The 255,186-nt window shown below is 45.0% G+C and overlaps 5 protein-coding genes across 6 annotated transcripts; 3 read left to right on the forward strand and 2 right to left on the reverse strand.

Annotated features, from left to right (window-relative positions):
* Positions 1 to 1,096: 1,096 nt before the first annotated feature.
* On the forward strand, positions 1,097 to 15,530 carry NIPAL4 (NIPA like domain containing 4; the record flags this gene model as incomplete). Of its 2 annotated transcripts, XM_080699495.1 has the most annotated exons (6): positions 1,097 to 1,133; positions 5,738 to 5,977; positions 10,385 to 10,441; positions 11,843 to 11,933; positions 14,067 to 14,227; positions 14,902 to 15,530. In XM_080699495.1, 6 exons carry the CDS (start codon positions 1,097 to 1,099, stop codon positions 15,528 to 15,530), a joined length of 1,215 nt encoding a protein of 404 aa, XP_080555621.1. The 2 variants fall into 2 exon arrangements, with proteins under 2 accessions (XP_080555621.1, XP_080555622.1); XM_080699496.1 differs by lacking the exon at positions 10,385 to 10,441.
* Positions 15,531 to 23,152: 7,622 nt separating this feature from the next.
* Positions 23,153 to 105,403, reverse strand: ADAM19 (ADAM metallopeptidase domain 19; the record flags this gene model as incomplete). The annotated part of the gene is made up of 23 exons (XM_080698624.1): positions 23,153 to 23,176; positions 23,269 to 23,418; positions 28,217 to 28,441; positions 28,723 to 28,807; positions 29,801 to 29,945; positions 31,063 to 31,171; positions 31,260 to 31,337; positions 32,159 to 32,363; positions 33,442 to 33,550; positions 34,078 to 34,273; positions 36,851 to 36,940; positions 38,991 to 39,168; positions 41,098 to 41,237; positions 43,006 to 43,090; positions 45,143 to 45,309; positions 49,502 to 49,573; positions 54,256 to 54,321; positions 55,147 to 55,339; positions 63,363 to 63,439; positions 70,335 to 70,413; positions 94,904 to 94,974; positions 101,320 to 101,405; positions 105,307 to 105,403. 23 exons carry the CDS (start codon positions 105,401 to 105,403, stop codon positions 23,153 to 23,155), a joined length of 2,727 nt encoding a protein of 908 aa, XP_080554750.1.
* A 37,801-nt stretch (positions 105,404 to 143,204) lies between these two features.
* Positions 143,205 to 171,726, reverse strand: SOX30 (SRY-box transcription factor 30; the record flags this gene model as incomplete). Its single annotated transcript, XM_080698891.1, has 5 exons — positions 143,205 to 143,580; positions 163,256 to 163,757; positions 167,550 to 167,729; positions 169,187 to 169,426; positions 170,763 to 171,726. 5 exons carry the CDS (start codon positions 171,724 to 171,726, stop codon positions 143,205 to 143,207), a joined length of 2,262 nt encoding a protein of 753 aa, XP_080555017.1.
* Positions 171,727 to 203,294: 31,568 nt separating this feature from the next.
* Positions 203,295 to 210,177, forward strand: THG1L (tRNA-histidine guanylyltransferase 1 like; the record flags this gene model as incomplete). The annotated part of the gene is made up of 6 exons (XM_080698625.1): positions 203,295 to 203,485; positions 204,129 to 204,305; positions 205,517 to 205,686; positions 206,800 to 206,888; positions 208,723 to 208,830; positions 210,013 to 210,177. The coding sequence occupies 6 exons, from the start codon at positions 203,295 to 203,297 to the stop codon at positions 210,175 to 210,177; spliced, it is 900 nt and encodes a 299-aa protein (XP_080554751.1).
* A 3,262-nt stretch (positions 210,178 to 213,439) lies between these two features.
* On the forward strand, positions 213,440 to 221,377 carry LSM11 (LSM11, U7 small nuclear RNA associated; the record flags this gene model as incomplete). The annotated part of the gene is made up of 4 exons (XM_080699371.1): positions 213,440 to 213,857; positions 218,881 to 219,020; positions 220,444 to 220,527; positions 220,967 to 221,377. 4 exons carry the CDS (start codon positions 213,440 to 213,442, stop codon positions 221,375 to 221,377), a joined length of 1,053 nt encoding a protein of 350 aa, XP_080555497.1.
* Between the last annotated feature and the right edge of the window lie 33,809 nt (positions 221,378 to 255,186).

The following is a 255,186-nucleotide window of genomic DNA, read 5'->3' on the forward strand; positions in this document are numbered from 1 at the left end:
TCTACCTCCAAGATATACCCTCAGCACTATTTTTTTATTTTTTATTTGGAAACAGGGTCTCACTAAGTTGTAGAGGGCCTCACTAAGTAGCTGAGGCTGGCTGCGAACCTGCAATCCTCCTGCTTCAGCCTCCCTAGACTGGGATTACAAGTGTGCGCCACCACGCCGGGCTAAGCACTATTTTCATATATTTGAAATGAATTTGGAAAATACTAGTCTCCTGCCCGGCGTTGGGGCAAACACTTGTAATTCCAGCATTTGGGAGGTTGAGACAGGAGGATCCTGGTTGGAGGACAGCCTCAGCCACTACTTAGTGAGGCCTTTTACAACTCAGGGAGACCCTGTTTCAAACTAAAGAATAAAAATAGGACTGGGGGGTGGAGCTCAGAGGTAGAATGCCCATGGGTTCCATCCCCAGTACCGCGATATATATATCTCCCATTGATATGTAAGGTCCCTGGGGGACTAGGAAAAGTCTGATTCTACTCTCCATTCTCTCCATTTTCCTCTTTTCATTCAATTTCCCCATTCCCGTGACATAAATACACATTAAGACATTTATTGGGCATTCACTGTATAATTCATACCGCCTAGTGCCAAGCACAGATCAGATCTCTAAGTTGAATGAATAAATGAATGAATGAGCCAGGAAAGAAGGAAGAAAGGGAGGCAGGCAGGCAGAAGAGCGAGCCAGGTTTCCTTGGCCCTTCCACACCGCCACCTCCACCTGGGCGGGGAGGGCGCCAAGTCCCCGCCGCCTCCGCCGGTCACCTGGGGAGGGAGGCGCCCCGCCGCATCCCGAGGCCGCCCGGGACCCGCCCTCGCCTCCTTCCCGGCGGCTGGGCGTCCGCACCCCGCGAGGGCATGCGCCCCTCTTCGGGCCGGAGCCGGCCCCGGCGCCCGGAGTTGCCCAAGGTGCCCAGTGACTCCTCCCCGGGACCCTCCCCCGCGGGGCGCGTCATCCTCCCCACCCCTGGGTCCCGACCCCCGCGGCTTCTCGCCGCCGAGCCGCGCCGGGACAAGTCGCGGCCACCTGCTCCGGAGCGGGGCAGCCGGGGCGCCACCGCCCGCGCCCGCGTCCCTGCGCCCGGGCCCCATGGAGCTGCGGGTCCGCAACAGCAGCTGCCAGAACGGTGCGTGCGGCCGGGAGGGAGCCGGGCGGGCTCCGCATCCCCGCCTGTCTCCCCTCTCCTCTCCTGCCAGGGGGAACTAGACCAAGAAAGGTGTACAGGTACCGGTTGTAGAGCCCTGCTGGGAGGGGGGTCAGCCCGCGATGCCCCCCCCCAGCCGGTGGTCAAACCGGCTGGAGGTCAGGGTTCTGGCTGAGACGATCTCCCACCTTTGCGGCAGGGATGGGGTGGTAAAGGGCGAAAGGGAGGAAAAGGGGGTCACGCTGGGGCGGCGTGGGGGCATTACTAAGGGGATCCTGGGGGAGAGGGTTTAGGGTTTGGTAGGACTCTTGCAAGGTTTTATTATCTGCCGACATCCAGCTGTGTGTCTCCCAAGAGAGGGGAGAGCAGTGCAGGGACCCCACCCTCAAAATCAGGCTGGCCTTTTAGAAATGGGAGGGAGGGAAGGAACCCGGGCAGTACTAAGTAAAGATCCTGGGCTTGTGGTACCAGGGACCAGGTAGTGGCGCAGGCCCATCCCTGTACTCTCATTTTATCCTTGAAGCAACTCCAGAAGGTGGGTAGTGTGTGCTTGGTTCCCCCATTCTAGAGCTATAGAAGCCCTGAAAAGAATAATCTTTTGCTCCAGGGACTGAAGCTGGGGGATGGAATATGGACCAGAGCTGAGGGCTCTACGACCTGTACCTGTACACCTTTCCTGTCTCATCTTGGAGTTGCAGCCTGTGGGGGTATCTCCGCTCCTCTGCCCCTCTCCAGTGAAGCTTTCCAAGTCGGCCTGTTGAGTGTTGACTGACTGGTTTCCTGAGCACCAGGCAGGCTATTTGCAGCCTCACCCTTTAGCCTAGGGCAAAATGCATTCCTTAATTCTAGCATATTCTGGAGGAGTAGCCAGGAGTCTTCTGCCCCAAGAGCCTGTTGTCTGATGAGCAGTCCCCTCAGAATTGAGCTTCCTTTAGCCATCTACCTTTTTGCTTTTCACAGTGATGGGAGAATTTGACAGTGAAGGGTGCTGAGCCCATGGGTGGCAGAGCACCTCCCAGTGACAGCCAAGCCAAGTGAGCACTTTGGCTCCACCCACTAGAGACACACCTCAGGGAGCCGAGCCAGGGAGTGGGAGCTGGCTTGGGCTTCCTGGCTGGTGTGGCCTCGCTGGACCACCTCCCCCAAGCTCCGGCTCACTTCCTGGGTGCAGGGAACTCCTTGCGTTCAGCTCTTGGGCAAGGAGGCCTGAGCTGGAAGAACAGGACAGATGGAAGCAGAACCAGTCTGATGAGGGGCTGAGAGGATGGGTTCCTGTCTCATCTTTCCTGGATTGTGACTCGGGTGTTGGAAAGACAGGTCTCTTATTGCAAAAGACACACAGATGGGATCCGGGCCCAGAGCCACCACCAGGTGTGTGTGTGTGAGTGACTCGAGCAAATTCCTTCCCTTAGTAGAGCCTCAGTTTCCCCCAGCTGAAAGGATGAAGGTTTGACAGCCTGTTTTATAAGGTTCTTCTGGCATATATATATATATATAGTCATTATATATATATTATATATATATATATAATTTCTTTTTGTCATTCTGTGCTATAAAATAAAGGCCAGTATCACCGTCCCTTATTCTGGTCCACTAAGATGCTGCTTTGTGCTGTTAGACCGGCGAACGCTGGAGCCCTTCTGAGCACTGCCTAGGAGTACTAGCTTGGTCTGAGAAGTACCTGGTTTAGGATTACATCTTTGGCCTTGGAGCCTGGGCCTCTTTGGCACAGATTGAGAAGGGTCTTCTATCTCTAGAGGTCACCAAAATGAATGTGTGAGAGGCTGAGCCCAGAACAAAAATGATGGGAGCCAGGTGGGCTCAGGAATGGCAGAGGGCATTCCATGTAAGACATGGGATGGCTCGGCTAAAGCCGCTTGTTACCTTAAGAGTTGGCATACCCAGGGAGACAAACGGAACTTTTGATTTTGGGGGTTTTTTTTGTGCTGGGTATGGAATTCAGGGGCATTTTACCTCTGAGCTACACCCCCAGCCCTATTTTTATTCTTTATTTTGAAATACTAAGTTGCAGAGAACCTCACTACATAGCTGAAGCTGGCTGGGAACCTGTGATCTTCCTGTCTCAGCATCCCAAGTACTGGGAATTGCAAATGGGCACCACCATTCTCAGCTAGAACTTTTGATTTTGAAGTGTAGCCCCCAAATTGAATTATCGTGGGCGAGCTCATACTTTTTAAACGTTGGCAATAGATTCGTGTGTGTGTAGTTTTTTGCTGTACTTTGTGGTGCTGGGGACTGAACCCAGGGCCTCATACACACTAGACAAGCTGTCTACCACTGAGCTACAATTCCCAGGCCTTCTTATTTTATTTTGAAACAGGGTCTTTCTCTTAAGTTGCCTGGGCTGGCTTCCAATTTGCAATCTTCCTGCCTCAGTCTCCTGAATATCTGAGATTACAAGCCACTGCACCTGGCTACAGATTCCAACTTTAAAATGACTCTTAGGAGGCCGGACGCAGCCTGCATCCCTGCTCCCACAACCTTCTTTACAGTGGGGGAGGGTTATGACCATGGGCTTTGACAACGGGTGCACTTGGAGTCTAATTCTCTGTCTTCAATTCTTACTTCCAAAGCACTACCACGGCAGTGTTAGGAAGATTACTGAACTCAGTTTTCTTCAGCTAAAAACCAGGAAATAGTCATTGTGCCTGTTTCAGAGATTGTTTGTCAGGGATCCCCATGGAAGAGTCCAGGACCAGGCACTATGTGGATCGTAGCACAGGAGACTGTTGATTACTTTTTGTTCTACTGAATTCTCACAGGTTAGCTTTTTGCTGAGAGTCTGCCTGGTGTTCCCAGGCCCCTTCTTTTGCTGCATTTAGTGTTTGTGCCAGCTGAGGAAGGCAGGGGTGGGCTGGCTCAGAGCCAAGAGAGCAGATTCAGACACTCGGGGATGATGCTAAGACTTGAAGAACAAACCAAAGAGAGTCTGCACCAGGGGGCAGGGACACCAATCCTTTTGTGGTCCAGCCACTGACCACAATTACTAATGGTGTTAGAAGCAAGGCCTAGATCAGTCGGTTCTCAGAAAGAGGAAGTCACTGCTTGGTCATCTGCAGGCCTGGGAGGATTTCTAGTGTCTCTCCTCATTCCCTCGTGCTGCCCGTGACCAGTCCCCGTCACAGCGGGAGCTTAGGGGCATAGAAGTAAGTGACGATCCCAAGGTGGGATCGTGTGCCATGGGATACCGTGCGCCCAGACGCTGGGAGGGGAGTCCTGTGGAGGATGGACTCGATGGTGTCTTGGGGGACACTGCCGGGTGTGGGGAGCATCAGCTTCACACGTTGGAGTTCTGAAGCCAGACAACCCATGCGTCCTTAAGCAAGGTACCTGGTCGCTCTTTGCCTCCATCGCTACACCTGTGAAATGGGGACCAAAGACATCACTTAAGTGAAAAATGGCTGCAAAAATTTGGTTCTCTCATGACAGTAAAGCACTTAGCCAGAGGTCTTTCTTTCTTTCTTTCTTTCTTTCTTTCTTTCTTTCTTTCTTTCTTTCTTTCTTTTTTGTGGCACTGGGGTTCCTGGAAGCCCTTCTACCTCAGGGCTACACTCCCAGACCTATTTTATATTTTTATTTGGAAACAGGGTCTCTTAAGCCAGTGAGGCTGGCTTCGAACCAGCGCGATCCTCCTGTCTCCGCCTCCCAAGCGTGGGGATTACAAGCGTGCGCCTCCACGCCCGGCCCCAGAGAAATTTCTTAATGAACAGCACTACTATTATTTTTAGGTTGGGACCCAGAGTGCAAGGGGAGCCCTGCAGTAGTCAAGAGGCCTAAACAGTGGCCAATTCCAACATTTTTTTTTTTTTCAGTAATATTGGGAATTGAACCCAGGGCCATTCTACCTCCGAGTTATACCCCCAGCCCTATTTTATTTTTCATTTGGAAACAAGGTCTCCCTAAGTTGTGAAGGACATTGCTAAGTTGCTGATTCTGGCCTCAAACCTGCAATTCTTCTGTCTCGGCCTCCCAAGTTTTGGGATTGCAGGCGTGTGCCACTGGCTGAATTCCAACATTTTAAAAAAGTACTTTCACTGGTTCATTGTAGTCTCAGGTCATAATATAGTTCAGAGTGCTAGACATATATGCATACAGCACTTGGTGAGCTTGCCCCGGGCTCCCTCCCACTCCCTTCCTTTCCCCATACATGATATTGAGATGGGCATCGGTATCCTCACACGTGTACAGAACATCGATGGAAGTGTTTCTTCATTAATTCCCCTCTGCCTCCCCCGGCATCCTCCTCCTCTAGGCCTCCTCCATTGCTCCACTGGGGTTTCTCCTCTGTTATCTAAGCCCCTCTCATATCTCAATCACTCCCTAGCATTCGCATGAGAGAAAACATAGGACCCCTCACTTTCTGTGGCTAGCTAATCTCACCTCCATCCATTTTCCTACAAATAACACGATTCTGTCCTTCTTTTTTGCTGAGCAGAGGTCCGTTGTGAGTGTAGCCTCTAATTTTGTAATCTGCGCATCTGTCGACCGCCCCCTGGGCTGGTTAACTCCGGTGCCGGTGCAGCTGCACATGCGCGTAGCGTGACTCTCCCGGTCTTCCCACCCAGGCTCCCTGATCCACCTCTACTGCTCCTCCCAGGAGATCCTGTGTCAGATCGTCAGCGGCCTCAGCCCCGAGGTGCCCAACAATGCCACCCTTAACAGCTGGCAGGAGAGGCTCCGGAAGAACTATGGCTTCTATATCGGCCTGGGCCTGGCTTTCCTGTCCAGCTTCCTCATCGGCAGCAGCGTCATCCTCAAGAAGAAAGGCCTCATGCGACTTGTGGCCATGGGTGCCACTCGGGCAGGTAAGATCCTTGGGGCAGGAGGAGAGTGGGAAATAGAGCCCATGGGTGGCTCCCTTTACAGGAGCCAGGGATGTAGTTTGAGGGCCTGGCCTCAGACAGGCATTAGAATCTCATTGCCAATCCCATCGAGGATCTCAGCCACCAACAGGAGACCTTCGTTAATAACCATTTCCTGAGAACATCGTGACAGGTGCACTGGGGTAAGTCAGGGGAAAGCTTCAGGATGGGAAATTAGATGCTGCGGGCTCAGGCCGGGTTTGACTTCTTACCAGCCCTGTCATTTCAGCTAAGTCACAATTCCTCCTGTAGCGGCGGTATAGATGCCCCTGCCCACTGCATCAGACTCTCCTGGGCCCTCGCTCCCCAGGGGCTACAACACAGTTACCCGGTCTCCGTCCACAGGGGACTTGCTTGCTTGGAAAGTAGGATGCATTTCCATTAAATGGTCCTGAGAGAAGGACTTAAGTAAGAGAATTCATTCGTGGAGTTTTCTTTAATCACATCCTTGCTGAGCTCCAGGGACGATGCTAGTCAAGGGGGTACGGTGTCCTCGGGGAGCACTTAGACAGACCAATCCACAGGCAATTGTCCTGTGGCATGTTAAGTGCCATCATGGACAAAATACAGACTACTGAGGAATCCCTTGGATGGGGCGTGTAAAGCTCAGACTTGGAGGGGTTTACGGGAAGCTTTCTATAGAAGGCGATCTTTCAGCTGAGGCCCAACTGATAAGGAGATGGCAAGGTGAATGGGAAAATAGAAAGGCATAATGCTCCAGGCAGAAAGTACAGCATGCACAGAAGCTCAGAGGCAAAAGAGCAAGAGCCATGTCTAGAGGAAGCTCAGGTTGGCCTGAGTTTGGAAGGATGGAAAATGAGGAAAGATCAGCTCATGACAGGTGTTAAAATCGAGTGTAAGAGTCGAGTGACTGAGAGGTGTCAGACCAGGGACTGACGTGGTCTGATTTGTGTTGAAAAGGTTCCTGATCATTGGGTAGATGATGGATTAGGACACAGGCCGAAGGCTGGGAGACCAGCTTGGTAAGCAAAAGGACACACTTGGGCCCGGAAGATGGCGCTGGGGATGGACACCAGTGGTGGATTCCAGGGAGAGCCTTGGGGGCAGAAGTCCCTGGCACAGGGAGAGGCTAAGTAGTCAGGGGTGAATCAGGCTTCTGACTTGAGCAACCGGGAAGAGGATGGTGCTACTTTCTGAGATGAAGAATGTAGAAGGAGAAACAGGTTTTTGGTAAGGTGATGTGTTCAGGTTTGGACATGCCCACTGAACGCTTCGGCACGGTAGGAGCAGACCATTAGGGTTCCAGTTCTGGATCCTGGATTCCTGAGGATAGGATCCTGAACAAGAAACTTATTTTGTTTTTGTGCCTTAGTTCCCTCATCTATAAAATGGGCACAAGGATAGTAGTAGCCTAGTTATTCAGAAGGCCTGTACAGGTTGAGTGTCTCTTACGTGAAATGTTTGAGATTTCAAATTTTCTCAGATTTTGGAATATCTGCATCCACATAATGAGATATCTTGGAGATGAGACCTGCCTCAACAAGAAATTTATTATGTTTCATATACACCTTATACACATGGTCTGAAGGCAATTTTATGTGGTGTATGTAATAATTTTGTACATGAAATGAAGTTTCATGGTATGGAATTTTCCCACTCAAGGTATTATGTCAGCATCCAGAAAGCTTTGGATTTGGAAAAATTTGAGATTTTGGATGTTAAGGATTAGGGACACTTCACCTGTAACATGTCTAGAAAGATTCTCATTGCAAACCAGGTGTGGTAAGGCACACTTATAATCCCAGTACTTGGAAGTCTGAGACAAGAGGAGCGCAGGTTTGTACCCTAGAGGCCCTTTGCAACTTAATGGCACCTTGTTTCAAAATTTAAAAATAGAATTATGGGTGTAGCTCAGAGGTAGAATGTCCTTGGGTTCAATCCCCAGCAACACACACACACACACACACACACACACACACACACACACACACTGCTCCATACGGAGTAAGCACCAATGATGGTGTTGAGTTACCCAAGGAGGGTCCCGAGAGCCCAGGTGTGCTCTACAGTGGAAAAGCAGGAGATGAAAAAATAAAGTTGTAACTGTGGCCATTGCTGCTCTGTCTTTTTCAAAGGCCAGAGACCTCTGCAAGTGCCAGGAAAATGTCTGCTTATGGTCAGAGGAAAGCAAGGGAAGTATTGACTATTCAGAAAGACACCTTCCCTTGGACCTATCTTTTCCTTTGAGCCACTACTCCACTATCTTCTGAGATTTAAAAAAAATTTTTTTGCCGGGCGTGGTGACGCACACTTGTAATCCCCGCCTTGGGAGGCTGAGACAGGAGGATCGTGCAGGTTCGAAACCAGCCTCAGCTGGTTTAAGAGACCCTGTCTCCAACTAAAATATAAAAAGGTCTCAGAGTGTAGCCTGGAGGTAGAAGGCCTCTGGGTTCCATCCCTAGTACCACCAAAACAAAACAAAACAAAAACCTTTTTTTTGTAATATTGGGGATTGAATCCAGGGGTGCTCTACTATCGAGATACACCTCCAGCTCTTTTTTATTTTGTATTTTTGAAACAAGGTCCGGATAAGTTCCCACTCAATGGCCTCAAATCTGTCATCCTCCTGTCTCCGCCTCCCAAGTACTGGGATTATAGTCATATATCCCTGCACCTGGCTGAGATTTCTTAGAGTGAAATGCTCCCGGAGGTATTAACATTTCAGGGAGATTCTGACCCCTTTTTGGAACCTGTTGAAAGTGAAAGATGATCTCCTTAGAAACGTGGGCTTCCCAAAAAGCAGCATATGAGCTTGTGGATTTTCCCAGAACTGCCTGAGGCCCATCCATCCTCCTCATCAACACTGATAGGATGGAGGACTGACCATGTGCCAGGCCCTTGACAAAGCAGACACCATTTCTGACTTTGTGAAGCTTCTGTTTTAGTGAGGAAAATGCCAGAAAATATATAGATCAACTCAGGTGACAAATGATAGGTGTTATGAGGAAGAAGAGCTGGGTGTTATGAAAGAGAATACCGAGGGGAGATCATAGGGGACCAGGAGGGTGGATTGGGAGAATCCACATTCAATCGCAGGTCTCAGCGTGAGCATGGACTTTGGCAGACCCTGGCAAGAAGAGTGTTTTGGACACTGAGAAAGGCATGTGCAAAGGCCCCAGGCAGGGAAGAGCTGATGGTTTCTGAGGAGCCAAAAGGAAAGAGAGGAGAGGCAGAGGTACATTTGGAGCAGTGGACAGGGCTGAGGCTATGCACGGTCTTGTTAAGGATTCTGGTCTTTATCCCACAAGTCATTGGAAGCTGCTGGGCAGCTATAAACTAAGAAGTGGTGTGATCTGACTCACATTCCTTTGAGAGATCACTGGCTGTCACGACACAGAGAGATTGTTGAAAGGATGGGGGAGAGTGGGAGTAATCACTTGCCATCACCCCGCCCTGGACCAGAGATGGTGGCCCTTTGAGTAGGGTGGCGGCAGCAGACACTTGAGATTCTTTTTGGAGATGGAATCTGCAGAATGGACTGGATGCAGAAGGTGGGCAGAGAGGAGCACCAAGAGTGGTTCCCTGGCTTCAGGCCAAAGGAATGTGCTGTTGACTCTGTGGGTTTCATTTGGCAGGTGGGTGGGGGACATTTAAAATCAATTATTTAGCTGGGCAGGGTGGCTCACGCTTGTAATCCCGGTACTTGGGAGGCTGAGACAGGAGGATCCGGGTTTGCAGCCAGCCTTAACTACCTAGTGAGACCCTCTGAAACTTAACTGAGATCTTGTCTCAAAATAAAGTATAAAGCTGGGCGTGCACGCTTGTAATCCCCGCACTTGGGAGGCGGAGACAGGAGGATTGTGCAGGTTAGAAGCCAGCCTCACTGGCTTAAGAAACCCTGTTTCCAAATAAAAAATATAAAATGTGTCTGGGAGTGTAGCCTGGAAGTAGAAGGGTTTCCGGGAACCTCAGTACCACCCCCCAAAAAAACAATAAAATATTGGGCTGGGGATGTAGCTCAGAGGTAGAATGCCTCTGGGTTCCATCCCCAGCACCATAAAACAAACAGAAAACAAAAACCAAAAAAACCTCAAAAATAAATAATAAAACCAATCATTTAAGGCAGAGATTGAAATGTCAACAGATTGAAGAGGCGTAGACCATCAGATGTACATCTGGGCTGGGAGGAAAGGCCCAGGCTACAGGTATGAAGCAGGGCACCATATGCAGATGGCATTTAAAGGTTTGATATTGGATGGAACCACCCCGGAGAGGAGCTAGAACCAAGCCCTGGGAAGCCCTTCGGGGTGGGAAAGTGAGGGCAATGTCAGGAGAACTGTCTGAGGAAGCATGGCCACGTTCTAACCTTGTGTCCATTCCCTCCTACAGTGGATGGAGGCTATGGCTACCTGAAGGATACCATGTGGTGGGCTGGATTTCTCACCAGTAAGTGGGCTCGTCTGCTACATTCATTAACAGTGGTGTATTGATAGCAGGGATGGAGATGAGGGAGGGGAGGTTGGGACATTTCTGTTTCTACTGTAGAAAGTGGGGCCCTAAGGCCAGATGGCTGGGTAACCAGGACAGCCTTGGCCTCTTACCTCACACTCCACCACTCTCTCAACCCCAAGTCAGGCTCCCGCCATGAAGCCTCTACCCCCAGAAAGGTATGTACAGCATGGAAATGGTGAGCGTGTGTTTCCCCCACTTTCTTTAAAGTACAGGGAGAGGGCTTTACTACCTCTTGGCAGTGGGTTCTTGTATTTCTACATGGTAGAAACTAGGGTCCCAAGGCAATTTCCCCACTCCGTGGACAGCTGATTTATTGGCCTAGGTAGCACTTGGTTTCTCTGCCACTACAGGACTACTATAGGTTTGCCCAGATTTGCACACTCAGATTTGCACATTTCTCCCACTTTCCATCCCCACCTCTCTGGCTATCAAACCTGAATTCTTTTTGGTGGAAACTAACACCTTTTATTTATAAGCCCCTAAATCAGGGTTTGATCTTCACTCTTGCCAGAGCTATCACAGTGACTATCTGCTTTTGAAGGGAACACCTAGGTTGATACCAGCAGAGAGACGGGCTTCTACAGATGAGAACTCAGGGGGGCAATATAGGCTCCTTGGGAACATCAGGCTTTTCTAACAACCTGCCTGTTGGTTTGGCCCATCCCTAGTTCCCCCTAGGAAAGATAGGGCCATGGACTAATTGTTCCCAGAGAATGTAACTATTTCTTTATTTGATAATTAACGCTATCTAGAACCTGCCTTAAAGATGTAGACCTAAAGCCAGGCGTGGTGGTGCACACCTGTAATCCCAGTACTTAGGAGACTGAGGGGGGAGAATTGCAGGTTTGAGGGCAGCCTCGGATACTTCGCGAGGCTTTCAGCAACGTGCAAGACCCTGTTTCGAAATAAAAAATAAAACTGGACTAGGGGTGTAACTTGGAGATAAAATGCCCCTGGGTTTAATCCTCAGCACTACCACCTAAAAGAAAAAAAATGTAGACCTCAATATTGGCAGTCCCTGGACACAGACTAAATCATGCCTGGACTAGAAATGGATTGACATGGAGAACAAGAAAACTCCTATCCCCAGCATCTCTCGTGGCCGTGCCTCTGGACCTCAGCCTTGTCCTCTTACAAAGGGAAGGGTTTGGTGAGGGAAGTTAGATGCTGACCTTGCAACCCGGCTCTCCAGGGAGAGACCAGAGGATCAGGATTCTAAGGAATGCTGGTGTGGGATTCTTGGGATGTCGGGGCAGTGGAGGAAGCAGTCTCTACCCAGATTCACCTGGAATGGAGGTGAATCACACGGGCCTCTTTTCTCCTTCCATGTCCTAGTGGCCGCTGGAGAAGTTGCCAACTTTGGAGCCTACGCCTTTGCACCTGCCACAGTCGTCACGCCGCTGGGAGCGCTGAGTGTCCTCATAAGGTTGTTGCCACCTCTCTGGCCCTGCCTGCCTCTTTCCTGTTTGCAGTTCGTTGAGGCCTGGAGTTACCAAGTGGGATCAGCTGCCACTTGGTATCTGGGGGCCTCGGCAGTCCCAGGCCCTAGAAAGAGGCCAAGTGCCATCCAAAGTTCTAAACACTTAGATTGTTTGCTGCCACTGACCCTCCAAGCCCAGGCCAGTGATAAGACATTCTACTGCCACCAGGCTGAATGCCTCATGGGAATATTTTGGTGCTCCAGTGGGAGAAGCTTACGGATTAAGAGAAGGATCTCCAGATTAACACTACCCAAGTTCTAATTTACTAGCTATGTTATCTTGGGCAAGTCACTCAACACTCTAAGCCTTAATTCCCCATCCATAAAACAGGGATGCTGATGATACTTGGTGCACAGAAAATACACCAAAGAATAACTATGGCTATCATACATTGAGGACCTACTATGTGCTAAGCATCCCCACCTGAGCCTAAGAGAGTAAAGTTAAGCAGCTTGGCCGAGGTTCCAAGTGGCCAGGCCTGGAATCCAACCTGGGCCGTCCAGTACCAGAGGCCAGATACCATGTTGCCTCTCAAGTAAACACTCAACAAATGAATTCTAGTTTTTAAGAATAACTGATGCTAGATTAGGGGATATAGGTCAGAGGTAGACTTCTTGCCTAGCACGCCCAAGGACCCAGGTTTGATCCCTTGCACTGCAAAAACTAAGTACTTAATTATTTAAAATAACTGATACTAAGTGGGTGTGCCTCCCGCCACCCCTGGTCGGTCTCCTGAGCTACATGCACAGAGCCAGTTTCTCTCTTGGGGTACTAACATCCCACTTGAAGGAAGCTTTGACTATTGGACTAACCTTCAGATCCCGGCGAATCCCAGCCGACCACACCCTCCACCCATGCTTTTCTGTTTTGTCTTGCCATCTTGATGGCAATTTTGCAACATTTTTGCAGTCAGAAAATGAACAGAACCGTGACTCATCCCACACAACTGGTATAACCGATCGCACAGCCAATATCACCGTGACACCACCATCGCACAGCTTGCAAATCCCCACTCCCAGGAAGTTGGGGCGGCATGAAGTCCTCTGGTGTGTGACCCCTGCCTGTGTGAATGCCCCCAGCCAGGACATTGTAGGTCAAATGTTTTTTTACCTCTTTAGAAGGGGACTTAGACATCAGTGCCTTCTCTCTTGACACCCTGAAGCAGGAGGTTTTGAGGATATCTGGGTCAACAGCTTTTTATCTAAACTAATGTCACCTTCATAAAAACAGAGAAGCAAGCCCTGGCGGGCCGGATTCCTCTCTTTCTTCCCCTCACCTTGGCTGAATGGAAACATGTCACCAAGAAACAGCCAGGAACGAGGTATCTTGTGAAAACTTGGGGAAGTCACAAGAATCCTCTTTACTGAGGTGTGCCAGAAAACCCATCAGCTTTATGAGAAGAGGGACTGGACCTCAAATCCTGGCTCCACTTGGTCAGATGATAGCACCAACTCAGTTTTTTTCTTCTTCTTTTCATGAGACTCCTTTTTCTCACCTATAAAGTGGGGGCACTATATTTTATTTCACAATGAAGTGTGAGATGTTAGTGAAACAGCAAATGAAATGTTCCTGGCACAGTACCTGGTAGGGTGCATTGACGTCATACATCTTTTTTTTTTTTTAGTCATATATCTTAATGGAGTACAAGATGGTAGGGGCATACATGCACACATCACCCAATTAGCCCTTACCCAACTGAGTTTTTATTTTTATATTTTTGTGAGGATGGAACCCAGAGGTGCTCTACCCCTGAACTACATCCTCAGCCCTTTTTAAAATTTTACTGTGAGACAGGATCTGGCTAAGTTGCCCAGGCCGGCCTCGAATTTGTGATCCTCCTGAATCAGCCTCCCTAGCAGCTGGGATTTGACATGAGTCGTAAGTTTCTATTTCACACATTTGACATATTTGACATGAGTTTCTACTTCACGCATTTCTGGGAGATCTAGAAAAGACGTTCCATGAGTGAGTACTGAGTTTGGATTTGCTGTTGCCCTGGATTATTCAACCCTGGTATCGTCAGGACACAGAGACAGGCACAGCCTTCCTAACCCCTTGTCTCCCTTCTCCACACACAGTGCCATCCTGTCCTCGTATTTCCTGGGGGAGACCCTGAACCTGCTGGGGAAGCTGGGCTGTGTGGTCTGTGTGGCTGGCAGCACAGTGATGGTGATACATGCCCCCGAGGAAGAGAAGGTCACGACTGTGGTTCAGATGGCCTCCAAGATGAAAGACACAGGTAGGTCTCCAGCCTGGGGAGCAGAAACATAGGGCCGTAGCCAGGCGTGGTGGCTCACACTTGTAATCCTAGCATTTGGGAGGCCGAGACAGGAGGATCGAGGTTCACAGACAGCCTCAGCTGCTTAGTGAGGTCCTTTGCAACTCAGTGAGACCCTGTTTCAAAATAAAGAATAAAAAATAGGGCTGGGGGTGTAGCTTGAAGGCAGAATGCCCCTGGGTTCCATCCTCAGTACCTAAAAACAAACAAACGAAAAAGAAACATAGGGCCGCATGTGGGGGCGGTCTCATTGGTTTCTGACCATGTCAGGTGCCAGAGAAGTCAAGCTGCAGACAGTGAGTTAGGCTGGTACCTGTTAACAAGGCAATCTTATGGGCTTCCTCGCCCGAGGTACCTGGACACCACTTCCTGTTTACGATGTGTCAGGCACCATCCTAAATGCTGTTTGCATTTAGGATCATATTGAATCTTTCAAAGTGACCTTACTATCATTGGTCCTCTTTTACGAATGAGGACTTTTAACAACGGGCCCATTTTGTTAAGACATTGAAGCTGAGCCCAGAGGCCACCAATCTGATTCTAGAGCAGCGTCCCCCCGCGGTGGGTCCTGGGCCCCGGATGCTGAGCATACCCCCTACGCAGCTGAGATGGCGTTTGTTTCTCCCTCCCGGCAGGGTTCATCATATTTGCTGTGCTTCTGCTCGTCTTCTGCTTGGTCCTCATCTTCATCGTCGCCCCACGGTATGGGCAAAGGAATATCCTCGTGTACATTGTCATCTGCTCTGTGATCGGGGCCTTCTCGGTGACCGCTGTCAAGGGTCTGGGCATCACCATCAAGAACTTCTTCCAGGGGCTGCCGGTCGTGCGGCACCCGCTGCCCTACATCCTGTCCCTCATGCTGGCGCTGTCCCTCAGCACTCAGGTCAACTTCCTCAACAGGGCGCTGGACATCTTCAACACCTCCCTGGTCTTCCCCATCTACTATGTGTTCTTCACCACGGTGGTCGTCGCCACCTCCATCATCCTCTTCAAAGAGTGGTACAGCATGTCAGCTGTGGACATCATGGGGACCCTCTCTGGCTTTCTCACCATCATCTTGGGGGTGTTCATGCTTCATGCTTTCAAAGACTTGGACATCAGCTGGGCCAGCCTGCCCCACATGCACAGAAACCCCAGCCCAGCCCCAGCTCCAGAGCCCACTGTTGTTCGACTGGAAGATAAGAATGTCCTTGTGGACAATATAGAGCTCGCCAGCACCCCCTCACCGGCAGAGAAGCCCAAAGTATTTATCATCCCGTCTTAAAGCTTGGGATACAGGAGTGAGGGGGTGGGCCTGGTGGTACAGCCTGACCTCTCGATTTCAGAACCACCTGGCTGTTGTCAGCATGAGCGTTGTCAATGGGCTGTCTTTGCGTGAGATGTTGAGTTATACCTCATTACTGTTTCCAGGTGGAGAATCCCTACCCAGTGAACAGTGGCAGCAGAACTTTCTGGAAGCACAGGTTCAGTGACCAAATACCCTAGTTTACATAGGAGCCAACAGGTCCCCCGGGCCTCCCTTCCCGCTGGTTCCCTCGGTGCCATCTCTGTGTCAGGGAGAAGATAGAATTTGACCCATTGAATGTAGTGTAGTCTAAGAACATCCCTTTGATATGGGTCGTCAGGAAATCCTTGGCATCGTTTCCCCTTCTGAGACTGAATCACCAGACCTTAGCCCAAGAATGATACAGAGCTGGCTTCCGGAGCCCCGAGAGGGCCTTGGAAGCCACCCTCTCCAGAAATGACAGGTGCAAGTCAGTGTGAAATATCCTGTTGTTTTTCCATTGCCTCTTGGAGACAGAAGCAGGACCTCAGCTGACCTTACTGGGAATGCTCCCGGATGTCTCAGGGAAAAAATAAAATCAGCAAGCCTATTCTCCAAGCACTCCAGCTGTGTGGTCAGCATGGTGGCATTCCTCCACTCTGCTCCAGCGCCTCCCCTTCCCTCGCTCTGTCCACCCCGGGGCGGCGGTCACCAGAACATGCAGGCAATAAACTCAGAACCTGGAAATGGCAACTAAAGATGCCTGACAGCCAAGTTCTCCTGACCAATCCAACGTCTCATTTTGCCTTGCTCTGGAGACAGAAGAGAAGTTGCTCTGCTTTTATAAGTGCGCCAGCTGTGGAGTTGGAATCCGGCCCAGTGAACTTTCCTTTTCTTCAAGGAGTCACCCAGAAGATGATTTGGGGGAGGTGGAGAGAAGAGCGAGGAGCCAAGTCAGGGTTTGGCAAAAGGCAGTCACAGGCTCTCTGGAAACTGTGGGCTGGCTAACCTTTGGGTTTACTCTGGCGCCCAACCAGGTTTAAAATTTTAACCCAACTCAGGTTAAAGGGTTCTGGGTAATTTCTATTCTGCACCCTTAGAGGCTCAGCCAGGGGGATTAGCTCTGAATCTCAAAGGCCAAGTGGGGTTGCAGGTTTGGTGCAACGTGTGTTCTGGCTGCTGTGGGCCAGATTGCCACTGAGCCCCAGTTCTACTGCAGATGCTACAACGCCCCACACCATCTGCTCTGGTGGCTGCCTTGAGTCCCTTCACATATGGTCGGAGGTACCCATTAAATTGAGGAGCTGGACAGATATAACTGGTAACCCTCCTCTTCTCTCTAAGCTGCATGAACATGAGCTTAGAGAAAGGGAAGTCAGACACCAGTTTATCAGAAAGAGGGAAGACTTGAACTTCAGCCCCCAGGTTGGTGTTGAGCTTCCCCTGTGAACCCCTGCCTACGTGCTCTTTACATCTCATGACCCACATGTAGCCAAGCCTGAGCCAAACTCTGGCTGGCACTGGAACGCCAAAGTCTCAGCAGTTCATTAAAAACCGAGGCTGCACCTCCAGCCAAATCCCCAGTTTTTAATGAACGTGGATTTCTGTCTGTAACTCAAATCAATGCAACACACTGGATCTTAATGGAGTAAGCCAAGGGCCCTGACAATGTGGGGTCAAGAATAAAGACTTTGGAGTATGTTTACTTGATACTTCTGTCTCGACCTTCCTTGAACATGGAGGAATGAAACTAGCTCCTCTGGAGCTGGGAAGCCAAGTTCCCAGTCTCTGAAAGAGCATGGCTGCCAAGAAAATCCCTCCAGGGCCTGCTCTTGTTATGCCCTCAGTAGAGGGGGAGAACTTGTTTTGGGAGTAGAATTCATTGAAGATAACTCATTTCCAGTTCATTTCTGAGCCCTCACTGGGCACTAGGCATAGTAGGTATTCTATATAAATTTTCTCTTGAAGGCTTTACAAATACTCATGGTACAGAGATATATGTTTATCCCAATTTATGTATGAGAAAAAGGGACTCAGAGAAGTTAAATTATTGCCCAAAGTAACATAGTCAGGAAGAGTCAAAATTGAAATCTGGTTCTAAACCCAGCCTTAATCATAAGGCACAGTGTTATCTCCCCAAAAGACTAAACTTGTGTCCTCTTGCATAAACTGATATTAATTTATTTCCTTGTGATCTGTGATGTCTCCTTGTCTGAATATAAGGTTCATGAGAGCTAGTCTGGATTTACTGTTCATCCTTAGTGCCTAGCATACAATTGGCATTTAAAAAAAATTCTATTTAACAAAGGAATGATAACAACCCAAACAGCCCTTCCTTGTTCAAACTCTATGGGGAGTCTTCATCCCAAGGCACACCCTTGTAGGACTTTGGCATGAAAACCAGAGCAAGCCCCAAAGTGATGATGTGAATGGCCTCAGAACACATATTCTGTGGGGACTGCCGGGCGCTTTCCAGGTAGGCATTTGTGTTAGACAGCTTGCTGTTACTATAACAAGCACTGGAGATAATCAGCATATTAAGAGAAGAAGGCTAATTTTGGCTCGTAGCTTTGGAGGTTCCAGTCCTTGAGCGGTTGACCTAGTTGCTTTGGGCCTGTAAGGCAGCCCAGTAATGGGGGGAGAACATGGGTGGGGGAGAAATACTAATCATGTGGCTGAAAAGCAAGAGAGAAAGAGGACGTGGATGGAGTCCCTCAATGGTCTTCCCATGAGGCCCCACCTCTTAAGTTTCACTACCTCCCAACAGGGGGGAGGTGGTAAAGCCTGATCCCTGGGGGCAAGCCTCCAACACACAGGCCTTTGGGGGACATTAAGATTCAAACTATAGCAATATTATTTTTATTTGTGTGCAGAAAAAAATAAAAAAGACCCAGAATTCTGGAATTCTTTTAACCTCATCTATCTTCTAAGTGGCAGAGCCAGGATTTGAGCCCAGATCTGTCCAGCCAGGCTTTCTGCATCCTACTGCTGACTAATCATTGACTGTCAATCCAGAGACTGGCCAACAGGGTGGATGGAGTGGCCTGCTAAGCAGGCAGAGGTATTGGGTAAGGACTACTTTCATGAGCAGGCACGTTCCTAGTGAAAACAATTGTGTCTAGATGCCTTTCAGGTCCTTAGGCTACTCCATAACCATGAGAGGTTGGAGAAGTGCAGTCGGCAAAGACCCTCTCCCAGGCTTTCAGTGGACAGGAAATGAGATGGTGCACAGACAGGAGCATGTGGTGTCTGCCACGTGTTGAGTCTGCAGTATGTTTTCTTCCTCTCATTGTTTTTTTATCATTCCTTTGCTCTTAGAGACACTTACGATTAAGGTAGGGGTCACATGAGAGAATGAAGCAGATCCTTTTGTGAACTGCGAAGCCTAACAGATATAAACTATATGATCTCACAGGGCTCTGGAGTCAAAAAGTATACGCAACCTGGCCCTGGCTACAACTGCCTACCCAGCCCCAGACTTGGCAAGTGTCTCTCTTTTTCAAAGTATTGTCTCTAACAATAAGATGAGAAGGTAAACTGAGGGTCTCGGCTGGCTTCTAAGAGCTATAGTGCAGAAGAAGAAATTTATCCTAGAATCCTCTAAATCATTCAACCCTTTAAGGATCCATGACCCAGTTGAACTAGACCAGCTCCTATCCTGGTGCAAAGACAAACAGCCCCCTCTACTGGCTGTGGGAAAACCCGGGGCTTTGCAGGGGCCAAGAGCAATCTTTAGGGCCCTATAGGCTGGGCATTTGGTCTTTGTGGAAACTCATCAGAGAGTGCATATCAAGGATGCTATCTGGTGCACAGGAGGGTAGTACACACACACACACACACACACACACACACACACACACACACACAGAGTTGCTGAACCAAATAACATTCCAAATGACAAATTGTTTTAATTAAATACAAACAAGAAAAAAAAGGCACCATGGCCTATTCAAGTATTTTGCATAGATGTACAAACACTGTAAACAATTAATAGGTGGATAAGAGAGAAGAGGATCTGTTTGCCATGAAAAAAAAAATCTCCCAAATAAGAAAGAAAATTCACATTGCCCTGGATCCGTAACACATACGTACACAACAGGTGGTTCAAGAGAGTGCTCGGATGTGGCTTTGGGGAGCTGGCCTTGGATTCTACAGAACCTCTCCTTAGCGGTTTCTCTAGGGATGTGGGTACCTTTCCAGTTGGCATTACTCCCTTGGCTTGCTTGGGTGTCCAGCAGAGCTGATATACCTGCACTTAACACATCACTGGCTTTAGAACTGGTCTCCAATTTAACAAATGCATGTCTTCCATACCCTCTGTCAAACAAGAACGAGCCAACCAAGGCAGACCTAGGGGGAGACTTCATTTAAAGGGATTCTTGAAAGACAGGAGAGGGGGCAATTTCAATGCAGAGAACGTTCAGACTATAAAATCTGCAAGAGTCTTAGAACTGAGCTTTCTCTGGTAGGGTGGTAAACAAAGCTAAAAGAAATCTGAGGCAAGCAGGTAGTTGAAGACAGAGGGATGCTATCTTCCTGAGGTTTACGTTTTAGAGAAGGCGCCAAGGACTTTAGAAAAAACTGCAGGGTTGTAAAGCTGGCAAGAGCCTAATTTGACTTCTAAAAAGATTTACATCCTTGTCCATCGAACATAGAGTTGTTGAGTCAACAGACCAAACTTCCTCCCCAGCAGCCCTGGGCCCTGACCTCCCTGCGACCTGGGCCAGTACACGCCTCTCCGTATCAGCCCTTCCAAAGGAGGCCTGGACACAGACACTCCTTGAACATGGTTCTTTCTAGCCATGCTCAGTCTTCCAATAAAAGAAAAGGCTTTTTCTGCCTGGGCTTTTTGATGCCTGCAGACTTGGGGTGGGTGCATATGAGCATTCTCCCTGTTACAACAGTCCCCCTCCTCCTTTCCCTAAGAAAATATTCTCATTCCTCTTTTTGAGATAATCCTTTGGAACAAAGCCCCTCCTTCCCCAGGTCCAGATGTATTTGTCTTCGCTACCTCACTGGCAGTTCATGGAGCAAAGGAAGGGGGAGGGGAAACGGCTGGCCCGCGGGAAACGGCTCTCAGTTCCCCCAACAGAGCCGGGAGCGAACTAGACTAGAAGCCGCTGCCGGAAGTTTCTATCCAATTCAAAAACGTGCACCATCTTCCAGTTCACAGTATAACCTGATGGGGTGGAGATGGTTTTCAAATAATGAAAACATTATTTGCAAGAAAACAACAACCAGGTCTCTTTCTAGTACGGATCTAGGGATGGTGGATTTGGGGCTTGAAAGGCTACTGATGTCACTGGGGCCTTGTTATAGTCACTGCAAAGCGGCCGCTCTCCTGATGTGAGAGAAAGGCTGCAGAGCCCAGGCACGGGGAGGCTGCCAGGGGCTGGGCCTGAGGGCAGTTTGTCCACCTGTTTGCAAAGGAGCATCACCTTTTCTGGGCCCCAGCCTTGTGCACAGGGTACCTGATGTAGTTCACTTAAATGGAAGACTGGGCCCTGGCTGAATCGGGCAGGCAGGGGAAGAGCGGATGTGGGGCAGGGAGGGCCCACGTCAGGGAGTCGGGGCTCAAAGATCACAGCCGCTCCGAGGGAAGAGAAATGTGTTTTCCTGAGATCTTTCTCAGCGTACCCCATGATTGTCCCCAGGTGCACATCCCACCTCTCCTGCCTGTCTATAAACCCAAGAACATCAGCTCAGCACCTACTGTGTGCATAGAACGCTAAGGAGGCCCTGCGGTGGCAGGTGGGGAATCAGAAGCTCGGCCTCCTCCTTGCATTGAGGATTTTAAGAGCAAGAAGGGGGAAGGCCCCCGGAATGCCCTCCAAGGAGTGAGCACCAAACCAGCTCCCGTCTGGACAGCTGACCTAGACGTAGGTCCAGGAGTAAATACAAAGGCCTTCGCCTCGCAGAGGTTACAAAACACAAGGAAAATCAAAGCCCTCGTCCCCATGGCCACCTCCAAGCCCACACTGGTCAGTGCTCCTGAGATCCAGAGCAGGAAACCCAGTGGCTACCCATGAGGCAGGACCCTAACTTGCGGGTCTCAAGCACCCGGTCACCAAAACAAAGTCAGGACTGCTGAGGGTCCACTCGCCAAAGCACCACGTGGTAGGGTGGGTCTAGGGGAGGGAAAAGCAAAGGCCAGGAGCCCAGGAAAATGCAGAAGGGGACACACAGGGCAAACAAGAATCAACAAGAATGGATTGCAACCTTTGGCATCACGGCTCAGGAGGCCCGGGCCCGGAGCTCCCCTGCTGTCCACATGGCCTACCAATAGTACCTGTCTGAGTCAGAGTGACCCACATGGATACGGGGATGCAGGAGACTGGGGGAGGTAGGACGGGGCTTGTCACATGCAGCCATAGCTCTGGGAGCTGTCACCTGCAACCCAAGCCCTGGGCTGGGCCACCGCAACAGTTGGTTTGACCCTTCCTTGGTCCCTAAAAGCTAAAATGGATGGGTAAGGGCCGAACCTCTGTCCATCCTGGGACCTTTGAGGGAGACGGAAGCAATGGGAAGCTTTCATGCGTACCCTCCACCACGGGACCTGAATGGATGGCTTTGCTAAGACCCCGGCCAGAGGAACTGAGCAGGACTTTCCCAACCAGCTAACCAGCTCAACCAGCCCTGACAGCTGGATTCCCCACCTCTGTGTGTTCCCCTCCCTTCCTTCCCGGGCTGTATATTGCACAAAACAACATTTAGAAGCCATTGGATAGTAGTCCCTTCGGGCTTCTGAGGAAGGACTTCTGAGGAGACAAGAAGGAAATTTCGGAGATGCGGTGGTTCCAGGAGGAGGGCGGGAGCTGCCCAGAGGCAACCTTGCATGCTTCTTCCCGGCCCCGTGTCCATGGATCCTCTGTGGGGTCTGGAGTCCTTGGGAAAGTGAGAAGTGTCTAGACGGGTCTAGATTTTGGAGCAAGTCATCCCCATAGCCTGCTGTGATCTGTATTGAGGCAACTGTGAAAACAAAGAAGGAGAGAGGCATCAGCTCGAAGCTGATTGGTGGGATCCACGGGGAGCGGTCCCCATGCTTTTGATAGTTGGGAAGGGCAAATGCATCAGGTGCTTCCCGCAGAAGTCTGGTAGTGGGCTGCTCACCTGGACCACCATCAACATCCACCCACATTGAGAGGCATCGTGGCGGGCACCCCATCTCAGGCCGATGAGTGAGCCCTGCCCTTGTACTGTGCTTCCCCACCAAAGTTCACCGCTTGGGCCGCTGATACCCAGGTGCCTTGTGGAATCACGGGGTGCCAGCTTCCCCATCCTTTCTCACCCAGCTCCTTGGCAAGCTGGGGACATGTCAGTCACAGAGAAGAGGCAATGAGAGAAACCAGCTGTACACGGCCTACCACAGACCAGGCGGTTGTTGTACATTAGCTGCCTGGGTCTTGAAGCCACCTTGTGGGGCTGGCCACTGCTGCTCAACACTGTTCCTCCAGACAAGGAAGCAGAGCCTGGAGAGGCCCTCGCTCAGGGTCGCTCAGCCGGCCAGGTGCAGATGCAGGTGCGAAGCCACCGTAGCTCAGGCTCGCCGGCATCAGCTTTGACAGGAAGCTCTAACACTCCATCACCATTTTAGGGACAGTCAAGCCAGCACCAAGAAAAGCTCAGCGTCGGCCCCCTTGGCTGCTCTGGAAGTTCAGGGCAGACAAAAGGCGGCAGAGGCGGGTCTCTCTCAACCTCACTCTTGGCCCCCGAGCCCTCGCAACTTCCAAGGACTCACCTTGGGGGCAGGTGGTGCCAGAGGCAGTGCAGGCTGCGAGCCAGGAGCCGAGGGCAGCGAGGCGGCACCACCCGGCCCAGGGAGGGCTCTGCGGCCAGGCACGGGGTTCGCAGGGAGCGCCTTCTGGGGGGGCCGAGGCCGGGAGAAATCCTGGAGAGAAAGCAGCAAGCATCACTTCGAGGGCAGAGGGACCACTCGGAAGAAAATATTATGATAGTTCACAGATCGGAATCACATTGACAAGAAGAAAAAGATATATAGTATGTGGCCCCCTTTATAAGAAAGTGTGTGTATGTGTGTGTACAACGTGTTTATAGACCTGTCTGGAGAGCAGGCTGGCAAAAACCTATTAAAATTAGAAACGATGCTTCTCTGATCTGATCATCCCGCTTCCTAGTATCCGTGCATGTGAGAGAATCTGGTACACAAAAATGAAACTGAAGGGAAAAGTGAAACTGAAAGGGGGTTCCTTGCTGTACTGTTTGTGATGGCAGAGAAGTGCTAAGTAACAGAAATCCCGTCAACAGAGAGGTAACTAAGGTTATAAACTAATACATGATACGACACTTAAGAAGAATAAAGTACGCTGAGAGGGACAGATGTGAACACATGTTAAGAGTCATTGTTAAGTGAAAAGGGCTGACGTCCAAGCAGCAGAGGATAGTTTATATAAAACAGAGCGCCATGACCCCCACCTAACGTGAATGTAAATTAACTGAGAACTTTCAGGACGGGCACAGACCACCTGACAACAGAGGGTGAAAATGAGATGGGGGTGTCAGTGGGGGCCGGGGGCCCAGGTGAACATCTGACTCGTCTACCATGAGCACAGAGGGACTGCCTGAAAATGTGAAATAAACTTAAAGCTGGGCATCATGGTGCACACCTGGAAGCTGAGACGGGAGGATTGCAGGTTTGAGAACAGCCTCAGTCACTTGTGAGACTCTCAGTAACCTAGCAAGACCCTGTTTCCAAATAAAATAACATAAAATAATAATAATAATAATAATAATAATAATAATAATAATAATAAAGGATTGAGGTGTAGCTTGGAGGTAGAATGCCCCTGGGTCAATCCCCAGTACCCAAAAAGTAAAAATAAAATAAATTTTAAAAAGGAAGAAACTCTACTTCTTTTCACATCACTTACCCCTTTCTAACTCATATAATTTATTTACTTATTAAATTAGTTTTTATTTCCTGTCTTACTACCCTCCTCTAGGTGGAAGCAGGGGTAGGGGTCTTTATCTGCTGGATTCACTGAGCTATCACCAACTTCCAGAACAGTGCTTAGTATATAGGAAGCACTTGACATACTATTATTATTTGTATGTGTGTGGGGAGGGTTACTGGGGGTGGAACCCAGGGGCTTTCTACCTCCAGGCTACACTCCAAGACTTATTTTATATTTTATTTGGAAACGGGGTCTCACTAAGTTTCTGAAAGCTTCACTAAGAAGCTGAGGCTGGCTTTGAACCTGTGCGATCCTCCTGTCTCAGCCTCCCAAGCACTGGGATTGTAAGTGTGCACCACCATGCCTGGCTTCAACACATATTAGATGGAAAAAAAATGCACTAGCTGAAGTTATCAAAATAAATACATATTTCTGTGCAAGTCAAATTTCTTGAAATAAGTGCATATTTCTTCTGCAGCTGGAAAACAAATATTTTCAGGGACAAAAAAAAAAAAAATGGACCATCATCCAGCTGGGGGGATTTAAGAGCGAAGCCAATTCCTTGATTGGTCTCCCTTCTTGGAGGGTCACTAATGGGAAGGGTAAACGTGCAGAAAGGGCAGGAGCTGCACAGTCAAGGCTTTTCTGCAGAAAGCTTCTCCTTAAGAGAAAGAGCAGAAAGCAGAACTCAGCAAATTCCTGCACCAAAAAGCCATGTAGCTCCCTCCCGCCCTAGAGGACAAGGTCACTGCCACCCTCCCCAGCCCAGGACAGCTGCTGGAGGCCAGGATAGAGACCCGAGGGAGAGTGACAGCTGGGTGCAGACGTCAGGCTACAGCTGGAAAATTGCAAAACAGAGCAGCCGCTGGGGGCTGCTGTCGGGGCAGAAGCCTTATCAGCGTCAGCACCGGGCCTCCCGAGGCAGCGGCCGGCCTGTCGCCACATCTGACACACCCCAGCTCGGCTCTACCCAGGGGCCTCCTGGCACAATTTCCTGGAACAGTTCAGCCCCCTCCCTCCGGGGTGGCAATTCCACCCACGAGATGCACCAGGGCGCCACCCAGGGACCCCTATCTGCAATGGATCCTCACGTCTTATTTTTTCTTCCACGAATTTCTCATCCTCTCGGCTGGGTCACGCCGGTCACCCCATTCCCCACCCCGGCCCCACCCCCAGCTACCTCCATCTTTCTTCGGGATCGTGTTTACAGCATCTGACTAGTGTGCCCGCTTGCTGCCAGGCTGGGCCTTGCATTTTCTAAAGCTTCTTTGCACTCAAGTGTAGTATCTACAGAGGGCCATCTCCCGTCAGAGCCTCCTTACCAGTGAGTGATCCTGAACCAGGAAGGCTCTCTCCTTCCTTCCCCTCCACAGCCTGCTTGGCTCCTGCTTGCCCCAGCACGGAGGCTGCCTCCTCAGGGAAGGCTTCCTGGCTTTCCAAGCTAGGTAAAGCTTCCATCAACCTCTCTAAGCAGCCAGTCTTCTCCTTCCCACCATTTACTGCTGGCTGTCGTAACTACAGGGGTCCCAGATCCTCTTTTTCTGCACAATATGGACCTCCTTGGCTCACTATCTGCCCCCACAAGGCAGAGGTTTCAGCCACACACACCCCGTGGAGGTGCAGGCCAGGGGGAGGCCGAGCTGAGAGCTGGCCTGCGATTAGAGATGGTGAAGGGGAGAGCAGAGTTCACGACCTGGATCCTCCACTGTCCCCTCAACCCTATGAGCTCAGCATCTTCCGTGATGCTGGTGCAGCATTAGCTCACTTCTTGGAATGATTCTGAAGAGGAAGGGGCTGCCCCATTTTATCCCGGCAGCCCCCCTTCAGACCAGTGTCCTGGCCCTGAAGACCAGTGGCCTAGGCCACCAGGGCCTAGGTCCAGAAGCTGCGCCCGGGATCCATGTGTGGGGTCACCTGGCTCCCCGCATCCCCAGCTGGCTGGATTCCCGCTGACCCTGGCACCCCTGCCTTGGGGTGAAGCAGGGTGAGGAGGCCCAAGTCCTTTGAGCAGGCCTCCAGGTGGCTCTGTAGGAACTGTGGTCTGGATGTGACGCTGCTTTCCTTCCCCTCCTGTGCCTCTGTCCCCGTCACCCCCGTCTCCACGTGGGTACCTTCTCCTCTCCTATGAACCAAGTTGTGCATGCTCCCTCCAAGAGATTCCACACGCCGAATCCCTAACTTCAGAATGGGACTGTATTTGGAGAAGAGGGCATTCCAGAGGTGGTTAAGTTATTATGAGCCCATTAGCACGGGCCCTAATCCAATCTACTGTCTTTTTTTTTTTTTTTTTTTGGTGGTACTGGGGTTCCTGGAAGCCCTTCTACCTCCGGGCTACACTCCCAGACCTCTTTTTACATTTTTATATTTGGAAACAGGGTCTCCTAAGCCAGCGCGCGCGGCTGGCTTCGAACCTGCGCGATCCTCCTGTCTCTGCCTCCCAAGCGCGGGGATGACAAGCGTGCGCCACCACGCCCGGCAATCTACTGTCTTTTTAAGAGGAAATTTGGACACATAGAGACACTGGGGATGCACAATGCACAGAGGAACGGCCACGTGAGGATACAGAGAAACAGGGTGGCCACCAGTGAGCCAAGGGCAGAGGACCGGGGAGAAGCCAGCCTGCCAGCATCCTGGGCTCAGGCTGTGAGAAGACCAAGGTGTGTGCTGTCATAGCCGCCACCTGTGGGATTAGTTCCAGCAGCCCTGGAAGCCGCCTCCTCTCCCACCTCCTCCTCTCTCTCTCTCCCACTGTCCTCCTGCTCTGTCCTCCACCCCTCTCTCCCTGTCAATCCTTCCCCCTTTCTTTCTGCATAAATGTTTCCCTCATGTCCTGTCCCCCACAGGAAGAAAAGAGAGAAGTTTCACAGCAGAGAACCAGGCCCGATGCCCCCGGCTGTGGCAAAACCATCATGCTGCCCCAGGTCCCAGAGAGGCCTTCTAAAGCCGAGCCAACCCTACGGTCCTTAGGATCAGGGCTGCCTAGTCCTCCTGGATCGTGCCCAAGAAAAGCAGTCTTGCCTGAGGGGTCACACCTAAGACACACAGGTGGGTACCAGAGACACCACACCTGCCGCAGCCCCAGGAGCAGCTGCGTCTGCACTGAGGCCCTCCTGCCGGATGATGTGGCTGGAGCCATCGGCGCACAGAGCACAGAGTGAGCTGGCGGATGTGCAGGGGCTTCTGTGCTCCTCTTTGGGTAGCAGAGACGGAGGAAAAGCCTAGACACCACTCTTACTTCCCAGAGGTCTGTGACCTTTGACGCCCGCCCAGAGCAAGGCATCAGGGTACGCAGCTCGGTTAGACTTCCCAACTGGCCGGAAATACCGGCAGATAAAATCTGGAGGGATAGGTACTGTGATGGGAGCAAGATGTAACACCCAGCTCGGACTTGAGGGGTCACGGAAGGTCCTTGGGAGGAGTGGCATCTCAAAGTGTATCCAAAGGGGAAGAGGAGAGTATCATTTGCATCCCTGCAGGGTAGAAGAGCTTGGGGAATGGAAAGAGGCTAACTTGGGGTGGAAGGTGGGTAGCGCTTATCATAAAATAGGGCAGGTGGAGAGGAAATGGCCTGTGGGTCAGGGGCTTCCCCCTGTGGGGGTGTATACCGCCCCACACTCATTGCTCTCACCCTCCATGAACCCCCCGGGGTGCACCAGAATGCAGGCAAGGTTGTCAGCCCCACCAAGTCCGACTTCCCTGCCTCCGCCATTACCCACCGCAGGTGGCCCTTTATGGGCGATGCCCCCAGCCCAGAACTGCTGGGAGCCCGCTTACCTGGGAGAGGATGCAATTTGGCGTAGGGGGCACAGGCCGGCTTGGGGGAGGCCTCCTGGACGACTCCTTTCTCTCCACTTGAGACCCGGCCCCTGGGGAGTTTCTAGCAGCCCTATTCAGGTGGGCTAGCAATGGGGCGGGCGGGGACCCGCCCTGTAGATAGGCTGGTGGGGGCCGGGGAGGGGGCTGGGAGGGCTTCCGTAGGGTTTCGGGGGTGTTGGTCACCTGTATGCACAAGACAAGAGATACCTGAGACAATGAACCCTCAATGCACTTAAAAAACTCAGGGGTGCCCAAGGGTAGGGCAGATATGCTGACCTGTTCAACCCCTTAGGATCCTGGAGGTCAGATGCAATCTTTAAAGGTACCCAACCGACACGTCTCACAAGTCAATAAAATGGCTCTGATTACCAATTCAGTGCAGCTACATCGGCTGTTAGGGGAAGCCGGCAGGGTCCCGAGAAATACAGGGTAAGTAGCCAAGCTCCGTGGTGCAAAGCCCTTACCTTTCGCTTGCCCTGGGGTGTCTGCAGCTTGAAAGTTGGGTTGGCATGGCCATTTCCACTGTTCTGAGACACTCTGAAGGGACAGCTGGAAATAAGAAACCGGAGACGGGATGTTCAACACGGGGCAGTGACTGCGTCCCAAGGACCCGAGCACGGCCAACCAGCTGCTAAATGTTCTCGAGTGAGCTCTGGAGGAAGTGAGCTGGGCCTCTCCAACCCCAACTCCCCAGCTAAGGACGCCGTGTGTGCAAAGGAGAATTCCCAAGCACCCAGAGCTGGACTTACTGGGAGCAGGGCTTCTCCAGCACCTTCTATTCATCTTTTTTTTTTTCTTTACATTTTTTGGTACTGAGGATTAATGAACCCAGGGGCATTCTACCTCCAAGCTATATCCCCAACCCTTTTTTAATTTTGAAACAAGAATCTCACTAAGTTGCTGAGGCTGGCCTCTAGCTTGCAATCTTCCTGTCTCAGCCTCCAAGTACTGGAATTATAGGTGTGCCCCACCACGTCCAGCTCTCTTCACCTTATGAAGACTTTTGCCCACTAAAGAGACACAGAAATATCAACCAACCCCCTCAGGGATGGGTCCAGAAAGACCCATGCAGGGATTTAAAATCTCCTGCAGAACAGGTATAATTTCATAGGGAACTCAGAGAATATACATCTTCAATATACAAAGGAATAAATTACTTAGAAAAAAATTGGTCTGGGTCTGGGTTGGGGTCTAACCACCCCTATCCTCAATTGGGCTTCTTTGTTGCTTTGGTTTTCTGCTCTTTTGAAGGGAGGGATCAATTAGGCAAATTATGGCAAAAATATTTTATTTCATATTCCAACTTGAATTGGGTGGGAGCACTCTGCTGAGAAGGATTTGAAAGTGACGTTTCAGAGTATGATCATCTAGTAATGTCTGCCAGGGTCAGAGAGCATGACAGAGGGCAGAGGGCGGCCGGTGCCCAGCACCCACCTGCCCTGAATTAGACCCACCCCCAGCCACCGCCTCACCAGGCCCTGCACACAGAGAGCTGTGCCATCTAGACATGCACCCCAAGTCACGCACGGCACCCCGACGTACCTGAACTGCTGTCTGAGCTTGAAAGGAAGGGCCGAGGGCTTGAGCTGTCCTGGTCTGTGGTTCTGTCGATAGCAGTGGTACCCCAGCACAAGCACCGCCAGCACGAAGAGGGCCGAGAACACGCCGGCGATCACAGGACCGGCACCTTCAGAAACAGCCCATGGGGCCAGTTAGAGCTGTGTGGCCTCCAGCAAATCACTGCATTCCTGATTCTTCTTCAGATGCACGATCTGCATTTGCTTTCTATTGCTTCTTTCAGCTTATAAATTATGAGAAACGTTAGGATCTACTCGGTACTATTAGAGCACCGCTCACATTAGCTTAAAGAGCCGGGCCAATGGGCTTTGCGCCGACCTTATCGGGAGAAGCCCCTACTGCCGCTTCTGTGTGATCGAAGAGATTCTCGTTTAAGGCGAGCACTTCAGGCCCTGTTACCATTTGCTACTAGCTTTCAGTCTGAATCATGATTTTCCTGGACACACAGCAAGAACTTAGAACACTGAAAAGCGCAGATTGGTTTGAGACTAGAAAAAACTCTTACCTGTCACCCACAATTTCACATTTGGCTTCCTCAGAACTGCCTCTGTGTCCTCACAGAATGTGACAGGACAAAGTATGTTTGCATGAAGGAAACACTAGCTTTATCTATTCTAGTTTCTTCCTTGGAAGATTTTATTCTTGAAAAGAGTTCTTTGCTATTATTATAAGAAAAAGCTTTGAAATTCCAAGGCTAGAGTCCCTAGATTTCTTCTAAAAATAATAATAATAACTATCATAGCTATAATAAAATCAATAACTAATTAAATGTTAATATAATTAATGTAATTATTATATTTATTGATTATATTATTATTATTATTATTATTATTATGGCACTGGGGATTGAACATAGGGGCATTCTACCTCTAAGCTACACCTCCAGTTCTATTTTATTTTTATTTTGAAACAGGGTCTCAATAAGTTGATGAGAGTCTCACTATTTGCTGAGGCTGCAGTGAGCACCTGAGATCCTCCTGTCTCAGCCTCCCAAGTACTAGAATTACAAGCATGTACCACCATGCCTGGTTTCCTCTATAACTTTATAAAACTTCTGAGGCGTTGTTCCTCATTTTAATCTTTGTTCATCTAAGGAAGTTTAAACCACCACAATGTGCCCCAAGTTAATGGTTTCTTTAAGTGCCCAAAAAAGGACTGCTCACCACCCATCCCCCCAACAAAGGATGTGTACATATGTCCCCGTGGAGCCCACCCCTCACACTCACTCTCGGGGGGCATGGGCCCACTGTCGATGCTGCCCCCTTGGCCTGGCATGTCGCAGAAGGGTGGGGCCCAGCCCTGGAAGCAGTGGCAATTCTGGTTGTTGTTGCAGACCTGGAGTGAGGGGAGGGTGGGGGGTCAGCACCTCGCAGAGCTCTGGCCCCCACTGCCGTCTCCATCCCTCAGCCTGGAGAGCACATACCCCATGGCCGTTGCACCTCTTCCTGCAGCTTTCGGTTTCAAAGAAGGAGGTGTTTTTGCACTGCCCCTCGATACAGATCTGCAGTGGGGAGGAAGCAGCCGTCAGTAGAGCAGAAGGGACCTGGGGCTTTGCGCTTGGAACACGGGAACCAAAAGAGGCAGCCCATTTCTGGGTGCTTATTACAGTGGGAAATGAAAAGAACATCCTTAATCTTATGATAATGAATTAGTATTAATTCTGATTAAAGACATCACAAGCATGAAAATACCGCATTCAGCAACTATGATAGGAACTCTATGTCTCATATTACTATCAGGTCTGTTCTCTGTTAATTACTTCTGTATTGCTTTATACGAGTTTTAATATTGTGCTTAATGATGATTTAGGCAGCAGCCTGTTCGGTGCCAGGGACTATACCACATGCTTCACAGGAGTTTCTAAACATCATTACTGTGGAGGCAAAGGAAAAGAAACAGGTCCCAACGGCAGGGAACAGGTTTAATTTAGGAATAAAACCTGGAAGGAGGCATTAGACCAGGGAAGGAGCCCATGAGAGTCAGAAAGCCTGTCTCCTTGTAGGTTAGGGCTTTTTATGGGGGAAGGAGGGGGGGGTCTGGAAGTAGTCATGTTAGCCATTGTTTTAGTGTGTTCTAGTGGTTAGGGCATGTCCTGGGGCAGGACAATGGCCAGTAGGTATTTCTCTTTCTTTATTCCTTTGTACGAGGAGGCCAGTGGCGGTCCACTGCAATCACGAGGCGCTTTCTAAAGGAAGCCTGTGAGGCTCAGAAGGAGGGGAGGCTGAGACTGGAGCCCAGAAATCTCCCTCGAGAGCTCACGCCCCTCAGCTTCTCCTCTGTGCCGTCTGGTTACGGAGTAAGTCCAGGGAGAAAGAGACTCACGTGGTTGTTGCCACACTTGGTACCGGTCATCACCAGGCCTGGGTCCATCACGTCGCTCTGTTTCTCGTTGCCTGGGTAAATGTGGGTGCCCCGGCATCGGACCTTCCTACCGTCCAAGGTGATGACAGTGTCAATGGAGACTGCGCTGGACTCCAGGGGCCGGGCCTCGGACGTCACGCACTGGATCTTTCCACACTTGGTATCCCTGGGCCCAAGAAAGAGGGAGAGAGGAGATGGAATCGGAGGCTGGGGCACTGCGTGTGTGCTCAGGACCCACCAGGGGAGACTCTGTGTAGACCCAGACCAGGCCAGGGAGCTGGCTCCTGTCCCGCAGTAGATCTAGGACAGAGTATGGAAAGTGCTGACGTCCAGGACAGCTGCTGACCCATGCAAGATGCTCCTCTATGTACCTCATACCCGCATCCACCCAGGTGCTCTGCGATGACGCAGGCTCTCCATTCTTTCCTGCTCCCGGGTTAAGCAACTTCCAAGCCCTATTAATTTCCTCTTTCTTAGCAGCACTACGTGAAACTGATATTCCTGCTTCTAGTGTACTTCTGCATGGCTCTCAAGCCCAGACTAAACTCCCCTAGAGAAGCATTTAAGCTTTTCCAGGATCTAGTTCTAGGCTCATTTCTTAGAGTCCCCTCTCCCCTGTACCCCAGATTTTACCTTATCTGTATCAAGCTGCTATCAGTTTTTTCCAACAGCAAAGTTCTTCTCCATCTCTTTGCCTAGAACACTCTTCCATGCACCAGTATCAGTCCCCCACCCTGTCCATTTAGATAGATAACTGCTCCAGAACTCAAGATAGGCATAACTTTTTTGAAAAACTACTGTGGACACTAAGTGGGTTTGGGTAGCTCTACAAATCGGGCACAATATCTTGTGCTTGATATATGCTCAATCATGGGCAAGGGGTGGGTAAGAGGCGGGGTGGGACAGATGGGTGACTGGCTGGTAGGAATGAATGATCTACAAGGGACCACTCAGATAAGGGCATCATTAGTACTCTGCAAAAAAAAAAAAAAAAAATTATCTAAGAGTGCCAATTCCCCACCCTACTCTTAGTCCTCAAAGGAAGCTAGATCAGCTTTCCAGCAGGCACTGGAAAGTGCCTCCGTCTGACTTCCTTGGGGCTGAATGACACACTGTTGTCAGCAACAGGGGAAGGAGGGAAGCGGGCTGGGACTGGTCTGGGCGGAGGCGCTGAGCGGGCGGGAGGAGGACGGAGCGGGAGGCACTTCTCCACGCGCCCAGGGCACCTGCTCCATGGTCATCACCTCATGTTGCACTTCCTGAGTCCTCCTCTTCTGTCCATCCCACAGTTTCCGTAAGTATCTCCTGCCACGTTCACCTGCTCAAAGCAGAGGTCAGGGGCAGTCCTGGCTCCTGCGCAGGCAAGAAACAGCAGTTGTCAGTGTGCTGGTGGGCGAGAGGCCCCAAGGGCTGATAAGACTTACCATTCACTTTTCTGTCTCAGTATCTACTTATTTAAATATATATATATATATATTGGTACTGGGGAGTGAACCCAGGGGTATTCTTCCTCTGAACTACACCCCCAGCCCTATTTATTTATTTATTTATTTATTTATTCAGCATCTCACTAAGTTGCTGAAGCTAGGCTCGAAAATGTGATCCTCCTGTCTCAGCCTCCCAAGTGCTGGGATGATGGGTGTGTGCCACCACACCTGGCTCTTTTTTTTTTTTTTTTTTCTTTTGGACGGTTGTCAGCCATTTGCCCACTTTGAAAACTAAAAGTGTCCAGCAACTAAGGAACACACTGTCCACCAGCAAGCACTCCCCCAACACCTACCCTGAGTCGAGGGGATGAAAGAAAAGATGGAGTCTCTGGAGCTATGCAGCTGAGAGGTGGGGGTGGGTGGAGGAGGGCCCTGCTCCCTGGGGAGGCTTACCAGGGCCCCACAGCTGCTGGCACTGCTCCTCGTAGGTGAGGCACATGCCGCTGTAGCAGTAAGCCTGGCCACCCGCACAGGGCGTGCCGTCCATCTGGTAGAAGTTGGTGGGGCAGTGGGGAGATTTGCCGGTGCAGAACTCGGGGAGGTCGCACTGCTGGGCCTGCTCACGGCACGGGATGCCAGGAGCCAGGAGCTGATTTTGGATGAGAGGGGGAAAAAAAGAGTCACTTTCTTCCCCACCCACCACCCTATCAGCCAGGGGCTCCGGAGTATCGGAGCATCGCTCTCGTGGACTACATGGTCCACGAGCACCATTGCTGATACATGTCAGGCGAGCTCATTAGCTCAAGCCACCGTACGCCTTCTACTGTGAATTCTGACTCGGTGCTTTCACACTTGCTGATTCGTTTCCTCTTCATAGCAGTTTTAAGGAGAAGTCGGTAAGAAATAGTATTCATGCAACAATCTATAGTTTACTGTGTGTTCGGGTAATAAGCAGCTTCTGCTTAAGTCCCTGGCACAACAGGGCTTTGCCTAGTTTTCATGATAGTCCCACGTGGCATAATTATCCCTATTTTACCCAGGATGACACCTGAGGTTTAAAGTGGTTAAACAATATGTTGAAAGCCTAATAGTCATAGAGGGGGTGTCGGGCCTACTGACTTGCACCAACATACACACAGCTCTCGTTCACAGAACCTCTCTGAATGTGCAAAGCGCCCCAGTGATAACACATCTACACTACTGTGTCAGACACCGCTGCATAGAATTATCTCACACGATCCTTACTTTGCAGATCAAATGATAGGATTGACAGAGCAGGGGGCAGACGGTCAACCCCGAGTTCCCACTTGTCTCACGGCCTTCCTGGGTGGTCAGCTTTACTAAGGCTCTTCCCAGTTTACAGATAATGTACTGAGGCTCCGTAAATGCAGTGCCCAAACCACCCATCCAGGGACTGAAGCCAAGGTCTCAGGTCCCAGAGAATGGTTTGTGAACCCCAGAAAACTCCTGGGCCTGGATGAAATGGTCACACTACGGACTTATTCTTAAGCCTTGGGCCAGGAATGGAGGGACTGGACCCTGCACAGCCTCCCTGGGGGACACCAGGTCACACCGCATGGCCTATGAGTTCCCCCTGAGCCAGGCAAGGACTCAGGGCTGAGAATGCAGCACTTCCATGAGTGCTTCACACCACCGAGGTCCTCCCAGGAGAGAAGGCAGGCAAGCCCCTCTGCTGGCTGGAAGGAGGGGGGCCCAAGTGCAAGCACAGGTGGGGGTGCAGAGGGGAAAGCTGCAGCCCACACTCACCTCTACCACCCAGGAGTGGGTTGGAGGCAGAGGAGCCAGTCTAGAGCCAGCCTGCCGGGTTCAAGGCCCGCCTCCTCAGCCAGCAGTGGGACCTGGCGCTACTTAACGTGGTTGTGTTTGTTCATCCACAATTGAGGATAAGAACCCTCTGTGGGGTTCTTAAGAGGAACAATTTATAACAAAGTACTTGAACAATATCAGTCACATAACAAAAACCAGCAAATGGCAGGTAAAGGCATAGGTCCCTAATTTCCATCCAAGAGTTTGGGGTTTTCAGGTTTTTAAGCATTAATAAAATAATTCATGCCGGGTGTGGTGGCACACACTTGTAATCCCGGGACTTGGGAGGCTGAGAGGGGAGGATCACAGGTTCTCGGCCAGCCTTAGCTACTTAGCGAGGCCCCCCCACAACTCAGTGACACGCTGTTTCCAAATAAAGAATAAGAAATAGGGCTGGTGGTGTAGCTCGGAGGTAGAATGCCCCTGGGTTCCATTCCCAGTTCTACACACAAAAAATTCAAATGATCATATATTATATGTATGCATACAAGTAAGTATATATGCACATATATGTATATTCATATTATAAATGCATACATATACTACATATATGTTATGTAATATATATTAAAGTCTCCACAAGGCCTAAGATAATCTTTATGAATAAACATATTAGTATTTCTGTAATGAAATATAAATATTTCCTTTAGGCATGTTTTTAAAAACTAAAATTAGCTTCATATCAATTTTGGTCCAAGTTTGTCACCAAATAGGTTTAAATAGTAAGACATAATTTATCTCCCGCATTAGTATTAGGGGTGGGGGGATCCAGAGTTAGGGAGAGCTGGATGCAAGCCTTTCCTGGCTAATTCCATAAATATCTCCCATCACCCTATTAGGCCTCAGTTTCCTCATATTAAAATGAGGACAGTAACATACAAAAAGCCCCCTGGAGGCTTTTAAAAGGATGAGATAAGATAAACTGCATAAAATTCTCAGCATAGTATCTTGTATCTACTAAGATGTTAATTAATGCTAATCAAAACCATGATGACTCTCATGAGCTCAAATAAAATCAAGATTACTCTCTGCACACTACACACACACACACACACACACACACACACACACACACACACACATCCATATATTCCTATTCATATATCCCCATCTCCCAGGAGGCACTACCCTCTGGGGTGATTGGAACTCAGTGAAACCCAGGATAGGAAACAGCAGCTTAGTTTGAGGAGCCTTTCCAGCTCCTGGTGTCTGAAATGATTTTCTCTTTTTCTTTTGCGGTGCTGGGGACTGAATCACCGGCCTCGCCATGCTAAACATGTGCTGGAATGCTGAGCTCCACCCCGGCCGGTCAACACATCCCTTCAGGATGGAGGTTGCAGCCTGGCCATGTTCCCTGGCACAGCAGGTGCCTGTCAGTCGGAGCCCAAGGCCCTCTTACCTTACACTGGTGGCAGCAGGAGCCATGGGCACACTCCGCGCCTTCCCTCAGGGTGCAGTTGGAGGCATTGCAGCAGGGGCTGTTACATTCCTGGGGGACAGGGGGTGTCTGTGAGTCTCTGGGTATAGGGGCAGGCAAGTCCCCACTCCCTAGAACTCCATAGCAGACCATCACCTGACACCCTTATCATGAAGGCATTGCGTATTTACCATAGGATATACACATGTATACAATCATCAGTAACACCACAGCTTAGATAAGAATATACACATGTAAAGCCGGGCGTGGTGGTGCACGCTTGTAATCCCCGAGCTTGGGAGGCGGAGACAGGCGGATCGCTCAGGTTCGAAGCCAGCTGCGCTGGCTTAAGAGACTCTGTTGCCAAATAAAAAGTATAAAAATAGGTCTGGGAGTGTAGCCTGGAGGTAGAAGGGTTTCCAGGAACCCCAGTACCACCAAAAAAAAAAAAAAAAAAAAGAATATACACATTTATACAATCATCAGTAACACCACAGCTTAAATACAACTACATTTTGCATGAGAATATTTTCCCATATACCTCTATGTGATTACACTCATTTATAAAACCATGGCATCCATACTGCTCCTAATACAACTCCCTCCTTTCTGAAGGGTCTGGGCTCATCCTTTTGAAAGCTCATTGCAGTGGGGGTGGTAGTGTTTTTAACTATCCTTGCTTTATTCTGAAAGTTATGTGCTTGTGTTTTCTTTCTTTCTTTTTTTTAAGAATAGTGTTCTGAAGACAATGTTATAAAATCGGTTTTTTCCACATATACAGACCCTCAGTCTCACCCTATCACTTATTTTTATCCATGCATCCTTCCCCAATTTTGAGGCATGTGTTAGCACACATCTTTTCATCCTTCAAAAAAATAGAGATGAGACAATCCAGTTCTGCTTTTTGCAGAACAACGTGCTTCTGTTGAAAAGGACAGAGCTAAGCTGTGTGCCCTCCACATGGACTTTGAAGATCAGAAGGAAGGAAGGAGCTCGTCCACAAAGAGTCGGGCTCCCTCTTCCTCCTAGCAGCTCTTCCCAGGCTCCACAGCACTTCCTACATCCCCTTTCCATCATCTCTTCTCCAGGGGAAATAGCACGAGCTTGTTATTTTAAGCATCCTCCTAAGGCTCGTGTTCAAGTTCATATATCCGGCCAGCCGTGTGGCCTCCAGCATAAATTCAGCCCAGCTGGAGGGCCGAGAGAGCCATCTGCAGCTCACTGGGGAAGAGAGGGCCAACGTGCCACAGGATTGTGGCTTCTGGTTTGGCCAGATGCTCAAGAGAGCAACTCCACCCAGATTGTGAACACAAACACTGCCAGCCACAAACTATGAGAGGCTGCGGAAGGGTCCACCTGGGAGACTTAATGTCCACGGCCTACATGTGGTGGGGTCTTTGATAATCATGTGCAGGGAATGCCTGTGGATAAGAAATTATCTACTAGCTGGGCGTGATGGCCCACGCTTGTAATCCAGCATTTGGGAGGCTGAGACTGGAGGATTGCGGTTCGTGGACAGCCTCAGCTACTTAGTGAGGCCCTCTGCAACTCAGTGAGACCCTGTTTCAAAATAAAGAATAGCAGCCGGGCGTGGTGGTGCAAGCTTGTAATCCCAGCACTTGGGAGGCTGAGACATGAGGATTGCACAGGTTCGAAGCCAGCTTTGGCTACTTAGTGAGGATCTCAGCAACTTAGTGAGACCCTGTTTCCAAATAAAGTATAAAAAATAGGTCTGGGAGTATAACCTGGAGGTAGAAAAGCCCATGGGTTCTACCCCCCCAGTACCACAAAAACAAAACAAATAAATAAAGAATAGCTGGGCGTGGTGGACCACACTTGTAACCTAAGCATTTGGGAGGCTGAGACAGGAGGATCTCAGTTCACGGACAGCCTCAGCTACTTAGTGAGGCCTTTTGCAACTCAGTGAGACCCCGTTTCAAAATAAAGGCTAAAAAATAGGGCTGGGTATAGCTCAGAGGTAGAATGCCCCTGGGTTCCATCCCCAGTACTGCAAGAAAAAAAAAAAAAAAAAAGGAAAGAAATGATGATTGTACTCTCCTTTGACCTTGAGCTTGAAGCCAAGGCAAATCCTTGCCTCCCCCAGCACCCTCTCTGCACTCACCTCCTCTTCCCCGCAGTCGCACTCTTCGCCCTCCTCCAGGTACCCATTCCCACACCTCTGGCCTCCATACAGTGTCTTGGTGTCCGGCAGGTTGTAGAGACACATCCCACCACCTGACTGCAGGTACCTGTCCAGCTCCTTCTTGTTGCATCCGTTGAACACTCTGGGGTAGGGGTGCCTGGTGACAGCAGGGCTGGAATTAGCTGGGGGTCTGCTACCCATGTGGCCGAGTCCTCCTGGATGCAGACCGCACATCGCCCCATGCACAGAGCTTTCGCCCCCTTAGAACATTCACTGGTACATTAGCTTAGAACCCTCATCCTTAATCACGAGTCACCAACTGAGCCGTAATGCCTTTAACTTTTTTTAGTTCTTGTGTGGAAAAGGTGTTTGAGAATCAGGATAGTCATGTCTGCCCTGTGTTATGAGGGAGTTGTAATAAGTAAAGAGTGTTAGTTATAGTAGGTCTGGAGCTGAACAAAATATCGGCCAAGCTACACTTTTCCTGAAGCTGATGTCAGATGAATATTCTCTTGGGACAGAGGAAAAGGTCAAAAAAGGCCAAGATCGCAGGTTTAATTTCTTTGTGAGGCAGTGATAGGATCTTTATTCCATGGTACAGAGCAGAGTCTAGACCCCACCAGCCAGATCATGAACACGTGCTCTTTATCTTACAAGAAGAAAAGTTCCTAGGGCCCCAAGCTGTTGGAAATTTCAAAAGGACAGTGGTTCCCCTTGTGCAGTTTTGCTTTTCATGGTTTCAGTTACCCGGTATCAATTGTAACCTGAAAATATTAAATGGAAAATTCTGGAAATGAACAGCTTCTAAGTTTTAGATAAAATTTTAGAACGCTATTATGAGTCTTTATTACTAGCTATGGTTTTTAATATTTCTAGGATTACTGTATAGGAGAATACGTAATGCACCTTGGGTTCAGCACTACCTGTGGTTTCAGGCATCTGGAATGTCTTGGAACATATCCCCCACTTTACAAGGGGAAGCACTGTGCTGTGTTTTAGGTCTGCAAAAGGGAAGCCACTCTGCTCCCAATTCTATAAGCCAGCTAAAGGTGAGATGCTGGGTGATTTCCTTCAGTGGCAAAATATGCTACAAGGAACTTGTTACTAATAATTGTTCAACTTTGTGAAGAATTTAAATACCAATTAGGGGAGTAAATATGATTATAAGCCATTTTCTACAGATACTCCTTGAGTCTTGGAAAGGGGTGAATTTATCCGGGAACTCACAGGGGCCCATGTCACTGTGGCACTGTGTTACTGTGTCCTGCATGCTAATATCATTTTCTCTGTGTCACAGCTGAGAAATAATAACAAACACCAACCTCCGGAGCTCCAAGAAACCTGTATTTCCTCTTGGAGACACCGGAACACCACCGTTCACTAAGAGCATAAGCAGCCCCTAAAGGTTTAGAGCGAAGGAACACAATGTCCCACCATGATAACCTTCAAGGAATGACTTTGGCCTTGGAAGAACCCAGTTATTATGCCAGACACGAGAAGAGAGAGGTCTTCTGAAGAAATCCCAGAATCCTCTTTCAAAGGCTCTCTTTAGAAAACCTTTCCCAACTACAGGGAGATACAGCTGTTTTACGCTTGTTTCCTCTGGATAAACGCAACCTGCAGATTCCCTGAGGAGTCTCGGTGGGGTGTGTGAATGGTCCCTGTCTTTCTATTTGTTCTGAAAACTACATCAGCACCTTCGAACAAGTCTGAGATAGAAACAGCATTCCGTCCAGTGGGACAGAAGGACCCCAGGTTGTGGCCGTGATCAAAACAAGTCCTCATCCAAACCTCATGAAGGAAAAGACGGAGGTGGACAGGCCGATTTTATGGCCAAAGACCCTAAGACAGAAGTTAAATTTGTGTACAGTCTGGCCTGCTAGGGTTTGCGTGCTCTGCCCATGCACTGGTCCTCTTGGTCTTCTTCCAATTTGTTTGTGGTGCAAACCACATTCCTCCCTGAGTCCCCACCAGAGGCTTAACAGAGGTTCCTAGGGTCAGCGGGGAGGAACACTCGGGTCACACGGTCCTCGCTGCCTGGCCACCCCTCCCCTCCCACTCACCCCCACCCTTCCTGGTGACTCACCCGGTAGCAGCTGCCATGATGCAGCCCCCGTCAGCTTCATTGGCCGAGCAGCAGCCTGAAAAATCATGGCTCATGCCAAAGTTGTGGCCTATCTCATGGGCCACGGTGGCAGCCACGCCAATGGCGTTCTCAGAGTGGTCCTGCTCAGGGAGAAAGCTCAGGTCAAGAGGGCGGCCCCTTCCATCCCATCTCTACCTTTCTTAGCCAACCCTCACAGCTCCTCTCTGCAGATCCCTCTCCCTCTGGGCACTGCAAGCCCTCCATGCCTACTTTCACAGCAAGTCCAGAGCCAGTGTCATTACTAGGAAATCAAATGCTTAAAAGTCCATTCTCCTGAGGTCTTCAAGGATGCAGACCATGTTTGGCCCAAGGATAGATTCCCAGAACAAGAATGCTTTCTGAATAAATGAAAGAGAAGGATTCCCCTCCTCACCATTCTTCCTCTAAACATATGGATCTCTTCAGAAGGAAGGGCAATTGACAAAGGAATCACCGCCTTGGGTCAATCATGGTGTGCGCTGGCTCAGGAGTTTCTGAGAACATCCCATGAAACAGACACATCCCGGACACAGCATGTGGTGAAGCGTGTGATGCTTAATCAGCAAAAGCAAAAGCTAAGGATATAGGGAAAATCCAAACAAACTGAGCTGCACAAAGGTGCACACCTATAGTCTCAGCTTCTCGAGAGGCCGAGGCAGGAAAAATGACTACGCTGAGGAATTCAAGGTCAGCTTGGGCAACATAGCAAGATGCCACCTCAGGGAAGCAAGACAGTACAGCATAAGTTCACCAGGTGAGGTAAGCATGTCTGTCCTTGTTTTAAACTACATTATGATGTCCATCATGTGATTACGGTGCACCCATATGTATCTTAAAAGAATCCAATGGGGAAAAAACAAAACAAAACCAAAACAGCAAAGTAGAAGCAGCAAAAAGAGATTTACTTAATATGTGAGTGTGTGTATGTATGTTTTGCATTCTTTTCTTAATTCCCATTCTTACCCTAAAATTATAAACAATAAAATTATCTCTATTTTGCAATGGATGACACTTATTAAACTCATCCAAAGCCACATAGCTGCTCTTTGAAACTAATCCGTCCCCGCATTAGAGCCTGAGAATTAATGCCTCTTTGCCAATAAATAAATCCAGGATGGGTGGAGGGATGGACAAACAGATGGCTAGCAGGTTTCCTGATATCCACTCCTCGGTTAGAAATGAATAGTCAAAACACTCCCACAAAGTCAGAGAGAACTTCAAAAGAAGAGGAACTTTCTAACCACGGCTTGGGAACAGGCTTTCATTTCATAATGGCATATTAACAAGGCAAGATATGGATGACAAACATCGTCCTCTTCACCCACTTACTTCTCCGCAGCCCCAGCTTTGGAAATATGGGAGATCTAGTGACATATTCACACAACGACTTCAGGGCTCTCCTGAGCTCGAAAATTGAAAATAAACTACAATAATTGAAAATCCATCCCTGGGTACCTCTATCTCTTAGAACTTAATGACTTCATTTTAAACAATGGCCCTCTTGATATCAAAGCTTTTTTTATTCTTCTGCAACTATAAATACCAATTTATTATTATTATTATTATTATTATTATTATTATTTGGTATTGGGGATGGAACTTAGAATCTTTCTACCTCTGGGCTCCACTCCCAGACCTATTTTATATTTTATTTGGAAACAGGGTCTGAATAAGTGGCTTACAGCCTCACTAAGTATCTGCGGCTAGCTTCCAACCTGCATAATCCTCCTATCTCAGCCTCCCAAGTACTGGAATTACAAACGTGCGCCACCATGCCCAGCACCAATTATTTTTTGAAAGAGATGATATCTTGTCTTGGGAGACAGCTTTATTGCCTTCAGCAGCACCAACATGTTGGCCGAGACTCACCATGCTGACCCCTCCAGACTGGTAGATGGAGCACATGGCCATGAGGGGAGCCAGGCCGATGGTCGTGCCCTGGAAGGGCCTGCCCCTGCAAGATGTAGAGAGAGGGGAGCCTTAGGTGGAGGTCCAGACGGCTGTTCCCATGTGCCCGGGAGTGGGCAGCTGTCCCATGTTCTCCAGCCTCACTGACCTTTCCCGATCCCTCCCAGAGGAGGGGCCTGGTATCCCTTCCCACCTCTGGCTTCCTCTCACCTACCCGCTCTCTGCTCCAGAGAAATGGCAAGTGAGCAAAAGGTCACTTTCCCCCTATTAATATGCCCGTGGTTGATTCCCAGGAAGGAAACGGGCAGGGCTAGCAAAGCTCCATCCTATTCTCACTGAACAGGAAAGAGTCAGAGGGGTAAGTCGACGGGAGGGTGGCACAGGGCCTAATGCCAAAGTGAATCATGCCCCCTCCCACTTGGGGGAGCTGCTGCCAGGGTCCACGCCCCAGCCCTGGCTCCGAAGGACGAGCCTTGGGGAATAGAGGTGGAGGTCTGGCAGCAGCTGGGGGCCGAAGCTTCATTCTCTCATCACTCTGGGGCCATGAAAGCAGCTGGGTGCCTCGGGAGCTTCATGAAGTATGGCTGAGTGCAGGCAGGGAGGAGCCATTTCTGCCTTTGCTTTACAATTTTGACCCTTATCTATTAAGGGGCCAGCTATTTTTCCCCACAACCCTCACATATATCCAGGACAGGCAAGAAAAAGTAAGTGATGGACAAGGTTTTTGTGCATGCTGCAAACACACATCTACTTACAAAATTCCTACAGAAATCCATTACAGTACTTATCTTCATGCTTTTCCTCTTTAACTATGGTATCTTTTTCTTTTTTCTTTCCTTTCCTTTCCTTCTCTCTCTCTCTTCTTTCTTTCTTTCTTTCTTTCTTTCTTTCTTTCTTTCTTTCTTTCTTTCTTTCTTTCTTTCTTTCTTTTTGGCAGTGGTGGTGAAAAAACCCAGGGATTTGCACATTCCAGGTAAGTGCTCCACCACTGAGCCCTTGGCCTAGCCCTATATCACCATGAAAATGAAACTATTTTGTTACTTGGGGATCACTAGGATCTAGCAGAGAACGTGAGGCATGGTGGGTGCTTAGTAAGTGTGCGATTCAAGGCGGATTTCTCCTCAGAGGAACAACTTGCAAATATAAAATATCAAGTAGGGATTCATAGAGAGTGGCATACATTTTACGTATTACTTTGCAAATTGATATTTTATTAACTCAGACAGGGCTCTGAGAAACTCCTCCCAGAGACCTAGATTTAAGGCCTTGCCCAAAGCAGTGCCATGCTTTCAAAGTTCAGGCTAAAAGTGTGGGTAGCCAAAGACCCTTCTTAAATGAAGATCCTATTGTGATCACTCGTAGCTTAGGTTTTGGGGACAGTTATTTCCCACAGTTTCTTTTAAAGGTTAGCCCAAAGTTTAAATGTCTGTTAACTCAGAACTATAATTATGGAAAAGAGAAAAAAGATTTTACTGTGACTGCCTCGAAATACCTTTGAAAGCCAACACTAGTAAAAAAAAAAAAAAAAAACAACTTATAATTGCCCTCAGGGGACTGTCACACACCACTGGGACCCCATCAATGTCTGTTCCTTCCCTCTAGACCTGAAAAGCACTGAACCCAGTCTCTCCCCAGTGGTTGACTCCCACCAAGCACACAGCTCCTACATGTTTTGCCCATTCACCCATCTCAGGCACTCAGCCCTGAGCCCCTTGAATGCAAGTGAAGGGGAACCTGGGAATCCCCTCTCCTTCGCCTATGGTGGGGAGGAGCTCATGCTTTAGAACAAAGGGTGTTCCGGAGAAGACATGACCAACAGCCAGTCACCATCAGCTGAGCTGATTTTGGAGAAGCTGAATTTTCTTATGTAGGGGGCAAATGCTTCATAGAACTCTTATGACTTGTAAGCTTTTTAATATCTTCCGAGATACAATGTACATGCCTGAGAAATGCCTATTTATCTGGACCAGAGAGGTGAAGGATCCTTATCCAACCAGCTCTCCTTATGGGGAAAGAGAGGGCCCACTCTGAGTGCAGGCACCAGGCGCGAGGCTCTGGAGCCAATGTCGAGGCATCACACACAGAAGAGGCTACTCACGTGATTAACTGAGCATTGTCGTGTTTCTTGCGGAGGAGCAGCTTACGCCTCCAACTGAGAAATGACCACAGGGTAGTATACGGATTCTCGGAAACATCACACATGTTTTCGTGAGTCCACACTTCCAAACCCACAAGAGCAATCCGAATGTTCAAGGGTCGGTAAAACTGAAAGAGAGAAAAGCCACCGTTTCTGTGAACACCACCTGGGATTTATCAGCCTCTTCGTAGCCTAAGAGCTCAGAGCACAGACACCAGATCTCTCCTCTGCTCTTGGCTTCAAGGGAGACAGGGCAAGGAAGGACATGCTCGTCACTTTTAGAGGGGAATGTGGGAAGCACCAAGGGAGATGCACAAGGTTCTGGTGGCAAGCGGAGTGCCCTTGCTTAGAGAAGGGAGACCTGAGGTAGGATGCAATGTGGCCTCAAATAAATATAGGGCTACTGTGTGCAGAAAGGATCGGTGCTGCTCTGCCTGGTCCTCAAGTCGGGCTGGGGTCCGTAGGTAGAACAGACCTGAAGATTACTTTCATATTAAAGCAGGAGAAAAGATTTCAAACAGAGCTGATCAAGAGCCACGCTCTGCTTTCTTCTACAATAACTGTCTTTATCCTGGCTGAATGGACAGTTTTCTCTCTTAGTTTCTTACATGACCTTTACCTTTTTACATATATTTAAAAATTTCTCTTATGCATGAGTTTCTTAAAAATAGCTCTACTGAGGTATAATTTACACACCATAAAACCCACCCATCGAGTGTATAGCTCAGTAGTTTTTTTTATTAAGGCTAGCCAGTTTATAATACCATGAGACTCCAGCATCAGAATATTTTCATTATTCCAGGCAGAGCCCTCATGTCTGTTTACAGTTATTTCTCATTTTTACCCCCAGTTCTCAGATTTGCCTTTTCTGAACTTATTAAAGTATTGCCTTTTCTGCCGGGCGTGGTGGAGCACGCTTGTAATCCCCGCGCTTGGGAGGCAGAGACAGGAGGATCGCGCAGGTTCGAAGCCAGCCGCACGCGCTGGCTTAGGAGACCCCGTTTCCAAATATAAAATGTAAAAATAGGTCTGGGAGTGTAGCCCAGAGGTAGAAGGGCTTCCAGGAACCCCAGTACCACCACTAATAATAATAATAATAATAATAATAATAATAATAATAATAAATTGCCTTTTCTGGGCTTTTAAAAATAAACACAGTCCTACAATATAGACTATACACCTGGCTTCCTTCACTTAGCATAATGTTTTTGAAATTCATCCATGCAGTAGCCTGTATTGGTTTATCATTCCTTTTGCTGAATAATACCCCATTGTATGGCTATAAAAATTATATATGAATGTTTTTATTATGACTGTCACTGTTTTTGGAAGTAAATGAATACAAATGATATATAAGTAGATATGAATAAATGTCCTTTTATTTAAAATGAATAAATCAGCCAGGCGTGGTGGCGCACGCTTGTAATCCCCGCGCTTGGGAGGCAGAGACAGGAGGATCGCGCAGGTTCGAAGCCAGCCGCGCACGCTGGCTTAGGAGACCCTGTTTCCAAATAAAAATGTAAAAATAGGTCTGGGAGTGTAGCCCGGAGGTAGAAGGGCTTCCAGGAACCCCAGTACCACCAAAAAAACAACCTATTAATCTGTACAAGTAATATAGAGGCCATACAAGCCATATCAACAGGAAACAGAAAAGCCCATCTTAATCCAAAATTGCCAGGTACTTCCCCAGCTAAAAATAATAACCAGGACAACAATGTTTGTCAAACACTTTCTGTGCACTAAGCACTGTGGCTTAATAAGTTGGGGAAGCAGGACAAGTACCCATGCAGCAATATAACCTCAAAGCTTACTCATGCAGTATAATCTCAAAGTTCATGCCCAACCCTGTCCTGGTAAAGTGCTGGGGTATTTACAAGTCCAGGTAGCCACTTGCCCCCAAGAGACTGTGGTCTAAGATGGGCTCCAGATACTGCAAAAGACTGGTTTATTTCTACGGAAATTTTGATTTTTCCGTTTCATACCGCCTCCGGTTCTAATTTGAATGTGGGTCACCGGGGAGCTTTTACAGGAAGTAGACTTGGCCTTTTTTTTTTTTACAGCTAAGTGAAAATATGTTGGATCGGATTCATGATTCAGCCAATGAGTGCCGTTCATTTCAATTTTAGTGCAACAGTCTTTCAGTTCAAGTGGCTCCTAGGTCAGCAAGCCTCAAAAATATGTGTGTGTCTTGTGTGCACACGTGCATACACACACATGCACACACACCCGTGAATAATGAGCCTCAGCTGTTAGGGAGAGAAGCCAAGAGCTCCAGAGTGGGCCAAGCTACGAGACGTGGGCTCCAACTGCAGACACCTCTCTTCTCCCTCTACTTTTTTATCTTTTCTCTTTTGATTTCTACACTCTTTCCATTTTTCATCAGACACCCTGGTTCTATCATTCAGACCAGAAGGAGAGCTCTCCCAGGGGAGACCCAGCCAAGCCCCCTCTCCCACCTGGTCTCCAGAACAATAAATGTCCGGGTGACATCAGGATCTGCCTCCTGGACACCCCTGGGAGGCAGCTTTTTCTTGTTTTCCCAGATGTTGAGTGTCTGGGTTGCAGGATCTTTCAAATGTTATTGTTGAGTGAACTGGAAAGGGGGGAGAGGGCTTTGCAGTGTCCCAGGAGCCTGCCTTCCAGGAAATGCCAGGGTTCAACTTTCACCTATCATTAGCCCAGTGTTTCCAGGGCCACTGAGGACAGAACAGGAGCACAGGGCAGACAGCCTCTCATCTGATGACCTCAACACACTGCCAAACTGGCTTGCGAGTCCCTAAAAATTATTTCATTCTCTCTTCTTTATCCTCTAGTGTTTAGAGGGGAAAAAAAATTCTCCTTTGGACCCGGGACCCATGAATCCCTAGCGGGCCCAGGGTTCAGCTTTCAAATTTTTATGAGTGTCCTGAACTTGTTTAATTCATGTTATCAGATCCTTGAAGAGCTGTGTGACCCTGAATGCATCCAAGCCTACTTTTTTTTTTTTAAGCAAGTCTAATTTTAAAAACTATACACTACTAGCATGTCAAGGTAACTGTTGTTACCTGTAACCTTCTGATAATAGGTAATAAACTTCTGCTTTTACCTTCTAGTAATACTATCATTCTGGGTTACCTTTTCTGCATTTTTTTTTGTCCTAAAACAACTACCCTCTTTCAGAAATACAAATATTTCCAAGTCCTAGACCAGCCTATGTTAACTAAATTAAAAAATGTGAGTATTTCCTAAGTGTATGTTGTAAAAGATCCTGACCTAGGAGAGTTAACCACTTGTCTAGTATTTCTAAAAGATAAGAAATAATTTTGGATAGTTTTACAGATAGAAACTTTGCAAACTGACACAAAACAACCCATTCCCTCCAGCATTTGGGAGGCTGAGACAGGAGGATCTCAGTTCATAGCCAGCCTCAGCTACTCAGGCCCTTTGCAACTCAGTGAGACCCTGTTTCCAAATAAAGAATAAAAAATAGGGCTGGGTGTATAGCTTGGATTTAGAATACCACTGGACTCTATCACCATAGCACACACATAAAAAAAATCCCCCAACTTTCAAGTCTGTGTACCTTTCTCATCCTGACAAAACCTCAATTCCCTTCTAAGTCAGAGAAACACTGAGCTTTTAACCTGAAATAAATCTTTAACACCTATAAAACACTCTTAACCTGGGCTCTCCCATACCTTTACTTTTTCTGGAGCCATTGTGGGGGTGAAGAAGGGACTCAGAGGACAGTGCTCACTCACTCCTGCTCCAGCTGAGAGGAGTCTGTTTTCATAGGACTTTGGCATAAGATTTAATTTTTTTTTTTTTTTTTTTTTTTTTTTTGGTGGTACTGGGGTTCCTGGAAGCCCTTCTACCTCTGGGCTATACTCCCAGACCTATTTTTACATTTTTATTTGGAAGCAGGGTCTCTTAAGCCAGCACGCGTGGCTGGCTTCGAACCTGTGCGATCTTCCTGTCTCTGCCTCCCAAGCATGGGGATTACAAGCATGCGCCACCACGCCCGGCAAGATTTAATTTTAATAAAGAATTCCACCAGAAAAAAAATAACTGAAAGCCACTGATTTAGGCCAATATCTCCACTTTATAAATTCAAACACACTAAAGAATTGCAACCAAAGAAGATGGGTGACTTGCCTACAGTTGCCTGGTACAGGACTCTGTGGTGTCTACCCCAAGCCTGGATGACATTGCTCATCCCCCTTGGAAGCTGGATGTGGCAGCCAGCCCAGCAGAAGGCAGCTCTCGGGACATGCGCTCTCCTGTCCTGAGGCCCCTCTGAGGTGCTGGCACCTGTCCCCTCAAGTACACACCTGGTCTCACCTTATCAACATAATTGGCGACCTCTACGAGCTTGCGTCTGGTGGCATCCAGGTCCAGTCGATTCTTCAGAAACTGAATGGAACAAACAGAACCAGGTGAGAACCCAGAGCCTCTCCCAGAGCGCTTCCTGTGCCCTCTCACTTGTCTTTGTCTTGGTTCTTATTTTCTTCTGTCTTCTATGAGCAGTCATTTCAAGGTAGCTGTCTTCCCTCCCACAGTGACATCTCACGGACGACAGGACCTGGACCATATCCATCTTGATATCTCCATGGACCAGCTCAGTGCAGGGCACAGAGCAGGCATTGTGTAGGAAGCTGAATTGTCTTCTTCTAACCCTCGGAGTAAATCTTAATTTTCTGCCCTTCAAATGATAAGATGTCCAGGAAACTCCCGTGGGTGTTTAGAAGAGGGACTGATCTGATTTGTGCCCTGGTCATCAAGCTGATAAGAAGCCACATCACACATGAGGCTCACTGACATGTGGTTGATCAACACAGGCCACGCCATTGGTAAGTGACCACTACAGGCCAGGTCTCCTGCCTAGCACTGGGCGGGACACAACAGAATGTGAGCTCTTGCTCCTAGACTAGAGGAACATCAATTAAAACGGTGAGAGGACCAGAAGTACTATAATAACAGACCCCTGTATTTACGGAATACACAATAAAAATTGGCTAAGAAATGACTGCAATGAGGGGCCACAGGAAGGACACACAGCAGGTGCTGGCAACGTGACCATAGACAGTAGCAGATAGGTTTCATCTCGCACCACACTCAGGCAGTGCCTTCCATGGTGAGCAGAGTTCCAAGACTGCTTGAGACTGAAATCAGACCTTTCTAATCGAGCACAAGAAAGAGTGCTGTGATGGATTAGGGATGTCTGCAGGGGTACCACAGGAGGATAGAACAGTATGAACACACCATTCCTACCTCCAAAGGATATTCCCTCTCTCTCTCTCTCTCTCTCTCTCTCTCTCTCTCTCTCCCTCCCTCCCTCTCTCTCTCCTACAATAATGAAGGGAAGGTTTGCAATGCCAAGATAAAATTTTCTATAATTGCAATCCCAATTTGCAAATGATAGGCATCTCCTGTATATGGCCATAGCTACATAAATTCTGGGTACCTATTAGATTTACTATAGGTATGCACCATATGTTACTTCAATTCCAAACCTTCACACCCTCCCAAGAATATCCAGGCCAAACTCAAAAAATCAGCCAAATAAAACACCTTGGGGTATGTGTTTGACCTGGGGTGTGTCTCAGTCTTTATTCAGGGAAGAAACCAGCTGCTTCCTCTTTTCTTCTAGACTAAAGGAGCTTCAATTAAAATGATAAGAGAACTGGAAGTAAGTAACCATGAAGACAGACTGGGTATTTAAGGAGAACACAATTAAAATGGGCTAAGAGAACACCCACAGAAACAACTGCCAGGAGAGGCCATAGAAAAGGACCCACAGGGCTGGACATTCCTGGCTTCCTTGGGACTGTTAATCACCAACAGACTCTCGCTGTCCTCCTGCTTTCTACAGAGGTAAATCCTAAGACTCTGTGATGCAGACCTTTCCAAAATGTTAATCACAGAAGTTTCCATTATGAAAGCCTTTCAATTTCCAAATTGGTCTCATGGCACAGAAAGTACTGGAGCATTTCCATTCACTTAGTAAATATTTATTAGAACACCGAGGCCAAATTTCACTGTATTTCAAACATGTTATCCTACCCACAAACAAGAAAGCCCAATAAGGCCACCATGGTTGGAGTGTATCATGTTGTCCAGATAGTCTGAAGGAGTTAGTAAGCTTTCCATAAAGGGCCAGGTAGTAAATATTCCTGGTTTTCTGGGCCATACTGTCTCTATTATAGTTATCCGGCTCTTCTTTGGTGGCCCAGAAGCAGCCAAGGTAATAGTAAACCAATGGGCTTCGCTGTGTTTGCAGCAAAACTGCTTACGAAGACACGTGGCAGATTGAATTTGGCCCCAGGTTATAGTTTTCAAACCCTTGTTCTAAGGAAAAAACATGCTGGGCATAGTGGCACATGCCTGTAATCCTAATACTTGGGAGGCTGAGACAGGAGGATTGAAGGTTTGAGAACAGCCTCCACAACACAGACTCTCAACAACCTAGGAAGAGTCTAGGTTGATTGACTCAAAAGCAAGAAATAAAATAGGGCTGGGGGTGTAGTTCAGAGGTAGAGAGCCCCTGGGGTCGATTCCGAGTATGAAGAAAGAAAAAAGAAGGAGGGAGGGAGAGAGGGAAGGAAGGAAGGAAGGAAAGAAGGAAGGAAGGAAGGAAGGAAGGAAGGAAGGAAGGAAGGGAGTCAATGCTACATTTTCTAGGGTGACACTGGAATTATAACATGGTGTGTCACCATCTCTCCCAGCTACCCACATCCTGTGGGTACCTTGACAGCCCTTCACAGGCCTGTCCTATCCACCCCACATCACCCCTGCTCTTTGTTCCCTGTTCATTTCAGAAGGAACACGCCAAGAGCCTCCCTGATGCTCCCCCAGCCCGGCGACTGAGGAGCTGCTGCCCATTTTCACAGCTGACAGCGCTTCTGGGCCTCACTTTCCCACTCCAAGCACCCCCTCTCTGCTCCAAGAGCAGGCCCAGTGGAGAAGGCTGTGCTTTCTCAGCACCAGGTTGTAAACCAAAGGTAAAGCAGCCCTCTCTTTCTCTGTCTTCCCTGATGAAGTAATTGTCAGGAAGACACTTCTGCCTGCAGAGGATGAGAGGCGGGGAGAGGGAGTGAGAGGTGGTGCAGGGGCCGATTCGTGAGCCTATTACACCCCCTGCTCCACCCATCCCGTGAATCACTGGCGGCCTTCAGCTGAGAGCCTGGGAGCGCCCAGGATCCTGAGAAATGTGTGCTTTTCCTTCCCCAGCTGGCTGCAGGAATTGCAGCCCTGCAGGGAACACACCTCAGGAAAAACACCCCACCTTTCAACCAGAGCAGCAGGGTTTCTGTATGCTTGACTATTGGGGTCCCAGGACTTTCTTCTTATCAAAGGATTCTATGACTGGGGGGGGGGAGATAGTGGCTCTAGACCTCTTTATTCATGGATCTTAGAGAATTAAGTGGGAAAATGTCCTGGAGTTGCAAGAGCTCAGCTCTCCTGGCATGGAAGGTCCTGCAGGGTGGGGCCTCTCTGCGGCCTGGCTGCCTTCAAAATCAGTTCTGGGTTGTATTCCCCATGACCCTCTCCATCCCACACACATACTTGCCTTTGGAAAGAACACAAAAGACCTTGAAAACACACACACACACACACACACACACACACACACCACTGTTGGAAAAACCCATACCAATGTCAACTGAAAAGCTGAAGTCTTCTCAAAGAGGAATGCAGTGCTCCCTTTCTGGAAGGCCCTTCACCTCAACTCCTCCGTGTCCTTGGAGACAGCTCTAAGGCCACCTCCTCCTGCCACTAATGCTGGAAGACAGAGCTTCAGGACTGCAGTCCGGCATTCTTCCCACTACCTGTCTCAGCCTACAGATGCGGGATGCGGGATCGTGGACTAGCAAGAGCCACCTTAGAAAGAGGCCCTTTAGGGAGCCGGTGAGCCCTTCTGGATGGAGTGAGCCCTGTGAGGGTTGAAATGAGCCCTGCTGGCAGAGGAGCCCAGGCGAGCACAGTGTAACAACACAACACATCTTGGTGGGGCACGGGGCACAGAGGCTATGCTTGGTTATGTGGGGGTCTCTGAAGAAAGTGAGCATCGGCTAAGGTAGGCAAATACAGGCTGTGGGGTCGAACCCACTCTTTAGGGGTCATCTTCAACATCACCATACAGAGAGGCTTTCCCCAAGTCCCCAAGCCCTGCTGGGTCCTCCTCTCTGTGCACTCGAATCTGCCCTGATGAGCCACCTTCAAAGCTATCAACTTCAGGACAATAGAGTTTTTTGTCATTGGCAAGCCCCAGGATGACAGGGAGGGGCCTTCCTGAGAGCTGTGCTCGGCACATCACAGACGGCCAGGAAATCACTGATGAATAAAGAGAATGAATGAGTGGGCTGGGAGCATGGTCGTCACATCCAGAGCCTGTCCAGCTGAAGGGGTCTGGACTAAAGGCCCCCCTGTCGGTCAGTGGGTCAGTGGTTCCCACAACTGCCTGTGCATCAGAATCCCCCAAAGGCCTTGTCTACACACAGACCGCCGGACCCAACCCTGGCAGTTCTGGGTTCCGTAGCTCTGGGGTGAGGTCTGAGAATTTGCACTTATCACTGGTTCCCAAGTGTTTCTGCTGCTGGTCTGGGGGCCACATTTCGGGAACTATGGCTTTATGTTCACATTTGGTGTCAACGTGGTTATAAACACAAACCCACAGGCAGCAAGAAAATGGTACTCTGTCAGATGATGGAGAATGTATGCATTCTCTTTGCAAAAGCAAAGATTTAAAAATGCTCTTGGGTGAATTCATGGACACCCCTGAGAATAAGTATCAGAACCTTAGGGCCTTCCAAGCCAGTCTGAAAAATGTCAATCCAGATAACGGCTCTGATTTTCTTTCTGAGTGGTGTATCAAGCTCAAAAAGGCTTTCCTTGGATTAGGCTCCCTCCCACCTCAAAAAAAGATATTTAAAATGGCAACAATAAAGAGCCGTTGGTTAGATTTAAGGTCAGACATCATCTGATGAAGCAGAGGAAGATACATGTGCCAGCATTTCCCCAAAGCCACTCGAGGCCTGGAACGGAGGCTGTCAAGGGAGCCGTTCTTTGGCCCAAACCCGTGGGCTCTGGCTTACCTCTGCATAATCAGCCACAAGGTAGAGCTCCACGTACTTCATGGAGTTTACAGCTTCCCTTTTCATCTAGGAAAGAGAAATAAGCAGATGAGAGCTGTAGAAACGATGAGCTTGGCCGCATTCCAGAAAGTTGCTGAGAAACAGAGCCAGGTAATGAGCAGCGGGCTTTCTTCATTATTTTGTACTCAATGGCCTGAGGCAGTCCTGCTGTGGCCGCCCACAGCCTTACCACCACGCCCTCCTCCTGAGTTTGGTCTTTGCCAGATTCTGTTCTGGGACATGAGATCCCATCTATCCATCTATTCTTCTTTTTTTTTGTTTTTTTGTAGGTCTGGGGATGGAACCCAGGGGCATTTGACCTCCAAGCTACACTCCCTGCCCTATTTTTTAAAATTTATTTTGAAACAGGGTCTCACTAAGTTGCAGAGGGCCTCACTAAGTAGCTGAGGCTGTCTGCAAACCACCATCCTCCCGTCTCAGCCTCCCGAATGCTGCTGGGATTACAAGCGTGCGCCACCATGCCCAGCTGAAATCCCAAGATCGTTAAGCCACATACCTCTATTTTCTATGTTAATAAATAACATTTTGTATAGAAAGTGACTATTTCAAAAGGGGGAGCATACTTATTTTTTTTTATTGTCTGCCTTTCATAGTTTCTGAAACCAGCATCTCAGAGTGTTTTAAATATAGAAGCATTCCCCCCCCAAATCAGTTATCTTCTTATGAGTGTCTCACATTCAACCATGACTTAGAATAAAAGAAGAAAGTTCCTTCCTCCTTCTCAGCCATCCTCCTTCAATTTAAAAATACTCCTGGATTCCACGTAAGGATGCTCAGAGGGGCCAAGCCTAGCCCCGTGTTGACTGCCGCATAGAGAGCTTTGAAACTCACCCTGCGAGGTCGTTTCTTGGTCTGGTGTGTAAACTGACGGCTCCAGTCCCTGGCGGTGGGACTGGAGTGCTGGAACCCACAGTTCCCCGGGGGCTGCTTGAGATGTTCGGATCTGTAAATAAGGTGTTGGCCCCCGCCACCAGGGAGGGGCTCGAGGATGTAGCTGAGGTTACTGCCCACCACGATCAGTCCTCTGTTGATAGAGAAATAGAATCTCTGGTCAAGGATGACAGTCCTGGAAAAATCTCTTGCACATGGCTGTTGCAAAATGAAACCGCTGTTTCTGAACACTGACTCTTCACTTTATTCTGGGGGCCATGAACCTCTTTGTGAGGATCCCTGTGCAACCTCAGTCTTCTCTCTTAGAGAAATACACATGGATATAAGATGCAACCCCTAATCTCAGGGCCCCTGGACCCTCGAAAACTCATCAAGGGGCTCCCGGGTAAGAATCTCTGAGCTAGATAAAGAGGCTCAAAAGATGTTTTTAAAACTGTGCCTGGGCAGGAATAATCCTAGTACCTGGAAAGCTGGGAAAGAAGGATCTCGGGTTTGAGGTCAGTGCCCGAGACAGTCAATACTGATAACAAATGGTAGAAGCGGGATTCCAGTAGTCCTCCCTAACCAAACAGCCTGTGATGGATCACAGGCCAAGAGCTCATGGATGCAGAAAAGGCAGCTTAGTGGCCAGAGGAAGCTCACTGGCCTGTGGGTGAAGAGAACCTGGGTCTCTTTGATCCTCCACAAATGTCTTCCATCACTCAGAGCCTCAGTTTCCACACCCTAAAATGGAATTATTTTTTTTCCCACTAACTTATCAGGACTCTTGGAGAAGTAAATGAAAGACAGGTGTCGCTGTGCTTGGAAGCCCAAGCTAGAGACACAGTGATGACATTCTTCTGTGCCCCAGGGCTCCGCGCAGTGAGGCAGCCGCTCGGTTAAGTGACGAGCCCAGCCAAGCATGTGTGTGATTGCTTTCTTACTCAGGGATTCTAGCCCGGTCCTCAGAACAAAGATGTACGTTCATGCATTTTAGTCTTTTACTCACTAAGCTTTTACTCCCTTCTAGAAGCAATCTAGACACAATCCGGGTCCTGAAGTACAGTCTTCCCTCAGTATCCATGGGGATGGATTGATTCCACAATCACCAACGATATTAACATCACAGACTTTCAAGTCTCCAATATAAAATAGTATAAAATTATGACTCTCACCCTCCTGTTCACTTTAAATCATCTCTAGATTACTTCTAATACCAAATACAACGTGGTGTGTAAATAATCATCATACTCTTTTGTTTAGGGAATAATGTCAAAAAAAGCCGCTATATATTCAGTAGAGATGCCAATATTTTTCAAAAACTTTCCATTTTTGGTTGCTTGAACCTGCAGATGAAACACCATGGATAGAGGACCGACTACAATCCATGGTCCATGGGAGGGTATGCCTTCATCCCACCATAATGAATAGCCTCCTCTTAGGGGCCAGGAGCTAGTTGTTGAAGATGGAGTCATGAGACAAAGTCCTGCCCTTGTGAAACAGAGTCTAAACACAGAGGGACCATAAAGGCTTCAACAGTCCTCACGGTGATGGATAGACGCAGCCACTGAGAGTGCTACATCAGAAAGGGCTCCTAGAGCCAGTCTAGACTCAAGAAGAGGGCCACACTTCCTATCTACTATTCCCACAAAGAAGTCACCAAGAGATGGCCGGCACAGCAGGTACTAGCCATCCTTGATGCAGGCCAATACCTGCTATACTATAGCAAGGGCCCAGAGTCACCCCCAGGCTCAGGCAGTGCCTTACGTGCCCCCAAACCTCACCCAGACTCCCCTGCAGCCAGATATCCAAACTAGAAGCATCACCAGCTCAGAGTCCCTGCCGCTGTGAACCAGCAGGGCTTGCTCTAGTTGTCTTGGTTCTACCGCCACCCTCTTGGGATGCCCGCCCAGGTTTTGCCCTTCGGGAAGTGTCTAATGATGCTCACAGGAAAGATAGCGCCAGGCTCTGCTCTGCGGCGGCCCCACCCAGATCCCATCCCCGGCTGACCCCTTTCTGTGCCAGCTGCCTCCCCAGGGGTGACGCAGCAGCCTCATCCCAGCCCCTGGGCGGAGGCCTGAGGTACTCCAGCAACAGCTGGAGCCGGAGTGAGCAAAGAACAAGGGTCACATTCACTCCCTGATTCAGACAGGAAAGGGCGAGGGCGAGGGTGAGGGCTGCCGCGGCAGCCTGTTCCCGAGCTGTCTTCCCGTCTTCATGGACCAACACCTCTCTTGCCACCTCAGTTTCCTTCAATGGCCACCAGTGTTGGAAACGAGTGTGCCAGGGTGGTGGCTGCAGAGATTATACCAGGGAGTGGAAACTCCCATATCAGAATGGGTGAGCATTCCAGTGAAAGGCCACCAGGGAGAGTTGGCCTGATGTCACATGGACGAGCCTCTGGGCCAAATAGGTCAGAGGCCAAGCCTGACCTTGGAGCACAGCAGAGGACTGTCATCATGGCGGCTGCAAGTTACTGTGCCTTTTGCCGTAACTAAGCTAAGCATTATTACTCACACTAGTCTTTATGAATCTCACGCATACTCTCTCCATGGTATAAATGGGGAAATGAAAGGCAGCTCCAGTATGGCTGTGAGTGAAGTGCCAGCAACTCCCTCTGAAGCGTGACTGGCCATCACCCAACTGGACCCTGTGAGGTGGGACCAGTTTCCTGGAAGATGAGAAGACATGGCAGTGTTCAGTCTATTTCCCATCTTCAGATACTGAGCACTGAGAGTGAGCCCTGTGCCAGGCACCGTGTTCACAAGCGCTACCCTCACTTCATTCCTACATCAATTACAAGACAGGCACACTACCAGGTATGGTGGTGCACGCCTGCAATCCCAGTATCTGGGAGGCTGAGGCAGGAGGATTACAGGTTCAAGATCAGCCTCAACAATTTATTGAGACTCTCAGCATCTAGCAAGATCTCCTTTCCAAAAAAATATGTATAAATGGGCTGGGGGTGTAGAATACCTCCTGGGTCAATTCCCAGTACCACAAAAATTAATAAACAAATAGTTAAGCAGGACTATAATGGGTCTCCTTTAATAGATGAGGAATCTGGGGCTCAGGGAGACTAAACTATACACTGTCATGGATGATCTGGGGCTACAGATTTAAGGACCACCGATTCTGTATCCCAGAGTTTGGGATTCTATGCTATCCATGCCCATCAGTGAGTTCTCAACCTAAGCTTGAAGCTCCCACAGCCCGAGCTCCTGGCACTAGCAGTTAGAATACTCTACAGTGTTACACACAGTGTCTAACCAGCCTGTGATACCCAGACCTGGGGCCCTCAGCATCTGCGTTGCTAGGTCCCCATGTGATTCCCTGCACAGCCACACTGGGAGCTTTGGCCAGGAGTCTATGCTCGGCAGCCGCTGCTCCTCACAGGGCCCCAGCAATTCTGTCTCCAGGAGTGTGCAGATTACAGTTTGAGAAGCACAGGCCTAGAAAGTCACTGGAGGTCCTCCCAGCAGTAGGATTCTGTGTCAACTCCCTTTCCTCCCCACACTGGGGAGATTCCTCTGTGTCCCAGCTGCAATCCCCTGGGTCCCTAGGGGTGGAGGAGAGGCCAGCACAAGCCCCAGCACTCTGCAGCGAAGCCCAGCATTCCTAATGGGGGATTCCTGACCACGTGGTTCTGGGGGCTCTCTCCTGCTGTCGCACATAAGTCCTCTCTCTGCCCTCCCCCAAGCAGTCGTCCCTGCTTCCCAGAGCCTCGGTTGATCTAATTTGCTAAATGGGAGTTAGCACTGGCCAGGAGGCAGCGCGGGGCCCAAGAGGCCAGGTGGCCAGAGCCTCACACACTACTCTCCTTTCTCACCTCTATCTCATTCCTCATCATGAAACGCGTGACAAAAATGAAACTGTACAGAGGAACCCGGGCAGGTCAGGCCACAGGCAGCTCGTGTTTAACCCACAAATAACGGAAAGACTCATACAAATGCATTCCGCAGGGAAATAGGCAAGAATCGCCTCCCAGAAACTGGTCCATTCACAGTTAAACCCACAGAGACCTATCTGACATCCCTGCATCCAGAGCCACCAGAGAGATAACGACCCTGTTCCTCTTCTTCCCTCCCCCACCACTACCCTAATGGGTATCCATGTAAGGGGGGTTACAGGGAATGCCAAAGGTGGCACCTAGAAAGAAGAGAATGTGTGCAGGTGTTCTGCTCCCTCGGGACGGGCTGGCAGGGCCCAGAATTTTGGCTCTGGAGAGAGTCAAACCTGGATTCAAATTCTGACTCTGCCGTCTCCAAGCTCTGTGACCCAGTAGGATGAGATAATACTGCCCATCTTCCAGGGCTGCATGCCAATGGACCGACACAATAAGCAATGCTTACTAAGAACCCGGGTAACATTTTTAAAACCGGGCATGATGGCACACACCTGTAATCCCAGCATTCAGGAGGCTGAAACAGGAGGACCATGGCTCGTGGACAGCCCCAGATACTTAGTGAAGCCCTTTGAAGCTCAGTGAGACCCTGCTTCCAAATAAAGAATGAAAAATAGGGCAGGGGTAGAGCTCGGAGGTAGAATACCCTGGGTTAAATCCCCAGTACCACACACACACACACACACACACACACACACACACAGACACACAACTTAGCTAAAAGTCACTACACATGTATTGTATATTAAGCAAGTGAGCTGCTTTTTTTTTGGAAGCCATTGGACACATGATTCCAGCACCTGCTGGGGGCAGGAGCTTCACTGCCATGGTGAATACAGTATGATCCAGACAAGGCCCCGGAAGGCCAAGGACCTGGCGCTCACCACGCAACGTGAAGCCACCAGTGACGCCAGTGGTTCCCACCCTGCAGGTGAGGAGCCGGAGACTTGAGACCTGCAGTGGCTTGCCAAGGCTCAAAGTCAGGAACTGTTTGACTCCAGAATCTAAACTTGTCACAACCTTCCATGGCTTAACCCCCTCAACGCCTGATACAAAAGGAGCGTTTATTACCAATTCTGCGGAAGGGAAGTAAGGTTTGGGGGCTTAGTTTCACTTTGTTTGTGTGTTTGTTATTGGTACTGGTGGTTGAATCCAGGGACATTCTACCACCGAGCTAGAACCCCAGTGTTATTTGTATTGGAAACAGGGTCTTGCTTAGTTGCTGAGGGTCTAAGTTGCTGAGACTAGCCTTTAACCTGCGATCTCCCTGTCTCGGTCTCCTGTCTACTGGGATGATAGGCGTGTGCCACCATGTCTGACTAGGGAGGTGAGGTTTTTAAAGGGGAAAGGAACGTGTCATCTCTTAGGTTCGACTTGAGTTTGAGGCCACAGGTTTTAACACCGCAGCTGCGCTGGCTGCTCCCCCCCTCCCCGTCCCCCGCAGGATCTGACTGGAGCCACTAGCACGAGACTCCGGCTCTCAAATCTCAAACCTGCAGCCTTGGTTTCTTAAGGTGTGCAATTAGAAGGCTAGAAAGTAAGGCCGGGGGACCCCAGCAGACAGAGGGTGCACAGCAGAACCCCATGGGTGGCCTGCCTGGCTTCCCCCGTCAGCCCGGCTGCTGGAACGATTTACAGGACACGCCAAGTTCCCATTGCTCCAGATGGAGGGGACAGAGGAAGCCCAGAGAGAAGCAGGTCACACCTGCGCGTTCTGTTTCCTCTTTCTTGGGATGGACTCTGTTTACTTGTGGACTGCAGGTGGCGGAGGCTGCGCCTGTAAACACAGCCCAGAGGCCAGTTGGCTTGGCTCGGTCCAGTGGGGGATTTGAGGCCACTCTGTTATCGCCTCCCAGCCAAAGCCTATTTCCTGCTTAATTCCCTCTGGTGACTCAACACATGGCCGTACCAAGAACGACTTGATTCATAAGCACACATGTAGAACTTGCAGGGAGAGGGGCCTTCGATTTTTATGGGAACCTGGCTAAGCCTTAGCATGCTTTCACTGTTTATAAGAAGACAGAGAGTCCTTGTGCTTATAAAGTGCCATCGACTTAACTAAGCACCTACACATAAGTCTCCATCATGCCTATCATTCATGCTTGTTTTATAAATGAGAAAATTTCTCTCCTTCCTCCCTCCCTTCCTTCCTTCCTACCTTCCTCCCTTCTCCTCCCCTCCTCTCCCTCCTACCTTCCTCACTTTTCCTTCCTTCCTTCCTTCCTTCCTTCCTTCCTTCCTTCCTTCCTTCCTTCCTTCTTTCCATCCTGAGGATTGAACACAGGGATATCCTACTCCAAGCTATACCCCCAACTCCTTGAGAAAATGGAGAACTGTGACAATTATAATGGGTGTTTTTCCTCCACCTATGTACAGAAAGAGCCCACAATAGACACACAATATTAATTTGCTAGACAAAAGGAGCAATCGTTGAGTAAATCCACTGATACAGAGGGGAAGGATACATCGGGGGCCACCTCCCACCAGCTCACAAGAGCTAACATATTCCCAATTCTGCCTTCAATAACACCATGTCGGTAGCTTGAAATTGGTCATGACAGGAGTGTTTTTTTTTTTACCAGCCTACAGGCAAATGCTACAAATCAGAGCTTGTTTCTTTTCTCCAGTGAGTTTACCAGCACACTGGGTAAAGGCACCGCCTACCCTAGGCAATAAGGATAGGCAATTGGAACTGAGCTTTTTTAGACTATCATCCATTAAAAATAAAGAAAGAGGGGAAGAGTAGGAGTCTAAATAGTATTTATCACTTCTACATGGGTAGGAACAAGGGCAGGCTGCTGGAGACAGATATTTGAGATATAATTCACATACTGAAGCAACACACATCCTCAGGTATAACCCATAATGTGCACAGGAATTGCCTAGAGATCTTGGTAAAATGCAGATGAGAATCCGGCAGGTCTGCGTGGACCCGAGACACTGGGTTTTGAACAAGCTCCCGGGTGAGGCCAACGCTGCTTATTTACAGACCATACCGGGAGCGGCCAGGCTTCACAGGAGCCTGGCAGCTACGTGCCGGCAGCGCTAACGGACAGTAGCATCTAATCCTCACATCGTGTATATATTCTCTTTATCTACCTTTTACAAATGAGACCAGAGAGACCCAAGGTTGCCAGCTGGTACACTGCTGTGGCCCAAACCCAGGTGGCCTGGCTTAGAGATGGACTTGGAGTTACTTGTTTTCTTTCTCTCCTTCCTCCCTTCTTCCTTCCTTCCTTCCTTCCTTCCCCCCCTCCCTCCCTTCCTTTTTTCTTTCTTTTTATCCTGGGGATTGAATACAGGGATATCCTACTCCAAGCTATACCCCCAACTCTTTTTTTATTTTTTATTTGGAAACAAGGTCTTGCTAAGTTGGGGGTGGGGGCGCTGGCCCTGAACCTACGATCTTCCTGTCTCTGCCTCCCAAATCCTGGGATTACAGGCATGTGCCACTGCACCTGGCTTGGGTCACCCTCTTTCCAAAGTACTATCTGAGTGCAACCCTGCAGCTGATTTTCTGTCTTGAAAATTATCCTTGCCTCTCCCTTCTCTTCCCAGCTCCTCTTTTTGGTAACTGCTCATTTCCTATTTCACTTCCTAGAAGTCCTGCTACCATTGTGAAGCAAACGGGAAGTGGAAAAGAAAGCTCAAACTCAATTTCGATATATTACTCATCTCGCTGAACTTCGGTCTCCTGTCGCTTTGCCGTCTGGGGTCTCACTGACGCTGGAGGGACTGGCCCTCCCACAGTCAGCCAACTCCTAGAGACGGCGAGCGGCTTGCCAGCTCCCAGGACTTTCGAATGCTGCCAAGGGTCAGAACCTAGACCCCAGCCGCCTGCTCACTCTGCGTTCCTCCTCGCAGAAACCACAGGAAAGGCACTCGCCCACATGTCTCCTGCCCTCTCTGCCTCTTCACACCTCAGTGCAACCCCACTCGGCCCCTCGAGCACAGCACGCCCCTCCTTTTTCTGGAATGATCACATCTTTTTAGTAGCTATCATCTCCTGCTGCGTTGGCGTCACCACTCCCAGACAATAATAAAGCCTGTATAGGAAAGCATCAAGCTCCTCGGTAAAGGTGAGCCCGACCCAGTGCACGGTGCGTTATCTCGGATGTCCTGGGAGCCTCCCAGGCCTGCCCCTCCTCAGAGCTGCCCACCTGCACTCTCTGTGGACTCCTTCCCCGAGTGCCTTGAGCTAGCCCTGCTCATCTTAAAAATCCTGTTCCTGGGAGAGCACCAGGTGCCCTCCTGCAGTTTCCGCATCTCTTACCTAAATCCCTGGCAGGTGCTGAGGGTCACGCTGGAATCTTCTGTCCGCCTCACTGTGCCGTGGTAAAAGCAGTGATCCTAGCAAAGAGAAGGTAAGTGTCAGGCAAGTACCACTGAGGAGCGCGGCGATGATGCTGGTGCAGCCCTAATACCTCCCAAAGGTGGCGGGTGATGGCTCGCTCTGCCCATGCCTGCCCCTACCTCGCAGCACCCAGGACCCGCAAAGAGCTCCTGGAGACGGAGGTGCTGTTTGGTTTGACGCTCGTGAGAGTCTGGGAGGCAGGCAGGGCGACGCTGTCAGGCCCATGCAACAGATGCCGATGCTGAGGCTCGAGCAAAGAGGTTTGTCAAAGGTCCCCCTGCTCACTGCAGTGCCTGGCTTGGGAGATCTGGTCTAGAAGTCTTTGCAGGATGTGAGGGCAGCCACAATGTCACCTCTGTAACCTCTGTAGTGGGCTGAAGAGTGTCTCTCTAAAATGTATGCACACTAGGGACCTCAGAATATGACTTTATATGAAAATAAGATCTAAATCAAGACGAGGTCATGCTGAGTTACAGTCCTAACTCCAATGACTGGTATCTTTCTATGAAGAGGACGGGATCTGATGTGGCGGCACATGCCTGTAATCCCAATACTTGGGAGGATGAAGGAGGAGGACCGCAGTTCGGGGCCAGCCTCACCAACCTAGCAAGATCCTGTTTTGAAAAAAAAAAAAAAAAGGGTTGGGGCCATAGCTCCAAGGTACAGCAGCTTTAGGTTTAATCCTCAATTCCACAAAAGGAAGAGGAGGAAGAGGAGGACGAAGATGAGGAGGAGGAGGAGGAGGGATCAAAGAGACACACACAGCTAGAGAAGAAGTTGTATAAAGCTGGAGGCTGACTGGAGCAATGGCCAGAGTCACCAAGGAGCCACCCCAAACCGTCCGAGGTAAAGAAGGACTCCTCCCTGGAGGCTTGGGGAGCACATTCCCACCAACGCCTTGACTTTTAGATTTCTAGCCCCACCCCCCAAGTGTGAGGGAATGAATGTGTGATGCCTTAACCAGGCTCACGGGCCGTGAACGTGCTCCATCCTGCCCACGGTGCTCCCCTCCCTGGGCCCTGCTCCTCTCCTGCCTCCCACTTGACCTGGCGCTTGCGTCTGCGGGGCTGTGCTGCCCATTGTGGCGCCCTGCCCAACTTCTCCATTGCTCCAAACAGCTGTGTGGCGCCCCAGTGTGCCAGGCCCAGGGAGCCAATAAAGAGCAAACAGGGCCACAGCTCCAGCCCTGGAGGGCTTACGGTCTAGTGAGAGCCAGTCATGAAATTGGAAGCTATAAAAAGAGAATTAAAAATAAGTTTGAGGTGCTAGTAGAGAGCTTTCTAAATGGGGCAACAGAGTACTGAGGCTCGGCAGATATGGCCCTGTTAGGAGTGCTGAAGTGCTCAACCCAGGGACAAAACAAGGCTGTGCCCCACCAAGGGGGATAATAACGGGGTACACCTTCCCAAAAGATTTTTCCACACAGGCCCGGAGAGGTAAACTGACCAGAACAGGCAGAAGGGGAAAATCCTGGGCAGAGCCAGGTTTGGAGAGGCCTAAGGAAAGATATAAGCACCCCAGCTGCAGACACAGAACAATCTCTCTCTCTCTCTCTCTCTCTCTCTCTCTCTCTCTCTCTCTCTCTCTCTCTCCCTCTCCCTCTCCCTCTCCCTCTCCCTCTCCCTCTCCCTCCCTCCCCTCTGTCTATCTGTCTGTCTGTCTCTCTCTTTCTCTCTCTCTTTCTGCAGTACTGGGGATGGGATCCAGGGGCATTCTACCTCTGAGCAATACTCCCAGCCCTATTTTTTATTCTTTATTTTTTATTTATCTATTTATTTATTTTGGTGGTACTGGGTTCCTGGAAGCCCTTCTACCTTCTACCGGGCTACACTCCCAGACCTATTTTTTACATTTTTTCATTTTGGGAACAGGGTCTCTTAAACCAGCGCGCGCGGCTGGCTTCGAACCTGCGCGATCCTCCTGTCTCTGCCTCCCAAGCGCGGGGATTACAAGCGTGCGCCGCCACGCCCGGCTATTCTTTATTTTGAAACAGGGTCTCACTGAGTTGTAAAGGGCCTCACTACGTAGCTGAGGCCGTCTGTGAACCACAATCCTTCTGTCTTAGCCTCCCGAATGCTGGGATGACAAGCGTGCGCCACGATGTCTGGCTTGGACCCTTCTCTTCTCTCCTCAACACCCTGGACCTGAGTGGGGAAATCAGAAATGCCCCAGCTCCACCTGCATGGCAGTCCAAGCGACCCAGCTCCAGGACCATGCCACTTGGGTGGGCTGTCCTAGTCCAGGACAGACAGGGATGTGATGGAAGAGACAGCAAACCCCTTGGTCCGTGGTCTCTGGCTCCACCTGTCTCCCAGCCCCAGCGTGCATACATCCTAACCATCAAATCCAAGCACTGGCCACAGCCAGACCAGATCTAAACCCAACTTCCCACCTGCACCAGCCCTGTAAACATATTATTATCAGTAAATTCTCCTTCCTCCTTTGTCAAAGGTAGACTGTGGTGTGGAGTGAGGGGACATGGAAGCCCACCAAGGGGCTGAATCCGTGTCTGGAGTAGTTCCAGTTCTACATCCTATCCCGCTGAGCCTCGCAGCCAGATCAGAGGATACAGGCCAAGTCAGCACTTAGCTGGGACTCATTCTCTGGACCACAGGTGCCCTTTCATCTGCTGATAACCCGTCAGCCAGCCATGTGGCTCCTTTGCCCTTCACATCCACGCGGTCAGGGGGAGGGACAGCTTTCTCTTTTTGCATCAAACTCTCCCAGACTTTAAACAAGTTAGATTCCGACCTTCACAGAGTGCAAAAGAAAGTCACTGCACTGAGAGGACACCCCTCAGCCCCTCTGAAAGAAGGCAAGGCAGACAAAACCCTCCTCCTGGCCAGGCCAGCTCTCAAATGCCAGCTCGTCCAATGTCCCGCTAAGCCCAGACTCTGGGACCTCGAGGTGGCTCATCAATGACCAGGTTCTGAACCTGGCCCTTAGAACTCAACAACAAGGCCACAAACACCACAGCCCAGGCACATCGCAGGGAGGACCGGCCGGTTTTCCTAGGGAGAACGGGGCCAGGTCTGTGTGAGGTAAATGGGGCTCAGGAAAGTCAGAATGACTGAGAGTCGAGGAAATATAAATCAGCCACAGCTTCAAACTGCTGGTACCTTCTCAGGTAAAGAGACATGATGTACATCCACAAACATATCAAAGGCAATCGCTAAGCCAAACAGGAGGGGAGGGAGGGGGAGGGAATGGACGAGAAGTAGGGAAGGGCTGAATTGGGTGATGTGTGCATGTATGCCTCTACCATCTTGTACTCCATGAATACAATGCACCAATGTAAAAAATTTTTATAAAAGAGAATGCGAATCCAGAGATGGCTGTAAAGAAGCCCCGTGCTTCTTCCTGGGCTGATGCTAACAGTGGGCGCTGCCTGGATGTTCTCAGAATAGCATGACCATGGATTCCTGTGACATGCTCTAACAGTTGTCCAAGGGGTTTATTTATTCATTTATTCGTGGTACTGGGGAATGGACTTGGGAATTCTACCTCTGAGCTACACCCTCAGCTCTTATTTATTTTTATTTTGAAACAGGGTCTCACTAGTTGATGAAAAGCCCACTACTACTTTCTGAGGCTGTCCTCGAACCTGTGATTCTCCTGTCCCAGCCTCCCAAGGACCAGAATTACAGGCGTGTGCCACCATGCCCAGCTGTCAAAGGGCTTCCACACATACTTCACAGGCGATCATGACACCGGCCACTCACTATAACAGGAAGTGCTAACATCTATCCAGATCTTACTTCTTGACCAGCAGCTTGGGTTCTTCCTTCCCCTTTTATTCTAGCCACTGCAGATATTACTATTCCTTTTTTTTTTTTTTTCCCCAGTACTGGGGGTTAAACCCAGGGGCATTTAACCTCTGAGCTACACCCCCCTCAGCCATAATTTTTATTCTTTTTATTTTAAAACAGGGTCTCACTAAGTTGTGGAGGGCCTCACTAAGTAGCTGAGGTTGGCCATGAACCCAGACCCTCCTGTCTCAGCTTCCCAAGTACTGGAATTGCAAGCGTGTGCCACCACACCTGGCTATGATTCCCATTTTTAAAAGGGGGAAACTAAAGGTTAGCAGGAATCTTAAGTCATTCACAAAGTGATCCAGCAAAGTGCAGACTTGCAGCCCAGCAGCCGGGCCCCCGACTCCATCCTCTCTCCCCAGCCCCGCAGCAGCAGCAGTGACAGCAGAGAACCTGAGATGACCTCTGGCACCCTGAGCGAGAAGGAGGCCGGGCGAGCCTGAGTCTCGCTGCTTGTGATCTCAGACAAGTTACTTTTCCTCTTCCCCCCTCTACTCCCTCATCTATCAAATGTGGGGTTGGAAAATATGTTTATAAATTCCCATAAAAATCAGTGACTCATTTTACCCTTCCAATAGCCCCAAGAGTCAGATATCATCAGCATATCCAATTTTTGAGATGGAAAAAAAAAAATAAACTCAACGGTTGCATAGTCAAAGGGTTGATTCAGGCCACAGAGCTGGTGAAAGCCAAGATTATAAGCCTGGCTTCAGACCCCAAACCCTTCCCACTGGCACACGCTCACAGACCCATTCCCCAGTGACCTGGCCTAGATCAGGACTGCGGCCTAAAGACCTGGCTGATGAGCCTTGATAAGGTTCCCAGAACTCCCGGGACCCCAGGCCAACTTTGGAGGCAGAGTGCGGTCCTCGACACTCGGGTCAAGAGCAGCTGAGTGGCTCATTCCATTCCTGTTTCTCCTTGAGGAAGCTGACGGGGATCCCAAGGATTGGGTTAGGGACTTCGCAAGAGTCCAGTAGTGGAGGACGTACGAAAGCAAGGCGTTGTGCCAGGGCTCAGCTGGGATGTGCTCAGTCAATGCGACCTTCGGGAGGGAGCAGGATTCTGGGGCTGGGGGGAGGTCCCTTCCATTCCTCTGTTTCTGAAAGGCCCTTACAACATCTCTGCCTAATGCACAAAGAACAAGTGAGAGATCAGTGGTGAAGTCACTGTTCTGCATCTCGTTGGACTGGAGGGGCTACCCCCAGGGCGCGTTCAGAGCAGGAAGCCTGAACTGATGGCAGGCTTGGGGACTGAGACCCATTCTTGAGCTGTAGCCCTTGAGCCGGGAGGAGCCGAACTCAGAGGAGGGCGTTTGTGTGAGGTTGTAACAGCTGGGGGCTTTCTATGCCTGGCTGTTACCCAACCCCTGCCCCTGTCCCTGGAGGCAGAGAACAGAGGTCTGAAGGAGTTAGAAACGTTCTGACCAAAGGCCATTGAGGAGGCATAGATGGAGTCACAGCTGGAGAGCCTCCTGGAGATGAGAAATCAGAGATCAACTTGCCAGCTGCAAGCACGGGCCACATTCCCAACTCTCCCTGTCCAGGAAGGTCTTGGTGAAGAAGGTGCATTGGCCTTTGTGTTCAGCTATCTAGAGCCCCTAGATGTACCCCTAGGTACTATGCTCTGGACCTCTCAACTCTATATCAAAACTCCTTTCCCCATTCAGGGGAAATCTGGCAAGGTAATCTGAGCTTTTAGTGGCCGATAGGACTGTCGTTGTCTTGTTAGACATGGTACTCCAGCAGTGGGCCACGTGGGGATCTCAGGTTCTATGGGAAACTGTCAGAGGAGGCAGAGGGATCTCTCCTGCTGTCTACCACACCACAATTCAACTCCTCATGCCTCAATGCCTAAGACCACTGCTGCTCCTGCGCATCCCTTCGCCCTCACTCCACCTTATCAGCCCACACTCTGCTGGGGAGAAGGGTCACTCGGACACGGGGCTTCTCAACTTGGGCACTAATGACAGTTGAGGCCGCATAAGCCTCTCATGGAGGATTTGGTCTGCGCACTGTAGGATCTCTAGCAGCAGCACTGATTCCGACCACTAGATGCCAGTAGCATCCCCTACCCCTCCACCACGACAAAACTGTCTCCAAGTATCACCAAGTGTCCTCTCAAGAGGAAAATAACTCCTGGTTGAGAACCACTCCTCTGAGCCTATAGATCTCAATAAGAATCCCTGTGGGGGAGCTAGCAATCCATGGAATGCCAAGGTAGACCTTGCGTGTCTACCTTAGTGTACTGTGGTGACGCAAACTGAGACACATTCATCGTTTTCTAAAAGACAAAGATTTGACTTTGTGCAAATATACCAAAGGCAGCTTTGAAGGGGAAATATCCATTAATAATACAATAGCAAAACAAGAAAACCTTCATAACATTAAATCACAGGAAAATATCAGGCTATGAAAATTGTACACACAATGATTACAACTCTATAAACCTTACGCATCTACTTAGAAAGGGACAGATCAGCCAGGCATAGTGGCACAGGCCTATAGTCTCAGTACTTGGGAAGATAAGACAGAAAGATCACAAGTTGGAGGCTGGCCTCTGCAACTTAGTCAGACTCTGTTTAAAAAGAAAAAAAAAAAGGGGCTGGGGTTTTAGCTAAGAAGTAGAATGCCTCTGAGTTCAATCCCCAGTACAGAGAGAGAGAGAGAGAGAGAGAGAGAGAGAGAGAGAGAGAGATGTGTGTGTGTGTGTGTGTGTGTGTGTGTACTGGTCAACCATCTAATTGGGTAAAAAGACAGCATCATGAATAAAGTAATTTACTTAAATTTTTATTAATATGCGAGTAACATACACCACGGAAATGTATCATAATGCTTTATGCCAATTTTAATTGGTTCAATTATCCTAAAGCATTCCATTTGTTTTTTGAGCCTTAGCCACAAAGGGCAAGGATCACTTATAAAACAATAAATATACATTTTGCTTCTCCTGTTTGCTCCTTAGTCAGGGAAACCATCCCTTCACAGAAGAGACCATCTCCATCACACATCTCCGCATCCCTAGGAGTAGTACCCAGGCAGGGCAGCAGCTGGATAGACATTTGTTGACCTGACCTTACCTCCGATTTCAACGTGCTGGTTTGAGGCTTTCCACTTGGAGTGTAGTAGGTTTCTGTGTAGGCAGAAGCAAAAAGGTGCCTGCAAAAAATTAAAAATAAACATTTAAATCTTTAGTTGATGGACTCCATCCTCCTGGCTAGCAATTTTACACAAGCATCTCCATGAAGAAGAAGAAATTGGATAGCCATGAGGGACTAAAGACAAAAAGGCTAGGAAATTTTTCATTAATTTTATACTCTTTGGGAACATAAATTTAACCAGATGAAGCTTACAAAGCTAAAGCCATGATCTTAATTCATTTGGGGGGGGGGTGTCCCGAGAAAATACACTTGCAAACACAAAATTACCCCACAAAATTTCCCAGGATCTACAGACCCTACCGTCAACCTCGATTGATTTTCCCCACATTACATGAACCTACTTTTTAGCATCAGGACATCAATCTTTCTTTAAGGAAATAATCTACTCTCTGGTGTATGTTTAGGTGGGGTTTCCAGTCAAGTGGTTCCATCTTGCCCTGGCCAAGGTGTGGCCCATGTTTTAAGCAAATCCAGTCAAGGGACACTGCAAGGTCTGAACAGCTGGAAACAGTCCATATTTTCCTCCTCTTTGGGTTCCTGGAGCTGTCTTTGCTCATTTTGTTCTGAAACCTAGTGGATCGGATTTCCTGAGACGTGGCAGTTTTGAATATTATTTTTCAAAAAGAATTTTTCTTCTTTTTTTTGGATTTGGTTTCTCTTTTGCCAGACATGCTTTGAAGTAGAGGTTAAGAATCCCTCACCCAGAGCCAGAAGACACCATGCAAGGTTCCTAGAATTTCTCTAGAAGCCAAAAGAAAAGAGCCAAGTGGATGTTTCAACTAGTTCAGCCTCACTGTTTGCATAATTGATCTATAGAAAGTCAAGGTCAGGTGGCAGAAAGGTTTCTCATCGAAGACACCATTAGAAATTGGACTGTGACCAAGAATAAAAAAGTGACGTAGCTCAATAGATACTAATGTAGAAAGATGTATAACATGGAGTTAGATAAAAACAATACATTTCAGAATAAAGTATGTATTTTCAAAGCCCTTTTCAATGAAAAACTCACAATTGTGCTCACACGTACATTCATTGAAAAATGAATAAAAATGCCCACTGTCAACAATGATTATCTCGGGGGATTGCAGAAGATGCTCACAATGTAAGTTGCAGGCTTCTGAAATTAATTTTGATAATAATTATCAGATGTTTATTTGGAAAAAAAAAAAAGAAAAGCTAATTCAAAACTGCTTTTAAAAAGAAAGCAATGTCAGCTGAGGCCAGCACACCCAGCCAAGGGAATGTGAAGGCACAGCTGGGTTTTGGAGGTGGTCATGGTAGAAGCTCTCTAGAGTCTCTTCCAGTTCCAAGTTCTGGGACTCCTGGCTCAGAATCCCCCCAACCTCAGCATGCAGCCAGAAATGCCTCTTGATTTGACAAGAAGAAAAGAAACCCAACAGGGATATGTAAAAACAAAGCACAGCCCCAAATCCAGCTGGTGCAGAGGAGCTCTCCTTCAAATGGAAACTTGGGTCAATGGCTGGTTTGCCAGAATCTGTCTTCCACTCCTTTCTCTTTCTCCTTAAGATCTAACTTGCCCAGGGTCCAGGGAAAGAGTCACCCTTTGGTCTGAAGGGAGGAAACTATACGTTCCATGAGGGTAGAAGCCAAGTGGTTTTGCTCACTGGTATATAGCAGCAACTGACAAATGATAAAAAATCAAGGGGTGGGTAAGTATACTAGGAGCTTAGAGCTTCGTCTGGAGTCTGCAAGACTGAGTTCTGATTTCAGCTTGGAACTTTACTGTCTCTTGGGCCATGAGCTAGTTACTCAACATTCCAAAACCTTTTTCTTACACACACACACACACACACACACACACACACACACACACAATACGAGGCTAATATACCTACTTGTTAAGGCTGTCTTCAGAATCAAATGACATAAAAATGCACATGGCAGGCTGGGCACCAGGCCTGGCACAAAATGGAGGTTGGCAACAGTTAACGATGACCATTATTGCTTTCAACAGGGACTATTATGGACAAACCAGTGAGATTTACCTTTCTCTTTCTCTTATTCTTGCCAGCCATCAGCTCGTCAGTACAGAGCTTGAGAGAGGTCATGGCGGCGGTTGGCTGATTCCTACCACCCATTTCCAGGGTCGGTTTGCACAGACTACATAATGAATGGCGGGTCAGGGGCTCGAAGTTTAATGGTCCTTCCTGGGTGCCAGTGGAGAGTTGTAAATTTAGCCCACAGGAAATGCATTCGGGTTTAATACATTCTTTGCCTCTTCTAAGTATTATCAGGGAAAGACATCATTTATCCAGTGACATTAGGATGCTCCAGAGAGCAAACGGAACCTTGGAGGTGCCCACATTCTTGCCAGTTCTTGGACAGACATCCTTGAAAGGTAAAAAGAAAATCGTCCTTCAGCTTCTTACTTTGAGGATCTATTATGATAGAACTCTTCAAGCTTAGCACTGACAGAGGTCCTCAAAATCATATATCAAATGCACTGCACTACTTAGGTGCCTTCCCTAAGGCAGGCACCACGCTGTCTTTTAAGACTTCTCCAGCGCCCAGTTCTAGAAGGCAGGCAGCATATGTTTATTCTAAATGAGTAAAAGAATGAATCACTGGATGCATGAACCTCCTACCTAGTACAGAAATCCACCAGGCAGCCACTCAACATGAGAAACTTCTGGAGACAGGGAGCTCATGAGACTACCCACTCCAGTCCTGACCATGTATAGTAGTAGACAAAGCTCTTACACTGAATTAAAAGCTACCTCTCTGTACCCAGCACCCATCAGCCTTCCTTTAGCCTTCTGAGCCTGAACAAAACAAGCTGTTTCTCCTTCCAAATCAACATCTAGTTAAATGCAAATTGTCAGATCCCACCCTAGACCTACTGAATCAGACAGAAACTCTAGCTGGGGCCCCGACTTCAGTTTTAGAAACTTTCCAAGCGATTTTTGATGCAGTCTCCAGTTCAGAACCATTGCCCTAGACCACACGCCCTTGAATAAACTTCAGAAATGTCTCAGCGTGCCCCACGGTCCAAGGCCCCTCACCTTCCTGCCTCTGCCACATCCCGGAGCATCTGAGCTCAGCAAACACAGAGAGTTCAGTCATTACCTTTCACATGTATCTAAGTGCTAGGTCCTGGCTTATTTCATTTTTCCTTCATAGCACACGTGTGGGGCAGGTACTCAAAACAGTCCTTGCTTTGAAATTGAGGTCACAAGGGCTTCAGTGCCCAGAGCATGGTTTCAGAACCAGATTTCAGACCCCCATCGCTTGGCCTTACTCTTTAAGCAATTTGCTACTCTGTCTCTCTGAACTGGAAGCATTAAAAAAAACCATTGCCAGGAACCTGTATACCAAACCACAATTTGATGGTGATGATAGTGGCCTTGAAACCATATATGATGTCATTTTAAAAAGGAGGCCATTAGCTCTTGGATGTGATAGTCTGCAGAGCCCTAAGATAAGCAAAGCGCAGGGCAGGAGAGGGAAAATAGATCAGCAAGAACCCGAGGGCTAATTCTCTGGAACTCATCATTTCTCTAATGTACCTAAGGAGGTCATTTCAGCCAGGTCCCCCCTAGTAGCAAACGGAAGGGTCCTATGTCCTCTCCAGCTCTACAATCTTACCCAGAGAAAACAAAGGCTGCATTCAAATGCCCTCCACAGCCCCACAATAGAGCAGCACACGCCCAAGAGCCCGGGTGGGTCCCCAGCACTGTTCTCAGGATGCAAGACACGGCTATCCCCACCGAGGAATAGCAATGGCCCAGCCCTGCCCAGCTGTCCCTTCTCTGACCACATCTTGTTTTCATCTCATCCCTGACAAGGGGCTGGCTCAGCACTTCGGCAGGAAGCCGTCTCTCACCACTGGATTGCATTAGGATTTTCAGGAAACGAGTTGTGAGTGATGCTCGTCCAGGAAGAGAGGAGCACTGTCCAAGATTCCCACCCTGCCCTCCCCCTGCTGGCTGGGATGGAAAAGCAATCTCTGCTGTGCCCTACTGCCGCTGGCCCTGTCTGTCCTGCACTCAGGAGCCCAGATGCAGGCAGAGATCAGAGATTGGTAGAGCATTGTCTGTTGGGTCAGAGCAGCCTTGCATAAAGGCTGCAGCTGGAGTGATCATTGGGGCAAAACCAAGGTCACTCAGATGCCAAATCCTTAAGCAAAGCCTGTATCCTCTGAATACCACCAGAAAGAAAGAAAGGAAGGAAGGAGGGAGGAAGGGAGGGAGGGAAGGAGGGAGGGAAGTAAAAGCAGAAAGCCATGATCCCCGTCCATCTAAGGGTATCCAGGTGCTGTACCTGGTGACGCTTGTGGAGATAATCCCCTGGTGCTCCCTCTTTGTTGACCTGGAGCATCCTCACCCTGCCAGAGGGACACAGGACCCTTTGATTTCTCGGTCACATTCCTGAAGCCATTGTTGAGGGACTCTGCACAATTTTTTTTTGCAGAAAGGCTGTTTAAAAAAACAAAAAATTCCAGGCCCCCATTTCAGCCCTCCTAAAATGATATTCTTTATAGAAGAAATAAGAAAAACTAAGAAACCTGCATTGTGGGGTGTGTGTGTGTGTGTGTGTGAGAGAGAGAGAGAGAGAGAGACAGACAGACAGACAGACAGACAGACAGACAGACAGACTACTAGGAATTGAACTCAGGGGCATTCTACCTCTGAGTTACATCTCCAGCCCCATTTTATATTTATTTTGAAACAGGGTCTCGCTAGGTCAATGAAAGCCTCACTGTTTGAAAGGGCTATCCTTGAACCTGCAATCCTCCTGTCTCAGCCTTCCAAATATACTGGGATTATAGGCATGTACCTCCAGGCCTGGCTGAAACCTGCATTTTTAATAAGTTTTTCAAGTGATGCATTTTTGGCTCAACAAATTAATCCACTTGGTCAACTTTAAGTTCTCTTCCTCATTCCTAGCCTCCTACACGCCCTCCAAAAATCTAAAGATGACCTATAAATATGTACAATTTCTATGTGTCAATTAAAAATTTTTAAGATGTTAGCCAGGGATGGTGGCGTACGCTTGTAATCCCAGCATTTGGGAGGCTGAGACAAGAGGATCTCAGTTTGAGGACAGCCTCAGCTACTACTTAGTGAGGCCCTTTGCAACTCAGTGAGACCCTGTTTCAAAATAAAGAATAAAAAATAGGGCTGGGGTATAGCTCGAAAATAGAAAGCCCCTGGGTTCCATCCCCAGTATGGGAAAAAAAAATTAAAGATGCTACTGGCACATCACAGAGAGAAAGTCTAGGCTTGGGATACTTGGGCTTGAGCACCAGCTGCACCTTGTGACTGTCCTTCCAACCCCTGAAATAAGGCAAAAGATGACTGTGTCACGCTGGAGCCCTGTCATCACCCCTAGCTCTTTTTACATTTTCATTATGAGACGGGGTCTCAGTAAGTTTCCAAGGCTGGCCTCAAACTTGCCATCTTCCTGCCTCAGCCTCCCTGAGTAGCTGGGATTACAGGCAGGTATCATCATTTAATTGAGGTAGCTCTTATGAAACTCTGTAAAATTAGATGTGTACTCATTTAATAAAATAAAAAAAAGACCAAGCAGTATGACAGAAATGCAAATGTTTCCATTTCCATTGGCTAGGGAAGAAAATTCCAAAGGTGGCAATTTTATTCCCCCTAGGATATTGATGGATTTGATATCTAACTTGGCAATCCCATACCAGCAATCGTTTCTTTACTACAGATTCAGTACCCCTTATCTACAATGCTAATGATCAAAAGTTTATTCCAAGAGATATCTTGAGAATGAGACCCAAGGCTAAACAAAATTCATTTCCAGTTCACATAAACCTCACAATATTTCCAAGGTGTGTTGTGACTAAGACCCGTCATGTGGGGCCCGCTGTGGAATTTACCGTTGTGGTATCATGTTAGTGTTCAGAAAGTTTCAGATTTTAGAGCATTTTGGATTTGGGGTTTTCAGATTAAGGATGCTTAACCTATATTAAAGATACACATGTGCACATACACACAAAAACATCTTGGTTTCTCTTCTCCAATTTTGAGCCAGCTTTATCATCTTGCTGATTCCCCCATTAATTCAATAAGTAAAGCTTTGATAAGTGCTCCCCATGAATTTGCATGAGAGTTATTTTCACTGGGGCTACTTAAATCCCCTCCATTTCCTAGACCACGAAATTAACAGAGTAATAATTACTATCTTGGAGTGATGAGAAAAGATCACAAAAGAAAAATATTCATATATTCTGGCTCAAACACTAAAAAGTCCTGGGGCCTTGGGCAGGTCAGAAACCTCTCTCTACCTCGGATTCTCATCTATACAGTGTGGAGGATGAAAGAGACCCCTCTGTAGGGTTGTTGTAGAATGTTGGAACAGTGCTGGGACATAGTGGCTCCATATGCCTGTTTGTTAAACGAAATGGACAGACGTAAAACAATTCTGGGTAATGCAGATAGTATTTACAATCCACAAAAATCCATTGTTGATATTTTTTTCCAGGAAGAGCTGTGCATACATGTGTCAGTAATTGTTAAATCTAAATCTGGTGCGAGGGTTCGGAGTGCTAATCTCTCTCTCTTTGGGGGATGTGTCTGTACTCCGTGATAGTAATGATTATAGCTAGCTAAGTGATACTATGCGTGTCATGAGACACTCAGCCTCAGTGTCTCTTCCTATCAAGTGGAAATGGTGATGCCCAGGGCAGGAATCACTAGGAAGTATTTTCGAAAAGCACAGAGTAGCCAGGCATGGTGGTGCGCTCCTAAAATCTCAGTACTTGGGAGGCTGAGACAGGAGGATCACAGGTTTGGAGTGAACGTCAGCAACCCAGTGAGACTGTTTCAAAAATATAATATAAAAAGGGCTGGGAGTATAGCTCAGAGGTAGAAGGCCTTTGGGTTCAATCTCCAGTACCACAATAAAAAGAAAGAAAAGCATATTCTATATGATAATGTAATGGGCTATGCTGGTCCATATTCGGGACAGAATAACAAATTCAGTGTGTATTATTTTATTTTAATTTTGTTTTCGAAGGTGAGGGCGGAGAAGGGATCGAGAGCTGTTTCAGAACCCAAATTTCCAAACCAGTGCTTCTTCTACCTCTGACCCCAAAGGAATGGAAATAGACATGCCAAGGACATGACCCCAAACCCAAATAAGGCTCTGGCAAACCCAGGGCCTACCCTCAGAGAAAGGCATTCCTCTTTGAGAAAGCAGAAAGGCCAAGGAAGGGTCATTCCTATAGTAATGATCTGCGACATCCTCCCATCTCAAGATGATGCTTCAACAAGCATCATCTTTGCCAGAAACCCAGCTTTGGAAGCCACACTCCAGAGGCAAGATGGCGCCACCCACAAGCCGGGCAAGAAGCCAAGGCCACTGGGATGTTGTCTTTGGGCTCCTATTAAGGAAGTTTCCAAACAATGCATTGAGTCAACACTCCTTTTCAGTAACTGCTTTCCACTGTACCTTCTCCCAGTCCCCAAGGCTTGGCACCCTTCCGACCCACTCCTGGTCCTGTGTTTTGCTTTTACGCTGTATGCCAAAGGATGTTTGGAGAGGACGGTTTACTGCTTTGGCCAGCAGGGTCTTTATTTAATCCCCTTCACGTCTCTGTTGGCTGCCTCTAGGAAGATGAGTATGGTATCTGTGCAAACAGGGCCTAGGATCGGGCGACATAACCGGCCGTTCTCAAAGTGGGTCACCAAGAGGAGCCTCGCGAATTTGTTTTACGGTGTTCTGAACAGCCACTGTGGGTATTTATTGGAAGTGTGTAAGAACAGTTCAGGGAAGTGAAAAATTTCTGAGAAATACAAAAATTTTAAAGCAAAAGCATTACATGACAGCACTCTCGCTAGCAACCAGTTTGGGGTAAATAACCAGTGTTCATCAGATGCGCTGATAGGACAGATAACGTCAAGGGAAGTGCCCGTGGCAGAGGGTAGAGTCTGCAGAGTTGTAAAGATAAAACGGGTGGATAAGACACAGAGGAAGTGAAGAAAAGAACCCACGGAGCTCACCCGACCTTTGAGACTACACTTAGGAGGGGACCCAGTAGACCGGAGCCTGAAAAAAAGCAAAATAAAACAGGTGGCTGAAGACCACAAACTAAACTTCCCTAAATGTGAGCACTTAGTTCCCTTTAGCCTCAGATTAAATATCACAGTAACATTTATGAGCATGCACAATGCTTCTTAGCATCTTTAAGTACAAGTCATAGACAGTACTAGTCTATGTACTAGCCATCAGAACTTGGAAAGCCCTCAGAGACCACAGTAGGCGCCTCCTGTTTCCGTCTGCCCAGCATCCCTTCCATCTTCATAATGGATGACAGTGGCTCCATATGCATCTAGAGGAACACTCCCCTCATTGTACCACTGACCAAGGTACCTGGAATTGGCCACGGCCCATGCTTTTGCCTGATATGACAAGCCGGGGCTATCAGATCTCTGAATTTTAAGCTGAGTAAATTCACATGGAAACCAGGTATCCCAGGGGCAGCTCCTGAAGGGACAATCTCTTCATTTCTGGGTCCCACTCTTTCCAAACCCTCATTCCCCAGCTTTTACCTTCCTTCTATGTGTTGCCCATATCTTTTCCAGAGAGGGGGAGATGGGAGTTAGTGTGTAAGTTAGAGTGCGCAACAAAGTAATCTTCATACACCACCCTCTCCTTTTACAGATAAAGAACTTGAAAAAGAGTAAAAGAAACTTGTTCACCATCACACAGTTATATTTTGTTTTGAAACCCATTTTAGTCTCAAAACAGAATGAGTTAAATGCCTCTGGTAGATAATCCATGAATGAAGCATTCAGATACTCCCAGAGGGCAGAGCGGAAGGATGCTCATGCATCAACCTCATCAATAATTGCTCATGAAGGGCAGCGCAAAATGGTGTGAACCGCAGGGCGCATGGCGCTGGGAAGCCTGCGCTTGCACAGTGGCTTGCTTTGGTCATGCGTTGGCCAAGCCCAGAGCTGAGCCGCGAGTCCTACATCCCCAAGCCCATTCACGCCACACATGTCTATGGGGGCCATCATGTGCCAGGCACTGTGCTAGGGGATGAAACTACGGCAGCCAAGAGGCAGATCTGGTCTTCCTGCCCTCCAGGTGCTCCTATCTCCTGCCTCTAAGAATAGAGATCATCCATGAGCACTCAGTGACAGGCCACACGGGGGCCGGGGTTCCCCTCAGGTCCCCAAAAGGCAAGTCACACTTTCAAAGCCATCTTCCTTCCTTCCTGGAACAGCTGCAAACTGGTGTGGAAACCAACTTCCAGTCTCCCACCGCCCCACACACAACCACCACGACGCTGCCCACATAGCTATGGAGGAAGAGCGTGTACCTGCGTGTCTAGGGCAGAGAGCGAAGCTGGCCTGGGGGTCAGGGGCTAAGGATCCTCACTGGCCACTGCTGACCCTCTTGGCCCCAGCCATGTTCTTATCAACACATAAGCTGGGAGGCCAGTGAGGCCTTTGATCTTTTCTGTGAGCCCAGAATCTAGGATGGCAAGTCAAGAAATAAAGAGCAAGCTGGACATGGTGGCGCACGCTTTTAATCCCAGCATTTGGGAGGCTGAGACTGGAGGATCACAGTTCCTGGACAGCCTCAGCTTCTTACTGAGGGCCTTTGCAACTCAGTGAGACTCTGTTTCAAAATAAAGAATAAAAATAGGGCTGGGGGTGTAGCTCAGAGGTAGAATGCCCCTGGGTTCCATCCCTAGTACTGCGAGAGAGAGAGAGAGAGAGAGAGAGAGAGAGAGAGAGAGAGAGAGAGAGAGAAGGAAGAGAAGAGAAGAGAAGAGAAGAGAAGAGAAGAGAAGAGAAGAGAAGAGAAGAGAACGCTTCTAGAATACCAGGAGTCCAAGGACATCCGTCCCAAGCTTAGATCATCACCCTGTCCCTAGCACTCGGTCTCCCTCCAAAGGAATCCCTTTTCACGACTTTCCCTCCCCTTCTCCAGAAGGGGGGCCTTGGAAAAAGAAACAATGTTTGATATAATGCAGCCATTATCGGCCCTTGCCCCATCTGGACCTCCCTCCGGGGAGGCTGAAGCAAGAGGAGAACATGTGGAAGCTGCCAGCTTTCTGCAATCCTGCAACCTCGGGGGCAAAAAAGGAGGCAGGGCATGCTGAGGGGGAACATGGGACCCATAGAAGGAGCTGGAAAAGTGCCACCAGTACAAAAGTCATAAAGACCCCAGTTCTCCCGCAACTGGTGAGGAAAGCCTGGTCCAGCTCCACCCACTCAATGATATCATTGTGTCCAACAAAAGCGGGTTTGAGGTCCCCAGAGCGGCCCGGTGAAGCCCGGGCCACTGGATGGGCAGAGGTCTCAGCAGCTCCTGGGAGAGCCAATACTCGGAATTGTAGATAAGACAGAAAGACAGAGATGACCACGGGAAAGACGAGTTCCTGCTTCTGCCAGGCCCTTCAGGGTCATGTTGAGTACCAGACCCCGCTTTCCACAGGGACTTTGTGGATCCCCACCGTCACCCTGCAAAGATGGCGACTAGAGATTATCGCCTAATGAGAAAACTAAAAGTCCAAGGAAAGAAGTGATCTACAGCCACTCTCCTAGCTAAGGACAAACCGGGCACTTGTGCCCTGGTCCTGCCGCTTACTCAAGCAAGTCTGGCAGCCTCAGGATGACCCTGAAACCCACCCTCTCCCCCACTTGTATCGACCCCACTTCCCAGTCTCCATGACTCCATCCTTTAAGTATCTCTGGAATCCACCCTCTTCTTCCCATATCGGCTACTTCTTCCCCAGATCAGTCCCTCTGAATTGCATCTGGATGTTGTCACTATCTGGCTGCCTCCTCCTTTCTTTATGGTGGTGGTGCTGGGGATAAAACCCAGGGCCTCAAACGTGCCAGGCAACTATCTGGCTCTTAACATACCCGTCATCACTTCCCCTCGTCCTTGAGATAAAACTCTAAGAGCTTGCGAGGACGGCGGAGGACTGGCCCTCCTGACCTCCCCAACCTCTCTTCCTTCCTCCTGCTGTTCTAACCCAGACAAGGCTACTCATCTTCCTTGTCACTCCCCCCGGGGGCCTGAGTTTCTGCTCCTTGAGCGGCTTGGCATGCACTCCCCATAGTATGAGCCAACTGGGCCACACCCTCTGCCACCACCACACTCCTTCCTTTCGTTACTTCCTCCTACAAGCCTCCCTGGACCCCAACCCAGGGCAGTTCCCCTTCCTCATACTCCTGCAGCACCCCCACTTCCTCCGCCCTTGTGAGCTTCACTTGTGCTGCAGTTGTTTACTTGTCTGCCTCCCCCACTCAAACCCCGAGCCCCACGATGCCAGGACTGTGTCTTGCTTGTTGTGGCTTCTCCCAAGAGCACCTGGCACTAGCCCAGGGCCTGCCACAGAGTCAGCACTTGCCATATTTGTTGAAGGAAGAAGGAAGGACAGCAGTTAACATGAAAAGGTGGGAGGGGAGGGAATGGGGTGGGAACTGGGGAAGGGCTAATTGGGTGATGTGTGCATGTATGCCTCCACCATCTTGTACTCCATTAAGATGTACGACTACAATGTTCCAATAAAATTTTTTTTTTTTTTAAAGTTAGGAATGCTCAGCGAGCAGCCCAGGGCTCAGGACACTGGAGACTCTCATCAAAAACACCAGAGATCCTCTGACCCATACCCACCCTCAGCCGAGTTGGAGCAAGACCTGCAACTCACCCCCAACTTGCCCAGCAGCCTGTGCGTTTAGCATTCAAGGGTCAGCCAAAGGTCGGTGTATGTCACTGAGTTCTAAATAAAGAGAGAGTAGAGCTTGCTTTCTTCAAGCCAAATATCTCCTGGGTGAAATGGAAATGTGGTTTCATTTTCAGGAGAGAATCTATCCAGAAGCCCCAGTATTGACCTTGCCTCTCAGACATTACATTTTCTCCAGGATAGTCATGCTCCATTGCCCAAGAAGAAATGTTGGAGGAAGGAGCTTAGATGAAGAGTTCAGTCCCGTCCTTGGAACTGGAAGAAAGAAAAGGACTGGAAGGTAGGACTTCCAGTGCATCTCCCCAATCCAAATTATGCATCCATTGATCCATCTTCATCCCACCCACCACTTCTACTTCTTGTGAGATTCTCCCACCTACCCAAGGTGGGAAAACGCTATCTTGGCCTCTTCTGTAATCCATGGGCTCCATCTGTTAGGTATACTACACTAACTGCACTCAGCCCAAATTTCTTTTCAGTGTGTGTGGGGGGGCACGATGTTTCGTGTTCAAGATATAGAAAATTCAGCCTACTTTTAAAGTCTTCTTCAAGCATTTCGCCCCTAAGTACAAGGGTTTTGTTACTGCTTTGTTTATTTTGTTTGTGTGCGTGCGTGCGTGTGTGTGTGTGTGTGTGTGTGTGTGTGTGTGTATGTGTGTGCATGTGCATGTGTGTGTGTTTTGTACTGGGTTTGGAACCCAGGGGCATTCTACCTCTGAGCTATATCCCTGGCCCTATTTTATTTTTTATTTTGAAATGGGGTCTCTCCAAGTTGCTGATGGCCTCACTAACTTCGTGTGTCTGTCCTTGAATCTGTGATCCTCCTGTCTCACCTCCTAAGTACTAGGATTACAGGCATGCGCCACCATGCCCAGCACCACATGATTTTACCCAAAACAAAAGAGAACCCACTCAAAGTAAAAAAATTGGAGAATGCAAAATCAAACTCTCCACCCCTCAAACACTCTAGGAGCACAGCTAAAGAAAGAAAAGCACCCCCTTCCCTAACCTGAGCAGATTACTCTTCTGAATTCAAATGATTTGGCTAGTAAGGAAAACTGAATTGCTAAGGGATATTGGCACTATAGCTGGGAGTTCCCCTCGATCCAGACCAAATATTGACATAGCATTCTCTCGGTCTGAATTCCTTTCTCATTCCCTTACTCATCTCTTCAGTCTCACCAAAAGTCTCCCCTCATGGAATGACAAAACTACAAATGACCCTCTCTAGGAACATTCCTGTCACCTCGTCGCAAATTTCTCTTTCCTTTTGCCTCCAAAGCATTACTTTCAACTCTGCTTCACGATCTGCTGTGGACTATGCTGTTTCTGTGTTGTTTTCTCTCCCACAGAGAGCAAAACCACCTGTGTCTCTATCCCTGCTTCCAATAGCATCTTGCACAGGACTTTACCTGGAAGTGTCAATCAGAATCCCCTGAAGTGAAACGTGTAAGATAGTGAGCAGTCAGCCCCGGCTTAAAAGGGAGGAGATCTATCAATGATGAAAGAATGAATTAACAAAATGTGTATAGCCACACATAGAATATTAAATATCAATTAAAAATACTGAGTGTAATGGTTAAATACAGAATGTCCCCTGACAAGTTCATGCATTAATGTTCAGAGTTGATGTTGTTGCATCCTGAGGGTTGCAATGTGGATAAATTCATTGTGATGGATTTACTGGCAGGTAACCGAGGCCTGCAGGGTGTGGCTGGAGCATGTGAGTGCCTAGAACGTGTGGCCGCAGGACTGTGCTTTGGCTTTGCACACCCTTGTTTGCTTGCTCTCTCTTGCTTCTGACCTCCATGATTTGAGAGCAGAGCCCTTGCTCTCTCCCTCTCTCTGCATCCTGGCTCCATGCCCTGAGATCCACAGACCCTGGCCTCACAGACTGAACCTAAAATCTCCAAAAACTGTGAGCAAATAAATTTTCTTTCCTCCAAATTGTGTAGTATGTTATTTTGGTTTATAGTAGTGAGAATGTTGGCTGAGACATGCTGCAACATACATAGATTTCAAAAACTGTGTCTTTCCAGTCACAAATTCCTCTTTCCTCTCGCCTCCAAAGCATTTATTTCCAATAAGGGGTGATTAAAGTAATCATGGCATATTGATTATTGCTGAGCCCGAATGCTGAGTAAACCGCGATTTAGTACATTCTCTCTAATCTGCATTTAATAATTTCATTTATCATTATCAAACATTTGATAGTTTTTTTTGTTATAAGAAGCTTAAGGAGTTGATTGTGGTGAGCACATATGATCTAACATCATAGAGCCATTAAAAATGATATGAGAGGCCAAGCATAGTGGCTCCTGATTATAATCCCAGCTAATTCAGGAAGCCGAGGCTGGTGAGTTTGAGACCAACATAGATAACTTAGCAAGACCTTGTCTCAAATGATATTTTTTTTTAAAAAGAGATGCTGGGGTACAGTGCACACAGAGTGTCCTGGGTTTGGTCCTCAGTATTTAAATATATATATATATATATATATATATATATATATATATATATATAATTTATATACATATATCATATGTATATATATTTTAAATGTATCCATAATGTACTCTCATGCTCAGCCATATAAATGTTACAGCCTTTGGGGGATACCTGTGGAGAAACAGTTTCTTATAGCTGAAAGACATTTTAAATGCATCTGCTACATGATCTGGCAACTCTACTTCTACAGAGCAGTCCTGCAAAAACACTTGGAGGTAAGCTTGAAGATTTTACACAAGCCTATTACTGCAGTATTATTTGTAATAACAAGAAATCAGAAGCCAATTGCCCAAAGGATAATCAACAAATTCTGATCCATCTGTTCAGTGGGATTCGATGCCATCATTAGAAACAGTGAAACTACAGCCGGGCGTGGTGGCGCACACTTGTAATCCCCGTGCTTGGGAGGCTGAGACAGGAGGATCCCATGGGTTCGAAGCCAGCCTCAGCTACTTAGTGAGGCTTTCAGCAACTTAGTGAGACCCTGTTTCCAAATAAAATATAAAAAAGGTCTGGGAGTATAGCCCGAAGATAGAAAGCCCCTGGGTTCCACCCCCAGTACCACAAAAAAAAAAAAAGAAAAGAAAGAAAAGAAAAGAAAAGAAACAGTGAAAGTACAAATGTGGAAAGATGTTGAAGACGATGAAAAATCAAGGTACAAAATAGCAGCATGTAAAGTATGATCTCACTTATTTTAAGACTATAATTTTTTAGAGTTTTATCCTGAAAACTATCAAGCATTCCAAAAAGTTCTTGTGTCGGATTTTGAAAGTATTTTGATATCCGTGCTATCTTTCCAAAATGGAAAAAAATAGGCTATAAAACTGAGGGAATAAATAGTATGACTCCATCTGGGTAAAAGTAGATAGGGCTTTTTTTTAAAAAAAAAATCTACATAAAACAAAAAAATCATGGTAACTGTTCTACTGCTGGGCTCTTGTCATTGTTACCCTAGGGTGAACACCCTGATGATAAAGGGATCCTCAAACTCAAGACAACAGTGGCTTCTTCCAAGTCTCCAGCTTCCCTGAGCTCTGACAAGGGTCTGTCCCCGGCCAACAGGGCAGTTGACAGTTTCCTCCCATTCATTCCACCCCATGCTCCTGCTGAGGGGCGGCCAGGAGAAATAAGCTTGGGACAAAGGAAAACCATGGACATCCTTTCTGGCCGCACAGGCAGCCCTGGCCACGGGTCCCTGGAAGGAGACGGAGCCGGAACCAGTGAACCAAACCAGTCAACCTCCTTATCAGACAGCCCAGGGCTTTGCCAAGGGAGGAGTCAGGTACCCCTTCTGCAGATACAGTTAGGTCAAACTGGGCATCGCTGCAGAGAAGAAGCGAGTTTCCTCCCCGGGTCAATGGGTTTTAAAGCCAACAGTTCTTAATTACATTTGGAAACAGACTCGGGGGAATTCCCTCTTACATCATTCTTAGATGTTTTTCCAGCCCTGAAAAACACAAAGAACAGTGGCTATTTATTGCGCCGTCACTGTACCCAGGCACTGGGTAAGTCCTTTAAGGGCATTACGTTATTGGATTCACAGAACGTGCTATGAGGTAATCGTGTTATTATCCCCATCGTATGGATGGGGAAACTGAGATTCTTGAAGATGAAGTGTCTTGGTAAATCTTACATCTCCAGGGATAGCAAAGACAGGCACTGGATCCATCCTGCCTAGATCACACCACTACATTACACAGACATTCAAATTCTCACCAGGACTAGGGGAAGCAGAAGGAAAGGGAAGAGGGATGGGAGGAAGTCATGCTCCGACTATGGGAAAGGTGCTCAAAGTCTCCTGAACCAGGACCTGAGAAAAGCATAATTACCTGGTTAAGGGACTTGTACTTTGGAGTCAAGAGTTACCTAGCTTCACATCCCAGCTCTGCCCTCACCCAGGTAACCTTGAGCGAATCTCCCCGCTTTAGAACTCAGGGTCCCCATCTGCCAAAAGGGGCTCATACAGTGCCTACCCTCCTAGGGTGGTGGTGACAGTCCAGTGCCTATTATATAAGCATCTGCTACACTGTGGCTTTTTCCATTATTGGCGTTGTTGTTACCAATACCTGGCCCGCAATACTAGTCATCTTCAGGCCAGAAGTTCCCAAGGGCAGGCTGAGCATCAGAGAACGTGACCTGCAACTTAGCAAATGTTGGTAACATTATTTCTCAATATGTTTTTGTCCTGTACTTTTGTGTTTCGAGAAAGCTGCAAGGGATGCATGTCATGCCTTGCACCACCAAGCATTTCAGAAAACATTTGTTCTTGACTGGGCTCATAAAATTTGGCGTGTCCTGGGTGTGTGCAAGGCACATCGTAATACTTCATCGCTAAACCACACACCCTACACGTTTGTTTCCTAGATTTGTTGTGCAATAAACCACAGATTTTGTGAAATAAAACAATAGAAAGTTGTTTTTCACAGCTCTGGAAGCCAGAAGAATGAAATCAGTATCACTGGGTCAAAATCCAGATGTCAGCAGGCAGGGCTGAAATCCTCTCTCCCTCCCCCCAAGAGAATAAACTCCTGCCTCTTCTGACTTCTGGTGGCTGCTAGTGCTCCTTGGCTTGTGGCTACAACTCTCTATTCTCTGTCGCTGTGGTCATATCATGCCTGTGATCGAATCTCCTGCTGCCTGACCTTTATATTTGTGATTGGATTGAGGGATCTACCTAGCCACTGTTCAGGCTGATTCGGGGATCTACCTAGCAACTTTTCACCACTCCAGCAAACGTGGTGAGTGGTCCTAATCTCCCCCACCCCCAGAATGAGAAGCCCAAGGAGTAGTGCCCACGGTGTGACGGAGTACAAGAGCACAAAGATTCTCTGTGCCCAGAAAAAAAAAAAATCAACATTAAGCCAATTTGGAGGTAAAAGGCTAAAACTACAAGGCTTGGGCATGTTGAGCCCAGCTGGGTCTAAGAGGACCCTGGCTCCTAAGAGATAGAAGCATCCTGAACTGGGAGGAGATAGGAAGGGAAAGGGCCACATGCCAGTTCTAAGCTCCATCTTTTGTTTAATTATGAAGACAATAAAGTTCAAAGAAGATCATTAACTTAATCAGACCTACACACAAAAAAAATATTCTTAGGGCATATAAAGCAACACTGTCCATGTTTTCGAGATTAGAATGTGGATTTTTTTTTTGGGGGGGGGGGAAGGGAGTGCATTTTTAAGCCTACAATACAATGTCATAAAGCTTTTAAAGTCTGCTCTCAGCACTGGGCTCCAGTGTAGTAGGAGGCTGGTGAGCCTAAGTTTGCCTCTTGGCTCTGCCCGATATTGAGCCAACGATTTAAACTCCGCATGCTGGAATTCCTTTATTTATAATAAAATGTGCATGATGATAACCTCTCTTTCAAAGGGCGCCATGAGGATTAAATAAGACATCGTTTCGAGAGCCTTTGCACGAGGAGTAACTCTCAGTAAATGCTTGCCAAATAATATTACAAATCAGATGAAGATGTCAAACTCAGAAGGCAAGTAACTTGCCACAGACCACCTAACCAGGAGATGCTGGGGGCAGGAATTGAATCTGGGTCTCTCTGGCACCCAAAGCCAAGCCTGTTTCACCCCATGGACGAGGATGTTTGGGGCCCATCTGTTCACAGCCTTCAGAATCAACACACCCACGGTATTTCCATTCCAGATGCTCCTTGACTCTTACTTGGGTATCTGTCTCCCTTCAGATCACCTACTCACTGAAATTGAGCTTAAACAATGGACCCTAAGAAGGCAGTATTTTCCATGATTTATAAATAGCACTACCTTAGTCCACTGAGACCACTGTAACAAAATATCATAAACCAGGTGGCTTATAAACCACAGAAATTTATTTCTCACAGTTTCAGAGGCTGAGATGTCCAAGACCAAAGGGTTCTCGGCTTTGGGGCCCAGTGAGAGCTTATTTTCTGTTTTGTAGATGGTACTTCTGTGTCTTCCCATGATAAAAGGGGTGAGCTAGCTCCCGGGGGTCTGTTTAATAAGGGTACCATCCTATTCACCTGCCCACACCCCACATCCTAATGGTATCACCTTGAGGGTTAGAAACTCAGCATTTGGATTTGATGAAGATAAAAACATTCAATCCGTAACGATTAGAAACCCTGCTTACACAGAGGTGTGCTTGGGAATTCGGCTCATACAAAGATCCTATCAGACTATCTGACAATCCATTTGTTCTGTAATCCCAGGAATTCTGTACAACGTGGGAATTATAAGCAAAATAAACTTCAGTCTACAAACCCACAGTTGGAAACTGCATCTCAAACAGGACCACCATACCTCTCAAGGGTAAGGTACCTTGCACAGTACTAACAATCATGCATTGTCTTCAGTACTGCAGGGTTAATTCCATTCCAGTTACTTTAAAAAAAAAAATGTCTGAAGAAAGTTTCAGATGTCCACAGGCAGCTCTCATCAAATCCCGGTGTCCCCACCCATCCAACTGTTTCCCCAGCACTAGTCTCCCTGGGTTAGACAATCTTAGCGGCAGGGATGGGGAGGCCAGCTGCATGTAGAGTTTGGAAAAACATTTTGAATACTTTAGATCTGCCAAATACTTGGTTAAAGAAAGATATCCGTTAATTTCTTAAGCCATGTGTATTTAAAGTGAAATATGATCCATATGTCTGTGAGTCATTTAAGCGTAACTCACTGAAACGTAGCTTGCTAAGGAGCGTCGGGGCCCGGGCTAAGCCTTTCTAAGCTTCTCTTTGATCCAGGAAATTGAATTTTGCCAACAACGAGTGAAGCTCCTGACTAGGGAGGGTCAATGAAAGCTGTCCTTTACCCTAGGTAGAATGTTAAAGACTACTGCTGACCCGAGAGGAAGTCGGGGTGTGGGTGGGCAGGGGTGTTTCGTGGTCTGAGTGGTATTTAGAGTTTTGATGCACAATGGCTACACATTTCTCCCAGACTCCTTTGGAAGAGAAATGCAGCAATAAGAGATGATAAATAACCCATCCTGTCTACTGAGGAAAAGCGCTCCTGTCTGCCACTTCTCCCCTCATTTCCTCCCGTGTTAGACAATCGAAATAGGGTTGCGAGGAAAAAGGGAAATTGACAGACCTGGATCACTCCAATATCAGTGAATGGCTGCTAAGTTTTCAGGCTCTATCTCGATTTCCAGGATAACAAAAAGCAATCTCTTTCTAATGTCTCAAGTAGAAAGAAAGACAGGCTAAAGTCAGAAGTAATGGTAGGTATTAAACTTTGTACACCTCTATAGGCTCAAATTCGACCTTGACAGTGACTGCTTCCTACAAGGTCCAAGGGGAAGGAAAAAAAAAAACAAAAGAGAATCAAATACCATTTCCACAGGGGACCTCTCTTTAGCCTACCGGGCCGTAGCACCGTGAATGGGGACCAACGCATGCTTTTCTCTTTCTTAAGCCCAAGTCTCACCATCATTTGAACTCAAGGAAGGACAATCGTATGCTGAAATGATGAGTCCCCCAATGTGCTCAGAAGACGGGCAGAGAGAAGCACATGGTCTTCCCTGGGCAAAGTGCCCGCTCTCGGAGTGGCTGGTTCGCTTTTGAAGGTGACTTTGCCCACCAGCAGAAGCCCAGAGAGCATCCTCGAAGTGCAACAAACAGTTCACTGTGCCCTCCCACGGGAGAAAGTAAAGAAACGGGAGAAAGTAAAGAAGCGGGAGAGAGCCAGGGCTTGTGTATCCCCAGAGATGTCTGTCTCCTGGGATGCCTATGGCAAGGAAGACGACATCTGATTTCAGCAAACAAGATTCTGTCAACTGTGGTGCCTGGGTCAGTGAGGCAGTCTGCAAAACATGAAAAATTGGATAAAGAAAAAAATATATTATGTATGTATGTGCAAAATTGTGGGTTGTAGGAATAGCAGCCTATAATTTCTGCCCTCTAATTCCCTCCCTGTGTTTTCCATTGCCCGCACAGTGAGTCCCAAGTTAGTGGTTTATCCCCAACTGCAGTGTCCCATGGCTTCCTTCACCCACCACCTCCAGGGAGGTCTCTGCAACTGGAATAAATTCCTCGAGGCAAAGGCTCCTTTTCCATTTTTCTACTTACAGAGGGTCCTGTGAGTAAGTAGCAGAAGAAGAGCGCTTGGTGCCCAAATGAGACCAGGGCCCCATTTTACAGATGAGAAAGTGAGGTTTGGGAGGGCTGACTGGCACGCTGACCGACTCCATGTCACCTGCCCCTGAGCGCAGCGCTGTGTCCACTGTCCCACGCTGCCTGCGTCACATGTAAGCTTCTTCTAACAGCTATGCATCAATATTTGCAAAGTAGGTATTTCTGAGTGTGTAGATGCTAAGCTAATGTACAAAACAATGTCATAGACACCACATTAGAGCAGAGTACTATCAAGTAAGTCATCCAGTTGAGTTTAAAAATCAAGTTTCAAAATAGACCATCTAGAGCTGAGCGTGGCGACGCACGCTTGTAATCCCCACGATTGGGAGGCAGAGACAGGAAGATCGTGCAGGTTCGAAGCCAGCCTTGGCTGGTTTAAGAGACCCTGCTTCCAAATAAAATATAAAATAGGTCTGGGAGTGTAGCCCGGAGGTAGAAGACCCCTGGGTTCCATCCCCAGTACTACCAAAAAAAAAAAAAAAAAAAATAGACCAACTAGTAGACTGTCACTTCTGTTCCCCTCCCACAGCCCAAAGAGCATCTTTGTGTGTGCCACACCTTGGTGTGGTGGTGCTTTTGTGTGGTTGTGTCCATGAATATCCTCCTACATACATTTATGTAGACAAAAAGGTTCCGGAGTATGGCCACCAGTTAACGGTAGATTCTCTTTTATCCGTTTAGCCTGGCTATGTGTCTTCTATGAGCCCACGCGAATTTTGCAACTGAGAAATGACAACACAGAAATAATAATAGCTGCCACTCCCTAAGAATGGAAGACAAGCTGGGCGCCAGGCGAGGCCCTTGATATCACCGTCTCATTTCACCCTTCACTGGCTCTGTGACTTGGAGCTATGATTATACCCCAGGGCAGGGAATTGAGACTTGAAAACTCTGCAGATGGGGACTTGAACGGTAGACTGTCTGACGTGAAGCCACGCTCAGAAGGTCCCTGCTAGGTCATTCTTTCTCACCTGTACTTAACAGGGACAAGGAGGATGTCTCGCAGGGAAGATGTCGTCTGTCCTGAGTTGCTTCAGAGCCGAGAACAGGCTGCGGGGCTTGGCTGCCTGCCATCGAACCTCTGAGCATCTGCAGTCTGAGCAGAAGCACCACCAGCCAAGTCCTGCGCTCCTGGCCCATCCCCCGCATGCTCCGTCCTCACCATTCTTGGCCATAATCTCTCAATGTGTGAATTCCATTAAAGGCTTGCTCTCTGCTATTTTGGGCCAGGCGTTAGCAGGAAGGCTTGGATTTGATGGGAGAAGGCCAGACACCTCAGGACAATGGAAAAGCAAACTTAAAATATCCTTTCCTTCTTTCAGAGTCCCAGAGACCCTTGCCCATCACTCCTATGGGAAGGAGGAGGGGTTGAAAATCCAATGAATAGAGAAATATAGGAGGGTACGAAGAGGGAGCAGAAATTGTCATAACCTATAGGACCTCTGAATCTGACTGTCCCCTCTCTCTGAGTTGTCCTGTCATTGACTCCTTCGGGTCTTGACCCAAGTATCAATTCGGCAAGGACTTCCCTGACCACCATTCATAAACAACCGCTGCCCCAGCCCTCATGTTTCTTTGTTTTCTGAACAGAACTTCTCCGTACACGCATTTGTCTGCTTGCTGTCTGTTCTGAAGAGAATACAAGCTCCACACAGGCAGAACTGGCTCATTCACTGTTTCCCCACTTGGACCCAGGCCGGAGCCAGGGATGGACAGATGCAGAACGGCTGAGCAGGAGGAGTGCATCACCGGAGGAGGTTGAGAACCAGATCCCAAGAAATCACTGGGCACAGGGGCCAGGGTACCCCCTCAGATATCACAGGAGTATGGAAACTTGATACTGAAACAGCAACTTGAACACTCAAAAGAGTGTCTCCCCCACTCCACGACGGTTTCGAATCCGGACTTGCAGGCGTGCACCTCGAATGATAGGGCCTTTGGGAAGTAAACAAACCAGGAAGTCGTGTGCAGTTGCAGTTCCGCTCACTGACACATGTTTGAAAACAAAGAGCCCCATTCGGATGCAAGGAGCAGGAAGCCGGCCCCTGGGACACCTGGTGAGGTCATGCTGCTGGGCTCAGCCATTTCCATTTTAGTCCACTCTCCTGCCTTCTGCCAAGCCAAGGAGGCCAGGAACCATGTGCAGCCTCACGGTGATTGCTGTGAGACCCGAGAGCTGCTCTCCCTGGAACCTGGGTGTGGAGCAGTTAAGGTCACAACCACGAGCAGCTGGCCACTGGCCTGTGCTCCAGAAGCCCTTCGCGAACATCACCTTTCAATCCTCATAACCACCTAAGGATTTGCCCATAACACCTGCTCCATCACTTGGGCTTCCCAGAGAAAGCTGACAGATCACGTACTCTACTTGGGGGCAGAACAGGACAGATTAGATTTGGGTGGCAATAGGGAACATGTATGTATGTATGTATGTATGTATGTATGTATGTATTTATTTATTTATTTACTGGTAACTGGGGCATTCTACCTCCGAGATACATCCCTAGCCCATTTTATTTTATTTTATTTTATTTTTGTGGTACTGGGGTTTCTGGAAACTCTTCTACCTCCGGGCTACACTCCCAGACCTATTTTATATTTTTTATTTGGAAACAGGGTCTCTTAAGCCAGCGAGGCTGGCTTCAAACTTGCACGATCCTCCTGTCTCTGCCTCCCAAGCGCGGGCATTACAAGCGTGCACCACCACGCCCAGCTAGCCCTTTTGATTTTAAAACAGAGTCTAGGTTGCTGAGAGTCTCATTACACTGTTGAGGCTGTCCTCAAACCTGCAATTCTGTCTTAACCTCCCAAGTACTGGGACTATAGGCATGTGTCACCATGCCCCATAACAGGGAACCAAAGGGCTGAACTACTGCAGGAGAACAGACCCTGCGAGGTCCTTTCCTTGTAGAACCACAGGACAATCCAAGGAGGAACCCTGGGTAAGGAGGTCCTGTACCCTCTGGGGATGCAACAACCAGGTTTGTCCCAGGGAAAAAGAAGAAAAGAAGCATTCCAGTAAGCCAATCAGAGCAGGTTTTACTCTGGAGGGGGGCAGCCCAGCTCTCTGTCTCTCCAGAACCCAAAGCCTGGTTCAAGAGAGGCAAAAACCAAGCCCCACTGTCCCGCCAAGCTGGGCTTTAACACACTTGGGACGCTCTTGCCCTCCTCTACCAGGGTCCAAAGAGCCCAGATTTGGAATTCATTACATTCTTCCTTTGCACTGGAGCCAAATGCCCCTTCCCACCCTCCTGGAGATGGGACGGCCCTTCTCCGTCCCTTTCTTGGCAGCAATGCACGTGATTACTCATCCGCTTCCAGGGGTTTCAGAGGCTGCCAAGAGGAGACGGGCAGCGGTCCAAACAACTTATGCTTATCTGCGATGTCTGCATGGTTGGAGAAAGCAGGACTGTTGGTGGGGAGGTTCCAAAGGCCTTCAGAGTGCCTGGGCCCAGCAAGGAGACCTCCTTAGTGGCCCAGAGCACAGGCCAGGGTTGAAGAATGTGCAACAGATGTCACCAAGCGCTACATCCATCCCCTCAGTAACAGGAATCAAGTTATAACCACGCCCGGCAGCAGATCAATGTTGGAAGGCTTTTGAGCCAGGCCACCGCCCGAGATGAATGAGGCCGGGAAGGTGGAGGAGGGGCTGGGTTCAGTGAAGCTATGAGTCTGCTGACAATGCCCTTATTGGTAAAATCTCAGACTTGGCTGACCAGAGACAGACAGAACTATCAGGGTCGGAGGCGCCAAATCCCAGCACATCCTGCCCTGTCTCCTCCTCCTGCTGCCGCCACCCGTCCCCCCTTTACCTTCCCTTCCTGCCCTGCGTGCTGGCGGGAGCTGAAAAGCAGCTGCTTCCAGGCCATCCATCCGTGCATGGTCTCACACAAGCACACCCCCGGGGCCTGCAGGGAGCTCCCAGAGGCACCGGAAATACAGCCTCAGGAAGTCCAAGCAAGACGCTGAGCGGTCCAGCAATTTCACAGCAAGTTAAGAGACCACGGGAAAATTCTATCTTTGCAAGATGCTCCCCAAAAGGGACCAAGGAAGGAGAGCCATGGGCCACTTCACTACCAGCTTCCTGCCCAAACAGTGCCACCTGCACCCGCGGCCGGTCCTTGACACAGAAGTTCATTGTTTGGTTTCAAACAAAAGGAGGCGTCCACTTACTCGTTCTTCTCCAGGTCCAAGATCAGCTCTCGCCCCTCAGCCGTTACCCTGAGCTCAGCTTTGCGCGGATGCTACAAGGAACAAGAAAAGAATGTCAGTGGCTACAGGCAGAGACGGAGGCCTCCAGGGACAGGCAGGGGATCCACAGGAAGTGAGCGGGAAAGCTCAACTGCATTTCCAGCCCAAACATGCGTGACCTCAATCCAGAGCGACTCAAACTTTCCCCAAGGAAAGGCCAAGGAAAGAAACTGCAAGAGGAGCTGCCGGGTTAGGTGTGTGCGTGTGGTCTGGTAAAGGGAAACATGGACTTCCACAGTGGATCCCCCTGCGGGGTCAGACCTGGACTCAAAGCGCTGGCTCTTACGCCTGCGCCTGGCTTGGACAAGTCGCCAACCCTCCCTGCATCTCTGTTTCCTCTTCTGATGTAGAGATCGTAATAGTCCATTTCATGGGGACTTGGCAAACATGAAGTGAGATGATGAGAAGAAATGATATAGCATTATGCCTGGCATATAAGAAGTCCTTGATAGATGTTAGCCATTTTCTTAGAAAATACCAGAACTGAGTATTTATAAAATACAAAGGCTGAAACAGGAGGATCATAAATTCAAGGCCAGCCTGGGCAACTTAGAAAGACCCTGTTTCAAAATAAAAACGTACAAGAGGACTGGGGATGTAGTTTAGTAGTAGAGCACCCCTAGGCTTAATTTCCAGGTGCGGTCCAAAAATATAAGTAAAATGAAATACCAGATCAACCTCTTCCTAATGGATTCTTATTTTATTTGGGCCCCCAATTGGGCAACTCAAATCATCTCAGAGGTGGCAATGACAAGCATCTCAAATCAAGGTTCCAGAGGTCTAAAAGTAGATATATTTTTCACACAAGCGGTTTCCAAAGAAGCTACAGACCCATAATAGATCATTCAAGATACACCAATGGTCACCAGGTGTCTTGGTTCACACCTGTTATCCTAGTACTTGGGAGGCTGAGACAGAAGGATTATAGATTCCAGGCCAGCTTTGAAAACTTAGCAAGACCCTATTTCAAAATAAAAAACAAAAAGGGCTGGGAATGTAGCTCAGAGGTAAAATGCCCTGGGTTTAATCCCTAGTACCAAGAAATATTTAAATATATATATGTATATACATATATATATATATATGACCAATAAGCATAAAAAATATGTTCAGCATCATGAGCAAACTATCTCCCTAAACAACCTAAAAAGAAATAAAGAACAGAACATATCATATCTTAAAGTCATAGTGACAAAGATTGCTTAAAACCATAAATTGTAGTACAGTGGAGCATATTGTAAAATGGACACCCTTACACCCTACTACTGAGAATTTAAATGGAAACTAACTCTCTGAAAAATGATTTGGTAATATGGACCAAGAAGTGTGTGTGTGTGTGTGTGTGTGTGTGTGTGTGTGTGTGTGTTGTTTGTCTAGTGCTGGGGCTAGAAGCCAGGGTGTTCTACCTCCAAACTTCAATCCCAAACCGATTTTATTTTTTACTTGGAAGACAGGGTCTTCCCAAGTTGCTGAGAGCCTCACGAGGTTGCTAGCTTTGAACCTGCTGCAGTCCTCGTGTCTCAGCCTCCCAAGAACTGAGATTGCAGGCATGCGCCACCACCCCCAGCTCGAATCAAGAGCTTTTAAATATTTAAAGCATTTGACTTGGTAATATAAGACTGGCTGAATGGATAAAGGCGTGAGCAAACATTTGGCCCCCAAGACATTTATCTTTTATAAAAACGAATAATGAAATATAACCTATATATCCCAAAACAGGAGAATGATTTAATAAACCATGATTGATTCATAGGGCAGAACACAAGAAAGTCATCAAAAACACTGACTTATACATAACTTAAATTACTAAAGCCAGGTATGGTGGCACACACTTATAATATCAGCACTTAGGAGGTTGAGACTGGAGGATCACAGGTCCGCAGCCAGTCTCAGCAACTTAGGGAGACCCTCTGCAATTCAGTAACACCCTGCTTCAAAATAAAAGAATAAAATAGGGCTTGGGGTGTAGCTCAGAGATAGAACGCCTCTGGATTCAATCCCCAGTACTATACATACACCAAAAAAAAAAAACAAATGCTAAGAAATTATATACACTAACTATTAATCATAAAGGCTCAAAATATAACACTGTATGTTTTTATTTATAAAGAGAAGAAAGTAGATAGAAATAAAACCCAAAAGTTACCATGTTTGCCCAATGGAGTAGGATCATGAGTAAATTGTATTTTCTTTGGTGCAACTTTCTGTATTTTTATAATTGCTTTTGTCATTTAAGAAAAGGACTTTTAATGTCTTTTATCTTAGTATTGTAGAAAACCTCAGATAAGTTTAAAAACCAAATCATAATAAACCCCATGCTTCATCAATTCGAGTCAGGATTGTTTAACTTCTTTTGAAGGAAATTTTATTGAATTTTTTAAAAATTTAAAAGAGAACATTTCCATATACTTATAACAGGATATATTCTTTGGGGTGCTTTAAATATGAGCTTCCTTTACTTGGAAGCAAGGAACAGGTTACATCCTTAAAATCTCTGCAAATGACGCCGGGCGTGGTGGCGCACGCTTGTAATCCCCGCGCGTGGGAGGCGGAGACAGGAGGATCGCGCAGGTTCAAAGCCAGCCACTCTGGCTTAAGAGACCCTGTTTCCAAATACAAAGTATAAAATAGGCCTGGGAGTGTAGCCCGGAGGTAGAAGGGCTTCCAGGAACCCCAGTACCACTAAAAAAAAAAAAAAAACCTCTTCAATCCACAGCAGTCTTAGCTGGAGTGGAGCATCGACTTCTTCTAAGATTGACCTCAAAGCTTAGGTCTAGTGTGTCTCAGAAAGTGGGTCCCTTTCTAGTCACCCCTTTCTTATTTGTTGCAAACCCCACTCTTGGGCATCCTTTAAGGGTCTGGGCATCCCTGGGGCTCATAGGCCAATCAAAGGGTCTGAAGAAATCTGAATGTTCCTTTGAAGGAGTCTTGGGCAACCGGTCCATTGCATAATCAATCTTACTACCTCATCTTAACCAGGGACGTCTTGGACCCATGGGAGCAGGAAGTGGGGGTGGGGAGAGATGTCTGTCAGGTCACTCTGACTATGAGATCCACCTCTCAGTTCTGCAGCTCTGGTTCAGTTCTGCCAACACCTGTTCCAGTTGCAGGTCCTCTGCTGCTGCTGTACCCCAAGAAGCCCTAGCCAGCGCCCCGTCCGCTCACACTGAGCACCAGGGACACTGCCCTGGGTAGGCATTTGAGACAGAGCCCACAGCAACAGAGCTGTAGCCATCCCCTCATCCCAGAGACAGGCAACCTTGTGCAGCCCACACAAGAAAGACCCCACAAAGCGCTGTCCTCTCTCCCCCAAAAGACACGCAAGCTGCAACATGAGCGCTCATATTTATTTTTATTTGGGTTATCCAAAAATAATTCTCTGTGTTCTGGCAGGTGCTCAGACACAGATATTTAAAATAAGATGCTCCTTGTTTCCAGGAGACATTTCAAGCAAAACAATGAAACTGCATTTTAAGGATCTATGAAACTTCCCTGTCCGGCTCTACTGATCAGCGTTTCTCTTATAACTCCAAATCTGTGCAGGCCAGGGACTGTAAAACTGCTCCTAGGACGTGTAGGGAGCTGAGCTAGTGTTCACACTCCCCTGAGCGAAGGGTCGAAAGTCTTTCCTGATTTGGGATGGATTAAATACATCTTCAGCTCCATAGGGTACTGAAAACCTGGTCTATATTTGCGCATCTCCCTTAAAATCCGAGATCTAGCAGGACGTGGTGGTGCACGCTTGTCATCCCAGTACTTGGGAGCCTAAGACAGGAGAATTGCAATTCCCAGACAGTCTCAGCTACTCAGTATGGCCCTCTGCAACTTACTGAGACCTTGTTTCAAAATAAAGAATAAAAGATAGGGCTGGGGGTGTCACTCGGAGGTAGAATGCCCCAGTACTGCCAAAACAAAACAAAACAAAACAAAAAACCAGTGTAACATTTAGTATATAGTCAGTGTTCCATTACTGTTTAATAAATCAATGAATTACATAAATGAGAATAAGAGACCCGAGTGAAACCCAGCTCAGGGTCTCTCTTTCCTTCCTTCTTTCCTTCTTCCTTCCTTCCTTTATTCAACAAATATCGATGGTGCCAGGCACTATGCTGACCGCTCCTACAGAACACAGTGAGCCATGTTCTGGGCAGACAATGGTTGGAAACAAAGACAGGATCTGGTCCCCCACTTGGGTTCTCGGGCCCTTCCTGAGGATGCCCGGCATCTCACATCTGGACGGAACAAAGAAGCCTCTATAAAAAGTATCGGATCCATTCCTTCTCAGGCAGTCATGGTGGGTTGAAATAGCCTAGATATTAAATTTTAAAAATAATCCGATCCAGGATGGCTATCCATTAATTTGTCTAAACTTTCCTGGAACTATTTTCAGCCTTTCCTACTTTTTAATGAAATGACTCCCGGGCCTGTTATTACCTCCGGTCAAAATGTCCCTTTCTCTGCAAGCTCCCTTAGTAAATCCATGTTGGAGCTGGGTGTGGAGGTACACACCTATTACCCCAGCTCTTGGGAGGCTGAGACAGGAAGATCACAGGTTCATGGACAGCCGGGGCAAATTAGTGAGGACCTCTGTAACATGGTGAGATCCTGGTTCAAAATAAAAAATAAAACAGGGCTGGGGTGTGGCTCAGAGGTAGAAAGTCCCTGAATTCAATCCCCCCAGTACTAAAAAACAAAACGACAACAACATAAAAACTAAGCTGGGGCACTTGGGGACATGAGACATGTCTGTATTCTTCTTATCATAACTTAAAAAATTCCGGGTACCTTCCTTTCCATTTATTCACCTTTTCAGACTTAAAAGCCACGATGTCTAAAGTCTTTCCTGACATATCTCTTTCCTGCTATGATCTTGCTCCTAAATGGTACCCAATAAATCACAGAACATTTGAACCCAAAGAAATCTTAGAAGCCAACTCTAAATCTAAGATCCTCCTATTTCAGCCTCCCAAGTACTGGGATTACAGCCATGGCACACCAGCCCTGGCTTAAGCCCTATTTTATAAATGAGGAAACTCAAGTTTTTCAGAAAGGTCACAGCACGTTACTGGCGCATAATAATCTGCCTCTCCCATTCTTCTGTTTTTGTGTCTCACTTTCAGCCTTAAAAACCAGAACCAGAAAGAATCGTTTAGACACACAGGTTCCCTCTGCACAACAGAACCATGTTTTCAGTTTTTTTCCAAATCCCTTGCTACAATATGTGGATTTTTCTGGCATGGTGGCCAAACTAACCTATGGGATTTTAATGTATGTTCCCCAGTCTGAGGTTCCTACTTTGCCTCTTATTAAAAATAGTTGATAGCCAGGCGTGGTGGTGCACGCTTGTAATCCCCGCGCTTGGGAAGCGGAGACAGGAGGATCACGCAGGTTTGAAGCCAGCCGTGCGCGCGCTGGCTTAGGAGACCCTGTTTCCAAATAAAAAAATATAAAATAGGTCTGGGAGTGTAGCCCAGAGGTAAAAGGGCTTCCAGGAACCCCAGTACCACCAAAAAAAAAAAAAAATACTTGAGAGGTGGGGGTGATGGCGCACACCTGTAATCCCAGCTACTAGGGAGGCTGAGGCAGGAGAATCTCAAATTCAGAGTCAGCCTGGGCAACTTAGCCAGACTCTGTCTAAAGTAAAAATTTAAAAAGCTGGGAATGTAACTCAGTGGTATAGCAGTTGTCTAATATGCTCTGGGTTTACACACACACACACACACACACACACACACACACACACACGTTTAAATTATCCCTTCTCAGCCAGGTGTGGTGGCACAGGCTTGTAATCCCCGTGCTTGGGAGGCGGAGACAGGAGGATTGCGCAGGTTCGAAGCCACGCTGGCTTAAGAGACCCTGTTTCCAAATAAAAATATAAAAATAGGTCTGGGAGTGTAGCCCAGAGGTAGAAGGGTTTCCAGGAACCCCAGTACCACCATAAATAAATAAATGAATAAATAAATAATCCCTTCAGCTCATATCCCTTCAGGTACATAATCCTAGCAGTAAAATGAAGGATGTATTATGCAGAACAAAAACTGTAATGGCAATAGTTTAACGAATTCCAGTGGAAAGTGATTTTGTACACATCATGTACGTGTGCTCAGCTTGTGTCAGCATTAGTGTGAATTTTCATTTCCTCAACTAATAGTTTTTGGAATTTTCTGGAAATTCATCATAATATGAAGGAAAATCCCCATCTGAGACCCAAAACCAACCCTCATAGAAGGTAGAGAAAGTTAAGAACAGAACCAGAGGACCAGTCTGTGGCCCCCAGCCCCGCAGACCCGAGCCGCCCCCTCCTGCGTCTAAAAAGGGGCGTTCTGAGGTCTTACCTGTTCTCTCCCTGGGCTCTCTGAAGTCTTCCACTGAGGTATTAGAAGTTCATGCTGGGGCGGGGGGCTGCCCTCCTCGCTTCCTCCTGTCAATGCAAGACAAGCAGCTTTGAGAATCCAGGACCCCCTGTCCCCAGACCCGGGTGGGGGCGGGGGAGTAAGAAGACCTGCTGGGCCACTGCTAGCAGGTGTTGGTAAACAGGACAAACTAGTTCTCAGCACTCACTCAATTAACCTTCCAGAGGTGAGAGACAGGAAAAGGACAATAACCACACATCCTAAGAGGTGCTAAGTGGTCTGAAAAGAATCAGATGGGATGAGGGAACAGTGAAGCGGGTCAGTGATAGCTTTATTCTCATTTAGACAGTATTGTGTCCACCTTTAGGCCTGGCTGAGCTACACATGCTTGGCCGGTCTCTCGGGTTCTCTGATTTTTTTTTATCACCAAGTCTTACAGACAGAAGGATAAAGATGCTATCTAATTGAGACCTACGTGACCAGCACCGGCAGCCATGCAGTCGGGGAAAGAGGTCCCAGGTGGAGGGTTTTCTGCACAGCCAGCGCAGAGGGGCCTGGCCTGTCTGGGGAGGAAGTGGTCGCTGAAGTCCAGTGGGTGAGAGGGGAGGTTGGTAAGACATGTGGTCAGTGAACAGCAGTGAATCTGATAATGCAGCAACCCTGGAACGTGTCTGGATTCTGTTATAAATAGACTTGGGAGGCCCTGGATGCTTTAAACACAGAGCAGTATGATCTGTATTTGGTTTAAAAAAGATCCCTGGGCCAGTTGAGTGCAGAGTGAGGTGGGGGGAGGGCTGAGGCTAGAAGCTGGGAGACTGGCAGGAGCCCCGGTGATAAGCCTGGGAGACTGAAATGACATCAGTCACGGGGAGGGATGAGACAGTGGGCTTCTGGTATATTCTGGAGGGAGGTTAAGCCCGCGAGTATTGTTCCCGCTGAACTTTGGTTTGCTCCTGGAAGACAGTGATACCTGCCCATCTGCCGGTGTTCAGGGAGGGTCAATGTGAAACTGCTTCCTAACCCACAGAGCCAGCCACATAACGTTAAATTGCACTTCCTAATGGCAAGTGTCCATCTGCATTTGACTTCCTATTCTCCACACCATCCCCCCCCCCCCCCCCCCCCGTTCTCCTTCATTCTCACAAAGAGGACCCCAGGAGCAGAGCGAGGTAGCAGTATTCCTATTTTGCAAGATAGAGACTTAGAACTCCTGGAGAGAGACGTGTTGGAGGCAGTTCAGCCCTCAAACCCGGGCTGCAGATCATCTTGATAACTGAGAATTTCCCAAGACTTAAGCAAATTAGTCTCCACAAAAGCAGGCCAACCCCAAAAGGCCCCTGGGAATGGGAGTGAGGACTTCAAACTATTTTTTCTAAACCAACCACATCAGTCAACAGACAGTATAATGTGTGATAGAAAAGATGGCTATGGTCGCTTCTGTGAGGTGGTAGGACTGTGATGATTAACTTGCCTTGCAGATTCCTGCTATGATGCATTTGCGATTAAAATACATCGCCCCTCCAAAATTGTATCAGACTAACATCAGCTTCCTAAGACTGGTAACAACCAGAAGCAAAGCACTTACTTATTGACCAAACTAACTGTGTGTCCAGAGCTATGGTGGGTGTTTAATAAGCCTGCTAGAACAAGACAAGCATAGCCCTGCCCTAGTGATTCTAAGTCTAGATTCTTTTAAACAAAAAGGAACTTAAGATATTTAGCTAACTATTTAAAGGAAATGATATTAATGATCCTGAAAAAATACAAAAGGTAATCTAAAATCTCAACAAAAAAGAAACATACTCCCTGTTTAAAAAAAAAATTGTTCAGAACTTAGAAATAAGGTCAGCCGGCCTGCCTGCCTGCCTTCCTTCCTTCCTCTGTCCTTCCTTCCTTCCTTCCTTCCTTCCTTCCTTCCTTCCTTCCTTTCTTTGCGTATATGTGTGTTGCTGGGAATTAAGATTGAACCCTGGGGCATTCTACCTCCAAGCTATATCCCTAGATCGGTTGATTTGTATATTTTTATTTGGAAACATGGTCTCGCTTAGTTGCTGAGAGCTTCACTAAATTGCTGAGGCTGGCTTCGAGACTGCGATCCTCCTGTCTCAGCCTCCTAGGTACTGGGATTATAGGTGTGGGCCACCATGCCTGACAGGATGTCCTTTTCAAGTTATATGTGGAGCACTGCTTAACAGGCCCTCCCGTGGATTGTTGATGCCTCTAAAGGGAACCTACAGCTGGCTTTCAATTAAAAGCCTGTATGTTTAACTGTAGGTTTCTGTTGGAGAAAGATAGATAGATTTTCCGTATAGTCCAAAGATAACCATGAATTACTGTTATTCTGCCCCGTGCTGCACCCAACCACGCCTCTATCTGTCCTGGCCACAAGATTTTAGCACTCTTTTTCCAATGCCTGAGCTACCCCGGTCCTCTAAGGCACCTTTCAACCTGCCTGCTCGCTAGCCATCAATGAAATGAGGAATTCTTTAGCACATCTGGATGAGAGTCAGGCTTCTAACGTTTCAAAAGTTTACTTCTGCAATCTCTTGATGGAATTTAGAGGGTCCTTTGAAAGCATAGCTTGGGAACTTGTGGTGATTGGAGCCATGCCTCCCATGTGAAATGCAAAACCCACAACAGCATGGGTAGTATGTTTCCAATTTTATCAATATATATTTATAGGAACACAGGAAGACTGGAGGGGGTGGAAATATTAATAGCAATTACGGCTTTGGGGATCCCAGGTCGTTTTCCTTCTTTCTCCCTCCCTTTCTGACTCCCCGGGAATTACTAGGTCTGGAAAACCAGAGATAAATACAACCCGGCTCCTTCTCCCTCTGGGAGCCCCAGGCCTTAGGTGTGGGGGAGCAATGCCTCCATCCTCCGACTCGCTGCAAAGTCCCAGTGCCTCAGTTTCCCTTTAGGTACAAGAGCTTAGAAAAGTGACCCCATCCGGCCCTGGGCACTAGAGAGGGCCTCGGGAACCGTCCCCGGAAGCCCCGCAGTGTCCTGGTCAGGATGTGTCTATCCAGGCCCCACCCTGCCGCGCTCCCTGATTCGAAATCGCTGACTCTCTGTCCCCCAAGGAGCAGTCTGGAGCCAGCCCCGCCAGTGTGAGGCGGCCAAGCAGAGGCTAAGCTTTCTCGGATCATACAGATGGAACCCGGGCACGGCCCGCAGAGACCATTCCTTCCGCGAAATCCGGGGAGAGCCTCAAGGGATGAGCCCGGGGACAGGGAGATGCCTGGGAAATTAGTTGTGAGAAGGAGACATCACTCAGCATCCAATCTGGTGGCTTGGAGTCCAACCTCCTTTGCTTCACAGAGGGGAAACTGAGGCCGAGTGAGGGTGGCCGTCGGCTGGGGCGGAAAGAGAGCCACGGTGGCCAGCGCAGGCGCGACCTCGCTCTGTGGCATGGCTTTGGGCAAAGCCTTTTTCTGTGTGGGGACCTCAGTTTCGCATCTGTATAATGGGTACATCAGACTTGACCATCTTCCCGTAGAATCCCAGCCAGCACTGGGATTGTGTGCAGCCGGTGATGCCCATACATGCGCCAAGGGCCAGGGGCATTTATTTTCCACCCCGAGCGTGGCCCGGGGACCCGCTGCCCAGGCCGCTCAGGCGCACGCCCGGGATGCTCGCGCCTGGCTTGTGCAGAGATGAGACAGACCGTGAGAAACCTTGGAGAAGCCGAGGGGGCAGCGGAAGCCGCCGCAAGCAGCCACAGAGCGGAGACCGAGCGAGCAGCTCAGAGTCTCCGGGGTCTCCACCGCCTCCCGGAGCACCGAGTGGGAACAAAGCCCGTGCTGGGGTCTTGGGGGGATGGCGATCGCCGGGGGCGCAGGCCCCGGGGAGCTGCGGGGGGCGCAGGGATGGCGGTCCCCGAGGCTCCCGGCCTCCGGGACGACTCCGGGGTCCCCGGCCACGCTGCCCGCTCTGCCTCCGAGCCCCCCGCGCCCCGCCACTTACCGCGGGTCCATCCCTGCTCCAGCGCCGCCCGCGGCCGGAGCAGCTGCAGCGCGAGAGCCAGCAGGCAGAGCCGGGCGGCGCCCGCGCCCCCGGGCATGGTGGCGGGCCCTGGCTGCCCCTGCTCACACGCCCTCGGCCATGCCCGCCCCCGGCCCAGCGGCGGTGGCGGCGCGTCCGGAGCCCACCGCTCGCCTAAAAGCCGCAGGGCCCGCCCGCTCCCGGCCCACAGCCCAGACGCTCCGCCCCCGGCCCCGAGGGATGGAGGAGGGATGGAGGAGGGGAGGCACCGCCCGCGGGGGCTGGAGGGACCCGCCTGGGAGGGGCCGCGAAACCCCCCAGGGGGCAGGCTGGCTCAGGTGGGGTGGGGGAGGGGGCGCGCGAAGGGATGGCCCCAGCCCGAGGAGGGGAAGGGGCTCCCCAGGACTCGGCCGGGGGAGGGTCAGTCGGGGAGGGGGCTCGGATTTGAAGTTAACCTGGACCCCTCGCTCTCTGCACGGTGGCCAGATGCGCTGGGCCAGTGGCTTTGGGTGAACAACTCACCCAGCGCTGTCCCCCAGAAAGCGCCCCTCTTGGGGGCAAGGCTCCCAAAGAGTTCATCCAAACAGCAGGCACCCAGAACTAACAGGGGAATCCAGGAGCCCTTCCTTCTGCTGCGAGGGTGAAGATCAGGGGTCCCAGTGGAGACATGGGGGTGGGGGGGGGATGATGATGATGATACTGGGCGCAAGAAAGGCTGGCCAAAAGCTTTAGGGCTAGAAAGTCCATGGGCTGTGCGTTTAAGGAACCTGAATTTCCTACTGATCGGGTTTATATAGGTTTGGGGGATGGAAATGGAAGATGAGACCTGACAATAATTGCTTACTGAAAACTTATTATCCCTAGAATAAGAAAATTATGAGAGTCATAATAATTACTACCCTCAGCACTTTGGCCTTCTATATGCCTTTTATATGTGCTAGGGACTCTGTGTACCATCTCTCTTAAGTAGCCCAATAGTCCTATATGGAGTAGATATTAGTATTAGTCTTGTTTCAGATATGAGAAAAATCAAACCTGAGAAAGAGGCCGTAATACTTGCCTCAGGTCATACAGCTCATGTCAGAGCCTGGATTCAAATCTATGTGGACACAACTCGAGTCTGAAGCAACACACCTTATTTTACCAATAGAGAAACTGATAATCAGAAAAAAGTAATTTGTTCTTTTTGTTTTGTTTTGTTTTGTTTTGTTTTTTACAGTACTGGGGATTGAACCCAGGAACATTCTACCTCCGAGCTACACCCCCAGCCATATTTCTTATTATTTATTTTGAAACAAGGTCTCCCTAAATTCCAGAGGTCCTCACTAAGTAGCTGAGGCTGGCTGCAAACCTGTGATCCTCCTGTCTCAGCTTCCCAAGTACTGGGATTACAAGTGTGAGCCACCACACTCAGCCAGAGAAGTGATTTGTCTAAGATTTTTTTAGCAAAGCTTGATTCTAGAAACTGAACCTCAGAGCTGGGCCTGGAGGCACACACTTGTAATCCCAGCATTAGGGAGGCTGAGACAGGAGGATGGCTGTTAGCAGCCAGCCTCAGCTACTTAGTGAGGTCCTTTACAACTTAGACTCTGTTTCAAAATAAATAATTTTTAAAAATAGGGCTGGGGTGTAGCTCGGAGGCAGAATGACCCTGGGTTCCATCCCCAGTACCCTCTCCTCCAAAAAAAAAAGAAATCAAGCCTCAGACCTCTTGTGAAGCTATTAAAATCACTGAACTTCTGGGTCAAATACATATTTGTACAACTGAACAAGATGCTATGGGCTGGGGAGAATGAAGAACTCCTGAAAATGATGGGTGGGCATTCCCGGGGGCGGAGGGAATAAACAATGTAGTTCTTACAATTGATCTGAATAGGGAATGTATTAGTCTCCTCCAGCTGCTGTGACAAAGTGCAGCAGGTAGTGGCTTAGGAAGCCGAAAGGTGTCCTGCCTTTCTGGAGGCTACAAGTCCACAATCCATGTGCCATCAGGGTTGGCTTCTGGTGAGGTCTGTCTTGCTGTCTTTTGCTCTCATGCAGCCTCTTCTCTGTGTGTGCAGAGGGGAGACATTTTGAAGTCTCTTCCTCTTCTTTTAGGACACCAGTGCTGTCCCAGTAGGACTCCACTCTTCTGAACGCATTTAACCTTTACTACTTCCTTATAGGCACCATCTTCAAAATCAGTTACATTTGGCAGTTAGGGCTCTGACAGATTAATTTGGGGAACACAATTTAGTCCATGATATTCTACCTCCTGGTCCTCCAAATTCACGTCTTCACGTGCAAAATATATTCATTCCATCACAACATCCCCCAGCGTCAACTCATACCAGCATCGATTCCAAGTTAAAAGTATCATCTGAGCATCATATAAGTCAGCAGTGGGTGAAACCTGAGATATGATTCACCCTGGAGCAAAAGTCCTTTCCAGCTATCAACCTGTGAAACTTGACAAGTTAGGTGGTTTTCAAATATAAGCTGGGCATAGTGGCACCTGCTTGTAATCCCAGTACTTGAGAGGCTGAGACAGGAAGGTTCAGAGTCAGCCTCAGCAACGTAACGAGGCTCTCGGGGACTTAGCGAGACCTTGTTTCCAAATAAAAAATAAAATAGGGCTAGGGGCTTAGCTCAGAGGCAAAACGTCCCTGGGTTCAATCCCCAGCACCACACACACACAAATTACACAAGTGGGACATTTCATCATTCCATAAAGAAGACATTACAGAGAAGAATGGGGTCCCAAGAAGTGGCAAATTCAGCAAGGCAAAGTCCCTCATTTATTTCTTAGCGCTCTAGAATAATCCTCTTATGTTTTGCACAAGTCACAAGGAGAAACCAGGCCACACCTTCAACACTACTGAGGATGCTCCGTAGCTAAACACATATCTAAGTTTGTTACCCACAATTTCTACTTTCCATAAAACCCCAGAACACCATGTGGCTAAGTCCTGTGTCCCATTATGATGAGGGTTACCTTTCTTCCATGTCCAATAATATATTCCTGAAAACTTTGTCCTCCAGGCCCAGTGGCACAGCAGTGTCACCCCCAGAGGCTGGACAGTGGCCTCCCTCACCCTGAGCAGAAAGAGGAGAGGACCTTCTGAGATAGCATCACCCTTGGACCCACAGTGGGAGTGGCATTCCATCCCTGGTCATTGAAATGCCTTCACTTTTCCCTTTTCTCAGAACAGACAGCAAGTTTACATACAAAAAGCTCTATTTTCCTGTCCTTAGAATCCTAGAATTCTGAAAGTTTTCCTTTGTTTTATCTTTACTCCATTCCCTCTGGACACCCCCAATCCTGTACCTAACTCCTGCTAAAAGTGGCTGGTTAACCCCAGGCATGGCATAGAGTAATTTTCTAGCTACAACCTTAATGGTATTTTCACAATATGTTTTATCAGGGTTTTTCTGCAATATATATTTATATGCCGAAATTTTTCCATATTCTCCAAATCTCTGATTCCTTTTGTTTAGCAATTCTCTCCTCTCACGTTTTATAGAAGCAACAAGGAGAAACCTGGTCACACCTTCAATGCATTGCTGAGGACTCTCCACAGCTAAACACATATCTAAGTTTGTCACCCACAATTTCCACTTTCCACAAAACACTAGAACAGCGTGTAGCCAAGTCCTGGGCTGCTTTATAATGAGAAGCATCTTTCCTCTATTTCCAATAACACGTTCCTTGTTGCCAACTGCTAATGGGCTGAATGTGTGACGTCCCCCAAATAAGCTTATGTGTTGGTGATATACCAGTGCTCAGGCGTGAAATTGAATCATGCAGGCTCTGAGCTCATCAGTGGAAAAACTTCTTCGATGAGCTAATAATTTGAAAGGATTTACTGGGTGGTAACTGTCCGCTGGTGGGCCATGGCTGGAGGAGATAGATCACTAGGGACATGTCCTTGACTATATCAGTCTCTGGCTCCTTTCTCTCCCTCTCTACTTCCCAGCTGCCATGAGCTGAACAGCTTTCTCCATCCACTCTCCTGCCACAATATTTTTGCCTTGGAGCCTGCTGATCATGAACTGAACCTCTGAAAATGTGAGCCAAATATACTTTTCCTCCTCTGAGATGTGCTTCTCAGCTCTTTTAGTTATAGCAACAAAGAGCTGACTGGTACTCCATCTACGGCGTCACTGGAATCACCTTTAATATTTGTATTTTGACTAACATTATATTCACCATGACAAATGTATACTCTAAGATGATAGAGGCTTTTCCTACAATTCCCTTTGCTCCCTGAGCCCTTGCCAGAATCCTCTCTAGTGCCCACATTTCTAACAATGGGCCCTTCAAAGCAACCCAGTTTCCTTTTAGCATGGATCTCAAAGCTCATCCAGCCTCTGCCCATACTCAGTTCCAAAGCCACCTGTACAATGGTACAGAAGCACTCCACTTCTCAGTACCAAATCTGTATTAGTCTCCTAAGGCTGCTATAACAAAAGCCCCCTGCCACAGTGGAAGGGGCTTAAACAATAGAACTTTATTTTCTCTCAGTTCTGAAGGCTAGAAGTCCAACATGAAGGCGCCACAGGGTTGGTTTCTGGTAAGACTTCTCAGACTGTAGATGACCACCTTCTTACTACCGCAGCTTATGGCTTCTACTCTCCACAGGGAGAGAAAGAGAGAGAGAGAGAGAGAGAGCCCTCTAGTGTTTCTTCCTCTTCTTATAAGAATGCTGGTTCTGTTGGTCATGGTGGCACATGAATGTAATCCCAGTGACTTGGAAGGCCAAAGCAGGGGGATTGCTTGTTCAAGGCCAGCCCTTCATGCACACGCATGTACACAAACACACACACACACACTTGACAGGCACAGTGGTACATGCCTATAATCGTAGTATTGGGGAAACTGAAATAGGAAGACCATAGGTTCAATTCCAGTGCATAATTATTTAGCAGGACTCTTTTTCAAAATAAAAAACAAAACAGCTGGGGGTATAGCTCAATATTAGAATATCCTTGGGTTTAATTTCCAGTATGACACACACTCACACACACACACACAAAGAATATTGGTTCTAGCAGAGTAGTCCCCCACCTCAAACACACACTTTGTGATCTCCTTTAACCGATATTGTATATTGGCTCTCTATTCAGATATAAGCACAGTGGGTTACGTTGCAACACAGGAATCTGGGACCAGGGACAAATTCAGCCCATAAGAGAGGCTGTAGTCTAAAGCCTTGAGACTAGAATTCTAGTCCCAGTGCTCTCTGCAGCTAGTTCGACATCCTTGAGTAAGTCACTTCTTTCTGGGGCTGAGTTGCTTATGCATGACCCAGCGCTGGGAACGGCCCTTCCACTCCACCTCTCAGGAGCCCTTGAGATAACAAATGACAAAGTTCCCTGCTGTGCTTAAACCGATGAGAAAACCTTCAAAAGACACACAGACTCATATATGAAATTTCCACATGTTGGCAGTCATTGATCCGTATTTAATCAGTGTGTACCCCTAAAAACTGGGAAGTGACTCACAAAAGGAAGAAGTCCAGGGCTTAATGAGGGACCAAGAGGTAGGCTGTCCTTGGTTCTCTCTCATCTCCACCTCTGTTCCACACTTATACCCAGGAACGAGTGTCTGTACCACTCTTGGCCCCCTGGAAGGCTCGCCATGTATCTGTAAAAGAATATATGTGCTATTTATAAAGAATACTACATCTCTACATAATCTTTAAAATATTCGCGGCATTTAGCCTGGCAATGACATTTCTGGGAAACCATCCTAAAAAAATAATCCGTGGTGCCTGCACAGATTTATGGACTCAAAATGCTCATAGTGGGTTATTTATAATAGTGACAATGTTGGAAACAACCTAAATATCCAACCGTGAAGGAAATGTTCATAAATTACATAGTATCCATGATGGATTATTGGGCAGCACTTAAAATAATGAGGGTTTATGTGCTGATGTTAAGTGGAAAAAAAAAGCAGGATCTAAAACTACATTTATGCGTGCTCTCAGTTACAGAAATAAAGACATTTGTTGAAAGATTAGAAAGAAATGTGCCAAAATGTTGGTGGTTACCACTGAATGGTGGGAATACAGATGAGATTGTTTTGTATTTTGTTTGGAGGATGGAGTTTACATTCATATTCTCTCTCTCTCTCTCTCTCTCTCTCTCTCTCTCTCTCTCTCTCTCTCTCTCTCTCTCTCTCTCTCTCCTCAGTCTCCATGATGCAAGAGCAGAGCCTTACACACTTCCCTGGGTTCCATCCCCAGACACACACATACACACACATACACACACACACACACACACACACACACAATGACCTGCTTTGTCTCTTCTAATAAGCTTGGACTTAAAGTCTAACTTGTCTGATATCATAGTTGCTACTCCTGCTTGTCTTCAATTTCCATTGGCATGGATTACCTTGCTCCAGCCCTTTACCTTAAGTTTGTTACTATCTTTCCTTGTAAGGTGTGTTTCTTGCAGGCAGCAGATAAGATGCATTCTGGTTTTTAATCTATTTTGCCACTTTATGTTTTTTTATTGGGGAGTTGAGGCCATTTACATTCAGTGTGCTTATTGAGAGATGATTTTTAATTCCCAACACTTTGAGATTTAACATCTGTTTGAGGGAGTATTTGTTCTTCTATGCAGTTAGTCTCTTTGAGTATTTTCTCTAGTGCTGGTTTGGAAGACAGAAATTCCTTCAGCTTCTGTTTGTCGTGGAAGATTTTTATTTCCCTGTATAATTTGAGAGATGGCTTTGCTGGGTAGGAAATTTGGGGCTGTAAGTTGTGTTCTTTCAGAGTTTGGAATATGCTACTCCAGGCCCTTCTGGCTTTCATGACTTGGTTTGAGAAGTCTGGAGTGATGCTAATTGGTTTGCCTCTGAATGTCATTTGGTCTTTTGTTTTTGTTGCCTTTAAGATTCTCTCCTTGGATTCTGCATTGGTCAGTCAATTTGACTATTATGTGGCCTGGGGACCCTTTTCTCTGATCTTGTTGAAAGGGGGTTCTGTACATTTCCTGTACCTGTGTATCAACCTCTTGCTCTTATGTTTGGAAATTTTTCTGATATTACTTCTTTGAAAATATTGTTGATCCCTTTGGTTTCACTTTTTTCCCCCTCTTCTATGCCAATTCTTAGGTTACCTCTTTTATATTATTATTATTATTATTATTATTTTAGTACTGGGGATTGAACCCAGGGGCATTCTACCTCCAAGCTACACCCCCAGCCCTATTTTTTATTCTTTATTTTGAAACAAGGTCTCACTGAGTTGCAAAGGGCCTCACTAAGTAGCTGAGGCTTTCTGCAAACCACGATCCTCCTGTCTCAGCCTCCCAAGTGCTGGGATTACAAATGTGCGCTACCATGCCCGGCAGGTTGGGTCTTTTAAATGGGCCCATATTTCTTCAATGTCCAATTCATGCTGTCAAATTGTTTTTTCTAAGTTATATACTATGCATTCATTTGTGGAGCGATCATCTTCTAGGAGCAAGTTTCTATTCTCCATGTGGTCTAATCAATTGTTTATAGTTTGAATTGATGCCTTCACTTCAATTATTGCATTCTTTATTTCTTTCAGACTCTCTCTCTAAATTCTTTTCGGAATTCCTGCATTATCTCTACAGTTACATTCGTGATTTGACCTTCTGGAGATCCCTGCACTTCTGTGCTGTCAGGTTCTGTTATTATGGTGTTCTGGGAGGCCATTGCTTCCTTGTTATTCCTCCTTCTCATGATTTTAGAAGTTTGTATCTGTTGCTTTTGATAGATTTCTCTTGAGTCTCTAGGTATCAGCTGGTGTATCCAAGGGCAAGTCGTGTTGTATTTAATAGTGAAGGTTGAGTGAGGAGGGAAGTTGTAAATGCAAGAATATTTGATCCACAGAGAGGATCACATAGAATGAGAGTATGAGTTTGGTAAGGTAGTATAGAATAGAAATTAGCGATAGTGTATATGTAGTGGTATTCTAGTAACAAATGCAGAGTTTTTAGTATAGTGATATAAAGTGGATTTAAGACAAGACACAGAAGAGAAGAAAGGAAAAAAGAAAAGGGATGGAGAGAAGAGAGAAGGTGTATACAATGGAAGAAGCTTGGGAGAGGGTTTGGGGAGAGGGTAAAAAAAAAAACAACAGGCATACACACTGACACACACAAAAAAGAAAAAAAGAAAACAACCCCCAACGACGAATTAATGCAACTCAACAAATATATAACTACTCAGCAGACTGGGCCTCTGCGGTCTCTCTCTGTGCACACACAGAGCTCCTTTCCTGCTGTAAGCTTGGCTCTCTGAGTCTTTCTCAGTCTATGCAGATGGCCGGTATAAATGGGGCTGGATCTAGTGTTAAGCTCAGGTCACCCTCTATGCTTTCCACAGATGTGTAGTCTCGGTCTCTCCCTGACTCCATAGGTGATGGATGCCTCTGCGACCAAACTCAATGTAAGAGTCTCTGTTCTCTACAGCTAGTGCTGGGATGGCCTAATTGTGGCCGTTCACCACAATTGGTTTGTCTGTGGTGATCCCAGAGATCCTACTCGTTGGATCTAGTGTTAAGCGTAGTTCTCCCCCCACACTGTCCACTGATGCAGACCCTGAGTCTGAGCCTCTGCTATGACCAACAGCAGCATCTAGCCCCACCTTTGCTGAGTTGAACCGTAAAGTCTCAAACTCAGGGAGTTTATCGTGGCTGTGTGAGTCCCTGGGGGCGCCACGGTGGGCGTTCTCTTGTGAAGACCACGGCTACACTTACGGTTTAGTTGAATGCTGTTCTGGATCTCTGGAGTGCACTGTGAGCTCAGCCACCACTGCTGCAAGTTGTAGCCGGAGTTTGAGCACGTGGAACTGAGGACTTACAATTCCGATGACCTGCAGCTGCTCACTTCAGGCCCTTGGTTGTTTTCCTGTTTGTTTCTGGAGTCAGGTGCAGTGAGGCGAGATGAAGCCGCGGTGGCACCCATAGCTGCAAGGCGGGTGGGTTTCTTTTCTGCTTTCTGATTGGTCTTCTAACCGTTTTCCCCCCTGCAGCCTTGTACCTATAGTTTTATTCCTCTCTGGGTAGTATTTTCTGGCTTTGTAGAATGCTCTTTTTTTTTTCTTTTTTTTTCTTTTTTTTGGTGGTACTGGGGTTCCTGGAAGCCCTTCTACTTCTGGGCTACACTCCCAGACCTATTTTTACTTTTTTTTTTTTTATTTGGAAACAGGGTCTCCTAAGCCAGCGCGCGTGGCTGGCTTCGAACCTGCGCGATCCTCCTGTCTCAGCCTCCCAAGCGTGGGGATTACAAGCGTGCGCCACCACGCCTGGCTTAGAATGCTCTTTTTAAGACAATGGAGATCGGGTGTCAGCAGGACTGGATGTGCTGCCTCTCTTGGCTTCCATTTCCCCAGAAATCATATATTGATATTTATACCCAGATGTATATAACCATTATCCTTTCTTGTTGAATTGATCCCTTTCTTACTATATAGTTTCTCACTCTATAGCTTTTTCTTTTTTTTTTACAATTGTTTAATTTAAATTCTATTCTATGTGATGTAAGAATAGCTGCTTTCAGTTTTCATTTGCATGATATATCTTTTTTGTCCTTTCACCTGTAAAGACTTAACTGGTGTAAAGACTTACAGATGAAATAAGTTTCTTATAAGCAGCATATTGTTGGGTCTTGGGGTTTTTTATGCATTTGGCCAGTCTATATCTTTTAACTGAGAAATCTAATCCACTCACATTCAAGGTTATTATTAATTAGACACAGTCTTTTTATTCTGTTCATGTTTTCTGGTTGTTTTATATTCTTTTCTCCTTTCTTCCTCCTGTGTTCATATTTGTGGTTTTGTGGTTTTCTGTTCAATAGGGTTTGATTCTGTTTCCCTTTTGTGTATTTACTCTGTTGTTGAGTTTTGTACTTTTGCGGTTTTTTCCTATTAGGGTGGTTACCATCCTTTTGTTTCTAGCATAGGACTCCCTTAAACATTTTTTGAAGAATGAATCTGGTGTTAATGAATTCTCTTAGTTTTATTTGTCTTGGAAAGTCTTTATTCCTCCCCTTTTTTTCTTTAAGAATAGTTTTGCTTAGTATAGTACTCTTACTTGGCAACTTTCTTTTCCTGGACTTTGAATATATCATCCATTCTTTCTTAGCCTGTACAGCTTCTGTTGGGGAAGGAAGCATTCTATAGTCCTGTGAGTAGGTGTTAGTAGAGAACCTATGCCCTGGACCATGAACTTCACCAGAGCTCCTCATCCTCCTCCCCTGCCCATGGGTGCCAACATGACTGGAGGGGGCTGGAGTTGTGGGGTTTTTTTCCTTTCCCTTTATGGAAGTCTAGAGGAAAGTGGAATTAGTATTTTCCTTCCTTCAGGTATGTTAGACTCTGACAACAGCCCCGCAGTTTAGGCCTTGATCAAATAGTTGTTTCTGACAGCAGGCATTAACAAGAACAGAATGTTTGGGCCTGTTTCAAAATGGCTCTTTTTGCCTTCCTTCTCCCAAGGTACAATGAAAATTTCCTCTGACATTCACTGTGAGGACCTAGAAGAGCTTCTGAAGGTTAAATGCACAAAAGTTCAAGCCGTTCCCCACTTGAACTGGATCTCCATGGAGATTTTAACTCTCAGAGCTGTCCACACCGAGTGCTTGGCAGTCCATCAATTCCAGTGTAGGTTTCTTAACCCCAGCACTCCTTCCTAGGAGGTTTCTGTTCCAATAAGTTATGATTCTCTGTATCAATCCACCTGTCTGTCTACCAATGAAAAGGGCAGCGGCTTGTCATTTAATCTCGCTTCTCTGGTGGACCTAAGAAGAGTTGTTGCTTTTTATAGTTTGTTAAACGTTTTGCTTGTTATTTGAATAGAGTGGCAACTCCTAAGCTCCTCACTTGTCGGACTGGAAGCCGGAAGTCAAATATTTTTTACAGAGATAATGATGTAAAATGTATCATCGAAGCCAGCTTCCTGCAGCTGTTTCCCTTCTCTAGTTACCAACCGCTTTTCCCCCAGGAATTTTTTTTTCCTTCTCCTGATAAAGATGTTTTAGGGTTTGCACCAACCTTTCCCAGAGACATTTCATTGCATTATCTAATTTGATCCATTTGAAAAGACACATGAGCTAAGTATTAATGATCCCATTTCAGAGATGGAAAAACTTGCATTCGAGGGGATTAACATCTTTCCCAAGGTCACAAAGCCAGGACAGAATCCCAAGAGGAAGAAGGAACAAGAAGTGAGTGAGTGTCTAATTCCATGAGGTAAGATGGAGGCACGGATCTCAACGTAGCAACATTTTGTATCTATGGCCACACCTAATGGACTTCTGGGCCTATGAATTTTTCATTCATCTATATGCACCTATTCTAGTGGTTAGATAAGAGCCTCTGCCATCTAGAATGTCACTAGCCAAAATATGGCTGGTGAGGCCAGCAACATCAGCATTACCTGGGAGTCAGTTATAATTGGAGAATCTCAGGTCTCACACCCAAGTCAGAGGCTGCATCTTAACAAAGATCTCCCCAAAGAAGATGACTTGTGCACAAATTAAAATTAGAAAGGCACTGTTAGACTATCAATAAAACTTGACTTCATATATGACGAGACAAAACACTTTTTTTCCTGGAATAAAAGCTCAATGCTAAGGAAGGCCCGAAAAATGAGAGCTTGGATGTCAGCAAGAATTGCAAGTCTTCTCGAAGGAGGTTTTAGATGAGTCTTGAAGGAAAATAATTCCAAGGTACAAAGGTACCGAGCTGGGAAGTGTTCAGTGTTTGGGGAAAGGCAAATATTCAATGAGGCCAGATAGAGACAGTAAAATGAGATGCGGGGGGAGGGGGTCAAGGTAACAGTAGAAGCAGATGAGCAAGGACTTTTTAAAAAAATTTTTTATTGGTGCATTGTAGTCATGCATCTTAATAGGGTACAAGATGGTAGAGGCATACATGCACGCGTCACTCATTTAGCCCTTCCCCAGTTCCCACCCCATTCCCTTCCCACTTCCACCTTCTCATGTTTGGCTTAGTGATTGACTTTGATATGCTTGTGAATGTACATCATGTACATTAGGGAATTTTCTTCTCTCCCCTCCCATCCCCCTCAGTTAGGTCACCTTATTAACAAGAACATTTTCTGTTTGGTTAATAAGGCAGGAGGAGCTGGGTGTGGTGGCGCACACTTGTAATCCCAGTGCTTGGGAGGCTGAGACAGGAGGATTACGCGGGTTTGAAGCCAGCCTCAACTTCTTAGTGAGGCTCTCAGCAACTTAGTGAGATCCTGTTTCCAAATAAAATATAAAATACGACTGGGAGTATAGCCCGGAGGTAGAAAGCCTCTGGGTTCCACCCTCAATACCACCAAAATAAATAAATAAATAAATAAGGCAGGTGGAATTCTATAGATTGGAGATTATGAGCCAGTGACCTGTAAGCCCAAACTGACATAGTATTTTAAAAATAATTTGAATTACAGTTGCCTCAAAAATAATGATCAAAATGTTAAAATACAATGATCATAGATACATAGAATTGGTCAATTTTTTCTCATTAGTCAGAGAACCAGCAAGATAACCAAGATGGTTCTATACAAGAAATGAAAAACTGAATAAAGAACTTTCAGATGATGTTAGATCCAAAACTGGTTAATGGCCTTTGGGCTGAAAAAAAAAAATTATACCAGCAATAGTAAGCCTGGTTTTTCCCATAGTGACAAGTGACCAGAACTCAGTGTTAGCTGATCCTTTCGGGTTGAACATTTACTTTCTACCTCTTCAAGGACTCTGTTACCCCTAACCCACATCATGCATTGGTAAGCATTTGATTTTGCTATCTCTGCAAAGAATCACTGAGACATGCTGCAGAATTTGGAGGAGGAACCATGGACATGGCTGCCTAATGCCTGTCTCTATATCCTATGTGATGAGTTGAGTCCCCCAGGGTGGCTTTCCCAAAGTGCCACCTGGTCAGCTGCACGTAGCCCCAGGCTCAGAGGAGCCCTCCCACACTTAGCTTAATGCTTTGCTGTTGCCAACTTGGAATTCTTAATAATTTTTGGACAAGGGGTCTCACATTTTCATTGTATATTAGGATCTACAAGTCATGTACTTGGCCTTGCAATCACACCGAAGTTTGGAATCCACTTTTGAAGGTGACCTCTAAGGAGGGGGGAAGGTCATTCCAGGATCGAGATCTAAGGAGCTCTAGAGAAACTGTCTTGTTCCGCAGACAGGATAATTATTTCATTTTATAGCCAGGGCTACCGAGGCCCAGCAAGAGGAAATCAAATTCCTCAGGGTCATGGATAAACCCTGGAAAGAAAGCCAAATTAGAAGTCTAAAGTGATGCGTCTTCGAGGTGTGGATAGGCTGCCAGTGAGCTTATGTGTCTGAACTACCTCTGCATACAAATGTATTTTTTTTTGAAGATTTAAAAAAGTTTATTAGAAAGATACAAATACAGAGAATAGAAATACAGCTCCATGCCAAAATGGCATGGGGGTGTGACTTGAAATGAATACACCGATAAAAATGTATTTAAAATTCATTCCTGTTTGTTACTTAGCTCTGTCCATTTTGGCTGAACTGTTTGAAGTAGAAGGAAGTGGATAAAATGGGAAAAGTGGGGGTATGGTCTTTCAACAGATCAAGACAACCATCCAAGCAGATCTACTGTAGGATAATGATTAGCAAGGAAGAAGATTTTATTTAGTTATTTTTTTTAGGTTTAAGGTTTCTAAAAAATTTTCTATTGGTGCATGGTAGCCATACATCTTAATGGGGTACAAGATGGCAGAGGCAGACATGCACACATCACTCATTTAGCCTCTTCCTAATTCCCACCCCTTTCCTTCCCCCTCCCTCCTTTTTATGTTTGGCTTAGTGGTTGACTGATATGTTTGTTAATGTGCATCATGTACATTAGGTAAATTTCTTCTTTCCCCTCCCATCTCCCTCAGGTCGCCTTATTTGCTCATCTATAGTTTCTCCTTTGTCTAGAGTTAAGGAGGAAGACTTGATATTGTGAACTCGACGCCTATGTTTGTTACAAAGGGAGACCTCCACTTAAGCTCCAACTAAACTGCAAAGGGCAAAGGCACAGAGGGGAACCATGCCAGGATACTGCTGCCCGGGGAGAGATGGGATCAAGGTCTAAGGAAGTATTTGATCCCAGCTAGGCTGGAAAGTAGCTCCATTGCAGGTTTCAGGTGCCTGGTCGTAGATTGAAGGCTGCACAGACTCCGCATCGCTGCAGTTGGTTGAGTGGAAAACTGAGGAGAGCCAGGCATGGTGGCGAACACTTGTAATCCTAGTACTTAGGAGGCTGAGACAGGAGGATTGCCCATTTGCGGCCAGTCTCATCTACTTAGTGAGGCCCTCTGCAACTTAGTGAGACCCTGTTTCAAAATAAAAAAATAAAATCAGGCTGGAGGTATAGCTCAGAGATAGTATGCCCCTGATTCAATCCTCAGTACCAACCAAAAGTAAATAAATAAAAAGTTAGGGGAAGAACTGGGCTGATGAGTCAGCTGCCGGTGGCTCTGCACCTGTTCGTATCTGATCTTACAGCACTTGTGGTTTGGGTGGGTCCTTCCTCTCCTGTCCATCTCCCCTCTCGAGATAGGTAGTGAAGGAACCAAAGCCTGGGTGCAGGACTGTGTTCCGGTCCCCGCTGTGCTTGGCTCAGTGGTGACTATGTGACCCTAAGCTGGACCCGTGAGCATCCTCCCCAGAATTCTTGATAGCCCTATCAAAGCATTCTTTCCTTTCCCTCTGTGATGATAAGGGATGTAAGTTTGGGGCTGGAAGTGACTTTCTTGTCACCGTGTCAGGAGAGAACCTGTCTGGTATTAAGCCAAATATCAGCAAGAGAGAGAGGGGAGAAAGAGAGAGGGGGGAGGGGGGGAGAAAGGGAGAGGGAGAGTGAGAGACAGAGAGAGAGACAGAGAGAGAGACAGAGAGAGAGAGAGAGAGAGAGAGAGAGAGAGAGAGAGAGAGAGAGAGAGAGAGAGAGAGAGAGGACTCTCGTGAAATTTGGACCCATGAATCCTGTCAAGCTTGAAGCTAACCTACTCCTTAAACTTCTCAGCTATGTATAAGAATATCTTTTTCTAGTCACTTGTGGATGAAGCGTATTGTGATATAAAGGCCTAAAGGCCTTCCTCATGCTAGACTCTGTGCTAGTTGTCGGGACAATAGTGGACAAGACACGTGCCATTCTTATCTTCACGGTACTGAGAGTCCAGTGAGATAAATGGCAACGCGCACGCAAGAAAACACATGAATATGTTAAGTGTGAGAATTGTACATCGGGACTTGTAAACAAGATGAGTGAAAAAGAGAACAGGAAAGCCGGGTGCGGTGGTGCACACCTGTAATCCCAGCACTTGAGTGTCTGAGACAGGAGGAGGTCAGGTTTGCAGCTGACTTCAGCATCTTAGCAAAACTCTAAGCAACCTGGTGAGAACCTGTTTCAAAACAAAAATAAAATAAAATAAAATGAAAAGGACTGAGGGTGTAGCTCAGAGGTAGAATGCCTCTGGGTTGAATTCTCATGAACCTAGAGGAAAAGGAGAGAGAGAGAGAGAGAGAGAGAGAGAGAGAGAGAGAGAGAGAGAGAGAAGAAGAAGAAGAAGAAGAAGAAGAAGAAGAAGAAGAAGAAGAAAAAGAAGAAGAAGAAGAAGAAGAAGAAGAAGGAGGAGGAGGAGGAGGAGGAGGAGGAGGAGGAGGAGGAGGAGGAGGAGGAGGAGGAGGAAGGGAGGGAGGGAGGGAGGGAGGGAGGGGAGGGGAGGGGAGGAGAGAGAGAAAGAAAGAAGAATTACCTTAGACAGCATAGCAAGGAAGGCTGTCTGATTAAGCTAAGGGTCAGTAGTATGAAAAGCAAGGGAGAATTTAGGCAACTGCTCTTGGGCTTGAAAGGGTTTGATCCACGCACGGAACTGAAAGGAGGCCTTAATCTGCTCATCTGTTCAGCAGACACCGATTGACAGTGGCACAGTGTTAGGCACCAGCAGACAAAGAGAAATAAAAGCTGTCCCCAAGATGGCAGAATGTACTGAAAGCTGTAAAGATGTTCAAACTATTGGATTCATCGATGTAGTCACAAGAAGGTGGGGGCTGGGCAGGGATTGTGTAAAGAAAGCTACATGGGTGTTCATTACAGCATTCTGTGTTTCAACTTTGCATCCAAGTCCTGAAAAGCGTGTATTTCGTGCAATCCAGACTGGGCTTGTTCTCACAACCTGAACACACCCAGAGTATGGGCTTCCCGATCCGGGGGGAGATTACCACCTGCACTTCCGGAGCCCCATTTTTCCCATGGCAGTTACAAGCTCCCCTCTAAGGGTAACTTGTAGTCTGAAAACAGTATTTATTTTATAGAAATGGAATTAACAGTGTGTGACCTGGGCATTTGCGAGTGAGGGAGGGAGGAACTAGCTGCTTTTGCTGAATTTTGTATTTGTGGATTACACTATATTGTTTATGTAGCAACAGATTGTTTATTCTGCATAGTATTCCATTATTAGAACGCACCACCATTTGTTTATCTGTGCCACTCACTATTTTTAGACACTTGGGTAGTTTCCAGATTGAAATGCCACGGACAATGCTAGTGTGAACATTTTTCTGGTTAACATATGTCTGTCTTTGGCGGGGAGGGGGTCAGACCTGGGAGTGACATTGCTGGAACACAGAAAGCTGTGTTACATAGTGTATGATCAGCTTTAGAAGACATCACTACACAATTTTCAGAGTTATTCTCCCAAGTTACACCTCCTCCACATTGGTAAGAGAGTTCGAATTTCTTCATATAATACCTGGCATTTCTCATTTCTTAACATTTTAGCCATCTGGTGCTGGGTGTGTGTTGGTATCAAATTATGGTTTCATTTTTTACTTCCCTGATGATTATTGTGGTTGAAAACCGTGTCGTGTGTGTGTGTGTGTGTTGACCATTCTTTTCTGAAGAGTCTGTTCAAGTCTATTTCCCAGTTTTGTACTAAGGCATCTATCTTCTTTTTTTTTTTTTTTTGATTCTCAAGAGTTCTTTAAACATCCTTCGGCCGGATATGAACACAGATACCTTCTTCCACTTTATGAGTTATGTTTTTACTCTCTTTGGATGAAATCAAAATTCTTACTACATTTTTTGAGTTATTTTTATAAAAATTTCTTCCTGCTCCAGGATCAGAAAAATGTTCTATTTCTTTCTCAGAAAAGCTTTACTGCTTTCATTTTAAATTTGCTACTGCAAGCCGGTCGTGGTGGCGCACGCTTGTAATCCTCGCACTTGGGAGGCTGAGACAGGAGGATCGCACAGGTTGGAAGCCAGCCTCAGCTACTTAGTGAGGCTCTCGGCAACTTAGTGAGACCCTGTTTCCAAATAAAGTATAAAAAAGGTCTGGGAGTATAGCCCGGAGGTAGAAAGCCTCTGGGTTCCTCCCCTAGTACCACCACCAATAAATAAATAAATAAATAAATAAATAAATAAATAAATAAATTTGCAACTGCAAACTATCTTAAATTTCTCTTCTTATTTATGGTGTGAGATATAGGTTAAGATCATTTTTTTCCCCAGATAGTCATGGTCCCCAAACTGCGAACCAGATCACCTTTGGGTACAATATCTGTTGGACATAAACTGTTAGCTTGAAATAGTTCACAGTTTCAACATTAAAACAATGTGGTTGTTTAAAAATAAGGAAAAAATTACTTTTCTTGCAACTTACATGCATTATTTTTTTCAAACAATGACTACATTGTCAGGATATTAAATATTAGTTAAGGTTTTTGGATCTGAATACTTAATAAATAAAACTATTTCTTTTGACCAAGGGCAGAAAAAAGTTTACTGAGACAAAGTGGTGACTTGTGGATTAAGTTTGAGAACCTTGCTGTGGCTGGTAGTCTCTGGGGCAATCCCCAGGAGTCCATCCTGGTGTTTATGTTTTTTGTGCCCCGTTCTGCTTTTGGATGCACGCAGGACATCGAGGAGTTACTGGCCAATAAAATATAGCAAAAGGTGGAAGGATGTGTGTGTTATGCCCTACATGACCAGGTTACAAAAGATTTTAATACCCGAATTGGGAGGAGACTCTGTCTTCTGGTGGCCTCTAAATAAGCCAGCTGTTGTGCGTGAGAGACCTCTTAGAGACGGCCAGGTGACAGCGTGGGGCAGCCCCAGACAACAGTCCACAAAACCCGAGACTCCAGGAATCATCGCATCTGCCAATAACCAGAGGTGTCTGAAAGCAGGTCCTCCCTAGGTGAGCCTCAGATGAGACTGCAACCCTGGCCAGCAACTTGACTGCTGCTTTGACCCGAGGCGGAGAGCTTAGTTGAGCAATCCCAGGCTCTCATCTATTAGAAACTGTTAAGGTAGCATGTACTGCAATAAGGGGCATGTTTGTGGTAATATGTTTATGTAGAAATAGATTTACTGATGCTCTTACCATATAGAAATCTCACTGATTCAGCACCAGTTAGTGAAAAGACCAAACTTCACAGCATCACAGCATCGTTTATAATATTGAAACATCATAATCACCTAAATTTGGAGTTGAGTCTGATGAACAGATAATGAAGCCGGGCGTGGTGGCGCACGCTTGTAATCCCCGCGCTTGGGAGGCTGAGACAGGAGGATCGTGCAGGTTTGAGGCCAGCCTCAGCTACTTAGTGAGGCCCTCAGCAATTTAGTGAGACCCTGTTTCCAAATAAAGTATAAAATAGGTCTGGAAAGATAGCCCAGAGGTAGAAAAGACCCTGGGTTCCACCCTCAGTACCACACACACACACACACAAAAAAAACAAAACAGATAATGACACATTTTATCCACGCATCAAAATAATAAATGGCCAATAAAGTATCACATGGAGAATATCTAATAACATAAGAAAGTTTTCACATTAGATAACTAAGTGAAAAAAAATGAGTTGTCAAACTACATGATCAATTATATTTTGTGGGAAATGTGAGTGATATATATGCATTGTATTTCACAATTAAAAATGATTTAAGGAGAGGGAGGAGTATGCGTTTAACAACATCTTTGATGTATTTTAGATTTTTCTACAAAATATTGTCAACAAATTTGCTTCAAAAGATAACACATAGGCCGGGCGTGGTGGCGCACGTTTGTAATCCCTGCGCTTGGGAGGCAGAGGCAGGAGGATCGAGGCCAGCCACGCTGGCTTAAGAGACCCTGTTTCAAAAATACAGAAAATAGGTCTGGGAGTGTAGCCCAGAGGTAGAAGGGCTTCCAGGAATCCCAGTACCACCAAAAAAAAAAAAAAAAAAAGATAACACATTACTCTTATATACATAGGAATTAACACACATATTTTTTAAGTGAAATAACAATGTTTGCCTTCAAGGAATTTACGGGATGACAGGGCTTAGGCCACACATAAGGGGCTCTAGGGGTAGAGACTGTATGATGAGGTCCATGAGAGACCCAATTCAAACCATCGGAACATAACAGAGGATGACGTTGGCTCATGACTGGCTTTCCTTGAGTTATTTGCCATCCTCAGGACGTTATAATAGAATATGAAGTTCTAGGGCATGATCACGCACCCTGCGCATCACCAGCACCGTGTGGTAAGAGGCTGGAGAGACAAGGGCCCTTCCTTGAAGAAAGGAGAGAGCCATGACCGGAAGGAGGGAGGTGAGGATGGTGAAGAGTTATTAGATAGAAACTCTCCCCTAAAGAGCTCATTTATTACTATTCAGGGTTGATGTAGAGGAGTCATGAGGTTGTAATCCCAGCAGTGGACAAAGCCATTGCAATGAATTTACCTGGGTGGCACACCGGTGAGGTGTGACTGAAGGAGGTGGTCCTGGGAACGGGCCTTGGGGCTTATATATGGTTCCTCCTCTCTGCTCTCTCAATCTCTCTCCATGATGTGCTCTTCCTCTGCTTCCTGCTGCCATGTTCTGAGATCCACGTCCCCGGCCTCACAATGGACTGATCCTGGAAACTTAAGAAAATAAATCTTTTTTTCCCCCGTAATATTGGGGCTGGAACCCAGGGGCATTCTACCTCCCAGCCCTACTTTTCATTCTTTGTTTTGAAACAGGGTCTCTCTGAGTTGCAAAGTACCTGAGGCTGTCTGCCATCCGCGATCCTCCTGTCTCAGCCTCCCAAATGCTGGAATTACGAGTGTGCACCAACATGCCCAGCAGAAAATAAATCTTCTTTTCCCTAAGTTATGTGGTCAGATCTTTAGATTACGGTTACAAGAATGCTGGTGGCTACGGTGATAGATAGGGAGAGCAAGCTCGAAGCTGTCAGCTTTGCCTGGAGCCATGAGGGAAAGGCAGGGATAAAGTGGTAGTCACCCTGAGGTCAGAGGTGAGGAGGTGCTTCCGGGTGGCTTGGGGGGCATCTGGGGAGGAAGCAGGGGTGGTCTGAGCAAGGAGAGGAGCCAGAGAAGTGGATGGAGCCAGATCCAGAAGTGCTTGTGTCTCAAGCAAAGGTGTAGAGCCTTCGCTCTGAGAGCAGTGGGGAGTCCCAAAGAGAGGAAGGCGAGGCCCGGGTGCTTGATTACCTCCACTTCTCCAGCAAACCCAGGGCCCGGCCAGGACCATCATGAGCAGCACTGTCATCGCTCTTCTGTCTCGTGCTCTAGACCCCAGGACTCCAGTGTTTGTGAGGAGGATGGATTGGAGAGTCTCTGACAACAGCTTCCGCTGAATGTTTTTGATTGTGATCCTCAGTTAAGAAATACATTCCTTTTTTGTGGGTGTGTGGTATTAGGGGTTGAACTCAGGGACATTCTACCTTTAAGCTATACCACCAGCCCTTTTTATCTTTTGAAACAGGGTCTCACTGCATTCTGAGGCTGGCTTTAAACCTGTGATCCTCCTGCCTTAGCCTCCCAAGTACTAGGATTGTTGGCGTGCGCCACCATGCCCAGCTAAAAAATAAGTTTTTTTTGTTTTTTTATTCAGCACTTTTTGTTGTTGTTGTTTGGTTGGTTGGTTGGTTGGTACCCTGTAATCATCCATTATGATGAAGTTCAGGGTAATAGAGGCATCCCGTCACACAGCATAGCAGAGCCCTCCTCCAGCTCCCACTCAACTCCCTCTCCCTCCCCAACTTCCCATGCACCACGCTGTGATTGGCACTGATAAGCTTGTTGTGTGCATTGTGTCCATTAAAGTGTTTCCTTCTTCAAGTCTTCCCGCCCCTCCCACCTGCCTCAGTTAGGTCCCCTCCCCCACTGCACTCAGGTTTCTACTTCTCCGTCTGGAGTCCTCCTGGTCTCCCAATTTCTCCCTCGTTTCCACATAGGAGGGAGAACATCCGACTTTCACTTTTTGTGACTGGCTAATCTCACTTAGCATAATCTTATAATGGAATTCTACTCAGCCCTAAAGAAGAACAAAGTCATGTCACTCACAGGGATATGGATGGAACTGAAGAAACATGTTTTATATTACAGTTCATCTGAATTTTACTGACTTGAGTTTAAGAGCACACAGACACTGGCCTAGATTACCAGCTTCATCACATAGTGCTCCTGGGTGTGGGTGGATGGTTTCTATGTCTGGCACCATGCTTGTCCTATAACGGACATGACATCACTATTCTTATTAAGTGCATTTTTTTTACCAAAGATGCTTATAAACTACAAAGAATTGTACAGATACAAACCACATCTATTAGCAACTAACTCAGATCCATAGTTATAAGCTTGTATCTTAGACAAAACTGCCAGAGCAAACAAAGAGGAGGAGGTGAGGCTGAGGGCGGAGAAGCAGGAATAGAACTGGGATTTAACGCCAACGGTGGGTGGTGCCCGGTGCACGGCATTTAAATGATTCACGCTACTTCCTGGCGAGAGCAGGGCCCTCACCCCAAACCCCACATCCTCTTTTATAGACTGGGAGTCATTTTGATGCCATATGGGGATCATGATTCAGAGACAAGAAATAAGAGGGTTTTTTTTTTTTTTGAGGGCCCGAAGAATTCAAAGAAAGTGCAACAAACACACAGAGTAGTCTATTTCTCTGAATAAAGACATGGGTTTAAAACAAGGACTAGTAAAAAGCACCAGCCACATGGGAAAAGAGTCGCTGCCATTGATATCTTGAAAGTGCTTTTGGCTCAGGGAGGGTCTCCAAGGACCTCTTAGACACATCATTTCCGCCCCACCTCTGGAAGCTTATTGATCAGTATCAATTGCAAATCCCTTCCTAGGCATTCTCAGTGACCAAAGTTCTCTTAACTAAAAGCCAAGCCAAAGACATAATTTAAAAAGGAGCAGTTTGACTAAAGATTAGTGGTGCCCACTGAGGCTGAGCAATGATTTCCTCTCAGTGTCAATATTCTTAGAAGGTTTGAAGTTCAGATCCTATTTGAAGAAGAGATTGTCATTATAATGATTTTTCTGTCTCTCTCAGAAAGCCAGAAATTTTTCTATTGGATGAAGACATCATTAGAGAGCTTTAGTTCAGGATGGTAGCAACATTTAATGGTTACAAATTACTGTGGAGAAATTTCCCAAACCAATTATTTATTTATTTATTTATTTATTTATTTATTTATTTATTTATTTTTTGGTGGTACTGGGGTTCCTGGAAGCCCTTCTACCTCCGGGCTACACTCCCAAACCTATTTTTACATTTTTATTTGGAAACAGGGTCTCCTAAGCCAGCGCGCACGGCTGGCTTCGAACCTGCGCGATCCTCCTGTCTCTCTGCCTCCCTAGCGCGGGGATTACAAGCGTGTGCCACCACGCCCGGCAGCAAACCAATTTATTTTGATGTTAGACTTTATCAACATAAAAATAATTTCTGTATTTTGAAGGACAGGATTAAGACACTGAAAAGTAAAGTACGGTCTGAAATAATGATGTGCAATGCACATTTCAGATAAAGGACTTGTACCAAGAATATAAAAAGAACTCTTAAAATTCAATAAAAAGAAAGCAATATAATAAAAAAAAATCGACAGAAGGCCTGAACAGACCCTTCTGAAAAGATTACATGAATGATCAGCAGGTACATGAAAAGATGACAACATGATTAGTTATCAAGGAAATTCAAAGTAGAGCCACTGAGCTACCAATTGATACCACTTAGAATAATAACATTCCACTCTGGAAAACAGTTGGGTAGTTTATTGTCACTTTCCCTGTGACCCTGCAATTCAACTCCTAGATATCTGCCCAAAAGAAATGAATATATTTGACCCCAAAAAAGATGTGTACAAACGTTCAATAGCAACCATATCTGTAGTAGTAGTAAAAAATGGGCAGTCACTCAAATGGCTGGACAGACTGTGGTACGTCCATGTCAATGAGCAGTAATATCTGCAGCACTGATGACTCTGTCATGCTGAATAAAGAAACAAGATACTACACACTGTATCATTCAACTTATATGAACTTCTAGAAAAGGAAAACAGAACTGTAGTGAGAGGAAGTAGGTGAGTGGCGGCCTGGGCTTTGGTGGGGAAGAGGATTGGGCAGGGAAAGAAGCTCCTGAAGTGATGGGAATGTCCTGAATCTTGACTGTGGAGGTAGTTATATGGTTGCCCACATTTATCAAAATTCATGATGTTGTACGTTCACTTAAAATGGGTGCATCTGAAAGCCAGGCGCAGTGGTGCAAGCCTGTGATCCCAGTGACTAGGGAGGCTAAGGCAGGAGGATCGCAAGTTCAAGGACAGCTTGGGCACCTCATTGAGACCCTGTCTCAAAATAAAAATTAAAAAGCGCTGGTGGTACTGTCCTTGGGTTCCATCCCCAGTATCACACTCACATAAAGACAGGGTACATATTAGACATTTAAATTATACCTAAAAATGATATATGAATTAAAAAGATCCCCTAAAACAAGGTGAACTGTTCCACGGGCACCAGGGAAGGAATTGGGCCTGCAGGGGTGAACACTCTGTGGTAGAAACTGGAAATCAGAAAGGATAAGGTTTCTTTAGACAGCACATTATTTTATTTATTTATTTATTTATTTATTTATTTATTTATTTATTTATTTCGGTCCTAGGGATGGAACCCAGGGGAATTCTACCTCTGAGCTATTCCCCCCAGCCCTATATTTTATTCATTATTTTGAAACAGGGTCTCACTGAGTCGCAAAGGGCCTCACTACGTAGCTGAGGCTGTCTGTGAGCTGCCATCCTCCTGTCTCAGCTTCCTGAATGCTGGCATTACAAGCGTGTGCCACCACGCCTGGCTCAGAACTCTGCCATGCAAAACCTTTTCCACTCAGAGTTTGGGAATCTTATGTCTGATTATCTGTTAAAAGTGGAGTATTGGCCTGGCCAGGGGAGGCAAACAGTATGAAGAGAAGAACCTGGAGCCCAGGACAGATCCTCTGACTTGGTTCTGAGTTCTCCATCTTTCCTGCTGCTTCCCATCCCAGCTCACATCCTGAGCAATCCAGCCATAGACTCCTGGCCTCTTCAGCTCTCCCTTCAGGCAAGCTGCAGGGAGGCCTGGGTGGGAGAGATGCAGTGTGCAGCAAGTCTCCTAAGCACTGTTCTTTTAAAAAGCTGGAAAGTTGGTTTGGGGCTATTATTAGTGTCAAACTCTATAAAAAGGAAATGCCACTGGTAATCTTAGATGGCTGTGTTTTTATACAGGATTATTCAAGTTTCCTTCTTAGAGTTCCCAGTCATAAAAAATCCTGAATAAAAATACTACTTCAGGTCATACTCTGAAACCCAAGTTAACATTGCTGGGATTCTTTGGGACTGTTTACGTCCAGACTGACTGGGAGAACTCAGATTGAATTTTTAGCCCATTTTTGCGTCTGCCTCCTTCTGGGTTGCTCCTGTCTGTTTTTCTGTCGGAGGAAGATAATCAACCTACACCCACGTAGTTGTTTGAACTGAGCGCGTGGAGGAAGCACAGCAAACTGACAGTGCGCGGGTCTTAGCAGACTCACCTGAGCTCCAGCCTGTGTGGCTGGCAGGCAGGTTGCTCGGCTCCTCTCAGCCTCGGTTACAGGATGGGCTGTTGTGAACCCTGTGGGCTAATGCCTGGTCCCTGCGGCTTGGCAAATTCTCAGCTGATGTTAATTCATCGCCATCATCACTATTATTATGATGGGTCCGATCGTGTGTCCCATCGGAAAAAATGCAAACACGCACTTTTACCTTGGAGAATGTTACACTCGATTGGCTACACAAAGCATAGGAACAGAAGAACAACAGAAGTGATGACCCCCTGCCTTGTAGGAGCTCCTAAAAACATATGCTTTTAGTTTTTACACACTGCTAGTCCCCTGCTGTGAGATTTATTGGCAATTTGTATCAGAAGCATGTGCGTGTGTGTGTGTGTGTGTGTGTGTGTGTGTGTGTATGTGTGTGTGTTTGGGATTGAACTCATGGCCTTGTGTATATTAAGCGTGCCCTCACTCTACTGCTGAGCTACACCCCCAACACCTCGAAAGCCTTTTAAAATATGTTTACCTAGGCTGGGCGTGGTGGCGCAGGCTTGTAATCTCAGCAGCATTCAGGAGGCTGAGACAGGAGGATGGTGGCTCATGGCCAGCCTCAGCTCCTTAGTGAGGCCCTTTGCAACTCAGTGAGACCCTGTTTCAAAATAAAGAATAAAACACAGGGCTGGAAGTGTAGCTCGAAGGTAGAGCAGAGTTCCATCCCCAGTACTGCCAAAATAAAAAATAAAAAAAGGTTGCCTTTGACCCAGATTCCCCTCTAGAAACATTCCAAAGAAAACAATCCTGTGATCAGAGTTAGCCTGGACATTATTACCGAAAGTAGCAAAAATTTGGTAACCATATTCATGCCTAACCACAGAAGTTAAATACATAGTTAGACACTACAAAGCACTCAGAAAACAATAAGTACAGTATGGGTTCATCTGAAGGGCATGACCTAAAGCACTGTTTTTATTAAGGACTTATTGTAACCAGAATCTCTAAGAAGGAAGCTTGAATTGTTCCCATATACAAATACAGATATAGAGATATCTACATGCACACATATAGAAAAGGTCTACAGACCTTAACAATTGCTTTATGTGAGGGTGGAACTTTTGAGTGGATATTTTTCATTTATTTATGTTTCCATAAAGAACTATTGCTTTTATATAAGAAAAACAGAAAATTAGAAAAATGTTTAACCACTATAGAAAACAGAAAGAAGAAACAAAATAACCTGTTTTTTTGTTTTGTTTTGTTTTGTTTGTTTGTTGGTGGTACTGGAGATGGAACCAGGGACCTTCTACCTCCGGGCTACACTCCCAGATCTATTTTGTATTTTTATTTGGAAACAGGGTCTCTTAAGCCAGCCGAGGCTGGCTTCAAACCTGCGCGATCCTCCTGTCTCAGCCTCCCAAGCGCGGGGATTACAAGCGTGCGCCACCACGCCCGGCGTAACCTGATTTTTACCTGACATTTTTAAGGATTCTGGGGCCTTTACTTAGTCTCCTACAAATCCACTGATTCCCCGTGTGACACTGGCCAAGTTCTTCCCCGTTTCAGGCCCTCAGTCTTTCATTTGTGAAGTGCAGGAGTTGGTCTAGGTCAGGGATGGAAAATGGCTTTTACTTGAAGTGCAACTTCACATCATTCTAGGGACTACTGGGACAATCTCTGCAATGAAAATGGATTCTGATAGAAGGGTGGGGGGCTCTGTGACTGACTAGTAATGTCTGGCACAGGCTAAGAATGAGAAATGATACTGAAGAGCCATAAGCTCCTGATTTGAGGGTAGACAACTGAAAGGTCTCGTGCAGCTCAGATGTGCTTGACCCGTCACCTCCCATCCCGAGAGCAAGAAATAAATCCGCAGCTGTTATTTCAGCTCCTTCAACCTGAAGCGGTTTGAAAGCCACAGCTGTCAGAGTCATAAGCTTGATGTTGGCTTTGTCCTCTGTCCATGACTCATATTTCATGGAATTCTCTAAAAGCCCCACTTCTGGGCGTTGATTCAGCAAAGGTTGATTCTAGTTATTATCCTCCCAGAAAGCAGAAGCGCGAAGTGCGATGCCCCTCGTGAACTTCCCAGCATGGAGCGGGCCCACTTCTGTTCTGACTTAATGGAGCCAATACAGAGCGTGAGGTTCCTTGAGTCACGTGTTAAGTTCGCCCAACACCCAGCTTTGCCCACTGGTAAACAGACAGGGATTCATTTGCAAAACCCAGCATCTGGCTCTTAGCGGCTCGGCTGTTTGGAGGAAGGGGCAGTCTGGGGTTGAGGGGCTTTACTGCATCTCCAGCTAACCACACTAATCTACCATGGCCTCCGCGGAGCACAGCAGGCTACATTCAGGGATCTGAGCGACAGCTGTGCCTTCCAAACCAAGACACTGTTCAGAAAGATGATCCAAATGGAGGTTGTGTGTTTCAGCAAGGTTTGGTGGGACTTTCCCACTCAAATGGCCCTTTGTGCTTTGAAAAGATGTGCCCTTAACCTCACGCGTGGCCAAAGCCCGATGAGTAACTGGGGGTTCCCGATTTACATTTGGCCGGTGGCCGAGCGGAATCGTCAGAATGCCCGGGCATCTGATGGACAGTGCCTGGCTTGTTCAGACTTGTTTCTGATGGAGTGAGTGGACATGAGGACTTTGGATCTATTCAAGTTTGAGAAGTTAAATAAGGCTGGCATGTTATGAAGGCTGACTCCAGGGCTCCTGTTGGGGCAGAATTCAGCATCCTGAATCAGTGACTCTGTTATCGTCATTGTTTCTCTTCAGCATCTGTATCTACTTCAGGATCTACTCTGACCTCTGCCTGTTTGTTGCAAGGTCTGGTCCTGCCCAAGGCAGGGACATCAAGAATACCACACCTTTATTCGAGCTCCTTAGCGTCACCTGCTTGGTCCTGTTCCTTCTCAGTAGGGAGCTTTGCCAGTGAGAAGTGATTCTGGATGCATCAGTGCTCTGGACTCTAATCTCAGGCCAAGAGGGAGTCAGAAGCTGACCTGGGCAAATGCTTGTCACTGGCTAGAACCAAATAGTAAGCGACTTCAGCACTCCAGAGTAGAGCTCAGTGGAGTTTTTCTCCCTTCCTTCTCCTTCAAACCAGACACGGGAAGGGGCTGCTTTAACTTCTGCTAAGAGCTGAGCTTTTAGAGATCCCAGAATGGTTCAGAAGTCTTAGTTTCTAACTAAATCTTGTGGTGGGGGCTGGGACCAGCCTGACCTCTAAAGCTGGCCTAACGGCCCCTAGATGTCCTGTGGGGAGACCTAAGTGAAATACCTGTGATGTCATGAGAAGTTAGGAACTCAGAATCCAGGCCTTACCTCATAGAGGATCCAGGGGAATGGGTTGGGTTCCTCTTAGCTGCCCTGGGTGTTGAGTCTGTGATGCTGTGGGCAGCCTCGTCAGGAAGCAGGAACACCTAGGGCAAGAGAGAGGGTGGCTATATCATGTAGATTTATGAGTCCTGGAATCTACATGTAGCCTTTGAACTGCTCTCTGGCTAAGGTAATAGTAAATCAAGGGAAGAGAAACCTCGCTAGAGCAAGATACCTTCTCACTTCCCCTCACACTCAACCAGCCTTTATGGTCAGCCTAGCTCAGAGTAACCAAGAACGGCTTTTGCAGGAATAAGGGGTGGGGAAGAGTCCCAGCAAATGCTATCCTGGCAGATAGTAGCAGTGTTAGCTACCAGAAAGTTTCATACTCCTCACAGGTTTGGGCCAGCTTAGATAAGTAATCTGGAATCTTCCTCATAGCCCTCCTTTGGGAAAGGATCTTATGCTGTCTCCCAACAAACACCCAGAGTACTGGCGCCAGAATCTATCTTAAGAAACAAACTATTGCCTGAGTTTGGATTGCTCAAGAAGTCAGAAACCCCTGCATATTCCCATCTCTGTGCTCTACAAACTTCGTACTGCTATGGTTTGGGGAGTAGCTGCCTTGATAACCTAACTTGGCCCAATTGCATGACACCTACAGGGTGCCTGCCCTGTGGGAATGTGTGTTACGGCATGGATAGTAAAGGAGGACACTGCTGTAGAGATCCAGAAGATCAGGGGGTCAACCTTGGTATACACTGTACAAAACTGTAAGTCAACTAGACCAGTAGCCAGCTGGGAAAAGCCAACATGGCATAACCAACACCCAAGACATGTCTTCATGAGAAAGCTGCCTACTAAGAAGGCCACCCCATAAAATGGTAGATCTCTGCCGGGCGTGGTGGTACACACTTGTAATCCCAGCATTCGGGAGGCTGAGACCTGGAGGATCGTGGTTTGTGGACAGCCTCAGCTACTTAGTGAGGCCCTCTGCAACTCAGTGAGACCCGGTTTCAAAATAAAGAATAAAAAATAGGGCAGGGGGTATAGCTCAGAGGTCAAATGCCTGAGTTCCATCCCCAGACCTGCAAAAAAAAGAAAAAAAAAGTAGATCTGTGACCTACCAGATGGGTGTATCTCAATGTAGGAGCAAAAGGAATATGAAAACTAGGTCCTATCATGCCTCCAAAAGAACATAATAACTTGTTAAGTACAGATCTCAAGGAAATTGATGTGGATAAAACGCCTGATAGAGCCGGGCGTGGTGGCGCACGCTTGTAATCCCCGCGCTTGGGAGGCAGAGACAGGAGGATCGCGCAGGTTCGAAGCCAGCCACACGCGCTGGCTTAGGAGACCCTGTTTCCAAATAAAAATGTAAAAAAAGGTCTGGGAGTATAGCCCGGAGGTAGAAGGGCTTCCAGGAACCCCAGTACCACCCCCCAAAAAATGCCTGATAGAGAATTTAAGAGAACAATTATTTTAAATCAATGAGATTGAAAAGAATACAGATACACTGTTAAATTAGAAAGACAATGCAGGATATTGATAAGAAATTCAGCAAAGAGATAAAGATTTTTGTCTGTGTGTGGTACTGGGGATTGAAATGCCTCTCTGCTATACCCTCAGCCCATTTTTCATTTTTATTTTGAAACAGGTTGATGAAACTTTCACTACTTGCTGAGGCTGTCCTCAAGTCTGCAATTCTCCGGTCTTAGCTTCCCAAATACTAAGATTACAAGCCCAGTGTGGTGGTGCACACTCATAATCCCAGCATTTTGGAGGCTTAGAAAGGAGGATCACGGTTTGCAGACAGCCTCAGCTACTTAGTGAGGCCCTTTGCAAATTAGTGAGATCCTGTTTCAAAAAAATAGGGTTGGGGGAGTAGCTTGGAGGTAGAATGCCTGTGGGTTCCAACCCCAGTACCGCAAAAAAAAAAAAAAAAAAAAAAAAGATTACAGACATGTACCACCATGCCCAGCTTAATCAAACAAAAATACAGTTAAACACTTCAACAACAGATGTGTGTGGTGCTGCACGCTTGTAATCCCAGTCCTTTGGGAGGCTGAGATAGGAGGATTGCAAGTTCAAAGCCAGCTTCAGCTACTTGGTGAGACCCTCTGAAACTTAGTGAGGATGAGGAGAGAGGAGGAAAGAAAAAAAATCCATACTTGAAGTGTTTTGAAATGTCCTAATCAGAAAGAAATATGAAAGAATAATGAGAGTATTAGAGACCTTTGGGACACTATTAAAAACCAAACAAACAAAACCCCCACATTTTGGAATATTCAAAGTTAAGGAGAAAACAGGGAAACAGAAACCTATTTACTAAAATAATAGCAGAAAACTTCCCTATCTTGAGAAAGATAGGAACATGAACATACAGGAGGCATATAAGACTCCTGATAGACATATCCAGAATATATCTTCACTACTAATAGTCAAACTGCCAAAACTACAGAACACAGAAAAGTTCTAAAAACTATAAAAATGTCAAGTCACATTGAAAGATAGCCCTATTAGACTAAGCAGAGTTTTCAACAGAAACCCTACAAGACAGGAAGGAATTGAAGAATGCATTCCAAATAATGAAACAGAATAACTGTCAACCAAGAATATTATACCCAGCAAGGCTATCCTTCAGAAACCAAGGGGAAATAAAATTCTTCCACGAAAAGCAAAAACCTAAGCAAATTCATAACAGCAGAGCAGCCTTTCAAGAGATGCTTAAATGAATCTTACATCAGGTTGAATCAGCCATACTAGAACTCTGTGGCTCTAAGGATCCCCCAAAGAAACATGTCATAAGTAAAAGGAAAATATAAGGCCTTTATTATGCTCTGGCAGATAGCAGCAAAATCAGCTTATGATAGAATAAAACACAAAAAGGTAGCTGTAAAATTACAAGAGTCTCAAAATAGCCTGTGTTTTGCCTTAAGGAAAGTCATCCAGTACTGGTGTGGTGCTCCTCAACTTTTTTTTTTTTTTTATGTAGCGGAAGACCTACATAATCCAAGATGGTTGCGCAGATTCCAACCATCACTTTCATATTTCTACTAGTAGAAAGTACAAAGGGGGTAAAGAAGGGTATATCTGCTCCCTTTAAGGAAATTTATTGAAAGATATACATGGAACTTCCATTGGTATAGTTCAGACTGTAGGTACTTGTCCATACCTTACTTGAAGAGATAAAGTATTCAGGATATCCGTGTACATAGCTAAAAAAAAAAAAAAAAAAAAAAAAAAGAAAGAAAAAAGAAAAAAAAAAAAAAAGGAAAGCAAAGCAGCCATTTGGAGACAGCTAGAAGATATCTAAACTGAGATCTGAAGAGTGAGTGGTAAAGAGGCAGGAGAAATCATGAAGCAAAGCCTTTGCCTAAAGAAGGGCTCCTGTGGCCGCTGGGCAGGGAGGACCGCAGGAAGCCCTTGCCTCTCCATGTGCTGTGCTCATCTCCCTTCACATACTGTGATACAAAGTCCATCTGGGACGAGTCGGCTTGCCCCAGCCATCACTGCCCACCGACATCAAAACCCAGCGTCTCGCTGGAATGATGGCTGCTTAGAGACAGACCCCCTCCCTTCGGTCTGTCAGTAAGAAAGCTCACTTTAAGAGCTCATCATTGAAATTTCTTAGGACAAATGACTGATACCAACTTAAAAGGTCTTCTAATCCCAACGCTTTCGAGTGATTATGGAGCATCTGCGTGAAACCGCAATATGCAAGCACGGAAGGTGATCCGCGATGAAGGAATCAAGTATGATAGTTCATAATAAAATACTGAGAAAATGCAAAATGGTACATGTATTGTGATTATAATCATGTGGAAAATGTGTGCATAGGGACAAATCTAGAAAGAAAATTAGACTGAAGTAAAAATACTTCGTTCTATTATATAATAGAATAATGAAGTATAAAAATACTTCCTTCTATTACTAGATAAAGGCCTTTTTTTCTCCTCTGTTATATTGTTTTCATAACAAAATTTGAAGTCTTGCAAACGGTACATGGTATCAATGGTAGGTATGCATAAGAATCCCTTGAGGAGCTTACTAAAAATGTAGATTACCACTAAAGAAAAATAGAGATGACCAGGCTTTAGCCCACAGAATTGAGACTACTTGTCTGAGGAATGGCTACGTTTCTTTTTCTCGTATTGGGTATTGAATCCAAGGGTGTTCTACTTCTGACCTAGACCTCTTGCCATTTTATTTTTTATTTTGAAACCGGATCTTGCTAAATTGCCGAGGCTGTCCTTGAACCTGCAATCCTCCTTTCTCGGTCTCCCAAGTACTGGGATTACAGGTGTGTACTACCATGCCCCGCTGAATGGCTACTTTAAACAAGCACCTGGGCTTATTTTGTTGGAAGTAGTGCATTGAAAAACACTGACATGCATGGTGTCTCAGAAACACCTAAAGATGGGGTTGGGGCATTATATGTGCCAAAGAAACTGTGCTTAGTATTATGCAAAAGACTTAGGCTAATATTCTTCTATTATTGTTGGGGAAACAAAACAAGGTTTAAAATCAAGACTCTTTGTTAACAAAGATGTACTCCCTCCATAGTTTATAAAGTAAAAGGTCACTAAAAGGTACAGTTTGGGTCAATTTCTTAGACTGTCAAGTAAACTTGAAGCTATCTAATAAAAGTATCTCAGATTTTAACAGTCACAAAGCTCCAGTTCTTGTAGAGTCCCCACACTGCCTGTGTTTTATCCCAGGCTTTCCTAATAGGCCCATGAAAATTTGGATATTATCTACCTTCAAGAAAAAGAGAAATGAAAATTTCAAACTGTCTGGATATCACAATGGTATAAGCAGCCCTCAGAAAGATTCAATATTTGCTTTACTCACTAAAGGAAGAACTCACTCCAGTTTCTCCAGCGCTAAACTTAGCACTGAAAGTTTCTTGTCCAGGAACATTGTGCCCCTCAGCCCTGGGCATAGCAGGGCCAGGATGTTTGGTCACCTTACACCTTTCCATTGGGCACAACCTGGCTAATTACATACAGCTTAATAGGAAAGATGTTCTCCTTGACGGCTGAGTAAAATCCCATTGTGTGTATATAACATAGTTTGGTAAACCAGTCATCTGTTGACAGACACCAAGGATGGGATGAACAAAATTATGTGATTTGCAGGGAAATCGATGGAACTAGAGAATATTAAGCTAAGTGAGATTGGCCAGTCCGGTGTGGTGGCGCACGCTTGTAATCTCGTGCTTGGGAGGCGGAGACAGGAGGATTGCACAGGTTCGAAGCCAGCCACTCTGGCTTAAGAGACCCTGTTTCCAAAAATAATAAAAAATAGATCTGGGAGTGTAGCCCGAAGGTAGAAGCACTTCCGGGAATCCCAGTACCAGAAAGAAAGAAGGATAGAAAGGAAGAAAGAAAGAAGGAAAGAAAGAAAGAAAGAAAGAAAGAAAGAAAGAAAGAAAGAAAGAAAGAAAGAAAGAAAGAAAGATTGGCCAGTCCTGGAAAGTGAAGAGCCATGTTTTCACTCATATGTGAAAAATAGAGAAACATAAGAGAGTTCAGATAAATAAGGGGAGATGCTAGTAGAATAATAAGAGGTGATTTGTGGGGAGGAGAGCTGAAAGAAATTCAGTGGTAGAGAGTTTCGAATAATCCTACATTCATATATAAAGTTATTAATATCAATTTTATTATGTATGTGGAGGGAGAGAGAGCGGGTGGGACCTGGAGAGAAATAAAACAGGTTCTGTGTGCATAGATGTTCTGATCACTCTGAGCCTCACTATGATGTATAATTACAATGCACCCATAACATTTTGAAAATAAAAAATAAAAAAGACATTCTCCAGCAAGGACTGTCAGCTTTACAGTGTCCCAGGAACATAGGCAAAAACTTAGCTTTTTTTTTTTTTTTTTTTTTAAAGATCTTCCTTTGAAAAAGAACACGTCAGAGGCAGGTCATTCTTTTTGAGAAATAAGACATTTCCGTGAAGTGCTTTCAGAGAAGTGGTCAGAGATACAAGGATGTAGTCAGCTGCCCTCCCCCACCCCACCCCCCTTTCCAACAGGCAGTCGTTAGTGACATTTTTAATAAATCTGTGTATTTTAAACTCATCCCAAAGGAGAGAGGGTAAGATGGGAACAGACAGTCAGACAAAAGAACATAAAGGGCAAGTATGTCAAAAGTATGTGAACTTCCCATTCAGTAGAATTAGATAGCAGGTAATTTTTTCTGTAACTGTTTTCAGGTAAGTATTGGGATGTCTTTGGAATTTCTCATAAATCCTCAACTGTTAGTAAGACGACTGGTACAGGGCTGTGCTTCAGCAGAATCTGGCCAAAATGCAGGACAAAAAAAAATCAAAATTATTCTGTCCCCATCTAAATTATGCCACTTTAAAATATAGCAAGCAGCCAGGCATGGTGGCGCACGCTTATAATCCCAATACCTGGGAGGCTGAGACAGGTGGATTGTGCAGGTTCAAAGCCAGCCTCAGCTAATCAGCTACTTAGTGAGGCCCTGTTTCTATAAAATATCAAATAGGTCTGGGAGTGTAGCCCGGAGGTAGAAAGCTTCTGGGTTCCATCTCCAGCACCACACACACAAAAAAAGAATAAAATAAAATAAAGTAAAATATTGCAAGCAGTTTTAGAATCCCCAGAAATCTATTTCAAGAACAGTTCCAAACTACAACTTACAAAAGCAGCTCAATATTTTTGGCTCCGAAATAAGCTGACAGATAGCTGGTCGGCACAGCAAAAGGAATACTGCGCACATTCAAATACTGGGGTGCAATATCACCTTTCATTAAAATTCAGTTTAATAGTCAATGGCAATTTACAACAATAGTAGCTTTCAGATCTTTAATCTTCGAAGACCATTAGGTGCTTAATTCGAAAAAGTTTATTCAGCTACCATCCTCTTTCAATAAATGATTTGAGGTCACCAATGCAGAAAACCGTCTGTGAAGCCAACAAGTTCAAAACCAAAGCCACCAGCTGCTGTGATTGTATTAACATTTTCCAGAGTGTATTCTGTGAGGTGTTAGTAGACACTGTAAGAAAAAAAAAAAAAAAAAGGTGGGGGGTTCACATGCTGAGTAAGTTTGGGGAGGCACCGAGATAAAGCTAAACCTGTTTCTTTACTAGACTTCCGGGACGTGACAGGGATAATAGATCTGACACTTTCCAAGGAAGGGCATGGCAGGTATCTTCCAAACTTATGTTGTCAGAATATCTGAAAGGTGCTGTTGTGGCGGCAAACACCAGCAGTCCCAGCACTTGGGAGGCTGAATCAGGAGGCTCGCAGTTTTGAGTCTAGCACAGTAACTCAGCAAGACCCTGTTCCAAAATAAAGTTAATTAATAAATAAAAAGGTCTGACGGTGTAGCTCAGGGGTAGAAGAGCCCTGAGTTCAATCTCCAATACCACACACCCAAAGAATGAATATTTGAGAGGCTTGGTTTCTAATACCCATGGAGAACCACTACTCTTGCCTTTCTCAATCTGATAACATCTCCTTGAAAGTTGGGACTAAACATACTTTCAAGCTATTTGGAGTGAAACTAATTTTTATTTGCAAATGGCCAGAGCAGTTATGTCCAAAGCCTAGAACACTTTGAGTGACTTTTTAAACATATTGACATTTCAACACACTTTGAAAAGGAAACTATTTTTATAACAAATATCATGAATTCCAGTTTTTAATAGGAACAATCAACGCAATGAGACCTGTTAGGAAGTGCTTGTGGTTTCACGGTGATGACTCGGGGAGGCGGCGGGTTACTGCCAAGGGCGTAAGGCTTTGTTTGGTCCAGATCTCTAGTCAGCGGTCTGAAGAGCTGTAAGTGAGCAGCTTGGGCATTTGTAGTTAGGCATGCTCATCTCCAGTTGGGTACTTTTCTCAATAAAAAATGAGCATTTTCCCAACCACATTAAACTGTGGACCATTTAAATTCCTGGCTTCTAGTCTCTAAGCATTGAAGAAGAGAACGAAGATTAAAAGGATTTTCCAGCCTGAACCATTAAGATTGGGGAAGAAATTAAGAGGTCCAGGCTGCCCTGAAAAGGGAATTTGGGGAATATGGAGCCTACATATCATTCCACTCCTTTATACAGTGACCCCAACAACCAACTTACCTGGAAGAAAAAGACCTATGATGGAAATATATTTATTCATAGCAGTGCTATTAAAATGAGAGGATGGGACAAAATGAGCCCAATTTTGGAGTACATTTCTCCTCCATGGTATAGATGGTAAGTGTTTGCACAACCAAATGTTATCAGGTGAGATGTGAAATGACAATATTTACTTATCAAGCAAGAAATTCAGATTTTTCTCTTTAACACCATCAAAATAACACTGTGCTGAGTATAAAGGATATAAAATCTGAAAATAAAACTTTATTGGGAATGAAAATGTTACAGTAAGTACAGGGTTGACGGAATATATTACATTAACAACCTTTGTTTCAGAAACAAATGCAGGTTTAGTAAAGGAAGATGTTGGAAGCTTAGAACAGGTTTCCATCCACAATTTTCAACCATTTTTAAGTAACAAACCTTAATTCACATCAATTATACAGATCATCGTGGGGAAAGTGTACTGATTTACGGCAATTTCCCATCACCAACTCAGTTTGTGCCTTCTAGATCTGTCTTTTACCATGATCCCAACTCAGGTTGTTCTAAAAAGGTCTTCTATATCCATAAGTGGGCAATTGCCAAAAGGGTTCGCAAGTAGGAGCTTTTAGTTCATTGTGAATTAAATAAATTCCATACATTTTAAGCAAACTTCATGGTTTTCAAGATACCTGCTTGAACCCAGTCTGGAAGAGCCCTCCCTTTTGGGAAGTGTTAAGTCACATGTACACATGTGTAGAATTTCAAAATAGCATCAGAATATGTGCATATTTTTGTTAATAATTTCAAGTCTTTTGTAAACTAATAGTATTGTAAACTAATAGTATTGTAATTTAAGAAGCCATTAGGCAAAAATAAATATCATAAAAAATACGGAATGAACAGTACTCATCGTGCTTATTTCTATCCTTCAAACAGAACATCCAACAAGAAAAGATTTATCTATGTTTATTAAATTACAACAAAAATACAACAGTGCATGCCAAATGAAAAAAAGGTATTAAAAATGATAAAAATGTTTAGAAACAGCAACAACTAAGTATATTTGAAGGAATTATCCAGTTGCCATTAAAACACATTTGCAGCTTATAATTAATTGGTTATTAGTGCAAATTAGTAACTGAGTCCTGGCTCATTTCTAAAAGTTATCAAAATATTTTCAAAATGTTACATAAAAACTGACAACATCCATAAGTATTATATAAATACCAAACAAAAAAATTTAAGAAAAATAAATCAATGTATCCTGAGATAAAATGCAAATCACACTTGTTGCCAGGTATAGCCTCCCTTTCTTCTCACATACAACCGTAAGGCTTTCTATATTTTGCAAATTCCAAGATAAAGTAATGTTAATACATGTTGGTGCAAATTTCAGCCATAAAAGTCAGGGACTTTATATGTTAAATATTCCTATGATGAAGCTTCATTAATCAAAATTTCATGCAGACACGTATGGCTTTGACTCCTCAAATCATGGCTGAAGACTGGCGGCTAAGCAGTCTAGGCTTTTTTCTCACACCAACTGACCCAGAGTGTATTTTAAGAAATGTTTATTTTCTGTGCATATTTGTTTTAAAATTATAAATTCCTGAGCACTTTTTCTTCCTCCTCGTCATCGCTGTCTGTGACATTGACTCGCTGGATGCTCGAGGGGGCTGGCGTGGGAGCCGTGAGGACGTTCTCCAGGGCCCCGATGTCCAGCGCGGGCATGGGGGTCAGGTACTCCTCCCCGCCGTGGCTGCTGAAGTACGCGGCCCCCTCCAAGCTCTCACAGCTCCGAGAGTCTTCGCTGTGCGTGCGCTCGTCTGGGTAGTCTCTAAAAGGATAGTCTCGATTTAAAGCTGAGAACATGGCCTCGTGTTTTTGGTACCTGTCTTCGTAATAACCAAGGCATTCTGGCATTGAACTTGGAAAATTTCCATAGCCAAAGGGAGGCCGACTGTAAGGGCATGTGCTGTGGCAGGAAGACACAAAAGAGGAATTAGATCAGAGCTTGCCCGCGCACTGCCGTGCATAGACTGACTGGGAGTTAACTGCATTCTCTTGGGGCCTGGAAAGTTCCCGAGATCCTTTCTGTCTGTAACCACTTGTGTGTTCATGTGATCTAGTCCCACTGACCAGTCCTCACCCCAAACAAAAGGCAAAAGAAGCCTGCGACAGGGACCATCGCCAGCATTTATTACCTATTATTGGCTCCTAGCCTCTCACCTTTTGATGACCTTGATAAAAAGATAAAAACACCCATCTTGGCCTTTCGCTTGGGATACCTCACACCATCTAAGTCTTTTGAAAATGCAGGTATATGTTGTGCTATGCTTAGAAATGTCACAGTAATAACTCAACTGCTGTTCTCACAATATTCAAAAGGAAGCCCAATGCCGGGCGTGGTGGCGCACGCTTGCAATCCCCACGCTTGGGAGGCTGAGACAGGAGGATCGTGCAGGTTCGAAGCCAGCCTCAGCTACTTAGTGAGGCTCTCAGCAACTTAGTGAGACCCTGTTTCCAAATAAAATATAAAACAGGTCTGGGAGTATAGCCCGGAGGTAGAAAGCCTCTGGGTTCCACCCCCAGTACCACCAAAAATTTAAAAAAAAATAAAAATAAAAATAAAAGGAAGTTCATAGAGGAACAGGAATGTGTATGTTTAGGTTTGAAATCAAGAACTCCTAAATATTGAAGACCTAGAACAGAGTATGACAACTTAACTTTTAAATTGATACTCAAAAATAGAGTAAACTTAAAACACTTACTACCATAAAGATTTAGTACTGGTATTAAACAGGGTTTTTTGTTTTGTTTTGTTTGCGGGTCTGGGGATGGAACCCAGGGCCATTTGGCCTCTGAGCTTAACCCCCTGCCCTATTTTTTATTCTTTATTTTGAAACAGGGTCTCACTAAGTTGCAGAGGGCCTCACTAAGTAGCTGAGGCTGTCGGTGAACCGCGATCCTCCTGTCTCAGCCTCCCGAATGCTGGGATTACAAGTGTGTTTCCCTACACCCGGCTGAACAGGGGTTTTAAAGGTCTTTTGAGAAATTCTTTGAGAAATTCTTTCAATGGCAGAAGTGTGAAGAGAAATATCTTTTTGTAGTTTTACAAATTTTTATCTTTTGTTCTAAAAGGAAAATCCAACAATTCTGCCACTTAAAACCATTTGCTAGCTGGGCATGGTGGCCCACTCTTGTAATCCCAGTACTTGGGAAGCTGAGACAGGAGGATGGCAGGTTTTCAGCCAACCTCAGCAACTTAGTGAGGCCTCTGCAACTCAGTGAAACCCTGTTTCAAAATAAAGAACAAAGCCGGGCTTAGTGGCACAGGCTTGTAATCCCTGCCCTTGGGAGGCGGAGATAGGAGGATGGTGCAGGTTCAAAGCCAGCTTTGCTGTTTCCAAATTAAAAAATATAAAAAATAGACCTGGGAGTATAGCCTGGAGGTAGAAGGGTTTCCAGGAACCCCCAGTACCACCCAAAACAAACAAACAACAAAAAAAGAAAACAACAACAAAAAACAACAAACAATTACTGATGGGAGTGTAGCCTGGAAATAAAAAACATTTGCCAATTTTTTTAAAGTATCATTCTCCCCTTCAAAAGCACAGGACAGTAATTGTAGGACACGTGGTTTAGAAAAAGTTCTAGCAAGAGGTCCCTGGGCTCATGAACTCCACCTAGTGACAAATAACATAAACACAATGACCACAATTCATGAGTAAAACCCATGATATGGCTGGGGGTTTCAATCTATGTTTCCTCCCTTAAAAAGAAAACCGACATCGTCTCCTTACTTTTAAGAGCATAAATAGGATTGACATACTAGACTGCTCTCTCAACTCTTGGAAGTTACACCCCATGCCCAGATCTTTAAGTGCTAATCCTTGCTCCTGTTAAGTATCAGGAGGCAAAGCTTCTACACTGTTCAGGTTCCCATTCCCGCTGCCATCTAGTTCAGGCTTTTGAAACTCAACAGTGTGCCCTGAACACACTGTCTTAGCTACTGTGATTAAGTCCTGCGGTTTCGCTCTGATCTCTTCATCCACTGGATTCTGTAGGTACCTCGGAGGGGATATCAGATCACCTTCCTCAGTCTTCACTTCAGGTCGAAGTGACCCTTCCAGTGAATCATCACTTTCGTGATTCAGCACAGGCAAGATGCTACGTGAGGCTTGGTGGGGTTTTCTTTTTAAGACCTAATATCCTGATATCCCCTAGATACGTGCTAAAGTTTCAATGCCAGCATCACAAGGACTGCATTGGTGTGGCAAAGGCAAGTCAGTATGTTGTTTAGAGAACAAAAAGACCAATTCATACAAAGGTAATCGTACAAAATCACATGGGTAGAAATGATTAACTATAAAAGCAGCGTGATATAGTGGGAAGAGCGTCAGTTAAAATGATTGGAAGAATAATAGTAGCCAAAGCCTAGTAATCATACACTATGTTTTCTAGGTATTGGCTAAGGATTATATATATATATATATATATATATATATATATATCTCAGTTATTACTCAGAACAACCCATGAGACAGATACTATAAATATCTACTTTATGGATGAAGGAACTGAGCCTTAAAGAGATTAAGAAGCACATGATTGAAATAAATTTAATTTTTAAAAAGTCAATCCCTAAAAATCAGAAGCAAATAAAAACAAATGAACCCAAGTTTATATCAAATTATGTTTGGCTCAATTACATAGAGCAAAATTATTTCAGGATAACTTAAATCTAACATTTATATTGTACCTTCCTGATAATATATATTCCAAAGAGAAAAAGAATCACAAATGAATCTTAAACTGCATTGAAAAATTTGCATTATTAGTAACATTGCTGATTTGAAACTTTGGCTAATGTTATTTTAAAATTATACTGAGAAAAATGTTTAATACAATAGAGGAAATAAGTATGTTACTGGGAACAAGGATTTTTTAGCTTGGTTGAAAAGATACTGGAAGCCAAGTGTGGTGGCGTACACTTGTAATCCCAGTCCTTTGGGAGGCTGAAACAGGAGGGTCACAGGTTTGCAACCAGCCTCAAACTTAGACTCTCAGCAACTTAGTGAAACCCTGTTTCCAAATAAAAAATAAAACAGGGGTGGGGTGTAGCTCAGAGGTAGAAGGCCCTTGGGTATCATCCCTAGTACCAAAAAAAAAAAAAAAAAGAAAGAAAGAAAGAAAGGAAGGAAGAAAGAGAAGAGATACTAGAAAAATTCAAAGTATCAAAATCAAAGAATTTTTAATTCTACAATACTATTTAATTGTGGAAATATTAATATAAATTAATGGATTTTTCTCATTCACAAATACATATATTCTAATAATTACTACTGACAGGCCTATATATTTTGTTAATGTAGTAGCAAGAAGCATTCCTATTTCCTAATTTATAATTTTAAATACTATTTTCACTAAAAGAAATTAGGGCTTCTGGTGATGGCTGATTCCAGGTCTAGGTTAGATAATCCTGGGACATACTGTGCCAGATAACAAAAATCTATCTAAAATTAAGATTAAGGACACAGAAGTCAACTTACAACCAACTGGATTTTCAAAAGAAAAGAAAGAAGGAAGGAGACCGAATGAAGACTGAAATGAATTGAAATATATTGAATATATAAAAATCCACTTAATCAAAAGATAATCATCTCCTAACTAAAAAACAAGACTCATTGATATAGGGAAAGAATCATGTGCCTATCCTGCCCTTCTGGTATTTTGGAGTAAATATACAGTAGGTAAAAGAAAGTCTGTTTCCACAAAACAATTCCAGCTGATGAATGAAGGAGCAGATGCTGTCCCAAGGCCATGGACTAGGGAGGAAATCTTCTCTAGTGTTCTACAGCTTTAGGGTCAGAGGCTGCCATAGCCCCAGGCCCAAGTACACCCCTATTTGCCCCACAGGAACCAGGGAAAGCCTCCTCCCCAACCCACAGCCTTGACACTACTGGTGGATGCTGGTGTCAAAACCCAGCATCACTATGCCAGCCCCACACCCCAGCACACCTTGCACTAGGCCAGGAGGAACTAACAAAGGTCTCCTTCCCAGCCTATGGCCTTGGGACTGCAGCTTCTGGTGCAAAAAGCCCTAGTATCTCTGAAGACCAAGGGAAGTTTCCATCCACATCATGCGGCTCCAAGACTGCAGCTACTAATGCCACTGGAGCTTGCTCTGCATGACCTCATGTTTCAGTCAGCATCCTCACTGCTATAATCCAGAACAAACTGACCACACAACATAGGAGAAGGAAGATTAATTTGCTCACAGTTCTGAAGATTTCAGGGTTCAGTCCATGTCAGGTCAGTTACGTCAGCAGAGTTCAGGCATGGAAGCAAGAGGCAGAAAGAGAGGAGCTCTCTGCTCTAACATCGTGGAAGTCAGAAGCAAGAAAGAGAGCAAAGGGATTCAAAGACACATGCAGTCCCCAAGGCCCCGCCCCAGGGGTCCACCTCCTCCAACCACATCCTACTGCCTAGGTTACCATCCAGTAAATCCATTACAATAGACTTACCTACTGATAAGAGTACAACCCTAAGGGCTGACTTCTATCAATTCTGAATATTAATACATGTGTTCTCCAGGGGACACTCTATTCCAAACTATGATACCTAGGGACATACCCATACATATTCTCTAGGTCCAAGACCACAGGTACCAAAGCTATAAGCCCTGGCACCACCTGTACTCACCCACAGGCCTTAAGAAAGACCTCTTCTCTACCCTATACCTCTAGGACCATGGATACCAACACCAAAAGCCCAAATAACACCTACACATGCCCCAGGGGAACTAGTGAAGCTTTCCTTCACAACCGTGGCTCTAGAGCCATAGCTGCTGGTGCCCACGGCACTGGTATAACTTATTTGGGGACCTAGAAAGGTACCATCTGTATCTCACAACTCCAGGAAAGTGGCTACCATTGCTACAGGCCCTCATACCACCACTAACCACCCCACAGAGCACAGGAAAGTCCCCTTTGTGCTTCACAAGCTTGAGTTCATGTACTGAGTGACACAGGCCCCAGCCGCACCTGCGTTCATCTTTTTGTTGTTCTAGAATTGTGGGGTGCCACAGGCCCAAGAAGAGGTTCCTCCCTTCATCCTCAGGATCCTGTGGCTAAGGAACCACGGCTGCTGGAGCTACAATGCTTACTGTCTCCTGTGCTTGCCCAAAGGACCAGGGAACAGCGCTAGCCATGGAGACTGTGACAGCTAAAAGCCCCAGGGCATCAGCATTGACTCTATGGAGCCTGTGGACATGTACTTTTGGAAGTCTACCTCCATAAAGTAATGTCACGACCTTTATGAACTACTTCACTCCAGACTCTTGAGGCACTCAGCGATGCTGCTGACATAAAATTCAAAGAAATCCCATAGGAACCACATTTTTGAGCTCACCTATAACCAAAGCCAAAGCATCCACCAAACTGACACTTTATATTCCATCTAGTCAAGTTCAATAGCACATCAAAAAGACCATACACACCAGGTGTGGTTGTGCACAGCACACCTATAATCTCAGTACTTGGGAAGCTGAGACAGGAGGATCTCAGGTTCAAGGCCAGCACACACTAGTTTAGCAAGACTCTGCTTCAAAATAAAAAGTAGAAAAGGACTGAAAGTGTAGCGCAGTGGTATAATATCCCTGCGTTCAATCCCTACTATTACACACACACACACACACACACACACACACACACACACACAAGAAAGACAATACACCACGATCAAATGGGATTCATCCCAAGGATACAAGGATGGTTCAACAGAGAGGAGTCAATAAACATGATATGACATATCAGAACAAAGGACAAAAGCAACGTGATCAACTCCACAAACACACAGAGAAAAGCACTCGATAAGACTCAGTATCTCATGACAAAATTTGTCTCAACAAATTAGTCATGGAAAAAACGTACCTCAAAATACTAAATGCTGTATCTAAAAAAGCCACAGCCAGTATTACACTGCATGGACAAAAGCCATTGTATTTCCTCTAAGACTGTGAACAAGACAAGGATATTCACTTTCATCACTCTTATTTAGTTTAGTACTGGAAGTCATAGAGGAATTGGACAAGAGAAAGAAATAAAGGTTATTCAAACTGTAAAGGACAGAGTTAAATTACTGGTGTTTACAATATATGTGATTTTATACATAGAAAAACCTAAATACTCTATTTAAAAGGTGCTAGGGGATTAGGTATATAGCTTAGTGGTAGAGCACTTGCCTAATGTCTGTGAGACCCCAATACCCCCCCATCTCAGAACTAAGTTGCAGGATATAAAAAACAGTAGCGGCCAGGCATGGTGGAGCATGCTGGTAATCCCCCGCACTTGGGAGGCTGGGACAGGAGGATCATACAGATTTGAAGCGAGCCTCAACTACTTAGTGAGGCTCTTAGCAACTTAGTGAGACCCTATTTCCAAATAAAATATAAAATAGGTCTGAGAGTATAGCCCAGAGGCAGAAAGCCCCTGGGTTCCATCCCCAGTTCCACTCACAAAAAAAGCATTGTTATATATCCATAATGAACTTGTTGAAAAAGAAACTCAGAAATCAATCCCATTTGTAATATAACTAGAAAAAATTAGGCAATAAATTTAATATCATGAAAGACCTCCACAATGAATTTTTTTTATTTTTATTGGTGCACTGTATTCATACATCATAATGGGATAAAAAAAAAACTTTTGTAGACATACATGCACACATTGCCCAATTAGACCCTACCCGATCCCCACCCCGTTCCCTCCCCATCCCTCCTTCCCATGCTTGGCTTAGTGGTTGACATCTAGTATTATAGCAACTTATCCAAAATTAACAATGATAATCTCACATAACAGTTTCATTTGTCTGATACCAAGCTTTTGATGACTTAAAGATAACATTTCAATATTTCTTTTTGCTTTCTTTATTATCAGAGAATTTTTTTTCTTTTTCTTTTTTAGGTGAAACTATCATACATTTATTTGTTTATTTTTCAGAAAAAATCTATGCTAATATGGAATATGGACTCTAGATACCCAAAACGATCTAGAAAAAGAACAAAGCTAGAAGATGTACATTTTCTGATTTCAAACCATATAAAGCTACAATAATTGAAACAGTGTAGTACTGTTCTAAAGGCAAATATATAAACCACTGGAGTTAAATAAAAGCCTAGAGATACATTCTTCCATATATTGTCAAGTTATTTTTGACAAGGTTTCCACGAACATTTGGTGGAGGAAATACTAATCTTTTAACTAAATATTGTTTAAAAGTAATAATTACATGAAAAAGAATAAAATTGGACCCTTACCTAACACCATATATAAATATTAACTCAAAATAGATAAAAGACATAAATATAAATCTTAAGACTATAAACTTTTAGAAGAAAGTCTGGGTCATAAAACCTCACAACATTGAAATTGGCAGTGATTTCTTGGATATGAGTTCAATGGCACAGGCAACAGAAGGGTAAACAAACTCCCTAAAAAATAAAAAAAAATATTGTATATCCAAATACAATGTAAACAGAGTTAACAGTTGCTAATAGAATGGGATAAATTATTTCCAAATGCTATATCTGAAGGTATATTAATATTCCAAATAGAAATCCTAAAAATTAGCAACAATAAAAGCAAACAATACCATTTAGAGATAGGTAAAAGACTAACATAAATAATGAATCTCCACAGATAACCAATCTTAGTTGTCTGTTGGATGGAAAATCTTGTTTCTCAAGTTCTGGAGTGTGTTACCTATTTCTTCTTTGTAGTTAATCTCTTTGAGTATTTTCTCTAGTGCTGGTTTTGAAGACATAAATTCCTTCAGTTTCTGTTTGTCATGGAAGCTTCTTATTTCTCCATCTAATTTGATAGAAAGTTTTGCTGGGTAGGAAATTTTTGGCTGGAAGTTGTTTTCTTTCAGAATTGGGAATATGTTACTCCAAGCCCTTCTGGCTCTCATGACTTGTTTTGGGAAGTCTGGAGTGATTCTAATTGGTTTGCCTCTGAATGTCACTTGGCCCTTTGCTTTTGTTGCCTTTAAGATTCTCTGCTTGGCTTCCACATTGGTCATTTTGACAATTATGTGGCGTGGGGATCCTCTTCTCTGATCCTGTCTAAAGGGAGTTCTTTAAGTTTCCTGGACCTGTGTATCAACCTCTTGCTCTATGTTTGGAAAATTTTCTGCTATTACTTCCTTGAAGAGATTGTTGATCCCTTTGGTTTCACCTTCTTTTCCCTCCTCTATTCCAATTATTCTTAGGTTAGCTCTCTTAAAATGGGCCCATATTTCTTCAATGTCAGATTCCTGCTGTCGGATTTTTTTTTCTAAATTAGAAACTATGCGTTCATTTTTGGAATGATCATCTTTTAAGAGCGAGATTCTATTCTCCATGTGGTCTAATCGGTTGTTTGTGCTTTGAATTGAGGCCTTTACTTCATTAATTACATCCTTTATCTCTTTTTGGCTCTCTCTGAATTCTTTTCGAAACAGCTCTATTTCTACAGTTATTTTCCTGATTTGATCTTCTAGAAATCTCTGAATTTCTGTTTTATCAGGTTCTGATGTTGTGGGGTTGTGGGCATTCATTTCTCCATTGTTATTCCTCTTTCCTATGATTTCAGAAGTTTGTGCTTTCTCTGGGTTCTTTCCTGGGTCACTATGACTTCACTTAAGGTGCTCTGGATCTCGAGTCTCTGCTATCTCAGTCACCACTACTCCTTTACTGGGTTATATCACAGAGTCTCAGACCCAGGGAGTGAATCGAGGCTGCTTTAGACCATGGGGGGGTGCCAGGTTGGGCGTTCTCCTGTGGTATGATATCTCTGCCACCACCACTCCCCCACTGGGTCAAGTCCCTGGGAGTCAGAACTGGGATTTCTCCTCTAGGGCCACAATTTGACTCACTGTTGTTGAGTGTGCTGATGGAGCTGTAGTGGACTCGGTGAATTCGCTGCTGCTGCCGCCGGTGGCAATATGGCGCTGCTGCCATGCCCTCGGCCGTGAGGCTGGCGTATTTCTTCTCTGGTTTTGAGCTCTACTCTGAGTCCCTGCAGGGTGTGCTGAGCCCAGCCCCTGGGAGCTTTAGATGTTCCCTGTGCTGAAAAATCTGCCAAATTCTGCCCGGCTGTTCCGCAGTGGCTCACCTCGGCTCACTGTCCGCCGCTCCTCTCTGGAGCCTGGTGGGCTGTTGAGTATGTTGGTCTGGTGCCTTCCGGTGAGCTCGCTGCTGCCATTGGCAGTATGGTGCTGCTGCCGCATCCTCGGGTGTGAGGCCGGCGTATCTCCTCTGTGGCTCTGAGCTCCGTACTGAGTCCCCCTCCTCTCTGGGGCCTGGAGGGAAGATGGTGCCCGCTCCGTGCCGTGGCTCCGGCTGCAGCACTGCGGTCTGTTTTTTTTCTGGTGTCTCGTTTTTCCAGCCCTCTTTTTCTCTGTCCCTTGTAATTACATTTTTTGTTTCTCTGCTGATAGTGTTTTCTGGTTATGAAAGGCATTGATTTTGTGGTAATAGAAATTGGTTGTTAGCAGAGCTCGTAAGCCCCGCTTTTCTCCCTCCACAATGAAATTTATAGAACACTGAATAAAAAAATTATACAGGACACACACACACAATAAAATGAACGAATTGAAAAAATATTATTAAAATGCCAGTGACTTTTTTCATAGAAATAGAAAAAACAATCCTAAAATTTGTATGGAATGATGAAAGAACCAGGATAGCCAAAGAAATCCTGAGGGGTGAGGGAGCTGGAGGCATCACAATCCCTGACTTCAAAACATTTTGCTAAGCTACAGTAACCAAAGCAGCATGATCCTGACATAAAAATATTAGTTTACGTTCCCACCAACAGTGGGAAGAAGTCCCACTTTCTCTATATCCTTGTCAGCATTGGGTTAGTGTTTGTCTTTTGATGATAACTATTTTAAAGGATGAGGTAATATCTCATTGTGATTTTTATTTGCATTTTCAGATTAGTAATGCTGAACACTGTCTCCTCTGCATAGGTATTTGAATGTCTTCTTTTTAGAAGTATTAATTCCCATCAAAATACCAGTGATTTTCCCAATGAAATATCAATGACTTTCTTCATAGAAATAGAAAAAAGTTCTATAAATTTTGAATTTTAGAGTACTGTGGATAATTGGATCAAGGATGTTCAAACTGTATTATTGCCTTTACTGGTAAAATTATATCTCTGTGGTTTTCTTTAAAATACTTAAGACCCCACTCTCTGAATAGTATGAGTAAATAAAGAAACATTAACAATAAGATGCCAATTACTGAAGCTAGAGATGGGTGCTTGGTGATTCCTTAAACCACTAATTACTCTGTTTTACATATGAAATTTTCTATAACAAAAATGGTAAATAAGCGAAAATAAATACTTTCATTAAAAATTAAAATCAGTTTGCCCTCTGTAGTGAAGGAGACAAGAACATCTTCAAGCACTGTGCAGATGAGGCCTCTTGAGGGTTCAACCTTTGCTCTCACACCCTAGAGAAAACCCTGCCCTGTCGGTGGACTGGGAGCTGCCCTGAGCCCAGTAAGGGCTGCACTGCCATGGCTCTGTTCTCCTTCCTCACTTGCTGGGGAAATGCTCAGGGGAAATGATAACACACAGACCTGCACAGTCCTTCTGCCTGTCCATCAGCCTCATGTGCCACAGATTAAGAGTTGATTGTACTCTTTTATTTTGTCCCCAAATAAAATGCATCTTGAGCCACAGAAACAAAATCACTAGGTTGGTAAAGATCTCAAAAAGGAAATTAATAGCTTTTTGAAACCTAGTGAATTGTTGTCCTCAGTTCATTGAATATATGTCATGGACAAGTGCCAAATGTCTCTCCAAATGTGAAAATCACAAAACGCAGTATTACAATTTCTTTAAAGATCTTTAACACCTTTTACAAACATCTGTGCGCACAGAAACATGTAAAACCAAGGATAACAAAGGACTTGATATGAAATAAAAGTGCTGTGGCAAGCTGAAAAATGCCTCCTGGGACATATCTGAATCCTGGGAACCTGTGGGTGAGTAGCCTGACAGAGCACACGAGAGTCTGCACATGTGAATAAATCAAAGGTCTTGAGATGGAAGGATTCCACCAGATTCCCCAGGTGGGCCAATCGTGGGACACACAATTGGAATCCTAGTACTTGGGAGACTGAGACAGGAGGATCACAGGTTCATAGCCAGCCTCAGAACCCGTGGCCCTTCGTAACTTGGTGAGACCCTGTTTCAAAATAACCAATAAAATAGGACTGAAGGTATATCTCAGAGGTAGAATGCCCCTTGGTTCAATCCCCAGTAAAAAATAAAGTAAAATGAAATTATAAACTTAATTCTGCAAACTTCAAAAAGAACCATACCTACTACTTACTTCTTTTGCCTATACAGGTGGTTTTCCCTAATAACAAGATTTTGAGTATATAAGATGTTTTCAGTCCTATTTGGTATATACTATGGAGTGGAATCATTACTAATTCTATATTTAATATTTTTCAAAAATGGCTACATCATTTTCATTCCCACCAGCAATATATGCAGGTTCCATTTTTTCACATTTTCAGAATGATTTGTGTGTGTGTGTGTGTGTGTGTGTGTGTGTGTGTGTGGTACTGGGGATGGAACCCAGGGGCATTCTACCTCCGAGCTACACCCCAGCCCTATGTTTTATTCTTTATTTTGAAACCGGGTCTCACTGAGTTGCAGAGGGCCTCAGTAAGTAGCTGAGGCTGGCCATAAACCACGATCCTCTGTTCTCAGCCTCCCAAATGCTGGGATTACAAGTGTGCGCCACCACACCTGGCTCAAAATTATTTTTTAAATTCCGGCCATATTAATGGGTGTGAAGTGGTAAATAATTGAGCTTTTGATTTGCTTTTCCTAATAACTAGTGCTACTGAGCACCTATGTAATTATTGACCATATGGATGTCTTCTTTGAAGAAATGTCTATTCAGATTGCCTTTTTAGTTATCTTCTTAATGAGTCATGAGTTCTTTATATATTTTGGATAAAAGACCCTTGTTATACATTATTTGTAAATATTTTCTCCCATTATATGAGTTATCTTTTCACTTTCACGACAGCATCCTTTGATGCAAAAAATACTTTTAGCTTTTTATGAAGTCTGGTTATCTGTTTTTTCTTTTGATGTTCATGCTTCTAATATAATATCTAAGAAACCATTGCCAAATCCAAGGTCATAAAGATTTATTCTTAGCCATAAAGAACAACAAAATTATGTCATCTACAGGGAAATGGATGGAGCTACAGAATATTCTGCTGAGATTTGCCAGCCTCAGAAAGCAAACAATTGTATGTTCTCTCTCATATGTGGAAGCTGGAGAGAAACTGGTAACAAAAGAGACACCAATGGAGAGATGGAGAGGGTTTGGGGGAGGAGGAAGAGGGGGAAGAGATGTAACGAAGGTAACAGTTTAAATAGCGCCATCTACATACACAAAGTCATCAAAGCCGATCTCAGTGGCATGTATGGGGAAGGGCAGGAGGTAGAGTGGGATCCAGAGGGAAGCATAGGTGTACATGTACATCCTTATCACTCTATGCCTCCTTAGGATTATAGAATTACAATGTACCAATAATAAAAAGATTTATCCTTATGATTTATTCTAGAGGTTTTACGATTTTAACTTTATATATACTTTACGATTATAACCTTTATATATGTGTCTTCAACACATCTGAGTTAATTTTTCTATGCAGCGGCAGGTAAGAATCCAACTTCAATGGATATCTAGTTGTCAAGGTATCATTTGCTGAAGAGATGATTCTTTCCTTATTAAAGGGTCATGGCACCCCTGATGAAAATCAATTGGCCACAGATAAGTATTTATTTCTGTAACTCTCAATTCTATTCCATTGATAAAAATATCTACCTTTGTATTTTGGGATCAAATTGTTGGATAACATATAATTGCTATTAGTAATGTATAGATGCTTTTACCAATATATAGTATCTTTGTCTCTTGTAATAGTTTCTCAAAGTCTATTTTGCCTGATATTACTATAACCACCCTAGCTCTTTAGTTATTTTAGCTTTCCACTGCTATAATATGTTTTCTTATTTGGATTCTGGTCATCAGAAAGGGTCATTTAGTTTCAGCTTGAAGGACCTTCTTAATATTTCTTGTAATGCAGGTTTGATAGCATTAGCTTCCCTCAGTTTCTGATTATGAGAATGTCGTGTTTTAGAGATAGCTGCAGTGGATATAAGATTCTTTGTGGGCAGATTTTTCCCACCCTTCTAATGTGTATTCTAACCTCCATTGTTTCCAGTCAGTTCTTAATTTTATGGGGATTCTTTTGTATATAATGATTCACTTTTCTCTTTTTACTTTCAAGGTTTCCTTCGCCTTTGGCTTTCAGAATTGTACTCTGATGTGTTTAGGTATAAATCTCTTTGCATTTATCCCATGTAGATTTCACTAAGCTTCTTGAGTATGTAGACTGTTTTGCAACAAGTTTGGGGAGTTTTCAGCACTTTTTCTTCAAATATTTTCTATTTTCCTTTATGTATATATTGGTGTGCTTAATGGTGGCTCTGTTATAAAGTGATTCAGAGGTTCTGTTCATTTTTCTTCATTCTTTTTTCTCTGTTCATCAGATTGCATAATACCTATCAGTCTAGTTTCAAGTTTGCTGTCATTTTCTTATAATGCTGAAAAATGCCAGTACTGAATTTTTTCATTTTGATTATTGTTCAGTTCAACATCACAATTTCTATGTGTTTCTTTTAGCATTTTCTAGGTCCTTATTAATATTTGCATTTGGTAAAACCTCAACATTGTAATTTCTTTTGTCTTTAAACATGATTTCCTTTCATTATTTGAATATATTTATAAAAGACTTGAAGTCTTTGTCAAGTACAACACTGGGCCCACTTGAAAGCAGTTTCCATTGCCTTTCCTTTCCTTTTCTCTTTTAAATTTCTTTCTTTCTTTCTTTCTTTCTTTTTTTTTTTTTTTGCCTCTGAATGGATTCCATTTTCCTGTCTCTGAATGTCTTATAACGTAATGTGAAAACTGTGCAGTCTGGGTAATGAATTGTGACAACTCTGAGTATGATGCCCCCCTCTCCAGGGCTTATTTCATTAGTCTCCTATCTCTCCGGCCACTATCCTTCACTGCCCGATGTTCAGCGTTTTGAAAAAGTTATCTTCATGTATCTTATGTAGTTTTTTTTTTATCGTCTCAAGATGAGTTATGAATCTAATCCTTCTTACTGCACTTTTAGTTGGAACAGAAGTCTTCTTTAATGATCTGAAGTATTGATTTTTAGTTTCTTCCTAATTTTCAATTATTTCACATTCTTGGGTAGTTAATTCTCCTACTTGTAAGGTCTCAAAACTCTTATTCTTACTGAATCCTTTCCACATGTTCTGACAATTACCCTTTTGGAAGCCCCAAGTGGCTAGATGGTGGAAATGTTACTTTAAAGCATATACTCCAGATAATTGCCAACCAAGAACCCATTTGTATGCTAATTATCAACTTTAAAATGTCTGCATCAAGAGAATAGGGTGATTTTAGATCCTAAAAAAATGTGTAGTATATGGGTTTTGATTTCCCCATGAAATCACAATAGAGCCCTGAGCAAAGCTAAGTCTCTCTTTGTGCTTTATCTCAGTGATAAAAATGTATTACTTTTATCAAGGTTTTAGTTTTAGTCCCCTCCTTGAGTAGAGTCAATGCCTCATCTCTTTTTACACAGACATTAACTCCAAAAACCATCTCCAAAAACCATCTCCAAGACCACTGTAGTTAATTTTCAACATTTTGATCACTTTTGCTCATAACTTATTTTCCTTCTGGTTGGTACAGCTGGGTATTAAATTGTTCATATTTAAATTGAGCATTCCTAGGTAGGTACAGCAGAAGGTATTCTATGTCAATTAAGTCTGCCATATTTGGAGATTATAAATTTTCTTCCTCCATAAAATTTCAGACAAAAGTTTGTGTACATATGTAGATACCCATTATCATGAGGTGACTCCATAATTTCAAATTCTTAAATGATCCTTTGACCCAAACAAACATTAAGGAGAATTGGTTTTAACTTATAATCCTTTTGGCTAAAATGTTTACAGTTAGGAAGCTGATTCCTAGAAATCCAGGAATTCTTTGGAATTGCTTTCACTGCCATGTATATCAATATATGTATATCAATATATTTTCTCTGTATTTCAAGCAAATAAATTTACATGTCTTTCATAACTTTTTTATATGTCTAACTGCAATAATTTGTTGTTGTTATTTTTATTTTTGTCTTGTGGTTCTGAGGATTGAGCACAGAGGCATTCTATCTCCAAACTACATTCTCAGAACTATTTTTTATTTTTTATTTTGAAACAGGTCTCACTAAGTTGCGAAGGTCCTCACTAAGTAGCTGAGGCTGGCCTTGAACCTGTGATCCTCTTGTCTCAGACTCCCAAGTACTGGTACTACAGACATAAGACACCATGCCTGACTGCAATAAATTTTTAATACTTTTTTTTTAACTCAATGATCAACATAAGAGTCTACCTACTTCTCTTGAATGTAAAAGTATGCAGATGCTGCAAGACAAGGGAAAGAAAACAGAAAAGAAGAACCAATCTAAGGAATAATGTAGCACACAAAAGAGCGAGTTTCAATAAGCACAATGTGGGTTAAGACTTAAAGGCAGGGAGATGCTAGCCCCCAGAGAGGGACCAGCACTTTGAGTGTCCATCTGTTTTTAAAAAAAGGACTCCATTATTAAACCACCTAACTGATTTGAATTTTTTTTTTTTTTTTTTTTTTTTTTTTTTTTTTTTTTTTTTTTTTGCGGGTCTGGGGCTGGAACCCAGGGGCATTCGACCTCCGAGCTACACCTCCTGCCCTGTTTTTTATTCTTTATTTTGAAACTGGGTCTCACTGAGTTGCAGAGGACTTCACTAAGTAGCTGAGGCTGTCTGCGAACCACGATCCTCTGGTCTCAGCCTCCCAAATGCTGGGATTACAAGCATGCACCACCACATCTGGCTTCTGATTTGATTTTTATTCTAGTTGCACAGGAAAAGAAATGACCTGCTTAGAAAGCAATATATGTAAAATATAATATATACAAAATAAATAAATACAAAAGACATTTATATCTATATCTCAAATGTTCATTATAATTATGATATTAATGGAATCATCCTATACACAAATAGAGGATTAGGAAAAATATTCTGTGTGTGTGTTTATGTGTGTGTGTTATAAAACTAGAGATTGAACCTGAACTCAGGGACATTCTACCTCTGAGTTATATCCAGCCCTTTTAATTTTTATTTTGAAACAGTGTTCTACTAGGTATTGAGAGTCTTGTTACATTATTGAGGCTGTCCTCAAACCTGCAATACTCCCTTTTCAGGCTCCCAGGTACTACAATTACAAGCATGAGCCTCCATGCCACAGTTAACCACACTAGACTTTACTGAAATGCACTACTAGGCAAGAATAAATAAAGTATCCATTTCCTGGGAAAAACTGTCACCAAACACAAACAGGTAAAAGTCAAAATAGCAATTAGAAAGTATCATAAATTTATTATTATTTTTTGTGGTACTGGGGGTGGAACCCAGAGGCTTTCTACCTCCGGGCTACACTCCCAGACCTTTTTTATATTTTATTTGGTAACAGGTTCTCACTAAGTTGCTGAGAGCCTCACTAAGCAGCTGAGGCTGGCTTTGAACCTGTGTGATCCTCCTGTCTCAGCCTCCCAAGCGCAGGGATTACAAGCATGCGCCACCACGCCCAGCCATAAATTTAATTTATAAAGCTGTTCTTCTGTTTTGAAAAACTATGCTTAACTTAATGTTTACAGTTTATATACTGCTTTGACATTCTTAAATAAAATTTAATTTGTGTAAGTATAATACCATTTATTCACTTCATTTGGTTCTTCTAATAACATTATTATTCATTAGAAAAATAAATATTGAATTTAAAAGGTATAGTTTCTGTATTCTAAAAACTTACTTTCAAGATTCCTTATAAAATGTTCCTCAAGTCTTAGATAATTTATACATTAATAGTCAAATCCTATAAGCCTTGTCTGATTATGAAAGACAGATGTGCTATTCCTTAGTCTACTTAATACAAAAGGAAATCCTATGGGTCCCAAAGTTCACTTGACTCTGAGTTCATCAAAAGTACATATTTCCATACGCTTCTCTGCTAGCAACTATCGACTGTCAATCAAGAGAAGCCATTCTACTGGGAAGTTTCACAGATTTTTTTTTAAGGGAAAATATGGAAATCTAAATCAGACAAACCTAAACATGACTCTGCCATTGTATAACTCAGGATTGTTGTGAGAATCACAGGTAAAATACCTAGCTCTCAAAATACACAAGCTAAATACTAGAAAACAAAACAAACAAAAATCAATAATGCTATAGGAGATGCAAGACGCAGACCTTTTTGGATATTGTTTTCTCCTTTTCTGTAAGTAAAACTGTCCAAGCTTTTTCTGTATTAGAAAATGAATTACTTAACAAATAAAATATCTACCATTTTAATTATGAACTCAAGGCTCTATAGCCAAGATTTCCCAAATATATTCATTTATTAAATTCTATCAGTTCATTAATTCTCTTCTTATGCCTAAAATTTTTTTTTGCTTTTTTTTTTCAATTCTTGGAGTTGAACCCAGGCCTTCCTGTGCATGCCAAGCAAGCACTGTACCACTAAGCAACACTTGCGCCCAGCCCCTTGTAGGACACATTTTACCAAGTTCTCTATGTTCTGTAAAATCCTAGATCCTGGCAGACAGCAGAAGATTACCAACCCCTGGCTTTAACAGTAAAGAATTTGATCCCTGAGCTAAAACATCTCTCAAAAGTCACTAACAGTAATACATATATGCAGGGAAAAAAAAGCAAAGAAAGACAAAATAAACCTCAAGTAGCAAAATATTCCTTCTCCTGTTCAAATCCCCTTGTTCCACTTTCTTCTGGTCCTGAGCTGAACATCTGAAAGCAAGCTATGAAGTGAAGCAACATAATATATCCTCCAAAGCTGATTCTTTTGAAAAGTGAGTATACTCGAAGTGGGGAGTAGTTTTACTTTCAAGTAAGAACAGAACATGGATATTACACACTTAACATTCCAAACTCAACAAAACCCAACTTTGTCTATACACAGAACAGCAACTAAAAGTAGAGCTTATTACCATATGTCAGAATACTTGCAGGAGAGTTATAGTCTGTCACTCCAAAATGAGTTATCCTTTTGGTTTTTTTCTAGATTCTTCTCTATAAAAATCAATTCCTTTATGGGTAATTTACAGGTGAAATTTTCTGGTTCAGCTCAGAAGACATTGAAAGGAAGTGTAACTTTGAGCTAGTCACTTAACCTGAGCCTAAAACCTCTTCTATTCCATGTTATTCAAAATGTGGTCCACAAACTGATAGGGAATGTGCCGGTATTGGGAAATGGCTTTGGTACTAATCTCAAAATGTATTGGAAAATAGCTTTGGTGCAGTGCAGACACTCAGGCAGGGAGGAGGAGGCAGCTGTTACCCTGCAGAGTTCCGAGGACCAAAAGTGATTAGCAAGAAAATAAAAAAGTTGTAGCCCAGGGCCTTCATGTTTTAAAGCCAAGTTTACATAGTAAGTAACTTCTTGGAGACAGGCTAAAATTCCCAAAGGATGCAGGAGAATGGTACATGTCTTCCTCAAAGAGGGCAGATACCATGTGACCCCTGACTTTGATAATCAAGTAACACATTTTGGTCCTACCAAAGGCTTGGGCCTGCACCGGAGGCAGGCCAGGCCTACGCCTACAGGAAAAAGGCTTTTGGTCAAGCAGGGTGTAAGTTAAGTGAATCCTCAGAATCATATCAAAAGGCTTGCTCCGGAGTTAATGGGCGGATTGACACCTATTTGGGTCAGGAGGACAATTGGTTAGCAAAGAGGGGAGATAATAATCTTTATAAAAACTGTTTGGTATTCAAAATCTTCAGTGTCTTACTTTCAAGGCACTTCACTATGTCACTTTCTCTCTGACGTAGTGCTTTAATTTCTGTCCCTTCTTTCTACCTTTGTAATAATACAAATGGCTGAAGCTTGCTGCATAGTTCTGGCTATTCTTTTCTAAAGTAGCTAAGAACAAGAACCCACCATTCCCTCTCTCACCATTACAGAACCAGCAGAGCTGGCCTCACTGGGAGCTAATCGGAAATGCAGATTCTCAGACGAACTATTCCCCAGACCTAAAGAGTCAGAATCTGTATTTGGATATGCTGCCAAACGATGTATGCATACATTCAAGTTTGAGAAGCAGGCTCTATTCAATGATGGGATTTGCCACATGAATTAAGGCCCCTTACAGTTAGTGTGCATGAAAAGTCATCTCTGACAACACCGGAGCCTGCATGCTCTGGTGGGAAGAGCTGGATGGAGCCAGGAGGCGGGCCTGTGCTCCCTCCAGCTCCCCCAGGCCGCAGCTCTCGTCACCCATTGGTTAACTGCTTAGTTTCCATTCAGTCTCTAAATCAGAGTCAAAGCAGAACTGAGGAAGTCCCCTTTTCAATAAAAAGAGATGCATTCAGAAGTAAAAATCCATTGGCTATAGGTGAGTGAAAGGAAAAACGCTGCTCCCTTACCTTGACGGGAAGTAGTGAGGCCCGGGCAGGAAGTAGGGGTGATGGAAGGAGAATCGAGGCGGAGTTCCAAACAGGGTGGCCGGGTGGCCCAGCGGCGGGGGCTGGTAGACGTGCGAGTGAGGGATGGGAGGGGCCGGGGGCACCGGCGCGCTCCGGGGACACGAGGGCACGCTCGAGTACTCCTTGGGGGGCTGGAGGGTGGCGGCTGCCAGCCTGGCATGGGCAGTACTTGCGCTCGTCGGGATCCTGCTGGTGCTCTCCAGGGAGACCGGCGTGGGCCTCTTCACCGAGCAGCCGGGGCCGGCCGCGGCTCCCGCGGGCAGGCGGTGCGCGTCGGGCGGCGGAGGCGCGGCCAGGGGAGGCGGCGGCGGCGCGGGGCGGAGCGGCAGGCTGGGCGCCTGGACCACCGGGGCCGCGCTGGAGCCGCGGGGCTGGAAAAGCGTGATGGGGCTCGGGCGCTGGACGGCAGGTGTGGGCAGCTGGATGGCGGGTGGGGTGTCGCCTTTGAAAGTAAACACAGCACAGGTCGAGCGTGCATTAATGGCGTCTCATCGCTGCATGCCTTTTCTTTTTCCAGTGAAATTTAACGAAGTGTCAAGAAGAGGCCTGCACTCGCCATTTTTACCCAACAGTACTATCATATCCGACCATATTTATATTTATATATTTAAACAAGCTAAAGTTATCCTGATGGCTCCTCTCCTTCCCAAATCCCAAGTCCCATAAGAAGAGCCATCTTTTTGGTTTTGCTCCTCACTGTGTTTCCAGGCACGGAGTTCTACATGGCACAGAATAGGCCGGCAACGAAGGTGCTCGGGTGGTAAATACATAAAATTACTGATGGATACGTCGAAAGCATGAATATATCTAAGTGTTGGTGTTCGTATGTGAATGTTTCTAAGAGAAACAATGTAAGACTATTGGCAGTAACTACATTTAAGGAAGTGGTTATTCCCGAGAGGGCCAGGGCAGTTGGGTAGTAGAAAAACACTCTGATATGGTGCTACTTGAATTCTTACTAATCTAAATACATTCATTTTATTTCCAATGTTAGTTGGAGTTTCAGAGTAGTGGTATAGGATGTTTTTCTATATTAAGCTAAACTGTAAGTGCCTTTTTTGTTGAAAAAAAAAACTCAACCAACAAACTTGTTTCACTCTATTGCATTCAATATGAATCAATAAAGAAACTTCCAAGTTAAAATAAACCTATTACATGTACATTTGTGAGAAGTATTAAGGAAATACTACGGTAGCAGGACGGGATGGATATTACAGAATTTCTAAAGGTAGGCAAACCAATGATATATTTTATCTTTATATTCCTGAAGAAGACTGGACAGCATGCTGGTTGTGTTGCCGCATTATTCAAAAGACACAGCTAGCTCAAATTTAAACTTCCCTGATGAACCACAGAAGCCACAGCAGTAGAATCATAAGGATTTTTTTCCTTCCTTTCTTCTTTTCTTCTCTCTTTCTTGAATTGAACCCAGAAGTGTTCTACCTCTCAGCCAAACCCCAGCCCTTGTTTTGGTTTTGTTTTGAAAGAGGGTTTCATAAGGTTACTGAGAATCTCACTAAGTTGCTGGGGCTGGTCTCAAACCTGAAATCTTCCTTTCTCAGCCTTCCAAGTACTGAGATTCCAGTTGTGTGCCACCATGCCCATTTTCCTCATTTATTTCAGTGCAGTTAGGTGTCCATTAATACAGTCCAACAACAGACTACAGTTAGAAATGTCTCTGCCAGAGACCAAAAGAAGAGTGGCTCTTCTTTCACCCACATCAGGTGAGACCTCCCCTCCTTCCTTCTTTCAGTTGAGGCAGCTAATGTCCCTCCTAAATCTGGAAACAGGGAATTAAGGGCACGCTCATCTATTTCAAGATGGTGTCTGACCCAAAGGAAGCAGAGGAGTCGGGTGTGAATGCAGCTGTCCTGATTCTCAGTTGCTGAGGTCACAGGGATCAGCCCTCCCACCTGTGATGACAGGCCCTAGTCAGGCCTTTCCTGATCTATAGCACAAGGTAATTTCCCTCCTACCTTGTTAATTAATCACTTATGAAATTGTACAAAATTGTATAAACTTGCAAGTTTGCCACCCCCACCACAACCAAGCTGGGATCTTGAGAGTAGGAACTGTTTGATTCATGTTTGTATCCCCAGAATTGTGTTAATAAAGTAGTTAAGAAAGGTAGGAACAAAGGAAAGAACTAACAAATCAGCTGATGATACTTCTTCCACTGATCTAAGAAAATCTAAACATCCTCACGGCCAGGCTAGCTTTCAAAATCACTCCAAATTTTATTAATTGGATTAATGTGCTCAAGACATACGCCCCAGAAGTCTACCTCTGATGCAGAGAAAATACACGGGGTTTAACATGCAGAGAAATACATGGGGTTTAACAGTGGATAGAAGCATTTTTAAGTGAAGTCTTGAAAAGAGGGAGAAGGAAACAGGCCTAATGGAAACAGAAATCATGAATAAAAGAGCATGCTAGGTGTGGTGGCACAAAACTATAATTCCAGCTACTTTGGAGGCTGAGGCAGGAGGCTTGAAATTTTAAGTCCAGCCTAAGCAATTTAGCAAGATCCAATCCTAAAATAATAAATAAAAAAAAGGCTAGAGACATAGCTCAGTTGTACAGTACCCCTGTAATCAATCTTCAATATTGCAAATAATAATAATACATCCCACAAAAAGAGGGTACATAAGCTGAGTACAGTGGCACATGCCTGTAATCCCAGTACTTGGGAAGCAGAGACGGGAGGATCCCAGGTTCAAGGCCAGCCTCAGCAATTTGGCAACACCCTGTTTCAAAATTTAAAAAAAATTTTAAAAAAGGGGGGTGGATAGGGATATGTATAGCTCAGAGGTAGAATGCTCCTGAGTTCAATCCTTAGTATAAAACAAAAAAGTTAAAAAGAAAGTCATAATTAAGCCTAGTTCAAAATATAAGATTAAAGGCAATACTACCAAATAGTGAATAAGAGTATCTGACTTTACTGGAAGAGAAAAAAAGGGTATAGGATCAGCTTTCTGCACGTTTTTCTTGAGCCTAGACATCCTTAATGTGGCTGTGTTGCTATCAGTTGCTAAAATGATACACTAAAGAAAACCCCCAAAAACTGACCACCATCATGGTGGCACACACCTGTAATCCCAATAGTTGGGAGGCTGAGACAGGAGGCTCAGAGATTCAAGGACAACTTCAGCAATCTAGTGAGACTCTCAGCAACCTTGGGAGACCCTGTTTTGGAAAAAAAAAGGAAGAAAAAAATTTATTGAAAATGCATAAAGTTCTAAGAAGTCAATTTCAAGATGTCTAGAGCTCTTGGCTCATATGAAGTAGCTTTATTATTAAGAGGATTTGAACAAATCTTAAGTAGTTTTAAGACAAGCGACACAATGAATAAAAAAGCTTTTCCTAATAATTGGCTAAAATGGGTTCTGAAAGAACAATATGATGAACAGCCCTCTATGACGTTACTGAAATAGGAGCTTCTGTGAGTGGGGCTTCTACAATCAATAGTCGTGAATGTTGTGTAAAGAACGGAGAATACAGAAGAAATTTAAAGACAATGTAATGAACCAAACAAATCTGGTAGGAAATGAGTAACTTCCACTGCTTTTCTAGAGAAGTAAGAGAATGGTCTTTAACCTGTCAGTGTCATTACTAAGTTCCCGGACAGGATGCCTCATTTCCCATTAGCAAGGCATTCTTTTACGCCAAATTGCTTAGGCTGGACTTGAAATTTCAAGTCTCCTGCCTCAGTCTCCTATTGAATCAGCTCATTTATTTCCTGCAGTGTCTGACTAATATAGACACTCTTCCTGATTTGCTTAAAAGGTCTAAGGTTTTCCCTCAGCAAAGCTGAAATGGAAGGGTAGGAGAGGAAGAAGGCTGAGGTTGATTAATGGAGGAGCCACATCCGAATATGTGTAAAAGTATGAATGTAGCATGGTCAACCTGTACACTCATTGTTGGGAGACGGGAACTGGGAGGAGAGGGCACCAACCACAGTTGAATGCATGCCATTTTCAATATTATCACATAAAAATCAATCAATCAATCAATCAATCAAAGGTGCAAGTTTTATCACATGGATTTGCTACTCTAGCAAACTAGGTGTTTTGCTTTCTACTGAAATATTCCTTCTTCTATTCATTATTGTCACTTCTCTGATTTTCCCCCTTAATATGATTATTCTAAATTCTAACTCATACAGAAATAAAATTTTAACTTAAATTTTCACATAGCTATTTAAAAATAGTAATCTACAATAAAACCAACTCACCAACTGGATGAGTGATGGTGTTCTGTAAGCTGGGAATTACCACAGAGTAGGTAGGTGAGCGATAAGGATAGATTGTTGTAGGATTTGTAGAGATAATATTCTGTGTGGTACCAGAAAATACATTGGAGACACTCAGAGGGAAGCGTTTTCGCTTCCCTGGACGAGGCTGATAAACCCAACCTATAGGAGGAGATAAGCTATTTTTAATACAAAAGTAAAGACTCTACTTAGCCTTTAAATAGCTCTTTTCATATAAAAAATACAACACATTTCAAAGTCATTTAAAAAAAATAGGTTATGGTCTATAGTTTCCAGTTTTATGGTATTTCTGTGAACGATTTCTCCACTGTACATTTAACATACATATTCAGAGCATCTCACTGCTTGTCAAGTTTATAATTCATAATTCAAAGCAAGAGTGTCAAAGATCTTTTATCCAATGATGTATATTTAGCCCACAGTAGAATCTAGCTCAAAGCTATTGAGCTTAAATCCCAAAGCCTTTCTTCTACTTAAAAAAAAAAAGTAGGATCTTATTCTTCTATTTCCTCATTTCCATTAGATACAATTATCTCTATCTTACAATGTAATAGTCACTAATAGCCAGTCACTACTTTTTTTTTTTTTTGGTACTGGGAATGCAGTCCAGGGGCATTCTACCTCTGAGCTATACCCCCACCCCTATTTTTTTTTATTCTTTAATTTGAAACAGGGTCTCACTGAGTTGCAAAAGGCCTCACTAAGTAGCTGAGGCTGGCCACGAACCATGATCCTCCTGTCTCAGCTTCCCAAGTGCTGGGATTACAAGGGTGTGCCACCATGCCCGACTGCCAGTCACTATTTTTATGCGTAGTTCAGGAAGAGTCACTTCTTAGTCTTGGAAATCTCCAAAATCATAAACAACTGTTTCCTTCCAAAGTCACAGGAGTGGAGTTACGGCAGTTATTATCACCACATAACCAGAAGAGCTAATTCCCTGTAGTTGCCACCTCTGGTTTTCCCTCCTAAAACCTCTCTGCTCATATTTCAGAAAAGGAAGTGATTCTTTTGGTACCGTGCACAGTTCTGTTAGCCATACACTGTGTGTTCCCACACTTAATCTTGGTGTCCTTTACTGCTGGGAAGTAATCAGATTCATGTCAAACTATGTTGTGATGGGAATAAGTCTATCAATCAGAAGGCAGGACTATGTTCTGATAATCATAGTAAAATGGAGCATGATTTTACTCCCTGAAAGCTCATTATCTTTTAGGTGTGTACTGCATATTTTTGTTAATACTTCCAGTATATTTGCAATATCACACCCTAGCACTATAGAGATTTATTAAACTTAATCTCTATGAATGTACTTAGATTTAATTAAATTACAGTAAAACTGTATGCCCCCTGGTTTGCATTAGTTGGTAAGTATGAGGATAAGCATCCTCTCACTTGTTTCTATTAAGGAAACTTATGCTCAGTATTAACTCAATTATTATTAAATAATAATGGTCATTATTCTATTTCTGGCACATCACTGGTTAGGAAAAAATTACACATTTTGTCTTTTAATCTTAACCTAGCTTAATCTTAGCTAAACTTAATCTTATCTAAATAAATTTGAGAAATTAGAGATTCTGTTCATTTCATTTGATTACCAGGAAATTCCTCTCTGTGCTTTTCTTTAATCTTTTGTGCTTCATCATAATAAGGTTTCTTTTGTTCTTCACTAAGCTTGTTCCATTCTAACCCGAGCTGGACACTGATCTCTGCATTGTTGGCTGCTGGGTTAGCTTTGGCTAGTGCTGGCCGGTGGATCCTTGCCCAAACCATAAATGCATTCATGGGTCGCTTCACATGACCATTTCTGTCCTTACTGAAGGGAGTATCTGGTATTCCTACATGACAAAAATTAAGAGACTAAATTAATGTGCCATACACACACGCACACACACAACTTGAAAGTGAAGTGTACCCTCATCTGTCAAGTATCTTAAAAATATTTCAGTATAGCTAAAGAACTGCCAATAATCCAGGATTCCTGATAATCCCTGAACTCAGTATTCTATAGCTTAGAATGACTCTCCTTTTCCTCAGAGAATAATATTGTTGAAAATATTGAGGAAATAATAATGCTGAAGACAGTAAATTGCAGGCTTGTCATCAAAAGACTTTATTAATGCCTCTAACAATAATCAACATTTTGTTTATTTCCCACTAAAAACAGTCTATCATTGGGGGCAGAAACTATGGCTTATTCTTGACCATAATCCTACACTAAATAGGTATTACCTAAACATCTAAAGGAAATCATTTACATAGTCCTATAATGTTAAAGCGAAGGTATTTGTAGTAGTACTAGATTAGTTGTGTTTCACAAAGGTGAAGCTCCTGCTAGAGTCATCAACACTAGCCTCATATCCTAGGGAAAACAATAAAAAGGACTTCATGTCATGGAGCCAAGCTGAATTACAATAAAAGAAGTTGGCTAAACTCATCTATGTATTTCATAAAAATACGGTATTTAAACTTACATTTCTCTTTAGAATTGATACAAAATATGCAAAGGATAAAAAAAAACTTAGTTCAAAGAAAGCTAGCCCATTACTTCTTTTAGAAAATGAAAACACCATCTAAAAACTGCCAAAGATGAGAGCAAGAGGGTAGGTGGGTAGAAATAGCCACTAAAGAAGTAAAAAAAGAAACCCACAAAAGTGTTTTAGAATGTCAAAAACAAAACAGTAAGAAGAAAAATTTTAAAGCTTTTAGAATACCAACATGTTAAATTTAGTCATTGTTTTCTCCTAGAAAATGTTAATCATTTATTTTTAAAAGCAAATAACCTCCATAATAGGTATAGACTTTACCGCATAATTACATTTTTTCATGAAACACCCCTTTATTTCTTGATACAGTAAAAGCATTAGGCTACCATAATATTTATAAAGTTATTTGTACCATAATATAGGCCTTTGTGTTACCAAGACTTTGTATCTATGTATATGAGTCTAAATCTCATGGTTTGCCGGTTCTTAAAACGGGGATTTAGAAATATGGGGGCAATCTTGACCATGTTAGTGCATACATACAAGTCAGTCAGAAGTGACACGGGGCAGACCAAGAATCAGCTCCGTGATTTTCCTTTCCTAGCTTGGGCTTCTGAACTGCCCACATGCCTGCTATGGGGCACGAGAGACGCAGTTTTGAGAGCCAGATTCCCCTGCTGTCTAATACCTGCGTCGGAGGGAAGCACCGTGAGCGGGACGTCTTTGGTTTCGATTTTGACTGACGGCTCCAGTAGGGACTGCATTTTAATGGGCACTGGCGTCAGGGGCACTTTGGTCAACCTTATCAGCTCTGAAGGTGGAGGTCCCTGGAACTGGATCCGGGCCCCCGGGGGGACAGAGTGGAGAGCCAAAGGGATCCTGAGGTCTTGCTGATGCGGCTCGAAAGCGCTGGGCGACTGGGCCAGGAGGACCTCCTTGCTGCCATGGCCCAGGCCACTGGACGCGGGCTCGACGCCCAGCCGGTCCTCGCGGAGTCTCTCGGGCTCCTCCGTTTTGATGACCCCTTCTCCGATGGTCACCAGGCTTCTGCTGTCTCCGCCCTTCACCGCATCCCGCATCGCCTCCTCTGCCTCCAGCTTGCCCTTCTCGTCCCCTCCGCGGCTGTCCAGGGCCGGGCCGGACCCTTCTACCTTGGGCGCCCTGGAGCTGGTCCTGCGAGGACCCCCCGACGGGTCCAGGCCGGGCCCCAGCTCGGGCTTCTCCGCCTTGACCTGCAGCGCCCGCGGCTGCAGGGGGCGCGGCTCCGGCCGGCAGGGGGCGCCCTCGGCCGCGGGGGGCGGCGGCCACAGCAGGAGCTCGGGTCTCAGCTGCAGCAGCCGCGCCTGCGCAGATGAGGCGGCGGCGGCGGCGGCGGCGGCGCCCTCGTCCGGGGCCGGAGGCGGCAGCGGCCCGGGCGGCAGCAGGAACACCTGCTCGGGCTTCACCTGCAGCAGCCGCCGCGCGGTGGACGGGACGCCCGACGCCGGAGCCTCCCCGTAAGACGAGGCCACCGTCGCAATGGCGGCCGCGCACGGGGCGGGCGGCGACGGAGGGGCCTCGGCGGGCGGCGGCGGCGGAGCGGGGCGCAACGGGCGCGGCGGGGTCGCCCGTGGCAGTTGGCGCGGCGGCGGCTCCGGCCTGGCTCTCTCCATGGGGGAGGGGGCGCCCCGGCCCGGTCGGTCGCGGCGGGGATTGTGAGCTCAGCCGTTTGTTGCCGACCGACCCCCTCCCCCTTTCGGTTAAGACCCTTCCAAGGCCTTGGCTACCCAGAACCCTGCGCGGTTCAAAGTGCGGCCCCCGCCTCCGCCTCGGCCAATCGCCAGCGCCGCCGGGCCGCCGGCCGGCCAATCACAGGCGCGCTCCCCGGCTCCGCCCACCCTCCGCCTCCACCGCGTGCGGAAGCCTCGAATCACTCGAGGTAGCCAGGGCAGCCGCCGCACGCGGTCCCCATTTTCCCCCTCTGCCGCGCCCTCTCTTCCGGAGTTCTCTTCCAGCCGTTGTCCTTAGTTACCCCTCCCCCGCCAGGGGCTCCCGGACAATGGCGTTGCCCCGGAAACGGCGCAGTTCCACGCGGGGACAAAGCCCAGCGCCTCCCCTTACGTGGGCTGGGGAACCGGGCTTTGTGCCTGCGCCATGCCAGGTCAGTGCAGGCGACCGGCCCTGGGCATCTGCGGCCCTTGGAGTCATCGGCGGGTGTAGGGGGAAGGGGCAACTTCTCAGTAACCTCATTAGTCGAGAGCTGGGAAGGGGTGTTCGATTCGCTGTGGTTAATGTGCTATTAAACTTTAGTCATCAGCTTCTGAGTACAAAATACATACCAAATCCCAGAATACGTACCAAATTGGTCCACTCCTTTGGGCCTCCACCAGCGTTACCCTGCTCCATCATCTTTTCGCCAAGATCTGGCCATAGACCTGTAGTCCTGCTTTTATATCCGTGTCCGAGTACACCCCAGCTGCCAGTAATCTTAAAAATAAGAACCTAGTCCTTTCGCACCATTTTCTTACATCTTTCCGAGGCTCACCACTGACCACGTGGTAGAGGTCTACAATCCTTGGCACAGCCTGTGAATTCTCAAATGGCTTGAGCTCTGCATACTACTCCTGGTCCTCGCTCTATATCTGGCTCGGTGTGCTTCAGCCAGATAGCCCCGGTTATCCGGCCATCTGTCTTTCCAACTACAGGGCTTAAACATGCCCAGTATACTCTTCCTCCCTTTGGATATCATTAACTCCTGCTCGTTGTTAGGATTGCAGCACATCTGGCACTTCGGAGAAGCCTTCTCTATCTCTGAAACAATCAGGTAGAATCTCCTTTATGTTCTCACACCACCATCACTTTCTTTAAAGCGCCTGCCACAATTTGCCGTTACATATTTTTGTATGTGATTACTTTCTCCTCACTTGACGATAACCTGATCTCGGGCAAAACTGCTTGTCTTTTTGCTCACCCTTGAATCCTCAATGCTAATTCCTGATCCGAGCACTTATTAAATACTTGATGAATGGATGAGTAAGGACTACCATAGGTTAATAAATAGGTAATAATAATCACTACCTATAATAATGGCTCAGTATTATGCTGGGCACTCTGTCAAGTTTTTTCTAGTGTTCATGCTTTTCCTTTTCTAAGACAGTTTATTTCCCTTAAACATCATGGAGAAAAAGAGACACCGTGGGTTAACATTTGCCACATTTTCAAATGACATCCTGACTAAAATCTATAGATTTTTCTTGAAGTAGATGGTATTTCCAACCACACGTTATTTCTCAAAAAAGGGCAATTCCATTTCTTTTTCTAATCCTTTATTGCCATATATAGCTAACATAAGTTCGTAAACCTGGCAGGTAAAGGAGGACAGGAGTTCTCAAATTGCAGGAACCTTTTACACCCATAAAAGCTATTGAAGATCCCAAACCACCCTTGTTATGTGGGTTTCAATTATCAGTATTTACCATATTATAAATAAAAACAAATTTAAAAAATAGTTAGCAACTTACTTAAAACATCAATAGTAAGCCCATTATGTATTAACATTTTCATGAGGGAAAATGTCAGTGTTTTCCACAAAATTAGAAGAATAACATTATGGATCTAATCTGGCTTTAAATATAGCTGAATTCAAGCCAGGTGTGGTGATCACATGCTTGTAATCCCAGCATTCAGGAGGCTGAGACAGGAGAATTGCAGTTTATGGATAGCTGCAGCTACTTAGCAAGGCCCTTTACAACTCAATGAGACCTTGTTTCAAAATAAAGTATTAAAAAAGAGGGCTTGGGGGGCGGGTGTAGCTGAGAGGTAGAATGCCCCTGGGTTCTGTCCCAGACAGTTCAAACCAGGAGAAAAAAAAAAGCTGAATTCTCGTATCTGCTTCTGCATTGTCTGTTGTGAATCACATATCATGTAGGTTCTGGAAAATTTCACTATCCACTCATGAGATAATGAAGTCAAAAGAACAAATATTGCCTTAGAACTATTATGAAAATAGTTTTAACCTCTGTTAGGTTAAGTCAGTCTCTGCGGCACACTTTGAAAACTGATAAACTAAGTTTAAATCCAAGTGTTTGCATAAGAAAATGCCAGCAAAAGAGACAAATAAATTGAGTTGGTGTTGACTTTGTGTAAGATTTTACCTTATATCCCAGTTTGAATTGTTGAAAATAAATTGGCAATGTGGGGATTTATTGCTGATTTCTGAACTCTATTCTGTTTCTTCATTCTGTATGTCCATCTTTATGCCAGTATCCCTCTATATTGTTGTAGCTTTATGGTAAATTTTGAGATTGAATTATATTAGTCCTTGAGTTTTGTTTTTGTTTTTTTTGGTCAAAATTATATTGGCTTGTTGTGGTTCTTTGGATTTAAAATATAAACATTAGAACGATCCTTTCTTTTTAAAATCTCCTTACATGTAGATAAGAATTGCATTGAGTCTATAGATCAATTTTTGGGGAAATTCACATTGAGCAATATTGAAACTTTTTATTTGCAAACATGAGACATATTACCACTTATTTAGTTCTTTAATTTTTGGCAACATTCAACCATTTTAAGTTCATAGTTCTACACTTTTATTAAATATATCCCTCAACACTTTATTCTTTGGGATGCTTTTATAAATATAATTGTTTTCTTAGTTTCATTTCTATTTGGATATATACTAATTTTTGTATTTTCTTGCCTAATTGCACTGGCTGGAACCTTCAGTCTAATGTTGAATATAAGTGCCGAGAGTGGGCATCCTTGCTTTGTACCCATTCTTAGGAAGAAAATAGTCATTTCACCTTTAAGCTTGTTAGTTGTAGGTTTCTGTAGCTGCCTTTCATCAAATTAAGGAAGTTTTCTTCTATTCCTGCTCTACTGAAAGCTTTATCACAAAGTATTGTTTGATTTTTGTCAAATGCTTTTTGTACATCTACCAAGATGATCAGACTTTCTCTGTTATTCTAGGGACCAGCAGAATTTTTCAGGAAGGGCTATAGTTTTTTGCTATGTGAGCTGTATGATCTCTTGTAACAAATCATCTCTGCTTTTGTAGCATTAAAGCAATTATAGACAATCTGCAAATGAAAAGGCTTGGCTGAGTTCCAGTAAAACCTTATTTATGAAAACAAAAACCATGTCTGATTTGGTTTGCTAAAGGTGGCTTCTAACCTGCAATCCTCCTACCTCAGCTTCCCAAGTACTGGGATTATAGGTGTGTGCCATCATGCCTAGACAATTTTCTATAATTTTAAAGATTTTTAACATTTATCTACATGAAAGGTATTGGCATGTAGCCCTGGTGACAAAATTTAAATTTCCAGTGGGCTCCAGGTGGGAAGCACATGCCGGCCTGGGGTTCGTTTTGACTTCATCCCCTCATATACAGCCCTGCGCCACTGTACACAGCTTTCCCAGGAATAAGGAATGTGCCTCGTGGACTCATTTAAGCTGACATTAACTGGAGGACACTCAGTGTCACTATCAAGGAGTATCAGTCTGTAAATAGATGTCAAGGACAGGACTTCAAAACTGCACAGACCATGAGATGCTTAGGCATTCTATGTTCTCTCCATTTTATTCTCCTTTCCACTTCTACATTTCCAGGTAAGAGTCTAAAATACAACTCAATTAAGTTTTGCAGTCTGCAAATGTAAGAGCATTTTAGTTAATTAACTGTGAGATAATACATACAGATTTAACATGACTCTATATGATTGACAGGAATACAGGACAAGAAGTGGGCATGGTGGCACATGCCTATAATCTCAGTTCCTGGGAGGTTGAAACAGGAGAATCACAGGTTCCAGGATAACCTCAGAATCTTAGCAAGACACTCAGCCACCTAGCAAGACCTTGTTTCAAAACAAAATATAAAATAGGGCTGGGGGTATAGCTCAGAGGTAGTCTACTGAGTTTGACCTCCTTTATCAAGAAATGTTAAAAAAAAAAAAAAAAAACAGGACAAGCTTTGCCTCAGACAAGTCCAAATGACAGGAGTGTAATTTCTTGCTAATATCTTAACAGGTCACCTAGTTTTCATGACATCTTCTCTTTTTCATTCTCATATTTCTAAATTATCTAATTCCGGTTGACCATAATAGCAATTATAATATTGCCTATAACTCCTCCCATATTCCTATATAATAATGTCTTTAATCAGATAAATATATAGAACTATTACATATGCATCATGTATTACACATATGTGTTGTGGTATATTACATATAATGGGTATGTATGAAACTGTCATATGTTTATGCAAGTTTGGCATATTTTGCAGGAATAGTGTTCTTCGGGTCTTTTTCTCATAAAGTTTTCTTTCAACTTTGATTTTCCTTGATTTTTACAATCTCTCCCAAAAGCACTCCCTATATCCCTATATTTAGTGTGATTTCCTTGGCTTTGATTTATATACCTGGGAGCTATTTTTTTGTACTAATCTAATTTTCTTGATTATTTGGAGTACCTTTGTCTCCCTGGCAAGCTTCTTTCTACTGGATATGTTAGAGGGCCAAAAACAAAGAGAGAAAGAAAGAAAATATAAGGTCTTCTAGAGGCTTTGTCTCACTCCTTGGGCTTTCTTGTCCAAAGCTGCTTTTCTTTTTTTGGGTGGAAGTATATCACAGTGAGGCCATCAACAACAGTGGGTCTTGTTTGTAGTTTTATTTTCAGAAATGACTCTGGATGTTTTCTTTGAGATGAAGAAGCCTCCCCAGCTGTAGGGTAACACTCCTGAAGGTGCGGATGTCAGCACACACAGCTTCAAGTCTATGGCTGCGTTGATGCTGCAAGTGTCACTTCTGGAGTCTTCAGAGATTCAGTCCACGTTACACAAGGTGAAGTCTGAGGAGCTCAGAGCATGTTATGGGGAGCAGAGAGTGCAAGGGCTCTGATCTAATTTCATGGAGGCTGACTGGACACTTCTGAATTTGATTTCAGGTAATCATGAAGATGAGGAAAATGAAAAAGAACAGGAACCACCACCCCTAGGTAATAATTAAATTCAAGGGCCTGTTGGATGAGCAATAAATAAAATGAAGACAGCAATAGAAAGAAATTCTGGAAGATTAGATGAAATGGAAAAGAAAATATAACTGTTAGAAGACAGTTCATTCAAAACCAAAAGCACAGTCAACAGCATACAGAAGACATTACAACAACAGAACCTAAATATCCAACAACTATGGGACAATATGACACATCTTAACTACGGATAAAAGGCATTGAAGAGGGGAAAGAGGCACAGACCAAGGGTATCCGTAATCTCTTTAGAGAATAATTTCAGAGAATTTTCCAAACATGGAAAGAAACTTGGACATCACATACAAGAGACATACAGAACACTATTAAGAAAAGATCAAAGAGGGACCTCCCCACGTCATGTAATAATCAAAATGACCAACAAAGATGCCAAGGAAAGAATCTTAAAAACAGTGAGAACAAAATAACTGGTGACATTCAGGGGCAAAACAATAAAATTCACTCCTGACTTAACAACCCAAGTCATGAATGCCAGGAGAGACTGGTATGATGTAATCCAGACCCTGGAAGAAGACAAAACTGTTACACCCACAACTGTTATATCCAGCAATGCTATTATTCAGAATTGATGGAGAAATAAAAAGTATTTCAAGAGAAACAAAATCTCCAAATATTCATGAATACTAAGCCAGCACTAGAGAAAAATACTTAAATAAATCAAAAAGAAGAAAAAAGAAGCAAATTTGGGAATCAGAAAAGAGATTAATTCAATCAGTGGGGCAACTACAAAGAAATAACATTATATCAAACAGAATGTAAAACACAAAATGACAGGAAACAAAAATCCTATCGCAATAATAACATTGAGTGTCAAAGGATTTAACTCACCAACTAAAAGACATAGACTGGCTATGTGGATTAAAAAGTATAATCCAAATATATGCTACTTGCAAGAAACTCACCTTACAGCCAAAGATATTCATAGGCTAAAAATGAAAGGATGGAAAAATATGTATCATGCTAATGGAGACCAAAAACAAGCAGGGGTAGCAATGCTGATATGCAATAAAATAGACTTTAAGCTAAAACACATCAGAAGACATAAAGCAGGGCATTTCCTATTATTAAAATGACCAATTCAACAAGATATAATGATAGTAGATGTTTACTCCCCAAAAGTGGGTATACCCACATTTGTAAAACACTTCAGGACATCAAATCTCAAACAGACCCAAATAAAAAATATTGGGAGACTTCAACACACCACTCATGTCACTAGATCGATCTTCAAGGCAATAGATGAGTAAAGGCTCTTCAGAACTAAATAAAACTATACCCCAAATGGACCTAATAGACATATACAGAATATTTCAACGAGGAACAGCATAGTACACATTCTTCTCAGCTGCCCATGGAACCTTCTCCAAAATAGATCCTGGGCAACAAAGCAAGCCCCAGCAAATTAAAAAAATGTAATATAATTCCCTTTATCTTTTCAGAACACAAAAGAATGAAAGTAGAAATCAACAGGAAGACCAAAAGAAACTATTTGAATACATGGAGATTGAATGTTATACTATTGAATGAGGAGTGAGTAAGAGCAGAAATGAGGGGAGAAATAAATTCCTGGAATCAAATGAAAATAGAAACACAATATACCAAAATCTAAATCTACGGGACACTTTGGAGGCAGTGTAAGAGGAAAATTTATAGCATTTCGTGCCCACATAAGAATAGAAAGTTCTCAAGTAAACAACCTAATGACACATCTCAAGGACCTATAAAAACAGCAACAGTCTAATCCCATAACCAGCAGAAGGCAGGAAATTATTAAAATCAGAGCAGGAATAGAGAAAAAAATACAAAGGATCAACAAAAAGCTGGCTCTTTGAAAAGATTAATAAGATTGACAAACCCCTGGCCAAACTAATCAAAAGAAAGAATCAACTCAAATCATTAAAATGAGACATGAAAAAGGAGACATCACCACAGACATTGGGGAAATTCAAAGGATTATCAGAAACTATTTTGAGCTGGGTGTGCTGGCGCACGCTTTTAATCCCCGCGCTTGGGAGGCAGAGACAGGAGGATCACGCAGGTTCGAAGCCAGCCTCACTGGCTTAAGAGACCCTGTTTCCAAATAAAAAAAATATAAAATAGGTCTGGGAGTGTAGCCTGGAGTTAGAAGGGTTTCTAGGAACCCCAGTACAACAACAACAAAAAACTATTTTGAAAATTCATATTCCAATAGACTGAAAACCATGGAAAAAACTCAAGATTTCTAAGCACATATAACCTACTTAAACTGAAACAAGAGGACATAACAAGCCTAAACCAACCAATAGCAAGCAAAGAAATAGAAACACCAGTAAAAATTCTGCCATCAAAGAAAAGCCCATGCTCAGATGGGTTTCCAGCTGAATTCTATAAAACTTTCAGAAAATAACTAATCCAAATGTTTCACAACTTGTTCTGGGAAATTGAAAGAGATGGAATTCTTCCAAACTCCTTCTATAAGGCCAGTAGCACATTAATACCAAAAGAAAATTACAAACCAATATCTTTGATAAACATAGATGCAAAAATTCTAAACAGAATACTAGCTATATGCATTCAAAACCATATCAAGAGAATTGTACACCATGGCCAAGTTGGTTTCATCCCCAAAAAGCCTGGTTCAATATACACAAATCAATAGGTTATTCACCACATAAATAGAACTGAGAACAAAAACTATGTGATCATATCAATAAATGCTGAGAAAGCATGAGACAAAATGTGATATCATTCATGTTAAAAACACTGCAGAAAATTGGAATAAAAGGAATGTATCTCAACATCATTAAGGCAACATAAGATAAACCCAAATCCAACATCATATTTAATGGGGGAAAACTGCAATAATGCCCTCTAAAATCAGAAACAAGACATAGATGCCTACTATCATTACTCCTTTTCAATATAGTTCTTGAGACTCTTGCCACAGAAATAAGACAAGAGAAGGATATCAAAGGAATTCAAATAGGAAAAGAAGAATTAAAACCATTGTTGATTACAGACAACATGATCCTATGTCTGGAAGACCCAAAAACTCAACCAAAAGAGTTGAGCTGGAGCTGATTAACGAATTCAGCAAAGTGGCAGGATCAAAATCAACCTAGGGAAATCAGTTGCTTTTCTATATGTCAACAATGAATCCATGAAGAAAGAAAGAAAAACAATTCCATTCACAATAACCTCAAAACCAACAAAATAGGAATAAACTTAACCAAAGATGCAAAAAAAACCCCAAAAACCTCTATAATAAAAACAATAAAACATTAAAGAAAGAAACTGAAGAAGACCTTGGAAGATGGAAAGATCTCCTTTGTTCATGGATAGGCAGAATGAATATCATCAAAATGACCATCCTGCCAAAAATGATCTACAGATTCAATGTAATTTCTATCAAAATACCAATGACATTCTTCATAGACCTAGAAAAATCAGTCATGAGTTTCATATGGAGAAAGAAAAGACCCAGAATAGCCAAAGCAATTCTCAGTGATATGCCAAGACATCCTGCTGCCTCGGCATCTATGTGTTGAGACCCCCACTCCACATAGTTTATCGGCAGAACTCCCTGAGAAAGAGGTATCGTCTCTGGCCAAAATATCCCCCACTTTTACCCTTCATGACTATTAATATTTCCTTTAACTTTCTACACGAATTGCTCCAGTGATGTGAAATCAGGACTATAAATAGAAATTGAGTCCGTGGATATAAATTTTCTAATAATTTGTATAAATGTCCTTGGCTTTGCTCAATAGTAAGGAAAAAACTGGCCAGAACTCAGATGCTGTGATAAGCATTCCAGCTGCAGCAATCACAAAGGGTCTCCGATCCTCACTCCTATCACTAGGTTAAGCTATTAACTCCGGTAACCGATAGCTCAGTTTAAGGAAACTTTGTTTACCCTTGAGATCCTGCCTAGAGACAGAGAAGATAAAATTTTGTGTGTGACTTCAAAGCAATTTAGTTGATGAACAACTTAGTTGCCAAAATACAATAGAGCCAAGGAGAAAGATTGTTGACCTTCACGCCCAGTGTGAGCGTTCCCCGAAACAGGGAGAATGCCGCATGGCTAGAAATGAAAATGACAAAATAAAGGACAGATATTCTAAATATATATGTATGAAGGAAAGGAAATACCGTAAGAGTAAGAAAGCACTTTTTCATGAAGAAGAGCTTATCATAAGAACGTCCCGACTGGGAAAGAAAGGAATTAGAAAGTTAGAAGCAGGTTGCAGAGGGTTTGTGATAAGGAAATGGATTATTAGAGACCAATAGGCCTTTAATAGGCTTTTGTCTAAAAAAGAGTGTTCAGCAGTCAAGGAAATACATCTGACAACTAAATTCAAGAACTTCACAGTGTTATTTGTGGTGTCTTATTTGCCAAGCTGTGTTGTGAGTTTTTGTAAGCTTTCAGACTTCAGAAGGCAAAGCAGATGAGATCTGAGAGACTCCCATCGCATCTCCCTGGACCGCCACAGCTCCCCATGCTTGTCATATGGATATAGATGGAAACTTCAAAAAAGAAAGCAAAAGAAGATTCCATGAGAAGGCGTATTCTCCAAGCCCTGGGCCTTGGGCGTGCCTGTATTGCCTTTGGAATTTACCTTTGGACCTGCCCTGCTGCAATATCGGAAGAAAGATCCGGAGCTTATCTCCTAAATGCTGGACTAGTCATTTACTTTGTTTATATGTAATTTACTATTGTTTTGCTGTGATTGCCCCCCTTCCCTTTCTTTTTTCTCCAATTATTAATCTCACTGGTGAAGGGTATAAATTTCTCTGGGTTCCTGTAATAAATTGTCATTGGCTCAAGAAGCCTTTGTCCACCTCAAATTCTTTCCCAAGCGCCGTACCTAGAAACTTAGGGAATTCATAGAGGGGAAGGAATTGCTGCAGATAAGTTTCTGCAGAACTCCACCTGCCTTTTGCCCCATCTTTCTGAGGATTTGACCGGGAGCTGACAATAACGACCCAACTGAGATTAGTCGGCGACAGTGATAAGAACCATGCAGGAGGCATCACAATCCCTGGCTTCAAATTATACAACAGAGCAATAGTAGTTAAAACAGCATGGTATTAGCACAATAAAAGGCACACAGACCAATGGAACAGAATATAAGATACAGAAACAAACCCACACACTTATAGTCAATTGATCTTTGACAAAAGGGCCAAATCATATGCTGGAGAAAAGACAACCTCTTCAACATATGGTGCTGGGAGTACTGGCTATCCATTTGTAGAAAGATGGAACTAAATCCTTACCTCTCACCATGCACAGGAATCAACTTGAGGTAGATCAGACCTGGAAATAAGACCAAGTCTGTGAAACTATTAGAGGAGGGCATAGGTTCAACACTCCAACATATAGGCACAGGTAGTAACTTCCTCAACAAGACCTCCAAAGTGCATGAAATTAAAACAAGAATTAACAAGTGGGATGGCATCAAACTAAAAAGTTACTGCTTATCAAAAGAAACCAAGAATCTAAAGAGAAAGCCTACAGAATGTGAGAAGATCTTTACCAGCCACCAGCCTGATACAGGGCTAATATCCAGAATATACAAAGAGCTCCAAGACTCTACACTAGAAAAACAACCCAATTAAGAAATGGGCAACTGAACTGAATAGACACTTCACAAAAGAAGAGATGCAAATGGCCAATAGATATGAAAAAATGTTCAACATAATTAGTCATCAGGGAGATACAAATCAAAACTACACTGAGATTCCATCTAACCCCAGTAAGAGTAGCAAGCATAATAAATCAAATAACAAATGCTAGCAAGGATGTGGGGAAATAGGAACTCTTTTACACCATTTTTGGGAGTGCAAACTAGTTTAGCCACTATGGAGATCAGTGTGGAGATTCCTTAGAAAACTGGGAATGGATCCACCATAGGATCCGACTATACCACTCCTGGTATCTTTCCAAAGGGGTTGAAATCAGAGAACTACACTAACATATGCATACCCATGTTCATAGCAGCACAATTTGCAATAGCCAAACTATGGAACCAACCTAGGTCTCCATCAACAGATGAGTGGGTTGCCAAATTATGAGAAATTCACACAATGGAGTTCTACTCAGGAATAAAGAACAAAATCATGTCATTCACAAGATGGAAATACCTGGAGAACATTATGTTAAATGAGATCAGCCAAGCACAGAAAGAGAAGGGACATATGTTTTATCTAATATGCTCAAGCTAGGGAGTATTAGGGATACCAGAGGGACTCCAGGTAATGGAGAGAAAACCTCACCAAAGCCAGAGAGGAAGGGTAGGGGAGGAAGAAGGCTGAGGTTAATTAATGGAAAAGCTACATTCAAATATGTGTATACTTATGGATATAACATTGTTAACCTGCACACTCTGTATTGGAAGGGAGGAAAAGGGAAGTGAGGGGAGGCACTAAGTACTGTGTGAACATATGTCATTGTCATCATGATCTACATTGTGATGTGCGACTATAGTGCACCAATAAAATTTTTAAAAATTCACTGAAAAAAGCAAAAAAAAAAGTCATTTCTGAACAGTTTTTTTTTTTTTAACATTTGTGGCTTTCCAAGGAAGATGGTAACCTTGCCTATATTTTTTGAGATGGCAACGTGATATCTGAACTCCAAGATCCAGTCTCACTCCTTTTGTTGGCTTGCCCTCCAAGCAGTCCTTGGAGTACCCAGCCAGGTCAGGCCTCCCAGCCCTGGTTTACACGACATCCTAGTTGGGCTCAGCTAGTTGACATCCCCAAGCCCCTCCAAAGGGCTGTAGGGTCAAAGCCACAGCAAGCGGGCTTGTGCAGGACTATGGCAGTGCTCCTGGCTGAACCAGAAGTCAGGAATATTTTTAATGACCTAATTAAATAAGTTACTGCCTTTGATATTTTTTATCAAATATTATTTATTAGATCTATTCAGATTTTAATTTCTTCTTGATTCCACTTCTATCATTTCTGTCTACAAATATGCCCATTTCATCTAAGTTGTCAAATTGTTGGTATAACGTTACTTTCTGTAGGGCACAGAATGTTTCTACTTTTATTACTAAATTTGGTAATTTGTCTTCTCTCTTTTGTGATTATTCTGCTAAATTTGTATCAATTTCATAAATCTTTTCAAATCAATGAATCTACTGTTTCACTGACTTCTGTTGTTTTACTATTTTCTTTTTATTGCTTTCTACTATAACCGTTTTTCTTTCCTTCATTCTATTTATTTTAGGTTTTATTTTTATAGTTTCTTTTTAATGGTACTGGGGGGCGGCGGATGGAACCTAAGGACATTCTACCTCTGAGCTATACCCAGTCCTATTCTTTATTCTTTATTTTGAAATAGGGTCTTCTCACTGAGTTGCAAAGGGTTTATAATTTCTTAAGGTGGAAATTTAGTTATTCATTTTTTGAAATTTAAACCTTTCTTTCTAATCTTTTAAAGTCATATACTTTATGTACTGCTTTACCTACATTATATTAATTTCTATAGATTGTGCTTTTATGTTCATTTGGTAGAAAATATGTTCTTATTTTCCTAGTGATATTTTCTTTGACCCATCAGTTATTTAGAAACATGCTGTTTAATTTCCAAGTAGCTTTTTTTTTTTTTTTTTAAGATTTTCTTCTACTGTCTCTCATTCAATTTTATTGTAGCCGGAGAACATATTTTGCATTGAGTCCTTATACATAATGTGACTGGCTTTATTTAATTTTTTTTGTGGGTCTGGGATGGAACCCAGGCACATTCAATCTCTGAGCTACACCCCCAGCCTCATTTTTTATTCTTTATTTTGAAGCAAGGTCTCACTAAGTTGTGGAGGGCCTCACTAAGTAGTTGGGGCTGGCCATTAACCGTGATCTTTCTGTCTCAGCCTCCCCAATGCTGGGATTACAAATGTGCACCACCACACTTGGCGTCTATTTTTTATTCTTTATTTTGAAATAGGGTCTCACTAAGTTGCGGAGGGCCTCACTAAGTAGCTGAGGCTGTCCGTGAACCGCGATCCTCCCATCTCAGCCTCCCAAATGCTGGGATTACAAGCGTTTGCCACCACACACAGCTTGTGACTTGCTTTATGACCCTTGCATATCATCCAGTCTGAAGAACATTTCATTTGTACTTCAAAATAATAAAATTTCTACTGTTGCTGGGTGGAGTATTTAATTGACTGGTAGTATTGTGTTCTATACCCTTTCTGATTTACTGTCATGTAGTTAATTAGAAAGAAATGTTGAAATACCCAAATATAATTCCTGAATAGTCTTTCTCTTTTCCACTCTGTCAGTTTTTGTTTCACATATTTTGGGGCACTCTGTGTATGTGCATGTTCTCAAAGACCTTTTTTTTGTGGTACTGGGGTTCCTGGAAGCCCTTCTACCTCTGAGCTACACTCCCAGATCTATTTTATATTTTTTTATTTTTGTTTTTTTTTGTTTTTGTTTTTTTGGTGGTACTGGGGTGGGGTTCCTGGAAGCCCTTCTACCTTCAGGCTACACTCCCAGACCTATTTTATATTTTTGAAACAGGGTCCCTTACGCCAGCACGGCTGGCTTCGAACCTGCACGATCCTTCTGTCTCTGCCTCCCAAGCGCGGGGATTACAAGCATGCGCCACCATGCCCGGCTACTTTTTTATTTTTGGAAACAGGGTCTCCTAAGCCAGCGCGGCTGGCTTTGAACCTGCGCGATCCTCCTGTCTCTGCCTCCCAAGTGTGGGGATTACAAGCGTGCGCCACCACACCTGGCTCAAAGACCCTTTTTTTCTCCTACTAGTTCTATAGTTTTACTTTTTAGATTTAGGTCGTTAACCTATATGGGGTTTTCCCTAATATATGATATAAAATGAGGATACAAGTTATCCTAACACCATCTAACAAGCCACATTTTCTTTGCTACTTAACTTGCCTCTTCAGGACACATTAAATAGCACCATGAAGAGTGTGGCAGATTTCTGGCAACAGCTATAATGTGAATTGTTTTGGAAGCAGGTCTTCTTGCCCCAGCTACCCCTTGAGGTCCCGGAAGCCCCAGCTAACATATTAATTACAACTTCAAGAGAGACCACCCAGATCCAGCCAGAACCACCCAGCTAGCTACTCCTTAATTCCTGAAAATGTGTGAGACAATGAAAGTCTCTTGTTGTATTAAGCCACTAAGTTTGGGAGTAATTTGTTACACAGCAAAGAATAAAAGAGTTTTAATACTGAATAAAGAGGAAGTCAAACTCTTTGTTCTCTGTCACATGGCATCCTACAGTTTCTATTTTGTTGCTATCAGAAAAATCAAAATAAGTTCTAGCCTTCCAATTTTGGCATTCCTTGAAGAAGGTAAGATAGCTAATAAAGGGGAAAGATGAAAAGAGGAAAAAGTTCTCTGGAAATGAAAGCTTGTTTCATTTAGAAGGCCCTAATGTATCTTTTGTTATCTGTTTTAATTAAGAGAGCATTTGACCAGATGGCAAAAAATATAGTTTGCTTTAGTCAGCTCACTTGTCACTGTAATCAATATACCCAGCAAGAACAGTGAAGAGGGTGGCAGGTTCACCAGGGCTCACAGTTTCAGAGATTTCAGTCCACAGGGTGAGCTAAAGAACATCACTGACGGAAGTAGTGGCAAGGTGTTCAGAGGGATGCTACTCTCACATCATGGAGGCTGGAAGAGAGGGCCAGGAGGGGGCCTTGGTCATATGCACACCCAATGACCTGTCTCCCCCAGCCATGCCCCACCTGTCTACATCACCAGCCAGGAAGTCCATTCGAGTTACTGATCCATCCATGGATATACCCACTGAAGAGATGAGAACCCTCAAGATTCAGTGATTTCACCTCTCAACATTCTCACATTGCCAATACATGAGCCTTCCAGGGGACATTATATATCCCAACCATATCATGGTTCTTGCATCTACACTGTCTTGGATCTTGTACTACATATTATGTAGTTGAAAATCTTTGGTCAAAGCAAAAAGGTGAGGCAGGAAACAGTTGTGAGTTAGCTAGAGAAATGAGTCAAAAGAGGATCGAGGCTGATTTGGAATAGGCAGTGAAGGAGATTAAAGTGCTGAGTGGAGCTTAGACCAAATGCTCTGCAAATTGCACTTACCTCTCATGTTCTGAGACATTTGTCCTTTATCTGATAAACTCTTACCTACCCTTCAAGATACCATGTCTCATTCTCTGAAAGGACATCTGTTGCCAGACATGGCGTCATACACTTGTAATCCCAGTACTAAGGAGGCTGACACAGGAAGACCATAGATTCAAGACGAGCCTCAGCAACTTAGTGCGGCGTTCAGCAACTTAAGAAGACCCTGTTTCAAAATAAGAAATATAACTGGGCTGGGTTCTATCCCTGTTCAAGATCCTGTTTCAAAATAAAAAATAAAATTGCCCCTGGGTACAGTCTCCAGTAAACACACACACACACACACACACACACACACACACACACCCACACACCTCTTGTTCTAGAGAAAGTGAAACATTTATCTTTGCATTCACAGCACTTTCTATATACCTGTTTTGACACTCATATTAGAAGAGAGGTGTGGCAAACACTATCAGTAAAGTTGGCTTACCCTTTATCCATTCCCCTTTTATCTTTGTTAATGAAATTTGCTTTTGTTTAAAAGATACTGTGCCAAGTTATCTTCCCCTTGGTGGACTTGTAAACCAAATTCTGTCCACTGAGACATAAGCAGCCTTCTAGATGTTTCTGGAAAAATAAATGCCTCTAATAAAAGAGCAGATATAAAAAGAAAGCTTTTTCTTTCATATCGCTGCTCCAACTTATATAATGTAAGAAAGAAAATGATTTCTAGTATCATCACAGCTATTTTATGAAGATGAGGAGTGATCTCTTTGCTATTCTGTAGACAGCAAAGCAGGATTACCAGTGCTCCAATCTTTAACAGTATCATTGAACCACCAAATTCCAAACCTATTGATGTGATGTAAGTAAATTGCCATGTTAAATTGCTTAATTGTTTAAAATTTTGTTTAAACAAAAGTTAAGATTCCCAGTTATTTGCAGCCAAAAACATCCAAATTTATACAAAAAGAATGAAAACAACATTTAAGCTTTAAGTTTTTATTAACATGTTTGGCTTCCTAAATTGTTAGGTCAGGAACCTTGCCTTAATTTTTAGAAGCTGCTATGGTTGACGTCTGATTTGGACTAATTACATAAGAAATGTGTTTGTGGAATAAATGAATAGATAAATCAGCATGATTATGTTAATGGGAGGCAGTACAGAAAGACTGGTTAACAATATAAATGTTTGTATTATATTACTGGCTTTCTGTCCTGGCTCTACCACTTAGCTATGTGATCTTGAGCAAGACATAACTCTTTCCTCAGTTATGAGAATATCAACAGTATATACTTAAAATAACCATTTTGAGCCAGGCATGGTGGTGCACGCTTGTAATCCCAGCGCTTGGGAGGCTGAGACAGGAGGATCGCACAGGTTCGAAGCCAGCCTCAGCTACTTAGTGAGACCCTGTTTCCAAATAAAGTATAAAATATAGGCCTGGGAGTATAGCCTGGAGGTAGAGGGCCTCTGGGTTCTACCCACAGTACCACAGGGGAAAAAAAAAACCATTTCTGAGACTATTAAAATATCTTATATAATATCTTATATAAAGGGCTGAACACAGAGTTTGGTACCTAGTAAGCACAATGTGTTGGCCATTATTATTAGAGAACAGAAAACAGGTGGTGATTCCAAATTCCCAAGCCTGGCTCACTCAGAAAATGAAAACCCTGACCAAAATTTAATGTGAAAATGGAAAATGTATTCATCTTCAAACATATGTAACAAAAGGCCAAATGCAGTTATAATGATATCTGGGTTTTGTTTATATAAAATTTTTATGTAAAGAGCTCAGTCTCTGATTTGCATTACAGTTACTCATCCTGCAATTCTATAGATAACAGCATTATACTTTACAAAGATAGTTTAAAAAGAGGGTGACATTCAGATTGTATCTTTGATTAATCAAATCTAAGGGGGTAGACATGGGTGATATTTTGCCTAAGAATGTGTTCCTAAGTAGTGATCTTCAAAAGCAGAATATGGAGATTTCCTTAAATGGTGTGAAGGCATGCAGTGTCAGTGACATGATGTAGTTCAGCCTCTGAAATCCTTTGAATTCTCTTCCCAATTTAATGTTTCTCCAGCAACTACTCTGAATCAGAGGAAAACTATGCCAGAAATACTTAGAGGGGAAACTGGGTATCAGTGTTTAAGGAACCTCTTTTCCTCCCAACTAGCCAGAAAGAGTAATAAAATCAAACAAAAGCAGCATTTACCATGTGTGTGGGTTTTCTATTTCTAAAATAAAAGAGGAGATCTTACTGAACTAGAATTAGGAAATAATTTTTCCCAAGTAAATTACAAATCGCTTATTGGATTTTCTTCTTCCTTTAAATTTCCATTGCATGGAAATAAGTAACTGTAAAAGCCAGAGAGAACGTCAGTCCACATCGCAGATTTCATTTTTAGATGGGCAGAAAGATTTCAAATTCATTTATTCAATAAACCAGCACAGTCACTGGAAAAATTAAATTGGAAATATATCTGCCTGTATCAAACTAGCTAATTATGGCCCATTCAGGGTCAAATTATTATGGGGATCAGTATGTAGCCTTATAAATAACTCCTGGATATGCGGTGGGAATGATACTTCATTAACTATGACTACCTCTTTATCAATAATATTCTTCCTATTATTTCAAGATGTCTTAATACCTTTCCTTTGCTAAAAAATTAAAACTGTGTGCTTTTAATAGTTTGAAAACATTATGAACAACAAATTCTTTTTAAATCAATCTCTTCCTTTTAATCAGCACTACACAACTGAAATATTAAAATAGACCCTCAGTTTGCCTGGGCCCCTCCAGGTTTCCTTTACTCTCGTTTACCCTTTATGCCTCAGCCAGATTAATTTTTCTAAAACACCGTTAGATTAAGGCCAAAGTCATTAGCTTCTACTTAATAGTACTAAATCTGATTTTGCCTTTTATGGCCTTCCTCCTCTGTCTTCTTTCCATCTCTTTTGGGCTCTTCATTTGTCCCTCAGTCTACCTTCTCACATTCCTTCATTTATCTGAAATGTCATATTCTCATTCAAGTATTATATTTCTATGAATTGGTTTTGATCTCCCTCAAACCTGATAAATAGGATGAGTGGTATTTTTTTCCTATTGTACTGAAAGCATGCCAAAGGCTCAAAGTTGGAAAAATAAGATATGAAGTAGTCTATTTCTAAGTTATTAGAAACCTTAATAAATCACTGATAGTTTGGAGATATCTATCTCCTCAAAGGGCTTGCTGGAAAAAAGCAACTGGGGCATGATTCTCAAAGGGAATTACCAACCAGCAAGAAAGGAGACATAAAAGAGCAGTTGTTGATTTGTTATTTATATCTCAATGAACAGGGACTTCTAAGAAACAAGTTACATGTACAAAAAAGAAATCTATGGTCTCAGTCATTTGAAAAATAGTTACTGGCTGCTTCCCGTGTGCCAGGTACTATTCTAAACATAGGGGATAGAACTTTGAAAAATACTAAGCAAAGTCCCTATCCTCCAGGAACTTACAAGGGTCCAGAGGTAGCACTAGATCCTGCCATGGTGCTCAACAGCATTGGAAATTTATTCTCCATCTCTCAGATTTCCTTTTCTTTGTGTAGGCCTAATTCTTCAACAAGCTTTTTTTCTACTGAAGGCAACATATAGCCATTTGAATAAAGAGAGCCAATCTTTCTAGAAAAGTGCCTGACTTATCTCATGGATGTGGCTTGGATCAGATATGCATCTAAACCTGAGTACCCAAGTCTGGGACATTGTTCAGGCCACCACAAAGCAAGTTATCCATTGCAAATAAAACAAACATGGGCTGAAGTCCAGTGTGGGCTGAACCAAACCAAGCCTTTGTCCTAGAGCAGGACTGTCGCTGCCTGGGGAGCGGAGCCTTTCCTGTAGGGGAAAGGGAAGATGAGGTTTTCCACACCTACACCACATGGCTAAGAGTAAGGAAAGGTTGACTGGGATGCTGTGGCCCCAAGTTAAAAGAAAAAAAAAGGATGCTGGGTAGAAAATGACAACAGCTACTCACTTTGTTCCCACCCACCCTCATCCATGGTATGGAAACTCACATTGCTCTATATAATTTTCCAAAACCTTACACAAGAAAAGTGTGTTGGCAAAATGCTCACTCAACATTAACATTCAAATGAACTTAAGGAAGGAACTTATGAAGGAAGTTGTCTTTTGGCTTCAGTAGCAGTTCTAAAATTAAACACTGCTTTCTTAGGGAAAACTTCAGGGATCACTCTGGCTCCCCATCCCCAACAGAGCAGGGTTTCCAACCCATTCCGTAACACAGCACAATTGTCGTCCAGCAATCACTTATGGAACTGTTTGTTCAATATCTTTCTTTCCCGACTGACCGTGAACTCCATGAGGCAGGCACCACAGCCGTGTTATCTCTTGCTACATAGATACATACTGTGCGTGCTACATAGCAGGAAATTAAATAGCTGCTCATTGAATGAGTAAATTCATGGATTAAACGGAACAAGGTCAAATGGACAAAGAAACATACATCTAATTTTCCCTCTCTGTTCTTCTAACCTCTTTTTCCAAGCCCTTCAGCAACCACATCCTTCTGGAACCTCTGAGAAATAAAGAGTGAGTAGTTTATTAAACACATCCATTTAAGGACACAAAATCAATGACTATTTAGAAATAAAATCCACTCATTTGGAGCTATGTAAGCAATATTTTTTTAAATGCAAGAAAAAACCATAGCATTCCCAAAGCCCCGTAATCACTAATTTATTTTAAAATGATAGCTCCAAATGTCATATCCTTGTGCAGCCTGGGATATCCTAATTTTTCTGTTTGCTTCAAAACCCCGACAGAACCAGGCAGTCATTCCTGGAAGCACAGAGGTGGCCAGCAGACAGAAATTTGATTAGCATGGTTCAGAGGGAAGATTTTAAGAGAAAAATTATTCCTTCTTACCCTCTTCCAACCTGAATTTCATTTAGGCAATGCAGCTCTTAGCACAAATGAAATGAGTCAGCATCAGCAACATCAGCAAAGACAAACTGAAATGTGACTTCAAAGGCAATTGTTTTTCTTTCTGTTGGCCTGTAGAGAACAAGTGATCTTCTAAATAATACAATAAAAAACAGAGGCCAGCATGCAAGCAGGTCCTAAATACCCATTAGTTCAGAATTTCTAATTTATTTAAACAAAATTTTTATTGGTGCATTATAATTATACCTAATAGGAGGGGTTCACTCTTACATATTTATACATTCATATAACATAATTTGGTCAACTCCATTCCCTAGTACCTCTAATCTATTTTTAATAGTGCAAAAATCCACATAACATGAAATTTACCATCTTAGCCATTTTTATATACATAAGTACATTCATATCATTACCAACCAATCTCCAGAACTCTGTGTGTGTGTGTGTGTGTGTGTGTGTGTGTGTGTGTGTGTGTGTGTTATGGGGATGGAACCCAGGGGCTTTCTACCTCAGGGCTATACTCCTAGACCTATTTTATACTTTATTTGGAAACAGAGTCTCACTAAGTTGCGAGAGCCTCACTAATAGCTGAGGCTGGCTTCGAACCTGTGCGATCCTCCTGTCTCAGCCTCCCAAGTGTGGGGATTACTGGGATTACAAGCATGGGCCACCATAACAGGCCCCTTTCAGGACTTTTTTTCATCTTGTCAAACAAACACTTTGTATCCATTAAAAAAAAAAACACTCTCCATTCTGCTCCTCCCAACAACTACCTTTTTGCTTTCTGTCTCTATGGATTTGAGTACCCCAGGCATCTCTGATGTGTTGTTATCATGCAGCATGTGTGTTTTTGTGAATGGCTTATTTCCGGTGGCATGGTGTTTTCAAAGTCCATCATGTGTTATCAGAGTGTCCTTCCTTTTCAAGACTGAATAACATTCTGTTGTGCATACGTAACACCACATCCTGCTGCCCGTTCATCCCCTGACGGACACTTGGGTTGCTTCCTCATTTTAACTATCATAAATAACGTTGCCATGAACATAGGCGCACACTCTCTCTCCGAGGCCTTGCTCAGTTCTTTTGGGTATAGACCCAGAAGTAGAATTGTTGGAGCATACAGTAAGTGTATTTTCACTTTGTGAGGAACTCTTGTAATGTTTTCCACAGTAGCCACACCACATTTTAGTCCCTCTGTGCAGCATTTTACAAAGCAGTTTTATGAGTTCCAAAGAAATTAAGGGCTTGCTCTCCCCTTCTGCAGCGTTCTTCCTGGGGATTCCTGACGCCTTCTCTGTGGGTTCCTCTATCGTTCTCCCCACTCTTTCTCTGGCAGCACAGTTGTCTTACCCCCTGCCCCATTTGTCAGCACTCTGAGAGTAAGTAGGATTTAAGCTGTATTCATCTCTAAAACCAGTGATGGGTAAGTCTGCCAGTTCCTGGGTCATCTCTACCTGGTATCTCAGCAAGTTCCTGCACCTCTTTTAGGTATCTGATAAGTAAGGAGAATAATGCCTTCCAACCGGGAGGCTGAGGGATGAATCCAGATAATGTACCTTGCACACTTGGCACCACACCAGGGACGTGGTACATGCTAATTACTATAAAACAGTGCGCAGAGAGAAGTATTCCTATAAGCCTCTGTTTTCTCATTTGTAAAATGGCTCTGAGGATGAAGATATGGCTTATGAAAGGTTTATGTAGTGTCACATAGCAATCTGCAAGGGCTCAATAAATGGCAGTTACCTTCATTGTAACCAGTTAAAGGATTCACCTTAACTCAGTAGGTTTAAACAGGAAACAATCTTTACCTATCATGGTTCCTGTTAGGGCATTCAAATGCCCCTCTCAGATCACTCCGGAGCATCTCTCCTCAACCAACACTTTGGGCAAATCCTATAAACTTCCAGTCAATTTCATAAATTGAGGCTCAGTTCCTGCAGTCCAGATCTGTGATTTCAATACTCCGGAAGCTCAGTTCCTCTCCTTCCCCTCCCTCCCCTCCCTGGCACAGGCAGGGCTAACCGCTGAAGGGTTTGGGGTGGGAGTCCTGGGTCCGCTCTCACTTGGCCCCACCCAGCAGCAGGCGACAGAGGTGGGGGTGTGGCCTGGTTCTGAGATTCCCTGCATCACCCTGTCCCTGTCTCCTCTCCAGGCTTAATTCTTCTTGAGGGCTGAGCTGGGGTGTAGAGAGGCAGTGGCCTCCTTCTGGACCTAGGAAGTGTTCTGGCATGGCGCAGGACTGTCATGGGGCCATTTTAGCACCATCCTCATCCTCCATGCTGCTCAGGCGCCTTAGGAGAGAAGCAACCTTAGCTCCCTTTGGGTCTATGGGCTCTACATCCAAACCCTCCCTCAGAGGGCGGGCTCTCCTCGCTTGGTAACCTCCTGGGCAGCCCCCCTCTAACCTCTGATCTCCTGCCTATAGGGTCAGGATGACCTTTCCCAGGCCCCGCAGGCTGAGAGGGACTGCACTGAGGTGACCCCCATGCTTTCCTCAGGCACACCATGGCACTGGCCCAGGCCGCTGCAGAGACCTCCCACCGTGACGCAGGCCAGGATCTTAACATCCACACACGCCCAAACTTGGGCAGCACCTAGAGAACTCTGCAGGTTCTCAGATCCCCAGACTCCACTTGGAAAGGGAGAGAGCCATGCTCCCCTCCTTCTGACCTGCCCTAGAACGCCCCCAACCCCCATTGTTTGTCTCTGCAATGGGGTGGGGGCAGAGGTGAGAGTGGAGGGAAGTGTAGAGAGGGAAGGTGCGACATTTACCAGGAATTCTCAACCTGTCTTCTGGCCCCTGCTTTCCCCCTCTGCTCTTAGAGCCTCACTGCATATGGAAAAGGGGAAGGAAGGCAGGGGAATCGGGGTGGGGATGGGGTAAAAGGGCCAGTGAGACTGCCCCTTGGTAATCCCTGTAAGCTGCTGTGGTAGGAAATTCCAGTTGCCCATCCGGTATCACTCTCCTATCTATCTTTCTCTGGCGTGTGTGTGTGTGTGTGTGTGTGTGTGTGTGTGTGTGTGTGTGTGTTACTAGGGATGAACACCCACCCACCCACCCACCCAGGGGCCTTCTACCTCTGGCTGCAGCTCCAGACCTATTTTATTTTTTATCTAGAAACAGGGTCTCACTAAGTTGCTGAGGCTGGCTTTGAACCTGTGATTCTCCTATCTCAGCCTTCCAAGTACTGGAATTACAAGCATGGGACACCATGCCCAGCTTCTTTCTCTCTTTAAAAAACCCTATATTGCCGAATGTGGTGACACACACTTGTAATCCCAGTACTTGGATTGCAGGTTTGTGGCCAGCCTCAGCTACTTAGTAAGACCCTCCACAACTTAGTGAGACCTTGTTTCAAAATAGAGAATAAAAAGTAGGGCTAGGGGTGAACTCAGAGTTAGAATGGCCCTGGGTTCAATCCTCAGTACTTCCAAAAAGAAAAAAGAAAAGCATATTGTTGGAGATGGACAAGTACCCACGTTAAAGATCTACGTTTCTCAGCTAATCTTACAGATAAGACCAAAAATATGTAAGCAGTTCAGCTTTAGTAAGAACTCCAAAGAAGGAGATGATTCAGCTGGGAGGCCTGACCTTCTGCTCTCTACCCCCTTGCGTCTTTCTGCCTGGATGGTAGACACGGAAGCCGGAGCTCCAGCCATCAACGGGAGAAGCTATTTACCAGAGCCTGAGGACCCAGCCTCAAAGGGCAGTGTACAGGCTAAATGAGACAGCTCATGAAACGTGCTAATACTATGCTAATACTGAGTAGAAGCTTCACAAGTGGCCCCTTCTGCAGGATCTAGGGGAGAGCTCGGGGGCTCTGTGTTTGCTTTTGGTCTGTCCCTTCTCTCCAGCATCTTCAGAAGTCACTGGAAGGGGCTGGGGGTGTCCTCTGAGCCAGCTCTCATTCTGCCATTGATTGATTTCTCACCCGAATGTGAGCCTGCCTGATGATAGGAAATTCTTCCTTTTCCTTGTTTGCAAGATAAAATGAAAAACCGACCAACCACAAAGAATGAGCATAGTCCTGGAGTTTAATAGTCACTCTCTATTTTCTGGCATGTGATACTGACTTTGCATTTATAGTAATGATACCAGACTTTCCTTTTTAGATATATTTACACACCCTATAAAAAGTACATTGGAAAAATAGGTAAGAGATTTAAGTTTGTTCCAATAAAAGATATCCAAGGGGTCAATAAAAAAAGATTTGCAACATTATTATCATGGAACTATACTACACTAAAAATCTACTATGCACACACATACCAGAATGATGTAGCACAGTTTTTAAAAGGCTGACAATATCAATTGTTGGCAAAGATGTAGAGCAACAGAAATACTCATACACAGTTCCTGGGAGTGTAAATTTGTTTAAAAACTTCCATTCTGGAATAAGCATATGGTTATCTATCAAAAGTGAACAGAAATGATTCATTCCCCATGACCCAGAAATTCTAGCCAGGAATACCCCTGACATGAGTCAGATACATGTGCACTACGCATGATCAAGAATGTTCAGAGCAGCACTATATGCATCCCCAAACTGGAAACAACCCAAATATCTATTTGACAATGCAATTGATAAACTAATTTTCAGAATGAGAATATGTTGCCACCAGACAATGGGACAGTATATAGAAAGGAAGGTTTTATTTATTTATTTATTTTTTGGTGGTGGTACTGGGGTTCCTGGAAGCCCTTCTACCTCCAGGCTATACTCCCAGACCTAATTTTACATTTTTATTTAGAAACAGGGTCTCCTAAGCCAGCACGTGCGGCTGGCTTCGAACCTGCACGATCCTCCTGTCTCTGCCTCCCAAGTGCGGGGATGACAAGCGTGCGCCACCACGCCTGGCTTAGAAAGGAAGTTTTATAAACACAGTTACACACTAAAATTGAATTGGACCTCAAAAATATAATGTTAACCTCAAGAAACCATATGCCAAAGACCATGCTCATCCTATGGAGATTTTATTTCTATAAAGTTCACAAAAAAAGCATAACTTAATTATGAATGTGAAGAAGGTCGTTACTTTTAAAACAAGACGGAAGGAGAGTAAATGAGATAGGTTCCTGGAGGTGTTCTTTACAAACTGGGCGGTTGTTACATCATATTTTCTATATTTTTTTTATAAAAAAATCTTTATAAAAGAATAGAGATAGCTGGGCGTGGTGACGCACGCTTGTATTCCCTGCGTTTGGGAGGCTGAGACAGGAGGATCACAGGGGTTCAAAGCCAGCCTCAACTGCTTCATGAGGCTCTCAGCAACTTAGTGAGACCCTGTTTCCAAAAAAATATAAGAATAGGTCTGGATATATTATAGCCTGGAGGCAGAAAGCCTCTTGGTTCCACCTCAAGTACCAAAAAAAAAAAAAAAAAAGAATAGAGATGGCATAAGGTAAATAGTAATAAAACAATAAATAGTAATAAAGTAATAAGGATAAATAAGGATGGTTTCCTAGTCTGTTGTCTCTTGTTATAATAAAATACCTGAGGCAGGGTACTTTATAAAGAAAAGAGGTTTATTGGCTCACAGTCCTAAGGTTGAAGAACATGGTGCCAGCATTTTCTCAGCTCGGGTGAGGGCCTGATAACACACAGCATCACAATGCTGGGGAAACAGGCAGAAGAGGCAAGAGATGTGTGTGGAAGAATTCAGTGGAGAAGCCAGCTCTCTTAGAACAGCTCATTCTCTGAAACGAATCCACTCCTTGAGAGCAGTATTAATCATTTGCAAGGGCGGAGCCCTTGTGATCAAGTTACCTTCCACTAGGCCCTGCCTCTGAAGCTTCACAACCTCAACACCACTACACTGAGGACCAAGCTCCCAGCACAGGAACCTTTGGGGAACACACCCCAAGTATATCCACACCATAGCAATGAATGTGACAAAATTCATAATGACTGTACATAATAAACTACATCTGGGGATTAAGAGAACAGATGACCCGCATACCTCCATGATACCAGGATTCAGTTAGATGCTAAATGATAAACACAGATAGAAACTGCTGTAGAGCTGGAAAATAAGAACAGTGAAAATATGAAATAGAGCTGGGCGTGGTGGCGCACGCTTGTAATCCCTGCGCTTGGGAGGCTGAGACAGGAGGATCGCGCAGGTTTGAAGCCAGCCGTGCTGGCTTAAGAGACCCTGTTTCCAAGTAAAAATATAAAATAGGTCTGGGAGTGTAGTCCGGAGGTAGAAGAGTTTCCAGGAACCCCGGTACCACCAAAAGAAGGAGGAGGAGGAGGAGGAGGAGGAGGAGGAGGAGGAGGAGGAGGAGGAGGAGGAGGAGGAAAGAAAGAGAGGAAGGAAGGAAGGAAGGAAGGAAGGAAGGAAGGAAGGAAGGAAGGAAGGAAGGAAGAAAAGTCACCAGCAAGTGCAGAAGCATTCCCAATCATTTCCTGGAATTTAAAATGAGAAGACGCGGAACAAAAGGGCTACGTGGAATAAAACTAGTGACTGGGCAAAAAATAACCTTTATTATTTATGGGGGGAAATGAGGGGTGTTTTTGTAATTGCAGGTTATTCCAGTGAATTTAAAGTTGTTTTAATTTTTATTTACCCAGAATTTAGTCAAGATTTGTACAGTGCATTTGGTTTTTATATTGTGATGAAATTTACTTTTTTGGAGAATCCAAGCCAGTCATTTTAGATAATACCCTATATTCTCCCTATATATAGATGATTATGTTCTCTTGGGATCTTTTAAGCATTTTTATATATGCCAGTACTTCGTGATCATGGTTGCATATTGATATCATGTTGGGAGCAAAACACAGTAATGCGGAGACTGCAACTACAAAGATTGATTTAATGGGCCTGGGGCAGCCTGGAAGTTGGGAGTTTTAAAAGTACCCTCAGCTGAGAGCCAGTCGTGGTGGCACACGCTTGTAATCCCCACACTTGGGAGGTGGAGACAGGAGGATCGTGCAGGTTCGAAGCCAGTCTTGCTGCCTTAAGAGACCCTGTTTCCAAATAAAAATATAAAATAGGTCTGGGAGTGTAGCCTAGAGGTAGAAGGGTTTCCAGGAACCCCAGTACCACCACCAAAAAAAAAAAAAAAGTACCCTCAGTTGATTTCAATGTGTGAGGAAGGTTGTGGCTCATGGTGTAAGCAAAGGTAATCCATGGTGTTGTACTGGTTACGCGGCACTCTGTCTGGAGCTCCAGGAGATGCAGATTGTACATCACTGCGAGTGGTACTCAAGGATGATGACTTTAAGGCACAGGTGGAGCTCTCCTTTGTAACTGTATGCTTTTCTCTTTGTAGTTAGCAAGTAATAGTTGGGAAAATACCACAACATTTAGGGAATGGCCTTTTTCCCATAAATCTTATAATGTTTTTAGCAAATATTAGTGATCCTTGTTTCAATTGATTATTTCACCGAATTTTTTTTTTTTTTTTTTTGGTACTGGGGCTCCTGGAAACCCTTCTACTTCCGGGCTACACTCCCAGACCTATTTTATATTTTTATTTGGAAACAGGGTCTCTTAAACCAGCAAGGCTGGCTTCGAACCAGCACGATCCTCCTGTCTCCATCTCCCAAGTGCGGGGATTACAAGCGTGCGCCGCCATGCCTGGCCACTGATATTTATAAAATCCTGATGTTCGAGGGCCAGCTTTCTGCATTTTAGAATGTGCTAACCCACATTCTTTTGTAAAGAGCTCCCCCTCATCAACTGGGGTTGAACTTCAGTTCCACAAGCAAAGGCAAGGAAAATGCCTGATTCTTTCCCTTTCATAGTGTATCTGTCAGCATTCTTGCAGATATAATCTAAGATTGACCATGTAACTTAAAGGAAAGAAGATTTATTATGGTTTCAGGTTCAGGCCATGTGAGGACGGGGACCACAGATCTCAGGGCACGGCGGCAGGAAGTAGGGAGAGAAAGAGCATGTGGGCTGCGCTCCTCACATCATGGAGGTCGGAAGCAAGAGAGAGAGAGAAAGAGGGGAGAGTGAGAGCACATACTTGCAAGGGAGGAGGAGCCATATGCAGCCCCCAAGGCTGCACCCCCTGGGACCACTTCCCCAGCCACACCTCACCAGCCCACCTGGCACCACTCAGGTAAATCCACTGCAACGGCTTTCTCTGCTTCTGGAATAACCACCCTCATGGTTCAATTATATCAACTTTGAATATGAATTATGGGCCCTTTAGGGGACATTTCATATCTAACTATAACAATAACCAATTCTTAGAATGAGAAGTTAATGTAATAAGCATCTCCAATTGTAGCAAATGAGCTTTTGTATACTACTAAGGACTTCTGGATTTTTATTTATTCAATGTATTATCATTGATTGCATCTATTTTTATTTATGCTCAAATCTCAAATTTGGCCAGTAGGAGTCCTTTCAAAATAGTTCACTTTTTTTTTTTCTGGTGACAGAGATGGAATGGAGGCCCCTCATACATGTTAGGCAAGCACCCTACCTCTGAGCTACAGCCCCAGCCTTTTCTTTCTCTCTCTCTCTCTCTCTCTCTCTCTCTCTCTCTCTCTCTCTCTCTCTCTTTTTTTTTTTTTTTTTTTTTTTGCAGATCTGGAGATGGAACCCAGAGGCACATGACCTCTGAGCCACACACCCTGCCCTATTTTTTCTTCATTTTGAAACAGGGCCTCACTAAGTAGCTGAGGCTGTCCATGAACCGCGATCCTCGGATCTCAGCCTCCTCAGTGCTGGGATTATAAGCGTGCGCCACCATACCCGGCTACCCCAGCCCTTTTAAAAAATTTTATTTTTATGTATGATTGCAATGCACCAATAAAACAATTTTAAAATTTTAAACTGGATCTCACTAAACTGCCTAGGATAGCTTCAAACTGTCATCCTCCTGCCTCAGCCTCGTAACAGAGATTATAGGCCTGTGCCACAGCCTGGCTTTTTTTTTTTTTTTTTTTTTTTTTTTGGTGGTACTGGGTTCCTGGGGACCCTTCTACCTCCGGGCTACACTCCCAGACCTATTTTTTTATTTATACTTTTTTTTTTTTAAACAGGGGCTCTTTAAGCCAGCATGGCTGGCTTTGAACCTGAGGGATCCTCCTGTCTCCACCTCCCAAGCACGGATTACAAGCATGCGCCACCACGCCCGGCCTGGTTTATCTTTTTTTACATGCTTTTTATTCTTTGAGCATTTTCTTCCTTTCTGGGACATAATGTCCCTGGTTTGAATTTTCTGTGACACTTAAAACAAGCCATTTCTCCATGGAGTTTTTTTTCCTAAGGGAGAGGAATCTTTAGAAATAAAAAATTGGATGTTTATTGCATCTGAGGTGTCGTTTCAGCTCTGCCCAATGAACAGAGCTTAGAAATATGTTTTTTAAAACCTCAAATTTATAATAAAAAGTTTTAAGTTTACCTAATGGTCATTTGCAGTTTTGTGGGCCTATAGTTCCAGCTACAATGGAGACTGAGTGAGGAGGACTGCTTGAGCCAGAAGTTCAAGGCCAGCCTGGGAACCTGTCTTTAAAAAAAAAAAAAAAATATATATATATATATATATATATATATATATATATATATATGTGTGTGTGTGTGTGTGTGTGTGTGTGTGTATGTATATATATGTATATATATATGTATATATGATCAGTTCATGAATATAAGGTTACTAGAGAAGGTAGGATTTTTAAATTTGTATGTTTGTGTGGCACTGGGGATTGAATTTAACAGCATTCTACCTCCAAACTATACCTCCAGCTTTTTTAGTTTTTGTTTTTAAACAGGGTTTCCCTAGGTACTGACAGTCTAAATTGCTATGGCTGATCTTGAACCTGCAATCCTCTAGTCTCAGCTTCTGGAGCACTGAGATTACAGGTGTTTACCACCATGCCCGGTAAGGAGGTCAGACTGTCTCCTGGTCTTGGAGACAAGTTGTGGAAGCTTGGAGAGAAGTTGTGGAAGTAAAAAAGTAACAAATAATCATTTACAGAAAACATCAATTTTTTACAGAAAACTGATGTTTTCTGTAAATGAAAAAAAAAAGGAAAGATAGTATGTCATGGAATTATGGCTTGTCCTGCCTCTATCCCATATTCAACCTATGAACTTAAATTACTTTTTGTCTTTGGTACTTATATTTCTTAAAGTGAAAGTACCAGCCAGGTGTGGTGGCGCACGCTTGTAATCCCAGAATTTGGGAGACTGAGACCAGAGGACTGCGATTCGCAGACAGCCTCAGCTACTGAGCGAGGCCCTTTGCAACTCAGTGAAACCTTGTTTCAAAAATAAAGACTAAAAAATAGGGCTGGGGGTGTGGCTCGGAGGTAGAATGCCACTGGCTTCCATTGCCAGTAACACACACACACACACAAAAAGTACCAATTCCTTCCCTGCTTCCTTCTGAACTTGTGTGCATCAAAGGAGATGACAGCTACTACTTGTGGTATTAATATGGAGATATATACACATACCCACATTGATACAGATTTATCAATCTTCTGGATAGATATACCAGAAACTGATAGCAATAAATGCTTTAATTGTGTCAAGTTACGAGTCAGTGAGAGATACTTTTCACTACCTGTTTATATTGTTTGAATATTTTCATTGAGAATGAGAAAAATACAATGTAAATAGGTAATGAACTTGAGCTTTATAATGAATGAAAGTAGCACACCAATATGAGTTATATTGTTATGTGGAAACGAGATAGTAAATATTGGTGTAGAAGTTGAGTTAAATCATCACACCCATATGTTGCAATACTGTCTATTTTTTCTTTTTAGAATTACCAGGCTCTACGAAAAAACAAAATTGCATAGGTGATGGATTTAAATTTGATGTGTTCCTTTTTTAAACAAACTTAGACACACAGAGACAGACTGGAACCATCTACATGCTTTGATGGGGGTAGGAACTATACAGTATTAATTTGATGTATGCCAAATAAGTGCTAATTTGAAAGAGGAAAAAAATACACATTCAAACTTGGTCGGAGATGAAGATTTTAAAACTTCGGGAGGCTGATTTATCCCAGGACTGGAGTAGAAAGGCGAGAGTAAGAACGAGGAGAGTAACCCTCGCTCCTTAAATTAAGCGGGAGGAGAGGCGAGAGAGCCGCCGACCTCCGCGGGCTAGAGCGGCCTCGCAGAGACGCGGACTTCCGGGGCGGGGCCAGCCGGCCGCTCCTTCCGCGGGGAGCATGTGGGCAGCCTGCGCCCGGAAGGTGCGCGTTTGCTTGGCCGCCACTTACGTCCCTTTGAGACGGTTCCTGAGACTGGGGGCGGCCATGGCCAAAAGCAAGTTTGAGTACGTGCGGGACTTCGAGGCCGACGACACCTGCCTGCCTCACTGCTGGGTGGTCGTGCGACTGGACGGCAGGAATTTCCATCGGTGAGCCAGCGCGGCTCCGGCCGCACTGGGCGCCGCGCTTCCGGGGAGTCCACACCCCCTGCCGTGGTTACCGGGGTAACGCGGGAGCCAATGAGCGCTCAGTATTGAGCGTCCCCTTGCGTGCGGGCTAAGGCGCGCTCCTGTAAATCCTGTACTTGGAAGGCTGAGACAGGAGGATCTTAAGGTCGAGGTCAGTCTCAGCAAGTAGTGAGACTGTCATCAACCTAATGAGAACCTGTTAAAAAATAAAAATAGGGCTGTGAGTGTAGTTTGGAGGTAGGGTGCCCCTCTCCACCCCCACTCCCCCAAAAAAAGAAAAAAGGGAGAAAGGAAGTAAAAATGGAAGTTTGATTTTTTAAGAAGGGCCACTTTATTGATAATCGTTATAATTAACATTTCTTGAGCATTTAATAGGAGCTAGGTATAATTACATTTTATTAGAACAACTGAATGAGGTAAGTACTTTTCCCTTTTCTCTACTGGTCAGAGCAAGGGGAAAAAAAGTTCTTAAGGAAATAGACCCGATTGTACCTCCTAGTGCTGCTACAGTATCTTCCTTACGAACTCACTCTGTGGTCCATGTTGTTAGTGACAAAGCCTCTTCCATCCACATCCTTTCCCCGCTTTTCTTTCTTCTGCGAAGGTTTGCTGAAAAGCACAACTTTGCAAAGCCTAATGACAGCCGTGCCCTCCACTTGATGACCAAGTGTGCCCAGACCGTAATGGAGGAACTGGAGGATATCGTGATTGCGTATGGACAGAGTGACGAATACAGCTTTGTGTTCAAGCGGAGAAGCAAGTGGTTTAAGAGAAGAGCCAGGTATCCATGGACTCCCTCCTTTCTACAGAACACTTCCTACTTGCACTTGCTTTTCTGTTTATCTTGTCTCATCAACTACAGATGGTCTCTGGGGAGCAACTGCAGAGTAAATGTATATTTTCCATGTAGACTGTCAATCTTCCGCATGATATCTGAGCACTCTGCTATCTTATTCTCCCCCCCCCCCATGCCCCATCATCTTAGCTTCCAGACTGGCTTAGCATTGGACAGTTAGACAAACTTTTAAAAATGTAACATTAAAGCTGGGTGTGGTAGTGCATGCTTGTAATCCCAGCATTTGGGAGGTTGAAATAGAAGGATCACCATTCGCAGCCAGCCTCAGCTACTTAGTGAGGCTCTTTACAACTCAGTGAGACCCTGTTTCAAAATAAAGAATAAAAAAAAAATTAGGGCTGGGGATGTAGCTCAGAGGTACAATGCCTCTGGGTTCCATCCCGAGTACCCCCCCCCACCAAAAAAAAGCAGTATTAATGATTCACAGGTTGGCTATAGCCAGTGTCGAAGTCTACATGCATGGAAGTATTATTTAAACCTTTAATTAAGAAAGAGCATAGTACAAAATAGAAATATATGCTATTTAATATGACAATTATTTTGAAACTCTCAAAGGAAACCAGTCATATAATGGTATGTTTTTAAAGCAATGGCTTCCTTTGGTCCAAGACTAAAAATGATATAAAAGACAAAAAACCTCTTGAACCATAAATTTAAATCATATGTGATGGGAAAATATGATATTAATGAATAACAGGGCTGGAAAGAGAGGCACGTTTCATTTAAAATATATAATTGGAGCTGGGCATGGTGGCGCATGCTTGTAATCCCAGCATTTGGGAGGCTGAGACAAAAGGATCACGGTTTGTGGACAGCATCAGCTACTACTTAGTGAGGCCCTCTGCAACTCAGTGAGACCCTGTTTCAAAATAAAGAATTTTTTTTTAATAAAAAATAGGGCTGGGGGTTTCGCTCGGAGGTAAAATGCCCCTGGGTTCCATCCCAAGTATTGAAAAAAATGTTTTTTAAATATATAATTGGAATATTCATTTTTTTTCCAAATGTGTTTTATCTCTCGGCTCACTAAGAACTTTGTGTAATCTCTCTGTAGCACCCACAGGCCCTATCATGGTGTTGAACTAATATCATACATTTTCTCTTTTCTGGCTCCACCCAATGTTCCTCACATTTGTAAGCAAGTTCATGACTCACGTGACCTCCCAGTTCGCCTCCAGCTTTGTGTTTTATTGGCGAGATTACTTTGAGGACCAGCCCCTTCTGTATCCCCCAGGCTTTGATGGAAGAGTGGTGTTGTATCCTAGCAACCAGACTTTAAAGGACTACCTCAGCTGGCGGCAAGCAGATTGTAAGTGGCACCATAAACACGTTCCATCAGCAATTCCATTTACTAAAGGCATCAGTCTAATACAGTTGTGACTCACATGGATTTAGTGTGGAATGCAGTACTTAAAGCTTTTTTTTAAATTAGTCAGAAATATTTGAATAATTAGGAGATTTCCTATCCAAATTCTATCTCTGGGTTTTCTGGGGTGAGGTGGGGTGGGGTGGGATGGGATGTGTGTGTGTGTGTGTGTGTGTGTGTGTGTTAGTGGAGATGGAACCCAGGAGTATTCTACCTCCAAGCCAGCATTATTTTCTCTCTCTCTCTTTTTTTTTATTTTTTTGTTTTGGTGGTACTGGGGTTCCTGGAAACCGTTCTACCTTGGGCTACACTCCCAGACCCATATATATATATATATATATATATATATATATATATATTTTTTTTTTTTTTTTTTTTTAATTTGGAAACAGGGTCTCTTAAGCCAGCACGGCTAGCTTCGAACCTGCGCAGTCCTCCTATCTCTGCCTCCCAAGCTTGGGGATTACAAGCATGCGCCACCACGCCTGGCTGTTTTTTTGTTTTAATCAAAAGATGTGCCAGTACTGTATTCCCACTTCGTGTTGGATAGAGCCTGCACGGTGCAGCTTTGCACACTCAAGGCAGCGTGCCCCACAGTCTCCACCAGTCCTGTTGTCCCCTGTGCCGCCCACCGCTTTGCCATATTCATTCTTACCAGCCGCCGTGGCCATTGGAGTTGTGACCCCTGCTTTACATGGTCGGGGTGATGTTTATGGAGCTTTTACTCATTTGGTATATTTTGCTTTTGTCAGAAGAACTGGAAAAGAGATTGGAAAAATGTAAATCAAGTAACTTTGAAAGTATTCTAAGATTAAGATGTAAGTTGACAGATTTGTGTAAGGCTTAATTGAGAAAGACCACATAAAACTACCGTCAGGAAAGAGGATTCTACCCTTCCCCTCTTTATGCCTTGGGTAGGACTCCGGGCAAGTCATTAAGTGCCTCTCGGCTCTCTTTAAAGAAGAGACAGGTGGGCCTCTAGTTGTCCTTGAAGTATGATACTAAGCATGGATTTCGTACATGTCACTAAACATCACCATTTTGTTCCCCTACCAGGTCACATCAATAATCTTTATAATACGGTGTTCTGGGCACTTATTCAACAGTCTGGACTAACACCGGTACAAGCCCAAGAGAGGTTACAGGTACAGAACTCTTACTGCAGTCATACTTAGCAGGGACAGTTTCCTGTGGTGTTTCCCATAACATTTTTCTACTGTTCCTGTACGTTCTTCTGCAGCTTCCACTAGTCCAGAATATAAAAATGGCCATAGTAGCCGCTCTGCTGCATCCTTGCTCTCTAAGGCTGGATGAGTTACTGCTTCTCCAGGAGCCTCCGAGTTCTCAGCTGGCATGGATTCAGTAGTAACTGGCTCTGCCTCTGCACCTGTACACAGCTGGCTGCAGCTGTGCCGTGGCTGTCCTCTTTGGACAGGGCTGGTGTTCTGGTCTGCCAGGCCTCTCCCTCTTTGCCCTCCCTTCCTGGCTGCTGTCATCTTTTCTGTTTGGAACCCAAGAGTCCCAGCTCTGGGCGCCAAATAGCCATACTCAAATCATGTTTCTGTTTAGTTTTACCCTGTTTCTTAGTTCTTTATAAATAAAATGTAGAAAATAATAGTTCTGACCTCATAGGTTTATGGTGAGAATTAAATGTCATAATGCATGGAACACACATAGAAAGTAGGAAGAATATTGTAAATACTTTATAAATACTGGCTCTTCTTATGAGGTAACCGGGTTACTTTATAGGATGACTGACTGAAATGAGGTAATATGTTTTAACAGCTCCTAATATAATGCCTAGGACATTCAAATTATTCAACAAATGTTTGCCAAGAGTTATACACTGTAACAATAGAAATACTCGTTTACTAGTAGGCATATTAAGTAGAAATCCCAGTAGGTATATCGAGTTTAAAAGAAACTAGTTCAATTTTTTTTATTTTTTTAAATTTTTAAATTTTTTTTTTTTTTTTTTTTTTTTTTTTTTGGTGGTAGTGGGGATTTGAACCCGGGGGCATTGTATTCTGAGTTACACCTCTCAGCCTTACTTTATTTTTTATTTTGAAACGAGGTCTCGCTAAATGGCTAAGGCCATGAAGCTACAATCCTCTTGTCTCAGCTCCTAAAGTACTGGAATTACAAACGTGCACTACCACGCCCATCTCTGGTTCAGATTTTGATTCTTCTAGAATAAAGACAACCTTCAAGCTTGGGCAGTTTGTATAACTGTTTTGTTTTTGGTGATGGTGATACTAGGGGTTGAGTCAGGACCTCACACGGGCCAGGCCAGCACTGAGCTACATCACCAGCCTTTTTCTTCCTCTTCCTCTCTGAGCAGGGTCTTGCTAAGTTACCCAGGCTGGCCTTGAACTTGAAATCCTCCTTTCTTAGCCTCCCAGGGAGGTGGAATTACAGGCATGTGCCACGATGCGTCACTGTATAATCTGAATTTCAGTTTTCTGGTTTTTAAAATGGAGATGGGCTAGACGTGGTGGCGTACACTTGTAATCCCAGTACTCAGGAGGCTGAGACAAGAGGATTGCAGGTTCTCAGCCAGCCCCAGCTACTTAGGCCCTCCGCAACTTAGTAAGACCCTGTTTTAAAATAAAAAACAGGGCTGAGGGTGTAGCTGCAAGGTAGAATGCCCCTGGATTCAATTGCCAAAAAAAGGAGCTGATATGATGATCAAATAAGAAAATAAACATAAAGTACCTAATATCTACTAGACACTGAATCACTTATTTCCTTCAACCTCTAATATTATTAATACATCAAACCACTGTTTGGTAAAGAAGAATATCTTAGGAGTATAGGCATCTAAATAAGATTTCAAATTCTCTTCAAGTGGAAATTCATTAAATGTTTGATAAAACTCTTCTATTTCTTGATTTAGTTGCAGAAGTTTAGAATGGATAAGGAGCGTTAAGGGAGAAAAAAGACATTCAAAGCTTTTTGTATCTCTCTGTATTTTCTCAGGGAACTCTTACAGCAGATAAGAATGAGATTTTGTTTTCTGAATTCAACATCAACTACAATAACGAGCCGCTGATGTACAGGAAAGGGACTGTGCTGGTATGGCAGAAGGTAATGCTGTTCTGTTAAAAGAAAAAATGGCAGTCAGGGAAAAGCACCTGTGCCTCGCCCGGCTGTGTCCCGCCTGCCACCTGTCTGCTGATAGGACTCCAGCTGCTTTCTTAAGCTGGATCCTCTGGAAGGAGATGCTGTAGATTATTAGTTTGGCTTCTCAGCTGGCCAGTCAGCTAGTCATGGTCTGGGGTCTCCCATAAGTGGATATATGTGGAGTCACAGAATTTAAAAAATTGTGCGCTTATTTATCTGGGTCATAAGCTCTCCCCAGATCAGATGACCCCTTTTCAAAAGGTTCAGTAAAGATACAAGGATTTTTGCACTGGTGGAACACTTACAAAATACTTTCTTCCACGCTGGATAGTATTAAATGCCCCGTCCATCCCTTGACACCTGTAGTATGAAGCACCAAAGATGCTGTATGTGAGCATTTTGTCCTGTGTTGTATATAAGGGTTTTGTCACTTAGAGATTTCATGAGAGCCTTCATATTCTGTAATGAGTAAGTACGTTCACCCGAGTCCTTAATTCTGCCCGTATTCACTCTAACGGCATTCGGGCATAATTATCTCCCTAAGTTCATTTCCTCCCATGCCAAATAGTTTTTCCTGAAATGCTTTCAGCTACTGAAGGGTACCTTGGGAGCCAGTCATTCTACTGGCAACTCCAGCTCCTTCATTAGTATTTTCAAAACACATTTGTTCTTTGGCACAGACTTGGATACTTCTTAATGCAGCTGAGAGAAGAGAAATAACTTTAATCTATAGTCATTGCTAATGAGAAGCATGAAATCCCCCCTTTGTTCCAGAGAGATCACTTTTCAAAATGTAGTATTAATTTTTAATGTGTGTGTGGCACTGGGGATTGAGCCCAGGGGCATTCAACCTCCAAGGTACACCCCAGCCCACTTTGATTTTTTATTTTTAAACAGGGTCTTGCTAGGTTGCTAACACTGGGCTCAAATCTGCAATCGTCCTGTCTCAGCCTGCCAAGTACTGGGATTATAGGTGTGTACCACCATGCCCGGTTTTAAAATAAAGAAGTTCGTGCATGTTGATCTATCTATTCATATTTCTATCTATATATGTATGTATATCTATGAAAATGAACGTCCTCCAAATCTACCCTTTTCTCCCAAGCCCACTTGTAACAGGGTAACTGCTTTACCTCTTATGCGTAGGTGGATGAAGTGGTAACAAAAGAAGTTAAACTGCCAATAGAAATGGAAGGAAAAAAGATGGCCGTGACCCGGACCAGGAGCAGGCCCGTGCCCCTGCACTGCGATGTCATCGGGGATGCTTTCTGGAAGGAACATCCAGAGATCCTCGATGAAGAAGCCAGCTGACCCTCTGTTCTTGCTCTGGAGTGCTGGACTGTGCAAGACCCTCCCGGTCTCCTGGCCTTCGGTGGCCCTCGTGCTCCTCCCACCAGAGCGCTGCCAGGCGTGACTCGGGATGGGAGGCAACAGAGAAGGAGGGGATGGTTGGGAGTGGTGCATCTTGTCTGCTCAGCAGAACACTTTTTTTTTTTTTTTTTTTGCAATGTTGGAACATGATTTCTTTCTGTTCTTTTTTCCCCCCCAAAATCGTGGTACTATTTTTATAAGGCAAGAAGCCTTGTGGGATGAATCATTTTTAGATTGTGGCATAAGTCTTACAAAAACCTGTCAGCTCTTTTCACCTCCAATAGAAGAGGAGCCCAGACTTCACTCTCACCCACCTGTACTTAACCAGGGAACCCAGTGACTTTGAAAATCTCACCCCTGCCGCCCACGCACCTGCTTTCATCCTGGGCAGACCTGAAGGCAAATGCTTGGCTTAATGCCTGCTTGATGATGCCTCTGGGCTCAGGAATTCCAGGGGAGGCTCGGGGCTTTGTGGCAGTCTCCAGTTGGCATCCTTGGCTGAACAGAGGAGCAGCTGAGGCACTCTTGTGTACACAGTCCATGAGTTGGTTGTATGCAGTTGTCAGTACGGTCACCCTCATTTCCCCAGGGACATAGTTTCCAAAGTCACTTAGCCCTTTTTGTAGGAGGGATCTGTGAGAGATAAATACGTGTATATATGAGAGAAAAGAAACCGTGCGACGGCGAGTGAGGATGGAGAAACACCTATTCCACCTCCTCTAGATGCTTCCGTTTAAAAGTCGCCTTCCTGTTGGAATTCCTGGAGAAGGTTCTCAAGTAGCCTCTTCATAGCCAGAACAATGACATTTGGATTCAAGAGCAGAGAGGGCAACACCCCCACGGGGCCCCAGGTAGCAGGAGGCTGCGGTCTTAATTACTCCACCTGGCATGGCCCGGTGGGGATGGGAAGTTGCCAAGCTGCTGGACTCCGAGGGGGAGGCTAGCACATGGCCTCTCGTCCTTGTCTCATATCTTGGAGGAAAGATTGTTTGGCTCCATTAGGGATTAATTAAGAGACAGCTCATGTTCCAGTGCCTGGTCTTGCAGCTCTGAATTTATAGTCAAGAGGAAAATATATTTTTGAGAGAGCAGCGGATGGTCCCATCCTTCAGTAATTGACACCCCATCTGTTGATGCCAGTTTTTTTCCTTCCTGTTCTCCCCACGCCACAGAAATAAGAGATACATCTCGTGTTTGGCAATTGCTGAAGTCTCTTTGAAGGAAGAAAAAAAAAGTAAAGATATCCACTTCCTTGGCCTACTTGTTTGTTTTTTATACAAATATATGAATCTAACTTTTTGTACGTGTTTGAATTAGCTACGAGACAAGTACTCTAAACACAGAAGAGGTTCACAGACTTCTGGGTGAGAAAAAAAAATAGTTTACTTGGAATGTGCATTTAAAATGCTCCTTTGAGCCGAGCATGGGATATTTGCTGGAATCCCAATACTTGAGAAGCTGAGACAGGAGAATCGCAGCTTTGAAGCCAGCCTCAGCAATTTAGGGAGGCAGGCTCTCAGCAACTTTGTGAGATTTCCAAGTTTAAAAAAAAATCAGACTTGGGTGTGGCTTGGAGATAGAATGCCTTTGGGTTCAATCCCCAGTGCTCCACACACACAAAATTGTACCTTCGAGGGCTTTTTCATTAAAAAAAAAAAAAAAAAAAAAGGCTCAGCGATTTGATTTTTAATGCCAAAGGCTTCAGATGCGAATGGGTCTATACACAGCACTTTGAGCAAACAGGCTTTCAGTATACCCATAGGCTGTGTGAGGGAATGAGCTAATGCAGTCCTCGGTTGCCAGCTTTAATGGTAAGTTGGTAGCATTTCATATTAAGTATGGGCAAGCAGGCACTAAAGTATATTTAAAACCAAACTACCCAGGGAAAATTTGTGCTTTGTGTGAGTCTTCTGAGTTACCATAAAGACTTGTCATCGGATCTGGGTACAGGTACTCATTCATTGCGGGCAGCTGAGTTTTGGTTTGGTTTTGGTTTTAAAGTAGCAAACTGAGCTTACCACCAGTGCCACAAGGAGACCTAGGGGCCATTGCTTGGTGGTTAGCTCCGTGGTGGTACTTACTCATCCCAGTGTGTATTTCAGTTTTATCTGAATTTTCTTCTTGCTCCTAAGGTACACTACAGTATCACTCTCTTAGGCTACCTTTCCAAGTTTTAAACTAAGACATAACCTTAGAGTTGAGCTGATGCTAGTTGAGAGCAGCCTGGAGAATGGCTGCAGTCAGGAGAGTAGTGTCTGTGGCTTAACAGTGATAGGAAACTTCTTGACCCTGCAGGAGAGGGAAACTTGTAATACCAACCGAATGTTTCTCTGATACTACAGAGTAACAAGTACTGATCCTTTCTGCGGGACTCATTTTCTCCAGTTACGCAGCAATGCTTAGGGAATCAGCGATAGAAAGTTTTCTTGGATACTTGGGTCTCTTTAGTCTTATGGCCAATGTCCTTATTCGGGGAGTAAAGGAAATGAGGACTGGGATCCACCTGTCCTTCGCAGTTCCATTGTCTACTTAATACGACCAACGTGTGCTTTTACTGTGCAGCCTATGAGAAAGGTTGTTCCTCTCACATTTCAGATGGGCCAGTAAAACAGAAACTGCTAAATAAGGCTAAATTGAGCCCAGGCACGCCAACCCCACCCTACCCCTCAGCAACACCGGAAAACAAGTTGAGCCTTTGCCCTCTTCCTGCCCTTTACCTCCAGCTAGGAGCCGGCTACAGGAAAGTGAGCAGGGATGCAAAATGCCAACCTTGGGCTCCACCCTGGGCCATCTGGGATATTGTAACACCCAAAGTGCCAACGATATGGGTGGGGAAACAGTGCACTGGTGCAGGCGAAGCACCTGTGGACAGCGTGAACCATTTCAGGGTGCTCTGTGGCTGTGCGGGGGGGGGGGGGGGGGGCGGGCGGTGCTGCCCCCAGGCGGCCGGAGCTGCGCAGTGCGGCTCAGGCGCGGAGCGGTGCTGCCCCCCGGCGGCCGCGGCTGCGTAGTACGGCGCGGAGCGGCGCGGCCCGAGGCAGCCGCGGCTGCGCAGTGCGGCCCGGCCCATCGCGGAGCCGTGCTGCCCCCCGGCGGCCGCGGCTGCGCAGTGCGGGCCCGCGCCGCGGCTGCGCAGTGCCGCCCTCTGGCGGCGCGGCTCCTTCCTCCCTCCCATGGGCCTCGGCTTGCGGGCCTTTCAAACATGGAGGAGCGCGAGCGGGGGGCGAGGTCGGGCCGCGCCGGGAGCCCCGCGCGCGCGTCCAGCCCGCGGCTGGACGTCAGCTCCGACAGCTTCGACCCGCTGCTGGCGCTGTACGCGCCCCGCCTGCCGCCCATCCCCTACCCCAACGCGCCCTGCTTCAACAACCTGGCGGAGTACGAGAGCTTCCTGCGGGGCGCCGGGCGCGGGCGCGGGCGGGCGCGGGGCGCGGGGGCCCCCGCCGGGCCCTCGGGCCGCAGCCGCCGCCGCCCCGACGCCGCCGCCCCCGACCCCGAGCGCATCCAGCGCCTCCGCCGCCTCATGGTGGTCAAGGAGGACGCGGACGCGGCCGGCGGGGCGCCGCGGCGGGGGCCCGGGCGCGGCCGGAGGGCGCCGCGCAACGTGCTCACCAGGATGCCCCGTGAGTCGGGGGCGGGCGGGAGGGGCTCTGCCCGGGGTGTGCGTGCCCCGCGAGGCGGGCCGGGCTGCGCGGGGGAGGGTCGCTGGGGCCCCTGCAGCCGCCCTGCAGCCATGCCCCGGGTGTGACCACGGGGGAGGGCCCGGGAGGGTCTCCTGGGGCCACCGGGGGTCTGCGGGAGCCGCACGGGGGCGTGGTAAGGCTGTGTCAGCCACCCGAAAGGTCTGCCAAGGAATGGGGTCCAGGGAAGTGTCTGCAGGGGCGTGCCGAGCCTACACCCAGGGTCTGCAGGAATGATGGGGTGGGGGGGGGTCTTAAGAGATGGTAGGGTTTGGAAGTATTTTGCTGGGGGCCAGCATGGGTTTGCAGAAGTGACAGGAGGTCTTGGGGACCGCGGAGGTGCCCTGGGGGCACAGAAGTTGGGGAGCGCAGCCCCTGGGAGGCGGTCTCGAGAGTGTGTGGCCAGTGGGGTTGGGGGCCAGATGAAGTGCGGAGGATCTGTTCTGAGAGCGCCGGAGACCCCGGCTCCTAATCCCCGCACAGGACGTGGCAGCTCGTTCTGGGCGCGGTGAGCCAGCCGAGAAGGGCTGCAGAGTCCTGATAGATACTGGTTCGCATTACTCCATCACAGGGGAGGGGATGCAGCAGGCACAGGAATGCCTCTGACAGGCGCTGTTTTATAGGCACTGCCTGGCCGGGTGCAGGACTGTGTCTGTCGGGTTCATATTTCCATATGCACGGGTTATTTTAAGTTCTGAAGGTGTAAATGGTACGGGGGAATTTCTTGGAGCTTCCTAATAGACCTTTAGAGTAAAGCTGCACACAGCAGAGGTTCTAATGTGTGAGTTAAGTCTTGTCTTAATGGAATAAAAACAGCCCAGGGATGTATCTTTTGTCATATGGCAGGCAGTTCTGACATCTGCCCTGTGAACACAATGACCTACTTAGCCATTCAAAGCATCTGTATCCTGATAATTAAGTTGTTACATTATTAAATAACTTCCTTGTGAGTGGAGGGCTGTGCTTGGCAAGAGACTGTTTTGCTTCATTCCTAGAAATTCGTTTATTAAGAGAGAAGCGCCCTGAAAAGCTGTGTGCTGTTCCGGGTATCTTTGCTGGGTAATTTACCATGCTAGACATCTCTGCCTAAGCTAGGATTTATTCTAGCTGGCTTGCCCAGCAGTAACTGCAAAGACAGTGTACATGTTCCTAAAACTAGAGCAGTCTGGGGGGCCTTATTTTATCTGTGTGTTTTGCTACTATTTGGTTGTGGAAATGCACTTCAAGTCTCCAATGGTAACATTTATTTCCATTTGTATCAGTTATTGCTTTACTACCAAGATTGTCTAAGGAAAGAAACGTGTCTACCATGGTGGGTGGTTTTAGCTTTACTTTATCAGTGTGTGCCAGTGTGAGACAGTCTGTCTTTGTCCTCTTTCTGTGATGAAATATATGCCTGGAGTCAAGATCTCAGAGAATGTGCCCTAGTCACTGAGAATTTTAATCTTAGCACTGGAAACAGTTGGGTGTACCATGATAGAGGGGACTGACGTCACAGAGTTGATGACCTTCAGGAAGTGAAGAGAAGCAGGGGGTAAGGATTGGCTTTCTTAGAGTTCTGTAAGAGCTAAGATTTAGGTCTGGAAGGTGGTAAGGATGGGCATGGTTGAGAATTATTTTATTTTTTGGTGGTACTGGGGATGGAACCCTTCTAACTCTGGGCTACACTCCAGACCTATTACACACACACACACACACACACACACACACACACACACACACACATATTAAACAGGGTCTTTTAAGCCAGCAAGGCTGGCTTCTAACCTGCACCATTCTCCTGTCTCCGCCTCCCAAGCACGGGGATTACAAGCGTGCGCTACCACGCCCGGCGAGGAGAATAAATTTTTTAAAAAAATCAGGCCTATGCAGTGTAATTTACATGTAGCAAAACTCAACCTCTTAAAGTGAGTTTTGACAAATGTGTAGTCAGCCTAGGTTCAAACATTGGCTCCTCCAGCTTCCAGCTGTTTTGCACAAGGCAAATAAATTACTTACACTCAAAGGCCTCATTTCCTCACCTGTCGAATGAAAACAGTCACAACATCTACCTGTCCTGGCAAAGAGTCAGTTGTTTAACGCATTTAAAACAGTCATGTTCCCTAGTAAACAGGGAAGTTTTCAATAAACATTCAAGGTCACGGCTATTGTGGGTTGCTGTGATATACTGTCATAATTAAAAGCCCCAAGTCAGATTGCTGTATGTTACATACTTGCCCGTACTGAGGCTTGCTTCGCTGTTCACTGGCCTCGTGACCGTGAACACCCACCCACCACTTAAATGTTTCTGAGCCTGTTTCCTTGGCCATAACTGGGATGAAGTAATAGTCCTGTTAGTAGTAATAGGATTGTTGTGAAGGATAATTGAGAGTGTGTGAAAAGTTACCAGAGGGCCCAGTTCGTGCATAGCCCTGGCACTGCTTAATAATAGCAGCAATGAAAATAATGTTGCGCATGTAAGTTGGGAGAGCTGGGAGGCTGGTCATCTGATGAGGCTCCGGGCTGAATGTGGCATGGAAAGGCACAGGACAGGACAGGTCTTAGTTCTTGAGAATCTGTTGTCTGAATATAGTCATGGTCACAAACAAGGAGAAAGAAGGGGTGGCTAAACTTGACCTGGATTCGGGAAGGTGTAGCCCAAGAGTGGTAGCAGCACAGACGGAACACTTTTTGTATTTTGGAATACTTTTCTTCAAGTCTAAGTCATATGCTCTTTTTCCATATTAAGTTTTAGAAGCCTGGCGCATACTTGGTTGGAATCTGTCCAATAGACGGCTGTGAAAGAAAATGTGCATACTGATTTAGAATGGGGAGCTCAATTTTTTTTTTCTTTACGGTTTGCTCTCATAGTTGGTGCAAGTGTTGTATTTTTGATCCCACAAGGAGAGAAATGCTCTCAGGAATTACACCTCGTTAAATCTTGGGGAGAGGGGATGAAGAAAGAATTACAGAAGTAAGAGCCAAAATACCTGAATTTGCCATTTATTCAATCACAATGGCCCTTTCTCTGTGTTTGAGTGGGGGAGGGGTAAGTATAGTAATATTCCTATTCTTCAAATTAGAAAAAGATTAGTCTTTTCACTATTTGTAGAAACAGGTATGTTTGGAAGGCAGGGGGCAGTGTGTATTTGTAGGCAAAGTGAATCATCGAGACATTGTAATCATTTTCTAAGAGAATGAATTACGGAGACACATTCCTGAAATTAGTCTAGAAATTAGTCTAACCTTGTTTTATCAATGAAGAAACTTGTACTTGGAAGGAAAAAGTTACTCACCAACGTTGCACACTAATTATGATACCCTGAAAGTCGGTAAGACCTGATTTAATCTAGCCTGTGGCACATATACAGATGTACGTAGGTACACACACATGAACACATGTGCACGTACACCCTTATTTATCAAGGGCTCAAAGGATTTTGAAACATTGCTAGAACAGAGATAGATGATAAATGTCAGACCAAGGATTTCCTGTTCCTTCTGCCACTCTGCCTCCTACCATACTTACTGCCAAATTTTCAATCTGACATAAACTCCTACTTCTCATCTGTTAAGTCGTTTTCTTCCAAGTGTATCCTCTTTCATTTATCATGGCCACCATTTACATTCCAACTCATGAATGAGGGATAAAGTAACAGTCAAGAGGAGCCAGCTCAGTGATCCAGACAGAAGCACAGGATTGTCCTCTCTTATGCAACAAAAAACAAAAGATTAAAAAAAAATCTTTACGGTTAATGACAAATACTGTCTAAAGAATTTTGCCTTGCAAATGTTGGGGACAAAAACTGACTGTATGCACCTGTGGGGAGATTCTTTGGGATATTATATATATCCAAGCCAGAATATTGTGAGAACAAAGTTAACATGAGAATTTTAAAACTCCATCCCTGTTCTCAAGCTCTGAGAAGGGCTCCCTCACCATAAAAACTGAAACTTGGATTTGGTGCAGTGGAGCTCACGTGCAATCCCAGTAGCTACTCAGAGGGCCAAGGCAGGAACACTGCAAGTTCATGGCCGGCGTGAACAACTTGGACTCTGTCTGCTGTGTGCATGCATGACATTATCATTGTGATTTGCATTATGATGTGAGACTATAATACACCAACAAAAGTATTAAAAATACTTTAAAAGTAATAGAGATAATCAACTTCAGCTTGGACTTGAGCTCCGCGGTAGGGCACTTGCCTAGCACGCACCAGGCCCTGAGTACAATCCCTAGCACCACACACTGACACTCAAGCGAAAATTTACAGTCCCGTTAGTCAGTCTTCTTTTGAATCGTCATACTGCTTATCCCATGATTTATTAGGGACCTCAGAGGAGCCAGGTGCTGAGCAGGTGCCGTTTGCACCACCAAGTAATGCATACAGGCCGCCCTTGCCCTCCTATGTACAAATGATATGCGTCAGGTCCTAGCCACCGCAGAGACCGTGTGCACGGGGCAGCCCAGATCGGCTCTGTTCCAGAGCGAGGCACGTGCTTACAGGCAGATGTGCTACACTTCATTTCCTTCAAACATGTGAACAAGGTTTTTAGTTCTTGAGAGCCCAAGCTATATGTGTCATTTATGAGAATTATGCTGAAAACGTGGTCCAGAAGCACAGCAATGAGAAGAGTCTAACTTCTGATGTGCACATTAACCTGATGTGTTTTTTGTGCCTGCAAAAGTTTTTAAATGATGGCCCATCGTAGACTCCGGGACATCACAGGTTGAGGGGTGCCCAGGTGGTGGGATGCTTAGGTGCTATCCATGCTATGGCTTACCCATCTTCTGTTGGAATCTGGTTCCACTTCAGTGTGCGCTGGCTCTACTACCCGTGACGTGCTGCTGCTGGTCCTTAAGTTCTGAAAGTGAGTTGTCACTGTGAGTGGTCTCATCCTACAGGCTGTGGCTGGGTGGCCCTGGCTGTTAATTCTGGGAATGCAGGCAAACGTTCTTACCAGTCTGACTTTCTTCTCGTCTCAGTGCACGAAGGCAGCCCCCTGGGTGAACTCCATCGCTGTATCCGGGAGGGGGTGAAGGTGAATGTTCACATCCGCACTTTCAAGGGACTTCGGGGCGTCTGTACAGGCTTCCTTGTTGCGTTTGACAAGTTCTGGAACATGGTAATTAACTTTTCTTAAAGAGGCTGAAGAACCTACTGGAGATTAAGTCTTTTAATTTGTCTAAAGGACCTGAGTAACCTTATTAAGCAAAACCTACAGAATAATTCTCAGAAAAACTTAATCTTTATACACTCTTAGACAACAACAAAAAGTTATTTTTATTGCTTCTTCTTCTTCTTTAAGGCAGTGGGTGCTCTACCAGGACAGGTTTATTCTTCCCTCCTGCCCAGAGGTATATGGCAATGTCTGGGGATTATTTTTGATTGTCACATCTGTGGTAAGGGAGTACTACCGGCATTCCTGGCAGCATCACGGACAGCCTCAGCTACTTAGCAAGGCCCTTCACAACTCAGTCAGACCCTGTTTCAAAAATAAGATAACTAGCTGGGCGTGGTGGCGCACGCCTGTAATCCCCACGCTTGGGAGGCGGAGACAGGAGGATCGCGCTGGTTCGGAGCCAGCCTTGCTGGCTTAAGAGACCCTGTTTCCAAATAAAAAATATAAAATAGGTCTGGGAGTGTAGCCCAGAGGTAGAAGGGCTTCTAGGAACCCCAGTACCACCAAAATAATAATAATAATAATAATAATAATAATAATAATAATAATACTAAAAAATAGTTCTGGGGGTGTAACTCAGAGGTAGAATGCCCCTGGGTTCCATCCTCAGTACCACAAAATAATAATAATAATAATAATGATAATAATAACAACAACAACAACAACAACAATAATGAGGAGGAGGAGGAAGAGGAGAAGAAGAAGAGGAAGAAGAAGAAGGAGAAGAAGAAGACGACAACGACTTTGAGCTTTTATTTGTAGGGTGACTTACATTTTTCAGAGTAAATTTCTGTTGTACAGTCTCATTAGATCCTGACAGTTGTCCTGTGAGGTTGATCTCAGTGATGAGAACTCACAGTAATTCTCCATGTGACCCTGGTTGATCTCTGTCCACTGCTGCCACATATGTGGAAACTGAGAAGCGTGAAAAGGTGGTAGTGTTTGCAGAGTTGTGGCCAACAGCTGCCCTGCATCAGAATCACTTGGGGTTTCTGTCTTAAACAAAAGGTTCTTGGGCTACATCCCATGCCCACTGAATCAGCATCCTTAAGAGAGTAGACCCGGATTTGGATTTTAATAAGCTTCCTAGACATATATACAACTGAAATTTAAGAGCCTCTACCAGGCAGTTACAGAGGCCCTTAGCAGCCATAATAGAAACTCATCTTCTAAAATGGCGGTAGCAGTTTGGAAATCCTGTGCAGGGAATACCAGGAATTACTGTTTTCTTATGCCCAAGATTGAAACACTTGCTAAGTCTAAGTTTATTACAAGTAGATACTATGCTGCCTTTTCCCCCTGAAAGGTATAAAATTAATATTTTAAAATTCTGCCTCCTTTTCCCCCCTCTGGGCTGTTTCTCTAGGCACTTACGGATGTGGATGAGACCTACCGAAAACCTGCCCTAGGCAAAGCGTATGAGCGGGAATCTCCACTGACTCTCACGAGGGTGAGCAGTTCCTCCGACTTTCTGAATACCCAGCCTGCATTTAGGTCAGGAATTAGGTTCACTGAGCCCAGCGGCCAGGACGTGCTAGAGGGAAGCCCTCTTTCTGTAAACCAGGGCCTTCATTAGTCTCTTATCGCCTGCTTCCAGCCAATCTCACATGCATCTGGGCTTCCCATGTTGGAGCAGTAAGTTACCATTGAGAAGACTTAGATCTTTCACCTTTTATCACAGAAACAAGCAGGTGCCTTTTCTCTTAACATACTTATCAATTTATCTGAGTTTGGGCTAGAATCAGAAAAATCATTGCTAGCTTTTTAAAAAGTACAATGCAGGGTGTGCATAGAACATAATTAAGGAGTCTGTCCCCCCTTCCCTTTTTTTTTTAAATGGTTGCTGAAAGTTTAAAGAAGGCTAATATTTATCCCTGCTTTCCTTACAGCTATTTGATCGGCTGAAACTTCAAGATTCCTCCAAGAAAGAAGCTGATTCTAGGTCTGCCGTTGAAGACTCCACTCTCTCCAGATACTCCCAGACATCCACCTGGAAGGTGGCTTCAGTGTGGGGAAGAGGAGACACTGACCGGGGCTCCCGCAGGCGCTCCCGCTCTGTCCCTTCTTCCCTGCAGGCATCTGCGAGGGACGAGTCCAGGTCAGAGCTGTCAGGGAGGACCACACGGACGGAAGAGTCCAGTGCAGGAGGTACCTTTTCTAGGGCCACCACCCTTTCCAGGGGTCAGCCCCGTAAGAAAAAGCGCAAGCCCAAGGTGGATTACCAGCAGGTATTCACTCGACACATAAATCAAATTTTCATTCGAGGAGAGAATGTCCTGCTGGTTCATCTTGCACAGTAACCAGTTCAGCCTCAGTTGGGCTTGTTTTTTTAGAAATAAAGTGCATGAATTACTACTCCGCTATACCTAGTATCCCAGTGACACTCTGAGTTGGAATGCCCCCCTCTGGTCCCGCACACGCAGAAGGCAGAGCGGGCTCGGGCCTCTGGAGGCTGAGCCCGAGGGGAGGACAGGCCTTGGGGCGGCGGGCGTTTGAGTCAGTGCTGAGGCAGAAGCCATGCGCAGGTGCAGGCATCTAGTTAGGTGTCATGGTCTGCTTCTAATGCCCAAGCCAAATACATGCTCTTCCATTTGACTAAGGGGGCACAGGAACGAGGGGCGCTCACTCCCAGAGACCATAGAGGAAAACCGTCTCAAACACCATGGTCTTGTTTCTCAAAGCGGGTGCCCTGAGGACTCAGGAATGTGGTTCTCAGAGCAGGAGTGTAAACTGCCTGGAGCCCTGCACCCGCGTCTAACTGACCGCTGAATTTTGCCCTCCGCCATTCTCTCCTCATCAAGAAATGAAATGATTGAGGAAAGTTCCCACCTCGTGCAGGAGTGAACTTTAGAGGAGTGCTGTGCTCAGAGCAGCCAGCAGTGGACGCTGTTTGAAGCCTGTCCTCACTAGGGAAGGGAATGCAGGACTCCATCCATCTCCCCTGCCAGAGGCACCCTCTGCAAGTGGCACATCAGATGGGACTCTACATGCTTGTGTGGTGGCTTCTTGTCCTTCTCTCTGACTTCTGTGGCATGGCGCTAGTGCATGTACCCTGTGGTATTGCCCTCCGGATGTAGTGTGAACTGTCCTGTCAGCTTTACGGCAAGAGACTGTGCCCTTCCTACCTAGCTTCAAAGAGTTCTTCATGAACTCGTAACACGTCACATGGTTGAGCCCCTTCCAGGTGGGGCTGGCCTTGTGTAGAATATCTTTCAGAATGCTTTGACCATGAAGCAGGGGTAGTGGTTTTATTCCCTCGCGTTCGGCCAAAGAGGTTTTTGCAAAGTCCAGTGGGTGCTGTGTAAATGGACACCGTACTCACAGCCGGGCTGAGTGAGAGGAGCAGTGCAGGACCCACGACTGCTCCTGCTTGAGGCCACTCCTCATCATTATAGTACTACATTCTATCTCAGTCACCAGTGCAGGATAGGCTGCATCTCGCCACAGACTGTTAGGCAGTATTGATGCTTCTGTTTTCTTAGTTTATGTTTATTTTATCTTAGATAACTTATGTTCAAAGTGAAAATAAGAAATAACTGGTTAGTTAAAATGCATGAAAAGGACAATCTCCCCTGCTGTATTTGCTACCTAACTTAGAAAAGCCTCCTGAGAAACAAGGTGAATGAAGTTGAGGGAGCCAGGACGCCTGGTTGTGCTGCCAGCCGGACTTTGGCTTAGCAGACGATGGGCAGATCTAACCCCTCTGTGCCTCAGTTCCCCCATTAGACACCTACCTCACAGGGGCATTGTGACGAAGAATTTAAAGCAGGCCTTGTACAGCCTCTAAACATGTTTAAGTGCCATGAATAATCTGTACAAAATCTATTTCATAGCTCTGTAAGAATTCTACATCTTAGAGCAAGGCAGGTGCTATATAAGAAACGAGTCTTCCTAGGTGTCATATTATGGACGTGTAATCACCAGGAGGCAGAGAGAACTTCAGGAACGGCTGTCCACATCCCGCTCCTTCCGGGGGGACAGTGGAGGTTCTTAGGCACGTGTTCTGTAAGAGGAGAGGGACCTTTCTTGGCTGCTCCCCCCATATCCCAGCCCCCACATTTTTCTGATAATTATCAGAAAGAACCCCTTGAACTTCTCAAGGGGTTTATATGATGGTACCAAAGGGAGAATGAGCATCTAAAAAGGACATATCCCCAAAGAGGAACTTGTGGAAGCTTTTTGTTGTTTTGTTTTCTCGTTGCTTGTTTTTATTTTTAACTGCTTGTCAAAGTATATTCTAGAGCCAGATCAGACACTGTAAAGTTACAGAGGTTCCAGTTTACAAACTCAAGTCAACACTTACCTTTGAAATCGGTCCGTCTAAATCCTCTTCTAACTGGTGTGGTCAAAGCCCTTTATTTCCCAAGTCGGTAGCTGTCTTGTTTCGTCACCGGGCAGCGCTGCGGACTCTCCCGGCCAGTCCGTTTCCTCCGTCTCGTCCTCTGTCTGCCCTCTTGTCCCTCAGCCACAAGCTCTTTTCCTAATGATGTAGACATTTGTAATCAGAAGGAGTACAGTCAGTGTCCACTCATCCCAGTGCCTGGCTGAATCTTACCTAACCTAATATTTAATGCCAGTTTTTATGTTTATGTATAATGTTCTTCTATCCATATGAGGGTTGATTGACTATTTCCTCCCCAACATGGCAGTTCTGGCTATGAAAGGCATTTTTATACCGTGTGCAGTCTATCTTATATGCTGTGTAGCCCTCATTTTTTTGTTTTCTTTGAACAGTGATTCTGGAATGAAAACTATCTAGTAAGTGTGCTATTTTGTACAAAGCGTGTTAACTGTTTTTAGAGAAGCCAATTTTTAGAAATTATTGCCTTTTCTTTATTATTGGAATTATTTTCAAAAAATAAAAAAATAGGTCCTAATAATGTACTGCTGCTCAACAAATGTGATCACACAGGTCATTGTAGTAAGTTGCTGTGGTGGCCAGAGGCCTGGCCCAGCGGTGGAGCAAGTGTGGAGCATGCCTGAGGCCCTAGGTGCAAGCCCCAGCGTCACAAATACATAACTAGACAAAACGCTGCTGTGGACATAACCGAAGTCTTCCTCAGGAGGAGGAAAGGGGAGAGTAGCAATCGAGCACTGGGTGCTCACTCCGGACTCAGCTGAGAGGCCCTGCCAGGCTGGAGTGAAGCCAAACTGGTCCATGGGATTCCCCAGAGGTCCGAGGTAACTTACCTTTGAACCTTCAACTTTGATCCTTCACAGCGATCTCTAGACATAGGAGTGTGTTGCAAGACCGTTCACAGGACACGCCTGTGTGCTTGGTGAGGCGTTTTCAGGAGAGTCTGGCTGGGTTGGACAACAACAGTGACTCGGAGACGGAGCGGGCTGCACACCAGGACCGCTCCACGCACCACGCTCTGCGCAGACGTGCCCTGCTCCCCGCCCGCGGCGCTTGAGCCGAGGTTGTTCACCTCGGTGAGTTGGAAGCGTCCGTGAGTCCTCCAGAACCGCCTGATGATCAGAGGCTGCGGATAGTCGGCACCTCGCTCTGTGAGCGCAGCGCACCTCAAGCCGGAAAGCCTTGAAGACGCCGACATTAAGGTGCTGGTGCACGGAATCCCCACTCTGGGCTGTTGGCAGATCAGGAGCAGCTCCGTCTGTCCTCGTGGTGGAAAAGCCAAGCAGTACCTGTGGAGACGTGGGCCTCAGGCTGCCCCTGATCCTCACGAGCGTCACGGAAGTCTGTGAGGAAAAAGAAAGATAGGAACGTAAATTAATAGAGTGCGTATTTGTACTTCTATTTGCACTACTTTGATGGCAGCCAAATGGGCAAAATCATGAAACAGAATGGGTTCAGTAAATTGCTTCTTAAGTGTTCTCTACACTTTGCCTTTAGAAAAAAAAATTAAAAGGATTCAAAGACAGCTAGCTGTCACTGGTGCTGCCCCAAAGCTTTCCACTCTTAATGTGTTTTTTTAATGAATGAAATGTTACTGTGGAAGGGTCAAGGTTCATGTAAGAGGAGAGTATCATGGTATAAATACAATCATTTTGTAGCCATTTTAATTTTTCTTTTCCTATGCTAGTTATAGAATGCCTCCAGCCCCATTTCAGTAGCCTGTGTTCATCAGTCTGTTTCTCTTCTCCCCAAAGGCCTCTCTCAGTGGTTGTAAAGCAAAAGCATCGTACCTGGGCCTGTTGCAAGGTGGGCAGACTTGTTATTTTCTGACAGATTCAGGTGATGGGTTTAAGTCAAGCCTTTGGGGTTCCCGCCACAGTTTTCTGGCCTCTGAAGAAGGGTTGGGCCTTCTTTACTCTCTGTGTTTTGAGTATTTTTCAAATGTTTCTAAGTTCTCTTGCCTCTTCTGATAAAAATGAAACCTCTCTGTCAAGAAATGGCTTTGGATGGCTGGAAGATCTAGGGAAAGAAGATGCATACCTGAGGCCTTCAGTTGGTCTTTTATTTATTTAGAATAAAAAGCAGTTTGATAAGCTACCAGAGTTGCCGCTCCTTTAAAAAAACACTCTCTGAAAAGATGGGAACTGTCCCCTAGGAAAGCTATAAAAGCTATTCCCAATACATGGCATTTGCTTTTGATTTTGGGTCTTTTGGAGCAAATATCTGATATTATGTCTGATGTGATGTTTTTCGAGCTGTGAAAATTTGCCTGAGAAATTTTCAGGGGTATTATTTAAGCTATGATTATCCTACTGCACATGCGAGCAAGGCCCTAGGGCAGCTGATCGCTCCTTTTTCTGTTGTCCTAACAGTGAAGCAGATGTAAGCATTGTGTTAAAAAGTGATTTGCTTATTCCATGTTGACGTCTGAAGACATCAGCGTCTATCTGACAACCTGGGGCTCCCCCTCTGCACCGTGACTTATTAATGTTTATTTAGACAAGGCTAAAGCTGGATGATGATATGTGTTTATAGTTTCAGTATTCCTATACCAGCTGCTAAAAGAAAAACCATGACTGTAATGCCCTCTTTCTAGTACTCCTAATTGTTAACTGAAACCCTTCCTGTCGAGGAAGGATTGCTGCTAGTAACACCAAGTTTGCAATGTTCCGTTTTAGGTATGTGTCATATGGAGTCTGGAAACTGTAATAAATATGATTGTATTAATGTACCGGATTCTTTGTCTCTCTTGGTTTTGGGGGACAGCCAGGAGGGAGTCAGGGCAGTCCACTTCCAAGAGATGTCAAAGTTAAGACATCTGAAGCCTTCTGCAGTCGCTTTATTGTTAACCTTGTGCCTTTTCTCTACCAAAAACACACATAGAGATCACCATTCTCAAAGTAGTTTTCTCCCCAAGATTATTTGAGGTTCATGCTTAAAAAAGTACTTGGCCCACACAATGGGTTCTATCTTTCAAGCCCCAAGCAAGGGTGATCGCCCTGTGAATTTATTGCGCTCTCCAGCATTAATCCATTCTCTTCCTGAGCTGCTGGAATCGACATCGATCCTGCCCCCCTCTGAGTGCTTGACCACATTTGCCTAATTCCTCTTTATATGCTGCCAGAAACATGGAGACTTTCCACCAGCTCTTCTTTCTACATGTGCAGGATGCTGAGCTGCCCAACAAAACCCACATTGTTATTTCATCTTTTCTGTGCACTTCCAGAACTAAGTCTCCCTATAGGTGAACAAATAAAAATGACGTTGATTCTTAAGAAGGGAAACCTCAAGTTTACTGTAGAGACAAAACAGTGTTCCCCACTTTAAAGGATATATTCATGTGGGCTCAGCCCACTTACCTGAAATTTCTGACCAGCACAGTGGAGGAGGAGGAGACAAGACCACAAGCTCCAGGTCTGATCTTTGCTTATTTGTTTTGTATCTCAGAGACTTCTGATGAAAATAGTCATGTGTCAGCTCGACATGTGGAATGTACAGTGATTGTGGACACTGTCAAGGGAGCAGAGGCCAGTAGGATGACACACATCCATTAAGGGTGGCAAGGAACCAGAAAGTCCTTGCCCAGCATTCTCTCTGTGGGTGTAATGAAGCACTTTCAGTTTGCTAGGCTACCACTAGGTGGCAGTGAGCTAAAGAAAACAGCCTAAGGAGAGGTTCCAAAAGGACCTGTCACGCAATTCATAGTTAAATGTTCACCAGAACCAAGTGAGATGATCAAAGTAAGATTCCTATAATCAACCCATGTGGGAATAAGGGGCTTTCCTTCCAGTGTTGAGTGTTCATAATTCGAAGCTCGGGAAGGCTGACAAATGGCTTTTGGGTCATAAATGTGCTTGGAGAAGAGTACAGAAAAAGGTTTTCCAGTGCCCACGGTTTTAGATAAGTGTTACTGTTATCACAACCGGGACCTTTCCTCTGTGTGTGTGTGTGTGTGTGGCACTGAGGATTGAACCCAAGGGCCTTCTACCTCCAAGCTACACCCCCAGACCTTTTTTTTTTTTTTTTTTTTTTTTTTTTTACTTAGAAACAGATTCTCCCTAGGTTACTGAGTTAACCTCAAACCTGTGATCCTATGAGACAGGATATCTTAGCCTCCCAAGCACAGAGATTATAGGCATGTGCCACCATGATGGGCTTGGGATCCATCCTTTCTACACAGAAGACTTTTGTCCCGCCATCCTCTTCCCATCTACTGACAAGAGATGGCCCCTGGGGGTGGGAGGGACTGAATTGAAGCAGTTGTTCCTTAACAACCATGTCACTTTGAAACAATTCAGTCCCACCCAATGTTGATACTTGAAAGAATATTTTTAATGAGGGTTGCAGCCCTCTTAGGATTCTATGACCAGAACTGATTCCACTCCAAGACTGTAAGCCAATAGGCCTTGAGTCAGAGGGAAAGGTATAATAAACAGAGACTAGCCTGTGATTTTAATAATATAATAAAGACAGCCAAAGGGGGATAGTGCCAGTCCATCTCCTAGAATGTCATGCCAAGGCCTTCCAAACTTCCCCTGCCTCAAGCTTGGCTTCTCAGCAGCCTATGGTGAAGCAGAATACAGTCTGTGAAATAATGACCAGAAGGAATAACTAAGGCTCTAGTTGCGATAGCTCTCTGCCACTGTAACAAAATACACGAAATACTCGACTTAGAAGAGGTTTACTTTGGCTCACAGTTTTGGAAGTCCTGGTGCTTCAGACCTGTGGCAAGGTGGGCAGCCATGGCAGGAGCACATGGAAGATCAGAGCCACTCAGCTGGGCAGACGTGTTGGTGCACTCCTGTGACGCAGTACTTGGGAGGCTGAGATGGGAGGACCACAGCTCAAGATCAGCCTCAACAACTTCACGAGACTGTTTCAAAACAAGACAAAATTTAAAAAAGGGTTTTAAAAAGTTCTGGGGGGCCGGGCATGGTGGCGCATGCTTGTAATCCCCACACTTGGGAGGCAGAGAAAGGAGGATTGTGCAGGTTCGAAGTCAGCCACGTGCGCTGGCTTAGGAGACCCTGTTTCCAAATAAAAATATAAATAGGTCTGGGAGTGTAGCCCGGAGGTTCAAGGGCTTCCAGGAACCCCAGTACCACCAAAAAAAAAAAAAAAAAAAGTTCTGGAGGTGTAGATTGGAGGTAGAATTCCTCTGGGTTCAAACTCTAGTACAAAAAAGGGAGAAAGAGAGACAGATGAGATAAATAAGCAAAAGAGAGCCAGGTGTGGTGGCGCACGCTTGTAATCCCCACGCTTGGGAGGCGGAGACAGGAGGATCGCGCAGGTTCAAAGCCAGCCGCGCTGGCTTAAGAGACCCTGTTTCCAAATAAAAATATAAAAAATTGGTGTCTGGGAGTGTAACCCGGAGGTAGAAGGGTTTCTAGGAACCCCAGTAACACCAAAAAGAAAGAAGAAGAAGAAGAAGAAGAAGAAGAAGAAGAAGAAGAAGAAGAAGAAGAAGAAGTCGTCGTCGAAGTCGTCGACGACAACGACTTTGAGCTTTTATTTGTAGGGTGACTTACATTTTTCAGAGTAAATTTCTGTTGTACAATTTCATTAGATCCTGACAGTTGTCCTGTGAGGTTGATCTCAGTGATGAGAACTCACAGTAATTCTCATAAATAATCATGGTATGCTTTGACTCACTTCACAAAGCTGACTCAAACCTGATCTTATACAGTGGCTCAAACTAAGGTCAGTTTGAAGTTAATGTTTGGCCCAAACTTTATCCTTGGGAAAAAAATCTTTGCTGCCTGAGTCTCTCACAAGTCACTGCCCATCAGTTTTAGTTATAATGCTTATACATAAAATTCCAATTATACATATTAATCCAAATAATCCTAAAATAATTTTTTGAAGAAAGGAATGCTAGACATTCTTTATGGGGGATCTATGCCGTTGCAGATCCCCTGATCGAGCTTTCTCAAGATCTGCATGACATGCTGTAACACAAAGTACGTAGTGGCCATTCCCAACTCAGTACAGTGAGGATTCCCCCACCCCCTTCTTCCCATGATCCCCCAACACCTGGACAAGTTGCTTTCTCTTGGCCTTGACTATGAATTTATCTCATGAACATCTTCTCAAGGCTAAATATCGGAGGCACCAAAGCCAGAGCTACAGAAAAGTAAGATGATTTGAAAGCTGACAGTCTTTCTCCTGGGAATCTTTATTTATTATTTATTTATTTATTTTTGCATTGCTAGGGATGGAACCCAGGGGCATTCTACCTCTGAGCTATACTCCCAGCCCTATTTTTATTCTTTATTTTGAAACAGGGTCTCACTGAGTTATAAAGGGCCTCACTAAGTAGTAGCTGAGGCTGTCTATGAACCATGATCCTCTGGTCTCAGCCTCCCAAATACTGGGATTACAAGCATGAGCCACCACACCTGGCTTCTCCAGGGACCTTTTAAAAGAGGGCACAAGTAGAAAAGTTTGGCAAGCTGTCCAGTTAGTGAAATCGCCCTGCCTGAGGATGTTAACCTCCAGAATGTGACAATCCTGGGAGAATCCTTCTCTTTCACTAATTACTTCCAAGCCTTAGTTTCCTATCTCTAAGGATGACACCACCTGCCTCATAGAGAACTTGTTTTCTTCCCTTTCTCCAACACGCAGGTGTTGGGAAGATTGTTCCGAGACTTCCCAAGTTCTCTCCTCAATTACTTTTCGCTGGGTTAGAGCTTCACTGATCAACTCCGCTGCCGGGAGAGCCGAGCGCTCCCCCAGGATCGACGGCAGGCTCCAGGGGACATTCATTAGTTGGGGTTACAAGAGGGCCACAGGGCACTGGAATGGTAATTTCCTACAAGGGACCCCAGTGACCCACAGCGAGCTAGCTCAGCTGGCCTGAGCATGCGGCTAATGAGGGAGAGGGTCATGGATTCTCTCCTGTGTGGTTCAATTAGTGTCACGTGGAAAGCACACTCCCGAGGCCCCAGGCAGCAAGCAGCCCTATGCGTGTGTGGCACCGTCACCAGGATGGAACCTTGGAACCGTTCTCACCATCAGAAACCCAGCCCAGAGCCTACAACTCTCCAATTATTATATTACGTGGCCCCGTTGTTCCTAAAACTTGGGCCATTTACAGGGCATCTTTGACATTTTTGCCGAATCATAAGCAGACGGTGACATTTTTTATTTACTCTATTTTTCTGTAAATCGACTCCCTTTTTAACTTAAAAGAAAGCTGTACATCACTGCCATCGACGGAAAATGGGGGAATTTGCTAGGTTGAAAGTACATGTTAAGGGGATTAAGAGAGAGAGGGAAGGGAAGGAGACCCGGTGAAGAAAACAGTTCAAATAATGCTATGTCCTTATATACAGTTATCAGTGCCAATCTCAATAACATGTACAGGGCTGGGGAGGGGACGGCATTTGATAAAGGGAGACGCGCTAAGTGCTATACGCAGTATGTTTTTATCACTCTGAACCTCGTTGTGATGCATGATTGCAATGCACCATTAAAAGTATATTTTAAAAAGATACATAACTATTAAAATATTTGTCTTTATGTCATCTACAAGAGCTCCTACACCACAGTGGTCAAGGAATTGTGTGCTAACTAATGATGCATGTGTAAAATCTCTTGCTATGTAACACACACTATTCAGTAATAAAATGGTCATATCAGCAAAAGTAATATTATAAAACAATTGTTTCAGTGGGAAAAGTCAGGCTTGGCAACTGGAGAGTTTCACCTTTGAGGCAATTAAATTATTATTCTTGCAGGAATTTCAGTACCAAGGACTTTCCCAGTCGTCGTAAATGTGCAGCTATAAAACCTAGACTCTGGGCTGCACACAGTGGCTCACACCTGTAATCCCAGCGACACAGGAGTCTTAAACAGGTGAATTGCAAGTTCTAGGTCAGCCTGGGCAACTTAATGGGGCACCATCTCAAAATAAAATTTTAAGAAGCTCTGGGGCTGTCGCTCAATGGAAGAGCACCCCGGCGTTCAATCCCCACTACTGCAATAAATGAATAAATACATAAACTCAGGGTTTAATTTACGTTTACCTTGCGCTCAAGAGTCACGGCTTTTGTCCACACCTTGGTAGCGCTGTACCCAGCACAGTACTTCTTATACATCCTTATCACCTGTTTAATAGCAGACGGCAGCACACCTTTTGTTCCCTTTCGGCCATAACCTATTTGTGCTAAACTCACCGGTCGACCAGTTCCTTATGCTGATTAAAATATAACCAACAGTTATATTGGTAATAAAAAGTGTGTCTCCTAATCACGTGAGCATTCAATCCAGCTGAAAAAATGGGCACTGGAAGGGCAAATATAGACACACACACACACACACACACACACACACACACACACACACACAGACCTCTGCAAGATAGAGAGCCTTGTTACTTCCATTATTCCAGAGTTCAAGGCCAACCTCAGCAACTTAGTGAGACTCTCGGCAACCTAGGGAGACCCTGTTTCAAAACAAAAAGAAAGGGCTGGGGGGAACAGCTCTGAGGTAGAATACCTCTGGGGTTAATTCCCAGTACCACAAAAAAGGGAAAAAAAGAAATGTCAAAGCAGAGTTGTACCGGTTCATGTGTGTTTAAATGGCCACGCTGAATGACAGCTCTCGATCCTCTGTGTGTATCTGGCTGCACACAGCCTCATTTGGGAGCGAGCCACAGCGTGTAGGTGAGAGCTCTGTGATGTGAGGTCACTCACCTCCCGGCCCAGAGATGAGCCCACCTAGAGCGGCAACTTAGATGTCTGCCGGTCTGGGCTCAACTAGTCCATAAGCACAGGACAAAATATTTGGCAATTTGAAACCACAAAGTCGTTGGCGTGTAGAAGGACAGGAAGGCGAGAAGCTGTAGGTTTCTCATGGTTGGAAGCCGCCGGTGGGCAGCAGGAGAGCCAGAGTGTTTTTTTAACTGCCAGAAGACATAACTCAGACTAGAAAATCAAAATATTAAAAAGGAGGAAAGTGGTTACTGTTTTTCTTTCATTGCTTGTGAACTTGGTGACTACTTTAACCAGAAGAACCACTTTGTACACATACCACACACACACACACACACACACACACACACACACACACACCAGGTAAAGGATCCACAACACTAATATCTACAAGGTTGTCATTGCACAAAACTGGCTGTGCCATTAGGGAATGTCATGTGTGGATTTAGCTAAACTATTATGAACATAATATTTACTAAAAGCATCTAACAGAGCCGGGCGTGGTGGCGCACACTTGTAATCCCAGCATTAGGGAGGCTGAGACCAGAGGATCACGGTTCATGGACAGCCTCAGCTACTTAGTGAGACCCTTTGCAACTTAGTGAGACTCTGTTTCAAAATAAAGAATAAAAAATAGGACAGGGGGTGTAGTTTGGGGATCAAATGCCCCCCGGGTTCCATCTCCAGACCAACAAAAAATAAAAATAAAAATAAGAAAATAAAAGCATCTAACAGCATTCTGTTGCTGTGGCTCTGTTCTAAGGCTGATGCATAATGGAGACCATAGTCTCTGAGAGTAGAAAGGGACTCTTGTGTTTGATGTTCTACGTGAGGAATCTGGGATCGGTGCTAGGTCCCTTCACTGTTGCCAGGGTCCCTCACGCCTCCTCCTCCTCTGTCCCCAGAGCCAACCCAAGCACATCTGCTGCTCCACAAGAAGTGTTTTGGCAGAAACACCGTCCCCTGTCCTGGGAGTGATCTGTCCTTTACTGGTTTAGACCTGTTTTTTTTGTTTTTGTTTTTGTTTTTGTGGTACTGGAGTGGAACCCAGGAGCTTTTCTACCTCCGGGCTATACTTCCACACCTATTTTATACTTTATTTGGAAACAGGGTCTAACTGAGTTGCTGAGAACCTCATTAAGTAACTAAGGCTGGCTTCGAACCTGTGCGATCCTCCTGTCTCAGTCTCCCAAGTGTGGGGATTACAAGTGTGAACCACCACACCTGGCTACACCTGTTTTTTTCTTATAACTATTTTTACTTACACTTAAGTCAACTTGGTAAGAATATATATATGCATGTCATTTGTAGGGGGGTACTGGAGATTGTGAAACCAGAAGCATTTTACGTCTGACCTATTCCTTCAGCTCTACTTTATTTATTTTTGATTTGGAAATAGGGTCTCCCTAAGTTGTTGACATCCTCACTAAGTTGCCGAGATCGTGAACCAGCCATCTTCCTGCATCAGCCTCCCAAGTACCAGGATTGCAGGTATGTGCCACCATGTTCAGTTTATGTCTACTGTTTAATAGAGACCAAAGTGGTCCTGACACCAAGCCAAGATAAAGGAGAGGTTCCGGTTTAAAGAAATAAAAAGGGTCAGGAGAAAGTTCTTTTTTTTTTTTTTTTTTTTGAAATAGCCTCTCTTAAGCCAGCGCGGCTGGCTTCGAACCTGCGCGTCCCTCCTGTCTCCGCCTCCCAAATGCGGGGAATACAAGTGTGCGCCACCACTCCCGGCTTCAGGAGAAAGGTTTTAAGCTTCACATGACCGATGAAGAGTCCAGAGCCTCTTCATGTCCCTCTCAGCTCTTAGACACCCCATAGCCTCTTGCACAGCATGGGTGTTCAACACCCAGTGCTTACTCTTCATTTTGAAACTATTCTAGCAGTGACCTAGCAGGCATGAGACCATCTCAGGTGACAGAGGTTTTGTTTTGTTGGAGACAGGGCTGTATTCCATTGCCCAGGCTGGTCTCAAACTCATGATGAGAAAGGAACACGTTTGGGGAGGAGGAACCAGTGATGAGCCATGATGTTCTGCTCTGTGTGACGGATGCCTTGGCCCTTAGAGAAGCCAACACCTATGGGTCAGTCACTTCCAGCCATGAGCTGCAACGGCGTCATCGGAGTCCTTGAGGGGGGCCAGATAGAGGCAGGTATGAAAGCGTGGCCTACAGTCCCATGAACACGAAGCCTGCGGAGCCCGAGGACGGCACACTGTTGGGCTCCACGTCAGGGGAAGAAGTCGCTTCACATCACAGAGGCCAGTGTAGCATGTGCCTCTGCCCATCACAAGCAAGGCATGGGTGCCTACTGAAGGAGCCCAGGTGCCAGGATGCTAGGATGAGCTACATGAACTGCAGGCCGGACGGGAAATGAAAACACGGGGACCCTGTTCAAAAAACACTGACAATTTCAAGACAGAATCAGCAGAGCATTTAAACTAAGCGTGGGAGCCACTGCAAGTGGACAGGAAGCCCACACAGCGGGAAGCACGGCTGGGGCAGAAGTGGGGTCTCTGGCAGCTCAGCTGTGCTGGTGTGTGTTTGAAGGAGGGAGGGACGGCATTGGCAGGCGCCGTGTTGAGTCTGTCCGTGCTGTATTCTAGATTCTCTCGGCTGTTTGTGACTTCTGTGTCCTTTCAGTGGTGTTCAAGCTGGCTGTGCTCAGTAACTAAATGCATACGTGTGGTGTGTCACTAAAGCACTGTCATGTTGAAAGACTTTGAGAAAGTTCCACTTGGAAAAAGTTGTCCGTGAAAGGAAAGGAAAAATGACTTGTCTTCTGAAGTATGGTTTGAAAAGTTGTAAAGTTTCTAATAGTCTTAAAAATGATTTACTTTTTAAAATCATTTACTTCTAGGAACAGAGCATGTTGTTAGTAATGGCTATCAAGAACTGGAAGTATATATATATTGGTCCTGGGGATGGAGCCCAGGGGCATTTTACCTCCAAGCCACATCCCCAACCTTATTTTATTTTTACTTGGAAGCAGGATCTCACTGGGTTGATGAGTCTCACTACTTGCTCAGGCTGTCTTTGAACCTATGATTCTTCTTGTCTCAGCCTCCTAAGTACTGGGATTACAAGTGTGCACCACCATGCCCAGTTTGGGAAGAAATCATTATTTTAAAAGGTGTGATGGATCTGGGCCCATGGCACAGGGCCATCATCCCAGTGAGGCAGGAGGACTCCAAGTTCAACCTGAGCAACTTGGGGAATCCTATCTCAAACTAAAATGAAAAGGGCTGTGCTCAAGCCCCAGTGCTGGGGGAAAATAAAAAAGCTTGACAGGACTTAAAGGTCTAATTAAGAAGAGCTAGTTCAAGTAATAAAAGCTGATATAAAAACAAACTATGTCCATAAAAGAAAATGCAAATTTCTCATTAAAAATTGAAGAGATAATTTTTGGAAAATTTGTACTCTGCATCTAATGTCTTCCCTAAATTTTTTTTCTTTTTGTGGTACTGGGGATTGAACCCAGGGGCATGCTACTTCTGAGCTACACCTCAAGCCCACTTTATTTATTCTTTTTTTTTTTTTTTTTTTTTTTTTTTTTTACCGTACCGGGGATGGAACCTAGGAGCACTGTACCTCCAAGCTACACTTCTAGCCCTTATTTTTTAGTCTTTTTATTTTTGAAACAAGGTCTCACTGAGTGGCGAAGGGTCTCGCTAAGTAGCTGAGGCTGTCTGCGAACCACGATCTTCTGGACTCCGTCTCCCAAATGCTGAGATCACAAGCATGTGCTACCACACCCGGCTATTCTTTTTATTTTGAAACAGGGTCTAAGTTGTGGAGGGCCTCACTAAGTAGCTGAGGCCAACCTCAAACCTGCCATCGTCCTATTTCAGCCTCCCAATTACCAGGATTACAAGCATGTGCCACCAACACCTGGCTCTTCCCAAAATTTTGAACTTTAAAAAAATATATATATAGGCCGGGCGTGGTGGTGCACGCTTGTAATCCCTGTGCTTGGGAGGCAGAGACAAGAGGATCGCGCAGGTTCGAAGCCAGCTGCGCGTGCTGGCTTAGGAGACCCTGTTTCCAAATAAAAATGTAAAAATAGGTCTGGGAGTGTAGCCTGGAGGTAGAAGGGCTTCCAGGAACCCCAGTACCACACACACACACACACACACACACACACACACACACACACACATATATCATAGGAAGAGTAATAAAGGATTTTTGCCAAGCCCCAAATACTCAGCCCCCCTTCCAGTTTATTATGACATATAATTTAAATAATAGCATTCTTAGCATGCTATGAAGCAACAAACAAACAAACAAACAAAAAACCGTGGGAAGTGATGCTCTAGCCAGCAGCTGTGTCCCGGAGTCGGGGCTGGGAGAAATTCACCTGCTTTGGGTCACGGGGTGTGGGCGGGACTGTCAGGGTTTGGCTTGGGGAGTCGAGCCACAGCTACAGCACCATCAATCGCGGTGACGATGCTGGTACTTCGCGGAGCTGCTGACACGACTGCGTGAGATACTAAAGAAGAAGTGCTCGAGTCAGAGCTGGGCATCAAGAAATACTCAGCCTGTGACAGTCACTATTACTGAGCACCGCACATGCCTAAAAAGGCTGCAAATTCTGTGGATCCTCTGTCCACAACCCCGTGGCTCTGCTCTCGTTCTTCCTTTATATTCTTCCCGCTCCGTGCCACTGGAATTTAGCTATTTTGTTTTTGTACTGGGAATTGAGCCTAGGGGCTTTGTACCTCTGAGCACTATACCTCCCAGCTACAACCCCTATTTTATTTTTATTTTGAAACAAGGTCTCACTTGGTTGATCAGAGTCTCCCTAGGTGCTGAGACTATCCTAGAACCTGCAGTCCTTCTGTCTCAGCCTCCCGAGGACTGGGATCACCAGCGTGCACGACCACGTCCAGCTGATAATTTAGCATTTTACCACCACTCCCTGGACAATGATTAGCCTCTTGAATTGTCTTTCAGTTTTCAGTGTCTTCATTTGTGACCCATCTACGAAGCTTTAGGCCCCCAGTTGTTAACACAGTACCCACTAAACTAAAACTGATTTCATATAGTAAAACATTCAAGTTTTCATACTTGGTTCAGCAACCAAACAGTACCAGGGTGCAGCTCCAAGCATCACCTCTACTCAGGATGCTTTTCAAAGGCGTGGAAGAGAAAAATGTTCTCTCTATGTGTCTCTTTTTGCCAGAGAGGAAAAAATTTCTTCCACACCACCTCCTCGAGTTCCTACCTGAAACTAATCACAGGCCAAAGGGACTGGGTTACAGTAACTGGTCTACCTGCCCCATCATCTACCCCACGGCCCGGGCCTGCGCTCCCAGAGCACAGTCCTAGCCCCTCAGCAGAACTGGTTTCCCACAGCCAAGCAGTGTGACAGCGGTTAAGTAAACAACACACGATTTCAGCAGACTCGCAGGGTGTTTCCTGCTTGAACAAGACTCCGCCACAGTCTCCTGGGCAAAGTCCCAGTCCCTTCACTTAGAATTAAGTCCCTCGTCTGCAGACAATGTTATGTCGAGATCATTTTGCCAGCAACATCTCAGAGCATCATGTACTTGGCCTTCCTGGCCCCTTGTCAACTTTTCATTTGTGTTTTAGGGTACTGGGGATTGAATCGAGGAGCATTCTACCTTCGATCTACGCCCCCAGCCCTTTAAATTTTGAAACAGCGTCTTGCTAAGTTTCTGAGGCTGTCTTCAAACCTTCAATCCTCGTTGTCTCAGCCTCCCAAGTACGAGGATTACAGGCTTGCGCCACTGCACACAGCTTTCCTTACCATCTTCGTGTAATTATACACAAATTTGGGGACAACATAACAAGTGTCTGTTGAGCTGCAGAATGGACCTTCCATGGGGACTGTCTGGTGTGTTGGCCATTGTGCCTGATACCTAGCACAGTACTCAGACACAGTAGGTTTTCCTAAATATTTGTTGCATGGAAGAATGTATATACCTGTCAGAGGGAGCGAGCAGCAGTTCCAACAGTTAGATATTTAATTTGGCAAAAGCCACCTTCCATGTAGCTATCAAAAGAGACTGAAAGAATTGGGTACCTCAACATCACCAACATTTTGTTAAGGGACTAATTGCCAAGCCCCATGTGCACGTGGGACCATTAGTAATTCTGTAGCTATGCAAATTAAAACAGTGATGTATGATTTATAGCTTTAATAACATTCTGAAGGCTCTTAAATTTTAATCACTTGCAACATCCTTTTTAATATTCAATTACTTTATTAACTAATTAGGTCACTTGCTGAAAAAGCACATAAGGCTGGTGCTATTTTAATATCAGCTGAGCCTCACAAAATACCTTTGAAATGGTGCAAATGGTTTATTTATTTTAAACAGATCATTAAGATGCTATAATTAATAAACCAATTACGAAAAAGGGCCCGATAGTGATAGATGTACAAGGACAGTCACGGTGTCCAATGGATTAGTCATTTTTATACACGTACATCGAGGGGCAAAACTTAAATGAAATCCCAGTGTAAAAAGTGCTTTCCTAAATAATTAATTGTGCAATGACTGATAACCCTATCACGGCAAGCCGAACTTGAGGCTTATTCATTACGCAAACCTGCAATGCGTACTTTCGTTTCATCTAACGACAGTCTGGATGGAAAATCGGCAGCAGGCGAGACTTGGTGTTCCTGGACAACCTACACGGGCCTTAATTTGCAGACAGCACCAGGTACTTCACTGCTGATCAGTGCTCGGGAGTGAGCCCAGCATCCCGGAGGGGAATCGGAAGGAGACACTCAGGGGTCAGCAGCAGCCTTTCTTACTGATTTCCAGCACCCTGTGAAGGTCTTCAAAGCAAACACTGTGAACAAAGAGATCCAGGCCCAACCCTTCAGGGAGTCTTCACCCAGGATTCTCCAAGGAGCCCTGAGCAGCTAATGCACACAGATATGGGGTCCGGCGCCCAGGGCGGGGAGGGGGCAGCTTTCCCGCTTGGGTGGGATTTTATTTCTGGGATCTTACAAGGAAGTTGATCTTTTTGCTGGGTTAGAAAAGACACTGCCAAATCCTAGAGGCCAGGTCATTTTGTGTAGCTAAAAAAAAAATCATACGATAATAAAAGCGTAATAGCTAGCCCTTTGTGGAGTGTTCACTCTCTGTTTAGCAGACACCGTGTCGATGGCTGTGTTATCTCCTTGAATATCCTGACGAGTCTCAGAACCCACCCCATAATTCTAAGGCCCCTTCGGTCTGAACTCCTATTGTGTCTGCTCTCACTCCCCACCCAGTGCAGTCTTTGTTTCTGGGTATTTGTTTTGTCAGTGCGGAGTCACGAAGTGCTAGGACCAGGCCTGTGCCAGGTACTGGAGACAGTGGACTGAATGGGACAGCCGGGCTCCTGGCCTTTGGGGGCTCCTGGCCTATTGGGTACCCACATCCTTTTGGGGGCTCCCGGCCTATTGGGTGTTCACCTCCTATTGGGTGCTCACATTCTATTGGGAGCGGGGACACATAACCCACAAGGGGAGGGGGAAGACCAGATAAATAAGAAGCTTAAATAACACAAACGCCATTAAAAACAAAAGCAGAAGGACACCACTGAGGGTGCTGCGTTGGCTCTTTGGGAGAGAGACTTGGGGAAGATCTCTTTGTGGAGGAATTTATTTACAAAGGGACAGGAGGGTCTCAAACTGCCTGTGGCTGGTGCTTCCCTCTGTTTTTCCAGTTCTTTTCTGCTTTGTGTATTTATTTATTTGTCTGTTTCTGCTTGCTTGTTTACTTATTTATTTATTTATTTATTTATTTATTTATTTATTTGTGGTACTGGGGATGGAACCAGGGGCATTGCTTTCTCTAAGCTACACGCCCCACCCTATTTTTTTTTTTACTCTTTATTTTGAAACAGGGTCTCGCTGAGTTGCCGAGGGCCTCACTAAGTTGTAGCTGAGGCTGGCCGTGAACTCAGATCCTCCTCTCTCAGCCTCCCAAGTACTGGGATTACAAGTGCGTGCCATGAGGCCCGGCTCTGCTGTGTGTGTGTGTGTGTGTGTGTGTGTGTGTGTGTGTGTGTGTGTGTGTGTGTTTAATGAGTGGAGGTAAAGGGAGAGGCAGCCAAGAAGGAGAGATGGGGAGGTAGGAGGAGGTGGGAGGAGTGAGACACCGAGAGGCTGGGGGAGGCGGGAGGGGGCATGGTCTTGTTTATTTGTTTGCTTTAGTACTGTGGGTTGAGCCCAGGGGCATCCTACCTCCACCCTCCACCCTCCACTCTATTTGATTTTTTATTTTGAAACAGGATCTCACTAAGTTGCGGGTGGCCTCGCTGAGTTGCTGAGGCTGGCCTCCAGCCTCCTGTCTCAGCCTCCCACGTCCAGGATCCCGGGTGAGGCCTGACGGCGTCATCATTTCCCATCATTATCATTATTCTGTAAGGGCCGGGGCTTGTTTGCAGAGACACTACGTGGACTTGAGTAGGTTTTGTCGTTCCTGGGTGTCCTGGAAAATGACAGCCAGGGTTGTAATTTTCAGCGCTGTCTTCTTTCCTGCCTCTGTCGGGCTCTGCCAGTGGCCACGGCTATGCTTTATGTCGTCTGATCTGTTTCAGCACCTTCGTGATTGTGTTGATGGAACTTTAAAATATTCATACATTTCCACATTGTTTCCTGGATCCTCGGTTCTCTGGGAAGCGCCCCTGGCCCAGATGATCATCTGCTGTGGATGCGGCCTAAATACAGAGCGAACAAGCGCCATGCCCTGAGGCCCCGAGGGAACGAGCTGGGCGAGGGGCTCCACCATCTCTCACTGTGAGTGAACTGGCATTCCAGCCACATTCCTGCTCTTCCCGGGCCTCTAATTATCTAGGCTATTGGCACTTTCTATGTATAGGTATGGTACTAGGGATTAAATCCAGGAATGTTTCACCTTTGAGCTACATCCCCAAGCCCTTTTTACTTATTTATTTATTTATTTATTTATTTTTTTTTTTTGAGGGTCTGGAGATGGAACCCAGGGGCATTCGACCTCTGAGCTACACCCCCTGCCCTATTTTTTATTCTTTATTTTGAAACCGGGTCTCACTGAGTTGCAGAGGGCCTCACTAAGTAGCTGAGGCTGTCCGCGAACCGCGATCCTCCAGGTCTCAGCCTCCCGAATGCTGGGATTACAAGCGTGCGCCACCACGCCCGGCTCTTTACTTATTTATTTTTGACAGGGGATCTCATTAAGTTGCCAAGGGCCTTGCTAAATTGCTGAGGCTGGCCTTGAACTTGCGATCCTCCTGTCCTAGCCTCCCAAGTACTGGGATCACAGGCATGTACCACCATGCCCAGTTTAAAATAATCGTTTCTGTTATTATCATAGATGAAATGCCAACCACGCTTGCTATAGATAGAAAGCACTAAAAGAGTCAAGGGTGTAATTATTAACTTTAAAAATATTTGTCTATGCACGACCCCAAATCACAACACAAATAAAAAGTAACCCAAAATGAAATAACAACCCCCCCGCCAAAATACCACATGTTGGGAATGCTGCTTTCAGCTATTAAAAATGAACACTGTATCTGCCAGATCTTCCTTTAATGGGTTTCATTGGCTGTCAACACTGGTAATCAAACAAGAGCTGCCATCCTCAGCCCCATCACACACCCCGTTCTCTACTTGGAAGCTCTAATGCTCAGCGCCCTGCAGGGTTTCTGGCTCCAGCCCACTCTGCCATGGGTTAACAGGCCGTGAGTTGCAGGACCTCAGTTTCCCCTCCCGTCCACTGAACTGAACCAAGGTGAAATCACAGTTATCCTCAGCCCCCTCAAATGCCAGCAGATTTCTTCCCATGCCATAGATCTCTGTTTTGTGTTCAGAACAAAAATGAGCTTATTTGGTGTTACTGGACTTAAAAATCTGAGACTTTTTTTATATTCTTGGGAAGTGATTTAGTCCAAGTTTGGTTTCCTAGGTCTATCAACCACGTTATACAACTTTACTTTCTCTTTATGGAGATGGGTTAGTGTGAGAGCCCTGTTTTTTGTTTTGTTATTTTGTTGTTGTTGATGGTTGTTTGTTTGAAAACAATAAAAGTGTGGGGCGTGGTGGCACATACCTATAATCCCATTACGTCAGAGGCTGAGACAGGAGGATCCCAGGTTTGCGGCCAGCCTTGACTACTTGGTGAGGCCCTCTGAAATGTAGTGAGCTCCTGTTTCAAAATAAAAAATAAAAAAAATAGGGCATGGGGGTGTATCTTGGATACAGAGTGTCCCTGGGTTCAATCCCCAGTACCACACACGCACAAAATAAGTAAATAAAATAAAATGGGCTGGTGCATAGCTCAGAGGTAGAATGTCCCTGGGTTCAACCTCAGTACAACACACACACACACACACACACCACACACACACACACACACAATAAAAAGAATAAAAAGGACAAAAGTAGGCCATTTGGTAAAAGAAGTACAACCTGGCTGATCCCAGGCAGTATGAAGTTACCTGCACTTGCCAGATACGTACCGGGCACTGCAGCGGCCAAGCTCAGATGCCACGTCCACACGGCCCGCACGTTGCGGAGTGCATCGTCTTGGAGAAAACGTAGGTGGGTGAAGCACAATCAGAGGCAGCACGTGGCAGGTGCCGTCCCAGGGCTCCTCTAGAGGGCCGTACCTACAGCATGTGGGTTAGCCCGTGAGCCGTGGCGTTAGACACCCTGGGCATAGCTGCTGCGGCCGCCAGGGCCCGGGGCTGCCATTTCCTCCCACACTGCTGGGCCCTGGCGCCGGGGCCCACAGGCTGTTTCAGTAGCGGCTGAACTCGCACAGGCTCTTCCTTCTGCAGGTTTTTCCGTGGGCACGTTTGGCCCAGAGGAGACGGTGGGACCCAGAGATGCGGCTTCCTGGCTGGCCTGGGTTTCCACTGCCTCCCGTAACGGGACCTCTGAGTGTGCCCCAGGGTTCACAGAATCAGTGTTACGAAGCCATACTGCCCTTGGGCACACTTAACTCTACTGTATGCTTAACTTTATGTTTGTATACATGCTACAGACACAAAACCATCAGCAATCGAAGCGCTTTTCACGAGAAATTCTTTCTGCCATATTCTCATCTCTACAGCCAAATCCCCTTTGGTGAGGTGTAACTTCACTGAAATACCAGCTCACCAGCCATTATGAGAATTCAGTGAGATGATATATGTGAGAATTTTTGTTTGCTTGTTGTTGTTATGAGTGTGTGTGTGTGTGTGTGTGTGTGTGTGTGTGTGCGTGTGTAGTGCTGGGGATTGAATCCAGAACCATTCTACCTCTGAGCTACAGCCTCAGTCCTATTTTATTTATTTATTTATTTGTTTGTTTATTTTTTGGTGGTACTGGGGTTCCTGGAAACCTTCTCAAGGCTACACTCCCAGACCTATTTTATATTTTTATTTGGAAACAGGGTCTCTTAAGCCAGCCTCGAACCTGCGCGATCCTCGTGTCTCCGCCTCCCAAGCACAGGGATTACAAGTGTGTGCCACCATGCCCGGCTATTTTTTTTATTTTGAAATAGAGTTTTACTAAGTGGCTGAAGGCCTCACTAAATTGCTGAGGCTTTGCCTCAAACCTGCGATTCTCCTGTCTCAGCCTCCCGAGTACTGGAATTGTGGGGGTGTACCACCGCACCCAGCTGCATATGTAAGACTCTTGGCACCGTACCCGACACACATCTGAGAACTAAGGCCAGTCTAAGCACCATGATGATGCTACCATCACTCTGTCCCATCGTGCGCAGAAACTGTCAGCTACGTGTGCCTGCTCTATGGTTCTTATTGATCTAAGTATCCAAGGGGAGAGAGAAAAGAGAGGTCTCACTTTTCTCGGGCTCCTGAATTTTCAGAGGACGATGGGCACTTCAGCGGGCAGGACTTGACTCCAGGTGGAGGCCTCCGGGGTACTGGTGCTGGGTTGGCGTGGTGCACTGTCAGGGAGGAGGACCAGGCACCGATGGCCCAGTGAGACGCAGCAGTCGGCAAGGAGGCAGCGGCTCAAGGCCTGGAAAGGAGCCCACAGTGAGTCAGGTCAAGGCTTGGTTGACTCAAGACTTGGACTCGATTCAGTTGGGAATAAAGAGGTGCCGGTAGTTTTTGAGTTGGGGAGAGATGAACAAGACATATGGAGTGATGGAATGGCTGGAATGTGGAGGCCATTATCAGATGTCTGTGAGCAGTTATTCTGAGCTCAGAGGAGAGTGAGCAGAGGGAAGGGAGAGAGAGTAGCTGATTATACTCACGATGATATAACACGTCACCTCGACGGGAAGACATCCTGGTTTCAAATTGCACTCTCAAAGGAAACCAATGGCATCTATCAGGTGCCTCAAAAAGTGATGGGAAATGGGCAGGGTACGAAAACAAGTTTAAATGAGAAAAGGAGGTTATTTTGCAAATATGCCTGGGCAGTTTATAAATTTTGCTTATAAAGTTTACTTTGAAATATTTTGTTGATGAGTTTTAGTCTCTTAAAACATTATAGTTCAGAATGACAGACAGGACCTCAGCAATCTAGTGAAACCATGTTTCAAAATAAAAATAAAATAAAAATAAAAGGGCTGGAGATGTAGTTCAGTGGGAGAGAACTGGCCTAGCAATGCATGAGGGCCCGAGTTCAATCCCCAGCAACACACACACACACACACACACACACACACACACACACACTAAAGAAAGAGAGAGAATTCCTGAGACGGACATTTCCAGCCTTCCTCTTTACCTTAATATTCTCCCTGAGCACTTTGATAAAAAGTGATAGATTCGTGTTTGGTCGTGAGAATGAATTCTGTTCGAGATCTACTCTCCCTTCACAGATGATATAATACCAAACAAGGCTTCCTCGAGTCTGTCTCTCAGGACAGCTTACCCAAGGCATGAGGGGAGTGTGGCCACACCCAGCCCGCTCTTAGACGGAGCATCATTTACTCCAGAAAGATCAGCGACACCCCAGGGTCTGGCTGCATGGGAGCAAACCGCCCCTCAGGAGGACCCAGAAAATGATGTTACCTGTAGCACACAAGTTTCACTCTGAGAGTGTTCTGTTGCACTGGGAGTCAGTGTTGTACCAACCGGATCCCAACATTTCCTGCCTTTCCCATCTGGAGACGAGGCCTTTGTTTCGAGGGCTCTTGGCAAACATTTGCCTTAGAAACTTTGGAAACACAGACCTGGTAAAGCCTTAGAGCAAGACCTCAGGAGAGAAAAAGGGGTTCCCTGAAAGACAAGACCGCCATTTCGGGAGGTGTTAGCGGGACCGTGGAGCTACAAAGACACGGGCAGCTAACGGTGGATTGTTAACCTCCCAAACTCAATTCAATGTGACAGTGACACTTCACAGCACATTGCGTCCAATCTCATTTGAAGCTGACAAAGATTGTTTCTGCTTTACATCTATTGGTTTATTAATGGTCTACAGCCTCTTAAGCAGATGCATATTCATTAGGTAGCCAGCTGTTAGGAGGTTCCCAGATGTCGAATGTAACTCTGTCTTGGAACATATTTTTTTTTTTTTTTCCTTTTCATGAGACAAAGTAATTGAGGCCTTATTAAAGAACCAGTTAATTACTAAAGCAGTACCTTATGGCGCCCTTTTTATCATTCAAATACAAGAACTCTTGAGACATCTAAAAATTTTGGTGAAGAGACAGTATTTAAGAGTTGCCCTTTATTATATAGATTGGTCCTGGATGTGCAGAGACATTCATGTGCACTTCTGCAATGGAGGAATTAAAGGTATGAAAAGCCCCTAACTGAAAAAAATTTCAGCTGCCATGTTCTTCCTTAGTTTTTTTTTTTAATTTTTTTTTCTTTTTCTTTTTTTTTTTTTTGGTGGTACTGGGGTTCCTGGAAGCCCGTCTATCTCCGGGCTACACTCCCAGACCTATTTTTACATTTTTTATATTTGGAAACAGGGTCTCCTAAGCCAGCGCGGCTGGCTTCGAACCTGCGCGATCCTCCTGTCTCCGCCTCCCAAGCGCGGGGATTACAAGCTTGCGCCACCACGCCCGGCCCTCTTTCTTAGTTTACTATAGGAAGTAAGTCTAAAGGAAGACACTGATAAGCCTAAGAAAATAATTTAAAGTATTTAATATTTTTTTAATCTAGACTTCTTTCTTTATTCTACACTTAGATAAAATTTCTTTTAGCTAGATTTACTGCTTGTCAAGAGAGGACTTAGAAATGGTCTTTGTATAAGCTATGCTTCAAAACTCACTTTATATCTTTTGTTACAGATCTCTCTCCCCCACTAGAAGTAAAGAATTTCCACCGACATGGTGCTCTTTTCTGTGATCCCAGCAACTCAGGAGGCTGAAACAAGAGGCCGGATGATAGCAATTTCAAAGCCAGCTTGCACTGAGCCGGCCGTGGTGATGCACGCTTGTAATCCTCGTGCTTGGGAGGCGGAGACAGGAGGATCGCGCAGGCTCGAAGCCAGCCGCACTGGCTTAAGAGACCCTGTTTCCAAATAAAAATATAAAATAGGTCTGGGAGTGTAGCCCAGAGGTAGAAGGGTTCCATCCCCAGTACCACCAAAAACAAAAGAAAACAAAGCTAGCTTGCATTTGTCTATGACAGTTTGAAGAGTGAATGCATGCTCATTTCTTTTCCGATTTGCACAATCACCCTAAATTCTTGTTACAAATGAGGTTGTAAGAGATGAAAGCACTTAGGGAAGCCACACACCCAGCCCTCCTGCCAGGAGTCTTAGCAGGACCCTGTCTCAAATTAAAAAAAAAAAAAAGGGCTGGGGATGTAGTTTGGGGTTAGCATGTCTCTGAGTTCAATCCCCAGTACCACAGACACACACACACACACACACACACACACACACACACACACACACAGAAAGCTTGAGTATTAAAAATCAAAGTAGTGTTTAAAATTGCTGTGTAGCTCTAAATGTCTAAATGTCCTTGAAACCTATTCTTTTTTTTTTTTCTTTTTTTTTTGCGGTACTGGAGATGGAACCCGGGGCATTCTACCTCTGACCTATACCCCCAGCCCTATTTTTTTTTATCCTTTATTTTGAAACAGGGCCTCACTAATTTGCGGAGAGTCTCGGCCAGGTGTGGTGGCGCACGCTTGTAATCCCCGCACTTGGGAGGTGGAGACAGGAGGATCGCGCAGGTTCAAAGCCAGCTGCGCTGGCTTAAGAGACCCTGTTTCAAAAAAAAGAAAAAAGTATAAAAATAGGTCTGGGAGTGTAGCCCGGAGGTAGAAGGGCTTCCAGGAACCCCAGTACCACCAAAAAAAAAAAAAAAAAAAAAGAAGAGAGTGAGTCTCACTAAGTAGCTAAGGTTGGCGGTAAACCTGAGCTCCTCCTGTCTCAGCCTCCAGAATGTTGGGATCACAAGCGTGTGTCACCACCGTGTCCGGCTTGAAAGCCTATTCTAGTGATGTCAATTCAGATATTCTCTTAAGAAGACCTTGAATCTAGACATTTTTAGTTTTATTTGGTAGTCAGGCATCTCAATTGTGCTTCCCAGTACAAGAACCACAGAAGCAAACCAAACGTTGCCAGGTACACGTGATCTTTAGAGACCGGGGCAGGTGCTTCTGGAAGGCTCTGGCCCAGCGCAGCGGCGCCCTCCGCCTCCAGCCTGTAGATTTCTTACTCTTGACACATCTTCAGATTCCTTGTCATGTTACTCTGAATCTGCTGGATTTTTCTGCTTTGATGATTTACTAAGTTATTTTGCCATTTCTACAAAATAAACAAAAGCTTGACCCTTTAGAAAAGGTCACTTTTTATTTGCTCTGTGGCTTATCTTTGATGGCGACCTTTAGAAAATGCTAATAATAAGTTTACAGAAACATTTCAGTGCTTACTTTAATATTAGTTAATGTTCATTTAGTAACTGTCTGCTGGGGGATAAAAACAGTCAGTGCTCATAGATAGGCAAGAAAAACTGTTGATTTAGCTCTATGGAATGTACAATCTCTCAGTTCAAAGGTCTGAAACAGCCGGGCACAGTGACGCGCGCTTGTGATCCCAGCATTTGGAAACTTGGGAGGCTGAGACAGGAGGGTGGTGGTTCGAGGACAGCCTTAGCTACTTAGTGAGGCCCTTTGCAACACAGTGAGACCCTGTTTCAAAATAAAGAGGAAAAAATAGGACTGGGGGTGTAGCTCGGAGGTAGAATACCCCTGGGTTCCATCAACAGTACTGAAAAAAAAAAAGTCTGAAACATTAATCAAGGGCCATCGAGGGACATTGGGATGGAAGTGAGTTGGAATCGGAAGCCCCAGTCCTGGGGGTGTGGCTTCCCTAAGTAATTCAGTCTCTAATAACCTCAGTTTCCTCATCCATAACCGGGGCTATTGAGCAAATGTGGACAGAGATGAGCACACATTTACTCTGCAGACTGTCAGAGACAAACGCAAGCGGGCGGTACTCAAAATACTCAACCTGCTTTCAGCGGTGGCCCTTGAGACACACCGTTCTTGACCTTTCACATGTAAACTGTTCATGCATTTGAGGTTTGAAGTAAATGGCCAAGCATTGCCACAAAACACCGTCAAGTTTCTTAGAAGTCCAGGGAGCCTTGTGACGACGGGGTCAGGGACAGTAAGCGAGGCCTTGGGGCTATTCCATTCTGGGTGGTCACAGTCCTCTGAGGAACGTCTTCAGGAGCGTCCTAAGCACTAAACACAGGCCTTACCTGTCTCCCGTCCACTGCTCTTCCATGGGCTTCAGACACCTACTCAGCGGTGCTGATTCTTTCTGCTGTCTTCACATGCACGCTTTCCATGGCTGAACAAGCCTTCTTCCTCTGGTTAGGTCTCCTATTTAAATTCTGCTATCCCTCCTATACTTTTTTTTTTCTTGTGGATTGAACCCAGGGACATTCTCTTTCTGACCTATACCTCCAGCACCCCCCCCCTTTAGTTTTTATTTTGAAACAATCTCTCTAGGCTACTGAGGGCTTTGCTAAATTGCTGAGGCTGGTCTTGAACTCGTCTTCACCTCCCAGGTACTGGGATTACAGGGGCGCCAATACACTCAGCTCCTATTCTGCTGTAAGGGTACTCCGACTCTGCTTTGTTAACACTTAATGCCTGCCCGCACTCCCACCACCCATCTTACAGGTCGGTTTCCATCCCAGTGCATAGGCAAGGTGTACAGGCAAGAAGGCACATCATAAATAGGAATACAATAAACACATCAAAGAAAATTTGGGTTAGCGGTCCTCTTGATTTGGTGGCTGTTACAGTACTACAGTCTCATTTCTTGGTTGTAAAGATTTGGGTTTTCTACCTCATTAGAATTACCATGATTCTGCCGAGCGTGGTGGTGCACGCTTGTAATCCCAGCATTCGGGAGGCTGAGACCTGAGGATCGTGGTTCATGGACAAACTCAGCTACTTAGTGAGGCCCTTTGCAACTTAGTGAGACCCTGTTTAAAAATAAAGAATAAAAAATAGGACAGGGGGTATAGCTTGGAGGTCAAATGTTTCTGGGTTCCATCCCCAGACCCACAAAAAAAAAAAAAAAAGAATTACCATGATTCTTTTGGTATTCTTCTAATTTATGATGACTGAAAAAGTGGAAGTGAGATGGACCTGATGGCACACACCTGTAATCCCAGTATTTGGGAAAGTTGAGACAGAAGGATTTCAGGTTCAAGGATTGTTTCAGAAAGTAATGAGACTCTCATCAGCCTAGAGAGACCCTATTTCTAAATAAAAATAAAATATTGCTGGGGGTGTTGCTCAGAGGTAGAACACGTCTGGGTTCAGTCCTAACACACACGCACGCGCGCGTGTGTGCACACACATACACACACACACACACAGTAAAAATAGCATAAAGCAAACAACCCTCCCCCCATGAATACTGGAACTTAGTCTTCTATCTTTATTTTACTTGCTTTTGAAAAATATAGTGAAATGAAACAAAGAAGATCACATGTACAGTGCTTCCTTCATTAGCAAAAATTAATTCTCTGCCTCTGAGGAATTCTGCATTGAATTTTCTTCTTTCCATGGGAAAACTGTCAACTTCCTTCCTTCCTGTCAGACACTGAACCCAAATCCCCATGTGGTGACCTGACATGGCAATCTGTTGAGGCTTCTTTGGGCACTAGACTTTCCTGTTCTCTATCATAAGGAGAAATTGCCGCAGACTGTGGAATGAAGGCAGCAGATTGACCTGGTGCCCAGCGTTGACCTTGATGTGGTCGTTTTGCGAACTGGATGGAAACCTTGCTGATATTCTGTTCACAGCAGGGCTTAAACCCATCCATGATTAAGAGAATTGTGCACATGGGTGCACCCTTTTTAGAGCAGCACTTTTCTGGAGATGCTGGCCAGAGAACATAGAGTGTACCACGTTGCCAGGTCCTGGTAAACAGGCTTGACCCATTCCACTCTCTTCCCAAAGGATAGAAAGGGGATTCGAGAGGTATGCAACTCACCAGGCACTCAGTGCCTACTCTCTCAAGCTGTGCATCTCTAAAAGATAATTCCAAAAGTTAGTAGATAGGCTCTGTGTATCAGAAATCATCAACTCAGGGCAAGGCCGATGCTATGATGTGACTTTTTAATAGCCAGAGAGGATCTCAGGTGACAGGCGTTTTGCTGACGGCCAGTGAAAGGCAAAATTAAACTCTTTGTACTTCAAGCAAATCGCCTTGTAATAATAAATCAAGAAAATGGATAGTTGCATATCAGGAAGTAATCTTACAATTCTCTATATTGTCTTAGTCCAAGGACCAAAGAGGTGCGAAGATACCTTTCCAAAAGCTACAAGGTCCCCATCTCTTCACTAATCTGACCTTTTATTTATTTAATACATCAAACCAACTTATCACAGCTGACTGCAGAAACAAAGGGCCAGCTCTATTCTACTGAGCCAGGTACTACAGAAATTTACAAAAAATTTAATGCAATTTTTCTTGGATCTCTTTTTGGAAGATAGTTTATAAAGCTGTGATTTGTTAACATGTAATGGACATTATGCAACTAATAAATACTTTTAAAGCTTCTTAGGTTTTATTGTTAAATATGGTAAATATTGATAGATGTAGCCCATACAAACAAAAGCTCTATGGTGTCCTTTTTTTATTTTGGTAGTATTCGGGATGGAAGCCAGGGCCATTCTGTTTCTGAGCTACACCTCTAGCCCTTTTTTAAAATATTGAAACAGCGTATCCCTGAGTTGCTGCGGCTATACTTGAATCTGCAGTCCTCCTGTTTCAGTCTTACAAGTACCGGGATTGTAGGTGTGTGCCACTGCACCTGGCTAGGTGTCCTCAGTTTTTAAGGGTGTGAAGCCTCTCTGTGACAAGCCTAAGCATCCGTATTTCATTTTAAATGGGGGAAAAAAAATGTGTACTTGGAACATTCAAAAACAAAACTCTTAAGATGTATGGTTAAGAAATATCAAATAGGAGATTGTAACTTCATAATTTAGAGCAATTAGGAAAAGTAAGAAATAAAAGCTGTTGCCAAATCTCCGGGAAGCCAACCATCTGAACTGGACATGGAGGCTGGCAGAGGCTGTTCTCCACCACTGGAGTGTCCAACACGAAGACCGGGAGATACTGACTCCGAGGCTGTGATGGATGAGCAAGAATGACTATTCAGGAAGACAAACAAGAATCAAGGTCCTGATGAATTTAAGGCCAAATCTCTTCCACAGATTTCTTGTTGCTGTCGTCCTTTTTTATGAGATCACTATTCTGCGTATTAGAACAGCAAGACAAGTCAACAAAACCGTAATAATTCAATCAATAGAGATCTCGTGTAAAAACTAAGAACATCACTGGAGTAATCTGTGTGGCAAATCTTACACCAGAGAGCTCATTTTAATAGTTCTTTCCCTCACACCTGCACTAATGTGGTAAGTAAAAGCGAATAAAAAACAATTCACTAACAATTCCCTTGGCAGTGAAAGAAAAAGAAATCCATGCAAAGAGCAAGATACTTTATCAGTCAATTTACAACCAGACACAGCAGTACAGACCCATAATCCCAGAACTTAGGAGGCTGAGACAAGAGAAGCAGGTTCATGGCCAGCCTCAGCAACTTAGTGAGGCCCTCCGTCAACTTGGTGAGACTGTTTCACAACAAGTCGAAATAGGCTGGTGATATCATTTAGACGTAAAACATCCCTGGGGTTTAATCCTGTCACACACACACAAAACCACAAAATAAAATAAAAAAAAATCAACTTACTAGGACAGTCTCTTAAGCTTTCTGTTTGGAATAAAACAGCAATAGGTTCTTTGGAATTTGCTGTGTAAACTAAATAACATTCATGTGATGTGGTAAGCAGACTGGCACAAATAAAGCTGCAGATATGTGAATGCATTTAAATAATTGTTTTTAAAATGAGAGGCAGAAAAGCATTCATAGCGCAATCAATCCTGGAGGCTCTCACTCATAATTTTACTTACCAAACATTTCCAAGTTCATTTTAGCAGGGCGTGGTGGTGCACCCTTATGATCTCAGCATTTGGGAGGCTGAGACAGGAGGATCGCTGTTCATGGACAGCCTCAGCTACTACCTAGTGAGGCCCTTTGCAACTCAGTGAGACCCTGCTTCAAAATAAAGAATAAAACAAAACAGGGCTGGGGGTGTAGTTCAGAGGTAGAATGCTCCTGGGTTGCATCCCCAGTACCGCCAAAAAAAGAAAAAGAAAAAAGGTGTCAGAGCCCAGAGAGGTCGGGCAAATTGCAGCTCATACAGAAAGCAAGTGGTTCAAAGTGAAATCCATTTCTCTGCTTTCAAGTCCATGTTCTTTCCAGGACACAATGTAAAGCCAGCTCATTCACAGACCCACCCAATGTAAGGTGTGCTCTGTGTTTAGAACATTTTGCTCATTTCCTAACAGTATTTGACAGAAAGCTATACCGCCATGACTGAGAAATGTAACGATATAAAGTTCTGAAAGAAATTTGCTTCCTAATTACAATCATCATTTTATGAATATTAGAGGAAAAAGTACTAAACCTTCTCTCCAAATACATGTTAACTATAGGTCCCAACTTACTAGTGACTACCTCTAAATCAAACACATTATGAATAACTCAGGCAGTTTTATTTATTTATTTAGCCATACTGGAGATGAAACTCAGGGGCTCCATCCCCAGTACTTATTTTGAAGTGGGGTCTTGCTAAGTTGCCAAGGGTAGCCTTGAATTTGCCATCCTCCTGCATCAACCTCCCAGGTCCTGGGAATACAGGTGTGTGCCACCGTGACTGGTTTAGACAATTTATTTATATTTTTTAAGAAGGAAGCATCTGGTCAAAGTTCTACAGAAGAATGCTATATATTTTATGATTTGTGAAGCTTTAAGGAAAGTAAAAACAATCTAGAGAGGAAAGAAACACGAGCCTGGGGTGGCTGTGCAGACTTACTGTGTATAAACTTTGGGCAGAGTGACTTTCCCCATATAATAAGTAGGCAGAATAAAAAGAAAATTTAAAGAAAAAAGCTCTGGTTAAAAAAGGAAAGAAGTATAAGATAGGCACAAGGGAGCCCAACAGATAAATTAGAGTATTTTCTTGCCAACTCCAAATGATTCCAGGGTCTTCTGCTCCCCCCCCCCCCCCGCGCCCAAGTATCACCTATTAATGCCTTCAGAGGCAAATCAAAAAGTGGACAGGACTCAACAGGGCAACTCTTTAAATGCTTTTCTATTTTGGAATGGGCTCTGAAACAACAACAACAACAACAACACAGGTAAGATAGAAAACTCTAAGTTGAGGTTCAATAAAAGAGGGGTGTGTGTGTGTGAATCCCTTGTGTCCTCGGAGATGTAATACAGGAAGGCAGGGTCTGGAAAATGCTGTGAGTTAAATCTTACTAGAAAAATTTTAGACAGAAATGCTCAAATTAAAAACATTTATATTTGAGAAGGTGGAGATAGACTTCTCAGTTTAAAGGAAAAAAATGCACTCAAGGTTACAGACTCTAGGCGTAGGTGCTCTACCATGCTGCCACCAGAGGTTGGCTTGACTGCTCTGAAGTAACAACACTTGAAAGCTCCTATTCTTTGAAACTAATTTAAACACATTGAATTGTTGAAAGATTAAAAACCGCAGTCAGCTAATTACACTCTCTCTCATCTCTTATTCAGCAAATGAATCACTTTTCATTACCACTTAGCTGAAGTACATGAATTTCTGCCTAATTAGAAATGTTGTAGATGGAACATTAGCAAGAATGGAACAGGTCAGGATATCTCTGCTGCTTCATTTTTAATTCCTAACAGTAGGGCCTGATAGGAGAGAACAGAGAAGTCATTAAAGAATTTTAAATTATTTATAAAAATTACTTTGCCCAAATTATAATTATTTTTTCCCCAAATGGTCTCAAATGTCTAACAGAATGAAAGGCAAAGCAGTTCAGCATTGATTTTAATGAACATTTTAATGTTATGTATAACAGAACATTATGAATACAATGGAAACAAAGTTTTATCAATTTAATAAAAAAATTTTAACATAAAGTAGGGAGGTAATAATTTGGAACCTATATTATAGTATTTATTTTAAAAAATATTCCCAGCTTGGGATTGAAACAATTTTGCATTCCAAACTCTAGGATCATGATTTTCATGTGAGCTTAATGCAGAATTACAGCAGGAAAACAAAAACATCTTAATTAATTTCCTTTATTTGTCATTAAATCAATAAAATCTTTGACTGCTACAGGTCTCCTTTAATAATATATATTTAATTCCTCTCTATTTGGAACCGTATTGCTAATGCCATATTATATACACTCAAAATCAAAACAAAACAAATACTGTATAAAATCTAAAGTGAACAGTGTTGAATTCTAACAGTTATATTTAACTTAAGGTTGCAATGAATTTTTGCCTTTTCAATTTTTGAAGACACCAGCAAAGATAAAAATAAATATTTTCCTCTTTTGACTGTTGTTGACTTAAATGATGGCTACAGGGATAAACACGGAAGGAAGGAAGCCTTGCCAGGTTAATCACTGCAAATTGTAAATAATGACAGCTAAAACAAACAAGAAATACTGGAGGGTTTTCTTTTTTTTGTCTCTTAAAGGAAACCATAGAGCAGTCCCGAAAAAAGTATT

The sequence above is a fragment of the Muscardinus avellanarius genome, assembly GCF_963383645.1.
Source record: "Muscardinus avellanarius genome assembly, chromosome: 7".
NCBI classification, from domain to species: Eukaryota; Metazoa; Chordata; class Mammalia; order Rodentia; family Gliridae; genus Muscardinus; species Muscardinus avellanarius.